Source organism: Erythrolamprus reginae, chromosome 12, assembly GCF_031021105.1.
Source record: "Erythrolamprus reginae isolate rEryReg1 chromosome 12, rEryReg1.hap1, whole genome shotgun sequence".
Classification (NCBI taxonomy): domain Eukaryota; kingdom Metazoa; phylum Chordata; class Lepidosauria; order Squamata; family Dipsadidae; genus Erythrolamprus; species Erythrolamprus reginae.
The window spans coordinates 1,938,349-2,176,133 of NC_091961.1; the positions used below are offsets into that span (position 1 = coordinate 1,938,349).

The 237,785-nt window shown below is 44.5% G+C and overlaps 8 protein-coding genes across 9 annotated transcripts; 3 read left to right on the forward strand and 5 right to left on the reverse strand.

Annotated features, from left to right (window-relative positions):
- Positions 1-21,978: 21,978 nt before the first annotated feature.
- STARD7 (StAR related lipid transfer domain containing 7) lies at positions 21,979-43,159 on the reverse strand. Its single transcript, XM_070765488.1, has 9 exons — positions 42,903-43,159; positions 37,252-37,707; positions 29,939-30,147; positions 28,491-28,540; positions 27,945-28,055; positions 27,054-27,136; positions 25,931-26,030; positions 25,209-25,293; positions 21,979-24,931 (listed from the first exon to the last, which is right to left on the reverse strand). Exons 2-9 carry the CDS (start codon positions 37,674-37,676, stop codon positions 24,729-24,731), a joined length of 1,266 nt encoding a protein of 421 aa, XP_070621589.1. The 5' UTR covers positions 37,677-37,707; positions 42,903-43,159; the 3' UTR covers positions 21,979-24,728.
- Positions 43,160-45,811: 2,652 nt separating this feature from the next.
- On the reverse strand, positions 45,812-59,089 carry TMEM127 (transmembrane protein 127). Its single transcript, XM_070765989.1, has 4 exons — positions 58,893-59,089; positions 54,004-54,415; positions 49,776-49,940; positions 45,812-48,818 (listed from the first exon to the last, which is right to left on the reverse strand). The coding sequence occupies exons 2-4, from the start codon at positions 54,245-54,247 to the stop codon at positions 48,511-48,513; spliced, it is 717 nt and encodes a 238-aa protein (XP_070622090.1). The 5' UTR covers positions 54,248-54,415; positions 58,893-59,089; the 3' UTR covers positions 45,812-48,510.
- A 385-nt stretch (positions 59,090-59,474) lies between these two features.
- CIAO1 (cytosolic iron-sulfur assembly component 1) lies at positions 59,475-68,155 on the forward strand. The gene is made up of 8 exons (XM_070765988.1): positions 59,475-59,663; positions 61,074-61,253; positions 61,783-61,931; positions 62,763-62,874; positions 64,640-64,728; positions 65,626-65,827; positions 66,904-66,991; positions 67,519-68,155. Exons 2-8 carry the CDS (start codon positions 61,115-61,117, stop codon positions 67,757-67,759), a joined length of 1,020 nt encoding a protein of 339 aa, XP_070622089.1. The 5' UTR covers positions 59,475-59,663; positions 61,074-61,114; the 3' UTR covers positions 67,760-68,155.
- Positions 68,156-69,667: 1,512 nt separating this feature from the next.
- On the reverse strand, positions 69,668-121,384 carry SNRNP200 (small nuclear ribonucleoprotein U5 subunit 200). The gene is made up of 45 exons (XM_070765990.1): positions 121,168-121,384; positions 120,006-120,169; positions 118,344-118,515; positions 117,150-117,342; positions 115,452-115,507; positions 114,863-114,961; positions 113,919-114,071; positions 113,700-113,799; positions 112,295-112,431; positions 110,445-110,528; positions 109,635-109,808; positions 108,583-108,720; positions 107,681-107,836; positions 106,951-107,121; positions 105,861-106,054; positions 105,638-105,761; positions 103,902-104,051; positions 102,680-102,790; positions 101,549-101,680; positions 101,202-101,390; positions 100,028-100,225; positions 98,570-98,722; positions 96,897-96,977; positions 96,589-96,672; positions 95,199-95,305; positions 91,709-91,827; positions 90,893-91,047; positions 90,478-90,667; positions 89,310-89,483; positions 87,404-87,564; positions 86,469-86,693; positions 84,224-84,415; positions 83,069-83,247; positions 81,274-81,425; positions 79,622-79,730; positions 77,995-78,103; positions 76,257-76,446; positions 75,949-76,113; positions 75,346-75,467; positions 74,431-74,574; positions 74,103-74,279; positions 72,560-72,720; positions 72,310-72,391; positions 71,400-71,492; positions 69,668-70,104 (listed from the first exon to the last, which is right to left on the reverse strand). The coding sequence occupies exons 1-45, from the start codon at positions 121,210-121,212 to the stop codon at positions 69,961-69,963; spliced, it is 6,408 nt and encodes a 2,135-aa protein (XP_070622091.1). The 5' UTR covers positions 121,213-121,384; the 3' UTR covers positions 69,668-69,960.
- A 4,585-nt stretch (positions 121,385-125,969) lies between these two features.
- Positions 125,970-133,515, reverse strand: LOC139175095 (pituitary homeobox 2-like). The gene is made up of 3 exons (XM_070765983.1): positions 133,428-133,515; positions 131,233-131,447; positions 125,970-126,470 (listed from the first exon to the last, which is right to left on the reverse strand). The coding sequence occupies exons 1-3, from the start codon at positions 133,513-133,515 to the stop codon at positions 125,970-125,972; spliced, it is 804 nt and encodes a 267-aa protein (XP_070622084.1).
- A 20,843-nt stretch (positions 133,516-154,358) lies between these two features.
- ITPRIPL1 (ITPRIP like 1) lies at positions 154,359-156,301 on the forward strand. Its single transcript, XM_070765305.1, has one exon. It carries the CDS (start codon positions 154,375-154,377, stop codon positions 155,938-155,940), a length of 1,566 nt encoding a protein of 521 aa, XP_070621406.1. The 5' UTR covers positions 154,359-154,374; the 3' UTR covers positions 155,941-156,301.
- Positions 156,302-158,564: 2,263 nt separating this feature from the next.
- NCAPH (non-SMC condensin I complex subunit H) lies at positions 158,565-187,508 on the forward strand. Of its 2 annotated transcripts, none has more exons than XM_070765486.1 (18): positions 158,565-158,869; positions 160,122-160,359; positions 161,174-161,267; positions 161,694-161,786; positions 164,431-164,569; positions 165,882-166,003; positions 167,544-167,733; positions 169,082-169,173; positions 172,123-172,319; positions 172,707-172,855; positions 174,828-174,934; positions 175,524-175,646; positions 177,391-177,504; positions 179,645-179,824; positions 181,054-181,170; positions 182,920-182,999; positions 184,083-184,158; positions 186,396-187,508. In XM_070765486.1, exons 2-18 carry the CDS (start codon positions 160,127-160,129, stop codon positions 186,453-186,455), a joined length of 2,166 nt encoding a protein of 721 aa, XP_070621587.1. In that variant the 5' UTR covers positions 158,565-158,869; positions 160,122-160,126; the 3' UTR covers positions 186,456-187,508. The 2 variants fall into 2 exon arrangements, with proteins under 2 accessions (XP_070621587.1, XP_070621585.1); XM_070765484.1 differs by having other exon boundaries at positions 158,741-158,930.
- Positions 187,509-195,420: 7,912 nt separating this feature from the next.
- Positions 195,421-201,617, reverse strand: NEURL3 (neuralized E3 ubiquitin protein ligase 3). The gene is made up of 3 exons (XM_070765319.1): positions 201,455-201,617; positions 197,710-198,207; positions 195,421-197,270 (listed from the first exon to the last, which is right to left on the reverse strand). Exons 1-3 carry the CDS (start codon positions 201,483-201,485, stop codon positions 196,999-197,001), a joined length of 801 nt encoding a protein of 266 aa, XP_070621420.1. The 5' UTR covers positions 201,486-201,617; the 3' UTR covers positions 195,421-196,998.
- Positions 201,618-237,785: the final 36,168 nt, after the last annotated feature.

Consider the following 237,785-nt stretch of genomic DNA (forward strand, 5'->3'; position numbering starts at 1 on the left):
AATCAAACGCCCATCCCATGTATTTATTTTCTCTTGTCAAGTACGTATTGGTAATATACATAGATATAACATTATTTTTTATACATAAGATGGGTACTGATAAGAGGGAACGATCACCGCCCTGAGTTGCCCCGAGCCGGTGGTGAGATTTGAACTCCTGGCAGTGGGCAGAGTTTTCCCACATTCTAACCATTGCAGCACTAGGAAGGAGAATGAGAAAGGGAAGAAGAGAAGAAGAAAGGAAGGAAGGAAGGAAGGAAAGAAGGAAAGAGGGAAGGAGGGAAGGAGGGAGGGAGGGAGGAAGGAAGGAAAGAGGGAAGGAGGGAAGGAGGGAGGAAGGAAGGAAGGAAAGAGGGAAAGAGGGAGGGAGGGAGGAAAGAAGGAAGGAAAGAAGGAAGGAAGGAAGGAAGGAAGAAAAAGAGGAAAGAGGGAAGGAGGGAGAGAGGAAGGAAGGAAGGAAAGAAGGAAAGAGGGAAGGAGGGAAGGAGGGAGGAAGGAAGGAAGGAAAGAGGGAAAGAGGGAAGGAGGGAAGGAGGGAGGGAGGGAAGAGGGAAAGAGGGAAAGAGGGAGGGAGGAAGGAAAGAAGGAAAGAGGGAAAGAGGGAAAGAGGGAAGGAGGGAAGGAGGGAGGGAGGGAGGAAAGAGGGAAAGAGGGAAAGAGGGAAAGAGGGAGGGAGGGAGGAAAGAAGGAAGGAAGGAAGGAAGGAAGGAGGGAGGGAGGGATGATATAACATTATTTTTTATACATAAGATGGGTACTGATAAGAGGGATCGATCACCGCCCTGAGTCGCCCCGAGCCGGTGGTGAGATTTGAACTCCTGGCAGTGGGCAGAGTTCCCCCGCATTCTAACCATTGCAGCACTAGGAAGAACAAGGAGAAAGGGAAGAAGAGAAGAAGGAAAGAAGGAAAGAAATGAGACAGAAAGAAGGAAGGAAAGAAGGAAAGAAGGAAAGAAGGAAAGAAGGAGGGAGGGAGGGAGGGATGATATAACATTATTTTTTATACATAAGATAGGTACTGATAAGAGGGAACGATCACTGCCCTGAGTCGCCCCGAGAAGGGAATCTCTGCAGCTCAGGGCTGATTGTTGGAGTCCTTGATGTCCTCTCTAAGATAGGTGGTTTCCTTACACCTCATTAGCTGAGGAAGTAACGGGAACTTTGTGTAGCTACTATATGAACTCCAGACTCACTTTCCCTGGAGAAGTCCCAACCAAAGAGACTCTCTCTAAACTCAGAGTTGAACTGTGAGGTCCTTGGTGTTTTCTGAGCTTGCAGACGTTTCATTACCCAACTAAGGAACATCATCAGTGCTAGTGAAGGAGGGTTTACTGCAGGTTTACATACAGTAGCCTCCTTGCCGATGTTGGTGAGGGTGTGGTTTTCTCCACGGGAGTTCCGTGATTAGGGTATTGTCTTCTCCTTGGTTGTTTGTCTGGGGTTAATCTTGCTTATCTGGGTGTTGCCTGCCAGTTGTTGTTATTGTTCTTTTATTTTTCTACTTTGTTCTTTAATCAATGACACCAGGCAAACAACCAAGCAGAAAACAATGCCCCAAATCAAGGAACTTAGATTATAGTTCTATTTTATTTATTCATTTATTTATAGTGATGACGAGGCACTACCAAGAAAAGTGGAGGGAAGTAACATAGGAACATAGAAGACTGACGGCAGAAAAAGACCTCCTGGTCCATCTAGTCTGTCCTTATATTTCCTGTATTTTACCTTAGGATGGATCTGTGTTTATCCCAGGCATGTTTAAATTGAGCTACTGTGGATTTATCAATCACGTCTGCTGGAAATTTGTTTCAAGCATCTACTACTCTTTCAGTCAAATAATATTTCCTCCTGTTGCTTCTGATCTTTCCCCCAACTAACCTCAGATTGTGCCCCCTTGTTCTTGGGTTCATTTCCTATGAAAAACACACATCCTGAACCTCATTTAACCCTTGAACCTATTTAAATGTTTCGATCATGTCCCCCCTTTTCCTTCTGTCCTCCAGACTATACAGATGGAGTTCATGAAGTCTTTCCTGATACGTTTTATGCTTCAGACCTTCCACCATTTTTGTAGCCCGTCTTTGGACCCGTTCGATTTTGTTAATATCTTTTTGTAGGTGAGGTCTCCAGAATTGGACACTGTATCCCAAATGTGGTCTCACAATGTTAACCACATTAAGTTCTTAATGGATGGATGGATGGGTAGGTAGGTAGGTAGGTAGATAGATAGATAGATAGATAGATAGATAGATAGATAGATAGATAGATAGATAGATAGATAGATAGATAGACAGACAGACAGACAGACAGACAGACAGACAGACAGACATACAGACAGACAGACAGATAGATTGATGAGATAGATAGATAGATTAGATAGGTAGGTAGGTAGGTAGGTAGATAGATAGACAGACAGACAGACAGACAGACAGACAGACAGATAGATAGATCAAATAAATCAAATGAAAGATAGATCTACAATTATCAGTCTCCGCAAAGCTTTCACCATGTCAGTGGGGCAACGTGAGTGAGATATCAGGGGCACAAAAACACAACTCTAGATGACTCACCGCAACGAATTAACTCCAATTCTTCAATGCCAAGTCGGAAAACAGGTTGCACCAGCGAGATTAACCTCTGAGCCCCTTCTTTGGTCTGTCGGATGTTTTGACCCCAGATGGTTGTTGCACAATGTCTGCACGACTTGATTTACTTGAGACGTCGCTTAAAAGATTCATAAAGAATGAAATTAAAAAATCTCTCCCATCATGATATGGCCGACAAAATACACATAACCTACATGTTTTGTTTGAATGGAAAGAAAACAGGTTGGCGTGTTTTGCTTGCGAAAATCCCCGGCCTTCACATGTCAGGTTTTTGTCACGTTGTGACGAGTGACCCGATTGTAAATCCTTCTGCATTAAATAAGATTTGCTTTGGAAAAAAGGACAAAAAAAACCCTCAGCCGTGGTTTGACCGTGAGGATGACAGTGACCCAGGAAATGGGGATCCCAAAATTCACGGCCTTCGACAAGCACGAATCCCAGGGGCCTTCAGCATGTCAAGGTGGCTTTAGCGATCAAAGAGAGGAGCCAGCGAGAACTGTGATGGAGAACCCATCACACACACGCCACACAGGTGACACTCAAATCCGTATCGGGAGGCACGTGAGGTATTTAGTTATTTAGTTATTTAGTTATTTAGTTATTTAGTTATTTAGTTATTTAGTTATTTAGTTATTTAGTTATTTAGTTATTTAGTTATTTAGTTATTTAGTTATTTAGTTATTTAGTTATTTAGTTATTTAGTTATTTAGTTATTTAGTTATTTAGTTATTTAGTTATTTAGTTATTTAGTTATTTAGTTATTTAGTTATTTAGTTATTTAGTTATTTAGTTATTATCGTATTTTTGGAGTATGAGATGCACCTTTTTTCTCCCTAAAAGAGTCTGATAATTTGGATATACTCTTAATGTAGGGTTTTTTTCAGCGCTAACTAGCTGCTAACAATCTTCTCAGCTCTTATCTTGCAGGCTATTTCATTATTTCTCTCTGCAAAGAATGTTTTCCAAGTTCTAAGTCTCTGCAGGGTTTTTTTCATTGCTCTACTTGCCCTGAATAAGTTACTTTCCAGCCCTAACCAGGTGCTGAAGTAAGCAAAAATAAAATCGCTGAAATCTCACACACTGCATGTGCAGTGCACCTGTAGCAGCGATAGGAGGAATCAGGAGGTAGAGGAGACACCCCCTTGGCTACAGGATGTTCTCCATCCCCGGGCGATGACCTCTTGGCCAAGATTGGCGTTCAGCTGAGGGTTTGGAGCCCTCGGGCAGCCAAGGGTGGGGGTGGCCATTGGATGCCAAGCACCTGTTCACCTGTGCAGGGAAAATGAGAGGGTTTGGCTTAATTGCAGCCTGACTTTTCGCTTCTAAGCCTGGTGGGAAAAAAAGGCAGAGGAGTCACGTTTTTCCCTGGATAAATCGAAAGGCAAGAATGAAAAAAGAAACAAATTGTTATAATTGTTATTATAACAAGCAGGAAGAGGGAGATTGTGATCCCCTTATATAGAGCGCTGGTGAGACCCCATTTGGAATAATACTGTGCTCAGTTCTGGAGACCTCACCTACAAAAAGATATGGACAAAATTGAATGGGTCCAAAGACGGGCTACAAGAATGGTGGAAGGTCTTAAGCATCAAACTTACCAGGAAAGACTTCATGGACTCCATCTGTAGAGTCTGGAGGACAGAAGGAAAAGGGGGGACATGATCGAAACATTTAAATATGTTCAAGGGTTAAATAAGGTCCAGGAGGGAAGTGTTTTTAATAGGAAAGTAAACACAAGAACAAGGGGGCACAATCTGAAGTTAGTTGGGGGAAAGATCAAAAGCAACATGAGAAAATATTATTTCACTGAAAGAGTAGTAGATCCTTGGAACAAACTTCCAGCAGACGTGGTTGGTAAATCCACAGTAACTGAATTTAAACATGCCTGGGATAAACATAAATCCATCCTAAGATAAAACAAAAGGAAATAGTAGAAGGGCAGACTAGATGGACCAGGAGGTCTTTTTCTGCCGTCAGTCTTCTATGTTTCTATGTTTCTATTGTCAAGGTTCCAGGTAGTTAAATCAGAGTCCAAATCAAAGTGTTCCTCCAAGTCCCAATTTATTGCGGGAACCACCTACCCTGGAAAACCTGAATCTGTGTTTCGAACCTAGTCGAAAGTTCACATCCCTTGTGAACGGCAGAAAAAACAATGGCTGCCCACTTGCCTCCCATTGAGGACCTGGATACTGCACGAGTCAAAAAGAGGGCGGGGAAAATATTGACTGACCCCCCTCGCATCCTGGACACAAACTGTTTCAACTCCTGCCCTCAAAACATCACTACAGAGCCCTGCACACCAAGACAACTAGACACAAGGACAGTTTTTTCCCGAACGCCAACACTCTGCTAAACAAATAATTCCCTCAACATTGTCAAACTATTCACTAAGTCTACACTACTACTATTACTACTAGTACTACTAGTTGGAGAATAGTTTGACTCCCTCTTCTTTGTGGCAACCCCTGAGATACTGGAAGGCTGCTATCATGTCTCCCCTGGTCCTTCTTTTCATTCAACTAGCCATGCCCAGTTCCTGCAACCGTTCTTCGTATGTTTTAGCCTCCAGTCCCCTAATCATCTTTGTGGCTCTTCTCTGCACTCTTTCTAGAGTCTCTATAAGAGAACCACATCATTTTTTTTAATAGTGTGGTGACCAAAACGGAATGCAGTAGTCTAAGACTTTATTGAGTGGTAGCACCACCTCTGTTGATGTTTATTTTATTTTATTTATTTTGTCGTACGTATTGGTAGTATACAAAGATATAACACTGTTTATATACATGATACTAGTAAGAGAGAAATGTTAGGACAGGGGACGGAAGGCACCCTGGTGCACTTATGCACGCCCCTTACTGATCTCTTAGGAATCGGGAGAGGTCAACAGTCTAAGGGTAAAGTTTTGGGGGTTAGGGGATGATACTACAGAGTCCGGTAGCGAGTTCCATGCATCAACTACTTGGTTACTAAAGTCGTATTTCCTGCATTAGGGTTTAGAGCGGTTTACTTTGAGTTTGTATGTATGTGTATGTATGTGTTGTTTGGTTTTAAATGATAGGGTTTTATATGTCTTTTTCTCTTTTAATATTAGATTTGTTCCACTGTAACATTGTTTTATTATTGTTGTGAGCCACCCTGAGTCTTCGGAGAGGGGCGGCATACAAATCTAACAAATCATTATTATTATTAATTATTATTATTATTGTATCTGTTGTGTGCTTGTGTGTTTTCGGGGTTGAAGCTGAAGAACTCATTGACAGGAAGGACATTGGAGCAGATGATTTTATGGGCTATGCCTCGGTCCTGTTTAAGGCGACGTAGTTGTAAGCTTTCTAAACCAAGGATTGTAAGTCTAGTTGCATAAGGTATTCGGTTGCGAGTGGAGGAGTGGAGGGCTCTTCTCGTAAAGTATCTCTGGACGTTTTCTAATGCATTTATGTCTGAAATGCGGTGTGGGCTCAAAACAGATGACCTGTATTCAAGGATTGGGTGTTGCTGGGGCTTCACGTCTCTCTTTCTCAGCCTCACCTCAGGACATATTTATTTTGCCTGCCCTACTAAAACCAAGGAGCAATTTTAAAAAGGGCAGCGGGTTTCGCTCCGGTCAATTCACAGTTTCCTCATTTTTGTGCCAAAAAAAAAAAAAGAAGTGGGCAAACCTGTTATGGGCCTGACCCACTTTCTCAGCGGCACGTGAGAAGGCCAGAGAGTGAGAGTGCTCAAGAGAAAATGCCAGGGATGGAGAGATTCTCTCGGAGCAAAAGGCCAAAAGTGATTCATGTGGGTGCCACCCCACCCCACTGCACTCAACAAATAAGGCTGCATTATTTCATTATTTCAAACTCTCTTGGGCTGATGGTGCCCTAGGGACATACCTGCCATTCTCATTCAATCCCATGACATTCCTCTTGGAGAAAGCCAAGGAAACGCCAATTGCTTTGACCCAGCTCCTGAAACACGACAAATTCAATTCAATTCAATTTATTAGATTTGTATGCCGCCCCTCTCCGAAGACCTTAGTGTTGCAGAAACGTGGGCGAATCTTGGAAGCCCCACGATGGCTCTCGCGGCCGCGTTCTGCACGATCTGGAGTTTCCGAACACTCTACAAAGGTAGCCCCATGTAGAGAGCGTTGCAGTAATCGAACCTCGAGGTGATGAGGGCATGAGCGACTGTAAGCAGTGACTCCCTGTCCAAATAGGGCCGCAACTGGTGCACCAGGCGGACCTGGGCAAGCGCCCTCCTCGCCACAGCCGAAAAATGATGTTCCAATGTCAGCTGTGGATCGAGGAGGACGCCCAAGTTGCAGACCCTCTCTAAGGGGGTCAGTACTTCCCCCCCCCCCAGGGTAATGGATGGACAGATGGAATTGTCCTTGGGAGGCAGGACCCACAGCCACTCCGTCTTGTCTGGTTGAGTTTGAGTTTGTTGACACCCATCCAGGCCCCAACAGCCTCCAGGCACCGGCACATCACTTCCACTGCTTCGTTGACTGGACATTGACCCCGTTGACCCTGGAGACAAAATATCTATAGCTTGGTCATTTTTGTAGCTATGTCGCCTTTGATTGGATTTTATCTGTAGTTTGGTCACGCACGTCAATTTTGTAACTATGTCGCCTTCGATCAGGTCTAAATGTAGTTTTTTTTAAAAAAATATTTTTTTTATTGATTTTTATAATAACAATGGGTTATTATAGGGTCTGGATGGGTGTCAACAGGCTTAAACTCCACCCTGACAAGACAGAGTGGCTGTGGGTTTTGCCTCCCAAGGACAATTCCATCTGTCTGTCCACTACCCTGAGGGGGGGGGAATTATTGACCCCCCTCGGAGAGGGTCTGCAACTTGGGTGTCCTCCTCGATCCACAGCTGACATTAGAGAACCATCTTTCAGCTGTGACGAGGGGGGCGTTTGCCCTGGTGCACTAGTTGTGGTCCTATCTGGACCGGGACTCACTGCTCACAGTCACTCATGCCCTCATCACCTCGAGGCTTGACTACTGTAACGCTCTCTACATGGGGCTACCTTTGAAAAGTGTTCAGATCGTGTAGAACGCAGCTGCGAGAGCAATCATGGGCTTTCTCAGATATGCCCATGTTACATCAACACTCCGCAGCCTGCATTGGCTGCCGATCAGTTTCCAGTCACAATTCAAAGTGTTGGTTATGACCTATAAAGCCCTTCATGGCATCGGACCCGAATATCTCCGGGACTGTCTTCTGCTGCACGAATCCCAGTGACCAGTTAGGTCCCACAGAGTGGGCCTTCTCCGGGTCCCGTCAACTAAACAATGCCGTCTGGCGGGACCCAGGGGAAGAGCCTTCTCTGTGGCGGCCCTGGCCCTCTGGAACCAGCTCCCCCTGGAGATTAGGACTGCCCCCAGCCTCCTTGCCTTTCGCAAACTCCTTAAAACCCACCTATGTCACCAGGCATGGGGGAAATGATTCCCCCGATGTCCCGCTTTATGTATGGTCTGTTGAGCTGTGTGATTGTTTTCTAATAAGGGTTTCTTAATGTGTTCTGTCTCTTAATATTGGATTTGTAGACTGTACTGTTGTTGGAAGCTTCTCCAGTGCCAAATACCCCCTATAAAACATCTTATACGAATTTTATTTATTTATTCGGACATATGCCACCCTACACCCAAAGGACTCTGGGCGGCTATATTTATACTATTTATTTATACCTAGTTGGAGTGTGGCTGTAGTATTATATTACCCATTCATTATCTCTTATTTTCCCCTTCCACTGGTTTACTATGATTATTGTCTCTGGGCGTTTCTGTACCAGGGATAAAGTCTTTGCTGCCTAACCACCCTCCAATCCTGGCCAGCGATGGGAAAGTTCGCAGAACACGTGCTGGGAGCAAGGGCTCCATTTCCCATCAAGAAGGAGTGGGAGCAGAGCTGAGTAAGAGCTGGCAGGGAGGGTGCTGCTACTCTCCGAAGGGAACCTGCCGAGCTGGGCGAGGTCCCAACATCTCCACCCACTCCAGCCTGGGAGAAGGGAAGGAGCTCGTGTCCATGGCAGGTGACTCCATGGCCCATTTTTATCTGTCTGTCTGTCTGTCTGTCTACCTCATCAATCTATCTCATCTATCTATCTATCTATCTATCTATCTCATCCATCCATCCACCATCTATCTATCTATCTATCTATCTATCTATCTATCTCATCATCCATCCACCATCTATCTATCTATCTATCTATCTATCTATCTATCTATCTATCTATCTATCTATCTATCTCATCCACCCATCCATCTATCCCATCCATCATCTATCTGTCTGTCTGTCTGTCTGTCTGTCTGTCTATCCCATCCACCCACCCACCCACCCACCGTCCGCCGTCCGTCCATCCGTCCGTCCGTCCGTCCGTCCGTCCATCCATCCATCCATCCATCCATCCATCCATCCATCCATCCATCCATCCATCCATCCATCTATCTATCTATCTATCTATCTATCTATCTATCTATCTATCTATCTGTCTATCTAGTTGAGTATGTATTGGTGGTATACAAAGATACAACAATGTGGGATCGGCGATCCATTAGAAAAAATGGAGATGCTTGTACATCTCTGTGTCTGAAGCACACAAATGCAGATGCACATGTGAGATTTTGTTTCTGCGCATGCACCTGAAGTGAAATCTCACATTATTTCAATGATTTTCGACGATTTTTCATTTTGTGCATGCCAGGAAGCAAAAATATCAGTGAAAACTGACATAACCGTGTGAGATTTTTGCTTTGGGCACAAGCGCAGAAGCCAAACCTCGCAGTGGGGGGCATGCACGCACATGCGGTGGGAGTGTGCACATCCACGCTGGTCCCAGGGAAGGAGGCATCCTGGTAGAGGCTGGTGACAGGGGCCCTTCACTGTGTGATATTAATAATAGATTTAAATTTAGATTTAATTGGATTTGTATGCCGCCCTTCTCCGAGGACTCGGGGCGGCTCACAGCATATATTTTAAAAAAACAGAAAACAGTAATAGACAATCCAATTAAAAATACATTAAAACAATCCTTAAAATTCTAATTTTAAAAAACTATCATTACAATTCATTCGACAATCATACTAAAAACATTCATTGGTCAGGCGGGAAGGTCTAAAAACCCCAGGCCTGGCGGCAAAGGTGTGTTTTTAAACTCTTTTGGAAGGCGAGGAGGGTGGGGGCAGTGTGAATCTCCGGGGGGAGTTGACTCCAGAGGGCCGGGGCCCCCACAGAGAAGGCTCTTCCCCTAGGTCCTACCAGCCAGCATTGTTTGGTCGATGGGACTCTAAGGAGACCAACTCTGTGTCTCGGATTTGTGCGGCAGAAGGCGGTCTCAGAGGTAGTTTGGTCCTATGCAAAGTAGGGCTTTATAGGGTGATTGGACTTATGAGAAAAAACTAGTAGTAATACTGTAGTATTATAGACTTAGTAAATTATTATTATTATTATTATTATTATTATTATTATTATTATTTAGATTTATATTTTTACAGTATTGAGGGAATAATTTATTTAGCAGAGTGATGGTGTTCGGGAAAAATGGTTCTTGCTTCTAGTTGTCCTGGTGTGCAGTGCTCTGTAGAGAAGTTTTGAGGGTAGGAGCTGAAACAGTTTGTGTTCAGGATGCGAGGGGTCAGTCAATATTTTGAGGAATATGTTTCACCCAGAAAAATAATCTTATTTCACCCTGTTCCAGAATCGGGTTACGTCCAACTGATGCCCTGAATCCAGCCCCACAATGGAGTTTCCCCTTGAATGGAAGTCAAACGCTCACGCTTGAAATGAAAATAAACAAGGCAACACCTTCAAAGCAAACTTGTAGACCTTAGTCATCCATCATAGGACCAAGAAGAATGTTTATTTTAAAAAAAACAACAATGCAGATTTAAGGTCAAACACAGCTGATAAGGACAACCCCCGAAGACCAATTGAGCTGAGTGTGGAAGGGAGAGAGTGATGGGTGTTGTAGTCCGAGGGGGGAAATGCCGTAGTACCCTGTTCCCAGAGTTGTCTGAATACAAGAGCCTGATGGGTACTAATTTTTGTAGATCAACCCTTCAATGCACCTTGTAGCATATAAATACAGCAATGTATTGATTATATTTTACTGCATTTTTAAATTAATACTAACTTGCATTAATAGAAATTGACACTATTTTCCCCCCGTAGGTGCTGAGACCAGCCAGCATGTTTTAAATATGTCAACACTGATTTTGTTGGAAGTGCCAATAAAATAAATATAAGTTTAATCTTATTGACCATTGACATTTTCAGCCCTGCGATAGGGGTCCCAGTAACACTGCTTTGCCTGGAGGCCATAAGGCGGCCCTGGCAGTTCCGTTAGAGTCCTGAGAATACACTTAGTTTACTTAAGGGCTGGATTTGTAAAAATAAAATAAAATTAAATTAAATTTTAAAAAAAGTGTCAAGTCTGCCATCTTCAGTTTACTTTGCCTTGAAAATCTGCACATTGACCAAACAATTTATTGCAAAAGGCCACAACTGCCTGGATTCACACATTATTATTATTATTATTATTATTATTATTATTATTATTATTATTCCTATTATTATTATTATTATTATTATTATTACACCTCTTCTTCCTCCTCCTCCTCTTCTTCCTCCTCCTCCTCTTCTTCTTCTTCCTCTTCCTTCTTCTCCTTCTCCTTCTTCCTCTCTTCTTCTTCCACCTCTTCTTCTTCTTCTTCTACCTCCTCTTCTTCCTCCTCCTCCTCTTCTTATTCTTCCTCTTCCTCCTTCTTCTCCTTCTCCTTCTTCCACCTCTTCTTCCTCCTCCTCCTCTTCCTCCTCCTCCTCTTCTTCTTCCTCTTCTTCTTTCTTCTTGTTCCTCTTCCTCTTCTTTTCCTTCTCCTCCTCCTTCTCTTCTTCCTCTGCTTCTTCCTCTCTTTTTCTTCCACCTCTTCTTCTTCCTCCCTTTATTCCAAACACCTTACAACATCTTCACTATTATTAAACAAGAGCAACTGCCTGTTGCCAGGACTTGATAGGTCAACAAAAATGTGAAAATACAGTCAAAACATTTGACTGAGACCAGCCAAAATTATGTGTGTGTGTGTCTGTGTGTGTGTGTGTGCGTGCAAACAAACCTGTTCTGCGCCCCCTCACACAGACACACACACACACACACCTGTGACTTTAAACCCTAGCAGGAAGCTAACTTCTTCAGTGACAGCTCTCCGTGTTTTCCCAGCCCGCCCATCCAAGGAGGTTTTGGGTGCAACCTGAATTGTGCAACACACACAGCCCATGCCTTCCTTGGAGGCCGCCCCATGCAAAATGGCTTTGCTACCTAGCAGGGCTGGGGTTGGCAGATGTGGCCCAGCTGGGCCCTCTGACCACGCAGCCATCTGTTTTTAAAATTTAGTAGGATTATTGACTGGTGTAGCACAATGGTTAGACCCTGGATTAGCATTAGGGAGAGCCAGTTGGAGCATCCCCTCAGTTGTGGAGGCTCCCTGGGAGACTTTGGGATGATCCCAATGGCCTCACGAGGTTGTTGTGGAGGAAGAAGGGAGGGAAGGAAAGAGGGCGGAAAGGAGGGGAGGAAGGAAGGGAGGGAGCAATGGATGGAGGAATGGAGAAAGGAAGGGAGGGAGGGAAGGAGAGAGGGAGAGAGGGATGGCAGGAAGGAAGGAAGGAGGGAGGGAGGAGGGGAGGGATGTAGGGATGGAGAAAGGAAGGAATGGAGGAAGGAGAGAAAGAGGATTGAAGGAAAGAAGAAAGGAAGAAGAGAGGGAGAGAAAAAAAGGAAGGAAGGAAAGAGTAAAGCAAGAAATCATAAACTTTTTATTTTATTGGCAGGGGTTCCCTTCAGCAAATCATCTTAGCTGCATTATTGGCTTCATTCTCTGAGAAGGGGATGGCGTCTCTACAGTCTCCAGGACCTGTTGTTTTTTTTTGGAAGTTTGGAAAACCTCCGAATTCCAGAACAACAGAGATGAAAGGGACCTTGGAGATCTTCTAGTCCACTCCCCTGCTTAGGCAGGGAAACCTACACTACTTCAGACAGATGGTTATCCAACATCTTCTTAAAAACCTCCAGTGTTGGGGCATTCACAACTTCTGGAGGCAACTTCTGTTCCACTGATTAATTGTTCTCACAGTCAGGAAATTTATCCTTAGTTCTGTTACTTCTCTCCTTGTTTAGTTTCCACCCATTGCTTCTTTTTCTACCCTCAGGTGCTTTGGAGAATAGCTTGACTCCCTCTTCTTTGTGGCAACCCCTAAGATACTGGAAGACTGCTATCCTGTCTCCCCTGGTCCTTCTTTTCATTCAACTAGCCATGCCCAGTTCCTGCATCCATTCTTCATATGATTTAGCCTCTAATCTTCTAATCCAGTGTTTCCCAACCTTGGCAACTTGAAGATATCTGGACTTCAACTCCCAGAATTCCCCAGCCAGCATTCGCTGGCTGGGGAATCCTGGGAGTTGAAGTCCAAATATCTTCAAGTTGCCAAGATTGGGAAACACTGGTCTAATCCTCTTTGTTGCTCTTCTCTACCCTCTTTCTATAAGAACACCAACCAATCGCCAACTTATCCAAGTTGAGTTTCTCGGTCCAAAAACAGTAGTTTCCAATTTGTTCAATCTAATTTTGGGATCCCGAGGAGGCAGCTATCTCTTTGATCTCGAGACACACACACACACAAAGGCTTGACCTCAACTTGATGCGGTGTGGGATTTATTATTATTATTATTATTTTTAATTACAATCTAATCAACCACCTAAAGAAAAGGTTGGGAACCTTCATCCAACAGCTTCCTGCTGCATGTTGGGGCATGTTTCATAACTACACACATGTGGAAAGAGGCCGCCCGTCTACACGTAACTGCTGTTTACCGATGGCTTGCAGGGGAACTGGTTAACCTTCTTGAAGGCTTCCTCAAAGTTTTGCCTCTGAAGCAAAGCTGGTTTGGCAAACCCCGCGAGAGGACAGGAGAACGGTTGAAGGCCCCAAACCAGTTTCCCTTCTCTGTTTTCTAGCTCACGAGGAAATAAATCACTGCCATTCTTCAGACATGTCCTCATAGAAGGTGGAAACCCCGACCCCAACGTGGAGGCGTGAAGGAACCTAGAACACGATCCACAAGTTCAAAGGAAATTCACCAGAGTTGGAGGAGAGGGAATTCGGATGTGGCTCAAGATAAAGCTCTGAGTGTTACTTGGACGGCGGAATTTGTCGCTTTTTGAAAGTTTCTAGAGAATAGTTTTCCCACTCAGGGATACTCATCCAAGGGCTATGTAGTCCTTTTCAGTATGTGTCCACACCTTCTGGTGCTCCTTCCCTCTTTGGGAAATTATTCCTATTTTAGAATAGAATCGAACAGAATGGAATAGAATGGAATGGGAATAGGAAATAGAGTAGAGTAGAATAGAACAGAATGGAATAGAATAGGAATAGGAAATAAAGTGGAGTAGAATAGAATAGGAATAGGAAATAGAGTAGAGTAGAATAGAATAGAATGGAATAGAATCAAACAGAATAGAATGGAATGGGAATAGGAAATAGAGTAGAATAGAATAGAACAGAATAGAATAGGAAATAGAGTAGAGTAGAGTAGAACAGAATAGAATAGAAGAATAGGAATAGGAAAATAAAATAGAGTAGAATAGAATAGAATGGAATGGAATAGAATAGAATAATGAATAGGAAATAGAACAGAATAGAATAGACTTGTCTTTGGATAATACACAATCTTCATTAAGATACTTTTGCTGAGAAGAAATAGTGTTTAACTTAAAGTTTTCTTTATTTATTTATTGTATTTATTATATTTGTGAAATATGTATAGGATAGCAGTAGTTTATATAAACATAACGTAAGTAAAAAGTAATGATGAAAGAGGACAATAGAACAGTAGGACAGGGACCGTAGGCAGGCTGGTGCATCTCTTAGAAACGGGGACAGGTCGACTGTAGACAGTCTAAGGTTAAAGTTTTTGGGATTTGGGGAAGAAACCAGAAAGTCAGGTAGTGAATTCCAGGCATTGATCACTCCGTAGCTGAAGTTGTATTTTCTGCAGTGAGTTTGGAGTGGTTGACATTGAGTTTGAACCCATTACGTGCTCGTGTATTGCTGCGGTTGAAGGACATTTTGGTATATGGTTTTATGAATGACATTTAGATCAGATCGGAGGTGTCATAGCTGTAAATTGTTTAATTTTTGCTTCGAAATGCAGAGAAGACCCTGACTTCCTCCCTGGCCTCCCTCCCTTGAACACACACTCGTCAAAAGGTTTGAACCAAAGGTGTTATTTTTAAGCCCCCCACAAGCGGTGAGGGACCCAACATTTGCTTCCTGTTTCCATTGTAACGCACAGTGTGTGAGGCGCCAATTCCGGTGTGAGTCAAACTCCCCTGCCTCGGTTGTCTCGTCGTGGGACCAAGTTCTGGGTGAAAAAATTAGCACATTGTCTCCATTTATCATGGCCACAAAAAACAGAAGTGAGAGATGTGGCAGGAAACCCCAACAGAACTCGCGCATGGCTGGTCCAGTGAAGAGAAGGACCAGGGGAGACATAAGAGCATCTTCCAATGTTTGAGGGGCTGTCACAGAGAAGAGGAGGGGGATCCAGCTGTTTCCCAAAGCACCCGAAGGCCAGACAAGGAACAATGGATGGAAGATGATCAAAGAGAGAAGCATCTTTAGGGCTTAATAATCTGCATCCCTCATTTTTTTTAAAAAAAACACATTTTTTTGTTCCTACCTGCAGGGAAGATGCTAAATTCTAGGAAAGAAAGATTGGCAGATTTACACCGCTGGGTTTTGCACCTCTACAGTTGAGATGGTGGCTTCTCTTCCCTGAGTTTGGAGGGCGAAAATTCTGCCAAATTAAACATAGAAACATAGAAGATTGACAGCAGAAAAAGACCTCCTGGTCCATCTAGTCTGCCCTTATACTATTTCCTGCGTTTTATCTTAGGATGGATATATGTTTATCCCAGGCATGTTTCAATTCAGTGACTGTGGATTTATCTACCACATCTGCTGGAAGTTTATTCCAATCATCTACTGCTCTTTCAGTCAAATAATATTTTCTCACGTTGCTTCTGATCTTTCCCCCAACTGACTTCCGATTGTGCCCCCTTGTTCTTGTGTTCACTTTCCTGTTAAAACACTTCCCTCCTGAACCTTATTTAACCCTTGAACATATTTAAATGTTTTGATCATGTCCCCCCCTTTCCCTTCTGTCCTCCAGACTAGACAGATGGAGTCCATGAAGTCTTTCCTGATGAGTTTGATGCTTAAGACCTCCCACCGTTTTTGTAGCCCGTCTTTGGACCCGTTCAATTTGATCCATCTCTTTTTTGTAGGTGAGGTCTCCAGAACCGGACACAGTATTATTCCAAATGGGGTCTCACCAGCACTCAATCTCCCTCCTTCCTGCTTGTTATACCTCTAGCTATGCAGCCAAGCATTCTACTCGCTTTCCCTACCGCCAAATTAAAGTGGATGGTGCCAATTATTTCCACTGCATCCAACTTAAGGAACAGCACTTTTTAAAATCTCTGCACGATCTCTCTGGCTTGTTGCTTCGCTCTCCTCAAAATAGGCTCTGCGGTGGAGAAGAGCATGTGTCATCACATCATTTAATCATCCCAGTTATTTTCATCTGCCTCCGCTGGAATCCACTAGTTGTTGCCATCTGAGAATCACGGATGATTCCAAAAACGTGGGACCAACGAGGCTTTTGCTGCCTCTTATGACTCAGGGATCCCAGCCTTTTCCCAGCAGGACTCCGCTAGTAATCCACAGCTCACATTAGAGAACCATCTTTCAGCTGTGGCGAGGGGGGGCGTTTGCCCAGGTTCGCCTGGTGCACCAGTTGCGGCCCTATTTGGACCGGGACTCATTGCTCACAGTCACTCGTGCCCTCATCACCTTGAGGCTTGACTACTGTAATCCTCTCTACATGGGGCTACCTTTGAAAAGTGTTCGGAAACTTCAGATCGTGCAGAATGCAGCTGCGAGAGCAATCATGGGCTTTCCTAAATACGCCCATGTCACTCCAACACTCCGCCGTCTGCATTGGTTGCCGATCAATTTCCGGTCACAATTCAAAGTGTTGGTTATGACCTATAAAGCCCTTCATGGCATTGGACCAGAATATCTCCGGGACCGCCTTCTGCCACACGAATCCCAGCGACCGATTAGGTCCCACAGTCGGCCTTCTCAGGTCCCGTCGACTAAACAATGTCGTTTGGCAGGACCCAGAAGAGCCTTCTCTGTGGCGGCCCCGACCCTCTGGAACCAGCTCCCCCCAGATATCAGAGTTGCCCCCACCCTCCTTGCCTTTCACAAGCTCCTTAAAACCCACCTCTGTCGTAAGGCATGGGGGAATTGAAATTTTTCCCTTCCCTCTAGGCTTATGGAATTTATACATGGTATGTTTGTATGTATGAGTGGTTCTTTAAATTGGGGTTTTTTACATTGTTTTTAATATTAGATTTGTTTACATTGTCTTTTTTACTGTTGTTAGCCGCCCCGAGTCTTCGGAGAGGGGCAGCATACAAATCTAATAAGAAAGAAAGAAAGAAAGAAAGAAAGAAAGAAAGAAAGAAAGAAAGAAAGAAAGAAAGAAAGAAAGAAAGGAGATCTTGACGTGAGCTGGTTCCATTTTCCTTTGTTCAAACAAAGTGCAACGCTGGAGTCTACTTCCATTCGCAAACAAAGGAGAATATGGGGGTGGGGGAGTGGGGTGTCCCAGATAAGGTTGCAGGATTCAATCTGGGTTGGTCATCAGGACCAGGGGTTAATTCTTGAGCCCATCCTCAGGGAACGTCTCCCCAGCAGGAAGTGTGCTCTAGGGTTTTCTCGGTGTGGTATTTAGGATAGGATAGAATTTGGAATGAATAGAACAAAAACAGAACAGAACAAAATTGGTTAGTTGGGAAAAAAGATCAGAAGCAACATGAGAAAATATTATTTGACTGAAAGAGTAGTAGATGCTTGGAACAAACTTCCAGCAGACGTGGTTGGTCAATCCACATACTGAATTTAAACATGCCTGGGATAAACTAAGATCCATCCTAAGATAAAATACAGGAAAGAATATAAGGGCAGACTAGATGGACCAAGAGGCCTTTTTTTGCTGTCAATCTTCCATGTTTCTATGTATCGTCTATCTTATCTATCTCTGTCAATCATCTATCTCTATAATCTACCTCTCTATCATCTATCATCTGTCAATCATCTATATCTATCGTCTACCTCTCTATCATTTAAGAATAAGGGGGCACAATCTGAGGTTAGTCGGGGGAAAGATCAGAAGCAACGTGAGAAAATATTATTTGACTGAAAGAGTAGTAGATCCTTGGAACAAACTTCCAGCAGACATGGTTAGTAAATCCACAGTAACTGAATTTAAACGTGCCTGGGATAAACAAAGATCCATCCTAAGATAAAATACAATAAATAGTATAAGGGCAGAATAGACGGACCAGGAGGTCTTTTTCTGCCGTCAATCTTCTATGTTTCTATGATAGGATATAATAGTATAGAATTTGGAATGAATAGAACAAAACAGAACAAAATAGGGAAAGTTATTGAGTTATCTGCAAAAAATAATAAAAAGACAGGGTGCAAATTTAAACAAAATCAATACGTTTGTATTTGTTCAAGCAGTTTCATTTAATGTAGCACAGCTCACAACTCGCCTTTGCTACTAGGGGTTCGTGGGCGGCCCTATAAAACGCTCTGTTTGCTCAAGGCTTACTACCACCCCTTTACCGTGAGTAACGAAACAAGCATCTCTAAGGGGTGGGGGGGATCAGAGTCACCTTTTAAAACTTGTTTCCGCTTTTTTTTAAAAAAAACCCAATGCTAGCTAATCTACGGAGATTCTCAAGTCATCCAGATCATGGTTAGTTAACACAGGACAAAACAGATTAACAGGGTTGGAAGGGACCTAGGTCATCTAGTCCAACCCGCCCCCCGTCCCAAGTAGAAGACCCTACACCATTTCTGACAGTCTCTTCTCGAAATCCTCCAGGGATGAAGGTCCCACAACTTCCGAAGGCAACTTCTGCCCCACGGGTTGATTGTTCAGAAATTTCTCATTTTTATGTTGAATCTCTCCTTGGTCAGTTTCCACCATTATTCGTTGTCTGGCCTTCAGGTGGTTTGGAAAACAGCCTCGACCCCTTCCTCTGCGTGGCAGCCCCTCAAATATTGGAAGACTACTATCCTGTCTCCCCTGGTCCTTCTCTCCGTCAGACCAGCCATGCCCAGACTTCAAAATGTGCATCTTATTTGATCTAAAGTTTTGCCTGATGAGTCCATAGGTCCCCGGTCCTTGCGGCCCACCCCCCTTTTAAAAACTATTCTCTTCTCTGATCCTCTTGCACAATTATTTCTGCCCAAGGGAGGGTTTTGCCTTCTCCTTCTGCTCAAGATCCCCAGGGACAATTGGTGGGCCACTGTGGGACAAAGAATGCTGGACTTGATTGGTCCTTGGTTGATGGAATTCCCTTCCAGAAGAGGTTGTGGCAGCTGTCAGCCTGGAGAGCTTCAAGGCAGGATTGGACAGATTCATGGATGCCAAGTGTATCGATGGTTATTGAAATGGACGTCCATGTGCCGTCTCTATGTTGGTTGAGGCAGGCAGGATTCCCTTGGGTACCACTTGTTGGGGGGTTAAGGGAAAGGGAGGGTTTGGCCTTCTCCTTCTGCTCAAGATCCCCAGGGACAATTGGGGGCCCACTGTGTGACACAGAATGCTGGACTCGATGGGCTTTGGCCCCATTCAGCATGGCTCTTCTTATATTATGTTCTCAATACTCGAAGACACCTGGTTCAAGATGACATCCACAAAGCATTTCCAGTCATGGTGCCAAGGTGCTCCTTAGCCCTTCCTTTGCTTACTGCGATACTCCACTGTCATTGGTATTGCTTATGTCCACCAGAACATAGCGCTCCTTTGAAGGTGCAAAACCAGAGTAGGAATTGAGGAATGTGGTCACCAGCGAGTGGGCCCTGCCCTTCCTTCCGCTTTTCAGGTAGCCACAAAACCTCTTTTATGCCATCAACATTCCTTGCAAAGGGAAGCTCCTTTGCCGTTTCCTCTCTATCTTGCTTTCTGAAGGCATTAATTGCTTTATGGTCTGGTTTCTTGGCGAGTCCACCTCTTCCTTTCTCCTATTCAAGCGCTTAACTCTTCAGCAGTCAAAAACCTTCTATGCAGCCCAATATTTTCTAATATGCAGTTTTCTCCTCCTTAAAATTGCACTTTTTGTTATAGTGTTCCCTCGATTTTCGCGGGTTCAAACTTCGCGAAGTCTATACCACGGTTTTTCAAAAATATTAATTAAAAAATACTTCATGGGTTTTTTCCCTATACCATGGTTTTTCCCGCCCGATGACGTCACATGTCATCGCCAAACTTTTGTTTGCCTTTAATAAATATTTTTTTTTAATAAACTTTAACAAATAAACAGGGTGAGTAATAATCTAAATGGTTGCTAAGGGAAATGGAAATGGCAATTTAGGGGTTTAAAGTGTTAAGGGAAGGCTTGGGATACTGTTCATAGTCGAAAATGGTGTATTTACTTCCGCATCTCTACTTCGCGGAAATTCAACTTTCGTGGGCAGACTCGGAACGACGCATCCCCCGCGAAAATCGAGGGAACCCTGTATTATGGATGTTCCCTTTCATCTCACAACAGCTGTCTGTCGGATGCTACAAGGGATGGGTTTTGGGGTTTTTCTGCCGATTTAAATTGGTGGTCCAGAAAATGAGATTTTACTAATCGCATACACACACTTAGAAACATTTTGCTTAAATACGCGAGCCAACGGAAATAGTTGACAAATAGTATTTCTTTCCTCTTCTTTTACTTTTTCTTTCTACTTTCTTTATCTTGCATAAATTCAGTCTAGGCTGAAGTAATAAGATAAATGGGTAATTAAATAAATATATTTAATTGATCTAGAATGTACATGGAAAAAAGAACGGTAAACTGCTGAAATGCAAGCCTAAAAAACTTCACCGAATGTTAGGCATGTTTGTTAATTTTGTTTATTTTAATTGTTTAAATAAAGTCTTTTTTTTTTTTTTAATGAGATTTTCAGAGAAAACCTGCCAGGAAACAATAAAATGGATCTTCAACAAAATCCATGGTGGAATGCTGCCACCTAGTGGCCAATATGAAAAGGACACCAAGAATAAGATCAGGGAAGCAAATTGAACCAATGGTAAAAGTCGTAATTTTGAGCGTTGCTCGTTCTTTCCCCACTGATGGCCTCCAGAGGAAGCCCTGGAAATTCTCCTGTGGTCTGAAGACGACAGGTCTCAACTGGTATTTAAGATATTTGGTTTAAAGAAAAGAAATTTGGTGTTTTATGTAAGACTTCTAGTGGACAGGAGTTGGAAGGGTCCTTGGGGGTCTTATCTAGACCAACCCCCTGGTTAAGCAGGAGACCCATGCCACTCCGGACAAATGGCTGTCCCATCTCTTTTTAAAAGCCTCCAGGTCATCTGAAGGCAAAGCCATTCCGAAGTCATGGAAAATTGTAAAGGATTATAGGGTGATCCTGAAGATTCTGTATTATCCAAAGACAAGTTTAGACTTATATACCACTTTCAAAGTGCTTTCCCAGCCCTCTCTAAGCGGTTTACAGTCAGCCTCTTGCCCCCAACAATCAGGGTCCTCATTTGACCCACCTCGGAAGGAAGGCCGAGCCAACCCTGAGACGGTGGTGAGATTTGAACTGCAGGCAGCCGGCAGTCAATAGAAATAGCCTGCAGTACCATTCTAACCACTGTGCACCACCAAGGCAACAAAATCACTGGGGGATGGGGAGGGGAGATGGCAAATGCGCAGGATTGGAAGGAGGTATCAATGTTGTCTCAGGAGGTCCTGGCCTAATTTGGACATACAACTAAGCTTGCTTTCAGAAGCTTCTCACTGGAAGGTTTCGAGAAGACTTGGACCGTCATTTGTCAGAAATGGTGTAGGGCAAGGGTCCCCAAACTTGGCAACTTTAAGACCTATGGACTTCAACTCCCAGAATAGCTGGCTGGAGAATTCTGGGAGTTGAAGTCCATAAGTCTTAAAGTTGCCAAGTTTGGGGACCCTTGGTGTAGGGTCTCCTGCTTGGGCAAAGGCAGGTGGGACTAGATGGCCTCCAAGGTCCCTTCCAACTGTTAAATCTGTGAATAATGCTGCTGTGAGTTTAGTCCGTTCCTACCCTCAGCCCCACACTGGCTAAAAATCACTTTCCATTCTGGATACAAAACGAGGGAGGCCAAATTCTGTCCAGTTGTTCAAAACACGAAGGGGTTTTTTTTTTAGCAATGAAAATTTTTCATTCGCTGCCCCCCTCCCACCCCCAGAAGGCAGCCTGGTTAGATGAGAGCACCAAGGAGTTACATTTATTGATGTCCGGTTCTGATAAAAACATCAGTCGAAATAAAAACACCAATCACTCAGCCGTTATATCAAGACGGTCCCTGGACGCCAACAAACCCCCATGCACGTTAACAGTATTTCCTGACCGCTACTCCCAAAGTCCTGCCATCCCCGCGTCCATATTTTTTTCCCCCAACCAATTTTTCGACTCCCAGGATCCCTCAGTCGGGTGTGCTGGTTAGGGAAGGGTGGGAATGGATGTCCCCAAACCTTTAAAAGTTGCCCAAAGTTGAAAAAAAAAACCCCACTGGCCTCTACTTCCCATTTCCTACCACTCATAGGTTTTTCTTTTTTTAAAGATCACATGCAGAAAATGCAGAAAAGCAGAAGAGAAGGCGAGGCTCTCGTTTCCCTCTCTTCTGCTACGGAAAAAAATTCTGAGGAATATATACACTGCTCAAAAATAATAATAAAGAGAGCACAACACAATAGAACTCCAAACAAATCAAACTTCTGTGAAATCAAACTGTCCCCTTAGGAAGCAACGCTGATTGACAATCCATTTCACAGGCTGTTGTGCACAACTTTGTACAGAACAAAGTCTTCAATGAGGACATGTCATTCATTCGGATCTAGGGTGTGTTGAGTGTTCCCTTTATCTTTTTTGAGCAGTGTATATATATATATATTTGTAATATTATTTGCAAATATTATTTGCAAAAAATATTTGCAATACAGTAGTACCTCTAGGTACGAGCTGCTCCACATGCGAGTATTCCCAGTTACGAGCCGAGACGCGAGCAAAATTTCTGTTCGACACCCAAGCTCAGATTCGGGATACGAGCCGAGCGTCCACTAGGTGGCGCAAGAGTTCCATGTTTCCAGTTATCTCGGTGCGAAAAGCCAAGTCTAAATGCATTCGTTCGAGATGCGAGCTGATCGACGTATGAGCTCGGGCCTGGCACGAATTAAACTCGTATGTCGAGGTACCACTGTATTATTTGCGATTGCACTGTTTGCAATTTGTGTCTAACCTCTCCTTAGGGGCTGGGGGCGACTGGAGGACAAAATCTCTTGCAGCCTCAGCACCATGAAGCTGCCACTTGTGGGAAGCCCTCGCACCAACCACCCTGCCTGGGCTTGGGAAACGGATATGAAGCATTCCGTGCTTTTCACAAGACTTGTGACCCCAGTGGCTAGAGAACAAGGAGCACAGGGTGGCCCACGTGGCCCTCCTGCCAATCATAAGGCACCCTTGGGAAGTTTGACTGACATTCAGTCCGCTGGAAGGGTCTCCAAACGTGGCAATTCCTAAGACTTGTGGTCTTTGACTCCCAGGGGCTGGGGAATTCTTGAAGTTGAAGTCCACCTGTCTTAAAAGTTGCCAAGTGATGGGAGGCCCCTGATATCAGCACGTCTGAGCTTCTGGAATAGCATCCACTTGAAGGAAGGGCTCACAGCCTGGAGGTTTTCCCAGCTCTGCTTCCCACCCCCAACTCTTCTCAGCCTATCTCTGGGGTGCCGGGGTTGAAAAAAGGGGCTCCAAACCCCCTTGGACAGCGGTAGGCAAAGCTGGCTCTTCCATGACGGGAGGACTTCAACTCCCAGATCTCCTGAGCTAGCATGATTGGCTCAGGAATTCTGGGAGTTGAAGTCTCTTCCTGCTTTTGGAAATAACCAGGCGTCATGGTTAACCGCTCTCCTGCCCCCAATGAAGCAGCTCTGTTATAGGCTGTTTCTCACCCCACCTTCCCCTCTGTCTGACACCAAAGAGGCAAAGGGGTTTGGGGGTTCTATGCATACATAGGAATCCTCCAAGGAGAAAAACTGCACCCTCCCTTCCTCTTCCTTCCACTGGCCACCCAGGAAGCGGCCGAGCTGCCCTGTCACCAAGCAGGACCCTCCAGCTCCAAGGGGCGTCTCGGACCAATTGATACGAAGACGAGCGCATGATGCTCTAAAAGGCTACGCCCCAATTCAGAGGTGGCGACAGCGCTTGTTGCCGTCACCAGATTTGACAAAATAATCGCGTCTCCCTCCAGGAAAATAAGCCCCGAGGTGGGGAGAGATTTAGAGCTGCAAGAGAGCGAGGCCTTTCCAGGAGATAGCCTGGACCTCAAGGCCTGGTGGGTCCCGCTGCCCACTTCCGGCGGCCAAAGTGGCGGCATTCACTTGTACCTCAGCTGGAAAAGAAGAAGAAGGCACTGTGGCAGCTGGGCAGCCCCCCTGGAAGCAGAGCAGAAAATTAAGAGAGAGAGAGAGACACGGAGTGGAAGGAGGAGCCCTGGAGCCTCCGCGAGATTGTAGGAGCCACCAATGGGGATTGTAAACAGTTGGGGCAGCTCATCTCACAAGAGGCAATGACCTGGGGGCTCTGCTCAGCCTTGCAGGGGGAGGAAGGAAGGAGAAACCCTCCCACCCCTGCAAACAGAGCGTTATTCTCCAGCAAGCCCACCCCACCCACCCCAGGGTTAAGGGCAAAGAAGGTCACGACGCACAAAACTGTTTTTCAAGATGGCCGAGCCTGGTTCCCCAGGGCTGACGGTGGGGCTTTGTTTCGAGCAGGAGGCGTGGCAGGGGAGGGGGAGGAGGAGGAGGAGAGACGCGGGCAGGGGGCGATCGAGGAGGTCCCAGAGGCATCCTTCTCCATGGCTGCTTTTTTCCTTCCTTTTTCACAGCCCTGGAGCAAGCGGTGGGGAGGTGCGGGGGCTGGCGACGTGGCCAACCGAGCCCCCTCTCTCCCTTTCTAAGCGTAGTCTATCTGGATGGGGCTGCAGCCTCCTTCGTTGCTATGCTCTTGGCTGGGCAGGCTGGGCTTCCCTTCCCCGCTGCTGTTCTCGCCCCCGCTCTCCCGGGACTTGGAAGCCGCGATATAGTCTTTCAAAACAATCTCCATGTTCTTGGCCTTCAGCGCCGCCGCGTGCAGCTTCTCCAGGAAGTCCGGCATGCCTGTGTTGGGGGGACACAGACAGGGGGGTGGAGAGGAAAGCGTGAGCAGAGGGTCAAGGGGAACCCAGCCACCTGCGCGTGGTCGGTCCACCTTCAAAAGCACTTAAGCATTCGGGATTATTGATTTATTCTTTATTATTAAGACTTCTAGGCTGCCCTTCTCCGGAGATTCAGGGAGGCTAATGACATAAAGATAAATACACAGAGGTGGGTCATTCTACCACTCGGGCAGCCTGTTCTCCACGCTGAAGAAGAACCACAACCCCCCAACACTCACCACTGGAAACCATCCAGCTGACACAGTACCGAGGAAACACAGTTTGTGGGTTGTCGCTGTATGTGAGCAGGTAGTCAAAGCCATTCTGAAACGAGAAACCAATACTGATTAACTACTGCTACTCGTAACAAGTAGGTCCACAACACCTAACTGCACGGTCGGTTAATATATCCAATTTAACCCTTTTGCTATGTAAAACAAAATCGGTGGGAGGACTCCCTTCCAGAAGCAGCTGAATGCTGGAGAGGTTGGGCTACAACAGTGTTTCCCAACTTTGGCCACTTGAAGGTACAGTATCTGGACTTCAACTCCCAGAATTCCCCAGCCAGCAAATGCAAGTTGTGGCCACAGTTATGCTCATTTTTGCTTGACTCTGCCAGGCAGCACAATCCGTTCTTTTTTTACAAGATTTTTCACTGACTTTTAAACATTTTAATAGTTTGGGGTTTTTTCCTGATTTATTCCATTTTTTTTCATGAATTCCCTGATATTTCCCGAACCACCGATTTCCCTGAAAATTCCATTTTCCCTGGTTTGCAGGACACCCTGCTTAAATATTTCTGCTCCTTGTAAAGAAAACCTCTTCTAAATTTCAGATTCCCTATTTAAATAATTATATTAATAATAGTAATAGTAATAATAGTAATAGTAATAATAGTAATAGTAATAGTAGTAATAATAATAATAGTAATAATAACAATACCAATAATAAAGGAATTCACCTCATCAAACGATCTGTGAGGATGGATGACCATTTGTGACTCATAGGTTCGGACACGGACAAATTCTGGGTCTTCTGGGACGCCTGGGTGTTCTACCGCTCTGGCCAAAATAAGAGAAAAGGGCCCACACGACTTCACTAAACCAATCAACCATCGCCAGTTCAATTCTGGGGCTGCCAACATTGTGCAATTATGGTAGAGTACAAGAGCGTGTCAATTTTTTTCATCTTTCGAATTTCCAAACATTAAGAGATGCTCAAGTGGTGACCTGCCTTGGGGACTGCAAAGGGATTTGGGTTTAATGTAATTTAGATGTGCTTGGTAAGTCCCGTATTTTTCAGAGTACAACACGCACATTTTTCCTCCCTAGAAGAAGCTGATAATTCGGGTGTGTCTTATACTCTGAATGTAGCTTTTTTCCAGCTGTTAACAATCTTCTCAGCTCTCATCTTGCAGGCTCTTTCATTGCTTCTCTCTGCAAAGAATGTTTTCCAAGCCCTAAGTCTTTGCAGGAGTTTTTGCATTGCCCTAACTTGCTCCAAATGTTTCTTTCCAGGTGCTAATAATGTTCTCAGCTCTTACTGGCTTGCGAGCACTTTCATTGTTACGCTCTCTGAATAAGGTTTTTTTTAAAAGCCCTTAACCAGGGGATAAAACGATGTGCTGAAGTTGACCAGACTAAAGACGCTACCCAGATGAATATCCAGTAGGCAGGTATTTTTCCTTATTTTCTTCCCCAAAACTAAGGTGTCTCTTATACTCCGGTGCATCTTATACTCCGAAAAACATGGTAACTACCTAACGCCCCGAGTCTACGGAGAGGGGCAGCATACAAATTTAATTAATAATAATAATAATAATAATAATAATAATAATAATAATAATAATAATATCGTAACTTTTTAGTATCTGGTTTGTTTCATTTGTAGAGAGTAAAGAAAATTACTTTGACAGAGAGATGTGAAAGACTGTTGGCCAAGCCAAAGGGGCTTGTAGTTTCTCCTTCACCCTTCCAGCATTTGCCCCAAGAACCTTTCCCAAATATTTGGAAATCCAAATCTTAGCAGGCCACTGGCCAGATGGATTTGCCATGGAGGTGCCTTCTGGGCAGTAGATCGCTCACCGTGATACCAGCACCATCAGATTGTTCTCTTGGTCCACATCATACCGTCGAACGTAAACGTAATCCCGTGAATACATCGGGTACTGGAAAGGGATGGGGTGGGGGAAGGAGAAGAGAGCAGAGTGGTTAGATGACTATGCTCCTATGCTATGCTCCTATGCGCCGCGAGCTGCACTAGCTTCCTATCAGTCTCCGGACACAATTCAAGGTGTTGGTTATTACCTATAAAGCCCTACAAGGCTCAGGGCCAGACTATTTACGTCCCCTGCTGCATACCTCCCAGAGACCAATAAGATCGCACAGAATCGGCCTCCTCTGGGTCCTGTCGACTATGCAATGCAGGTTGGCGGGGCCGTGGGGGAGGGTCTTCTCTGCGGCCACCCCGACTCTATGGAATCAACTCCCTCCCCCCCACCCGATGTCTGTACTGCTCCCACCCTATTGGCCTTCCAAAAGGCTACGAAGACCTGGGGGCTATGAATTGTACATCTTTCATGGCCAAGTCGTATTGAATGATAAGCATGTTTTGACTGGATTGCTGGATTGTGGGTTTTAACTGGGGTTATTGTTTTAATTTGTACACGACTTCTTTTTATTATTGATTGTACTTTTTTATATTGTTTGTAAGTTGCCCTGAGTCCTTCGGGATTGGGCAGCATAGAAGAGAAAGGAAGGAAGGAAGGAAGGAAGGAAGGAAGGAAGGAAGGAAGGAAGGAAGGAAGGGGAAGGGAGGGAAGAAAGAAAGAGAGAGAGAGAGGAAGGAAGGAAGGAAGGAAGGGGAAGGGAGGGAAGAAAGAAAGAGAGAGAGAGAGAAAGGAAGGAAGGAAGGAAGGAAGACAGACAGACAGACAGACTTGGCAAGCAGCCCTGGGCAAAGGAAGGAGGCCTTACCGGAAACTGAGTGACCCAGTGCACCACCTCTGAGCCCGTGTCCCGGTCCCTCTCAATCACTTCCAGTTTGATCACTAGCGAGTCCCATTTCTTCCGATATTCTGTATCCAGCTAGAAGAGAAGCAGCCACAAATCCTCAGGCAGATGCCCTAAGCCACTGATGGTGAACCTTCTTTGGTTCGCGTGCTAAAAGGGGGGGGGGGCATGTGCGTGCCCACACCCATAATTCCACGGTTAGTGAAAGGAAGTGAGCATTTAAGACGTGTAAAGCTGCAGAAACCATGTTTCAAGGTAGTTCAGCTTCCCACAGAATAGAGTCAAACGTTTCAGCTTGGGTTGTTTCCATTCCCAGCCAGTGTTGAATATGCATTATCCATTTCAACAACCAGCATGGGAGAAACCTACTAGCCGAATATCTTACACTGTTTTTCCTTGCTGTATTTGCCCTGTTTTGAATTATTTTGCCATGCTTCTGCCCCCCCCCCCCACACACAATAAGAACAGGACAGGTCAATGAGAAAGAGGGAGGGATGTGGGAGGACTCACCTGCACATTGAAAAACTGCCTTGGTGTCACGTCTGTGTATGTTCCAAAGACTACAATAGAAAGACAAATCTCGTTAAAGCAAAACACACAGGACTTGGTTAGATCAGTGTTTCCCAACCTTGGCAGCTTGAAGGTATTTGGACTTCGACTCCCAGAATTCACTGGCTGGGAATTCTGGGAGTTGGAAGTCCAGATATCTTCAAGTTGCCAAGGTTGGGAAACACTGGTTTAGGGAGCTGGGAGAATTCAATCTTGCAAAATTAAACTCTGGGGAAACAGGATTATTGCACAGAATTCTCCAGATTTCTCCACAGAAGGCCATGGAAGGATTGATAGTCCTTGTAGACAGCTGGCAATTTGCATCCTTTTAGAGCAGGGGTCTCCAACCTTTGCAACTTGAAGATATTTGTAATCTAACCCATTAGATTACATTTGCTGGCTGGGGAATTCTGGGAGTCAAAGTCCAAATACCTTCAAGTTGCCAAGGGTGGGAAACACTGGGTTAGATTACAAATCATAGAGGAGCAGCACGGTGTCTGTGGCCTTCAAAGCACCTGGACGTGCCTCACTTGGGACGTCCCAGTCTCCAGTTTTTAAAGATCGTTTTAATTTAAAACACATATAGGAAACGGTCAGATGAATCCAGGAAAGGAAGATCCCCCAACTCCATGTTAACAGAGAAGAGTATTTTGACTGAATAAGAACTGACAGCAACAAGTTGAAAGGAAGGTCTGAGGCAAAAGGCGTCTAAAATACATATAGAAAGTCATCCCAAATCTCTCTCCCCAAAGACCTGGGCTGGCCATCCAATCCTGATGCCCCCCAGATGTCATGTGGGCACATCTTCAGGTGGAGCCTTCGCATCTGGTCTGCAAAAACCATTGACCTTGAGCCGGCTAGAAACAAGTAAGAGCTATAAGAGCCTCGGTGGTGCAGTGGTTAGAGTGCAGCACTGCCTATTTATTTATTTATTCGATTTTTATGCCGCCCTTCTCCTTAGACTCAGGGCGGCTTACAACATATTAGCAATAGCACTGTTTTTTTTCACAGAGCCAGCCTATTGCCCCCACAATCCGGGTCCTCATTTTACCCACCTCGGAAGGATGGAAGGCTGAGTCAACCCTGAGCCGTGGTGAGATTTGAACCGCTGACCTACAGATCTACAGTCAGCTTCAGTGACCTGCAGTACTGCACTCTACCTGCTGCACCACCCCGGTTATCTCGCTGTCCAGAGTGAATTAAGCAACATCTGACTCCAGAGTGGAGGCCTGTGTCGGCGGTGGCAAAATAAGCACCATCTGTTCTCCTGGGACGGACGGTGTATGTTTTATCACAGAGCTGGACGGGATGAGCAAGTGGTCCAGCCCCACCTGGCCAGACCGGCGTGTGATCTGTGTGCTAAGACAAGAGTGAATATGACAGGCGGACGGGATGGGGGAGGCGCCTACCTCGATACTGGTACATATGACCTCCGCCAACCGGACGCCTCCATAGTTTGAAGTGCTTCTTGTTAACCACCATTTCCCAACTCGGATCTTCGGGGTCACACGAGACATTTTGGCAGGTGCTTGGCTCCAACTCCTGCTCTTCGTTTTCTTCCACGGTGGTCGGGAAGTACCTCGAGATTTCTTGCATGTGTTTCATATCTTGCACAGACCTTGGGAGAGCAACATTGAATCATGTCTGTTAGATAGATAAGCTAGACAGACAGACAGAGATGAGATGAGATAGATAGATAGATAGATAGATAGATAGATAGATAGATAGATAGATAGATAGATAGACAGACAGACAGACAGACAGATTAAATAGATAGATAGATAGATAGATAGATAGATAGATAGATAGATAGATAGATAGATAGATAGATAGATAGATAGATTACATAGATAGATTACATAGATAGATAGGTAGGTAGGTAGATGATAGAGATGATAGGTAGGTAGGTATAGCTAGCGGGCTGCACAAAGAGGAGGGGGTCAACCTAAGCACCTGAACCCAGGTCGAGAAGCAATGGATGGAAACTTATGAAGGAGAAGAAACTTAGAAATAAGGAGAATATTTCTGACAATTGGAAAAATCAGTCAATTAAATGGTTTGCCCACAGGAGTTGTTGGCTGCTCCATTACTGGAGTTGTTTAAAAAGAGACCGGACAATCACTTGTCTGAAATGGTACATGGTCTCTGGCTTGAGTGGGGGGTTGGACTAGAAGACCTCTCAGCTCCCTTCCAACTCTGTTATTCTATTATTGGATTTGTGACTCCAGACGTTTCCTGGTTAGCTGTGAGTTAAGCTACTGATAGACATACACTGGAAGGTCATGTTTGAAATATGTCGCATGCACACCTAACTAAAGAGGTTAAATAAGGGCCATAGGTAAATTAAGTGAAATCGCCTGCTGATCTTCCAAGAGCTGCTTTTATCAAGACAACCATGACATAAATCTGGAAGCCGCCAGGTCAATGGTACTCGTCCTAAACAGAGGCCTTTCATTCTCTGCAACTAAGCTTGCGCAAGGCCTATTCACAAGGGATTTTAATTTGCACTGCAGTCGAAGGGAAATAATTCATTCTGATATGGGCGTTTATCCTCCATCCATCAGATCAGTGGTTCTCAACCTTTCTAATTCCACGACCCCTTAACACAGCTTCTCGTGTTGTGGTGGCTCCCAGTCATAAGTCTACCGCCAATTCTTCCAACAGAGCTTGAAGCTGATTGGCAGGAAGGTCAGAGGGAGACCCCCCACTGTCAAGGCCTGATTGTTTGGATTGTAAAAATATGTTCCAAGGTGCAAGAATAGCTTTAGTTCCTAACACCAGGGGAAATTGGTCTTTAACGATTTATTATTTATTTATTAGATTTGTATGCCGCCCCTCTCCGTAGACTCGGGACGGCTATCAACAATAAGACAATATGTGTTCAGTTCTGGAGACATCACCTACAAAAAGATATTGACAAAATTGAACGGGTCCAAAGACGGGCTACAAGAATGGTGGAAGGTCTTAAGCATAAAAGGTATCAGGAAAGACTTCATGAACTCAATCTGTATAGTCTGGAGGACAGAAGGAAAAGGGGGGACATGATCGAAACATTTAAATATGTCAAAGGGTTAAATAAGGTCCAGGACGGAAGTGTTTTTAATAGGAAAGTGAACACAAGAACAAGGGGACACAATCTGAAGTTACTTGGGGGAAAGATCAGAAGCAACGTGAGAAAATATTATTTTACTGAAAGAGTAGTAGATCCCTGGAACAAACTTCCAGCAGACATGGTTGGTAAATCCACAGTAACTGAATTTAAACATGCCTGGGATAAACATATATCCATTGTAAGATAAAATACAGGAAATAGTATAAGGGCAGACTAGATGGACCATGAGGTCTTTTTCGTTTAAGTTAAATTAAAAAACCCTGATTTGAGAAACCAATCATACATGCAGACATACGATGGTCTTAGGCGGCCCCTGTGAAACAATAGTTCGATCCCCAAAGAGGTCCCAAACCCCAAATTGAGAACTACTGCGTTAGATGCATCCTTCTTTCCACTGGTGTTGATGGGAACTTGAGAAGGGTGATTTTCAGGAAGGAACAGATGCAGCCAGAAAGTCTTTCAAATTAGGGTTTTTTAATTTAACTTAAACTTAAATATTAGATTTGTTTATATTGTCTTATTATTGTTGTTAGCCGCCCCGAGTCTACGGAGAGGGGCGGCATACAAATCTAATAAATAAATAATAAATCGTTATAAAGACCAATTTCCCCTGGTGTTAGGGATTAAAGCTCCTATTCTTGCACCTTGGAACATATTTTTACAATCAAGGCCATCCTATGCCCACCCACCTGGGCGGAAGTGGAAGGAGGACTGGCCACGCTGGCACAACCAGAGTGGGCAACGTGACAGGTTTGTGGGTGGGGGGACAAGGGATGTGAACTTCCAGGATGGCTCTGGCAATAAACTGGAACTTTGAGGAGCACTTTAACTTGGACTCTGATTTAACTTGGATGCTACCTGGAATCTTGACAAACAATCTTGCTTAGCAGTAGAGGTTTTGGCCTCAATTGTAGCCATATATCAAGAACCACCTGTCCCTCACTCCCAACGTTTATAAAAAGCATCCCAGGCAGTCAGGGACTTAGCCAATGTCTCTCAGAGAAGATCACGCCAAGCCCGTTTTCATCCGAGTTCAAGGTTCACCTCCACAGAGGCCTTCACAAAATCCCACCCGAGGCCCTAGGGGATTACAGGCAGGGGCTTTGGGCAAGAGCAGCCCGGATTACGCAAAGCGTCCAACTTTTGTGCAAGACTCAGTCCTGAGCTCAGCAATAGGCAAACAGAGAAAAGGTTGTGTTGCGAGACCTCACCTACTATATTGGTTCAGAACAGATTTGTAATACATTGATCCATACTCCACCCTTAAGCTTTCTGAAGCACCTAAGTATATGAAGAGTTGCCTTTCCTGGAGTTAAAAAGTTTTATTGTTGAGTTTCATGGTTACTCCCTGAAAATAAGACCCTGTCCAAAAAAATAAGCCTTGGCATGATTTTTTTTGGGGTGCTTAGAATAGAAACCCTGTCCCCAAAATAAGCCCCAATTAAGATTTATTTTATTTATTTATTTATTTATTTATTTATTTATTTATTTATTTATTTATTAAATTTGTATGCCGCCCCTCTCCGCAGACTTGGGGCGGCTCACAACAGCAACAGAAAACAATATATAATACAAATTCAATAATTAGAAAGCTAAAAACCCATAATTTTTTTAAAAAAGCATGCACACAACATACCATACATAAACAGTATAGGCCTGGGGAAGATATCTCAGTTCCCCCATGCCTGACGGCAGAGGTGGGTTTATTATCAGTCAGGTGGATGAGTTTAGTACCGTATTTTCCCCAAAACAAAACATGACCTGGAAATAAGCCCTTGTGTGTATTTTGAAGCAAAAATTAATATAAGACCCAGTCTTATTTTCTAGGAAACAGGGTAATTCTCAGCAGCCACCTTGCATTTGTATTTGTTAGAAGATTTAATAAATCTATATTGTAAGAATTTCTGTGGTATCTTCCTCTTCACATCTTCTAGCCCTGGTGTCCCCAACATTTTTGGAACTGGGTCGTGTGAGTGGCTGGCAAGCATTTTCGTGCAAAACTCACTCACTCACACACACTCACACACTCACACACTCGCTCACCCACAACCATCCCCTCTCCTCCCTCCATTGGTCCACAAAGCCGGAAAGGTTGGTGCAGTGATGGGCTACCAAAATTTTTACTTCCATGCTGTGGCCGTGGCTTATTTTGTAGGTGTGGCTTGATTCTCATGTGACCGGGTAGGAGTGGCTTGCCAGCCGTGTGACCAGGTGGGAGTGGCTTGACAATCATGTGGCCAGGGGTGGCTCAAAGGTCATGTGACTGGGTGGGAGTGGCTCACCGACCAAGATCAGTTTTCAAATAGGTGCTTGGACTCTTTTTCAGTGGATTAAGTCCCATTACTGGAAGAGCCACAAAAAGGACAAATGACAGACAGCGCTATTGGTTGAGGAGCACAGTCACATTTTAAGGTTTAGTACTGAACCCTCAAGGTTCAGTATGATAACAGATTAGGCAAGTGGCTCAATTTTCTTTCACTGCTTTAAAAGTTCCGTTCTAGGTAGCGATTAAAATGATTACAGCGTTTATGGGTAAAAACATACTATTTAATTATTTCCTATTTTAAAAGGAATTAAGGATCATACTGGGGTACTAGAGAATGAAGGACAATAAGTAGAGTGTACAGAAGGCGGCTAAGTAAGACATTGATAACCAAAAGGAATAAATAGTGAATATCGATTGTTCTTTTCACCAGAAAATAATTTGATATTAGAAAGGATTGTATTTTTCCTCCTCACATGAGGATACTAATGAGATATTTTTTGTTATTTGTTTACTGTTGTTATTGTTGTAATTGTTCATTGAATATTTTTGTATCTTTTTTGTTTTGTTGTTATTGTTATTTGTTTGGTTTGGTCTGTATTTTTTCCTTTCTTTGTATATTGCAAATGTGTAAATGTATATATGTTTTGGGCTATGTTTTTTAAAACAATTCAATAAAAATTACTTTAAAAAAAAAAAGGAACTGAGGGCCGAGCAAGCCTCCCAAGAAGTTAATTTCAAAGCTGAGCAAACATCAAGTTCAATATTCAATTGGCAAAGGCTCCAAGCACCGGAGGATATTTCTCCCGGCAGCATTAAGGGGAAAATGAGGCCTTTCAGGATCTTTGGTCCCAAGCTCTTCGGGGTTGGAGAGGGGGCCAGAGGAACACTGGGAGCCATTGTTGGCAGCCAGCTATTTAACAACGACCTCACACATTCCCCAGGACTGGCCCCAGTTGGAGCAGAGTAGATTCCTGCAGCTTTCGCTCGCTGGGTGGCACACGCTGCTCCTCCTGAGCTTTTAAATCCTGCAGGTATGTGGTCTGCTAACGTTTGGGAGTCTGGCACTTCTGCACGGTGTTTAGCACTCCAGTTTTCATCAGTGGCCAGTGGAAAGCTAATCTGGAAATTATCACACAACACAACAGTGGCAGCAGCTGCCCCACAATTCACGGCAGAATCTACAGAATCCTTCAAAACAGGTATGCGGTGAACAAAATAGCTCCTGATGTCCTTCTAAATATTTGAATACGCACGGTAATGAATGCTTTAACTGGAGATTACAAGTCCTCCTTTCTTCCACTGTTAGATAAAACTCCCACAATGCCCATTGTTCTATTATTATATTAACTAGGAATTAGGGAAATTGCAGGATGCTAGTTTGGGAAAAGCCACCTGGGTATTTTTGTTTATTCCTGCCTCTCCTGCTTTTTAAAAATATTCTCAAGATTGCCTGTGAAAGCTTGTATTTTAAAAGCCAAGGAACGTGAAATAAAAGATATATATTTTTAATAGGAATAGTGTTTCTAATAGGAAAGTGAACACAAGAACAAAGGAACACAATCTGAAGTTAGTTGGGGGAAAGATCAAAGGCAACGTGAGAAAATAATATTTTACTGAAAGAGTAGTAGATGCTTGGAACAAACTTCCAACAGACGTGGTAGATAAATCCACAGTAACTGAATTTAAACCTGCCTGGGATAAACACATATCCATCCTAAGATAAAATACAGGAAATAGTATAAAGGCAGACTAGATGGACCATGAGGTCTTTTTCTGCCGTCAGTCTTCTATGTTTCTATATAAATCAGCAGTGTGGTGAAACATCAGTTATATAGGTAGTCCTTGTTTAATGGGTGGTTGCTTAGCAACCATTCACAGTTACAATGGACCCTCCGCAGTCCAAAAGTCAGCTTCTTCTCCTCCCACTGGGCAAGTCACAATGCCCAATTGTGAATTGTGAGTCTGTGTCTTGGCCAACAGAAGTGAGGGGGAGGGCAGGGGGCTTGGCTCTCACGCTTGAAATCTGGACCCTCCTCAATCCATCTTCCCCTCCCCTCAGTTCTTTGGCAAGGTGAGAAGCGATAATATTCACTGAAATAAGTAGTGGATTCGATCTTGTCAATATGCTGGCTGGGGAATTCTGGGAGTTGCAAGTCTTCAAGCTGCCAGGGTCGGAGAGCCCTGCTGTACAGCAAGGGTCAGCTAGGGCACCAGAGAGAAACCAGGGTCAAGGCACGAGAGCCAACAGAAAATCTCTCCCCTCCAAGTGATTATCCTGCCGGGGCCACTGAGGAATTGAAAGGAAATTGGGTCACGGTGGGTCATTACCCGCGCAGGAGCCACGTCCACCTGCAATCCCCACCCTCTCGAGCCTTAGAAGAGAGGGGAGAACAGGTTAATCCTTGCTATAAAGGAGAAGGGACAAACTGGATATTACATGACATGAGAGCTATTTTAGGGATGGTAGGAGAACAAAAATAGAAGTGAGAAATAAATGGAGATCAGTGAAATAAAGACTATACAGTAAGAGATATAAACAATGCGACCAGTTAGGTCCCACAGAGTGGGTCTTCTCCGGGTCCCGTCAACCAAACAATGTCGCTTGGCGGGGCCCAGGGGAAGAGCCTTCTCTGTGGCGGCCCCGGCCCTCTGGAACCAACTCCCCCCAGAGATTAGAATTGCCCCCACCCTCCTTGCCTTTCGTAAGCTGCTTAAAACCCACCTCTGCCACCAGGCGTGGGGGAATTGAGATACACTTTCCCCCTAGGCCTTTACAATTTTATGCACGGTATGCCTGTATGTATGATTGGGTTTTTATAATAATGGGTTTTTAACTGTTTTTAGTATTGGATTATTGTCATATACTGTTTTATTACTGTTGTTAGCCGCCCCGAGTCTGCGGAGAGGGGCGGCATACAAATCCAATAAATGAATGAATGAATGAATTATTATACATAATATATTTTCAGTAGACGATATGCTAAAAGAGGGGGAAATGAAGAGAGTTATAATGCTATTATTAATGTAAGATCCAAGCAGTGTTTCTCAACCTAGGCAACTTGAAGATATCTGGACTTCAACTCCCAGAATTCCCCAGCCAGCATTCGCTGGCTGGGGAATTCTGGGAGTTGAAGTCCAAATGTTTCCAAGTTGCCAAGGTTGGGAAACACTGGATTAGAGAATTATTATCAACATAATGAATACTGACAATTTTGACAGTAAATAGCACAGAGACGTTTGTCCCCAGGTGACACACTGTTTAATGGAAGGTGATGTGTTCAAGTTTAAAAAAATTAAAATAAAACTTAGAAGAAAAGAAAGAGAGAGGGGCGAAGAAGGCCTACCTCTTCAGCTCTTCTTCCTTGATCCTCTCCTCTTCCCACAGAAACACTCCGGTGAGGGCTGCCATCAGCTTGCAGGCGTTGGCATGATGGCCCTGGAAACGGCGCCACAAGGAAGAGAAGAGGCTCTTGCGCGCCCTCTCCGAGTAAATGTCACTGTACAGCTGGGCGATTTGCTGAGCGCGCCGGATTCTCTGGCTGGTCACATAGCTGCACTGATTGGCCAGCAGGGAGAGGAGGCTCTTCTGCCCCGGGTCTTGCTCGGAGCCTTTCCGAAGCCACGTTAGCAGCCACTGGAACTTGCCCTTCAGGAAGTCCTCATTCCACCAGGCGGTCCGTGGTCTCCCTTCATAGCTGACGAAGCGGGAGGAGTTCGTATAAAGGGAATAAAAGCTAGAGGGCGGCCTCCATTGAAGTGGGTGGAACATTCCTGCCACGCCTCACGGACCAGTCAATGCCCTGGGCAAAAAGAAAACAATAAAAGGAGGGGGGGGGGAGACCCACAATCACAACACAACATCAGTCACAATGTTTGATATCTCCACATTTAAAGATGTCCTCTCTTGACTAGAGAGGAGCACAATTGAAGGGAGCTTCATTTTGGGTGTCAAGGAGGAACTTAAGAGTAGCTACTTCAACAACACATGTCAGCAATGTAATAGACCAGGGGTAGGCAAAGTTGGCTCTTCTATGACTTGTGGACTTCAGCTCCCAGAATTCCTGAGCCAATCAGGTAGCTCTAGGAATTCTGGGAGTTGAAGTCCCACATGTCATAGAAGAGTCAACTTTGCCTACCCCTGTAATAGACCACATATAACTGGCAAAAACTCATTATAAAACACCTTTGTTTTGGCCAGCCTGTTTTTTTTTTAAAATAAAAATGCATCTATCATGCTGGTTTAATAAATATGCCTAACAGAAAGCAGTATTAAAGGATTATTCTGCTATGCCGTTGCTTTATTATTTGTTATTTTGTTTAATGTTGCTATTGCTTCAGTTTTATTTATTTATTCTAAAATGATTTATTTTATCTTTTTTCCATAGAACTAAATACATGAAAAGACTGACGGATGTATCAGTGAACTGGTTTATGTTAAGAAAGGTTAATAGGCCATATATTGCCTGAATTTGGTGCCCCCTACCCCAATCTTCTCCGGGTCCCGTCAACTAAACAATGTCGTTTGGCGGGGCCCAGGGGAAGAGCCTTCTCTGTGGCGGCCCCAGCCCTCTGGAACCAACTCCCCCCAAAGATTAGAATTGCCCCCACCCTCCAAAAGTCAAAGTATAAAATGGAATGGAATTAAAATCCTGTGTTTCTCAAGTGCAGAGATAAAATGCCTGGATTCATACATCCTACTATAAATGGTGGTTTACAAATATCTGAGCTTCTTATGACAGATCAGAAACAAACGTAGCATTAAAGGTGCAATGCATAGCATGAAACAACTGCATGAAATCCCTATAAAAATACACAGATGAAGAATGGGGGGGCTGCAACTAGAAAGCAAAGCTTTTATGGAATTTAAACTTACGTCTAGCCTTCAAACAGAAACGAGGGTATCGAAAGAGAGATTTTTTTTCCCCCAAACGCAGTGAAATCATTCACAAGGACAGAGGAGGGGAAGTCGACCAGATCACATTTTCTTCACAAGCAAAATCCCTGGACTCACCAGTCAACATTTCCAGCATGGAAATTTTCTCTCTCTTGGAGAAGCAAAAGTCAAAAGTAAGAAGTGTGCTTCCCAGCATCCTATTACAGGCCTCAAAAAGCAGATTCAGTAATTGGTATTAGCAACAGGATCAGCTTGCTTGGTAGCAGCCTAAAAATGATCCCCAAGGCAGGAATGCCTATAGCATAGCTCTGTACAGTACTTCAACGGAAAGGGGAAAGCTGCAAGGGTCTTCTTTTGCAGTAAGAGATTTCTGCAGCAGCTGCCAAGTAAAACTCTCGCCCAAAGACTCTCTCAACAGGATCAAGTAACAGAGAAATAGCCCGGAGGGTGAGCTGTGCTCCTGCTGTATGTAGAACATGTTCCCATCAACCTCCCAGCTCTACTACCCACAATCAATTTATAGTCAGGAGTGAGATTGTGAAAAGGAGGAGGAAGACCTCACAAGCCTGGTGCTGGATCAAGGGTTTGCTGAGGTGTAAGGCACAACGTGTAATTAAACTCCAATGTTTTGTTCCCTTGATAAAAAAAAAATAGCAACTCTTCAAATGTGAAAGTCTAATACTCTATTCAATTTAAAAGAACCAGAATCAGAAAAATATAATTAAAAAACAAGAGAAAGAAAAAATGGTTTAATGGTTGCACAATAAAGTAAATATTAAGTAATGGGACTCATCTTTTAACTTTACAAATGACAGAAGTAACCTAATGCTAGCTCATCAACTTTATTGTACCCTGATTCCTTGAGCTTTAAAGTAAATATTATAAAAGGACCAGGTACTGTAGTGAAGAGCCTTAAGACTATAAGTCAGGAAGATAGTATACAAATATAATGCAATGCTGGGAATGATTGAGAGGACAGAGAATGAGGGGGCTGGATGGAGTCACTGAGGAAGTACCGTAGGTGTCATCTTAATGGACTCCTGGGGATGGTAGAAGACAGGAAGGCCTGGAGGAACGTTGTCCATGGCATGGGTCGGACACGACTTCACCACTAACAACAAAAAGCTCAGATATCTGCTTTTTGTCAGTAACAAAATTACACCTCTTTTTCATATCTGCTGCCATAATACGCCAATACAATATCACTTCAATAATCTGGCCAAACCTACCCCACCCCCGTTGTTTCCAAATCAATTATTCCTTACTGCCACATTCAATTTTTCCTAGGGGGGGGGAGGGGTTCATAAATATAATGAATTAACTCTCCTAATCCTTCCACAGCCTACAGGTAGGAGATTACAGAATTAAAACAGTTCTGAATGAGTTTCTCAACCTTGGCAACTTTAAGATACAGGGACTTCAACTTGACTTGAAGTCCACACGTCTTAAATTTTGATGTAGTTGAGAAACACTGCCTCACCCTGTTACTTATCTTATGACTCCATAGAGAAGAAAATCCTAATAAAAATTTTGTACCAATTTTTTGCAATCTCTGTTTAAAAAAAAAACACCACCCAGACCTGTAGAGTAGAGTTGTGAAGGGCATGTTTAAAAGTCTCACAGGACAAATTTCAGGTTGGAACGATTTCTACTAAGCTCTTGGAAGATAAAGAGAGTTACAAAATGGTGCAGCTTCTATTACTCCATGACTTTCAACAGCACGGCTATTCACAATGTCCACAAATTAACTTGCACTATCCCTAGCAGTTTGTAGAAAAAACGTTTTCGCATGTGCCCAACTGCTTTCATCAGAAGATAGCAAATTATAGATTTGTGCCAAAATACATCCCTCTGAAAGCTGAAAAGTATTTGCTCACAGAAATATATAGATAACATTCAGCCAGATGACTTTAAGTTAATTTAATGCAGTGTGCAATCTAGAACAATTTCCCACTCTCCTGAAAACTCATCCGACTGATGGTTTAGCAAAAGATACTAAGATGCATTAAATATCTGCTATGCATCATTGGGGAATAATGCAGCATCCATTGCTTATCTGTTCCTGCATTGTGGTTTTCTCAGAATATCTAGAATCAGTTTGGTTTAGCGGTGAAAGTGCTGGATTAGAAATCGGAGACGGAGAGGTTTATGCCTTCCTTAGGCATAGAATTCATCTGGGTGACTTTATAGGGCCAATCCCACTCTTACCAGCCCACCTCACACTTCATTGTCTTTGTGGGAAGAATAGAAGGCAGGGATATTAAACATGTTTGCCATTGTGACTTTTTATATTAAAATGGCACAATTAAAAATATAATAATTCCCTCAACACTATCAGACTTTCTACTAAATCTGCACTTCTATTCTACTAGTTTTTCTCATCATTCCTATCACCCATTTCCTCCCATGTTGACTGTATGACTGTAACTTGTTGCTTATATCCTAAGATTTTTATTAATATTGCTTCTTCATGGCTTATTTGACCCCTATGACAATCATTGTTGTACCACATGATTCTTGACAAATGTATATTTTATTTTATGTACGCTGAGAGCATATGCACCAAGACAAATTCCTTGTGTGTCCAATCACACTTGGCCAATAAAAATTCTATTCTATTCTATTCTAATTAAAAAAAGATCGGCAAGTAGAAGAACTGTGGCAAAACAAAGCAAAATATGGGCACCTTGGGTGCAGGTCCAAAACATCTGGGGCACCACTGGAAGACCATCAGTCAATTGCAAAAGGCACCTTTACTTACAAATGCCTTATATGATGTGACAATATTATTTAATCACATCTGTCTACTCCAGGTCCTTGGGAAGGACTCAAGAGGGGGACAATAATTCCAAATCCAGTCTAAACCTCTTGCTGGGTTTTCATGCTGAACCCACCATAAACTTGGCTTAAACTAGGTTTAGATAACCTAGATTAGAATTTTGTCGCCTTCGATCTGACCTAAATGTAGTTCGTAAAATCATCTGCCACAATGTTCTACATGTCAATGAATATGAATACTTGAACGTCAACCACAACAACACATGCACACAATAGATTGTGAACCAATGTGAACCACTCCAAACTCGGCTGCAGAAAATACGACTTCAGCAACAGGGTGATCAATGCCTGGAATACACTACCTGACTCTGATTTCTTCCCCAAACCCCAAAAATTTTAACCTGAGACTGTCTACAGTCGATCTCACCCCATTTCTAAGAGGTCTGGTAAGGGGCGTTCATAAGCGCACCAGCCTGCTTACCGTCCCTGTCCTACTATTGTCCTCATTTATGTGCACTTATTTTCCTTATGCTTACATTTATACATTTATATGCTCTCTTGTGCATGTTCTGACTGACTAGATAGATAGGTAGAGAGATGATAGATGATATAGATGAAAGATAAATGATAAATAATAGATAGACAGATATAGATGATAGATAGATGGATGGATAGGAAGGAGATAGATAGATAGATAGATAGATAGATAGATAGATAGATAGATAGATAGATAGATAGATAGATATAAGATAGATATAAGATAGATACAAGATAGATACAAGATAGATAGATGATAGATAGATGGATGGGTGGATGAGATAGACAGGAAGGATATAAATAGATGGATGGACGGACAGACAGACATAGATGATAGATGGATGAGATAGATAGATAGATAATATAGATAAACGTAGCCTCTTATGCTAACCTTCCTATTCAGTCAGGATACGGTCCCTTGATTCCCTTTGCACGACACCCCCCCCCGTCTAAAGACACCAAAGAAAGACCCACTCACCCATACACACAGCCAATTTCTGGCCCTTTTCCTGGGGGCCCCGTTGTTCTCATCCTCTTTTGCACCTCACAGACCCGAAGCGAGGCTGCAGCCACGACACCCCTTGCAGGCCCTGAGGAAGCCCCCGCGGCCCTCCCTCAAAATCTCCCTCCTCCCACGCCCCCTCCCCGCCTTGGCGCCCTTTCCCAGGCATTCCTGCGTCAAAGGGCCCCCTCCCGCCCCCCGCCCCGGGGGGACCCCTCAGGCCCCCCGGACTACAATTCCCAGGGGCCTTTTAGAGGAGGGGCCCTTGAGGGGGGGAGTCTCACCTGACGAAGCCTCTCCTCGCGAACCCTCCAGCTGGTGGCGCGGCCCAAGCGGAGGGTTTGAGGGGGGCGAAGACGGGGAGGCCCGGTGCGGCGCCTTCTCCTGGCTTTCCCCTCCTCGCTTGAGGAGAAGCCCTCAGAAAGCGGGCTCCGCTGGCTAGGCCGCGCCCCGAGCCACGCGCCTATTGGCCGGCGCTTAGGCACTCCCGCCTTCCGATTGGAGGAACAAGACGCCCGTCTTCCTTTTTCTCCTCCCCTCCGCGACCTCGCGCCCGGCGTGCTTTGACTTTCCTTCGAATCGAGCCTTGGAAGCTCCGCCTTGTGACCCACTCAAGGGCGCCTTGGAGACGGGAGGACCCCGCCCCCTCTACAGGCAGGGTTGTCCCTGGATGGCGCCTGCGCAAAAGAGTCAGGCGCTTTCTAAAGACAGTCTTGCGTCGAGGGGCCTTACCGGGCAGCAAGGGACGATGGGAGATGCAGTCCAAGTGGAAATACAGCTTGGGTTCTCCCTGTTGCGGTCTTAGGAAAAAGCTGGCTGGGGAATTCTGGGAGTTGAAGTCCACCGGGCTTAAAAGTGGCCAGGATGGGAGACTTGGGTACTATCAGGGAACTCTGTAGTTCAATGCAGCATCTGTCAATCTCAGCCAATCGAAGCGCTGGGGACTTCAATTCCCAGAATGCCCCAACCAGCACTTCCTGATCTTGCTATAAAGCAGTGTTTCCAAACCTTGGTCACTTGAAGACATCTGGACTTCAACTCCCAGAATTCCCCAGCCAGCATTTGCTGGCTGGGGAATTCTGGGAAGTCTAAGTCCAAATATCTTCAAGTGGCCAAGGTTGGGAAACACTGCTATAAAGGTCATCCTCGACTTACAATAGCTCGCTTAGTGACCATTCAAAGATAACAGACCTGAAAAAGTGACTTGTGGCTTTTTTTCACAGTGACACCCACAATAGCATCTCCATGGTCAGATACTTGGCAACTGACTCACATTTATCATAGTTGCACTGTCCCGGGGTCGTGGTGGGACCCCCTTTTGCAACCTTCTGACGAGAAGGAAGTCAGATTCATTTAACAACCGGGTTGCCAACTGAACAACTTTTTTTTATCGCTTTGTATCTATTTATATTGCATTTTTATTATTGTTGAAAGCCACCCTGTCCTTCGGGATTGGGTGGCAAAGAAGTCGAATGAATGAATGAATGAATGAATGAATGAATGAATGAATGAATTTTATTTATTTATTTATTTATTTATTAGATTTGTATGCCACCCCTCTCCGAAGACTCGGGGCGGCATACAAATCTAATAAATGAATGAATGAATGAATGAATGAACAAACCAAACAAACAAACAGGAAAGTGAATGCAAGAACAAGGGGTCACAATCTGAGGTTACTTGGAGGAAAGATCAGAAGCAACGTGAGAAAATATTATCTGACTGAAAGGGTAGTAGATGCTTGGAACAAACTTCCAGAAGACGTGGTAGGTAAATGCACAGTCACTTAATTTAAACCTGCCTGGGATAAACATTGATCCATCCTAAGATAAAATACAGGAAATAGTATAAGGGCAGACTAGATGGGCCGCCCCGAGTTTTCGGAGAAGGGGGCAGCATAGAAATCTAATAAATAAAATAAACATCTTTTTTATAATATGGTGACCAAAACTACATGGCCAGGGATTACAGTCTCCAAGCCATACTACTCTTGATTTCTGTTCTACCACAGCTCTTACATTACTATTGTTAGTATTATTATACACTGCTCAAAAAAGTAAAGGGAACACTTAAACAACACAATGTAATTCCAAGTCAATCAAACTGTCCACTTAGGAAGCAACACTGATTGACAACCAATTTCACAGGCTGTTGTGCACATTCAACTTTGTACAGAACAAAGTCTTCAATGAGAATATTTCATTCATTCAGATCTAGGGTGTGTTGTTTAAATGTTCCCTTTATTTTTGGGGGGCAGTGTAGTTAATACCCTTGGTGGAAGAGTTTTCCTTTTTTAAACTAAACCATCTTCAGGCAGGGATGTAAAATTCTGCAGTTCGGGCGAGCGTTTTGCGAGAACGTTGAGGACCAGGATTTTTATTTCACCAAATCTTGAAACGCAGCAAATCTTGGAACAGGGCAATTAGAATAATAGAATATTATTATACTATAATAATATATAATATATAATTATATTATAATATAATATACAGTATATTAGAATACCCTATGAGACTAGACTTTCAATCCTGGGCCTAGAAAGCTTAGAACTAAGACGCCTTAAACAAGATCTAAGTATTGCCCACAAGATCATATGCTGCAACGTCCTGTCGGCGACTACTTCAGCTTCAACCACAACAACACAAGAGCACACAACAGATTTAAACTTAATATTAACCGCTCCAAACTTGACTGTAAAAAATATGACTTCAGTAACCGAGTTGTCGAAGCGTGGAACTCATTACCAGACTCTGTAGTGTCATCCCCAAGCCCCCAACACTTTACCCTTAGATTATCCACGGTTGACCTATCCAGATTCCTAAGAGGTCAGTAAGGGGCGAGTACAAGTGCACTCAAGTGCCTTCCGTCCCCTGTCCTATTCCTTTCCTATATCTCCTCTACCTTTCTTCTATTCCTATATCTCTTCTTCTATTCTTTCATTGATATGTTCTATTACTACATCTTCTCTTCTATTCTTTCATAGATATATTTTACTATGAGTATCTCCTCTATAACCTTCATCATGTATTTTACTATATGTATATAGATATATACCCACTAAAACCCTCATTGTGTATTGGACTAACCTAACTAACTAACTAACTAACTAAATAAATAAACAAACAGGGCAATTCATTCCCTTCGTTGTGCATTTGGCTTTTAAGGAAAAAAAGGAGACTCGAGGCAGACCGACAAGAGTAAATGCTCCACAATGTGGATATTATTTTAAAAAACAAAAAACAAAATAGAAACATGTCAATGCAAGAACAGTAGCCTTTGCAAAGCGGTCAGCCAACGGATCAGACAGACACGGGGCCCAATGGGGTTTTGCCCCCCCCCCCGACAAAGGCGCACCACAAATCCCGTGATCATTCGTTCTTTTACAAGCTGCGCTTCAAAAATTTGCCAAGGGGCAATTGACTGTCGCCGTTTTATTTTGGGTAGAAAAAATAATGCAGAATTTTAACGACGGGAGTTAATCAACAAAACAATGCTTCGTTAACGATGGCGCTGGGTCTGAAAAAAACCGTACGCAGATTGTGTGGGCTATTATATTTTTTTAATCGAGTCCCATCACGGGGAAAAAAGCCCCTCCAATTTATTCTGAAGGTGAACCAAGCTGCCTTTGGAAACATGGAGGCGGCCGCCTTTTATTGCTTCCCGGCCTTGAGCCAGAACATTTTGCTGACCTCTGAAGGATGGAAGGTGGAGTCAAACCTTGAGTCGGTCAGGATCGAACTGCAAAGCCAGCCTGCAATACTGCATTCCAGCCCCCGGCGCCCCCACGGCTCGTGCCCAACGTTTACTAGCCAAATTACAGGAAGCAATCCGAAGATCTCGCTGGCATCGCTACCAAGCTGGGGGGGGGGGGTTTGTGAGCGCGTAGAAAGCACAAAAGTGAGATGAGGATGCCCAACTGAACTGCCTTTTTAAAAACAACATTAAAAAAAAGATTTTAAAAAGATCAGATTTCTTCTACATTCCACAACTTTGTCCTTTAAAGGAGGAAGCCTTTAGATCAGGGGTCTTCAAACATGGCCGCTTTTAAGACTTGGGGACTTCAACTCCCAGAATTCTCCAGCCAGCATTTTTTCCTCCCGTGCAAATAAGAACACGGGGGTCTCTCTCACTCCACTCTCAACCCTGGTGGCATGTTCACATGTGCAGTCTACAGAAACTACCATGTGCTCTGCATGAAATGGCACGTACAAGAGAAAGACTAAATCCCTCCATAACTTTGGGAGGCCAAATCACTCCCTTCAAGCATCGAGATCGTGGCAAATAACTCTCCCGCCTCTCAGGGGGGGTTTGTTGCTGTGTTATCTTTCCACCTTGCTTGAACGGGAACAAACCCTCATCAAGTCAAGCCGGTTCTACTTGGTTTTACAGTCTCAACCTCCTTTTAAAACACACACACACACACACACTCGGAAAAGGCCGCTCACTCCCTCTCACAGTCAGTAAAAGCACGTTTTAGTGAATCCAAAAAAACGAGAACAAAAAAACCATTGCTGGCTTAATTGAAGCAGGTCGAGAAAAAAAAATGGGAAAAGGTTTAACTAGAGTTATCTCTGTAGGGGAAGTGGAACTGTAAAATGGTCTTTCGGTTACTACCTTGCAGCTAAAAAAGGACTTTTTAGTCTGTGAAAACACCGGCGCGTGTTGGAAGGATCGGAGCCGGAGGCTTTACGGAGAAAGTTTTTTGAGATTACAAAGGCGGAATCCAGTGGGGGTGAAAGACAGACCGAAAAGGTGAGAAATCAAGCTTGGAAATCATCAGTATTTGCATATAATCGGTTGCAGTGGTGGTGGTGGTGGTAGTGGGAGGAGGGGGGGGGGGAGAACGTGGTTCTGATATGTTGCCTCGCGGAGAGGCGGCTGAAGGGCCTGGCAATTGTGCAGCCAGATGGAAGGGCGCCCACCCGCGCGCCCGCCTCTCTCCCAGGGAGGAAACTCCGTGGTCGCGATGCCCTCCTCTCTACCCCGCCCCCCCCCCCAAAAAACACACACACACCGTCACGGAAAGAGGAAGCCGCAAGAAGAAAGGACAAAGTGCAAAAAACCCGCTTCCGCGGAGTGGCGGGAGTGGATGAAAACGAGGGTGGGAGGGAAGGTCGACCCCGCTTTTCGCCGGAAGCGCGAGGGTCGACCGGACGGCGTCGCCTCTCCACAAACCAGTGCATAGAGAAGGAGTCCCGCATCGTTCGGAGTGCTGAAGGCCAAGCCCGTTGGCCCCCTAGGGGGTGAACGCCGGAGTGTCCCGGTCCGCTCCCCGTCGCCACCCCCAAAAGGAGAGGGGCTTCTCTGGGTGGCGGGACGGGAGAGTTGAATTCTCTGCCGCCCGCCAGTGTGAAATGTCCTTACCGCAATATGGCCCAAAATGGTGGCACCCTTCCCTCTACCCGCCCACCCGCTCGCCCGCCCCTTCCCCATCCGGTCAAGCTGTCTACGTGCCTTCCTTTTCGCTTCCTTCTCCCGAAGCGGCTCTCCTTTTCCTCTCTTCCGACCTCCCCAAGAACCCCCCCAAGCTCCGCTGCTCTCGGCAGCTGGAAAACGTCGGTAAAACGTCCAGTGACCACCACCCCCCTCCCCAAATGCCTGAGGTTCAAAGCCCGCCCCAACCGTCTCCCCCATTGCTTCAGAATACGACTGTTTCAGAGGTCGTCGGATAAACAAGTCTGCATTGGCGGGGTTGGGGGGAGGCCGTCCTCTCTCCAGACAGGAAACGGTCGAAGGGAGCCGATCCGCGGAGAGGAAGGGAGGGAGGGGGCAATGCCTAGGAGAGGAGGTTCCGGGAAGAGAAGGGGAGGCGTTCCCAAACCGTCGCGTGCAGGCTGGCGTTCAGGATGGGCTGGAAAGAGCCACCCGCCCCCCAAGTCGTCCGGGGAAGTGTTAGGGCGTGTAAGCCGGCGGTGGCTGGAACTGGTTGATCCCTTCGTACTCGGCGGGGTAAGGTTCGTTCTCCTCCATCTCGGACAGGAGCTCAAGGGCCTGCTCCTCTTCCTCCGTGGGGTAGTGGCGCAGCAGGTTGGCCGCCGTGGCCAGGATGGAGGCCCCGCCGGCTCCGGCCACCAGGTAGAAACTGACGGCGAACGTGACGTAGACCTGGGAGCCGTGGTACTTCTTGTGCTGCTGTTGCTGGGCCAGAATCAGCTCCGACGCCCAGTAGCAAAAGCCGATCACGGTGGCGCACTGCAGCACTGCGGGCAGAAGGGTGGAAACAGTGGGGATGAGGACACGGGCCGTGACCATTTCTGAGGCTCTCTCTCTCACACACACACATACACACACACAAACAACCAGAGAAAGAGAGAGAGTGAGAAAGAAAGAGAGTGAGTGAGATAGAGACAGAGAATGAGTGAGAGACAGGGAATGAGTAAAAGAGAGAGAGAGAAAGAGACAGAGTGAGTGAGAGAGAGAGAATGAGAAAGACAGAGAATGAGTAAAAGGGAGAGAGTGTGTGAGAGAGTGCATCTTATACAATGGTCCCTCTACTTACGAACTTAATTCATTCTGTGGCCAGGTTCTTAAGTAGAAATGTTTGTAAGAAGAAGCAACAGGGAGGGTGGAGGCCCTCTTTCCTCCCAGGAGATTCCTAGAGAGGCCCCACGGAGGCTTCTCCCCGCCTTTTCTGACCCTGTTTCCTCCCAGGAGATTCCTAGAGAGGCCCCACGGAGGCTTCTCCCCACCCTTTCCGCCCCTGTTTCCTCCTAAGAGATTCCTAGAGAGGCCCCACGGAGGCTTCTCCCCACCTTTTCCGCCCCTGTTTCCTCCTAAGAGATTCCTAGAGAGGCCCCAAGGAGGCTTCTCCCCGCCCTTTCCGGCCCTGTCTCCTCCCAGGAGATTCCTAGAGAAGCCCCACAGAGGCTTCTCCCCACTTTTTCCAGTTACAGTTTCAGAAGCTTGGGTTTGTAAATGGAAAATAATTCTTGAGAAGAGGCAAAAAAATCTTGAACACCCGGTTCTTACCTAGAAAAGTCCATAAGTAGAGGCGTTCTTAGGTAGAGGTACCACTGTAGTCCGAAAAATAGGGTATTTGGTGGACTAGTAAGAGGAATGGGGGGTTGTGGAAGGCCCACGCGAGCCCCGCGAAAGCCCCCCCACCCACCCACAAAGGAACCCAAAGCATAACGTAAAAACCAAGGCTCCCCAGCTACCTGTGAGGATGTGAGCGAATGCGTAACGGCGCGTAATCTTCAGTGCAGCCTGCTTGGGCCCAAAGACGTCGAGGAGGAAAGCGGAGAGGCTGCAGACGATGCCCAGGAAGCAGAAGGCAGCGATCACCCGAAGGAGCAACACCGTCTGGGGGTTCATGCAGTAGTCTGGAAGGAGGGAGGCAGAAGGGAAAAGCCATTTGCTCAGTGTTCTGTGCATGCGCAGAGGGTAGAAGGACCCAAACGGCGGCATCTGGGCCGAGCCTCACGCACCCTCCGGGCTCTCCGATGAATGACAGGCACAAACATTTCACCTACTTTAAAAGTGCCTCTCACCAGCTTATCCTGAGGCCCATTAAAAAAAGGGGGAAAAACATCACCCCTTAAGCAAGATAAAGAGCCAGTTTGATCTCGTGGTTTAAGCACCGGGTTATAAAGTGGGCGAGGCAGCGAGTTCTAGTCTTGCCTTAGATAGCGAAGGTAGCTAACGTTTAAGTGGGATTTTTCCCCCCTCCAGAGTATAAAGTTGGATGTTTGGGTGGTTATTTTTCTTCCCCCCCCCCTTTTTTGTATAAACTCCCCCTCCCTTTTGTTCATTGTTCTTATTGTTGGATGTATTGGGGGTGGGGGTTTCCCCGAGATTTTTGTGTGTTTCTGTTATGTAGTTTATTCCCATTGAGAAAACATAATAAATATAATAACAACAACAACAACAACAGAGTTGGAAGGGACCTTGGAGGTCTTCTAGTCCAACCCCCTACTTAGGCAGGAAACCCTACACTACTTCAGACTGATGGTTATCTAACATCTGCTTAAAAATTTCCAGTGTTGGAGCATTCACAACTTCTGAAGGCAACTTCTGTTCCACCGATCAATCATTCTGACTGTCAGGAAATTCCTCCTTAGTTCTAAGTTGCTTCTCTCCTTGTTTAGTTTCCACCCATTGCTTCTTGTTCTACCCTCAGATGCTTTGGAGAATAGCTCAACCCCCAAATCTTCTTTGTGGCAACCCCTGAGATACTGGAAGGCTGCTATCATGTCTCCCCTGGTCCTTCTTTTCATTAAACTAGACATACCCAGTTCCTGCAACCGTGATATAATGAATGCATATTTTTTTAAAAAAAGAAATTCGTTTTAAATTAGATCCATAAGTGCTGGTGCAGTTGTCCATGTGGCAGGTGGATTAATACAAACGTTCATTGTTTATTTGTTTTGGTGGAAAGGCGGCTGATTTATTGGCTGGTTCCACTGTGTTCCAGCTGTGTCAAAGGCTGGGGCTATGAATTAGCGAGTTTTACTGTCCCATGAAGCAACTCAGTGGGTTTAGCGCTCATAAATGGAAAAAAAATAAAAAAATAAATTAAAAAGGCTCTTAAATTTGATTTATATTTTTTTAACTCTCAGAGTTTTTCTCTCTCCAATATCAACTTTGCAAGCACAAGAACTAAGGATGCTGGGGGTTTAAAACAAGAAATCTTTGTTTATTTATTGGATTTCTATGCTGCCTCTCTCCAAGGACTGGGGGCAGCATAGAAATCCAATAAATAAACAAACATTTTTTGTTTTAAACCCCCGGCATCCTTAGTTCTTGTTTTCACTTATTTCTTGATTATTGAAAGAGTAGTAGATCCTTGGAACAAACTTCCAGCAGACGTTGTTGGTAAATCCACAGTAACTGAATTTAAACATGCCTGGGATAAACATATATCATCCTAAGATAAAACACAGGAAATAGTATAAGGGCAGACTAGATGGACCATGGGGTCTTTTTCTGCCGTCAGACTTCTATGTTTCTATGTTTCTAAGGAAGGAATAGGGAAGGAAGGAAGGAAGGAAGGAAGGAAGGAAGGAAGGAAGGAAGGAAGGAAGGAAGGAAGGAAGGAAGGAAGGAAGAATCCACAGTCACTGAATGTAAACATGCCTGGGATAAACATATATCCATCCTAAGATAAAATAAAGGAAATAGTATAAGGGCAGACTAGATGGACCAGGAGGTCTTTTTCTGCCATCAATCTTCTATTTTTCTATGTTTCTAAGGAAGGAATAGGGAAGGAAGGAAGGAAGGAAGGAAGGAAAGGAAGGAAGGAAGGAAGGAAGGAAACAAGGAAGGAAACAAGGAAGGAAGGAAGGAAGGAAGGAAGGAAGGAAGGAAGGAAGGAAGGAAGGAAGGAAGGAAGAATCCACAGTCACTGAATGTAAACATGCCTGGGATAAACATATATCCATCCTAAGATAAAATACAGGAAATAGTATAAGGGCAGAGTAGAGGGACCAGGAGGTCTTTTTCTGCCATCAATCTTCTATTTTTCTATGTTTCTATTGTTCCCAATCTATTGCATGCAGATCCTGAAAATCCCAGTTTTAATGCCAGTTCACCATAGTTACAAGTATCAATTAGAACAACAACAAAATCCAAAATGTGCCCAGTTTTAGGATGTTTCGCATGGAGCAAGTGCCACTGTTTGTTTACTACCGGTAACATTGAGAGCATTTAGAATACTTGCCTAGATAATCCTTATTTATTTCTATCATGGTTATTTTCCTTCCTGTTTACATTTAAAGAGCTGCAGGATTAAACTAGAGTGTTCATGGGAACTATTGCTCTTTTTTTTTCCAGAAGGGAAAAAAAGTCACCTTTATGCAAACTTCTCAGATTCTGAGGAACAGAAAAGAGAAACCAAAAAAGCTCCAAATGATTTGTTCGTGTCATAGTAGAACAGGAAGAGCTGAAATATTTTGCAGAAGCGCTCAACAAAACCACAGCCAGTGGTAACAGCTGAAAATTAAGCATTGATGCCAGAGCTACATTGATCTGGATTAGCTATTTTTTAAAGGGTGGTGTCCACCAGTCCCACTCACAATTTATATTTTGCACCATAATTGAAAAGTAAGTTGACTTTGTGCTTTATCTGGTGGGTCTCCAGCCTTGGCAATTTTACAACTTGTGGTGCACACATCTGGGTGTGAGGAAGGAGGAGTGTGGAAGCCCCAGGTCCTTGAACTAGAACAACAGTTGTGCACTTTGCTCCCTGAGCAATAATAACACACCTGCCAGTTATAATTTGTTTGCATTCCAAATATCACCTTACAAAAAGAGGAGGCGATGTGTCCTCCAAGATGCGGTCAACACACGTTGGAACCGGATGCCTGATCTTCTCCAGGTGACCCACCTTGGCTACAACCCTACTTACTTGAATCTCAGGGCAAGCAGGCCTAACATTACTTGCGGGACCCCCTTCTGCCCCATGAATCCCAGCGACCGGTGAGGCCCCAGAGAGTTGGCTTTCCCCAGGTCCCGTCAATTAGACAATGTCGCTTGGACGGACCCAGGGGAAGAGCCTTCTCTGTGGGGGCCCCAACCCTCTGGAATCAGCTCCCCCCGGAGATTCGCAATGCCCCCTACCCTGCTCGCCTTCCATAATTCTTAAGACTCATTTTTGTTGCTAGGATTGGAGCCATTAGACTCAAGCCCCCTGGCTGACGAGGGTAGATATGACTGTTTGTGAATGGCAATGAGTGGTTTTTAAATGCTTTCATTCATTCTTCTTTTAAAAAAAAATAATATTGTAATTCTTTAAAAACATTAAACCTTCAAATCCACCCTGCGTTAAGCAACCTTGCAGAAGAGCACAGCGACCAGTTAGGTCCCACAGAGTGGGTCTTCTCCGGGTCCCGTCAACCAAACAATGTCGCTTGGCGGGACCCAGGGGAAGAGCCTTCTCTGTGGCAGCCCCGGCCCTCTGGAACAAACTCCCCCCCAGAGATTAGAATTGCCCCCACCCTCCTCGCCTTTCGTAAGCTCCTTAAAACCCACCTCTACCGCCAGGCATGGGGGAACTGAGATACTCTTTCCCCCTAGGCCTCTACAATTTTATGCATGGTATGTCTATATGTATGATTGGTTTTTATATAATGGGTTTTTAACTGTTTTTAGTATTGGATTATTGTCATATACTGTTTTATTACTGTTGTTAGCCGCCCCGAGTCTGCGGAGAGGGGCGGCATACAAATCCAATCAATCAATAAATAAATAAATCAGTCAGTCAGTCAGTAAATAAGTAAATAAATAAGTAAATAAGTAAGTGAATAAGTAAATGAATAAGTAAGTAAATAAGTAAGTAAGTAAATAAGTAAACAAACAAACAAACAAACAAACTCTGGCCAAATAAACAGCAGAGGATCAAACACACCAGGCCAATCTACAGTTACCTATTAAGACCTCTTTTCTCACCTTTAAGTAGATCCGGGTCAATGTATCCCAACACGTCAGCAACTCCCAGCTCCTGGCGAGAACAGGTGCCCCCGTGTATCCGTAGCCAGGCAGGCTCTGCCAAGGCAGTACACAGGGCCGTTATGGAGAGGGCCCCAGGCAAGGCCGACGCCAGGCTCCTTTCGGGTTGCTTGGGCAAGGCACTCCCATCTTGCCCTCTCCGCCTTCGGCCACCGGGCAACCCTGAACCACTCGGGGTATACATGGGTCTCCCTTAGGGGTATCTGGCCAAATGAATCCAACGCAGCCACCAACGAAGAGTGAAGCCCTTGAGATCTTCACTGCCGGTGCCGGAAACTCATTCAGGAGGCGGCAGGTGGACAAAAGGCCGGCAGGCAAGACATAACACCAAAGGAAGAATGGACTCTGGACTCTGTGGAGGAGGCGAAAAGAGACAATTGATGACGACAGGCAGAGACAAAAAAAGCGATTGTTCCTAACTGACCATGTTACGGAGGCACGAAAGCTCCCTTCCAGCTACCAGAGTTTAATTGTTGAGCTGGAAAACGTTACAAATGAGGAGGGAGGACAGCAATATTGGATCTCTCCTTTAAAGGCATGCGAAGAGGCTTGGAATTTAGGTTGGCAAAAACATAAAGGACTGCAATAATTCTCAGGCCAAAGAAAGGGATGAAGCTCAACAGTCCAAAGACGGGCTACAGAAATGGTGGAAGGTCTTAAGCGTAAAACCTATCAGGAAAGACTTCATGGACTCCATCTGGATAGTCTGGAGCAGTGTCTCCCAACCTTGGCAACTTGAATACATTTGGACTTCAACTCCCAGAATTCCCCAGCCAGCAAATGCTGGCTGGGGAATTCTGGGAGCTGAAGTCCATATACCTTCAAGTGGTCCAGGTTGGGAAACACTGGTCTAGAAAAAGTGCAGAGAGGAGCAACCAGAATGATGAGGGGACTGGCGGCTAAAACGTACGGTGAACGGTTGCAGGAACTGGGCACGGCTAGTCTAGGGAAGAGAAAAACCAGAGAGAGGGGAGATGAGAACAGTCTTCCCATATTTGAGGGGCTACCACAGAAAGGAATGGGTCAAGCTACCTTTCAAGGCACCCAAAGGGAACTGGTCAAAGAGAGATTCAACGATTCAATGACCTACATGGCATCGGACCAGAATACCTACGGGACCGCCTCCTGCCGCATGAGTCCCAGCAACCGGTTAGGTCCCACAGAGTCGGCCTTCTCCAGTTCCCATCAACTAGACAATGCCGGTTGGAAGGACCCAAGGGAAGAGCCTTTTCTGTGGGGGGCCCGGCCCTCTGGAATCAGCTCCCCCCGGAGATTCATACTGCCCCCACCCTCCTCGCCTTCCGCAAGAGTTCTCAAGGCTCACTGGCCATTAGAGTCTTGCCCCCTGGCCGATGAATGGACTGAGAGAAACTGGTGGAATGAGAATGACTGGTTTTTTTAGGGTTTTCAGTTTTAGATTATATATTTACAGTAATTAGCTGGAGCAGAAATGTTATTAGTCCTCGGAGAAGGGCGGCATAAAAGTCCAATAAATAAATAAACCTAAAACCATGACAAATTTCCTGAGAACAATCCACCCATGGAACAGAAGTTCCCTTCAGAAGCTGTGGGAGCTTCATCCCTGGAGGCTTTAGAGGAAGAGAATGGGCTGTCATTTCTCAGAAAGGGTGGAGTAGCGGGTGGAGTTTGGACTAGACGACCTACAACGTCCTTCCCAACCTTTTCGGCAAAGCAATCTGGGCCAATTAGAGTTTTTCTCAACATTATGCAGATTTCGGTTAATTGGGGGGAAAAGGGGGATGCTCACATATAACCCTGACTGGTAAAGAAGGTCCCATCAACTAAACAATGTCGTCTGGCGGGCCCCAGGGGAAGAGCCTTCCCTGTGGCGGCCCCGGCCTTCTGGGATCAACACCCCCCCCCCCCGGAGATTAGGACTGCCCCCACCCTCCTTGCCTTTTGTAAGTTACTAAAGACCCACTTATGTCGCCAGGCATGGAGGAACTGAGATACACCCCCCCCCCCCCCCAGGCTTATACAGTTTACAGTTTGTATGGTTCCAATGTTGGTTTTAGAATGTTTTTAATATTAGATTTGTTTCGGAGAGGGGCGGCATATAAATCCAATAAATTGAATTGAATTGAATTGAATTTTGTTGTGAGCCACTCCGAGTCTGCGGAGAACGGCGGCATATAAGTCTAATAAATGTATTTGTTTGATTTGTATGCTGCCCCTCTCCATAGACTCGGGGCGGCTCACAACAATAATAAAACAATGTATGACAAATCTAATATTTAAGTAAGTAAAAAACCCTTATTAAAAAAGCAAAACATACACACAAACATACCATGCATAAATTGTATAGGCCTGGGGAAAGGGGGATATCTCAATTCCCCCAAGTCTGACGACAGAGGTGGGTTTTAAGGAGCTTACGAAAGGCAAAGAGGGTGGGGGCAACTCTGATCTCTGGGGGGAGATGGTTCCAGAGGGTCGGGGCCGCCACAGAGAAGGCTCTTCCCCTGGGTCCCGCCAAACAGCATTGTTTAGTCGATGGGACCCGGAGATGATGATGATGATGATGATTATTATCTAATTCCTGAACCAAAACTACCTTTAACAAGTGCCTATTAAAGGCCAAAGAAAATGTAATGGATTTGCAACTGCAATTGAGCCATATACCCAAACAAGAATAACACATTTTTGTCCGACAATTTCTTTCTCTACATGCTGCTTCCGCCACTATTGTTTACCTTTTGGGCTCAAGCCAGGAACTCTGTTAGCTCTCTCTTACGTTCTTCCCAAGGAAAAAAAATGCTGCGGGCCCAGATGCCACCATCCACACTGCCAGGCTCTTTGTAACCTGGCTACTTAGTGTGAACAGTGGCTGGAGGATATCAGATTTTTAATGAAGAAACAATTCAGATCAGAAATGATTCATTCAAAGTTCAACACTTGATGACGCATTACAAAGAGCAAACCTCTCTCTGTATCCTCTTCCAGAATTGATTTCTACAAACAGCTTAATTAAAAGAATAAAAAGAAGTCATATACCATATTTTCAAAGTATAAGATGCAGCTTTTCCGGTTATTTAAAATTGTTTTGTTAATCTTAATATACTTCTCTCTACTTTGAATTTTGTTTCAGTCTTTAAAGGATCTGCTGTCTCAGTTTTGTGCAATCTACACTTTTTATTCCATTTAGCCAAGTATTCTTGCAGATTAAAAACCCATTAAATCCAATCAATTGAGGACTAGGCCCCCCCTTTTCCAAGTGACTACTACAACTAATTATATGTTTACACAAGTCATCTCAACTTATAATAAAGCTCTTACATCAGGGCTTCCTGACTGTGAGCAACACATTTGGAAGATTCCACTTTGAACCTGGCCAGATGAAAAGCTAACCACCATTCTCTAAAATAATTTGTGCCTGGAAAAATAGGAGGGCAGGAGGGCATACATTTATTGCCTCCAGCAAGATAAAGGATGGGCGGTTTATGACCCTGATAGCAAAGGTTGTCTTTTTAAAATTTGGTTGCTGGTATTTCCTTCCCTGCGTTGTAAGATTTTATTTCAACTGGTACCATGTATTATTATCTATTTCAGTGTTTCCCAACCTTGGCCACTTGAAGATATCTGGACTTCAACTCCCAGAATTCCCCAGCCAGCAAATGCTGGCTGGGGAATTCTGGGAGTTGAAGTCCAGATATCTTCAAGTGGCCAAGGCTGGGAAACACTGATCTATTTTACTTGTTTTACATAAGTCATATGTCAGCGTAAAAAAGGGTGGCCAAGGAAGCATCTCAAATTAGCCAACCAGAAACTTTTGTGATATGTGTTAGTGTATGAGTCTATAGATACACCCCCACACACACATATACAACACTACTCATACACTAACTTTTGTGATATATATGTGAGAGAATATAGACACACACATCATCATCATCATTATTATTATCATTGTTGTTGTTGTTATTATCCCACCCCTGAGGACTTGGGGCAGCTGTATACAGAGGTATACAGTATACACACACACACAATATATATAAACTAAACAAATCCTGTAACTTTTGTGCTGTGTGTGTGTGTGTGTGCATGTATGGATGTGTATATACACTATACACACACATACCACTACTCACACACTAACCTTTGCAACACATGTGTGTATGTGTGTGAGAATATACATGCACACATTACACACACATACACCACTACTCACGCAATAACCTTTGTGATACATATGTATGAGAGTATACACAAAGACTACACACAACATTCCCCCAACTAACCTCAGGTTGTTCTTGTGTTCGCTTTCCTATTAAAAACACTTCCTTCCTGAACCTTATTTAACCCTTGAACATATTTCAATGTTTCGATCATGTCCCCCCTTTCCCTTCTGTCCTCCAGACTAGACAGATGGAGTTCATGAAGTCTTTCCTGACATATTTAAAGGTTCTGGTATCTGACCTGAGCCAATAAAGGCCAGAAATAAAAATAACACTCGGAGCCTGAAGCTGACTCTCTCTTTCGTCCCCTCCCGCCAATTCCCTCACCCTCATCGCGGGGGAGTCCTCACCACCATCAGCGCCCCAAGGCCTTGCAGGGCCTTGTGTGTGGGGGCTCCTCCAAAGCGCCGGACCCCCAAATCCGGCCGGGCGAACCCCAGAACCCCACCGGGCAACCCTCCCCTCCACCATTCCAGGGAGTTCACGCGAAGGAGGCCCCGAGGGAGGCTTCAAACGACGCCCAGAGAGTGGAGTGGGGGAGGGGAGGGAGGAGCGGGACGTCCCGTCAATCACCGACTCGCTCCGAGGCCTCCCCCCCAACTGCCCCCACCACCACCGCGGGTCCTTCCTCCTTACCCGCTGTCGAGGCCTAAGCCGCAGCGGGCCTCCGCGCTGAGGGGGCCGCCGAGCCTGACAAAACCACCGCCGCCGCTCCCTCAGCTTCCCGGCCGCCGCCGCCGGGCTTCCGCTTCCACCTCCTCGAGGCGACGTCACGGCGTCGTAGAGCACCAAGCGTGATGTCATGGAGCCGCGTCGCTTCTTCGCGTGATGTCGCGGCGTTCGGGTCGCTCTCCCCGTGACGTCACGCCGCCGCGTCGTGCCCGCCTCAGAAAACACCACCGCCATTACTGTACTCACGCCGGGGTAGGCCAAGTTGCCTCTTTTATGATTTGCGGACTTCAACTCCCAGAATTCCTAAGCTAGCATGATTAGCTCAGGAATTCTGGGAGTTGAAGTCTACATGTCATAAGAAGAGCCAACTTTGCCTATGTTCCTGTACAATGTTACTGTGCACATAAACAAAGACATAGCGGGCCGAAATGAGTTCCGAAAGGAAAGGACTGAGGAAGCCGAGAAGGCCCGAGGAACATCCCCCGCCCCCTTCAACCCCAGTTAATGGGAACAGGTGCTGAAAGCAAACAAGGGGCGGGGGAGGCAGGAGGAGGAGGAGGGGAGAAAAACTACGGATCCCAGCAGGCCTAGCGCGAGACTTCCGGTGCTGCCCTTTCTGAGGGGCTTCCGCGCTGGTCCAGCCTGAAGAAACAAGGGAAGACGGGCGGCCCCTGCATCGGAGGAGCACACGGCCCATACTTCCCAGCCGGGGCCCGCATTGAGGCTGAATTTCTGGTGAGTGGCTGAGGCCGAAGCTCTAAAGTGCCGAGTTTGCAGAGATTCTCTTCTTTGAGGAGAAAGGCCAGGGGGTCCTCGACTTACGACCGCAGCGGAGCCAGAATCCCCGTTTGCTGAAGCGAGTACGGGGGTGAACCTCGAACGGTCGCTGGACAGAAACGTTGCAAACCGAGGACTGTCTTACTGCCCTAAACCCTTGGATGGGGATAATCCCAGAGAGTCCTCGACTTACGACCACAACCAAGGCCAAAATTTCTCCTTTGCCGAGGGTGACGTTGAGTTTTGCCACCTTTTACGACCTCTCTTGGCACCGTTGTTAAGTGAATCACTGCCCTTGTGAAGTTAGGGACCCAGTCGTTAAAGGGTTTCTTCCTTCTTTCCTTCCTTCCTTTTTTCTTCCTTCCTTCCTTTCTCTTCCTTCCCTCCCTCCCTCTTTCTTTCTTTCTTCCTTCCTTTCTTTCTTTTTTCCTTTCTTTCTTTTTTCTTCCTTCCTTCCGTTCTCTTCCCTCCCTCTTTCTTTCTTCCTTCCTTCCTTCTTTCTCTTTTCCTTCCTTTCTTTCTTCTTTCCTTCCTTCCTTGCTTCCTTCCTTTCTTCTTTCCTTCCTTCCTTTCTTCCTTCTTTCCTACCCAATCCCAAAGGACTCAGGGCACCTTACAACAGCCATGTAAATACAAAACAATAAAAAAGTTGAATTGAAACGTGCCTGGGATAAGCATAGATCCATCCTCAGATAAAACACAGGAAATAGTATAAGAGCAGACGAGATGGACCAGGAGGCCTTTTTCTGCTGTCAGTCTTCTAGGTTTCTATAGTCAAGTTCTGGGTCTATAATTGCGTCAAAGTCTTCTACCACACAGATATTTTCATATTCCATCTTGTGGGATTCTTGAATTACAGCATAGAAGCCCTTGTTAAAATCAGGATTTTTTTAAAAAAAAACACAACCTGTCAACCTGCCTGCTGCTGCATTCTTTGCTTGGTTGTCATAGAGACGGGGAGGGGTAGATAATAAAGGGGGGTTGGGAAGTGTGCAGGAGGAGAAAAGTTTTGTTAAGTTTCGATTTCCCAGATGTCGGCGAGACCGTTAGACTGGCAAATTCCTGAGATGCCCAGGAGGAGCATCTTGGACCACCTGATGCGTCTGGACAATGGAGATTGGGCGGATGTCCAACGGGGGTGTGTGTGTGGAAAAGGGGGTTTTAGTATGTGGGTTACGCGCCATTTTCTTCAGATTTTGCTTTGCTTCTGATGCTTCAAGTTCTGGTTTCGATAAATTCACTTTTAACCTTAAATGAAAGGAGTTTTATTTGTCTGAATTATGACTGGCAGCACCTGACACAACCATTCTGAGCCGTGATTTAAACGAAGCCCTCCTGCTGAATTAAAAAACTTATTTTTACCTGCAGGGCTTTAGCTTCGGTTCTATTGTGAGCAACTTGCTGTTCCAATGAAGGACTCCTTGACCCTCCTGTCGCGCGTCCAGGCGCATCCGGATTCCCGTTGCTGGTTCCTAGCCTGGAATCCTAAAGGGACATTGCTGGCTTCCTGCGGTGGCGACCGTAGCATCCGGATCTGGGGGAGAGAAGGTAGGCTCAGGTGGTCAGCTCGGTGTTTACATTTCCAGGAAGGGAGAAGTGCAGAGAAGTGATGGAGGGGTTCAGTTTTGAGCTTGCAAGACGGTAAGAGCTGGGAACATGGTTAGCACCTGCTTTGAATCATCTTTTCCTGTTTGAATCCAGATCTCAGGAGCCCCCTGACAAGGGACAAATGACAGGGAAGATGCCTGATTAATATGGTTATTCTTGGGGCGCCTAAGACCAGGCAAGAATGTTGCCAACTGCATTGCCTTTCGTAAGCTCCTCAAAGCCCACCTCTGCCGTCAGGCATGGGGGAATTAAGATAATCTTTCCCCCTAGGCTTCTACAATTTATGCATGGTATGTTTGTATGTATGATTGGTTTTTATAACAAGGGTTTTTAGCTGTTGTAGTATTGGATTTTTACATTCTGTTTTTTGTCACTGTTGTTAGCCGCCCCGAGTCCACGGAGAGGGGCGGCATACAAATCCAATAAATAAATAAATAAATAAATTGCGGGGTGTTTTCTCTCTCCTCAGGTGATGCCTGGGTGTCCAAGACCACTCTGGGTGATGGGCATCAAAGGACCATCCGTAAAGTGGCCTGGTCCCCCTGTGGGAACTACCTGGCCTCCGCCAGCTTTGATGCCACCACTTGCATTTGGAAGAAGAACCAGGAGGGTTTCGAGGTACGGCATCCCTTGGGGCTTCTCAGTCATCTCCACTGCCCTGCCATCGAACATTTCTCTTTACGCTCTCTGTTGGTATGTCTCGGTATAGCTAGGCTATGAGACCTTTGACATACCCTGAGCAGAGAATTTTAACAGTGTGGATATTATTATTATTATTATTATTATTATTATTATTATTATTATTTATTGGATTTGTATGCCGCCCTTCTCCGCAGACTCGGGGCGGCTAACAACAGTGGTAAAACAGCATGAACAATCCAATTAATAAAAACAACTAAAAAACCCTTATTATAAAAAAACCAAACATACACACAAACATACCATGCATAACTTGTAACAGCCTAGGGGGAAAGGATAACTTAACTCCCCCAAGCCTGGCGACAAAGGTGGGTCTTAAGTAATTTGCAAAAGACAAGGAGGGTGGGGGCTGTTCTAATCTCTGGGGGGAGTTGGTTCCAGAGGGCCGGGGCCGCCACAGAGAAGGCTCTTCCCCTGGGGCCTGCCAAACGACATTGTTTGGTCGACGGGACCCGGAGAAGGCCAACTCTGTGGGACCTTATTGGCCGCTGGGATATGTGGTATATAATAAGCACTAAGCAAATACTCCCCCCTCAAGGCAAAGCAAAAGCGAATGAGCGATAAAGCACCATTGAGGGAAGGAGTACTGGCGCCCTCTTATGGCGAACCAGCCCAAAATATTTAAAGTGATAGTACAAGAGACTACAATAGGTACTTTACAATGGCAAACCCTAACAACCATGTACCTTGTACTAACACTCTCCAGTTGCCCTTTCCGTAAAGAAACCTCCCCTCTCTTTTCTCCTTCAGTGTGCAGCGACTCTGGAGGGCCACGAGAACGAGGTGAAGTCGGTAGCCTGGGCCCCCTCCGGCAGCCTCCTGGCCACCTGCAGCCGAGACAAAAGCGTCTGGGTTTGGGAAGGTGAGCGAGAGCTTGGAGGGAGGCAGACAATCCTTTCGGGGTTGACGGGGGGAGAGGGGGGCTTTGGAATTTTCAGACCCTGTTAATGATGCTTTCACAAGGTGGTTGCCGCCATAAGCATGGCTAATCACAGCCCCAGTCCCACTGGCCCTGCTGTGGCTTCTGAGTTTTGCAACCTGGGTGTACGGAAGGGAAGGACGGCTTCCTAGGAATATCAAAAGGGATTCGTGTAATTCCAGCGGAGAGATTTGGATATGATTTTTTAAATTTTCCCCGCCATAAAATAAAACAATACGTAGTTATAAACACAACAATGATTAAAATCAATCATATATAAACTTTGCTTTTCTTATTACTCACTTAATGGAGGCTCTTGTCTCTCCTCATCTAAAATTTTCTATTAATTTTATACAACATTGTCAATTCTTAAAAATGTAAATAGAAATTCTTCCTCTCCATCTTACTGTAAAAAGTGACGTTACGTCAGTGCAAAGAATAATTCTCAGCTGACAAACTTGAGACCCTTTTTAAAATAATAAAATTAGGGAAGCAGCCAAAAAAGCAAGGAAAAGTGACCTACAGGTTCAAGGAACTAAGTGTCTTTAATGTGGAACATGGAACTTCTCAATATGTCGAGTCTGTCTGTTTTTATTGTAAATTCGTGAAGTGGCTAAGAAGGGGAGAATGTGTTTCCATCCTTTCACTTGGGTCACATTCTCTACCAAATTATTCTGATGGTTCATCATGCTGTCAGCCAGATGTTCAGACCAGATTTGGAATTTTGGTCTGCCTATCAAATCCTTCTCAAGGACTTGAGATAGGCAGGTGTGATGTTTGATAGTTAAAGGCATCGTCAGCGGGTATACAGTGTTCCCTCGATTTTCGCGGGGGTTACGTTCCAAGACGTCCCGCGAAAGTCGATTTTCCGCGAAGTAGCGGTGCGGAAGTAAAAACACCATTTTTGGCTATGGACAGCCAAAAACTACCCCCACGCACCCTTTTTCAAGGCAGCGCAAGGAGCCGGGCTTGAAATTAGGGCAGGGAGCGACGAAAGTGCGGAGGCCGGCAAAGATTGCTTTGAATGTCGGCTGCCCCAGCGCCTCCGGCCCCCTCGCCGCTACCGCCCGCCCGATCCACCCCTCTCACCGGCTTTCTTGGGACACGGGTCCTCCTGCAGCAGCGCTGGCGGCTACGGCTTCTCATCCTCCTCATTCGGCCGGTAGCCGCTCTGAGTGCTTTGAGAATGCCCGCCCCGCCCCTCTCACAGTCCCTTAGCTGAGAGCGCTTTCGTCCTAGCTATCAGCGAGGGGGCTGCAGGAGAGGTGGGGGCAGGCGTTCTCACAGAGAGGGAGAGAGAGAGGGAGAAAGAGAGAGAGAGAGCAAGAGGGGGGAGAGTGGAAGGTAGAGAGAGAGAGAAAAATGATAGAAAAAGGGAGAAAAAAGAGAAATGAGAAAATGATTGAAGCAGAGAATGACAGGAAAGAGAGAGAGAGAGAAGTGACTCTTGGTGATGACATATGACGTCATCGGGTGGGAAAAACCGTGGTATAGAAAAAAAACCACGGAGTATTTTTTAATTAATATTTTTTGAAAAACCGTGGTATAGCCGTTTCGCGAAGTTTGAACCCGCGAAAATTGAGGGATCACTGTATACTATTCTTGGGTAAAGCTGCCTTTTGCAATTGACTGGTGGGGATTTTTATTATTGTTGTTTTTATTATTCAATTTTTATCAAATCCCCCCCCCCTTTTTTCCCCCCTTACAGTGGATGAAGAGGACGAATACGAGTGCATGAGCGTCCTGAATTCACACACACAGGACGTGAAACATGTTGTCTGGCATCCTAACCAAGAGGTGAGTCCTGCTATTTCCCTTGGGGTGGAGATAGGGAGCTCTCCTTCCGTATTACGGCAAAAGGTGGACTTGGAGCGGCTCACAACAAAACACAGTACAAATCTAGTGATTAAAAGCAGTTTTAAACCCTTAATATAAAAACAGTCATACATCCCAAACAAACCATACATAAAACTGAATGGCCCAGGGGAATCAATTCCCCCATGCCTGACAGCAGAGGTGGGTTTTAAGCTTGTGAAAGGCAAGAAGGGTGGGGGCTATTCTAATCTCCGGGGGGAGTTGATTCCAGAGAGCCGGGGCCGCCACAGAGAAGGCTCTTCCCTTGGGTCCTGCCAGACAACATTGTTTGGTCGACGAGACCCTAAGCAGACCCACTCTGTGGGACCTAACCAGTCGCTGGGATTCGTGCAGCAGAAGGCGGTCTCGCAGATATTCTGGTCCGATGCCATGAAGGGCTTTATAGGTCATTACCAACACTTTGAATTGTGAGCGGAAACCGATCGGCAACCAATGTGAAACGAACGCAGAGGTTCTCTGGAGTTGGGCAAGTCCTTTGTAGATTCTATAAGAGCCTTGTTCCCTGAGCCATCTCCCTTGTAAACTCGCAGGATTCATTTTTTCTATGTACATCCAAACTAAATTTTGTTGTTTTTCTGTGTTCTATAACAATATATGCTATGTGGCTATATGCATAATTTTGTGTTTATTTTGTCATGTTTGTGGAGTGTATATCGGAAGTGGCGACCCTTTGAGAACTGTATGCAACAGTTTCATTTTAACGTGTGCCGGTTACTGGACGTTCAAAGTGAGAATAAAGTTATTCAAAGTCTGAAGTCTCCGATTCTTCTGCCGATGCTGATTTGGGTCTCGCTCTTGGGTTTTTTTTTCTCCTGCCAGCTACTGGCATCTGCCAGTTACGATGACACCATCAAACTGTATCGGGAGGAGGAAGACGACTGGGTGTGCTTCAACACCTTGGAAGGACACGAATCCACGGTGTGGGGTTTGGCTTTTGACCAGAGCGGAGAAAGACTGGCGTCCTGCAGTGACGACAAGACTGTGCGCATTTGGCGTCAGTTTAAGCCCGGCAACGAGCAAGGTGGGTGACGCAGCGCAGAGCCCTGTGTGGCCTCCCAGGATGTGGAAATGTTTTATTTGTTTTTATTTATTTATTTATTAAATGCCTTTGCCAGCCATCTTTGCCACAAAAGTGTCCCCGAGAGGCTTACAACGGTACAATAAAAATACAAAATTGTGATGAAAAGATGGGCGGGAAGGGGAGGGTTGAAAGCCCCTACAGAGAGAAGTAAGGGCAATGGAGAAGATTATAGGAAGCTCGCTTCCCATTAGTCAGTGTGCTGCTTATAAGTGCTGTGTGCTTAGGGCTCTAAGCCAGTGATGGCGAACCTCTTTTGTCCTCTGGTGCCAAAAGAGCATGCACACATGCTATTGTGCATGTGCGAGTGCCCACACCCATAATTCAGTGCCTGGGGTAGGCAAAAACAGCTCCCCCCCCCTCCCCCCGAAGGCCTCTGGAAGCCAGAAACGTCCTGTTTTCCAACTTCTGGTGGGCCCAATAGGCTCGTGTTTCACCCTCCCCAGGCTCCAAAGGCTTCCCTGGAACTGGGGGAGGGTGAAAATGCCCCCCATCCCCCCCCCCGCAGGATCAATTAATAATAATAACAACAACAGAGTTGGAAGGGACCTTGGAGGTCTTCTAGTCCAACTTCTGCTTAGGCAAGAGACCTTATACCACTCCAGACAAATGGAGGACATCTGCTTAAAAACTTCAGGTGTTGGAGCATTCACAACTTCTGGTGGCAAGCTGTTCCACCGATCAACTGTTCTGACTGTCAGGAAATTCCTCCTTAGTTCTAAGTGACTTCTCTCCTTGCTCCTTGTTCTTTTTGTTCTTAATGGATTAAGGTCATTAAGTTGAGCCAAATGCAAAATCCTGGTTACTATGGAACCTAGCGCCAGATCACTTAAGAGCTACCAAATTCCTCCTCCCACTCACTCATTTTTCCTGCCCCTGCAACTCTTCCTCAACTCCCAAACCCTTGATTGGACCCCCCTGATTTAAACCACCTTCTTTCCCCCCACAAGGCCTGAAGCTCCCGTGGCAGAGCCAAGAGGCAGCAGCAGCTTGTATGGTGCCCTCTTTGTCTGTTTCAGGTGTGGCCTGTAGTGGCACCGATCCCGTTTGGAAGTGTGTCTGCACCCTGTCTGGTTTCCACACACGGACCGTCTACGACGTGGCATGGTAAGTGGAGGTGCTGCCCACGGGGTCCCAGGACGAAGCGGAGATCTGTGCCACAGGTGGGCTCTTGTGGAGGTGTTTTTGCAAGTTGCACCATTGTGGATGAAGGAGTTGCACAACTCTCTACGTGCCTCTTTAACAGAGAAACATGAGTACGTGAAGGTTGTTTTCCACTGTAGAACATTAGTCTTTCTCATCTTCTGAGCAATCTTCTATAGCGAGGGTCAATCCATTGACTTTCCACTCTTATGTCTTCCTCACTCTCTGACTGGGACCACTCCTCCATTGTCACATCAGCTCCCTCTAGTGGTTCCTCAGGCTCCCTCAGGTCACTTTCTCCCTCACTCTCACTCTGTGTCAAGCCCCCTGACCCAGGGTCTCCAGAGGGGCCTGGCTCATCCTCCCCAGAATCTGACATGACCAGAGGTGGACAAGGACCACTCACAACACTTCCCTTTAGTATGTCCCACTATGTCCAGAACCCTCTAATCCTGATCCAGAATTGTTTTCCTTTTCCGAATTCTCGACAGGTGCCACCTGTCAGGCGCCTTGGCCACCGCCTGCGGAGACGACGGCATCCGGGTGTTTGAAGAAGAGCCTCTCTCGGACCCTCGTCAGCCCACCTTCTCCTTGACCGCCCACGTGGCCCAGGCCCATTCTCAGGATGTCAACTGCGTGGCCTGGAACCCCAAGGAGCCGGGCCTGCTGGCTTCGTGCAGCGACGATGGAGAAGTGGCCTTCTGGAAGTACCAGCGTCCAGAGACTTGCTGAACGCCTGGCGTGTTCATGAGGACTAGATCCCCCCCAGAAAAAGCCACCAAGCATCCTACAAACGGACTGAAGTGTAGGGTAGTTGCTCCCTTGACAAAGAACTGCACTTCCCCAGGCCAGAACTTGCTATGGAAAAGGAAAACACTGGATTTAGCTAGGAGGGGATCTGATTATTCTTTGGTATGGATCCAGCACGGAAGGTGGATTTCCAAGGCGGGCCCGAAGAGAACCTTGGAGATCTTACTTACCCTTTCTGCGCTGTAGTAAGTGAAAAAATGGGCTTGAAATGTTGGTTTTTTACTCCAGAAAACCAGGCAAGGGAAAGGAGCCGTTTATTTGGACAGCTGTAAAATGAATAAAATGGAACCTCTGCTCTGGTTCATCTTGACTATTAAACTACAGCTTCCCCAACTTGGATGGATGGGAGAAACAGTCCAATTGGGAGTTGGGCAGCCTATAAATTTTGCAAATAAATAAAATGTGTCTCTCTGGGGGAAATGAGAGAGACCAGGGCTGGGGAGAGGATGGGATTTCAAAGACCAGGACTGACATAGGCACTCGGAGAGTAGGCTGCTCAGAAAAATAAAGGGAGCCCTCAACACACCCTAGATCTGAATGAATGACATATTCTCATTGAATAGTTTTGTTCTGTACAAAGTTGAGTGTGCACAACAGCAGGTGGAATTGATGGTCCATCAGCGTTGCTTCCTAAGTGGACAGTTCGATTTCACAGAAGTTTGATTGACTTGGAGTTCTATTGTGTTGTGTTCCCTTTATTTTTTGGGAGCAGTGTATAAGCTTTTTGCCAAGTAATGTCTTCTGGAATCCCCCCCATTTATGATAGGCACCTACTGTATCCTTTGGAGTATAAGACACACTTTTTTCCACCCAAAAAAGTGGGTGAAAACCTGGGTGCGTCTTATACTACTCCAAATGTAGACCCCACCCAGCCTCTCAAACGGCTGAAAAAAGCCTCTGAAACAAAGCTTCAGAAGAGAAAAATCCTTTGAAATGGAGGTTTCGGAGGCAGAAGAAAAGGGAAGACGCAGACCTCACAACCCACGAACCTGTGGCTAAAATTCACCTCTAGGAACAGCTGATTGGGGGTATTCCGGGAGGGAGGAAGGAAGGATTGAAGGAAGGAAAGAAGGATTGAAGGAAGGGAGGGAGGGAGGAAGGAAGGATTGAAGAAGGGAAGGAAGGAAGGATTGAAGGAAGGGAGGAAGGAAGGATTGAAGGAAGGAAGGGAGGGAGGAAGGATTGAAGAAAGGAAGGAAGGAAGGATTGAAGGAAGGGAGGAAGGATGGAAGGGAGGAAGGATGGAAGGAAGGATTGAAGGAAGGATGGAAGGAAGGAAGGATTGAAGGAAGGAAAGGAAGGATTGAAGGAAGGAAGGATTGAAGGAAGGAAGGAAGGATTGAAGGAAGGAAGGATTGAAGGAAGGAAAGAAGGATTGAAGGAAGGGAGGGAGGAAGGAAGGATTGAAGAAGGGAAGGAAGGATTGAAGGAAGGGAGGAAGGAAGGATTGAAGGAAGGGAAGGAAGGATTGAAGGAAGGATTGAAGGAAGGGAGGAAGGATGGAAGGAAGGAAGGAAGGATGGAAGGAAGGAAGGATGGAAGGATTAAAGGAAGGAAGGACAAAAATAGCAATCGCACTTAATATTTATATACTGCTTCATAGTGCTTTGCAGCCCTCTCTACACGGTTTACAGAATCAGCCTCTTGCCCCCAACAATCTGGGCCCTCATTTGACCCACCTCGGAAGGACGGAAGGCTGAGTCCACCTTGAGTCGGTCAGGATCGAACTCCTGGCAGTGGGCAGAGTCTGCCTGCCATGCTGCCTTCTAACCACTGCGCCCTCAACAACTATCTTCACTTGGACTGCTCGCCCCCAAAACAGGACCCGAGTTAGTTCCTGGAAGTTTTATTTTGGAAAATTAAACAATCAGTTCAGTTCATTTACTCCGAACATTGTACATAAAAACTACTGCTTTTTTAATTATTTTAAAAGGAAAAAAGCTGAAGTTGTCATCAGAAACACAAAAGCTGGGGTCCTTTTTCTTCACCTGCTGGCTGAGGCTGAAGACGATGCAGGGGAGGCAAAGAGCGGGAACATCCACGGAGCCCCTTCCCAGCCATCTACGGTGCTCATCTGCTCCACAAAAGTCCACAAACGGCTGGACGATGTCCAGCCTGTCACTTCAGTCAGAGTCGCTGTCAGTCTCCGCCTCTTTGACGTCCACGCTGAATTTATATTCTTGGTCACAGCCCATGTAGGCATCGCTCATGAAGTAGAGGGTGTAATTGTGCGTCCCGGTGGTTGGAGCCACAAAATCCAGCTTCACCTGTGGGATGCAAGAATTGGGTTTTTAGAACAAGTCGGATCAACCAGGAACAGGTGGGCTGCAAAAAACAGTGATTAGGTTCACAGGGCAAAAACAAAGCAAAACAAAACCATCTCAAAGCAGTTGGCGTCTCTTTGGGAAAAACATGAAAATACAGATTGAATTATAGGAAGTTAAGGGCCAACAATAAAATCTATCTATCTCTCTATCTATCATCTATCCATCTATCTATCTATCTACCTATCTATCTATCTATCTATTCTATCTCTATCTATACTATCTCTCTCTCTCTCTCTCTCTATTCATCCATCCATCCACCCACCCACCCATCTATCTCCTGATAGACTTAGGGTGGCTTATAAATCAAAATAAATTTAGAAGATAGAAACATAGAAGACTGACGGCAGAAAAAGACCTCATGGTCCATCTCGTCTGCCCTTATGCTATTTCCTGTATTTTATCTTAGGATGGATATATCTTTATCCCAGGCAGGTTTCAACCACGACTGCTGGAAATTTGTTCCAAGCATCAACTCCTCTTTCATTCAAATAATAATATTTGAATTCAAATATTTTCTCACATTGCTTCTGATCTTGCCCCCCACTCCGAGTCCTCGGAGAGGGGCGGCATACGAATCTAATTAATAATAATAATAATAATAATAATAATAATAATAATAATAATAATAATAGTGCCCCCTTGTTCTTGGGTTCACTTTCCTATTAAAAACACTTCCCTCCTGAACCTTATTTAACCCTTTACTTGTTCTTGAGCCAAATTCTACTGTTCTAATCTAAGAGCTGTGGGTGAGCTGACACCTGAATGAGATGGGCTGGGAGGAAAGATACAAAGGAAGCTCTCCATAACTGTGGCCTCCAGCCCTCCAGCAGCTGAATCAAAGGAAGAGAGGGCAGCGTGGGGTCAAGGCAACCTGAGAACTCTGAGAGAGAGAAGAGGAAATGGAGCTGGCAGAGAGAGAGAGAGGCAGAGTCCGTCAGCCCCCAGGTCTGGAGGTGGCTGGTGAGGAAGAGGAGGGGCAGCTGGGTCCTGTGCCTGACACGTAGATGTGCAGAGGAGAGGAGAGCAGGGGAAATCTACGGGCCGGTCCTTGAGATGGAAGACTGCTAGACCAGTCCCACCCTAGCTCCGGGGATGAAAGGGAAGGGGTGGAGATGAATAGGTGTGGAAGGGCACAAATTAAAGGAATATTTGAGTTAACTTCAGAGGGTCCGTGGTCTTTGGGGAGCTGGGTCAGAAGAATAACCAAGACTGACGCAGGGGTGTGGCTGTCTTACCTTGGCCTTCTGCTGCAGCGTCAGCCGCTTGATGGAAATCAGGCTGTTGGACTTGGAGTCGCCGATCACCACCCACCAGCCTTCCTCACGTTTCTGCAGGAAAGAGGACGAAGTGAGGCACGCAACAACGGGGTCTTCTCCGCTCCAAAGGCCCCCCGGCCCCTTGTGGCCCAGCCTTCGCAAGCAGTGAGAAGCCACTTGCGAGTAAAACAAACCCCTTTTCCCTTAAAATGGAGTCTTTAATTACGTTGGAGGTTTATGGCAACTTGGGGGGAGGTGATTTTCACGAGGGATCAGATGCAGCCACAAAGCATTCTTTCCAGGGGTTCAAGGCCATCCTATGCCCACCCACCTGGGCGGAAGCGGAAGGCAGGGTGTCCAGGGGGAAAACATTTTGAAATTCCCTGATATTTCCCTCTAACTTGTGTTCTAGTTAAGGTACAGTCGTAGATGACATCATACCAAACGGCTAAGCCGTGGAGAAATATCAGTAGCTGAGAAAGTGAGTTCTGGCCACAGTGATGGTCATTTTTACTTGACTCTCCCAAGCAGTGTGACCCGGGGGGGTTTTTAACATGATTTTTACCTGACTTCTAAACATTTTAATACAGTTTTTCCCCTGGATTTATTCCATTTTTTTCACGAATTCCCTGACAATTCCCTGATATTTCCTGAACTGCCGATATACCTGATAATTCCGATTTCCAGATTTGCTGGACACCCTGGTAAGGAGGACTGGCCACGCTGGCGCAATCTGAGTGGTCAACGTGGCAAGGTGGTGGGTAGGGAACAAGGGATGTGAACTTTCAACTGGGTGAAAGTGCCAGGATGGTCTCGGCAATAAATTGGTACTTTGACTCAAGAGTCTGACTTAGTTCGGACGTTATCTGGAACCCTGACACCCACTTACCTGTGGGAACAGTGGGGCGATGACGGGCCCGGTGACTTCCTCCTCTCGCTCTAGCTGCACCAGCACAACCACAGGTCCTCCACTGGAGAAACAAAGAGAGAAGTAGATTCACGTGTTTTCTCAGTACTGCTTGTAGCCTCCCCAGCAACAAAGTCCATCCCACACGTCTTGCCTCCGTCAATGAGCGGCCAGAGCAGAAAGAGAGCCAAGTGCTGACCGCACGGCCGAAGTCTTTCTCTTGCAACCTTACCTGTGGATGCTCTCTTTCTCCACCACCTCGTAGGAGAGCTCGATGTTGGGGTACCGGTTGCAGAAGCGAGCCACGTCCGCAATCTGGGCGTCGGAGAGCTGAAGCAGGACGTTACGGTCCTCGTCTTCCATCTCCATAATGTCGAACACGCTCTCCACTCCCTGCGCGGAACAAGAGGGGGACGGATGAGCAGAGGGTGGCAGACCCCAAGGGGAAAAGCTTCTGGTTTGTCGTGTCATTGAAACACACACACACAGAGACACACGCTCCCCATTCAGTATCAGTTGTCACACAGATGAGGGTCAGTTGGAGGCCTTGTGGTCCCACGTACGAGGTGCCTCTTCAAGACCTTTGCTTTTTGGCAATGGACAGCCTGGAGCAGAGCACAACGGGGTGAAACACCCCACAGGCAGCCGTCGCTCTGGGTTGCTTCGTCTGATTGATTGATTGATTCATTCATTCATTCATTCATTCATTCGACTTTTATGCCGCCCTTCTCCTTAGACTCAGGGCGGCTTACCACATGTTAGCCATAGCACTTTTTTAACAGAGCCAGCCTATTGCCCCCACAATCCGGGTCCTCATTTAATAAATTCTCTGAATTTATGTGAATCAGTTCCAAGACCGCTCTTGAATAAAACAGGCCTCCTTCAAAGACGGAGCAACTTGTGTTAGGGAGATGCTTCTGTTTTGGGGGAAGATCTGCTTCCAAAACCTGCCCCGAAGATGCTCCAGGCCAGGGCTAGGCAAAGTTGGCTCTTCTATGACATGTGGACTTCAACTCCCAGAATTCCTGAGCTAGCATGATTGGCTCAGGGATTCTGGGAGTTGAAGTCCACAAGTCATAGAAGAGCCAATTTTGCCTACCCTTGCTCTAGGCACATGGGCCCTGGTGGCACAGTACTGCAGGCTACTTCTGCTGTCTGCCGGCTACCTGCAATTTCGCAGTTCGAATCTTGCCAGGCTCAAGGTGGACTCAGCCTTCCGTCCTTCCAAGATCAGTAAACCGAGGACCCAGATTCTTGGAGGCAAGGGGCTGACTCTGTTAACCACTGGGTTGTAAAGAAGTGGCATAAAGTCTAATTGCTATTGCTGTGGCACAGTGGTTAGAGTGCAGTATTGCAGGCTGACTGTGCCGACTGCCAGCAGTTCGATTCTGACTGAGTCCAGGTTGAATCAGTCATCCATCCTTCCGAGGTGGGTCAAATGAGGACCCAGGCTCTTGGGGACAAGGGTCTGACTCTGTAAAGCACCCAGAGAGGACTGTAAAACGCTTGCCTCCACTCAGGAGGTTGTGAGTTCGATCCTAGGTTAGAGGCAGATGTAGGATCTCCTGCTTGGGCTAGACTAGATGACCTGCAGGGTCCTTTCCAACTCTGTTAAATCTGTTAAAACTCTTGTAAATAAATGGCTTCGGGTTCAATTTTTTTCTCATGCAAATGGGGACTTTGTTCCAGCTATTTTCTGCCCTGCCCTGTCGGTGCCTTTTCCTGGGTTGCTCCACTGCTCTCGCCAACCTGAGCTGAAAACGGTGGGTTCTCACCTTGTCCGTGCAACGCCTGATGTTCTCGGAGGTGAAGTGGGGCAGCTGCTTCAGGTAGGAGTCCTTCGACCACATGGCCTGCGTGACCATCTGGGCCAGCTCCATGGCCGCCAGGGCCGGGCTCAGCCAGCCGTTGCTGGAGAGGACGTCCACGCAGGCTTGGATCAGACGGATGGCCTGAGGACGGGAGGAAGAAACAACTTGAGGGCCCCGGGCGAAGCCCCTGTTGCATCGTCCAGCAAGACCGTGCTCCCGAGGCCAGCCTGCGCCCCATGGACAGGTCGACCCCCACCCCAGCCCTCTTCTTCTGCCCCAACCCGCTCCATACCTTGCTCAGGATCTCCTCGGTGTCCGACTGGAGCTCCGCGCTTAACTGCATCCGCGACAGATGCGCTTGCAAAAGGAGGTTGGTTTTGATGTGGGGGTCGTTGAACTTAGGGTTGTTCAGCTTGTGGGGCACTTTCTGGGCCAGCTGGAAAAGGGAGAGAGGGAGGATGGGAGGGGCTCTCCTAAGCATCAAACACGACCGTACAACTGGCTCAAACTGCCACCTCCACCGAGGCCCCACCCTGGAAACAACCAAGAACCAGCCCGCAGGGCCTCTACCAACAAAAACGAGGCTCAGGGGGGCTGTTAGTGCCCCTCCCCAGTGCCATTTTCAGTGGCAGAGGGTTGCCGGAGACCGCCGCAGCCAAAAGGAGAGCTCCAGAGCCCATTTTTGCTGGCAGAGCACTTGGGCCACCACAGGTGCACCTCCTGACACGAGTGAGGTCGAGCTGGCTACACCCACTCTGGCCAGGACCACCCCAGGACAATGGGTATTACTGTATTTTTCAGAGTATGATGCACTTTTTTCCTCCCTAAAAGAGGCTGAAAATTCAGGTGAATCTTATACTCTGAACGTAGCTTTTTTTTCCCCAAGGCTTTTTTTCCCAGCCCTAATTAGGTCTAACGATCTTCCCAGCTCTTACCCTTGGGTTTTTTCATTGCTCTAACTTGCTCCAAATGTTTCTTTCCAGGTGCTAACAATGTTCCCAGCTCTTACTGGTTTGCAAGCTCTTTCATTGTTACTGAATGAGCTTTTTTTAAAGCCACAAACCAGGGGATAAAATAATGTGCTGAAGCTGACCAGACTAAGGACGCTGGCCAGATGAATACCTGGTAAGCAGATTCTTTTCCCTTTTATCCTCCCTAAAAACTAAGGGGCGTCTTATACTCCAAAAAAAATACGGTATTCCCTTACCTGCCGCAAGAGATTGTCCTCATGGTGCCTAATAGGAATATTTTCATACTCTGCAGCATTGGAGATAATTTCAATCAGGCCTCTGACTTTCGTCTTGGCATTCAGGGACATGCTGAAGAGTTCTAGAGGGGAGGATTTGAAAAAGAAAGAAGGAAGGAAGGAAGGAAGGAAGGAAGGAAGGAAGGAAGGAAGGAAGGAAGGAAGGAAGGAAGAAAAAAGAAAGGAAGGAAGGAAGGAAGGAAGGAAGGAAGGAAGGAAGGAAGGAAGGAAGGAAGGAAGGAAGGAAGGAAGGAGCTGCGTCAGATTCCGAGCTACGAGGCTGAAGTCGTGGCAGCAATGGACATCACTCTCTTTCCCCCCCTCTCTCTCTCCCTTTCTCTCCCTCCTTCTCTCTCTCCCTCTTTCCCTCCCTCTTCCGCTTTCTCTCTTTCCTTCCCTGTCTCCCTCCCTCCACTTTCCCTCCTCTCTTTTCCTCTCCCCCCTCTCTCCCTCCCTCCCTCTCCCTCTTTCTCTCTTTCCTTCCCTCTCTCTCCCTCCCTCCCTCTTTCCCTTTCTCTCTCTCTCTCTGTCTCTCTCCCTCTCTCTCACACCCAGACTCATTACCGATGGTGGTGTAGTTGATGTAGTAATAAGCTGCAATCATGCCGAGATTCAGAGGCGCCACGTCCATTTCGTCCTCAACACTGATACACTTGGACTGCTCCAGGTCACTCAGGGTTTGCTCCACAAGCTCGGAAAGGTGATCAGAGAGATGTCGGTGGGACACACCTGGGCAGAGGAACAGATCCAAAGTCAGATGCTGCACATAGGGGGTGGGGTGGGGGGGTAGGGAAACCGCCCTGGACTCCCAGGGCAAGACAGACAAAAGAGAGGAAATCCAGGGAGATTGGGGCGCCCGTCTCTCTTTTTACCTTGCAGGTTGTAATAGTTGGGGTTCTGGGTCATCCGGCGGTACAGGAAGGTCCAGGTGAGATAGTCCACGGCATCCTGCTTGTTCTCAATGGTCTTGGTGACGATCTCGGCGTTGAAGTGATCGTGCATGCAGTGGTCGAGGTGAGACTCCACCGGAAGGGGCTCGTAGAGGAACTTCTTGAAGAAATCCTGGAATGCAAGAGCCAAAATTGGATTTAGCAACAGCATTTAGACTTACAGGGCACGTTCCAAAAGTAATGCAATTTTTTTAAAAGTAATTTATTGAACGGATTTGCACAAACACTTAAAATTCTTCAAAGTACTGTCCTTGGGCCTCTCTATATTTTTTCCAGAGACTCTGCCATGACCGGTACGCGCCCTGGAAGGCGTCTTTGGGGACCTCTCGCAAGGTCTTCGTCACGGCTGATTGGATTTCGTCTATGGACGAAAAACAGGTTCCTTTCATGGCTGGGAACAAAAAGAAGTCTGCTGGGGCGACGTCAGGACTATAGGGAGGGTGGGGCAGCGTTGGCACCTGGTGTTTGGCCAGGAACCCACGGGCTTGTAGCGCATTGTGGCAAGGTGCGTTTTTCGTCCATAGAAGAGTTGTGACGAATACCTTGTGAGAGGTCCCCGAAGACGCCTTCCAGGGCGCGTACCGGTCACAGCAGAGTCACTGGAAAAAATGTGTAGAGGCCCAAGGACAGTACTTTGAAGAATTTTAAGTGTTTGTGCAAATCCGTTCAATAAATTACTTTAAAAAAAAAAATAACTGCATTACTTTTGGGACCCACGCTGCATATACTGTTTCATAGTGCTTTTACAGCCCTCTCTAAACGGTTTATAGAGTCAGCACTGAACAATTTTGGCTCCTCATTTAAACCACCTCGGAAGGATGGAGGGCTGGGTCAACCTGGAGCCAGTGGTGAGATCTGAACTGCTGAACTACAGCTAGCAATTATCTAAAGTAGCCTGCAGTGCTGCTCTCTAACCACCGTGCCACCATGGCTAAGTTCAAGAACATGGTTCTTTTGGAATTTCTTCAAAATGTATCAATCAGAGGTCCATCCAATTAAGGAACTAACTTCTTTGAACTCTGGAGACAAGGATCAAATACAAGTGTCTATATAGTTCCTGTTCATTGCTTGTGAGTTGCTGAGAAGTCTGTTCCTTCGGAGCTGACTCTGTCTCTGAAAATTCCAGCCACGAGTTTATTTATTTATTTATTTATTAAATTTGTATGCCGCCCCTCTCCGCAAACTCGGGGCGGCTAACAACAGTAAAAAAGACAATATAAACAAATCTAATATTAAAAGTAATTTAAAAGTTGCTGGCGAGTACAAGTGCACTAGAGTGCCTTCCGTCCCCTGTCCTATTGCTCTCCTATATCTCCTATTCCTTTCTTCTATTCCTATATCTCTTCTTCTATTCTTTCATTGATATGTTCTGTTAATTTATCTTCTTTTCTATTCTTTCTTAGATATATTTTACTATGAGTATCTCCTCTATAACCTTCATCATGTATTTTATTATGTGTATATAGATATATACCCATTAAAACCCTCATTGTGTATTGGACAAAATAAATAAATGAATGAATAAAACACGAGGACTTCAGAAAGCTGAGATTGGTGGCCAGTCAGCCTGAAAGCTCTTCACGGCAAGGAGGAGCCCAAGTTCTAGGAGCCCCAGCTCCTAAGCAGTGGAGGAATCCATCTACTTCCCATCTTGGCTCACCTTCTTAGACCCCTGGCACATAATAACACAGCGTCCCTCGTCATCCTGCAACGGGCGATTGGCGCGGCCCACCATCTGTAGGACATCGTAGATGGGATAGTCCACATACCTGCCACCAGGGAGAACAATTCACTGTTAGTGAGACCCTCTCGCTGGATTAAATGATGCTTTAATGGTCTTTGTCCACAGCAGAGGTTAGCCGAAAGTGGCTGTGATTTCAACTAATTAATGAAAGCCCCACTTAGCATTCTCCGACCCCTTGTGGGAACAGATCAGACATCTTTAATTGCATTTATCATGAATTCATGGTTTTGACCTGTGTTTACCATACTCTGGCATGAGTATTTTAAAGATCAAATCACATTCGCGTCTAGAGGCATCTCTAAACCTTGCAGCAATCGCTCTGGACATTAATAAAGAGGTAAACCACAAGGGCCCACATTTTAATCTTAATTAAGTCAACTGTCAGTCCTGAAGGGGGGAGACCAACTTCCAGGTCACTTTAGACTTGGATTTTAGCAGCAACTTTTACAGATTCACTGGAAAAAGAGAGCCAGTTTGATGTGGTGGGTAAGGCCTTCTTCTTCTCCTTGTGTCACATCCGTCAATGGACATTGGTGATCATATTGGTGATCCTATAGTTAAGGCCACAGGCTAAAAGGTTGGGAGGCTGTGAGTTCTAATTCCACTTCCTTCCTTCCTTCCTTCCTTCCTTCCTTCCTTCCTTCCTTCCTTCCTTCCTTCATTCATTCATTCATTCATTCATTCATTGGATTTCTATGCCGCCCCTCTCCGAAGACTCAGGGAGGCTTACAACATATAATAAAACCAATAAAATGCATTGGCAAATCCAACTAATTAACTTAAAAACTGAGTTAATTTAGCTACGAAAGCCAGCTGGGTGGATTTTGATCCAATCCTTCTCTCTCTCAGCCCAACCCACCTCACAGGGTGGTTGTTGTGGGAAAAATAGAAGGAAGAAGGTTTGCCGGATACGTTTGCTGCCTTGAGTTACTTATAAACATACCGTGTTTCTGCAAAAATAAGACATCCCCTGAAAATAAGCCCTTTCCCCAAATAGCAATAGCAAGAGCATTTAGACTTATCTACCGCTTCCTAGTGCTTTTCCAGCCCTCTCTAAGCGGTTTACACAATCAGCCTCTCGCCCCCAACAATCTGGGTCCTCATTTGACACCCCCCCTCGGAAAGATGGAAAGCTGAGTCAACTTGGAGCCAGTCGGGTGAACTGCTGAACTACAAAATATTTAAACACCTGTGCTGCTGGTCCCTGCCATTTCCTCTGGTTAGGATTAGGGGAAAAGAGCTGGAACTCAGGTAAGACAGGTAAGAGGAGCCCCGCCTTGCTCCACGCACCCCAAAAATAATAAGACCTCCCCAAAAATAATGCCAAGCGCTTATTTCAGGGTTCAGAAAATATAAGACAGAGTCTTATTTTCAGGGAAACACAATAGTAAAGGCAGGAGGTAAGTAAATAAAAAATTTAAAAGTAAAGAAAACCCAACCCAAAGTCAACCCAATCCAATCCAGGTTCTTAATTCCCTTCACCCCAAACTGGGAACCGCTTTACGGCGGTTCCAGACAACCCTTTCTAGCATTCTGCACTCACGCGTGGATCTTCCCGTTGTAGTACTGTGTGTCCATGATGATCACCAGGTGGGCAGCTAAGTTCATTCCCCAACAGAGGCTCCGTGAAGCCACCACCACCTGGATGGCCCCTGAGAACAAACCAGAAAGGAGGAAGAGTTCAGAACTGAAACCACGTTAGTACGATGTACATTAACAGTCTGGATTTGGCAATAGACACTGCTCAAAAAAAATAAACACTTAAACAACACAATGTAACTCCAAGTCAATCAAACCGTCCACTTAGGAAGCAACACTGATTGACCATCAATTGCACCTGCTGTTGTGCACATTCAACATTGTACAGAATGAACTATCCAGTGAGAATATTTCATTCGTTCAGATCTAGGGTGGGTTCTTTGAGGGTTCCCTTTATTTTTTTTGAGCAGTATATTTGAGTACAAAACATTTAACACACAAGTCAAACATCCTGTTGACTATCATTTTCTACAGCCTATTTGTAGCATCCTATAAATATCCTAAAGACGTATATATATTTTCCTTTTACGGTCAAATGAATATTTCATTCATGCAGATCTAGGATATATTCTTTGAGGGCTCCCTTTATTTTTTTTTGAGCAGTATATAAACAAGCTAACAGTGAATGCTTCTATCTATTGAAGCATTATGGCTTTAAGTGTTAGTGTTGGAGATTGCCACAAGAGGGAGCCAGATGCGTGATTCTCTCTCTGTGTGTATCTGTTATTTCTCTGTTTTGGCCTTGCGGATTCATTGTGACTGCTGCAGTAAAAACTGTGTGTTGGATGAGTTTATGTATTTGTAAGCTGTACAAGTAAGGCTTGTAGTATTGTTAATGTACTGAGAGATTGACTGATTTGACTGTGTATGACTGGACTGTTTAACTTGACTACGATATTTGCTAAAGCAAATACTATTTTATACGCTTTATTTTTTTTAAAAAAATAGTTTTATTATATAAACATTTAAAAAAAACAAGACAGTACATATTTTATAATTTTACAATATGATTATTTGTTTGTTTAGATATTGTACCTACATCTTATAAGACAATAACGAAACATAACACAACATAACCCCCCATCCCTTTGAACTGTTATACTGATAGTTCTTTTTTTGATTGTAATTATACGGCCTATAACATCAGCGGTTGCTATGCGCTTGTTCTAAAATTCCAGTAAAACTAAGGTCAGGTTATTATTATCATAGTCTTGTGTGTAAGGTTAGTTCTGTGAACATCAGTTTTTATTTACAGCTATTATCTCTTCTCTTATCCACCCAGGTATAAAATTTCTCCCAAACTTCATAATATTTTGATTCTTCCTCATTTTTGAGCTTTAATGCATCTGGTTTGTATGACTGAGCCATTACTCATCTCTCCTGACTATCTACTGGTATCTGCTAGGAATCCACGTTTCCTTTCCGCATCATTCTGCATCTTCCTTAACAAACCACCACCTAGGTCAGGGGTCTCTTCGACTTGTAGACTTCAACTCCCAGAGTTCCTCAGCCAGGAATTCAGGGAATTGAAGTCCGTGAGTCTTAAAAGCTGCCATGGTTGGAGACCCCTGACCTAGGCATACATTCATACATTCATTCAGTTGCTTGCGAAGAAACTGGGGATCCAATTCGCCTTGCTTTCCCTTGCCCCTTTACCTGAGCTGAACAGCTGCTCCACGACTCTCCGTTCCATGGAGGTCAGCCCCTCGTGCAGGTAGCCCACCCCGTTCACCACCGTCTCTTTCAAGGTGTTGTCATTCAGCTTGTCCAGGTAGGGAGCCACGTCCTTCTCCGTGCAGTGCAGAAACCTGTCCAGACGGGAAACCCAGGCAGGTCAGAACGGCTGAGCAAGCCGGACCTTAGCCAGCCTTCTCCTTCGCAAAGAAGGTGGCGACTTTTTGCAGAAGCCGGACTCCGTTCAGGCAAGAAAGAAAGCAGGAACAGGGGTCGAGTTCAAAAGCACTTTCAGGGTCTGTGTTGTGGCCTCTCGGCCACTGGTCCCTCCAGCAGCTGAATCACAGGAGGAGGAAGCGTGGGAGTTCAGGGTCAGCATCAGGGCAACCTGAGAGCTCCGAGGGGGGAAGAGAGCTGGCATAGAGATGGAGGTGGAGCCTCGACCATTGTTAGTCATAGAAACATAGACACATAGGAGATGGACGGCAGAAGAAGACCTCCTGGTCCATCTAGTCTGCCCTTACATACTATTTCCTGTATTTTATCTTAGGATGGATCTTTGTTTGTTTCAATTCAGTTCCTGTGGATTGACCAACCATGTCTGCTGGGAGTTTGTTCCAAGCATCTACTACTCGTTCAGTCAAATAATATTTTCTCACGTTGCTTCTGATCATTCCAATTGAACTCAGATTGTGCCCCCTTGTTCTTGGGTTCACTTTCTTATTAAAAACACTTCCCTCCTGAACCTTATTTAATATATTTAAATGTATCGATCGTGTCCCCCCATTTCCCTTCTGTCCTCCAGACTCTACAGATTGAGTTCATAAAGTCTTTACTGATCAGTTTGATGCTTAAGACCTTCCACCATTCTTGTAGACCGTCTTTGGACCCATTCAATTTTATCCATATCTTTTTGTAGGTGAGGTCTCCAGAACTGGACACACTATTCCAAATGGGATCTCAACAGCGCTTTATACAGCGGGATCACAATCTACCTCTTCCTGCTTGTTATACCTCTAGCTATGCAGCCAAGCATTCTACTTGCTTTCCCTTCCGCCTGACTGCACTGTTCACCCATTTGGAGACTGTCAGGAATCACTACCCCTAAATCCTTCTCTTCTGAAAATCAAATCAAATCAATCAATAAATTGAATAGATGTGGCAGACAACTATTCCCTGCCAGGCAGACTTGTTCGCCTCAGGTGAGAGAGAAACTTTTTGCTGGGGTTGCTGGGGCTCCTACTAATATTCTGGCATCGGACCAGGATATCTGCGAGACCGCCTTCTGCCACATGAATCCCAGCGACCGGTCAGGTCCCACAGAGTGGGCCTTCTCCGGGTCCCGTCGACTAAACAATGTCGTCTGGAGGTCCCCAGGGGAAGAGCCTTCTCTGTGGCGGCCCCGACCCTCTGGAACCAATCCCCCCTGAGATTAGAACTGCCCCCACCCTCCTTACTTTCCGCAAACTCCTCAAAACCCACCTCTGTCGTCAGGCATGGGGGAACTGAGACATCTTCCCCAGGCCTATACTGTTTATATATGGTATGTTATATGCATGTTTTTTAAATTATGGGTTTTTAGCTTTCTAATTATTGAATTTGTATTATATATTGTTTTCTGTTGCTGTTGTGAGCCGCCCCGAGTCTGCGGAGAGGGGCGGCATACAGATTTAATTAATAATAATAATAATAATAATAATAATAATAATAATAAAGGAATTGTTGCTTCAACTACAGAGGGTTTGTGGTGTTTGGGAGCCCGGTGAGAAGGATCTACCTGTGTCTCTGGACATCTGAAGCACAGGTGGTGAGAATGTCGATGGCCGTCAGCCGGGTCTGCTTGCGAGAGGGGACGAAGACGATGACCGGCTTCTTGGGAGAATGTTTGATGATGGCGTGATAGACCGGCTTAGCCATGGAGAGCAGGCGGGTCTGGGTGTGGCTGATGTTGAAGCCCTGGAGAAAGCGAGGGAAGGAAACAGAAGACAGAAGACGAATAAGCCTCAAATCTACCAGGGTCGCCCAGAAAGTAATGCACCCCATTTTTTCCCCTCAGTCTACAGCAATGGTTCAAGTGCGAAACTTTAGATAGACATTATTTGAATTGTCGGGAGTGCGTGTGTAAATGTTGTGTTTCTTCAGACAGATAGCGCCGCTGCAGCCGTGTTTCGAAATGGCGCCTGTAAGTGATGTACGTTACAAGCAGCGAGTCGTCATTGTTGTGTGTGTTTTCTTAAATTATGGGTTTTTAGTTTTAATTATTAGATTTGTATTGTACATTGTTTTTTTTTCTATTACTGTTGTGAGCCGCCCCGAGTCTACAGAGAGGGGCGGCATACAAATTTAATAAATAATAAATAATCATTGAATTTCTCACTGCAGAGAAAGAAGCTGTTGGGAACATTCACAAAGTTTTGTTTACAGTTTGTGGAGAATCTGCAGTCAACAGAAGTACGGTTAGTCGCTGGGCACAGAGGGGAGGCCATTAGAGGTGATTTGCACAGGGCAGAAATGGCTCTGCGACCAGAACAAGGAGGGGTACCAACAGGGCTTAGACGCCCTTGTGTCTCGCTGGAGGAAGGCCATAGAACGGGACAGAGATGACGTGGAAAAATAGGGAGTGTGGAAGAAACATCCTTCTTTCTTGTGTGTAAGTTTCATTGTGTTCAATAAATAATGGTTGAAGATGCATTACTTTCTGGGCAACCCTCGTACTTGCTGGGCAGAACTTTCTAAGAACTGCAATTAGAAGTCCAGTAACAGCATGGAAAAACGAAGCTGAGATTGTGATTCGCTCCAGGAAAGGGGGACTGTTTGGCCTAAGAACACGCAAAGCTCCCCTCGGTCAATCAAGGTGACGGTGGAGGTCAACCGAGCAATGGATGGATTCAGAGGAAGAGCTCCGCGTGGTTGGAAAGAGGAGGTGGCCTACCTGGATGTGCAGCTCCAGAGGGACCGGGCGCACGTTGGGGTGGAAATTGAAGGTGGCCGTAGCACTGCAACCGAGCCAATGGGCCACATCCTTGGCGTTGGACAAGGACGAGCTGAGGGCCACAATGCGGATGGGCCGCTCGATCTGCGAGGAGATGTAGCGCATTCGGGAACAGATCACCTCCAGGACCGGCTGTGAAAAGAAAGAAGAGAGAGAGAAGGGGAGTCAGGGACGTCCAGTCGCTCTCTAAGAGTTGCTCCTTTTGACTTTTGATTGAGCCAGGCTCTATTTTTCAATACCTCTATGTTTGGGTTTTTCTGAAGGGTAAAACCTGATTTTTCTCATCACTGAATTTCATTTTGCTAAATAGAAACATAGAAATGTAGAAGACTGATGGCAGAAAAAGACCTCCTGGTCCATCTAATTTGCCTTTATACTATTTCCTGTATTTTATCTTACAATGGATATATGTTTATCCCAGGCAGGTTTAAATTCAGTTAGTGTGGATTTACCAACCACGTCTGCTGGAAGTTTGTTCCAAGGATCTACTACCCTTTCAGTGAAATAATATTTCCTCACGTTGCTTCTGATCTTTCCCCCAACTAACTTCAGATTGTGTCCCCTTGTTCTTGTGTTCACTTTCCTATTAAAAACACTTCCCCCCTGAACCTTATTTATCCCTTGAACATACTTAAATGTTTCTATCATGTCCCCCCTTTCCCTTCTGTCCTCCAGACTCTACAGATTGAGTCCGTTAAGTCTTTCCTGATACGTTTGATGCTTAAGACCTTCCACCATTCTTGTAGCCCGTCTTTGGACCCCTTCAATTTTGTCAATATCTTTTTGTAGGTGAGGTCTCCAGAACTGAACACAGTACTCCAAATGTGGTCTCACCAGTGCTCTATATAGTGGGATCACAATCTCCCTCTTCCTGCTTGTTATACCTCTAGCTATGCAGCCAAGCATCCTACTTGCTTTTCCTACCGCCTGACTGCACTGTTCACCCATTTGGAGACTGTCAGAAATCACGACCCCTAAATCCTTCTCTTCTGAAGTTTTTGCTAACACAAATAGGGCCCAGGGTTCTATTCTGTTGAGATCCATCGGGATCTTCAGCCTATCTTCTGAGGTGTTGGCTGTTCCTGCCAGTTTAACGCCATCTGCAAATTTGAGGAGTTCCCCTTCTAGCCCCTCACCTGAATTCTTTATGAAGAGTTCTGGGGGGATCCCACCACTTCCTTCCCTCCGTGTAGATGTACATGCCAGCTACAATGCCGAGTGTGATTTGTGTCAGCCAGTCACAATTCTACAGCTCCTATATATTTTGTAATCCAGACACAACTTGTAAGGAGGCAAAAATTAATTGCTGGGACTAAAATATGTAGGATGCTGGAGCAGAGGCGTATCAGTCTATGGTGGCAAAATGATCTGGAGTTTTGACAGCTCTTTCTTATTGTAAGTGTGTGAGTGAGATGGGTGAGTCCTGGCATCGCAGGCCAGTGTTCTTGCCACCCGAGTCCGAGAGTGAGAGTGAAGGGGAGTTGGAGACTGGGGAACCACTAGAGACTGTAGCACCCCCAGTTATGGGATTGAGTCAGAGGACGATGGGGAATTAGAGGAAGAGGAGGACCCCCTGTTAGATGCAAGAGTCAGGAGAATGTGGTCTAGACATGAATATATGAAAAGAAGGGGTTCTTGGCGTTAATAGATCTGTGGGACACTTGGCCACACCTTGCCAGTGTATAAGGGGCATTTTCAAGGGAAGTGGGCACGGCTAGTTTATCGAGGCTGAAAGACTATTCTGCTTTCGCAGACTTCTTATTCATGCAATTTCCGGGTTTTACAAAGCTTGTAAATTTGATCAAACTGCCAGAATCATTTCAAGGACTGATTAATGACTTTCTGGCTCACAGCTTATCTCCGCTCATTAACCAGAGCATCAAATGCCTTAGAATTAACCAGTTTATTGCTTGGATTTGTTTTACCAATAGAATTTTGCCTAGGATCAAATTTTGGACAGCTCGTGTGGCTCTTTATTTCTGATCGTGACCCGACTGGACAGAACAATGAGTAGATTCAAAATCTAAAGGAATAATCAACGTTCACGAAGGCACCTGATGAACTGAGCTGCAACTCACCCTAGCTGGCTGATATTTAAGTCATTTTCCACTAGCAATGGAGCCAAAGGCGGCTGTGCCAGGCTCGCCCCCTTTCAAAACGAGCGATTTCTCGGCTGGAGACTCACCCCGTTCTCGCCGCCAATGAGGTGGACTTCGTCCACAATGAAGAGGTTGACGTTCTGCACGTTTTTACGCTGCTTCCATCGCCGGGACAGGATGTCCCATTTTTCCGGGGTGCTGATGATGATGTTGCCTTTCCCCAGCAACTTCAGGTCCGTGCTGGTCTCTCCCGTCAGCAAGACGACTTTGAGGAGCCGCTCTTGGAACTTCTCATACCAGTCCAGGAAGATCTGCTCAGAGAAGGAAGAAGAGGAAGAAGATGTGGACATCTTTCAACTAAGCTAAATGTCACCCGCTCCAAACTTGACTGCAAAAAATACGACTTCAGCAACAGAGTCACCAACGCCTGGAATGCACTACCGGACTCTGTGGTTTCTACTCCTAACCCCCAAACCTTTAACCTTAGACTATCTAGAGTTGACCTCTCCACCTTTCTAAGAGGTCTGTAAGGGGCGTGCGTAAGCACACCACTGTGCCTACCATCCCTGTCCTATTCTCTTCTCTATGGCGACCCCGGCCCTCTGGAACCAACTCCCCCCCGGAGATTAGAATTGCCCCCACCCTCCCTGTCTTTCGTAAACTACTCAAGACTCATTTATACCGCCAGGCATGGGGGAGTTGAGATTAGCTCTTCCCCCTAGGCCATTACAAGTTATCCATGGTATGTTTGTGTGTATGTTGGGTTTTATAATAAGGGTTTTTAGTTGTTTTATTAATTGGATTGTTACATGCTGTTTTTATCATGGTTGTTAGCCGCCCCGAGTCTATGGAGAGGGGCGGCATACAAATCCAATAAATAATAATAATAATAATAATAATAATAATAATAATAATAATAATAATTATTATTATTATTATTATTATTATTATTATTATTATTATATTCCCTTCCTTGGGAAGAGCAGAATAAAACCAAAAAAGACGACTCTTATCTCGGCACCTGCTCGGCGAGGGCCTCCATGGGAGTGATGTAGACGCAGCGGCCTTCCACGTTCTGTAGCAGCATCCTCAGGATGGCAAACTCGGCACAAATGGTCTTCCCACTGCCCGTCGGCGCACCCACAAAGACATTCTCATCGCTGTTGTAGACGGTGTTGAATACTAGATGTGTGAAAAAAGAGACAAGCTGATTTTCCAGCAGTCAAATTTGGAGAGGAGGTGGAGTCGGAGGCTACAACCAGGGATTGTTGCACCTCCAGAGGGGTCCATAGGTGACTCAGGAGACAATGAAGAGCCCCTTCTCGATGCAAGAGTGCGCAGGAATATTAGCAGGCAGGGATATTCGAGGAAGAAGAGGCCTCTGTGTGAATAGCTCTATAGAACAATTGGCCAAGCCTTGTGCCTATATAAGGAGGTGTCTCGTGATGAGCTAGCGTAATTGTCAACGTTCGACTAACAATGGCTTAGACTTTGTGATCGAGGACTCTTCATACTAAAATTTGGAAGCTACAATTTGGAAGCTACAATTTGCCTCTCTGTGATTCCTGCCAAAGCACTGTGAGTTTGGTAATGAAAGACTTCATCTAAGACAACATTTTAATGAGCTTTTAGCTTCCAGACTGAGACTTTGATAGCAGGCAGTAATTTGTCATGGACTGCAGCGTTTGCTCTTATCTATTGCTACAGTTAATTATTTCTGCTATTTCTGATTTGTTTTGGAAAATACAGTATATGCTGAAAAATTGGATAATAGGGTTGTGTGTGGACCCAATTCTTGGGGGGGTTCTAGCTTAGACAGAATAAGATACAGTGGTACCTCAAGATACGAACCCCTCGCCTTACGAACAACTCGTGATACGAACCCGGGGTTCAGAAAAATTTTGCCTCTTCTTACGAACTTTTTTCGAGTTACGAACCGGCGTTCGGAGACTGCTGGGAAGCCGCGCGGCTGTTTTAAAAGGTGACAGCCGGGCGGTGGGGCTTCCCAGAAGCCTCCCGAACGCCGGTTCGTAACTCGAACAAAGTTCGTAAGAAGAGGCAAAATTTTGCTGAACCCCGGGTTCGGGGTTCGGGAGGTTGCTGGGAAGCCCCCCAGCCCGGCTGTCACCTTTAAAAACAGCCGCGCGGCTTCCCAGCAGTCGCCAAAAGCCGTTTTTTTGCGGGGGGGTTTTGGTTGCACGGATTAATTGACTTTACATTGTTTCCTATGGGAAACAATGTTTCGTCTTACGAACCTTTCGTCATACGAACCTCCTCCTTGCACCAATTAAGTTCGTATCATGAGGTATTACTGTATGTCCAGAGACAAGAAAATATTGGGAAAAAACAATTGGTTGTGTCAAATAACAAATACAAAAATAGAATATATGCCAGAGGTTTTTTTTACTGGGTATTATGAGAGGTACCTATTCTAAAAATGTAAAATATTTAAGTTTGCATACTACAACAGCTGCAAGGATTGTATTTGCACAGAACTGGAAAAATCCGCAAATACCTGAAGACAATGAGATCATCAAGAAAATATATGACTGTGCAGAGATGGACAGATTGACAATGGAACTTAATAATCGAAAAGAACCGGATTATTATGAAACCTGGACCAAATGGTACCAATGGACAAAAAAAAGAAACTTAAAAGAAGCATTGAAATAAAATATAAATTTAAAAGCAATTAAAAGACAATATTGATGGGAATGTATATATGATGTAGATTCATCTGTAAATATAATCATGTATTTAAAAAAGAATGGAAAAATTTAATAAATATATATATTTAAAAAAAGAAGAAGAACAAGATATCCCTGTGTTGTATTTGCAAAGACGTGCAATGTCCCGGAAGCACTCTGTGCTCAAATAAATATGTTTTTGGGTGGGATGGTCCTCTGCTGACCCTCTGTGATGCCTACCTTGGGTCTGGATTGGATTGAAGAAGGGGAACTTGTCTTGGTAGAGGCCCTCAAAGGCACTGTTCCTCAACGCAGAGACTGGCAGAGGCTGCAGGTCCAGCAGTTCAGTGGGGGGAGGGTACTTCTCCGGCAGGATTAAGTGTCGGAAGGACACAGGCAGTTGAGTCTCGCAGGCTGGAAAGAGCAAGCAGACAAACACATCTGAGGAACAAGCGCAGCTGAAGATGCCTGGTACTGATTTGATTTGATTTAATTTAATTAATTTGACTTCTATGCTGCCCAGGGTCTCAGGGAGGCTTACAACATTAAATAGTAACATACAATAAACAAAGTCAAATATTAGTAATGGCAACAGTAAAACCCATAATAAACCCCAATGAAACTACCCAATCAAACCCACATACATACAGAGCCAGTTACAATTTGGCCGTGATAAGATGTTACATTTATGGCCCCCAGGCCTGCCAGCATATTATTATTATCATTATCATTAATTAGATTTGTATGCCGCCCCTCTCCGCAGACTCGGGGTGGCTCACAACAGTGATAAAAACAGTATACAATGACAAACCTAATATTAAAAGTCTATAATAATAAATCTAACATTAAAAGTCTAAAAAAACCAATTTTTTAAAAATCATACATACAACATACCATACATAAAACTGTATAGGCCCAGGGGAGATGTCTCAGTTCCCCCATGCCTGACGGCAGAGGTGGGTTTTAAGGAGTTTGCGAAAGGCAAGGAGGGTGGGGGCAATTCTAATCTCTGGGGGGAGCTGGTTCCAGAGGGTTGGGGCCGCCACAGAGAAGGCTCTTCCCCTGGGTCCCGCCAGCCAACATTGCTTAGTCGACGGGACCCGGAGAAGGCCAACTCTGTGGGACCTAACCGGCCGCTGGGATTCGTGCGGCAGAAGGCGGTCTCGCCAGTCTTCACGGCCTTTCAGAAGGACAGTAGGCTGGGAGCAAATACAGACACTGAGGGGCAACTAATTCCATAAGGTCGGGGCAGCCATAGAGAAGTCTCTCCCCCACGGGGCCGTCAACCTGCATCGTCTAGTTGACGGGACCTGGAGAAGGTCGACCCTGTGGGACCTGACCGGTCACTGGGACTCATACGGCAGAAGACGGTCCCACAAGTAATCCCACAAAAAAGTAAGGGACTTACAAAGCCAGCGATCGGAGACCACCCGAATGAAGTACTGCGGAGGAAGAGGCTCAAAAACCGGCACGAAGAACGTGATGAGGTGCTCGTCTTGCGCATACTTGGCCTTCAGGAGGAAATACTCGTGGTGGAGGATCACCTCGCTGTCCACGTCTTCCACCAAAATCCAGAAGGCTTCCGACGAAGCATGGACCTGCCCCAAAAGAGGAGAGAGGGATGGGGTCGTAATCGAGGAAACAAGGAGAGTCACCAAACCAAGATTTGTGTTCTGTTCCCAGTTACGAAAGTCTCGCAAACGCACGGTTGTAACTAAGTTATTTTCATTCATGAACTACTGCTAATGACTGGCTTAGCAGTGGGGAAACACACAAATCAAAGAAGAGAGGGTTCCTGCAGATTCCATGATTGCCCCGTTTACCTTTTCATCCCACTGGAAATCGGGAGTAATGGTTAGCTCCACTTTCAGGGTAGACCTGGTGATGGGCTGCAAGTGGACAGACAGCTCCAGCTTGGGGAACAGGTGGACGTACTTGTGGATCGTCTTCCCCATCTTGGGCATCCGAATGAGCTCTCCTGCAGAAGGACAGTACTGGTGAAGGGGAGGACAAATAGACCTTCTCAAGAACATGGGTGTCAGGCCCAAGCTGTTGTTTGTGGGAATTGGACTGCATGATTGTGTATTATATTAGGGGTTTAGTTGTATTTTAAATTATTTTAAATTATTAGATTTGTGTTACATGCTTATGTTTGCATTCATTCATTCATTCATTTATTTATTGGATTTGTATGCCACCCCTCTCCGAAGACTCGGGGCGGCTAACAGCAATCATAAAACAGCGTACAATAATAATCCAATACTAAAAACGATTAAAAACCCATTAATATAAAAAACCAAACATACAGACAGACATACCATGCATAAAATTGTAAAGGCCTAGGGGGAAAGGGTATCTCAGTTCCCCCATGCCTCTTCGGAAAGGGACGGCATACAAATATAATAAATAATAATAAATAATAATAAAAATTGGGGAGGGGCGGATGCATGAGAGGGGAAAGCTACTAGCCACAACACATTCCGTTCAGGATCAAAAAAAGAAGTGTGCTCAACTAGGTTGCGATACGAAACCGAGCAATGCACACGTTGCAAAGAGATACAGCACCTTTGCCGGCCTGCAGAGGGCGCCCTCCCGGATTCACCTTCTCTAAGCGACACCGCAGTCCCCGTATCACTTGCCTATTTCGTTGTGGTTGAGGTCGTAGAGCCGCTCAAATGGGAAGTTTTTCTTCTCTATTTTCTTCACCACCTCTTCGGGCAGTTTCCTGAACTGTCGGAGGGGGCACATGGACTGCCACCTGTAGGGACAAGAAGGCTGCCACTCAGGACCCAGAAACAGTAGTTGATTGCCATCTCTAGAAACAGCACCTAAAACTGGCAACCAGAGCAGGGAAATGGTCTAACGTCAGTATTGCGCCTCTCTAAGAGCCAAGCCCCAATTGTGGCTAGGAAAGGAGAAATACTAGACCAGTGTTTCCCAACCTTGGCCACTTGAAGATATTTGGACTTCATAGTGTTTTTAATAGGAAAGTGAACACAAGAACAAGGGGACACAATCTGAGGTTAGTTGGGGGAAAGATCAAAAGCAACGTGAGAAAATATTATTTTACTGAAAGAGTAGTAGATCCTTGGAACAAACTTCCAGCAGACGTGGTTGGTAAATCCACAGTAACTGAATTTAAACATGCCTGGGATAAACATAGATCCATTGTAAGATAAAATAGTATAAGGGTAGACTAGATGGACCAGGAGGTCTTTTTCTGCCGTCAGTCTTCTATGTTTCTTTGTTTCAACTCCCAGAATTCCCCAGCCAGCATCCGCTGGCTGAGGAATTCTGGGAGTTGAAGTCCAAATATCTTCAAGTTGCCAAGATTGGGAAACACTGTACTAGACGGTTGCACTTTAGTTCCTTTCATCAGAGGAATCATTGAGTCTGTCATCTGCTTCTCTATCACTCTAAAGGCTGCCTATAGGAGGTATAAAGAGTCTGGAAGTATAGCTGATAGGGAGGTATATAAAATGAGACAGAAGGAGGCGAAACAGATAATATATGCTGCTAAAGCCTCAAAAGAGGAAGAAATTGCCAAATCTGTAAAGAAGGGGGATAAAACCTTCTTCAGATATATTAATGATAAGAAGAAGAAAAACTGCGGCATCACGAAGCTTAGTACCGGGAATAATACATGCATTAATGGGAATAAGGAGATCGCTGACCATTTCAATAGCTACTTCTGTTCAGTTTTCTCAAAAGACACCTTACAAAATAATACTATAGAGGGATATAGCATTGCTTCCAGCTGTACGGATTCAGCTCCAGTGATCTTAGAAGCCGATGTCTTAGAAGAACTTGAACGATTAAAGATAAATAAGGCAATGGGTCCAGATGGCATCCACCCCAGAGTTCTTAAAGAACTCAGATCTGTCATTGCTGCCCCCCTGACTGATTTGTTTAACCAATCCTTGTTAACAGGAGAAGTTCCTGAGGATTGGAGAATGGCCAGTGTTGTGCCTATTCACAAGAAGGGCAGTAGAGAAGAAGCTGGTAACTACAGGCCAGTTAGCTTGACATCAGTTGTAGTTAAAATGATGGAGACTCTACTCAAAAAGAGGATAAATCAGCACCTAAAAAACAATAACTTATTAGACCCAAATCAGCATGGCTTTACTGAAGGCAAATCATGTCAGACTAATCTCATTGATTTCTTTGACTATGTCACAAAGGTGTTGGATGAAGGTGGTGCCGTGGATATTGCCTACCTGGACTTCAGCAAAGCCTTTGATACGGTTCCACATAAAGAGCTGATAGATAAATTAGTGAAGATTGGACTTAATCCCTGGATAGTTCAATGGATTTGCAGCTGGCTGAAGCATAGACATCAGAGAGTTATTGTTAATGGCGAGTATTCTGAGCAGAGTCAGGTTACAAGCGGTGTGCCACAAGGATCTGTTCTGGGTCCTATTCTTTTTAATATATTTGTGAGTGACATAGGGGAAGGTTTGGTAGGGAAGGTTTGCCTATTTGCCGATGACTCTAAAGTGTGCAATAGGGTTGATATTCCTGGAGGCGTCTGTAATATGGTAAATGATTTAGCTTTACTAGATAAATGGTCTAAGCAATGGAAACTGCAGTTTAATGTTTCCAAATGTAAAATAATGCACTTGGGGAAAAGGAATCCTCAATCTGAGTATTGTATTGGCAGTTCAGTGTTGGCAAATACTGAAAAAGAAAAGTATTTAGGGGTAGTGATTTCTGACAGTCTCAAAATGGGTGAACAGTGCAGTCAGGCGGTAGGGAAAGCAAGTAGGATGCTTGGCTGCATAGCTAGAGGTATAACAAGCAGGAAGAGGGAGATTATGATCCCACTATATAGAATGCTGGTGAGACCACATTTGGAATACTGTGTTCAGTTCTGGAGACCTCACCTACAAAAAGATATTGACAAAATTGAACGGGTCCAAAGACGGGCTACAAGAATGGTGGAAGGTCTTAAGCATAAAACGTATCAGGAAAGACTTAATGAACTCAATCTGTATAGTCTGGAGGACAGAAGGAAAAGGGGGGACATGATCGAAACATTTAAATATATTAAAGGGTTAAATAAGGTCCAGGAGAGAAGTGTTTTTAATAGGAAAGTGAACACAAGAACAAGGGGACACAATCTGAAGTTAGTTGGGGGAAAGATCAAAAGCAACATGAGAAAATATTATTTTACTGAAAGAGTAGTAGATCCTTGGAACAAACTTCCAGCAGACGTGGTAGATAAATCCACAGTAACTGAATTTAAACATGCCTGGGATAAACATATATCCATCCTAAGATAAAATACAGAAAATAGTATAAGGGCAGACTAGATGGACCATGAGGTCTTTTTCTGCCGTCAGACTTCTATGTTTCTATGTTTCTATCACTGTCTGGTTCGGTTCTGCAACCCAACAAGACCGACACGGACTTCGGAGGAGAATCAGAACTGCAGAAAAAACAATGGCTGCCCACCTGCCTTCCGTTGAGGACCTTAGACTGCACTAGTCAAAAAGAGGGTGGTGAAAATATTTCCTGACCCCTCGCATCCTGGACACAAACTGTTTCAACTCCTACTCTCAAAATGTCGCCGCAGAGCACTGCACACCAAGACAACTAGACAGAAGAACGTTTTTCCCCCGAATGCCGTCCCTCTGCTAAACAAACAATTCCCTTAACATGGCCCTAAGTCTTTGCAGATTCTTTTCATTGATCTATTTGATCAAATGTTTCTTTCCAAGTGCTAATGATGCTCCCAGCTCTTACTAGCTTGCAAGCTCTTTCATGGTTACTCTCTCTGAATAAGTTTTTTTTTTAACCAGGGGATAAAATAATGTGCGGAAACTGACCAGACTAAGGATGCTAGCCAGATGAATGCCCAGTAAGCAGATTCTTTTCCCTGTTTTCCTCCCCAAAAACTAAGGTGCGTCTTATACTCCGAAAAATACAGTATGTTCGATTTTTTGAAGTTTAACATATATCTCACATCTTTAAGCTCCGTTTCAAGCAACCTAATTATAGTAATATTTACATGGAACTAAGCTTATTTCTGGATATACATGCATAGAAATCAAACTGTATGATAGGCAGATGGCTATCGCTGGTTAGTAGAGACAGAAAATGTGAAAAAATTAAGAGAAGCCGACTTACATTCGCTTGTCAATCATCTTGCAAAGGTTGAGGGTCTTGTCGGTGAGCTGTGCCCAACCATGGTTCAGGACAATCTCAAAGATGGCACGCATGAGCCGTCCGGCAGACTGAGAATACAAAACAGGGGGTCAATTTCAACACACACGACTGGTACTTAGAGCAGTGTTTGCCAACCTTGGCCACTTGAAGATATCTGGACTTCAACTCCCAGAATTCCCCAGCCAGCATTTGCTGGCTGGGGAATTCTGGGAGTTGAAGTCCAGATATCTTTAAGTGGCCAAGGTTGGCAAACACTGACCTAGAGAAAGAATCAACTCCTGATTATGACCTATAAAGCCCTTCATGGCACCGGACCAGACTATCTCAGGGACCGCCTTCTGCTGCACGAATCCCAGCAACCAGTTAGGTCCCACAGAGTGGGCCTTCTCCGGGTCCCGTCAACTAAACAATGTTGCCTGGCGGGACCCAGGGTAAGAGCCTTCTCTGTGGCGGCCCCGGCCCTCTGGAACCAACTCCCCCCAGAGATTAGAATTGCCCCCACCCTCCTTGCCTTTCGTAAGCTTCTTAAAACCCACCTCTGCCGTCAGACATGGGGGAATTGAGATACTCTTTCCCCCTAGGCCTTTACAATTTTATGCATGGTATGTTTGTATGTATGTTTGGTTTTTACTTTAATGGGTTTTTAATTGTTTTTACTATTAGATTATTGTGTATACTGTTCTATTATTGTTGTTAGCCGCCCCAAGTCTCCGGAGAGGGGCGGCATACAAATCCAATAAATCAAATCAAATCCTATCCGAGAGCTTTTAATTTCTTGACAATCCAGAGAACCATCACTCTCTAAATCCTAAACTGTCGGGATTTGAAGCTCCCATTCCATCCTATAGATCAGAGGCCTTCAAACGTGGCACCTTTAAGACTTGTGGACTTCAACTCCCAGAATTCCCCAGCCACCTATGCTACAGATGGGATCAGACATCGCTGGTATTGCTCTTCCTGTCAGGCCGAAGCCAGAATGCTTGGGAGTTTTTGGCCTCCCACAATATGCGATGTTCTTTTGGAATGTTTCTTGCTTGGGAGAGGAGTGGCATACAAATCTAATAAATATTTAAAAATATTTAATTTTTAATATTTAAAAATCAATCAATCAATCAAATAAACAAACAAACAAATAAACTAACCAACCAACCAACTTTGGACACTCAAGAGATGAATCAGACAAGCTGGACTCTATTAAAATGGTTTTTAATAGAGTCCAACTTTATGGTTTTTAATATTTAATGATAATGAAATAGAAAATAATGGGATTTAATAATGAAATAGGGAAAAACAACAACAACAACAAATCTTCAGGTTCCACAAGGCTCCGATAAGCCCGGGATGGTCTCACCTGAGTGACGTAGACCATGTCCGCCATGAGGGCAAAGCCTTCTAGTTTCAGCTGAGAGATGAAAGCTTGGAGGAGCACGTTGATCTAGGAGAGAAAGGCCACTTAGCACCCTCCAAAGAACACATCCTTCTGCCCAGCATTGGATTCCTACTGGGACAGGCCATGGGCTGTCACTCCAGTAGGGAAAACGGAGCTGCGCGTGAGCACCCAAAAGAGATTTTGCTTCATGCACAGGAAGGAAAATCTCATGAAGAAACACATGTGCAAGTGAGATTTCGGTGATTTGTTTTTTGCTTCTGCGCATTTACCTTGGCGCTTGGCTCCTCAATGCTCTCTTTCACTGGAATCGGGACCCTCTCGAGCAGCTTCTGAAGTTCCAGCTTCTCTTCCTGCAAAGATCAGGAGAGAAAAGATTGAAAAGGGAATCCCCTCCGCAGTGCTAGAGTGAACAAGCAAAAAGCCTTCTCTGTGGGGGCCCCGGCCCTCTGGAATCAGCTCCTTCCAGAGATTCACACTGCCCCCCACCCTCTTCACCTTCCATAACAGTCTTAAGACTCATCTATGTCGCCAGGCTTGGGGCAATTAGACCTCAGGCCCCCTGGCCGATGAATGTTATGTATGGCCGAGGTCTGAAAGTGTACGATTGATTTTTCAAAATATTAGGGATTTTACCTTATTTACCTAGTTAATAAATTGGATTTGCCATTGTATTTTATTGTTTTTTTATTATATGTTGTAAGCTGCCCCAAGTCTTCGGAGAGGGGTGGGATAGAAATCAATCAATCAATTAATCTAATTAATCTAATTAATCTAATTAATTAATTAATCTACCCATATTAAGTCAATCAATCCCCAAAGTTTAAAAGGCAGCAACAGACAGCTACATTTGAAAGCAAGAATTGTGGCTAGATTCTAAAAAAAATAAAAATGAAAGGGGACTGTGAGGTTCTGAGAAAAGAGGGGGCACAGCTAGAACGCCAGATATTTAGAAATCAGAACATTTAGTTTTACGAATTTAAGCTAAGCAACAATAGCGTTGCCTCTAGTGTTGCCTCCAGCGACCAGTTAGGTCCCACAGAGTGGGTCTTCTCCGGGTCCCGTCAACTAAGCAATGTCGCCTGGCGGGACCCAGGGGAAGAGCCTTCTCTGTGGCGGCCCCAGCCCTCTGGAACCAACTCCCCCCAGAGATTAGAACTGCCCCCACCCTCCTTGCCTTTTGTAAACAACTTAAAACCCACCTCTGCCGCCAGGCATGGGGGAACTGAGATACTCTTTCCCCCTAGGCCTTTACAATTCTATGCATGGTATGTATGTATGTATGTTTGGTTTTTATATTAATGGGTTTTTAATCATTTCTAATACCAAATTACTATTGTACACTGTTTTATTGTTGCTGTTAGCCACCCCGAGTCTCCGGAGAGGGGCGGCATACAAATCCAATAAATAAATAAATAAAATTTAAAACCCCCATGATTTTAATCCCTGAAAGATTAAAAAAAAAAACAAGTGGAGAAACTAAGAGACTAGTATTAATAATAATAATAATATTTTATTAGATTTGTATGCCGCCCCTCTCCGAAGACTCGGGGCGGCTCACAACAATAATAAAAAAATATATATATATTATAGCGAAACAAATCTAATATTAAAAAAAAAACCTAAAAACCCTATCATATTTAAAAACCAAACAACACATACCAAACATAAAATATAATAAGCCTGGGGGAAAGGTGTCTCAACTCCCCCATGCCTGGTGGTATAGGTGGGTCTTGAGTAGTTTACGAAAGACAAGGAGGGTGGGGGCAGTTCTAATCTCTGGGGGGTGGGAGTTGATCCCCTGATAAAAGGCAAGGATTTGGGGAAAGCTTTGGAGCGATGCAAAAAACACTGCAGGAGTTGTAAATGTTGAGTGTCCCGGCGTTAGCCAAATGATGGAAGACACCCGATGGGCCAGAAGGAATGCCCTCTGCGACTTCCCTACCTCTCTGACGGTGATGTTCTTGAACTCGGAGGACAACGAGAAGACACGGAAGAGCTCAATCTCACTCAAGGTGGGCTTGAGCAGCTGGTTGTAGGTTTGGATGGTCTCGTTGGTGATGTAATAGTGGCTGGCGATGCGGCCCAGCTCAGTCACCTGCGGAGGGAGAAGAATGATTGGCGAAAGGTAATGGGCAGAAGGAAGAATCAATCGTAGGTAGAGCTACTATGTGTTGCACTGTGGTTGTTCTAAAGCCACTGGAGATAGTGGTCATCAAAGAGGGTTATGGCTCTGCAACCCAACAGGACCGACACAGACTTCAGAGGAGAATCAGAACTGCAGAAAAAACAGTGGCTGCCAACCTGCCTTCCATTGAGGACTGGTAGACTGCACGAGTCAAAAAGAGGGCGGTGAAAATATTGACTGACCCCTCGCATCCTGGACATAAACTGTTTCAACTCCTACCCTCAAAACGTCGCTACAGAGCACTGCATACACAAGAACAGTTTATTCCCAAATGCCATCACTCTGCTAAACAAATAATTCACTCACCTCTGTCAAACTATATAGTAAGACTCTATTAATATTATTCTTCTCATCTTTGCTATTGCCTATTACCTTTTCTACTGATGACTATAACATTGTTGCTTGGATCTTTACAATTTATATTGTTTATATAGTTTTAGTTTCCTAACATGATTCATGTTGATTTATGTTGTAATACAGTGGTACCTCTACCTAAGAATGTCTCTACTTAAGAACTTTTCTAGATAAGAACCGGGTGTTCAAGATTTTTTTGCCTCTTCTCAAGAACCATTTTCCACTTACAAACCCCAGCCTCAGAAACTGTAACCGGAAAAGGCAGGGAGAAGCCTCCATGGGGCCTCTCTAGGAATCTCCTGGGAGGAAACAGGGCCAGAAAAGGTATTGAGAAGCCTCCGTGGGGCCTCTCTAGGAATCTCCTGGGAGGAAACAGGGCCTCCACCCTCCCTGTGGTTTCCCCACTCGCACACATTATTTGCTTTTACATTGATTCCTATGGGAAAAATTGCTTCTTCTTACAAACTTTTCTACTTAAGAACCTGGTCACGGAACGAATTAAGTTCATAAGTAGAGGGACCACTGTACTGCTTTCTAACCACTATGCCACCATGACTCTACAGCCTTCTAGTGCTTCACAACATTCTCTGGATGATTTACAACATCAGCCTCTTGTCCCCAACAATCTGGGTCCTCATATTACTGACCTCGGAAGGCTGGAAGGCTGAGTCAACCTCGAGACAGTCAGGATCGAACTCCTGGCAGCGGACAGAGTTCGCCTGCAATACTGCATTCTAACCACTGCGCCACCACAGCTCTTCACCAGTCGCCAACGCAAGTGATTATTTATGGCCAGGCCATTAAGAGATGCCAAAGGAATTTGCTTTGGCAAAGTAACCGGAATACCTCTGTACCACTCACCTGGAAATTCCCCGTCTTCTTATCGTATTTGACCAAGTTGTTTTTGTCCAGCATCAGGGCTGCGGTGTGCACCAGGTCCAGCCGGCGGTGGTCCAGCAGTGGGTCTCCTTTCATGTCGTCGTGGGAGATGCCGTAGAGATTTGGAGACCTCAGCATCCGGATGTAGAGGTAAGTGTAGCCAAGCCAGTTCACGGCATCCTGCAACAGCCCAAAGATGAAGGACAGGCACTGTTAGCCTCTGAAATGCTACGAGGTCAAGGGAAGGGCGGCTGGTGGCCGGGAACATCACGTCCATGCCCAGGCCCCCAGGTCCCCACCGCTGCCCCCGAAAAGAAGCCGCTGCCGCCGCCGCCAGTGTCCTCAAAGAGAAGCCGCCACTGGGACCAGCAAACTCAGTGCCTGCCTCATCATAGCCGAAGCGATGCTTTGCTGCTCCCCTGGCGAGGGGATGAAGGCAGAGAGGCAAGAGGTAATTATTATTATTATTATTATTATTATTATTATTATTATTATTATTATTTAGATTTGTATGCCGCCCCTCTCCGAAGACTCGGGCCGGCTCACTACAATAATAAAAACAATTATAATGAGAGGAGGGGGGAGTGAGGGGCAATGGGTGGGGGGCAGAAAAAAAATCCTCAATTTTCAATCTTCCCCGTAAGAAATAAAGGCTGGGAACCAATTAAATCCATTCCCATTATTTCCTATGGGGAAAATTGTTTTGGATAATGGCCATTTCGGTTAACAACCAACCTTCCGGAATGGATTGTGGTTGTTAACTGAGGTACCACTGTATTCTCATTGTTCTGTGCAAAGTTGAATGTGCACCACAGCAGGCGAAATTGATGGTCAATCAGTGTTGCTTCCTAAGTGGACAGTTTGATTCCACAGAAGTTTGATTGACTTGGAGTTATATTGTGTTTTTTTTAAGTGTTCCCTTTATTTTTTTTTGAGCAGTGTATATTAAAACCATAGCTTGCAGTTTGTCCCATACACACGAGTGCACGATCTCGTTTTCTTGACCTCGTGTCTATAATGTGTGAAGGCATGAACCGGATAGGAGAGTCTACGGAAAGGGGCGGCATACAGATCTAAATAATAATAATAATAATAATAATAATAATAATAATAATAATAATAATAATAATAATAATAGGGGCACCCGGTCACTCACCTTTGCATTCTGGACATTGCCCAGCACGATCTCTGCATTGAGCATGTCCGGCAGCCTGGCCACCATCTGGCTCTCGATGGGCAGCTGCTGGTTGAGAAGGGAGAGGTAGTACTGCAGCTCCCCGTGGGACGTGATCAGGATCCCCTCGCCCTTCGTGTCGTACTGAGGTCTCCCAGCACGGCCCAACATCTAAACGGAAACACACCACAGGTCTTCAGATACAAGCACAGGACCCGGCACAGGGCTTCAAGCAAGCGGGACAAATTTCTTGTGATGAGAAAGAATGACGGTTTGAATAATTTAAAGGCACTGCATTGTGGAGCTCCCAAGGGGGGAGCAGGACTGACCTGCAAGATGTCCAGGGCACCCAGCTCAGTCCAGCGTCCTTTCTCGGGGCTGTAAATCTGTGTCCCTTTAATGATGACCGTGTGAGCAGGGAGGTTAACACCCCAAGCCAAAGTCGCAGTGGACACCAGGACCTGTAAAGAGAAAAGGGGTGAAAAAGATGAGCTCTAAGACCACAATTGTCACTTCTACAAACTACAAAGGCTACTTCTGCAAACGGCAGCAGCTCCATCCAAGCCGCCAGGCTTGGGACTCTTAGATCTTCCCCCTGATCAATGAATGTTTGTTTCTTTGTTTCTTTGTTCGTTCCTTCGTTCCTTTCTTCCGTCCCTCCCTCCATTCATTCATTTATTCATTCATTCATTTATTTGGTTTGTATGCCGCCCCTCTCCGTAGACTCGGGGCAGCTAACAATGATAAAAACAACATGTAACAATCCAATACTAACACAACTAAAAATCCCTTATTATAAAACCAAACATACACGCAAACATACCATGCATAAATTGTAAGGCCTAGGGGGAAGGGAATATCTCCCATGCCTGGCGGCAGAGGTGGGTTTTAAGGAGCTTACGAAAGGCGAGGAGGGTGGGGGGCAATTCTAATCTCTGGGGGGTATGAGTGTTGAATGATTGGTTTGATAGGGTTTTTTTTACCTTCTTTTAATAGAACTCAATGGTTGTTTTTAATGTAGTGTTCATTGGATTTATATTATTGTTCTGTTTTTTGTATATGCTGTGAGCCGCCCCGAGTCTTTGGAGAGGGGTGGCATACAAATACAATTAAATAAAAATAAATAAATAAATAAAACCCTGCTGGTAGTCTACATAACAATGGTCGTATTGTTCCACCATTGCGTCCATACGTTCTACTGTGCCATTGGTACTCGGATGAAAATCCGAGCTGAGTCCCTGTGTGGATCCAACGGCACGTAGGAATTCTCTCCAGAACTTGGCGGTGAATTGCACCCCTCAATCAAAAATGATCCTTTTTGGGACTCTGTGTAAGCTGTAAATGTGGTTGAGGAACAAATAATCACCAAAAACCCAATTATACAATATGTAGGTATATATAAGTATTTTAGAAGATGCAACAACAGGGAATTGGCTACTCCAGGAAGAGGAATGCCATACCTGAATGTGTTTATCTGCAAACAAATCTTCCACCAATGTTCGATCCACTCTGGTCATGCCGGCGTGGTGAATGGCAAATCCATAGGGCAGCAAGTCTTTAAGTTCCAAATTCTGTATATGGGGAGAAAACAGCCATCTTTGTTAGAAGACGAAGGAGAAAATTCTTCCCCTTCACTGCCAATGGTAGCAACGTTTGGAAAAAGCCAAAAAAAATTGGCTTTTTCAGAGTGGCTGTAATTTTGAAGGGGGGGGGGGGCAGAGAGGCAAAGTGACAGAAACAAAGACAAAGAGAGACACAGAGACAGACAGACAGACAGAAAGACACAGAGAGAGAGACAAAGAGAGAAACACAGAGAGAGACAGAGACCCAGAGAGAAAGAGAGAGAGAGAGACAGAAAGAGAGAGAGACAGAAACAAAGACAAAGAGAAACACAGAGAGAGAGACACAGAGAGAGAAAGAGAGAGAGAGAGAAACACAGAGAGAGAGAGACAAAGAGAGAAAGAGAGAGAGAGAAAAGGACAGATACAGAAACAAAGATAAAGAGAAACACAGAGAGAGAGAGACAGAGACAAACAAACATAGACACAGAGATAAAGTGAGACAGACAGACAGACAGAGAGGCAGGCAGAGATGTTCCTTGAGGATGGGCTCCAACACAAGTCTGAAAGCTTGGAGGAATAAACCTCTGCATCATGTTGACTGACTGAGATCGGATCCTACACATTATTGTCCAGACTGCCATCCTACTACGCAATGCACTGCCTGCTGCCTGCCTGTCATGCTTGAAAGGAAGGGAGAGTTGTGGGGTGGGATAAAGGTGTGTGTGTGTAGAATGAGAGGTATCATTCCAAAGTCACACTGGAATGCAGACCCAACCAACCACTCATGGAGGCAGGGACAACCGGACACTCACAGATAACCTGGAGGACGGAGGGAGGGAGGGAGGGAGGGAGGGACAAAGGAAAACTGGACCATATGTTTTGGGTGCGAAAACCTCCCATCCAGCTTTGCTTCCACTGCAACCACTTTAGTCAAATGTGCCTTTGGCAAACCTATGTCCTCAAAAGTTCTTCCTTTCTAACTGACCAAGCTGGGAGGGCTGACATTTATCCCGGGAGACACCTGAGATTTGCCTTCACTCGGATTTATTCTTTTACTCGGGTGCTTCGTCCAAAGCCTCATTTTTGAAAATCGGCATGAGAAGATTTGGAAAACACGCACCTTGCACTGCTCGGCCTCGGTCCTCAGGACCTCCGTGGAAGCAGAGCCCTCTCGCAGGAAGAGGCCCAGCGTGTCCTTCTCCAAGCACATATCTCGGATGGCTCGCGCCGTCTTCCCCGTCTCCTTTCGGGAGTGGACGAACACAAGCACCTGGTTTCAAAACATCAGGAAACAAAACTGTTAAATCGGAGTCATCTGCAGTGGTGCTGAGTTTCCGGGGAGAGAGAGAGAGACAGAGAGAGAGAGGGAGGGAGGGAGGGAGAGAGAGAGGGAGGGAGGGAGAGAGAGAGAGGGAGAGAGAGAGACAGAGAGGGAGGGAGAGAGGGGGAGGGAGGGAGGGAGAGAGGGGGAGGGAGGGAGGGAGAGAGGGGGAGGGAGGGAGGGATGGGGAAAGAGAGAGAGAGACAGCGAGAGGGAGGGAGGGAGGGGGGGGGAGAGAGAGATGAAGACGAACGAGGCACCAAGAATGGCGGCCGAATAAGGGAAGAAACCTGCAGCAAAGAACCAGGGGTGTTTCTCACAACGAATCTCTCGAGTTTTTCAATCCCTTTGTCATCCTTTTAACCTTTTATTACATTGCAGAATAAAATACAAAAAATATGAAAACAAATAATAGGACATTAATAGGAGAAGGGGAAAGAAAAGCAAGGAGGAGAGAGAGAAGGAATAAAACTTCTGGCTCTTCCTGTTGCAGTAGAATAAAGCATTAACATGGAACCAGAATTGGGTTGCTAGCTGGTATGGGCCACACTGCCTACCGGTAGTGAAAATGGAGCTGTGCGCGTACCTCTGTGTTTTTTGGCGTGCACGCGCAACCCAGCGATATTTTGCTTCTGCGCATGCGCAGGAAGCAAAGTCGTGCAAGGGGACACAGGAGAGAGATTTCGGAAATTCTGTGCATGCATGGAAGCAAAAAAAAAATTTGCCAAAATCTCACGTCCGCACACAACATCTCGCGAGATTTCGCTTCCTGCGCATGCACAGAAGCAAAATCTTGTTGGGGTGCGTGCGCAAACTGCCCGCGCATTGTTCCGGTAGCCGTGGCAAGTAGGAACCCCTGCTTGCATGGAGGCACAACTTTTTACTTTTCTAAAACAGAGCCCTAAACATGCCCCCAAACGTTGTAATGAAAAGGAAGAAGGTCGTTGTATCAATGGAGTGGAAGGTTTGCAATTCATCGTGATTTCAAGGCTTTTCTTAGACCCTCTGGATTATCCGACCTTTTCGGCTGTCCAACTATCAGCCTGGCCCGTTTCTGTCGGATAATCGAGACTCTACTGTACACCAGCCATTTTTATACCAACAAATTGATCTGACCATTAAAACCCCAGGCCAAAGTTTCATTTCCCCCCAGCTCGAGCACAAAGTCCAGAAGCGGTTTCCAAGGCAGCCACAAAAGTACTTCTACTCTTTTTATAGTTGGGGGAAAGATCAAAAGCAACGTGAGAAAATATTATTTGACTGAAAGAGTAGTAGATCCTTGGAACAAACTTCCAGCAGACGTGGTTGGTAAAGCCACAGTAACTGAATTTAAAGATGCCTGGGATAAACATATATCCATCGTAAGATAAAATACAGGAAATAGTATAAAGGCAGACTAGGTGGGTCAGGAGGTCTTTTTCTGCCATCAGACTTCTATATTTCTATGTTTTCTTTGATCAAAATGGCCAATTTGCCGTTTGTGATCAGCGAGATTAAATCTCTGGGGAAATGAAAGGCAGCCCGACCCATCGTACCTGGTTCTTCCCCGCATGCTCCATGATCTTCTCATACACGATTTCATTCATGATCTGAAAGCGCTTGATGGCCTTCTTCTCTGTAATTCCCACGTAGGTCTGCTCCAGAGGAACCGGGCGAAAGCTACGAGGAGGAGGAGGAGGAGACAGGCAGGATTGAGACCGTGCGTGACACGCGCTCCTCAGGAACCGTTCGGCACAAGTGCCACCTCCCATCAAATACCTGTTGTCAAAGTAGAACAGCCCTTTGGTGGGCTCCACCCTCAGGAAGGTGGCCACGTCCTCGTAGTTCGGAAGGGTGGCGCTCAGCCCGACCAGCCGTACGTCCTCCTGGGTCATCTCGATGTTGCGGATGGTTCTGGCCACCAAGGCTTCCAGAACTGGGCCCCGGTCGTCGTGGAGGAGGTGAATCTCATCCTAGCAATAGGGAGAAAGGGTGACGTCCATACATAGCAGACCAAGGCCAATGGCCAAGAACCATAGCGATGGTACCCTGGATAGAAGGCGGTATTGAAGGCTAACTCTGCCCACAGCCGGGAGCTTGACCCTGACTGGCTTGAGGTTGACTCAGCTTTCCATCCTTCTGAGTAAAACGAGGACGCAGGTTGTTGGGGACAAGCAGTTATATAAGTGCTTTTTCTATCTTCCTTCATTCCATCCTCCCACCCTCTCAGTGGTTAAAATGCAGAATTGCAGGCAAACTCTGCCCATAGGCAGGAGTTCGATCCTCCTTCCAAGGTTGGTCAAAGGAGCATCCAGATTGCTGGTGCTAATATGCTGACCCTGTAAACTGCTTAGAGAGGGCTGTAAAGCTCTATGAAGCAGTATAAAAGTCTAAGTGCTATTGCCTCCTTCCTTCCTTCCTTCCATTCCTGTAGTTAAGAATGCAGTAATTCAGGCTACTCTGAATTGTTGGGGCAATGGCTGATCCTGTAAATTGCTTAGAGGGCTGTGAAGCACTGTGAAGTGGTATATAAATCTAAGTGCTATTGCTATTTTTCCTTCTTCCCTCCCTGCCCCTTTCCTGCTTCCTCCCACCCTCCCTTCCTTTCCTCCTTCTCTCCCAGTGGTTAAAATTTAGTATTACAGGCTAACTCTGCCTATAGCCATAAGTTCTATTCTTCCATCTTTCCGAGGTGGGTGAAATGAGCACTCAGATTATTCGGGGCAATAAGCTGACTCTGTAAACCGCTTAGAGAGGGCTGGAAAGCACTGTGAAGCAGTATATGACTCTAATGCTGTTCCAATGGGCCACACCGCCACAGGTGAAATCCTGTCTGGTCCCCACAAGAAGCCCGAGAGGGTCAACTCACCAAGATAATGAGTCGCACCAGCTGGGTGTAGGTGCGCTCCCCTCCTTTGCGAGTGATGATGTCCCATTTCTCTGGGGTGCAGACGATGATCTGAGTGGCGTTGATTTCCTCTTTGCACAGCTGGTGGTCGCCCGTCAGCTCCGCCACAGTGATGCCGTAAGTGGCCAAGCGCTACAAGGAGGGAAGGGACAGGCACTGAATAACAAACGACCTGCAATTTAAATCAGGGTGTCCAGGGGGAAAGAATTCTGAAATTCCCTGATATTTCCCTGTAAGTGGCGATCTAGTTAAGGCATCGTCGTAGGTGACGTCATACCAAATGGTTGAGCCATGGAGAAATCTCCGTAGCTGAGGAAGCAAGTTGTTGCCAGAGTTATGCTCATTTTTACTTGACTCTGACAGGCAGTGAGATCCGGGTTTTTTAACATGATCTTTCCCTGACTTTTAAACATTATAATACAGTTTGTTGCCCCCCCCCCCATTTATTCCATTTTTTTCACCAATTCCCTGATAATTCCGATATTTTCCAAACCGCTAATTTCCCTGTTAATTCCCTGATTTCCTTGTTTCCCAGGTTTGCTGGACAGCCTGTTGTGCAGATGTTGTGCAAGGGCCAGTGAGGGCGAAAAGGGCATTGGGTAGCTGCAAAGACTTAGCACACAACTGGTTGGCCCAGCTGTGCTCCAGTTGTGCTCGCTCGTGTGCGTGCCTCCTACGAACTCGGTCTCACCTTTCCAAAGCTGCCCACCATCTCCTGCACGAGGGACCTCATGGGGGCCACGTAGATAATCTTGAAGTCATCGATGTTGATGGTCCCGTCAAGGTTGATGTGCTTTCCGATCTCGCGCAACATGCACATCAAAGCCACGTTGGTCTTCCCGGCACCCTGGATTACAAGAGAGGGTCAGAGAGCAGCAAGTCCTCATCCCTGCTGTGACCACCCCCCCAACCCCTGCCCCATAGAGCTCTCAGTCAGCCTTCCAAGACAAGAGACTCAGGATTCTTTATTGATTGATTGATTGGCCTTTGGGCCATATCAAAGGGCAACGTTTCAGAAGCAAATTATTACTAAAATTTCATGAAAGCAATTTAAAGTGGGATTGGATAAAATACGGTTTAAAATGAAATTAGGATATACTGCTCAAAAAAATAAAGGGAACACTCTAATAACACATCCTAGATCTGAAGGAATGAAATATTCTCATTGGATACTTTTGTCCTGTACAAAGTTGAATGTGCACAACAGCCTGTGAAGTTGACTGTCAATCAGTGTTGCTTCCTAAGTGGACAGTTTGATTTCACAGAAGTTTGATTGACTTGGAGTTATATTGTGTGGTTCAAGGGTTCCCTTTATTTTTTTTGAGCAGTGTATAATTTAAAACAAAATTGGAATAAAATACGGTCTGAAATGAAATCGGAATAGAATACAATAATTTAAGATCTAGATAAAATATGATGAAATTATATTTTGGTGTCACGAGAAGGCCTTTGCCTTCCTGAGGTGTCCTGGGCTACAACTCTCACCAGAACGACTCTGGGGAGAGAGGGAGGGAGGGAGGGGGGCGTGCTTTTAACCCAATGCATCAGAGAGTGGGGGAAACTCCGAGAGGAGACTAGAGAGAGGACACTTGCCGTGGGTGCACACAGGAGCAGATTCATGTCCGTCTCGAGCGCTGCACGGTAGAGTTTGCTCTGAATCCTGTTCAGGGTTTTGAACCCTTCGAATCCAGCCTGGGCATATTTGGGCAGCTTCTCCACAGGAACCAGTTGCTGAGGAAGAGGATGAAAGAAGAAGAGACGTGACCAAGTTCACAGCACAGATGTTATCGTTCCGAGCAAGGGCGCCCAAGCACAACTCCGAGGCAGGTAGAATTCTTCAAAGAAAATATTGACTGACCCCTCGCATCCTGGACACAAACTGTTTCAACTCCAACCCTCAAAACGTCGCCACAGAGCACTGCACACCAAGACAACTAGACACAAGAACAGTTTTTTCCCGAACGCCATCACTCTACTAAACAAATAATTCCCTCAACACTGTCAGGCTTTTTACTAAATCTGCACTTCTATTCTACTAGTTTTTCTCATCATTCCTTTCACCCATTTTCTCCCATGTTGACTGTATGACTGTAACTTGTTGCTTATATCCTAAGATTTTTATTAATATTGCTTCTCCATTGCTTATTTGACCCCTATGACAATCATTAAGTGTCGTACCACATGATTCTTGACAAATGTGTATTTTATTTTATGTACGCTGAGAGCATATGCACCAAGACAAATTCCTTGTGTGTCTAATCACACTTGGCCAATAAAAATTCTATTCTATTCTATTCTAAGAACAGGTTTATTGGATACCTACAAGGTCCCTTCCAACTCTGTCAACTACGAGGCACCAAAAGATGGACCTGTTGTGGCCGATCCATGTCACAACAGTCGGATTCTGTTTTGGGATTCTAATTAACAGCTGGCACCAAACAAGACTTTGTTGCTGCATTTTAATATCCAAACCTCCCTGCTCCTAAAATATTAAAAATACATGCTTAAATCCTGTAAAATCCTCGTATGTGTGGGGAGGGGGCTCTTTTTTGGGGAGCTCTTCGCTGGGACAGAAGAGGGTCCAGCCAGGTTCGCTTCAGAGTTGACAACCGAGGCCCCAGCAGGGAAAGGAGAAGGCGGCTCACCTCTTCCGACCCGAAGGGCTTGGGCTTCAGGGCAGGGACGTGGACTTCCTCGTAGCCTTTGCGCTGTTTGCGGAACGAACCATCGGGCAGCTGGCATCGCTTGTTGGCCATGAAGTGGCTTCCTTGGGCAAACACCAGGTCTTCCAGGTCCAAGACTTGCCGAGGGGCCAGGGCCTGGGATTAAAGAAGACCACCGAGGCAAAATGTCACCGGGAGAGAGAAACATAGAAGATTGACGGCAGAAAAAAGACCTCCTGGTCCATCTAGTCTGCCCTTATTCTATTTCCTGTATTTTATCTTAGGGTGGATCTATGTTTATACCAGGCACGTTTCAATTCAGTTAACTGTGGATTTACCAACCACGTCTGCTGGAAGTTTGTTCCAAGCATCTACTACTTTCAGTCAAATAATATTTTCTCATGTTGCTTCTGATCTTTCCCCCAACTAACCTCAGATTGTGACCCCTTGTTCTTGGGTTCACTTTCCTATTAAAAACACTTCCCTCCTGAACCTTATTTAATATATTTAAATGTTTCTATCGTGTCCCCCCTTTCCCTTCTGTCCTCTAAACTATACAGATTGAGTTCATTAAGCCCGTCTTTGGACCCCTTCAATTTTGTCAATATCTTTTTGTAGGTGAGGTCTCCAGAACTGAACACAGTACTCTAAATGTGGTCTCACCAGCGCTCTATACAGTGGGATGGATCACAATTTCCCTCTTCCTGCTTGAAAGGACTTTTGACAGGGAGAGAGAATTGAGGCATCAAACCAGCTTGAAGCCCCCTCAAACCACTCCATCCACCCAATTACCTCTCCTCCTTGGTCCAGATCCATGGTTTCTAGGTCGGTGTCCATGCGGGACTGACGGACACGTTCCCTGCGACAACGTTCTTCCTGAAAGAGGAAGGCAAAGCCGACAAGTTGATTTAAATCTTAATTCCAATGACAAACAGCAGGCAGATTTTTTTTTTAAAAGAAAACCCTAAACAGCCTCCTCATCCGAAGGTGAGTTTTTTTAGTGTGTGATTGGGGTTATTGGAAGTTTTTGCTTTTTCAATAGTAGGGATGGGAAAGCCTGGAATAAAAGAACAAAAAAACTGGGGGAGAAAACAGGGGTTTCCCCCCAGTTTTTCTGTGTTTTTTTAAAAATATTATATACTGTATACATTTTTAAAAAATACAAAGAAAAGAAAGAACAGAAAGAGAAAGAGAAAAAATAGACATACATATAGACAACATCACATTTACAAGAAACATGAGACTCAGAAAAAATAAACTCAAATATCTTAAAATCTGAGTTTTGAATTCCAAATGGTGATAATATACATTACAAAAAGTTATTTACGCGTTATCTTAAGGAAAAATTTTCTATATTTTTTTCCAAACAGCATTGGAAAAAACTGTTTTCCAGCCAATTCATTTGGGTTTTTTGTTCCAGGTCTTCCCATAATCAATAACCAACATTTGTAAGTTTCAGTCCCTTAAGCCTGTAGCCTTAAATACTTTCCCCAAGGAATAAGCCCCAATGAACTCTCAGGGGTCATTTTACAATTATGTACACAGTCATCTGCCACTCAATGAACAAGAATGTAGAAACCTAAATGAGGAAAAAAGTAGTATGGTTGCAATACTAAAGGGATAGTATTTTAATGCAGGTGGCACAGTGGTTAAAGTGTCGTATTTCCGGCAAACTCAGCAGTTCGATACTGACTGGGGGCTCAAGGTTGACTCCCATTCTTCTGAGGTTGGTAAAATGAGGACCCACATTGTTGGGGAACAATACGGAAATAATGTTTAGATTTATATTTAATTGGTTTGTATGCTGCCCCTCTATAAAACACTAAGGGGTAGCATATAAGCCTAAATGCTATTGTTATTGTCACTTGGTTTTAATAGAGCTTAAACTGTGCATCTTTTTCTTACTGTAGCAATGCTACACATACATAGAAACATAGAAACATAGAAGACTGACGGCAGAAAAAGACCTCATGGTCCATCTAGTCTGCCCTTATACTGTTTCCTGTATTTCATCTTACAATGGATCTATGTTTATCCCAGGCATGTTTAAATTCAGTTACTGTGGATTTACCAACCACGTCTGCTGGAAGTTTGTTCCAAGGATCTACTACTCTTTCAGTAAAATAATATTTTCTCACATTGCTTTTGATCCTTCCCCCCAACTAACTTCAGATTGTGTCCCCTTGTTCTTGTGTTCACTTTCCTATGAAAAACACTTCCCTCCTGAACCTTATTTAACCCTTTGACATATTTAAATGTTTCAATCATGTCCCCCCTTTTCCTTCTGTCCTCCAGACTATACAGATTGAGTTCATGAAGTCTTTCCTGATACGTTTTATGCTTAAGACCTTCCACCATTCTTGTAGCCCAGAAAATGTATGGCACAAAGTTAATACTGGCTGGTGCAATCACAGCAATAGCACTTATATACTGCTTCGTAGTGCTTTTACAGCCCTCTCTAAGCCATTTACATTTTACCCACCTTGGAAGGATGGAGGGCTGAGTCAACTTTGAGCCTGGTGAGATCGGAACTGCTGGCGTCAGCAGACGTAGCCTGCAGTACTGCACTCTAACCACTGCACCACTCTGTCTCTATCCTTTTAATAAGGTTCCTCTCTTTATCGTTATCATCAGATTCTTACCCGGATCAAATCTTCCTTCTCAGTCTCATCCAGCTGATACAGGAATTTTGACAACTCGGGGTCTGACTCCATCTTTCCCATAATCCTCTCCTTCTCGGCTTCACTCTGAGCACTCGCCAGGAGGCTGCAGTAGAGGACTAGCAAGAACGCAAAAGATTAGTTGCACATCACACACACACACCTATGGCTAGTTCTATAGGGGGGGGGAAGGACTAGGGGTGACATGACAGCAGTAGTTATTTCAGTATTTGAGGGGCTGCCACAAAGAAAAGCTGGGGGTCAGCCGATGTCCCAAAGCACCTGAAGGCAGAAGCAACAGATGGTAACTAATGAAGGAAAGAAGCAACCTGGGATTAAGGAGAAATTCCCAACAGTGAGTACAATTAAAAAGTGGGATGGCTAGCCTGTAGAAATTGTGGGTGCTTAATCAGTGGTTTTTAAAGAGAGACTGGACAGCGACTTGTCTCCAGTTGTAATAGGGCAATGATGGCGAACCTTTTATACAACAAGTACCCAAAATGTGAGCACACGCATGCCCAAACGGAAAGGTGTGCGCACATGAACATTGATACCATTGTTCCCAAGTTTCATAATAAACTGAATCTTTTTGGCCCCTTAATTCTATTGTAAATCTGTCCATTTCGGCACATTCGTCTATTTTATTAATTATTGTACTTTCTGCAGGGATTTCTGGTTTTTTCCAAAATTGTGCATTTTTTTTCTTTTGTGTGCTTGTTTCATTTACAGGGAGACAGAAGTGAACAAAAGAAACGCCGCAGAGATCTGGCTTGGGATAACAGCACGGGTGCCAGCCGAGAGGGCTCTGCGTGCTACCCCTGGCACCTGTACCATCGGTCTCCTGCTTGAGCAGGAGGCTGGACTAGAAGACCTCCAGAGGGCCCTTCCAGCTCTATTCGGATTATTTTCAAAGCCCATAAGAACAAAATAAATTCTTGAAATCCAAGCTGCTGTATATCCGGTTTTTCCGGCAGGCCTGGAGCTGTTAGGTTATTGTCCTGATTCAGCCAAGAATGATTGAGAGATATGTATGGTTTATTATCAAGAGTTATTCATGTACTTTAAATTGTTTTTTGTTATAAGCCACCCAGACTCCAAATGGAGTTGGGCAGCATATAAATTCTACAAACATCCATCCATCCATTCACCCACCTGCCCACCCACCCTCCCTCCTTCCTTCCTGCCATATCTATCATCCTACCATTTCTTTCCTTCTTTCCTTCCTACCATATCTATCATCCTACCATTTCTTTCTTTCCTTCCTTCCCTCCCTTCATCCCTTCCACCCATCCATCCATCCATCCATCCATCCATCTCAAAGGACTTTTTGTGATCAGAAGCCAATTCTTGGGGGGTAACAATCTTCATTCCAGCAACGTGTACTCACTCATCATTCTGTGCTGTCTCAACACTTTGATGAAGTCAAACGTGTTAAATCCCAGGAGCAGAACCAGTTGATTCTCACATTCTCGGTCATCGCTGGCCGTCTGGGGAAAGAAAGCCAGCCCTAAATATTAAGCCAAAACTCACCCATCTCCTCCCCCCCCCCCCCACAAAAAAGAAACCCAAAACAAAACCAGGGTCAGGGTCAAACAAGCGAGCCCACCTTCAAGATTTCCAGCACTTCGTCTGCCTTCTTTTGGGACACGATGGCGTCGTCATAGAAACGGCTCAGCTGGCGTTGGAGCCAAAAGGCATCGATGTCTCTGGGGTGCAGGTCTTTCTTCTTGGAGCACATCAGCTCGCCAGAGGCCACCAGCTGGGAAGAAAGAGCAGGACTCGCACCCCGAGCTTTGCTAAGAGCACCCCAAAGCCCAAAGGCCACACTAGGAATGCGCTGCCCCTTTCATTCTTCCTGAAATGAGCAAGCACTAACCACACAAGCTTTGGCAAGAGGATAAGAGAGTGGAAAGAATCTGCCAGTCTGTTTCAATAAATGAAACATAGGAACATAGAAGATTGACGGCAGAAAAAGACCTTGTGGTCCATCTCGTCTGCCTTTATACTATTTCCTGTATTTTATCTGAGGATGGATCTGTGTTTATCCCAGGCATGTTTACATTCGATGACTGTGGATTGACCAACCACGTCTCCTGGAAGTTTGTTCCAAGCATCTACTACTCTTTCAGTCAAATAATATTTTATCACGTTGCTTCTGATCTTTCCCCCAACTAACCTCAGTCAGAGATGGGACTGCGACCTCATTCAACATGACTTGGGACCAAGCAATTTGGGGTTTGATTTGGGTCCTTCAGAGTCAGGTTTTCCCCCAGCTGTGCCAACATGACATGCCTAATAAACTTTTACTTTGAGGAAACTCCAGAGTTTTGATTGCCTTGCAAAACCGACATCTATCCTCCAATTTAATCAAACTAATTATTTTTCCCAGGATTTTTTAATATATTGGGGGTTTTTTAGCTTACATAGTTTTTAATTAATTAGATTTGTCTCTGTATTCACTGTTTTATATTGTATGCTGTGAGCCGCCGCGACCCTTAGGAGAGGGGCGGCCTACAAATCTAACAAATAACAACAACAACAACAACTCACGTTAGCCGAGAGGGTGCAGCGGACCACGGCTTCATCGCCTTCCAGGTCTTCGTCGGACGCTTCATCCCGAACTTCGCCGTAGACATCCTCATCGCCTTCCTGTTGGTTCACAGTGGTTCTTTGACTTAATAGCCCTTCCAAGAACAAGTGACCTTCCTCCCAGGGACCCCTCAAGCATTGGAGAGGGCACAAATGACCAGGGGGCATTGCTCAGAGAGCAGAAAAGAGCACAATCACAACAGGCCATCAGGAGCTTACAGAAGCCTGAATCAATGGCGAAATCTATTTTACCTTCCCTACTGGTTCGGTCATGTGTGTTTTTTCACCGTCTCCACATACACAGAAGGCTTTGCGCATGCGTGGAGGAGTAAGAACAAGAAGATGGCAACGTCTGGGCAGGAGCCTTTATGCATGGATGCGCATGCGCAAACGGGCCATGGACGTGTGGGGTGGCAATGGTAGCGTCTGGGCAGTGCTCATGGTGACACACAAGCCAGTCATGTGGCCCAGTGGCCCCAGACCTTTTGTGGGGCTACGACCCACAAGTTGGGAAGCCCTGTTTTACAACACAGGAACCTGCAACGCTCACCTCTTCGTCGGATTCAAACTGCACGTTCACTCCGTAAGTCTCATCGATGTTGTCATCTGCAAAGGAGAGCAGAGGGTTTTGGTGAGGAGAAGCAGGTAGAGGTAGGCCTCCATTTGGAACCATGACCCCTCGCGTCCTGGACATAAAATGTTTCCACTCCCCCCCTCAAAACAACGCTACAGAGCCCTGCACACCAAGACAACTAGACACAGGAAATATTCTCCCCCAACACCATCACTCTGCTAAACAAATAATTCCCTCAAAACTGACAAACTTTTTACTAAGTCTTTTTACTGATGAGCCGGGGTGGCGCAGCAGGTAGAGTGCTGTACTGCAGGCCGCTGAAGCTGACTATAGATCTGAAGGTCAGCGGTTCAAATCTCATCACCGGCTCAAGGTTGACTCAGCCTTCCATCCTTCCGAGGTGGGTCAAATGAGGATCCGGATTGTGGGGGCCATAGGCTGGCTCTGTTAAAAAGTGCTATTGCTAACATGTTGTAAGCCGCCCTGAGTCTAAGGAGAAGGGCGGCATAAAAATTGAATGAATGAATGGATGGATGGATGAATGAATGAATGAATAAATAAATAAATAAGTCTGGACTTCTATTTCTACTAGTTTTTTCTCATCATTCCTATCACCCTTTTCCTCCCACTTAGGACTGTAGGACTGTAACTTGTTGCTTATGGTTGACAAATTATATCTTCTATATAACAAATAAATATATATATATATATACTGTATGTAGTGAAAGAAAATATTAATTGATAATCAAATAACTATGTGCATAAATAGAACACCACTGAAACTGAATATGTTTTATATGCTTTTCTTTTTTCTTTTCCTTTCTCTTTCTTCTTTATATGTTCTGTTTGTTTAAATTGTTTTTTCTTTTCTTTCTGCTTTTATATGTAATAATAATAATTAATAATAATAATTTATTGGATTTGTGTGCCGCCCATCTCCGTAGACTCGGGGCGGCTAACAACAATGATAGAAACAACATGCGACAAACCAATGATATAACAACTAAAAACCCTTATTTATAAAACCAGACATACCATGCATAACTTATAATGGCTTAGGGGGAAGGAAGAAACTTAATAAAGATTATTTTTTAAAAATGAAAAATTCAATTTAGTGTATGCCGATAAGTGTAGATTCAAAGTGACAATACAGTTATGAGCTGGGGTGGCGCAGTGATTGGAGTGCAGCCCCGCAGGCTCCTTCAGCTAAGTGCTAGCTGTAGTTCAGCAGTTCAAATCTCACCACCGGCTCCAGGTTGACTCAGCCTTCCTTCCTTCTGAGATGGGTCAAATGAGGACCCAGGTTGTTGGGGGCAAGAAGCTGATTCTGTGAACCGCTTACAGAGGGCTGTAAAAGCACTAGGAAGCGGTGTGCAAGTCTAAATGCTATTGCTATGCTATTCTAAGTTTACATCTAAAATCTTCTGAGATTTAACCATCTTGGAAGCTTTGGGGCATTGCGACAAGAAAGACCACCACCCCCCCCAAATCCATCCCTGATCCTCGGCAGCCAACAATAAGGAAAACCAAATTTGTCCATGCAACCTCTTACCACCACATCCTCTTTGATCAAATCAAGAAAGGCACAGAAATCAGACTGTGCTATAAACTGCCCCCCGCCCAGTCCTAATTCAGAGAGCAAATGATAAAAGGAGCAGAGGCCAGGGGTTATACCCATATTCTGGATCTCCTTGTCTCCGCCATAATCGGTGATCTTCTTGCCCAGATTAACCAGGACGTGGTAACGGGTGTCATCCGTCTGCCCCAGCAAGAGGTCGATCTCTTTCCGCCGCTCCTTGTCTCGCAGCTTCTCGTTTTTCAGGACAGCCAGCACTTCGTCGGCAGCTCCGCAGAGGATGTCCCGAGGCTGCCACAAAAATAAAAATAGGATATCATTCCTTCTGTGGTTAATGTCATGAAAACTTGAGAAAATTTACTCTAGATAATAGGACTTTTTTTGGTGGACCATATTCAATTTGAGATTATAGATAAAAGGATGAATTCAGTTAATGAAACTGATTTGCGACAACTGCTGGGACGATGGGACAAGGTAAGACGATATATGTTTAATAGAATCCGAGACCAAGCTATGAGGAATAAATTGGAATCACTTTATAATATGTAAATACAGAGTAAAGACATTGCTCGTGGTGGTGGGATGTGAATATTTGTCTGGTGGTGGGCACCGATCACTGAGCACTTGTTCTATGTTGTGTGTGAGTTTTATATTCTATTTCTTAAAATTAATTTTAAAAATTAATTAAAAAATAGATAACAGGACTTTATTTGTGGGACAAATGAAGGAAGAGGGCACATGCACTGAAAAAGATCACCTTATGGGATCCAGGAGGGCTCTTGTAGTGGCCTTCGCTCACTCCCTTCCCCCTTTCCCCAAAATAACAGTTATCCTCCACACCGCAGGCCTTAGAAACGCCATTAAGAGCTGGCTGCTTTCTTGAGCCTTTGATTACATATAGTCTATTTTAGTTCTGTTTGCTAGCCTTGGTTTTTAATGATGTATGTTTTCATTTGATAATTGTTTTATTATTTTTGCATGCCATGTTGTTTGCATTTTGTTGTTGCGTTAGCGGAGAAGTCACGTCCGACCCATCGCAACCATTAGTGGGCTGCTGCATGGACGGTCAGTCGATCATCTTAAAGTGGTAATGTCCTATTTTATTTAAAATTTATTGACCCTTCAATTCCAGTGGACTCTACAGAACTGATTAAAAAATGCACAAGCTGATCTGGTTGTGTTTCTATACAAGCGTTCTCAACTGTGATCTACCGTATTTTGGCACAAAAATGCAAAATGGGGGAATTGTGGAAGGTCACATAGGACAAACGCAGCAGGTGTTTTCCACTCACCTGATCCCCCAGAGCTGCCTGAATGAAGCTCAGTAAAACTTCATAGGTTTCCCGAGTCTCCTTCGTTTTGGGTTTGTAGATAATTCCTACCATCTCATCAATGCCCTCAGAGAGCAGCGTGTAGCCTTTCATCTTGTTTATGTCGTGCCTGTCTTCGTCACGTTTGCGCCTCCTAGGAAACCAGGAGTAAGATTAGCTAGCCATCAGAAAAGAGACAAGAACATCTATCTAATGTACAGTCGAGAAAGTTCTTTCTGACAACTGCATTTTCTCTCTGCTCCAATCAAAATTATTCTCATGTGAACAATAGTCCAGCATCCTCCTTTAAAACTGTCCAGTAACTAGAAACCCATCTCTTTAAACATCCATCCATCCTCTCACACCACAATCGTCTCCTTTGGTAGCAATATTCTTACGCCAAGTTATTGAGAAGTTGAAAATCTGCCCTCATTTTTGTATTAATTAGATCAGTGATGGCGAACCTATGGCACACATGCCAAAAACGCATGCAGAGCCATCTCTCTGGGCACACCAGCTGTCGCCCATTGCTCTTCTGGGTTCTAGCGCATGTATGCACGCTGGCCAGCTAGTCTTTGCATGCGCGAGAGCACCAGAAACAGGAAGAGCAGCTCCACAGCATGCATGGGTGCGCTGGGAAGTTGAGCTTCTAGTTTCTGGCGCATGCATCTGTGCCAAAACTGGAAGACCAAATGGCTGGCATGCATGCATTCATGCGCCAGAAACCAGAAGCTCAACTTCCTGGCCTGCATATATGCGCGCCAGGGAGCCGCTTTTGTGGTTTCCGGCGCTCTTCTGCATGCACAAGCATTTCCGTTTTGTCATTCGGTGCTCAAAAGGTTTGCCAACATTGAATTAGTTTATCCTGATAAAAGTATCATCCAGCTATGTTTTATGACAAAAATGTTAGTTTCCTCCGCCATTAACCAATGGAGAGGGGCGGCATACAAATCTAATAAATAATAATAAATCTGTGATTTTAAAAAAACCCACAAATATTATTTAACATCTAATTTGTGCCCGTGCATTTCAAACTCGTGAAGCTCTACCCCTCTGAGATAACCAAACATCCTGAAATTCAACTCTTAGCATCTTAAAGCAGAATAAAAACCTTCTTCTCCTAAGTACAGAGTAACATTCTCATTAGCTCGCCTTTATCTACTTGCAATATTCTCCGCCCCAGGCCTCAACTTTGATCAATTGATACTGCCTAATAGAATTGTTTCCCTAGCATCTTCAGTGTCAACCTCTAACTGAATGAGTGAGGTTTTATTGTGAGAGTTTTCCAGACTCGGAAACGTTTAATATTCTGATCAACTGAACACCTTACGCGGGCACATCAGTGTGCAACAGAAACCTCAGTATCGTAAGTGGAAGATGCAATGAGCATGTAAGATACATCCCACTCTGGAATTCAGTCAACTAAGGATATCACTTAATCCTCCAAGGAAAGAAGGAAGACAAATGAGGTCCAGGCAGAAGAACATCATAGCTTCGAAATTTAAGGGACCGGTTTCGACAAAACTCAGCAGCATTTCATTATGCGGCTGTTGATAAAAATAGGATCGCCAATGTCCAATGACAAATATGGCACAAGGAGAAGTAGTATATTAATAGGCAAGAAACACATAATTCTTTGCTTACTTTGCTCTCCTTTCTTCCTGCATCTGGGGTTTGGTCCTCTGGGCCTTATCACCCATGCGGGTGCCCTCCAACTTCCCAACCAATGATAAGACCTCCCCTGTAGGCTCATCACGTCTGGTCCGGTCAATCAGAGACCGGTCAGCTTGAAGTACAAGATTAGAGTTCTGAAAGAATTGATGCAACGACAGACAAGAGAAAAGGGAGAGAAAGAAAAAGAGATCAGCATGGCTGTACAAAAATTTATTTCAAGTATTTTTCTTAACATTTGCAGTCAGGCATTCTATTCTCTATTCCATTATTCTATATTGTATATTCTACTCTATTCTATTTCCTATTCTATTCCTCATTCCATTATTCTATTCTATATTCTATTTTCTATTCCATTATTCTGTATTGCATATTCTATTCTATTTCCTATTCTATTCTTCATTGCATTATTCTATTCTATATTTTATTCCCTATTCCATTATTTTATACTGTATATTCTACTCTATTCAATTCTCTATTCTATTTCCTATTCGATTCTTCATTCCATTATTCTATTCTCTATTCCATTATTGTATATTGTACATTCTACATGGGGTTTTTTATATAATTTTTATTATTAGATTTGTTCCATTGTTATACTGTTGTGAGCCGCCCCGAGTCTTCGGAGAGAGGCAGCATACAAATCTAATAAATAATAATAATAATAATAATTATTATTATTATATTTTATTCTCTATTTTCTCTTCTATTCTCTATTCCATTATTCTGTATTGTAAATTCTATTCTATTTCCTATTCTAGTCTTCATTCCAATATTCTATTTTATATTCTATTCTCTATTCCATTATTCTACATTGTACATTCTATTCTATTTCCTGTACTACCCTGTACTATTCTTCATTCCATTATTCTATTCTATTCTCTCTAATCAACGAGAAGAACCGTTAGGAGCCTGTAAAGCCTGGAAGAGGCTCCCCCTCTCCCCGATTTCCAGGCTGCCTGTAGAAACCCCCCCACGAAGGTCGCCCTGACGATCCCCAGAGGAGAAGAGAACCGGCCAGGCTTCCCCTCCGGCCTTCCTTTCCCTTCCCAGGCCTGGACTCGGCCGTCTCCCTCGACTGCCCCTCAGCAGGGCCCAAGAGGGAGACAGGCGGCCATCCCGGCCCCGCACTCACCGCCTTGTACTCGTACTGCAGGCTCCGGGCGGTCACGTCCGCCATGACGGCGGCGGCGGCTGCTCGCTCGGGGGATCCCGGCCGCTGCTTCCTCCTCCGCCCCGGCTCGGCTGGGTCTTCTCCGGGTCTTTTTCTTCCCAAGCAACGCTTCCCTCACTAACAGCCGGAAGAGAGGGAGGAAAACACGTTTCGGGGCTTCCGCTTCCGGTTCAACTCCGGAAGTTTTTCCTTTCTTTCCGAGCGGGCGGAGGGAGGGAGAAGAGCGTGACGTATGGATCCTCTAGTACGGGTAGGCTCTTCTATGAGTTGTGGACTTCAACTCCCAGAATTCCTGAGCCCATCAAGCTAGCTCAGGAATTCTGGGAGTTGAAGTCCACAAATCATAGAAGAGCCTCCGCCTAGAGGGAACGTCCTTTTGCAGGCGTGCTAGAACTGTGGGTTCTTGGTCGATTTCGGCTCTGTGGCTTCGCTTGATGCGGGGAGAGCGGGGATTAAACGAGTAACGGAGGAAGAAGGAGCCCTTGGAGGTCTTCAAGTCCGACCCCCTCAGGCAAGAGACCCTCTATAACCATGCCGGACAAATTATCTTCCAATCTTTAAAAAAAAAATCTCCCATGATGGAGTGCCCGCCACCGTGCTCTCTGGAGCAGGGGCTCTCCAACCTTGGCCCCTTTAAGAATTGCAGACTTCCAGTGCTCCTCAGGCTGAAAAGCTGAAGTTCACAAGCAAAACTGGCTGTGGAATTCTGGGAGTTGAAGTTCACAAGTCTTAAAGGGGCCAAGGTTGGAGAGACCCTGCTCTGGAGGCAAGTCATTCCACATAGAATGGAATAGAATAGAGCTTGGAGGGACCTTGGAGATCAAAACTAGTTACTAAGGCTGCATTGCTATTGATCTCATCGCTCCCATCACTCATTTCCTCCCAAAAATGACTGCATGACTGTAACTTTGTTGCTTGTATGCTTACAATCTATATTGATTGTATAAATACAAATTGTATACTGTAAATATAAACTGAAACATTAGGAAGGGACGGAAGGCACTGATGCACTCATGTATATAGATATTGTAATAGCTTTGTATACCACCAATACGTACTCAGCAAAATAAATAAATAAATTAAATAAATAATATGATTGGATTGCTTATTTGTACCCAGACTATCATTAAGTGTTGTACTTAGTCAAAGCAAGATATTTTGAGTGTCTATATTAATATGTTTGGTCTATATGGATGTATTTATTTTATGTATGGTGGACAAAAATAAAACATAAAAATTTGCACATTCATTAAGTGTTCTACTTTATGATTCTTGACAAACTTTTCTTTTATGTACAGGGACAACATGCACCAAGACAAATTCTTTGTATAATCACACTTGGCCACTAAAATTCTGTTCTGTTCCATTCCATTCTATTCCTGTATTGTACTGTATTTCTATTTCTATATTCTATTCCTATTATTTATATTTATATTGCTTATATTCCTATTTCTATTCTATTCTACCAGTATTCGATTCTTCCATTCTCCGTTCCATTCTATTATTTTCCTTTTCCTATATTCTGTTTCTACTTCTATATTCTATTCTTTTCTGTATTCTGTTCTGTTCTGTTCTTATTGGTGGGGTGGGAAATCCAAAAAAGCCCGGTGCAATAGAAAATGAAGAACTGACTCTTCTGAGCAAACCCATTCATGATCTGAAAAGTGTGTACATTGTGTCACAGGGGACTGTGGCCTGACTCTGCAAGCCACAGGTGACCTGGTCTTTCTATGTACTTGCTCGGATGCTGTGCTTGATTCTCCCAGTTGGGCAAACGAGCACGGAGAAGATCACAATCTTGATGAAGTAGAGTTCTTTGAGGACATGTCACACTGACCTCTTCCCAGTGGACCGAGGAGGGCAAGGTCTGTTTATAAGTGTACATCATGGTCCCATCACTTCCTTTGTACTAGGACTAAAATACTCCTTGCATTCGGTCAAGAGATTCTGTTCTAGGCGACTGATGACTTGTTTACACCAGAGATATTTTTAGATGTCACCAAAAGGACTCAGTTCACCAGGAGCCGGTAGGAACCGGAAGAGCCAAGACCCTTGGTTTCGCTATAATATATGCCCCTCTTACAGGAAATGCCATTGACCTATAAAACCTACAATCAAGACCGTACCGCAAATAGTCAGAATCATATACTGTACAGTGGAACCTCTACTTAGAAACTTAATTTGTTCTGTGACCAGGGCGTTAAGTAGAAAAGTTTGTAAGGATAAGCAATTTTTTCCCATAGGAATCAATGTAAAAGCAAATAATGTGTGCGATGGATGGATGGATTCCTAGAGAGGCCCCACGGAGGCTTCTCCTCGCCTTTTCCGGCCCTGTTTCCTCCCAGGAGATTCCTAGAGAGGCCCCACGGAGGCTTGTCCCTGCCTTTTCCGGTTACTGTTTCTGAGGCTGAGGTTTATAAGTGGAAAATGGTTCTTGAGAAGAGGCAAAAAAAATCTTGAACACCTGGTTCTTATCTCTAAAAGTTCGTAAGTAGAGGCTTTCTTAGGTAGAGGTACCACTGTACTCGGAAAAGTCAAATTTGGAATTTTTGCAAGGGGATTAAATGGGTTCTCCTTTGTCTTCCTTTTTCTCCCCAGAGACACACAATTAGAATTGCTGCTTGGTCTCCCTTCCTCAAAGGGGCTGACTGCTGGTGAGGAGATTCCAATCAAACACAAAACATCTCCAGCTCCCCCTGTAGATTCACTGTGGAAAATTCCAACTGTCTGCACATTTTACTGTACATTTTATTTTATTAGACAAAAATCTCTGTCTGTGACCCGCTTTCTAAATGTTTCTGCTTACAGTAAAAATATTATACAGTTAAAACATTGGATAGATGGATAGATAGATGGATGGATGGATGGATAAATGATAGAATGATAGAGATAGGAAGGTAGGTAGGTAGGTAGGTAGATAGATAGATAGATAGATAGATAGATAGATAGATAGATAGATAGATAGATAGATAGATGATGCATGGCGGATCGATGGATAGATAGAAAGTCATGAATTGTGTAAGTCATTTATCTCCAGATGTCCAAGAACCTCAACACCTAGCATGTCTTTGTTGACTTGGGTGAAGACCAACTTTGGATGGTCAACGAACTGCTGTAAGTCAAGGGCTACATTTATCACCCAAGAATCTGCTACTAGGATCCAAGAGATACTAAAATGTCTAGATTCTAAAAATCTGAAACAGTTCTTGGATGTTCCAGTTTTTTTGTTTTTTGTTTATTATTATTATTATATTGATGGTCTTTGAGTGTAATAAAGGTCTATTTATTTATTATTTATAGATAGATCGATAGATGATTGAGATAGATAGATGATAGAACGACAGAGACAGAGAGAGAGAGAAAGGATAGATATAGATAGATAGGTAGGTAGGTATGTAGGTAGATAGATAGATAGATAGATAGATAGATGATAGGTAGGTAGGTAGGTAGATAGATAGATAGATAGATAGATAGATAGATAGATGATAGATAGATAGATAGATAGATAGATAGATAGATGATAGATAGATAGATAGATAGATAGATAGATAGATAGATAGATAGATAGATAGATAGATAGATAGAGACAGACAGACAGACAGACAGACAGACAGATGCATAATGGATGGATGGATAGATAAACGACAGTATGAAAAACCACAATTCCTAAAACTTAGCAGTAAACATTTTAGGAACATAACTAACGATGGGTTTGGAGGAGGGCTTGTTTCAACGTCCTTCTGCGATGGTGAATTCCGCTGTCGGGCCACACGCTGAGTGAAGATGTATCTCCTTTTATTAGTTCTAAATTTATCGAGGGCACTTCCAGATGGATAAGGCAAAAAGGACAGGATTAAAGGTCTCCAGATAGTCTTCCAAGGACGGTTCTCAATGTGGGAGGGGCGGCAGGACTGGTAGCGGGGAGAAGCCAGTTGGACGTGAGGAGGGGGGAGGCGGGGGCTGAGCTGAAGACATCCAGAGGGCACCTGGAGGAGAAGGGGGGATTACGGGGATTAAAAACAACAGGGCTTCCATCTGACACCTTCGTCTGCGGAGAAGGAGAACGTTCTGAAAACCGTCCGCCAAATGGAAGACGAAGAAGAAAACAGGTTGCAAAAGTGTGGTTGGTTTTTAAACTATGCGCAGGAAGCATCATCTCATGGGGAGATGTGCGTGTGAGAGAGATTTGGGCGATGTTTCGCTGCTGCGCATGCGGCAGAAAAAGACCTCCTGGTCCATCTCGTCTGCCCTTATACTATTTCCTGTATTTTACCTTAGGATGGATCTATATTTATCCCAGGCATGTTTAAATTCAGTCCCTGTGGATTTACCAACCACGTCTGCTGGAAGTTTGTTCCAAGCATCTACGACTCTTTCAGTCAAATAATATTTTCTCACGTTGCTTTTGATCTTTCCCCCAACTAACTTCAGATTGTGTCTCCTTGTTCTTGGGTTCACTCTCCTATTAAAAGCACTTCTCTCCTGAACCTTATTTAACCTATTTCAATGTTTTGATCATGTTTCTCCACCACCCCCTTCCCCTTCTGTCCTCCAGACTAGACAGATTGAGTCCATGAAGTTTTTCCTGATAAGATTCCGGGCTAAGAAAAAAAATTCTCAAAGCTGACATGGTCTTCAGAAAGGAGACAAATAAAAACGTTCGCCAACCCTGCCCGAGACTTGAAGAGGCGGCTTTTTAAAATTACATTTTAGGGTGGCCTGTGGGATGCGATTGTGACCCCCTCTTGGCCTGCAACCCAGCGTCACACTGGCCTGTCCAGATGATACTGGCTGGAGCCGGGGCTGAGGTTTTGGGGAGCGCCGTAACCGAGAGCAGATTGGGGCTGTTTTGCTCTGAGTCTCAGTCCCGCCAGGCTTGAGGTACAGGGGTCCCTGTACATATAGGGCGAAGGGGCTCCTGGCCCATACATTGAACCCGAGGGCCCCGGTGGACTCGCCAGGCTGTTGAAGTTTTCTAGAGATGGGACTCCGGGCAGAGAAGGTCCCGCGGTGGCTGGGAACACGTTCTGGGGCGCGAAAGAATTGAGGTTGATGGAGTTGAAGAGCTGGAATCCTTTGCTGTGGATCGGGCTGCTGTGTAGCCCCTTGGGAGTCCAGGTGTTATAGGCGTAGGTGGGGTAAAGGTCATCGTAAGGGGTTCCGGCCAACCCGTTAAGCTGGGACCCAAAGGCTCCTTTGCACAGCTCTGTCTGCTGGTGACGTTCCTTTTTCCGCCATTTGGCTCTTCGGTTCTTGAACCAAACCTTGAAAGAAAAGAGACGGGTAACAGTCTGCATTGGTTGCCGATCAGTTTCCGGTCACAATTCAAAGTGTTGGTTATGACCTATAAAGCCCTTCATGGCATCGGACCAGAATATCTCCGGCACCCCCTTCTGCCGCACGAATCCCAGAGACCGATTAGGTCCCACATAGTTGGCCTTGTCCGGGTCCCGTCAACTAAACAATGTCGGTTGGCGGGCCCCAGGGGAAGAGCCTTCTCTGTGGCAGCCCCGACTCTCTGGAACCAGCTCCCCCCAGAGATTAGAACTGCCCCTACCCTCCTTGCCTTTCGTAAACTCCTCAAAACCCACCTTTGTCGTCAGGCATGGGGGAACTGAGACATCTCCCCCGAGCCTATATAATATATGTATGGTATGTTTGTATGTGTGTCTGCTTAATAATGGTTTATTAAGCAGACATCTGTAAATTATTAGATTTGTCATGAACTGTTTTTATTGTGTTGTGAGCCGCCCCGGGGCGGCATACAAATCTAATTAATAATAATAATAATAATAATAATAATAATAATAATAATAATAATAATAACAAAGAAGGTTCTGAATATTATATTAATTTTTATGCATGGTTGGATAAGAAATTGAATTGGGAAAGAGATTTGAGTAAAGACTAAAAAGAAAGGGGAGATTAGAAGTAGTACAGTGTTCCCTCGCTTTTCGCGGGGGATGCGTTCCGAGACCGCCCGCGAAGGTCGAATTTCCGCGAAGTAGAGATGCGGAAGTAAATACACTATTTTTGGCTATGGACAGTATCACAAACCTTCCCTTAACACTTTAAACCCCTAAATTGCAATTTCCCATTCCCTTAGCAACCCTTTAGATTATTACTCACCATGTATATTTAATAAAGTTTATTAAGAAAAATATTTATTAAAGGCGGATGAAAGTTTGGCGATGACATATGACGTCATCGGGCGGGAAAAACCGTGGTATAGGAAAAAAACCCATGAACTATTTTGTAATTAATATTTTTGAAAAACTGTGGTATAGACTTTTCGCGAAGTTTGAACCTGCGAAAATCGAGGGAACACTGTATTATTATTGTTGTTAACCCAGGTGACAAGAATAGTAGGGAGGCAGCACTGATAAAAATTACCGTATTTTTCAAAGCATAAGATGCACCGGAATGTAAGACTCACCTTAGTTTTTGGGGAGGAAAATGGGGGAAAGAATCTGTTTACCAGGTATTTATCTGGCCACCGTCCTTAGCCAGCACAGTATTTTATCCCTTGGTTAGGGCTTTACAAAAAAACTTTATTCAGAGAGAATAACAATGAAAGAGCTGGCAAGCCAGTAGCCCCCGAATTCTTCTAGCTGGGAATAATGAGGAAACAGTACAGTATCCCCAAAACATACAATATTTAACAATACGCATTATACAAATCCCAGCGACCGATTAGGTCCCACAGAGTGGGCCTTCTCCGGGTCCCGTCAACTAAACAATGTCGGTTGGCGGGCCCCAGGGGAAGAGCCTTCTCTGTGGCGGCCCCGGCTCTCTGGAACCAGCTCCCCCCGGAGATTAGAACTGCCCCTACCCTCCTCGCCTTTCGTAAACTCCTTAAAACCCACCTTTGTCGTCAGGCATGGGGGAACTGAGATATCTCCCCCGGGCATATACAATTTATGTATGGTATGTTTGTATGTATATCTGCTTAATAATGGGGTTTTTTAAATATCTTAAATTATAAATTATTAGATTTGTCATGAACTGTTTTTATTGTGTTGTGAGCCGCCCCGAGTCTACGGAAAGGGGCGGCATACAAATCTAATAAACATAAACATAACAGCAACGAGAATAGCATACGCTCAATACTGGAAGAATAATTAAACCCCACCGGAAAATGTACTAGTGGATAAAATTTATAGGTGTGTCAAGATGGATAGACTGACCATTAATCTCAAAGAAGAAAATAGATGGTACAATTGGACTAAGAAGAAAAAAAGGAAAGGATTGCGAAACAATGCAAAACAAATGATGAAAATATGGAACTTTGTAAATATATGAAATATTGTATATTATCAAGTGGAAATAATCTAGGGAAACTGGTGTAGATCTGTGTTAAAATATTGTGATGTTCAAAAATGAAAGAATAAAAAAATTAATATATATATATATATATTAAAGGGGCCATGGGAATATATCCTATAAAGCCCTTCATGGCATCGGACCAGAATATCTCCAGGACCACCTTCTGCCACATGAATCCCAGCAACCAGTTAGGTCCCACAGAGTTGGCCTTCTCCGGGTCCCGTCGACTAAATAATGCTGTTTGGCGGGACCCAGGGGAAAAGCCTTCTCTGTGGTGGCCCCGGCCCTCTGGAACCAACTCCCCCCAGAGATTAGAATTGCCCCCACCCTCCTTGCCTTTCGTAAACAACTTAAAACCCACCTCTGCTGCCAGGCATGGGGGAATTGAGATCCTCTTTCCCCCTAGGCCTTTACAATTCTATGCATGGTATGTATGTATGTATGTTTGGTTTTTATATTAATGGGCTTTTAATCGTTTTTAGTATTAGATTACTATTGTGCACTGTTTTATTATTGCTGTTAGCCGCTCCGAGTCTCCGGAGAGGGGCGGCATACAAATCCAATAAATAAGTAAGTAAGTAAGTAAGTAAGTAAGTAAGTAAGTAAGTAAGTAAGTAAGTAAGTAAGTAAGTAAGTAAATAAATAGGACTAAGAAGAAAAAAAGGAAAGGATTGCGAAACAATGTAAAACAAATGATGAAAATATGGAACTTTTTAAATATATGAAATATTGTATATTATCAAGTGGAAATAATCTAGGGAAACAGGTGTAGATCTGTGTTAAAATATTGTGATGTTCAAAAATGAAACACAATTAAAAAATTAATATATATATTTTTAAAAGGGGCCACGGGAATATATCAGAAGCGTTCTAGGAGCGCAGGAGATAGAAAAGGTTGGGAACCCCCTGACCTGCTGCTCACATTCGAGAGACAGACATGGTCTGAGGATGGGCTCCAACAAGGATCTTGGAAGAATAAACCTTTGACCCCTGGGACCGACAGCCTGGATCCCACAACACTCTCCGGGGAGACGTATATTTACTGACGTTTGCAAAATACCTCTATGAATGCTTTCAGTTTGTCCCATTCTCCACGCTTCCATGGAGGAATGTGTGAAGAATTGTAGGACATGTGTGTGTGTGGGTGAGCGAGTGAGTGTGTGCGTGTGTTTGTGTGTGCATTTAACAGAAAAGAAAACCAGAGTGTTCCAAGCAACAGCCTGCAAACCTCCAGTCGGATTTGCCAGCCTGCAAACCTCCAGTCGGATGTATTGGCCCATCATTTTGCGGTGATTTATATACAAGCTTTCGCTCCCATCTTCCCCCCTCGTCCTGTCTCCCAGATGCACTGTCACTCAATCTCCCCCACCCCCAATTTCCAACCAGAATGTAGTTCAGCAGATAATGGATGGAAACTGAGCAAGGGGAGATTCAGCCTAGAAATAAGGGAGGAATATGCATGACTTCTGGTGGCAAGTTGTTCCACTGGTTAATTGTTCTCACTATATAGAAAGAATGAACTGGAAGGGACCTTGGAGGTCTTCTAGTCCAACCCCCTGCTGGGGCAGCAAACCCTACACTACTTCAGACAAATGGTTGCCCAACATCTTCTTAAAAACTTCCAATGTTGGGGCATTCACAACTTCTGGTGGCAGACTGTTCCACTGATTAATTGTTCTAACCGTCAGGAAATTCCTCCTTAGTTCTAAGTTGCTTCTCTCCTTGTTTAGTTTCCACCCATTGGAGAATAGATTGACTCCCTCTTCATGGTGGCAACCCCTGAGATATTTACTATTTTATTATTTTATTTTATTATTTTATTTTATTTATTTTATTTTATTTTATTTTATTATTTTATTTGATTTTATTTGATTTGATTGATGATTGATTCGACTCCTGAGACTCAGGGCGGTATACAACATAAATTTCATATTTAACATAGAAACCAGAATTAATCTAAAAACAACCCGATCTAATAAAAACTTGAAAACCGTATACTCACCCAGCCCATCTCACACATCAATCTATCATACCTCGTGGTCCATCTAGTCTGCCCTTATACTACTGTATTTCCTGTATTTTATCTTAGGATGGATCTATGTTTATCCCAGGCAGGTTTAAATTCAGTTCCTGTGGATTGACCAACCACGTCTGCTGGAAGTTTGTTCCAAGGATCTACTACTCTTTCAGTCAAATAATATTTTCTCATGTTGCTTTTGATCTTTCCCCCAACTAACTTCAGATTGTGCCCCCTTGTTCTTGTGTTCACTTTCCTATTAAAAACACTTCCCTCCTGAACGTTATTTAACCCTTTAACATATTTCAATGTTTCGATCATGTCCCCCCTTTTCCTTCTGTCCTCCAGACTATACAGATGGAGTTCATGAAGTCTTTCCTGGTCAGTTTTATGCTTAAGACCTTCCACCATTCTTGTCGCCCGTCTTTGGACCTGTTCAATTTTATTCCTATCTTTTTGTAGGTGAGGTCTCGAGAACTGAAGATAACCCTCACAAGTGTGGTCTTACAAGGCATTATAAAGTGATATTAACACTTCAAAAGAAAGGTAAGACAAGAAACTCTGATCTTGCCACAAATTGGCTTTCCATGATTCATCCTTGGTGTGGCTGAGCTAATTTGGGGGACTGTTTCCCTTGTCCCCCCGCCCCTCAACCCATCGCCTCTTTCTCCAGGGACCCTCACCCTTATCCTTGGCTCCGTCAGATTGGTCCAGCCTGCTATCTCTTCCCTTGTGCTCATGTCCGGGTAGCGATTCCGCTGAAAAGTCGACTCCAGCTCCTGCAGCTGTTGGCTGGTGAAATGCGTCCTGTGTCGCCGAGGCTTCTTTTGACCCAGGCTTGCGTCCTCTTCGCCGCTGGAATCGGAAGATTTGCCCCGAGAGGTCTCGCCATTTTCGCCTGAAGAGATGAGAGGAAAGAAGAATGTTAAACATAGAAACATAGAAGTCTGACGGCAGAAAAAGACCTCATGGTCCATCCAGTCTGCCCTTATACTATTTCCTGTATTATATCTTAGGATGGATATATGTTTATCCCAGGCATGTATAAATTCAGTTAATGTAGATTTACCCATGCCTGCTGGAAGTTTGTTCCAAGCATCTACTACTCTTTCAGTAATATTTTCTCACGTTGCTTCTGATCTTTCCCCCAACTGACCTCAGATTGTGTCCCCTTGTTCTTGGGTTCACTTTCCTATGAAAAACACTTCCCTCCTGGACCTTATTTAACCCTTTAACGTATTTAAATGTTTCCATCATGTCTCCCCTTTTCCTTCTGTCTTCCAGACTATACAGATTGAGTTCATGAAGTCTTTCCTGATAAGTTTTGTGCTGAAGACCTTCCACCATTTTTGTAGCCCATCTTTGGACCCATTCAATTTGATCCATATCTTTTAGTAGTTGAGGTCTCCAGAATATTGCCATAGCAAACAGAACTCCGAGGAAAGCCATTTCCTTGAAGAACAAGTTTATTGGATATATCGTATTGGCACAAGATGGTGAAAACCGACTCTGAAGGTTCCCACGGTTTTCAGCTAATTAAAAGTAAGTTTTCCCCCCTTTCCCAAACCATCAGTCACACAGTCCAATCAAGTTGTTGTCCGTCTGCATTTTAAAACAGTGATAATTTTGTGGTGGCAGAAAGATGGAGGAATGATGGAATCGAGGAATGGGCCAGGATACCTAGGCTTAGAATGCTTAAAACTACATTGCCTTCAACATGACTTATGCATAGCCCATAAAATCATCTGCTGCAACGTCCTTCCTGTCAAGAACTACTTCAGCTTCAACCACAACAATACACGAGCACACAACAGATACAAACTCAAAGTAAAATGCTCCAAACTCGACTGTAGAAAATACAACTTCAACAACTGAGTAGTTGATGTCTGGAACTTACTACCTGACTCTGTTGCATCATCACCTAGCCCCCGAAACTTTACTCTTAGACTTTCCACTGTTGACCTCACACGATTCCTAAGAGGTCATTAAGGGGCGCGCATAAGTGCACCAGTATGCCTACCATCCTTGTCCTAATGTTTCTCTCTCATTAGTACCAATATCATGTATATAAACAGTGTTATATCTATGTATACTACCAATACGTACTTGAAAATATAGATAGATACAGTAGATAGATAGATAGATAGATAGATAGATAGATAGATAGATAGATAGATAAGATAGATAAGATAGATAAGATAGATAGAGAGATAGATAGATAAATAGATAAGATAGATAGATAGATAAGATAGATAGATAAGATAGATAGATAGATGCATAGATAGATAAGATAGATAGATAAGATAGATAGATAGATAGATAGATAGATAAGATAGATAGATAAATAAGATAAATAGATAGATAGATAAGATAGATAGATAGATAAGATAGATAAATAGATAGATAGATAGATAGATAAGATAGATAGATAGATAGATAGATAGATAGATAAGATAGATAGATAAGATAGATAGATAGATAGATAGATAGATTAGATAGATAGATAAGATAGATAGATAGATAGATAGATAGATAGATAGATAGATGAGATAGATAGATAGATAGATAGATGAGATAGATAGATAGATAGATAGATAGATAGATAGATAGATTGATAAATAGAATAGACAGACAGACAGACAAATAAATGCTGGGACAGAGTCAGCGTTGGCCATGCACCATGGAAGACAGGACTATTTCCCAAGAGGTCTTGGACTCTTGAGTCAGATTGGACTTACCATGAATACAGGATGGAGTTTATCCACCCGAATGCAGGTTGCACAGCCTCAAAAGTAGCCCACTCCCATGTCAGTGGTTTGCAAGACCCTCCCAAACCCACCTGGATTTTTTTTTTTTTTTGCAAAACTCCACGCCTTACCACTGTTCTCCATGCCGGGTGTCCCCGAGAACGTTTGCGTCTGTCTCCCTTTGGCGTCCCCATCCGAGGCTTCCAACAACGTGGACATAATTCCCCGATGAAACCAAGCCTTCGTTCCAGTTCGGAAGTAGACGGAAGTTGCTTTCGTGTTGCCCCACACACGTCGTGAACAATCTTCCCCAAAGGTGGAAAGTCCTTTGGGGTGGGGTGGACTGATGGGGAAAGGCTCAGGAGGAGGCGGTGGGGGGGAAAATATGGAGAAGAGTTCTTGAAGAATTCGCTTTTGTCGAAAGGAGAATGGAAGGAAGGCTAGAAAACCCTTTCTCGGGAGATGTTTCCCCACCTCTAAAGTCCCCAGCAGGGAGGTCCCGTCCACACAACCATTGTCCACAAGGAAGTCCACTTTCCTCCACCAGATCTACACCGAGACCTGGCTGCAGCAAAGACGTTGGCAACGTCTTACGGGGCTCTTTCGCTCTGGAAAGATGACTTCTTTGCCTCGTCCCCTTCTCCCATCGCCTTTCCCTCGCATGTTTATTTCCCTTTCGCAGGGCCCATGGGTTTTTTGGTTGGGCAGGAAGGAGGGGTGTGGATGTGTGTGTGTGTCAAATATCAGGGACAGCTGAGTGCAGGCTAACCAGGTGCCAATCAGCCATGGTCTCCCCAAGCAGGATGGGGGAAATTGGACTGAAGTGGGGATGGATGGAAGGATGGCAGCTGAGAGGCCGCTGTTTGCTCCAGCCTGCTCCAGAGACCAGGCTAAAAACGCATATTTCAGACAACAGTTGCTTCGGTGGGGCAGGCGGGTGGGCGGGGGGCTAGTTTACGTTTCCTGAGAGTCAAGAGACCTTCTTGCAAGGTCAGAACTGACCCTCTCTCTGATCCAGAACTGGGAGGCGAGTGGATCCCAATTAGAACTCTTTAATTCTTTCTTTCTTTCCTTTCTTTCTTTCTTTCTTTCTTTCTTTCTTTCTTTCTTTCTTTCTTTCTTTCTGTGTCTATCTATGTCTTTCTCTCTCATGTCTGTTTCTTTCTTTCTTTCTTTCTTTCTTTCTTTCTGTGTCTATCTCTGTCTTTCTCTCTCCTGTCTGTTTCTTTCTTTCTTTCTTTTTTTCTGTGTCTATCTCTGTCTTTCCCTCTCCTGTCTGTCTGTTTCTTTCTTTCTTTCTTTCTTTCTTTGATTTTTATGCCGTCCTTCTCCTTAGGCAGCTTACAACATGTTAGCAACAGCAATTTCTAACAGAGCCAGCATATCGCCCCTACAATCCAGGTCCTTATTTGACCCACCTCGGAAGGATGGAAGGCTGAATCAACCTTGAGCCGGCGATGAGATTTGAACCGCTGACCTACAGATCTACAGTCAGCTTTAGTGGCCTGCAGTACTGCACTCTACCTGCTGCGCCACCCCGGCTCTTTTGGATTCTCACAGGGTAGTGCTGGAGGAAGCACCCAGTACAGGCAACCCTCCATTTACCACTGTGTGTGTCATTTGAAGACATGCGTCGCTTCTCGAAAAGTCTCCGAGAAAGTCCAGGTGCCCCCTTGGGATGGTGCCATGACCGGGATGAAAGACCCACCCACCCACAGATGTTTGACTCCATTAGGTAGCCATGGGATGGACAGGGAGTTTTCTTCGGTCGCTTTTAGAGCCAGGGTGGCGCAGTGGTTAGAGTGCAGCACTGCAAGCTCCTTCTGCTGACTGCTAGCTGTAGTTCAGCGGTTCAAATCTCACCACCGGCTCAAGGTTGACTCAGCCTTCCATCCTTCCAAGGTGGGTCAAATGAGGACCCAGATTGTTGGGGGGGCAGGAGGCTGATTCTATAAACATAGAAACATAGAAGTCTGACGGCAGAAAAAGACCTCATGGTCCATCTAGTCTGCCCTTATACTATTTCCTGTATTTTATCTTAGGATGGATCTATGTTTATCCCAGGCATGTTTACATTCAGTTACTGTGGATTTATCTACCACGTCTGCTGGAAGTTTGTTCCAAGGATCTACTACTCTTTCAGTTGAATAATATTTTCTCATGTTGCTTCTGATCTTTCCCCCAACTAACTTCAGATTGTGTCCCCTTGTTCTTGTGTTCACTTTTCTATTAAAAACACTTCCCTCCTGAACCCTATTTAACCCTTGAACATATTTAAATGTTTCGACCATGTCCCCCCTTTTCCTTCTGTCCTCCAGACTAGACAGATGGAGTTCATGAAGTCTTTCCTGATACGTTTTATGCTTAAGACCTTCCACCATTCTTGTAGCCCGTCTTTGGACCCCTTCAATTCTGTCAATATCTTTTTGTAGGTGAGCTCTCCAGAACTGAACACAGTATTATTCCAAATGGGGTCTCACCAGCATTCTATATAGTGGGATCATAATCTCCCTCTTCCTGCTTGTTATACCTCTAGCTATGCAGCCAAGCATCCTACTTGCTTTCCCTACCGCCTGACTGCACTGTTCACCCATTTTGAGACTGTCAGAAATCATGACACCTAAATCCTTCTCTTCTGAAGTTTTTGCTAACACAGAACTGCCAATACAGTAGCTGTAGTTCACCAGTTCAAATCTCACCACTGGCTCAAGGTTGACTCAGCCTTCCATCCTTCCCAGGTGGGTCAAATGAGGACCCAGATTGTTGGGGGGGCCAGAGGCTGACTCTATAAACCTTCCTTCCTTCCTTCCTTCCTTCCTTTCTTCCTTCCTTCCTTCTTCTCTTATTCCTTTTCTCTTTCTCCTTCCTGGAGCCACAATGATTAGAATGCAGGAAAACTCTGCCCACTGCTAGTTCAAATCTCTCCAGACTCATGGTTGACTCAGTCTTCCATCCTTCTGAGGACCCAGAATGTTGGGGACAAATTGGCCGACTCTCTAAACCATTTAGAAAGGGCTGTAAAAGAATTGTGAAGCTGTATATAAATCTAAATGCTACTGCTATTGTCCAGGCTGAGCCTTCCAGACTCCTGGATGACGGATAGCCAGAGAGACAGGTGGGAGACGCCAGCCCTCTCGTTGGCTAATTAGGCCTTGAAAGACGGGGTGGGCTGGCTGCTTCGGAGCCATCTCAAGGAGAAGGTCAGGTTTCCATGTTTCCTTTCGGGGGAAGGATGGGAGAAGCCAAGGCACGCTTCAAGTCTGCTTTCCCGTCTCCTGGGCTCTCAAGACAGGCAGCCGGACACTTGGGAATCCTAATCTTCAACCGGGACAGCTGCAAGAACTTTCAAGTCGTAGCCGGGATGCCTTGTGCTCGCCATCGGTTTTCTCCCAGACCTGAAATTCAGCCTTCCCCCAATCTGCCTCCCGCTTGCCCAGTTCAGACATGATGGGTGTTGCATTCCCATGCACCTGGAAGGCCCCGGAGTAGGAAGGTGGCTACGCATGAGATCAGGTGAACATCTTCCATCCATGTCGTTGTCTGGATGTCCCAGGATGTGTTCTGACCGAAGCTTCACCAAATCTGAGCTATCAGCTGGATATACTGCAAGACCTCCACGTTTCCTCTGTGTAACTTTGACCACTCAGAGATAATTCTGCACACTCCTAAACACCCCTCGTGCCAACCCTGAGCTGCAAATATTCTCCTTTATTAATGTAAACTTATTTCAGTTCGTAGCGAGGTTGCCAAGCCAGTCACACGACCCAATCAACCCAGTTAAGAAGGAGATGAAGGTGAAACATGGACATATAAAGTCTTTGGAAAGTTTGGACTCCTTTGACAGTCGGTTCCAATACATTTGCACACGATGAGTGCATTTTTTAAAAGTTTCCCCCCTTCTTCTTCTTCTTCTTCTTTTTCTTCTTCTTCTTCTTCTTCTTCCTCCTCCTCCTCTTCTTCTTCTTCTTCCTCTTCCTCCTCCTCCTCTTCTTCTTCTTCCTCTTCCTCCTCCTCCTCTTCTTCTTCTTCCTCCTCCTCCTCCTCTTCTTCTTCTTCCTCCTCCTCCTCTTCTTCTTCCTCCTCCTCCTCTTCTTCTTCCTCCTCCTCCTCCTCTTCTTCTTCCTCCTCCTCCTCTTCTTCTTCTTCTTCTTCTTCTTCTTCCTCCTCCTCCTCTTCTTCTTCTTCCTCCTCTTCTTTCTCTTCCTCCTTCTCCTCTTCTTCCTCCTCCTCCTCCTCTTCTTCTTCTTCTTCCTCTTCTTCTTCCTCCTCCTCCTCCTCTTCCTCCTCCTCCTCCTTCCTCCTCCTCCTCCTCTTCTTCTTCCTCCTCCTCCTCTTCTTCTTCCTCCTCCTCCTCTTCTTCTTCTTCCTCCTCCTCCTCTTCTTCCTCCTCCTCTTCTTCTTCTTCCTCCTCCTCCTCTTCTTCTTCCTCCTCCTCCTCTTCTTCTTCTTCCTTCTCCTCCTCCTCTTCTCCTTCCTCCTCCTCCTCTTCTTCCTCCTCCTCCTCTTCTTCCTCCTCCTCCTCCTCCTCCTCTTCTTCTTCTTTCTTTGCTATCTTATCTTGCACATACACAGATACACAATTCTAGTTCTTTAGTGTTTGCATCTTCTTAAGAGCAGGAGAGTCCATTTTTCACGTTTCCCTCTGCTTATTTGGCCCAGTGCCATTTCCATGCCTTGTTTTTCCTCTATTGCTCCATTTTTTACCCTCCGTGAAAGCTTCACCCTCCCCATCTTGCTCTGGACCCCCACCCACCCATCAACAGCTGTCCTGAGGCTGCATTCTCCTTGGACAAGCTGGAATCTGGAGACAAATGGAAACAGCTGAGAAGCCATCCCCGCTGGGAAGCATTTTACTCTTTGGCCAAAATGGCTCCAGCTCAGAAATTTAATGGGGGGGGGGTACAGCCCCCCCCCACTTCATCTCCCCCACCATCACATCCCTTACAAAGAAATGTTTTAGAGGGATTTCCAGCGAAACCTACCGTCGAATGTTGTAAACGTTTTCCCATCAATCTCAGACGGTTCCTTCGCAGCTTCAGAAACAACAGGGGGCACGCACGACCCATTGAAAGCTATTTGGTGGGTTGCCCCGGAATTCTCACCTGTTTCCTTCCTGTGCAACAGAAAAGGAAAAGGATGAAGTCATTAGCAAGGATTTTAAAAAGAAAGACAGGAAGACCATCGACCCTTCATTTGAGCTCCTGCGTATTCCCTGGATTGACACACTAGTTCTGCAGCCCATTGTCGGAAGTCAAAACTCAACCCCTCCTAGAAAATGAAATGTTTTAGGACGTATTAAAAAGGCAGAAAATTTTCCCTACAACAGGAGTAGAAACTCAGAGAGGCAGAAACTCAGCCCGCTCACCACCTTTGTCAGTGGGCCATTAAGGACTGAGCCAACCTGCCTTCCATTGAGGACCCGTAGACTGCACGGGTCAAAAAGAGGGCTATGAAAATATTGACGGACCCTCGCATCCTGGACATAAACTGTTTCAACTCCTACCCTCAAAACGGCGCTATAGAGCACTGCACACCATAACGAGACACAACGACAGGGTTTTTTCTCCGAATGCCATCACTCTGCTAAACAAATTCTCTCCACACTGTCAAACTATTAACTAAGGCTGCACTACTATTAGTCTTCTCGTTGTTTCTATCGCCCATCTCCTTCTACTTCTGACTGCATGACTGTAACTTTGTGGCTTGTATTCTTTTTATCAATATTATTTCCTGATTGCTTATTTGAGCCCTGTGACAATAATTAAGTGTTGTACTTTATGATTCTTGACAAATGTCTCTTTTTCTTTTATGTACGCTGAGAGCATCTGCACCAAAGACAAATTCCTTGTGTGTCCAATCACACTTGGCCAAGAAAGAGTACTATTCTATTCTATTCTATTGGCGGGACCCAGGGGAAGAGCCTTCTCTGTGGCGGCCCCGACCCTCTGGAACCAGCTCCCCCCAGAGATTAGAACTGCCCCCACCCTCCTTGCCTTTCATAAAGTTCTTAAGACCCATCCCTGCCATCAGGCATGGGGGAACTGAGACATCTCCCCCGGGCCTATACAGTTTGGTATATTTGTGTGTGTGCTTGCTTTTAATAATGGGTTTTTTAGTGTTTTTAAATGATTAGATTTGTTCTTACATTGTCTTTGTTATTGTTGTGAGCCGCCCCAAGATTACGGAGAGGGGTGGCATACAGATCTAATAAATAAATAATAAATAAATAAATAAATAAATAAATTCTATTCTATTCTATTCTATTCCACCCTATTCCATCCCGAACCATTCTACTTTATATTCTACACTCTACTCTATTTTCTATTCTATCCTATCCTATTCATTCCAAATGCAATTCAAAGCATTGGTTATGACAAGGAGGTTCAAAATGAGCTTTGATTGTGACCTACGTTTTAGAGTTCATGCGCGGAAACAAAAAACCCACTGAAAATTGGCAAAATCTAACACGTGCAAGTATTCTCGCACAAGATTTTGATTCCTGCGCACGCACAGATGCCAAATTCATGCGGGCCGGCCCGTGCATGCGTCGGGGATAGAGAAATGCGTGCGCGCCCTCCATGCTGCAACCCAATACTGTTTCCAACTCTATTATTCTGTGTTTATTCTCTATTGTCGAAACATTTAAATAGGTTAAAGAGTTAAATAAGGTTCAGGAGAGAAGTGTTTTTAATAGGAAAGTGAACACAAGAACAAGGGGACACAATCTGAGGTTAGTTAGAGGAAAGATCAGAAGCAACGGGAGAAAATATTATTTGACTGAAAGAGTCGTAGATGCTTGGAACAAACTTGGAACAAACTTCCAGCAGACGTGGTTGGTAAATCCGCAGGAACTGAATTTAAACCTGCCTGGGATAAACACAGATCCATCCTAAGATAAAATACAGGAAATAGCATAAGGCCAGACTAGATGGACCAGGAGGTCTTTTTCTGCTGTCAATCTTCCATGTTTCTAGGTGTGTTCTATGGGAAGCCCAGCTAGGTGCAGACCCAGGGTTTTCTTCCAACCCCCCCCCCCCGCCCCCATCCCCTAATTTCCGCCACATCATGTCTTCGTTTGAAGCCCTCGAGTGCTTGCATACCTTGTTGATTTGCCGTCCTGGTTGCTCTTAACATGGGCTTAGTCCAGCTGTGGATTCGGCCCAAGGAGATGACAAGGTGTTAGCGACGGGCTTTAGGAGCAGATGGGACCCATTCGCCCTCGTGCGATAATCTCAGCCCCGGAGAGCAGGAAATCGCGTTGGGGCTTTGGTTGATGTCCTCATCGCTCTCGGTAAGAAGAAAGGGGTTTACCCATGTTGACAGTCGGGGCTTCGAACCTATGGAGGGGGGCAGAGACACGGGGCGGAGGGGGCCAAACTTTCATCTCTGATCTCTTGTCAAGCGAAGTAGGATTTACGACGCTTAAACAGGGCTAAATGGAGCAGGGGGCTGCCAGGGGAGACTTGGTTGCCTGGCAAAATGGACCCTCCGTGAATAGAAGCAACAATGCTAAAGGGAAGTCCCTCTTAGCCCCCCACCCCTCCTAGAAGAATGAAATGTTTTAGGGAATATTTTAAAAAGGCAGAATATTGTATTTTCCCAGGAGAAACGAGTTCTTTGTATAAGGCAAAGAGCAGCTCACCGCCCTCAGCAGATCTTGGGTGCCCGTTGAGAAGGACTATCTGCAAAAGAAGACCTCTGCTCCAGGTAAAATGGGATGGAGGCATGACGCTCGGGACATAAAAGGATTCGCCCTCTACACAAGGGTGGCAGGAGGCGGGACCCCGTAGAACAGTGTTTTTCAACCAGTGTGCCGCGAGACATGGTCAGGTGTGCCGCGAAGAAGGAAGCTCAGGTTCCGGTCTTGCAACTTTTTGCTGAGAGAGAGAGAGTGAGAGTGAGAGAGAGAGAGAGAGAGAAAGCAAGAGAGAGAGAAAGAGAGTGAGAGAGAGAGAGAGAAAAGAAGAGGAAGGGAGAGAGAAATGAGCAAAAAGGGGAGGAAAAAAGGGAAATGAGAAAATGATTGAGACAGAGAATGAGAGAAAGAGAGAGAAACAAAAGAGAGAGAGAAGTGACTCTTGATTTAAAGCATATGATAAAAAGCACCCAAAGAATAAGAGAGAAAAAACCCCAGCCCTCACCTGTTTTTGGAAATGGTTCAAGAGTGTGTATACACAAACAAGGGAGGGGAGGAGACGGATGGAAACTTAGGGTGTCATTTTGTGTCATTTTGGTTGGTGTTGTGCCCCAGGATTTTAAAATGTAAAAAATGTGCCGCGGCTCAAAAAAGGTTGAAAATCACTGCCATAGAACACTGTTCCACCAGCGGAAATAGTTACACATGCAGCTCCATCACTGCCAACCGTGCATGTGAGCCGCCCCGAGTCTTCGGACAGGGGCGGCATACAAATCTAATAAATGAATGAATGAATGAACGAACGAACGAATGAGAGATTCCGCTTCTGCGCATGTGCAGCAGCTGAACTCGCCGTCTCAGCCAGCAACAACGGCGTCTCCCGCTAGGTGGGCCCAGAGAGCGCAGTGCTCCTCCAGCTGGTGTGGGGCGCCCCTGCGCCACTGCTGATGGGGCCACCTGGCGGCCGTAGGGCTGGGTCCTGTGAGATGCGGCGGCAGCCAGTCCTGCCCAGGAGCCGTCAGCAGCAAGAAATTCTCCAGGAATGAGAGCAGCTTGTCAGGGAGACTCCGCCAAGCGGGCGACGGGGGCGCAGTGTTGCTGCTCTCCTTCCTGGAGGATTTCTCCCCCCTGGTGGCTCCCGGCCAGGACTGCTTCAGGTCACGACTCTGTGCATGCGCAGGTAACGGAAGGGTAGTTGTGCATGCGCACCCCCCAGAGTGTTCCAGTAGGGCCGCGAATGGCTGCCCTTTACTGCCTCTTCCCATCTAGCAACAGAACTCACCACATGGCACAACCAAGCCCCATCACCAGCAAGGTTCAACCCAATTCGATTCAGACAAACTGGACCCTCACGTGGGAGTCTGTATACAATAGGATACTTGCCCTTGCCACAGAAACAGGAAGCTCAAGGGCAAGGCCCAAGAGAGGGTGTAAATAACTCTTCACTCCTTATGGTCTTCAAATCCACGTGGTCCTGTTCAGCATTAAACCATCCTTCCAAGCAGCCTCCATGTTTCCAATATCTTTCTCGCCACTTGGAACAGAACCCAGATGGACATTTCTTCCAACACTTGCTTGCCTGAGATTCTGGCTAAATCTCTGCTGAAAGCAGAATGCCGGTGGTACAATCCAATATGGGGTATAAATAACTGCAAGGGTGCAGCATAACTACTAAGCTTTCTTCTTCAAGGTTGTGTCCTGGTTTGAAAGGATCGATCCGGGGCTACTACTCCAGGTTTGTGGATAAGGAAAGGGTGGCTTGTGGAAATAAGGTCTCCTTGGATAGAGAAATACGTGGAAATAGATGGAGGTAGGTTGGATAGAAAGAGCTACTACACCAGGACTATGGGGAATGGTCTCCTTCTTTCCATAGGCTGGTTTTCTAAGTGGATGAGGTTCCTTTTGCTCTTTGTCTTGAGGAACCGCCATTCCTTCACTCTGACATGACATAGCTCAGCAAGAGCATGGGACTTCACAGATTAGCAGAGATGGAAGGGACCTTATAGATCATCTAATCCAACCCTCTGCCCAAGCAGACCTTACACCATTTCCGACAAATGGCAGTCCAGTCTCGTTTTGAAAGCCTCCAGGGATGAAGCTCCCACAACCTCTGAAGGCATCTTCTCTTCCATGGGTTGATTGCTCTCACTGTCAGGTTGAATCTCTCCTTGATCAGTTTCTGTTGTGTTTGGGCCTGGGCCAGCCATTGCTCCCACAGATGGGAGAGATGCGGCACACACTGAATGCGAAAGCCTGGCTGACAACCAGGAAGATGTGGCAGACAGCCAGGAAGACGTGGCAGACAGCCAGGAGGACGAGGCCACTGGGACGCAGGATTCAGCAGACAGCCCAGGGGATTTGGCATGCAGTCACTCAGACAGTCTTTCCTCCCTGGGTTCTTCTGCAGATCAATATATTGATCTGCGTAGCAGAAGAGCTATGCAGAGAAGGGATCGACTGAAGGAGTATTACAAGTCATTATAGGAGCACCTGGGCTGGGTGTGGTTCTTATACTGAGGGCTGGGTGTGGTTTCCTTAATGAGGGCTAAAGGTATAAAAGGGAACAAAGGCCAAGGCAAACTGTGGCTATTTATCTGTGTTATTTTGTGGTTCCTGCTCTGAAGTTTCTGTTCCGTGCCGTTGGAGTTTTCAACCCAGCATTTTCAGACAAGTGGGAGGTGAAAACTCTGGGACTTGATGTTTGCTTCAAAGATTCAAAAGGACTCCTGAAACGTCTTTGCTCATTCCAGGTTGTCTTTGTTTGTTTTCTCCTGTGTTTTTGTATGCGGCTGAAGTAAGCCTTGCACTATCATTGTTTTTGGACACTAAGAACTGTTTTGAGTAACCCTTTTTTGTTTATTTAATACAAGTTTGCTGATTAGCAGAGCACGTGTGTGTTTGATTTCTTTTCCTTGGATTATTACGCATTGCCTGAGCCAGTCAGGCAGAACAGTTTCCACCAGTTATTTCTTGTCTTGCCTTCTGGTGCTTCGAACATGGGTTGACCTCCTCTTCTTTGTGGCAGGTTTCAAATATTGGAACACTGTTCTCTTGGCCCCTCCAGTCCTTCTTTTCACTAGAGTAGACATACCCAGTTCCTGCAAACGTTCTTCGTATGTTTTAGCCTCCAGTCCCCAAATCATCTCCGCTGCTCTTCTCTACACTCTTTCCAAAGTCTCAACATTTTTTAAATAATGTGGTGACCAACACCGGATGCAGAATTCCAGATGTTGTCCTACTAAGATTTTATATAGTGATAATAGTACTTCACGTGATCTGAATTTTATCCTTCTGTTTATTCATTGGACAGATGGAGAGATGATCATGGTAGATGAGAGAGAGAGAAGATCGATGATAGGTTGGCTTTTTTGGCTGTTGTCACACACTGCTGGCTCCTATTTAAATGATTGTCCACCGGGACTCCAAAATCCCTCTCACAGTTACTGTTAAGAGCTGTGGTGACACAGTGGTTAGAGTGCAGTACTGCAGGCTACTTCTGCTGACTGCCAGCTGCCTGCAATTTGCCACTTTGAATCTCACCAGGCTCAAGGTTGACTCAACCTTCCAGCCTTCCCAGGTGGGTCAAATGAGGACCTCAATTGTTGGGGGGGGGGGATGCTGACTCTGTAAACCACTTAGAAAGGGCTGGAAAGCACTGGGAAGCGATATATAAGTGTAAGTGGTATTGCTATTGCTACAGAGCCAGATTTTACCTAATCTGTACCTGTGCTTTTTATCTTGCCGAAAGTGTAAACACTTACTCTTCTGTATGTTAAATTTTGTATTGTTGGATAGAGTTCCACGTTCAATTCTGTCAAGATTCCTAAGAGGTCAGTAAGGGGCGAGTACAAGTGCCCTAAAGTGCCTTCCATCCCCTGTCCTATTGCTCTCCTGTATCTCCTATACCTTTCTTCTATTCCTATATCTCTTCTTCTATTCGTTCATTGATATGTTCTATTACTATACCTTCTTTTCTATTATTTCTTAGATATATTTTACTATGAGTATCTCCTCTATAACCTTCATCATGTATTTTACTATGTGTATATAGATATATACCCACTAAAACCCTCATTGTGTATTGGACAAAATAAATAACTAAATAACTAAATAACTAAATAAACAAACAAACAAACAAATAAATAAGTGAATCCTGCAAAAAGTTTTACTACCACAATGTGGATATGGCTTATTTTGTGGGTGTGGCTTGCCGGCCATGTGACCAGCTGGGAGTGGCTTGATGATCATGTGACTGGGGGATGGCTTAAAGGTCATGTGACTGGCTTAACGATGGCCAACTTGACGTCACTCACGTCAAGGGTTTGGGTTAGGGTGCCTGGCCTCTCCACGCCTCAAAGAGATAAAATTTTCCTATCTACTTACTATTACTGAACATCCAAAATATACTATTTAATTCTATGTATGTATGCCATATGTGTACATACATATTATACACAGGCACACAAAAATAGACATTATCTACTATATAAACTGTACGCGTATGTACACACGCACAAAGCTCTTCTAAACTTAAGTACATAAGTGCCCTGGTGTGCCTTTCGTCCCCTGTCCAATTGTCTTTCCTTTCTCTCACTTATCATATATATTTTCTTTCTTTCATATATCCTCTCCTCTAAGTTCACTTTTACCCTTATATGTATTACTACATGTCTATTTTTCTTCCTATATATTTGTGTATTGGACAAATGAATAAATAAAAATAAATAAACCTCATTGACTGCGATAGGAGCCCAGAAGGAAAGAAAAGGGTTGGGGGGATTCAAAACTTTGCTACCAGACCAAAATTTTTCTACCGGTTCTGTGTATCTGACCCTGCCTGTAGGAGCCCATCACTCCTCGAGATCCACCAGCATCTTGAGACTGTCACCTGGGGTGTTGGCTATTCCTGCCCTCTCACTGTCATCAGAGAACACGGGTTCTTCCTTGGGGAAGGGTGAGAGAAGGAGGAAGATGTTTGCCTCCTCTCGCACCTTCCGTGTCCTCAGCCTTCTCCTCCTTTGGTTGTGGAACTCAAACACGAGAACCATTTTAATGGAGGACTATTTGAAGCTGGGCTGGGCTCCCGGCCACTTTGACCTTTTGGACAAGCTAAATTTGTTCTTCTGCAAACAAATCACATTATTTATAGCTGCGATGACAGGCCGGTTCAGGGCAGCGGGGGCCTGCGGTCCAGTGGAAGTGAGCGCCCCACCCAGCCCCTGAAAAACGAGGGGCACCGATTGGGCCCAAAGGTAATGAACTATGATTGACAGTAATCCCAGCTAAAGAGGCCGGGATTAGTCGGCTGTCATTAAAAGAGACCCCTCGTAACTCAAACCAGCTGCCGTTTTGATTGATGGCGGGATTTGGGATGGATGAATCCCCGGCCCCCGCTTGGCACAGCAGGGCACAGAGCATCAGCAGGGCATAAATAAACCCGCAAAGGTTATTTGGCGGTTCTCAGCATCAGGGCCTTGAGCGCTCCTGCTCCTGCTCCCACCTTCCTGGTACACTTGGGTACCAGGTCCCTTATCCCCCCCTCCCATTATAAGGAAGTCAGATGGAACAAATAGACACCTGACTCCAGACTCTTCTCGAGAGAGCCAGCAATGGGCCACCATTCCCAGTGCTACCAGAACAGGCTGTCATTTGGCTTCTGCGCATGCAAAAAACACAAAACACGCAAGGATACTCGAGATTTTGCCGACTTTCAGCGAAAATAAGGTAAATGACCTCTGCCACTCATGGCCCGCCTGCCCAGCTCCACCGTGAGTGGCACACCTGCCCAGCTCTGCCGCAAGCGGCCCGTCTGGCCCTTACCCTTTGGAGCCTCGCTCCAGTGCTTGTGCGGCCTCCTGCAGCTTCTCCCTCAGCTGCTGTAGCCAAAACAAAATACTTTCTCCTGGGAACCAAGGGCAATCCCACAGCTGGCCCGAGAGAGAGAGGGAGTGAATTTACCTGGCAACTGGGCAGCACCTTGATTGGACCAGGTGAACGATTGTTTGGGAAAAGGGGGGAAATGTTTTAATGAGGGTGATAATTGCGGGAACTTTCAGAGTCAGTTTTCCCCAGGTTGTGCCAATATGATGTTTCCAATAAAACTGTTCTTTGAGGAGTCTACCAGCCTTAAGAGTTTTGTTTGCTATGGACATTTTACTTGGAACCCTGATAGGTGGGTTAGGAAATCCTGGAACCGAAGGTGGAGGAAAAAGGATGCGTATAGGCGGTCCAATCCCCTTTCAGCTCATAATTTTGTGTGGAGGGCACCACAATGAGGCTAGGGCTGGGCTGGGCTTCCCAATGAAGAGGCATAATCTCTCCAATGTTGGCACAAAGCCCCTCATCCCCGAAGTATTTCCAAGAAGTCTGGCTTCAGCACATCAGAAGTCAGCAGGAACAGTAGGGCCATCAAGTTGGCCCTAAAGATTTGGGGCCATGAGATTTCAGGATAACAGGAGGAGAGAGTTGGAAGGAGCCTTGGACATTTTCTAATCCAGCCTCCTGATCAAGTAGGAGACCCTAAACCTGTGATGGCAAACCTATGGCACGTGTGCCCCAGGTGGCATGTGGAGCCATATTGGAGAGCCCTATGTCAGCTGCAGCATGCATGTGGGTGCTGGCCAGCTGATTTTCGGCCTTTGGCCATTTCACCCTCCAGACGCTTCGGAACGCTGTGCAAAAAACGGCCCAACGGGCAAACCACAAATTTGAAAAATACACTTCCAGTTTGCCTGTTGCGTGTTTTTTGCACTCCGGGGCTTCAGGAAGCTTCCCTGAACCCTCCAGAGTGCAAAAAAAATAGCACAACAGGCAAACAGGAAGTCCGTTTTTCTGAACTTCCGGTTTGCCCGTTTTTTCACTGTCCCAGGCTTCAGTGAGGCCTGTGCGCATGCACAGGGACGGGGGAGGGATAGTGCGCACGCACAGGGGCAGTGCAGGTGGGTGCACATGCTGGAGGAGAGGGAAGGAGTGTGAGAACGTGCACACATGCCAGCACACACGCACCCTCTTTTGGTGTGCAAACCAAAAAAGGTTTGCCCTCACTGCCCTATGGAGCATCCACATCTTCTGGTGGCAAGCTGTTCCACTGGCTGATTGTTCTTGCTGTTAAGAAATCTCTCCTTAGTTCTAGGTTGCTTCTGTCCTTAGAAGGGCCTTCAGAAGATCCAGCAATGATGTGATACTTCTATGGCAGGCCAATGGACCAACGGTGTCCCTGCAAATGGGACAGATCCCTCTCCGTTCTCCACCTCCTCTTCCCTCGAGCTGCGGCACCAAGAAGGCCTCACTTAAGATGGCCGGCACGGATTGTGTTGTCCGTCCCCTGCTGCATAATCCTCTCATGACATCCCCATAATTGCCGTTTTATTCCACTGCAATGTGACACCTCATAAGAAGACTTAGGGAAGGACTCTGGGGTCGGAGAAAGACTCTGGGTGGAGAATTCGGGGGCACGGCCATGTGTCAGGTTAAATTTGGAGCCCTTCTGCAGACTTTAGTGGAGTTGCTATGGATTTACACCGCAGTCCGAGCAGGTGTCAACAGCCGGCCTGACTCCCAAGCCGTTAGGAAACACTGTTGGCATTTGACTCTAACTGCCCATGCCCAAATGCGTTTTGTGTTGATTGCCAGGCTATCACTATGTTTTTCTTTTCTTTCTTTCTTTCCTTCCTTCCTTTCATTCTTTCTTTCTCTTTCATTCTTTCATTCTCTTCCTTTCTTTTTCTTTCTTCCTTTCCTTCCTTCCTTTCATTCTTTCTTTCTCTTTCATTCTTTCATTCTCTTCCTTTCTTTTTCTTTCTTTCTTTCTTCTTTCTCTTCCTTCATGCCTCTCTCCATTTCTCTTCCTTCCCTCCTCTCTCCCCCTTCCCTTTTCTTCCTCCCCCTTTCCCCTCTCACAAATATAATGCATTCTACAAATGCACCCATCAAATATCTATTCTAGTAATGGGAAGGGGCAAAAGTTTAGGTCCTTTTGACTGAAATTTCGCAACAGGCGAAGCCAGGGCTTCTGCATCTGTGTTTCAAAAAGTTTAGAAAACCACTAGGTGGCAGCAGAGTGACAGAGAAGGCTCACTCTTTGGTTCCGTCCTGTGGTCAAACATAGTTTTGCAGCTTATTGCTGATAGGCCTCCTGCCTTCTAATGATGAAGGTGTGGCTGCCAAGTTCTCCCTGATACAATGCCTTCCATTTCCATAAAAAATTCCTTCCCCTCTCTAGGCTATCAGAAAATCTCTTTGTTTCCCCATGCACTTTTTTCAGAGAATTTTAAGCGGGTTGCTGCCGTTTTATGTTATGATTTGTGACTATGATTTTACTATACTATGGTAGGAGCAGTGGGGAAAAATATCTCTTGGTTTTTTCATCATGTAAGGCTTTTTCCCGATGGGAATTTCTCTCTGGAAAATGGAGGAAGGGGCATTTTATCTTTCCCCAAATGGTTGCAAGAGGTTGAAACCACAGGTGAACTTGGCGATAGCCTCTACGTTTTCCTTTTCTTGCTGGGACTTGGTGGAACCTTCTGGAGGGAACATCCTGTCCAAACGCAGGATAAGAATGCCGGTGTCCTATGGTGGACGTGTAGTAAAGTTAAGCTTTATTGGAAAATGATAGAAAGAATAATAAAAGAAATAGTAAAACAGGAGATAGAAATAACCCCGGAATTCTATTTACTGGCTATAACCAATCAGAAATATAAGAAAGAAACTTTGCATTTAGTTATTCATATTTTGACAGCGGCCAGGATAATATATGCACAAAACTGGAAAGGGGAAAATATCCCCAAAGAAGAGGAAGTTATTAAAAAAATATTAGAATGCACTGAAATGGATATGATGACAAGACGGTTAAAAGATCAAGAAGAAACAGAATTTTATGAGATATGGAACAAAGTGTATATATGGATAAACAAGAAGAAATATTAAAAGTAAAAATAAACAAATAAATAAATAAGAGAATTGTATTAGTAGAGATATGATTTAAGTATTATGTTAGAATTAATAGGGATAAGATTTAAGAGTTATGCTAGAATTAGTTTATGTATGAAGATTTATCATAAAAAATTAAACAAATTTCTTCTTTTCATTTAAAGTAATAAGATGACTTTAAGCATTTTTTGAATGTATTCTTTTTTGTATTGAAATTTTACTTCTAGAATAAGCGGGGAAGATACAACCCCATCTCTATGTTAAATGTATGCTTGTCAGTTTTGTCTATTTTAAGAAATTAATAAAATTTATTGGGGGAAAAAAAAAAGAATGCCGGTGTCCTGAATTTGCAAACGGGAGCCTGGATTTGATCTCCTTTCATAGGCCAGCCCGTGACTTCACAGTCAGTCAAGTAACAATGGGAAGGAGGTTACTACTGCAGCAACTAGTAGCCAATGGGGGTCCCCGAAGGCTGGAGCAAACCTGGGATTGTGACTTAGGAAGTGATGTTCTGTGGTGCCAGGAAGGAGCTGCAGGCAAGGTATGGAGCATCCCTGGTTTAAGATGCGCTGCCCCTTAAAAACCTGCGTGCTGCCAGAGGTAGGCTGGGGCTGGGGGAAGGAAGAGGCTGTAGCACGGCCACTAGCGAGGGTCATATCTATATCGCAGCTGCCAATACTAGAGCCACTTTCTGGGGGTTTGTTTTTTTTAACTACCCAAGACACAGAATTTATTTGTTTGTTCATAAACCACTCATCCGACCTTGACAACCAGTATTATTGATTGATTGGTTTATAAAAATTGATAGGTTGCTCATCTCGCCCCAGAGATGGGCAGCTTATTAAATCCCATGCCTCATTCTTCTCAGCGGTGGCAATCATATATATATAGTAGGAGAAATATTATGGATCCATTGCACTCGGTTTTCTAATTTGGTTTGACGCAAAGGACTCTGTAAAAGCTTCCTGGAAAACATCTGGATTTCTGCTTCTTGTATAAGCCTGGGTGGCGCAGCAGGTAGAGGGCGGTATTGCAGGCCACTGAAGCTGACTGTAGATCTGTAAGTCAGCGGTTCAAATCTTATCACCGGCTCAAGGTTGACTCAGCCTTCCATCCTTCCGAGGTGGGTAAAATGAGGACCCGGATTATGGGGGCAATAGGCTGGCTCTGTTAAAAAGTGCTATTGATAACATGTTGTAAGCTGCCCTGAGTCTAAGGAGAAGAGCGGCATAAAAATTGAATAAATAAATAAAATAAGTAAACAATGAGTGTCAATGCCCAGCAACTGAGAGACATAAGTGCCTCAAAAATAACAGATAATAAAAATGAAGGCAGCTGAAAGATGTAGAGAACAGTCATGGACTCTTTCTTTCTTTCTTTCTTTCTTTCTTTCTTTCTTTCCTTCTCTCTCTCTCTCTCTTCTTCTCCTTCCTTCTTCTCCTCTTCCTCCTCCTCCTCTTCCTCTTTTCTTCTTCCTTTTCTTTTTCCCTTCCTCTCCTGCTCCTCTTCTTCTTCCTAGTCTATTCCTGCAGCTGCGGGGTCCATTTCGGATAATTGAATGCCACTTTGCGTGGTCAACTGCATCTCCATGGCTCAGGCCCGTGGCTTGCATGGCTTTGTTGATGGTGTCTCGACATCTCTGGATGCCCACGAGGTCGCTGGCCATTGACTTCCAGTTGGTAGGCAGTCTTGGCCATGGTGGAAGGTGCTGCTCCCTGGACGTGTCCGTACCAGCGGAGTCGGCCTTCTCTCATCATCTATAATTGGTACCATACCAAAATGCTGTCAAATGCTATCAGTTGCGATGTGGTCTAGAAGGGAGATGCCCGATATCCAACAGAGCATTTGCCTCTCCATGGCATGCAGAGAGCTTTCGGTCCCTGTTGCTGCTGCCCAGCGTTCTGTGCCATACAGTGCGACAGGGTGGAAGGTTGTCTTGTAAATCTTAGATTTGAGACGGGTTGGCATTCGTCTGTGACATATCACAGCGGCGAGTTCTCGCCAAGGCATCCAGGCGGCCTTCACCCTTGCTCGTACCTCACCATTGATGTCGCCATTACTTTGGAGATGAGATCCAGACACTTTCTTTAGGTTTCCTCCATTGATTCGAAGCTTTCCAGGGGTGGTCACAGTCTCTCAGAGACAGAGTCTGAAATGGTTGGCATGGATGCTACGTGAGTGAAAGCCTGAACTAGGCACCCCTGCCAGGGAGGCACAATTTGCCTCATTAGCAGCATGATTGTGAAGAAATCAGGGGTTCAGGCGGGTCAAATAAATGCATACAGGTGGTACACCACCTACGACCACAATTGATCCCACCATTTATGTTGCTATGTGAGGCCATCGCTAAGTGAACTTTGCCCCATCTTAGGACCGGTAGCAGGTTCCCACTGGTATGGTCGACACCATTGGGTCGGTAGCAAAAATTGATCTTCATGCGCAGCTTGTGCGTTTGAGTGAGATTTTGCTTCTGCACATGTGCGGGAAGCCAAATCGCACGAGGGGATGCGCATGCGTGTGAACTTCAGTGATGCGCATGCGTGTGAACTTCTGCGCATGCATGGAAGCAAAATCTCGCTCAGACACATCCACATGTCAGCGATGCAGAGCTCCATGTGCAGCGCACTGGTAGCGGTGGGAGCCGTAACCCCTGCCTGCTTAGGACCTTTTGAGGCCACAGTTGTTAAGTGAATCTGGCTTCCGTCATTCATGTTGCTCGGTCAGAAGGTCAGAAATACTGGGATCATGTGACCCCCGGGACATCTGCAAGTGTCATAAACAGTTGCCAATCAAGTCCGAATTTTGATCACGTGACCATGGGGATGCCCAAATGGCCGTGTGAAAAATGGTCATGTCACTTCTTTCAGTGCCACTGTAACCTTGAACGATCACTGAATAATTGTTGTTATACCAAGGAACTACGTGTAGATTCTGCAGGGATCTAATCTTCCATCCCATTACGAGATGAGTTAAAAGCAAAATTGCAGAATGGAAGCAGGGGTGAGATAGGTCATTGTTTTTCGAACATATCTGACTCTTTGTGACCCCCACGGATCATGGCAGGACCCCCAACCCACCCTGTCCCCTATTGCCTCCTGAAGTCTGGCCAAAGCCATGCCCACTGCATCCATGACACTATCTAACTGTCTCGTCCTCTGCCTTCCCCTTCTCCTTTCGCCTTCCGTCTTTCCCAACATCGGGGTCTTTTCCAAGGAGGCCTCTCTTCTCATTGGGTGGCCAAAGTATTTGAATTTCAGCTTCAGGATCTCTCCTTCCAAAGGACAGTCAGGGTTGGTTGGTTGGTTTGTTTATTTATTTATTTATTAAATTTCTATGCCGCCCTTCTCCGCACTCAGGGCGGCTCACAACAAAATAGGTACAAAAATACAATGTATAAGAAATCTAAATTAAAATCAATTCTAAAACCCAATACTTAAAATAATCATCCACGTTCATTCCATATACATTGGCCAGAGCTGGACATAACACTCAACGGCGCCAAGCCTGCCAACAGAGATGAGTTTTTAAAGCCTTGCAGAAGGCCAGGAGGGTGGGGGCGGTACGAATCCCTGGAGGGAGTTATTCCAGAGGGCTGGGGGCTCCTGAGAAGGCCCTTCCCCTAGGCCCCACCAGGCAGCATTGCCTAGCTGACGGGACCTAGAGAAGGCCAACACTGTGGGGCCTAAGAGGCCACTGGGATACTGGAAGCAGAAGGCGGTCCTGTAAGTAATTTGGTCCTAAGCTGTGTAGCCAACACTTTGAATTGCGTCCGAAGACCAATCGGCAGCCAATGCAGCTTGCGGAGTGTTGACGAGACATGGGCATATCTTGGAAGGCCCATGAGAGCTCGCACGGCTGCATTTTGTATTACCTGCAGTGTCCGAACGTTCTTCAAAGGTAGCCCCATGTTGAGAGCATGGGGATTTCCTTCAGGATTGACCGGTTTGGTGTACTAGTAGTCCAAGGGAATCTCGTGAGCCTTCTCCAAGTTCAGACTTTGAGTCAACTCATTACTTAGAGCTCTGATTTAACGATGTGGTGAAATCATATTCTGGCAATGTCAATCATGGGCTTCTTGCCTATCCTTAATTCAGAGTCTCTCCCCTGCTAAACAGTCCAGGAATGTTGGAAAGGACTCTGGGAATGTTTTGGGGTTCCCAAGTGGGATGCTGACGGACCTTTTTTCCAGGATAATTTGAGATTAGGAAAGGCTGCAACCCATAACGAGCTTGCTTGTTGCAACCTGTCTTCTTTTCAGCTCCCTTTTAAAAAAAGTGTTATAGGTTTTCAGTTCTCCTTTCTGAAGGACAGCAATTTTGGGACTGTGCATATCGTTCTGTGGGACGGAACAGGAATTTCTACAAAGATAAAGCTGCAATTTTATTTTCCTCATGAATCCAATGAATTGATATGCATGAACAATCATAGGTTTTTAAGGATAGTTTCCTCTTTCCTGGCTAGCCTTTGAACACCTCTGTCGTTTGTGATTCTTTCCAGAGACCACCGTATTAAATATGGCCATAGCCCTCCTGCTTTTCCTGGCTGCCGTATCATTAATCCATCAACCTCAGTTGGTCAACGAAAACACGGATTTGACCACTCTGAATCGTCTCCAGGAGCATGAGAAGCGGCTAACCACAGAGATGGGGCTCCTCCAGGTGGAAATGGACCAGAAGAACTGGGATTGGGACCTCAAACAGAACCAGGAGCAGTGGGCTGCACAGGGCCTCGACACGGAAGACGGCACCTGGGACGGGTGGCCTTATGTAGGGCTGGTCATCCTCATCCTGTTTGGTTGCTGCAGGCGCGCCATCGTGAAGGAACCCAGCGACGATGCCAGCACAGACGGCTCCACCACCACTACCAGCAGCAGCAGCAGCAGCGAAGAAGACTTGGAAGAAACCGATCCGGAACCAGAAGATTACGTATCCAAGCAGAAATGTTTGGAGGCTTTTTATGAGCAGCACATCGAGCCAGGAACTAGCGACGTGCCCAGCTTGTGCGATTTTGTGGAGACGTTAGTGAACGACCTGCTGGAAGAGAGTCGGGCTCAGAAGATACTTCTGCTGGAGAACTGCATCGGGGTGGGCAGCGCCTTCGAAGGATGGTCCACGGAGGCTTCGAAAACATTCTGCATCATTGTGCCTATATTGCCGCCCAAGGGCTACTCCTTCCACATCGAAACCAGGGACTCCGAGAGTGCTCTAGGCAAGCACGGCCACATCTCGGTAGAGGCGGAGTGCCAGTGCAAGAGGGAGAGGCTGCTGGGGGACGTGGTGTGCTCCCTCCATCATCCGGAACGACAACTGAGCCAAGAAGAGCAAAGCAAATCCATTATGCACGTCCTTTGCACCAGTTCCCATTTGGACGGGGAGAAAACCAGCCGGTGGTTCCAAGCTCTGGTCAGCAAGGCCTGGGACGCTCTCAAACAGAAGTACAAGTTAAGCCTCGCGATCCAGAATTCCAACAGAAGTTGCCGTCTGAAAGTAGAACTTCCAACCAAGAAGGAGATCTTTATCGACCTCTTACTCGGAGTGCAGCAAGGAGACTCTCTGATCTTCCTGACCATCGGAGAGGACCCGATGGACCATCTAAACGGCGTGGATTGGCGTCGAAGTTTTGCCGTTCAGGAGCTGCTCTTCTTCAAATGGGTGAGCCAGCGCGCTCCCCAGGAAAGCTGCCACCTGAAATGTCTTCAGATCTTGATCTTTTTAAAAGAGTCCGAAATCCCAGACAAGAAGAACCCGGTGCTCACAAACTACCATTACAAGACTTGCTTGATGCACCTCTTGCTTCTTGGGCCTCTGTCCTCCTGGGAGCCGGAGCGAATCGCGCAACGGCTTCAAGTGCTCCTCTTGTACGTGAATACCGCCTTGGAAAGCAAATATCTCGAGCACTTCCTCATCGGGAACATTGCTTTGCCTGTTCAAATCCCTCTGCCCAAGAGCCTCCGAAGTGCTGCCCCTTTCAACCTTTTCGAGTTCTTGGCCCAAAGTCCGGCCCTCCACGCTAAGGCAATAAATGAGTTTGTGCAGGTGGTAGAGCAGGTGAGGATTCTCTGGTTAGCACCTGAAGAATAGCAACCCTTAACTCCTGTTTTGAAAAGCCGATTTCCTTGGGCTCATCCCTGAATCACGTATCCTTAGCGGAGCCAAGAAAGGTGGTGAGCAGGTGTCTCCAGCACGCGAAACAAAGCTGGATGAGATGTTATCCCATCGTGGATGGTCCTGGAATGGAATTTGGATAGGGTTCGAAATGATCCGGGCGACGGCCAATAGTGCTTCAAAGAGCCCCTTCAAGTAGGATCAGCTTCCTATTCTTCAATATTTTTCTACATTTCAATCCCAGACAAATTTGCTCTATTAGACATGAAATAAAGGTTCCCACAATCTCTGTTCTTAAGCTTCTTATAGCATCCTTTCTGGGCTTATATAACACTGGTCAACACACACATAAAAAATCATCTCCAAGGTAATGTCTGTCTTATGGAGTTTGATGTGCTGATTCCAAAAATATGCTTAGTTTTGCTCTATCACATAAAGTTTCTGATACAGAAGCATTTTTGTTATTATGTTATTTCTACATTTTCAATGTATATGGTAATTAATGTCGCCAGTATATTTCCTATAATACTATTATAATACCGTATAATAATGATGCTGCTCCGCGGAAACAATACCTCCTACAGAAAAACTATATACATTTTTGAAACCAGAAGAAAAAAATGATTCAGAAAAGTACAAGGTCAACTGCGATGATTACCAAAACTATTTCTTGTAGACCTGTGTAATCAGAGTTTTCAACTTTTCCCATTTTTTTTAATATTAATAATATTAATAAGGATAGTATATTGTTTGCATGTGATCATAATCTCATTATTTACTTGTACCTTGTAGTAATCTTTTATCTTCCAATTTCTACTACTGTTATCTAGCCCAATAGAACCCATCCCATGTTGAGAAATATTATGATTCTTCCTTAGCCTTTTAGTGTCAATCTATCCATTCTGCACAATCTAATATCTTTTTAATTATCTGTAGGAGTATCTTCATTCTTCCAATATTGTGCAAATACAATTTTTGTCGCTGTCAACACATGTAATATTACATATGTATTCTCTTTGTCGTAGTTTTCTGGTGTTATACCAAACAAGAATATTTCTGGTTTTAAATGAATTGCTTTATCATTTTGTCAAAAAAAAAAATTGCCTTTGGGCAGTCTTTTGTACAAAATCATGCAGTTTTTCCTAAAAAAAAAATTCATTTTTTTAAAAAAAAAACCCATCAGAGTATACAAAGTACAGGATGCACCTGGCAAATAAAGCATTATACACACTCAAATACAGGTAGTTCTCGACTTACGACCCAAAGTTGAGCCCGAAATGTCCGCTGTTAAGTGAATTTCACCTCATTTTACAACTTTCTTTTGGCCACGTCACTGAATAAGTGATATGTTAGTTGCCGTGTTGTTACACAAGCCTGGCTCCCCATTGACTTTGCTTGTCAGGAGGTCACAAAGGGGGAAATCACATGACCCAGGGACACTGTCACAAGTGTGAGTCAGCTGCCAATACAGTGGTACCTCTACTTAGAACGCCTCTACTTAAGAAGTTTTCTAGATAAGAACCAGGTACTTCGGAACTATTTTCTACTTAAGAACCCGAGCCTGGAAAAAATTCCCAGGAAATTTGAGAGCGGCACAAAGGCCCAGCCAGTTTCCTGCCATTCCCCCTTTAATCCCGGCCATCTCGGGCTTTTCCTGGGCTGCCAGAGGAGCCTTTCGGTGGCGCTTAAGGAGGCTTTGGCAGCCCAGAGCAAACAAAGCATTTTCCTTTCTCTGGGCGCTTGGAGAGGGAATAAACCTCTGCCAGCGCCCAGAGAAAAGAAACGCTCCCTTCACTCTGGGCAGCCAAGGAGTCACCACATCGAAGGAAAGACGCTGGTTATAAAGAGGGCGAGCGAGAAGAGAGGGGAGCCCTTCAGCATGGGAAGGAACAGGAAGCAGGTAGCAGCAGCAGCAGCCAGTGTATTGGAGGTGTGTGCTCCGCCTCACTGCCTCAGAGTCCCTCTTTCTTTTTTAAAGCCTTAAAGTTTTGGAATTTTTTCTTTCCCGTCACCTCACCTTCTTCCTTTGGCAGCGACTATAGAAACATAGAAGACTGACGGCAGAAAAAGACCTCATGGTCCATCTACTCTGCCCTTATACTATTTCCTGTATTTCATCTTACAATGGATCTATGTTTATCCCAGGCATGTTTCAATTCAGTGACTGTGGATTTACCAACCACGTCTGCTGGAAGTTTGTTCCAAGCATCTACTACTCTTTCAGTAAAATAATATTTTCTCACGTTGCTTTTGATCTTTCCCCCAACTAACTTCAGATTGTGTCCCCTTGTTCTTGTGTTCACTTTCTCCTCCTCCTCCCACCCAAATTCCAGGCTTTTATTTCTTTCCTAATGGGTTTGCACGCATTATTTGCTTTTACATTGATTCCTATGGGAAAAATTGCTTCTACTTAAGAACGTTTCTACTTAAGAACCTGGTCACGGAATTAATTAAGTTCTAAAGTAAAGGTATCACTGTATTGGAAGGATAGGCTGGACTAGATGACCTAAAAGGTCCCTTCCAAGTCTCGTTATTGTCAATGAGCCCGTTGCCATGCAGCTGAATTTTGTTCACTATGAAATGGTGTCACTTTTTTTCAGGGCTGTTGTAACTTTGAACCGGCATTAAACGAACTTCAGTCCTCAAACACTCCCTCAGAGGATTCTCTTGACTTTTCCTAGCTCTACGCACCCAGTATCGTTCCCGCCCACCCCATGACGCGCCCCTCGCCAAATCCGCTCCTTGCGTGACGATGCCACGCATCCTCGGCGCCTGCGCAGTGCGGCCGCGGGAACTGTTCAAATTCGGGGCGGCTCCAGAGCGAGAATTCATGGCCGACGAAGCCGGGGAGAGAATCGTCGCCTGAAGGCTACGAGCGGCCGCCTGCTCCGTCCCCCGAACTCCGGTGAGCGAAGCGCATTTGCGAGCCAAAAGGGTAACGAAGCAATTAAGAATTCCTGCCTGAGGTAAATTTCGGCAGCTTGCAAGACGGGAAACTCGCGCACGCAAACAACAACAAAAAAAAATACGGGGGGGAGGGAAATGTTGCCTCGGGAACTGCGCTGTGATTGGTTCTACGTGAGGAGGGGTCGGGAGTTTGAACGGTTTCCTGATTCGGCGGTTCAATCGGCTCGGCTGAGCGCGCAGACTAAACCCCGCCGTCTGATTGGCTCAAAAGAGCCAGTTTGGCTGATTGACTCGGCTGCGGGATTGAGGAAGCCGCGGCGGGTTTGAAGCGGAGGAAGTGCGCACGCGCGGGAGGGATGACAGTCTTAAAATTCTGGATGGGGGAACTACGACTCCCAGAATGCTTAGCCAGGCGATGGTCACTTTTGCAAATTGCAATTCCCAGGTGTTTTGTTGAGCATCTCTGCAGAAGGCTGGGTCGAAAGGTCCTGTAATAGCAATAGCACTTAGACTTATATACCACTTTACAGCGCTTTGCAGTCCGCTAAGCCAGTGTTTCCCAACCTTGGCAACTGGAAAATATTTGGACTTCAACTCCCAGAATCCCCCAGCTAGTGAATGCTGGCTGGGGAATTCTGGGAGTTGAAGTCCAAATATCTTCAAGTTGCCAAGGTTGGGAAACACTGCTCTAAGCTGTTGACAAAGTCAGCTTCTTGCCCCCATCCCCCAACAATCTGGGTCCCCATTTTACTGACCTCGAAAGGATGGAAGGCTGAGTCAACCTTGACCAGGTCAAGCTCAAACTCCTGGCTGTGTGCAGAGTTAACCTTCAATACTGCCTCCTAACCACTGAGAGAGAGAGAGGGAAAGAAGGAAGGAAAATAGCAATAGCCCTTAGACTTATATGCTGCTTTATAGTGCTCTGCAGCCCTCTCTGAGCGTTTTACAGAACCAGCCTCTTGACCCCAACAATCTGGGTCCTCATTTTACCCATCGCGGATGGATGGAAGGCTGAGTCAAGCTTGAGCTGATGAGGATTGAACTGCTGGCTGTGGGCAGAGTTAGCCTGCAATACTGCATTCTAACCACTGTGGCACAGGAAGGAGAAAGGGAATGGGAAGGAGGGAGGGAGGGAAGGAAGGTCAAAAATAGCAACACAACTTAAAATTTGCATGCCACTTCACAGTCCTTTGCAGCCCTTTCACCGAGCAAGAGCCTCTGTCTGATTGTGTTTGTTTCTTTTTCCCTAGTGGCCATGAGCTTTTCAACACCACAGTCTGCTGACTCCAGAGGCAGCAATTCTTCCGACGGTGTGTTTGTGTCCCCTGGCACCAGACGACAGCCGCTCAGTGCCACTGGCACCCCAGTGCTGCAGAGCTGCCCGCAGAACGACGATGAACGGGAGAGGAAACAGCGGAGACGCTCCAGGGCGTTCGATCTGCAGTTTAGCACTGAGTCACCTCTGGGCATACAGTCTCCCGCTAGCAAGTAAGAGCCGTTTCTACATACGTAAACACACCCTCCAAAAAAAGAATGGCTGTGTCATTGCGTTGGAATATGCAGTGGGGGGCTGGGATGCACCTTAAAGGTTTTAAGGAGGTGGGGCTTTTAAGCATGATTAGTTTACAAAAATGTTCAATGGGTGGATGGATGGATGGATGGATGGATAGATGATAGAGATAGATAGACAGACAGAGACAGACAGATAGATAGATGATAGGTAGATGATAGAGATAGATAGATAGACAGACAGATAGATGATAGATAGATGATAGAGATAGATAGACAGAGACAGACAGATAGATAGATAGATGATAGAGATAGATAGATAGATAGATAGATGATAGAGATAGATAGACAGACAGATAGATGATAGATAGATGATAGAGATAGATAGATAGACAGATAGATAGATAGACAGATAGATGATATAGATAGATAGACAGACAGACAGACAGATAGATGATTGAGATAGATAGACAGACCGACAGATGATAGAGATAGATAGATAGACAGACAGATAGATGATAGATAGAAGATAGAGATAGATAGACAGATAGATAGATGATAGAGATAGACAGACAGATGATATATAGATGATAGAGATAGATAGACAGATGATAGAGACAGACAGATAGATAGATAGATAGATGATAGAGATAGATAGACAGATAGATAGATAGACAGACAGATAGATGATAGATAGATGATAGAGATAGATAGATAGATAGATAGATAGATAGATAGATATAGACAGACAGACAGCCTTATCAATGCCCTTATATCTGTACTTGTCTTGTAGGCAAGCAGAGACATCGCTGCCATCAATCCCACAATTGTCCAATGCTCAGATTGCAGATCATTACTCCACATGCATCAAGCTCTCTACAGAAAACGTGAGTTCAGCATGGTCCATTTTCGGCCGGCAGAGGCACCACGGGCCAGTCCTTTGAGAGTTCCGGCCCTGCCCCAGATGTAAGCCTCCCGTGGGCCAGATTCGGCCCACCGGCCTTGAGTTTGATACCCCTGCCCTAGCAGGATCTTCAGAGACCCAGGCCAACAGTCTCGAATAGCCAACTGAGAGTTTGTGGCAGATACTTGTTAGTATTGTTGTGATTCACTTCTAGTTGTTAACCATTAGTGGCAATTAATATTAAATGGTGCTACTCAATTTTAGGCAGGGAATCCAAAATCTTAAGATCGTTGGCTTGCTATTTCAGAGATGAATTTTTTTGAGCTTAGTGACCCGCACAGTTGTAGCCATTGTTTAAACATACTGTTCGCCGCCTTTGTTGCTGTTTTAAGTGTGTCTTTCTTTCCAGAAAATCACCACAAAGAACGTATTCGGCTTGCACCTCATTGACTACATGACGGAAATACTCAAGCAGAAAGATTCCGACCTCACCAACTTCAAGGTCAGGCTTCTCCCCAATTCGATTTCCTTAGATGCGTATAGAATGTGGACAGCGCATGTCCGCTTATCTTTTCGTATTGCGGGATGTGCGCAACTGGTTTGAAAGAGTGTGATGGCTGCGCAGTGAGCACGAAGCTGCCTTTTCCTTTTGGTGGCATTTATTTATTTTATTTTATTTATTTATTAGATTTGTATGCCGCCCCTCTCCGAAGACTCGGGGCAGCTAACAACAATATAAAAAGATAATGTAAACAAATCTAATATTAAAAATAATCTAAAAAACCCCAATTTAAAGAACCAATCATACATACAAACATACCATGTATAAATTCTATCAGCCTAGAGGGAAGGGAAATTTCAATTCCCCCATGCCCGACGACAGAGGTGGGTTTTAAGGAGCTTGTGAAAGGCAAGGAGGGTGGGGGCAACTCTGATATCTGGGGGGAGATGGTTCCAGAGGGTCGGGGCCAACACAGAGAAGGCTCTTCTGGGTCCCGCCAAACGACATTGCTTAGTCGATGGGACCCGGAGAAGGCCAACTCTGTGGGACCTAACCGGTCGCTGGGATTCGTGCGGCAGAAGGCGGTCTCGGAGATATCCTGGTCCAGTGCCATGAAGAGCTTTATAGGTCATAACCAACACTTTGAATTGGGACCAGAAACTGATCGGCAACCAATGCAGACTGCGGAGTGTTGGAGTAACATGGGCATATTTGGGAAAGCCCATAATTGCTCTCGCAGCTGCATTCTGCACGATCTGAAGTTTCTGAACACTTTTCAAAGGTAGCCCCATGTAGAGAGTGTTACAGTAGTCGAACCTCGAGGTGATGAGGGCATGAGTGACTGTGAGCAGTGAGTCCCGGTCCAAATAGGGCCGCAACTGGCGCACCAGGCGAACCTGGGCAAATGCCCTCCTCGCCACAGCTGAAAGATGTTGCCCTAATGTGAGCTGTGGATCGAGGAGGACGCCCAAGTTGCGGACCCTCTCCGAGGGGGTCAATAATTCCCCCCCCCCCGGGTAATGGATGGACAGATAGAATTGTCCTTGGGAGGCAAGACCCACAGCCACTCCGTCTTGTCTGGATTGAGTTTGAGTTTGTTGACACCCATCCAGGCCCCAACAGCCTTCAGGCACCGGCACATCACTTCCACTGCTTCGTTGACTGGACATGGGGTGGAGATGTATAACTGGGTATCATCGGCTGGCCATTCTAGAGATTTATGGATCAAATCTATCTGAAAGACTGCTAGGGATAAGGAAATAAAGACCAGTCATCTCCACCACCCACAAACAGGTGGGTTTGTCCACCTTCTATTTGCTCCAGGGGCTTACTCCATGTCCAAAGAAAGACTTGCAAAAGTACCGTATTTTTCGGAGTATTTGACGCCCTGAAGTATACGACGCAACTTAGTATTGGGGGAGGAAAACCGGGAAAAGAATCTGCTTATCAGGTATTCATCTGGCTAGCGTCTTTAGTCTGGTCAGCTTCAGCACGTTATTTTATCCCCTGGTTAGGGCTTTAAAAAAAACCTTATTTGGAGAGAGTAACAATGAAAGAGCTTGCAAACCAGTAAGAGCTGGGAACATCATTAGTACCTGGAAAGAAACAGTCTCAGCAGGTAGAGCAATGGGGAAAAAACTCTGCAAAGACTTAGGTCTTGGAAAATATTCTTCACAGAGAGTAACAATGAAAGAGCTTGCAAGCCAGTAAGAGCTGGGAACACCATTAGTACCTGGAAAGAGTGCTAATGATGCTCCGAGTCTTTGGAGAAGGGCGGCATACAAATCTAATAAATAAAGAAACATTTGAAGCAAGTAGAGCAATGAAAAAAAGACCTGCAAAGACTTAGGGCTTGGAAAACATTCTTTGCAGAGAGAAACAATGAAAGGGCCTGCAAGGTAAGAGCTGGTAAGACCATTAGCACCTAGTTAGGGCTGAAAGAAAAAAAAGCTACATTCAGAGTATAAGACGCAGCCTAATTATCAGCCTCTTTTAGGAAGGAAAAAGGTAGACAGTGTCCCCTCGATTTTCGCGGGGGATGTGTTCCGAGACCGCCCGCGAAGGTCGAATTTCCGCGAAGTAGAGATGCGGAAGTAAATACACTATTTTTGGCTACGAACAGTATCCCAAGCCTCCCCTTAACACTTTAAACCCCTAAATTACAATTTCCCATTCCCTTAGCAACCATTTAGATTATTACTCACCCTGTTTATTTATTAAAGTTTATTTAAAAAAATATTTATTAAAGGTGGATGAAAGTTTGGCGATGACATATGACGTTATCGTGCGGGAAAAAACGTGGTATAGGGAAAAAACCCGCAAAGTATTTTTTCATTAATATTTTTGAAAAACCGTGGTATAGACTTTTCACGAAGTTCGGACCTGCAAAAATCGAGGGACCACTGTAGTCTGAAAGATACGGTAATTATTGCCGAGGTATGAAAACAATGGTTGATATTCCTGGCCCTATTTCTAAATTAAGATGATCTTCCACATTGGTTTTGAAAGCCCCAGTTTCAGGTGAACAGGTAGAGGAGAAAAGGAAAGGAAAAGAATAAAAGGTTGCCTGGCTGTTACTCAAAGACATTTAAGGGATAAACTCCAGGTTGGGCTCTGCGTCATTCCTTCACTTTTGCACTTACAGGTAGCAGCCGGTACCCTGGATGCCAGTGCAAAGATCTACGCCGTGAGGGTGGACGCTGTCCACGCAGACGTCTATCGCATCCTTGGAGGGCTGGGCAGAGATGCTGCACCCGCAGAGGCTGAGAGTAACCAGGATACAGGTGGGCCTTTGGTCGCTATTAACTGCATTGGCTACTGATCGGTCTCTGAACGCAATTTAAGTGGGTTAGGACCCGTAAAGCCCTACACGGCTTAGGACCAGGTTATTTATGGGACCATCTCCTTGCTTCATGTATCCCAGCGGCCAATCAGGTCCCACAGAGTCGATCTTTTTGAATTATTATTATTATTATTATTATTATTATTATTATTATTATTATTATTATTATTATTAATTAGATTTGTATGCCGCCCCTCTCCGTAGACTCGGGGCGGCTCACAACAGTGACAAAAACAATACATAATGACAAATCTAATAATAATTATTGCTTTAAAGAGGCTTCATGCCTTTTTCTCTTTTCTTTTAGCTATAATAAATCAGGTCCTAAGAACGGCACAACAATGTACACACCCATTTCAAATGAGAGGAATTTGTGTCGCCCATTTTTGATTAGGGTTTGGGCTGTTGGCAACTCTTGGGTTGAAAGTTACTGACTTCAGATATAGTGGAGAGGATTTTTATTTATTTATTTATTCATTTATTTATTTATTTATTTATTGGATTTGTATGCCGCCCCTCTCCGCAGACTTTGGGGCGGCTAATAACAGTAATAAAAAAACAGCATGTAACAATCCAATATTAAACAACTAAGAAACCCCTTATTATAAAACCAAACATACACACAACCATACCATGCGTAAATTGTAGAGGCCTAGGGGGAAAGAATGTCTCAGTTCCCCCATGCCTGACGGCAGAGGTGGGTTTTGAGGAGTTTACGAAAGGCAAGGAGGGTGGGGGCAATTCTAATCTCTGGGGGGAGTTGCTTCCAAAGGGCTGGGGCCGCCACAGAGAAGGCTCTTCCCCTGGGTCCTGCCAAACGACATTATCGCTGGGATTCGTGCAGCAGAAGGCGGTCCCTGAGATAATCTGGTCCGGTGTCTAAGTGTCTGTAGCAGAAAAGCAAAAATCATAGAAAGGTTTCACCTTTGTCTTGCAAATAATCACACCTGAGATCCAGAAAGAACTCAGCATACACATATTGGAAGATCCTTTCATCAATTGTTAACAGGCATGATCTATAATTTTCAGGACAGTGTTGTATTATGGCGCCCAAACCAGAATTTGAATGTAATGAGATTTGCTTGAAAGCATTTTTTTCCCTAACGAGTGAATTAAAAACAACAACAACAACCACCCAATAGGTGGGTGTGTTGGATTTTCTCCACAAAATCCTACTGGACAATATTTTCAGCAATCTTTTGTTAAAATGCTGCCGAAAATTCTGCTTAGGACCCTGGACTTTCCATTTCCAGGAGGCGAAAAGGAAGACCTGGACCCTTCGAAGAAGCGTTCGAGTAAGCGGAGGCACCTGTACAAAACCATCGAGAAAAATTTGAATAACATCAACATCTCCGAGACGGAGCGCAAATGTGAGGTGAGTGTTAAAAGGAGTGTGCAGAGTGAACTCTGAGTTGTCAAAAATGCCCATGCGCAGAGGGAATGTGCAGTTTATTTATTTATTTTATTTATTCATTCATTTGTCCAATATACAAATACATAGGAAGAAAATAGACATGAAGTAATATATATATAAGGGTAAAAGTGAATATAGAGGAGAAGATATACGAAAGGAAGAAAATATATATGATATATGAGATAAAGGAAAGACAATTGGACAGGGGACGGAAGGCACACTAGTGCACTTATGCACGCCCCTAGCAGATATCCAGCAGACAGCCCAGAGCGATGAGTAATGGTTCCGTCATACAAGCCAGATACATTATAATGTGTAAAAGTTTAATGCAAGAGCAGTTGTAAACCCTGGGCTGGGTTGGGGCAACAGAATGGAGAAGAGAGTTAAAAGGACAATCTGGATTGATTGATATTGAACTACTTCTTCTTCTTCTTCTTCTTCTTCTTCTTCTTCTTATTATTATTATTATTATTATTATTATTATTATTATTATTATACGACACAGCAAACGAGGTCACTATGCTGGATTTCGTATTTCATCCCCAGTCGGGCGCTTCCCAAGCACCTAGGACTGCGTGATGTAGTGGCGAATTATGTCTGCCGATCCCAGTAAAGCTGCCTTTTGCAATTGACAGATGGAGATTTTGTCAATTCCGATGGTTTTCAAATGTCCACTGAGATCCTTTGGCCCTGCGCCCAGCGTGCCAAGAACCACTGGGACCACTATCACGGGCTTATGCCAGAGTCGTTGCAGCTCGATTTTTAGATCTTCGTATTTCATTAATTTCTCTAGCTGCTTTGCCTCAATTCTTCTGTCTCCTGCGATTGCGATGTCGATGATCCATACTTTTTCTCCACGATCACAATGTCTGGTGTGTTATGCTTCAGAATTCGGTCAGTCTGAAGTCGAAAGTCTCACAATAGTTTTGCTTGCTCATTTTCGACCACTTTTTCGGGCTTATGATCCCACCAGTTCTTTGCCACTGGGAAATGGTAGTTCCGGCACAAGTTCTAGTGGATCATCTGTGCCACAGCATCATGTCTATCATGTAGTTAGTCTGTGCGATATTATTATTATTATTATTATTATTATTATTATTATTATTATTATTATTTTATTAGATTGGTATGCCGCCCTTCTCCGGAGACTCGGAGCAGCTTACAACAACAAAACAATACAAATCCAATAGTTAAAAACAGTTAGGTACACTCACAGCATCTGCACCAAGACAAATTCCTTGTGTGTCCAATCACACTTGGCCAATAAAGAATTCTCTTCTATTTCTATTCTGTTCTATTCTATTCTATTATTTCACATCCATCTCATCAAAATGTCTCTGGGTGGCATTAAAACATTTAAATCCTAAAAGATAAAAATGTTTCTAAAACTATAAAATGGAAATCGTAATCAAAATAGAATTATAGTGTGGAGAGGGAGGGAGCAGGATGCCTCTTCATTCAGCCACAACCTCCAGTTTTTTTTTCCTGGTTTCATCTTCAGAGTGACCCCATGTTCCAAAAAACGGCCTCGTCCTTTGATGAGTGCAGCACAGCTGGAGTGTTCCTCACCACACTCCACACGCACAGCTACTTCAGCGAAGTCCTGTTCGATTCCTCCGTCGTTCCTCTGCCGTCTTCTTCTGCGACTCCTGAGATACAAAGTTCTCACGTGAAAGTGACGGATTTAAAACGTAGGTGTGACAAATGGGTCGGCAACTATTACAATTACAATCGTGTTTACTTTGAGTGTGTTAATAGGGAACAAGGGCAAAAATCACCTTCAGTCTTCCACCATTCCTGCTCTAACCCCGGACCTAAACGTAGTTCCTGGACCTAAATGTAGTATTTATTTTATTTATTTATTTATTCGATTTTTATGCCGCCCTTCTCCTTAGACTCAGGGCTGCTTACAACATGTTAGCAATAGCACATTTTTAACAGAGTCAGCCTATTGCCCCCACAATCCGGGTCCTCATTTTACCCACCCCGGAAGGATGGAAGGCTGAGTCAATCTTGAGCCGGTGATGAGATTTGAACTGCTGACCTTCAGATCTACACGTCAGCTTCAGTGGCCTGCAATGCAGCACTCTACCTGCTGCGCCACCCCGGCTCATTGTATTCCACATTTGGAATAATACTGTACCCAGTTCTGGAGACCTCACCTACAAAAAGATATTGATAAAATAGAACGGGTCCAAAGAGGGGCTACAAGAATGGTGGACGGTCTTAAGCATAAAACGTATCAGGAAAGACTTCATGAACTCCATCTGTAGAGTCTGGAGGACAGAAGCGAAAGGGGGGACATGATCGAAACATTTAAATAGGTTAAAGGGTTAAATAGGGTTCAGGAGGGAAGTGTTTTTAATAGGAAAGTGGATACAAGAACAAGGGGACACAATCTTAGGTTAGTTGGGGGAAAGATCAGAAGCAACGTGAGAAAATATTATTTTACTGAAAGAGTAGTAGATCCTTGGAACAAACTTCCAGCAGACGTGGTTGATAAATTTGACATTGGTAAATCCACAGTAACTGAATCTAAACATGCCTGGAATAAACATAGATCCATCCTAAGATAAAATACAGGAAATAGTGTAAGGGCAGACTAGATGGACCAGGAGGTCTTTTTCTGCCCTCAATCTTCTAGGTTTCTATGTTTCACAAAAATTAACTTATTCACCCCGTCTTTTTCCTCCCCTTTTACAAGTGATACTGATATATAACACTTAATTAAAGTGGGTACATTGAATAAAACATAATTTTGAGTTTCAAATAGCACTGATTTTGCTGTTGTCTTGGGTGACATCTGTGAAAAAAAATTCAGGTTCTCACGCATGAAAATGTGCCGTTCAGCCACTACACCTTTCCACCCACACCGAAACAAAAATTATAGGGAACATTGGTCACATGGTCACTTTTGGCAAAGTTCTCACAAGCCAAGTCAGTGGGGGAAGGTTGGAAAACTTGCTGACATAAGAGATTTTAACGGGTTTGAACCTCGGAATTCTCGCTGAGCTGCCCTCTTTTTGCCACCCTATCCAGCCCTACTTCTACGATGCGTTGAAAAGTCTGCCATTTGCCCTTCATTGTCCGGCTTCCTGTTTACTCAGTGGAATAGTGAAACCCACAGCGAGGTATGCACACTTGGTTTCTGCTTTGGGTCCAAAGAAGTCACAGTGATCTTATACGTTTTTTTCATTTATATTTATTTATTTATTTATTTATTATACAGTGACACCTCGTCTTACAAACGCCTCGTCATACAAACTTTTCGAGATACAAACCCGGGGTTTAAGATTTTTTTGCCTCTTCTTACAAACTATTTTCACCTTACAAACCCACCGCCGCCGCTGGGATGACCCGCCTCCAGACTTCCGTTGCCAGCGAAGCACCCGTTTTTTCCGCTGCTGGGATTCCCCTGAGGCTCCCCTCCACGGGAAACCCCACCTCCGGACTTCCGTTGACAGCGAAGCACTTGTTTTTGCGATGCTGGGATTCCCCTGCTGGGATTCCCCTGCAGCATGGCAAAAACACAGAAGTCCACAGGTGGGGTTTCCCATGGAGGGGAACCTCAAGGGAATCCCAGCAGCGCAAAAACGGGCACTTCGGCTGGCAAAAGGGGTGAATTTTGGGCTTGCACGCATTAATCGCTTTTCCATTGATTCCTATGGGAAACATTGTTTCGTCTTACAAACCTTTCACCTTAAGAACCTCGTCCCGGAACCAATTAAGTTTGTAAGACAAGGTATCACTGTATTTGTATGCCGCCCCTCTCCGTAGACTCGGGGCGGCTCACAGCAATAATAAACAATATATCCAGGAGGTGGGCTACTAAATCTTCTTTCTAGAGCTTTTCTTGAGTTCTATTATGAAATGTTTAACTTTAAGAGGGCTAAAACCTTGGCAGCAAAGTTATTTGAATAACATAAATTCCTTGGGCTTTTCTCAGCTTTATCCTTACTTATCTAGATGTTGAGACTTTGGAAAAAGTTCAGAGAAGAGCAACTAAGATGGATCAATGGCCTAGAGACCAAAACATGAAGAGGGGCTGCAGGATTTGGTTCTGGCCAAGAGGAAAGAAGAATTAGGGGTGACATGATAGCAAAACTTGGACCGGGGGTCACTGCTCACAGTCACTCATGCCCTCATCACCTCGAGGCTCGACTACTGTAGCGCTCTCTACATGGGGCTACCTTTGAAAAATGTTCGGAAACTTCAGATCGTGCAGAATGCAGCTGCGAGAGCAATCATGGGCTTTCCCAAATATGCCCATGTTACACCAACACCGCAGTCTGCATTGGTTGCCGATCAGTTGCCGGTCACAATTCAAAGTGTTGGTTATGACCTTTAAAGCCCTTCATGGCATTGGACCAGAATATCTCAGGGACCGCCTTCTGCCGCACGAATCCCAGCAACCAGTTAGGTCCCACAGAGTGAATCTTCTCCGGGTCCCGTCAACTAAAGAATGTCGCTTGGCGGGACCCAGGGGAAGAGCCTTCTCTGTGGCGGCCCCGGCCCTCTGGAACCAACTCCCCCCAAAGATTAGAATTGCCCCCACCCTCCTTGCCTTTCGTAAGCTTCTTAAAACCCACCTCTGCCGTCAGGCATGGGGGAAATGAGATATTCTTTCCCCCTAGGCCTTTACAATTCTATGCATGGTATGTATATATGTATGTTTTGTTGTTGTTTTAATATTAATGGGCTTTTAATTATTTCTAACATCAGACTACTATTGTACACTGCTTTATTGTTGCTGTTAGCCGTCCCGAGTCTCCGGAGAGGGGCGGCATACAAATCCAATTAATTAATTAAATAAATAAATAAATAAATAAATATTACAGTATTTGAGGGGCTGCCACAAAGAAGAGGGGACCGATTTATTTTCCAAAGCACCAGAGGATAGAACAAGAAAGAATGAATGGAAATTAATCAAAGAGAGAAGCAGCCTGGAATTAAGGAGAAACCTCCTAACATTGAGGACAGTTAATCAGTAGAACAGCTTGCCACCAGAAATCGTGGGCACTCTGTCACTGGAGGTTTTTAAGAAGAGACTAGAGACAGTCACTTATCTGAAAGAATATAGGTTCTTCTGCTCGAGTAGGGGGCTGGGCTAGAAGACCTCCAGGATCCCTTCCAGCTCATTCATTCTATTCTTGTTCAGTTCCAGAGACCTCACCTACAAAAAGATATGGATAAAATTGAATGGGTCCAAAGTCGGGCTGCAAGAATGGTGGAAGGTCTTAAGCATCAAACGTATCAGGAAAGACTTCATGAACTCAATCTGTAGAGCCTGGAGGACAGAAGGGAAAGGGGGGACATGATCAAAAAAATATGTGAAAGGGTTCAATAAGGTTCAGGAGGGAAGTGTTTTCAATAGGAAAGTGAACACAAGATCAAAAGCAACGTGAGAAAATATTACTGAAAGAGTAATAGATCCTTGGAACAAACTTCCAGCAGACGTGGTTGGTAAATCCACAGTCGCTGAATTGAAACATGCCTGGGATAAACATAGATCCATCCTAAGATAAAATACAGAAAATAGTATAAGGGCAGACTAGATGGACCAGGAGGTCTTTTTCTGCCCACAGTCTTCTATGTTTCTATGTTTCTTTTTCTATAACTACCCCGCTCAAAAAAATAAAGGGAACACTTAAACAACACAATATAACTCCCAAGTAAATCAAACTTCTGTGAAATCAAACTGTCCACTTAGGAAGCAATATTGATTGACAGTCAATTTCACCTGCTGTTGTGCACATTCAATTTTGTACCGAACAAAATATTCAATGAGAATATTTCATTCCTTCAGATCGAGGATGTGTTTCCTTTATTATTTGAGGAGTATATTTAGGGCCTAGTGTTGTACAATTATCTTTTGATTGTTATCCTCCTAACCTGGTGTCCCCCAAATTTGGCAACCTTAAGACCTGTGGAATTCAAACCCCAGCATTCTCTGGCTGGAGAATTATGGGGGTTGGAGTCCACAAGTCTTTAAAGTTGCCAAGTTTGAAGACCTCTGTTCCTAACTCTCCTTTTGGAGGGGGGGGAAATAAAATCCCCTTAAAATGTTGCTTTGTATCCAGTCAGTCTCTGCTCTACTGGATAAATTCAAGAAGAGTGACCAGGCGTTTGATATCGACGCAGAAACAGATAACGAATATCTTGAGGATAGAATGGACGATGACTTTGATGCCGACTTTCCAGACAAGACGGTGGAAAGAGATATTGGCGAATTCTCCGAAAAGGTGGAGAGATGCCAATCAGCACCAAACCTTTCCAGGTATATGTCCTCCTTGGAATATTTGGGCGATAGGGGTGGTGCTCTGGAAAAGTTTTTCATGAGAATGCATTTGTTACCTTCCCTGAAAAATGAGGTGCCACGTACGTTAAAACACGCATGTTATTCCGATGGTCTTTGACTTATGACCGTAACAGCCCAAAATTTCTGTTGCTAAGCGAGGCATTTGTTGGGGATCAAGGGAAAGGGAGGGTCTTGCCTTCTCTTTCTGCTCAAGATCCCCAGGACAATTGGGGGGCCACTGTGTGACACAGAATGCTGGACTCGATGGGCTTTGGCCTGAATTCAGCAGGGATCTTCTTATGTTCTTGACCCTTGAAGAAGCAGCGGACGGTCTTTTAAAACGAACATTCAATCTCTTTCTTGTAGAGGAAACCAGGTTTTAGAGCAAGAAGGAGACATTGACTCCATGTGTCTACAGCTGTCTATGAACCCCAGCGAGTATTCTTACTTCAGCCCCCGAATTATGTCCATGTGGGCCGGCCCAGAACACTGGCGGTTTAAACCCCGGCATAAAGGTACGGAGGGCAGAGGCTGGGGGAGAGATGGCGAAGAGTTCAGTCGCCAAAGTTTTAATTGTGGTATTTCATAAATTTATGAAGGATCTGTGACTGTTTCCCTTCCTGTAGTTTGAGTCTGCCTGACTTCTTTTACTGTTTTCTTCTTGGTGGATGGTGGAAGGTCTTAAGCATAAAACTGATCAGGAAAGACTTCATGAACTCCATCTGTAGAGTCTGGAAGACAGAAGGAAAAGGGGGGACATGATCGAAACATTTAAATATATTAAAGGGTTAAATAAGGTCCAGGAGGGAAGTGTTTTTAATAGGAAAGTGAACACAAGAACAAGGGGACACAATCTGAAGTTAGTTGGGGGAAAGATCAAAAGCAACGTGAGAAAATATTATTTTACTGAAAGAGTAGTAGATCCTTGGAACAAACTTCCAGCAGACGTGGTAGATAAATCCACAGGAACTGAATGTAAACATGCCTGGGATAAACATATATCCATCCTAAGATAAAATACAGAAAATAGTATAAGGGCAGACTAGATGGACCATGATGTCTTTTTCTGCCGTCAGACTTCTATGTTTCTATGTTTCTCCTCCTTGTCCCCCTTCAGGGTTGTGTATGAGTGTACAAGGTTTTACACATGCACGTTCCCCTCTGCCTGAAGTTCACAAAAGTACACTGCTCAAAAAAATAAAGGGAACCCCCAAAGAACCCACCCTAGATCTGAATGAATGAAATATCCTCATTGAATCCTTTGTTCTGTGCAAAGTTGAATGTGAAATTGATGGTCCATCATTGTTGCTTCCTAAGTGGACGGTTTGATTTCACAGAAGTTTGATTTCCTTGGAGTTCTATTGTGTTGTTTCAGTGTTTCCTCTATTTTTTTGAGCAGTATATATTCTGTAAAGAGACAGTACAATAAATGTTGATCTCTTACTCGGTAAGAGAAATGGCATCACGGTATACAGTGTTCCCTCGATTTTCGTTCCGAGATCGCCCGCGAAAGTCGAATTTCCGCGAAGTAGAGATGCGGAAGTAAATACACTATTTTTGGCTATGAACAGTATCACAAGCCTTCCCTTAGCACTTTAAACCCCTAAATTACAATTTCCCATTCCCTTAGCAACCATTCAGATTATTACTCACCATGTTTATTTATTAAAGTTTATTTTAAAAATATTTATTAAAGGCAGACGAAAGTTTGGCGATGACATATGATGTCATCGGGCGGGGGAAACCGTGGTATAAGGGGGAAAACCCACGAAGTATTTTTTTAATTAATATTTTTGAAAAACCGTGGTATAGACTTTTCGCGAAGTTCGGACCCGCGAAAATCGAGGGAACACTGTATCTTGTTTTTGGTAAATAGCATATAGATCAGTGGTTCTCAACCTTTCTAATAGAGTTCCTCATGTTGTGGTGACCCTCAACCATAAGTCTAGTGCCAATTCTCCCAGCGGAGCTTGAAGCTGATTGGCAGGAAGGTCAGAGGGACCCCCAACCCACCCACTGTTAAGCCCTGATTGGTCGGATTGTAAAAATATGTTCCAAGGCGCCAGAATGGAAGCTTTAGTTCCTAACACCAGGGGAAACTTGTCTTTTCCATGGTCTTATGTGACCCCTATAAAACAGTTGTTCGACCCCCTCAAAGGGGTCCCGACCCCCAGATTGAGAACCACTGATTTAGAAAAACATGTAGGCGATCGCATTTCCAATGTTTGTTGTAATAGATCCACCAAAACCGCTTATTTTCTCACATCGCAATCAGGATCAGAGTAGAGCCACCCTTGATGCTTAATTATTTTGAAAGTGCCATTTTGTGCCGCCTGTTTAAAGACACTTAAAAGTTCACTTTTGAAGAACAACACTGTTCACACCTACGTGCTTGAAAACTTAAAAAAAAAAAAACCCTAGAAGATTTAATAATCTATGGCAGAGCAAACCCCTTCCTTTCCATCGTGTCTTCTGTCGTCCGAACAGGTCAGGCTGACTCCAAGAAAGTCGGTAAAAGGAAAACGATTAAGAAAGCCTTTGAGATCAATTTTGACGAGGAGATCGACTTTGAAGCTCATTTCCGCCAAACCCCGGTAGGTGTTTTTCTCTCCTCTACCCCCCACCAATGTTCCCTCTAATTTTTTTGGGGGGGGGGGCGGAAAAGTATAGTGTCTGAGCGGCAGACCCTTCGGGACTGGGCAGCACAGAAATAATAAATAAACAAACAAACAAATAAAAAACCCACCCTGTTTTGCCTCAGAGAATTTCAAAATAAAATCCTGTACTGTGTGTCTATAACAGTGAGCTCATAACAGGGCAACTCTATCAATATCAAAATGCCACTTAAATAGTTGAGCTAGTTTCAAACTAGATTTTGATGTTCTTTCTCTCTTCCTTCCTCCCATTCTTTTTCCCGGTGTTTTTTCTGTGGGAAACGGGTCCAAATGAGTGTTTAAATTTGCTGACCCTTGCCTTAGACCAGTGTTTCCCAACCTTGGCAACTTGAAGATATTTGGACTTCAACTTCCAGAATTCTAGGAGTTGAAGTCCAGATATCTTCAAGTTGCCAAGGTTGGGAAACACTGCCTTAGACTAGCAATCTATCAAAGTGTGATTTGAGATAAAACCTGTCCAGCCTTCCTAGTAGAGGATGTTTCTGACCTGTCTGGTTTTCTAAAACAGGCAGCCACGGTCCTGTCTAAGGCCACCCTCCAAAACCATATCAAGAAAAGCAAAACCTACCCGACAGACCTCCATTATGGACCAGACAGGTATACTCAGCTCTTCCTCATACCACATATCAGGGTAAGTTTCGCTTGCTCCATTGCAAGGGTCCTCCATTAATTAATACCAAAAAAATGATTGTGTCGGTGTGGTTGATTCAGATAGTTCCAAAGCCAGATTGGAAAAGGTCGGACGGTCTTAACCCTTTAGAAAGGAAATATTTCTCAACTTTGGCAGCTTGAAGGCGTGTGGACTTCAACTCCCAGAATTCCCCAGAAGTCAGCATGGAGAGTTCTGGGAGTTGAGATCCACACACTTTCAAATGTAAGATATAAAAACTGTTTTATATTGGGTTTTTATTCTTAACTCTTTTTTAATTACTCATAATTAACTACAGTGGTGCCTCTATCTAAGAACGCCTCTACTTACAAACTTTTCTAGATAAGAACCGGGTGTTCAAGATTTTTTTGCCTCTTCTCAAGAAGCATTTTCCACTTACAAACCCAAGCCTCTGAAACTGTAACTAGAAAAGGCAGGGAGAAGCCTCCGTGGGGCCTCTCTAGGAATCTCCCAGGAGGAAACGGGGTCGAAAAAGGTTGGGAGAAGCCTCCGTGGGGCCTCTCTAGTAATCTCCCGGGAGGAAACGGGGCCGGAAAAGGCGGGGAGAAGCCTCCTTGGGGCCTTTGTAGTAATCTCCCGGGAGGAAACAGGGCCGGAAAAGGCGGGGAGAAGCCTCCTTGGGGCCTTTGTAGTAATCTCCCGGGAGGAAACGGGGCCGGAAAAGGCGGGGAGAAGCCTCCGTGGGGCCTCTCTAGTAATCTCCCGGGAGGAAACGGGGCCGGAAAAGGCAGGGAGAAGCCTCCGTGGGGCCTCTCTAGTAATCTCCCGGGAGGAAACGGGGCCGGAAAAGGCGGGGAGAAGCCTCCTTGGGGCCTCTGTAGTAATCTCCCAGGAGGAAACAGGGCCGGAAAAGGCGGGGAGAAGCCTCCTTGGGGCCTTTGTAGTAATCTCCCGGGAGGAAACAGGGCCGGAAAAGGCGGGGAGAAGCCTCCGTGGGGCCTCTGTAGTAATCTCCTGGGAGGAAACGGGGCCGGAAAAGGCGGGGAGAAGCCTCCATGGGGCCTCTGTAGTAATCTCCCGGGAGGAAACGGGGCCGGAAAAGGCGGGGAGAAGCCTCCATGGGGCCTCTGTAGTAATCTCCCGGGAGGAAACGGGGCCGGAAAAGGCGGGGAGAAGCCTCCTTGGGGCCTCTGTAGTAATCTCCCGGGAGGAAACAGGCCCGGAAAAGGCGGGGAGAAGCCTCTGTGGGGCCTCTCTAGTAATCTGGGAGGAAACAGGGCCGGAAAAGGCGGGGAGAAGCCTCTGTGGGGCCTCTCTAGTAATCTGGGAGGAAACAGGGCCGGAAAAGGCAGGGAGGAAACGGCCTCCACCCTCCCTGTGGTTTCCCCAACCGCACACATTATTTGCTTTTACATTGATTCCTATGGGAAAAATTGCTTCTTCTTACAAACTTTTCTACTTAAGAACTTGGTCACGGAACAAATTAAGTTTTTTAAGTAGAGGTGCCACTCTATCTTATTGTTATGTCATATCTCATTTCTACAAGCCGCCCCGAGTCCGTGAGAAGAAAGACGGCCTATAAATCTAATAAATAAATAAATAAATAAAATAAAATCTTGGCAGCGATGCTGACCGCCTGTTGCTCTGGCCAGAAGATTGGCCGAGCAGTTTTCTACCTGAGCCAGCAGAGGCCTTAGTGCTTATATATATTCCTTCCGTCTTTCCACAGCTGTCGTGATTCTTTCAAGTTGTTTCGTTTCCGCAGGTCACACAGATGCGACGTCCGGACCACTCCCCCAGTCACGACCAGGACGATGAAGTCGGAGAATACGATTACAACAATCCCAACGATACCTCCAATTTCTGTCCCGCGGTGCAGGTGAGTCTCTGACCATCAGATGCAGGCTCTGTGTTCGACCCCAATCCTTTCCTTATCTGCAAGATTTGGGTCAGATAGCCAATGAAACAGTGGGAAATTGTAATGCTGATACTGTGTTTCCCCACCGAACTAAGACCAAGTCTTATATTAATTTTTGCTCCAAAATTAAATAATATTTTATTTATCTATCTATCTATCTATCTATCTATCTATCTATCTATCTATCTATCTATCTATCTATCTATTTATTAGATTTGTATGCCGCCCTTCTCCGTAGACTCGGGGCGGCTCACAACACAATAAAACAGTTCATGACAAATCTAATAATTTACAATTTAAAATATTTAAAAACCCCCATTTTTAAGCAGACATACATACAAACATACCATACATAAATTGTATAGGCCCGGGGGAGATATGTCAGTTCCCCCATGCCTGACGACAAAGGTGGGTTTTGAGGAGTTTACGAAAGGCAAGGAGGGTGGGGGCAGTTCTTATCTCTGCGGGGAGCTGGTTCCAGAGAGTCGGGGCCGCCACAGAGAAGGCTCTTCCCCTGGGGCCCGCCAACCAGCATTGTTTAGTTGACGGGACCCGGAGAAGGCCCACTCTGTGGGAACTAATCGGTCGCTGGGATTCGTGCGGCAGGAGGCAGTCCCGGAGATATTCTGGTCCAATGCCATGAAGGGCTTTAAAGGTCATAACCAACACTTTGAATTGTGACCGGAAATTGATCGGCAGCCAATGCAGACTGCGGAGTGTTGGTGTAACATGGGCATACCTAGGGAAGCCCATGACTGCTCTCGCAGCTGCATTCTGCATGATCTGAAGTGTCCAAACACTTTTCAAAGGTAGCCCCATGTAGAGAGCGTTGCAGTAGTCGAACCTCGAGGTGATGAGGGCATGAGTGACTGTGAGCAGTGACTCCTGGTCCAAGTAGGGCCGCAACTGGTGCACGAGGCGAACCTCGGCAAACGCTCCCCTCGCCACAGCTGAATAATGGTTCTCTAATGTAAGCTGTGGATCGAGGAGGACGGCCAAGTTGCGGACCCTCTCTGAGGGGGTCAATAATTCCCCCCCCAGGGTAATGGACGGACGGATGGAATTGTTCTTGGGAGGCAAAACTCACAGCCACTCCGTCTTGTGTGGGTTGAGTTTGAGTCTGTTGACACCCATCCAGGCCCCAACAGCCTCCAGGCACCGGCACATCACTTCCACTGCTTCATTGACTGGACATGGGGTGGAGATGTACAGCTGGGTATCATCTGCGTACTGATGATACCTCACCCCATGCCCTTGGATGATCTCCCCCAGTGGTTTCATGTAGATATTAAATAGCAGGGGGGAGAGGACCGACCCCTGAGGCACCCCACAAGGGAACAACCTAGGGCATCCTGAAAAATCCCAATTCTGGTGCTAATGGTTGATACAGGTTGCTGCCAGCGTCCTAGGGGTCAGCCAAGTATCTTCTTAAAATATATGATGTTCCGAATAAGCACTTTTTTTTTTTTTTTTTGCAGTTCTGCTGGTGTTATTGCAGGAAGCTGCAATTTCTTGATGTTTTTTGTGAAATTCTTGGAAATGGTACCAAGTGCCCTGATGACAATGGGTTTCAGGGTTACATGTTTCATCCATAGCCGTGTAGTTTCAATGGCCAGGTTGTGATATTATTATTAGTACAGTAGTCCCTCACCTATCGCTGGTGTTACGTTCGAGACCTGGCCGCGATAGGTGAAATCCGCGATGGGGAATTTATCGACTGATAGTACTTATTTAAGTATTTATACAGTATTGTAATTGTTTGGTAAGTTTTCATTGTTTTAAGTGTTTATAAACCCTTCCCACACAGTATTTATTTTAGATACAGTATTTAAATATAGTATTTACAATTTTAGATATATATATATTTTTTTAAACCTGCCGATTGAGTTCGGTGGGCTGTTTAAATCTGCCGATCGACTTCCTCAGAAACCCGCGATGAAGTGAAGCCGCAGTAGGTGAAGCGCGGTATAGCGAGGGACTACTGTATTAGTATTAGTATTATTAGTATTCGGTCTCTCTGACTGAGAAAGACACACTCTGGAACTCTTAAGACTTGACCACCCTCCTGTTCTTTCTTCCCCCCTCTCGTCTTTCTCTTCAGGATGATGACAGCGATGATGACAACGAGCCTGTGAATTTTATAGGTCAGGGCGGGATGTTTGAAATGACAGCCTATCCGACAGGCGGTGATGAGCAGGATGCAGGTCTTGATGATGGAAAGGACCAAGGATTGAACATCAACACCTACGGTGAAGCCAACATGGTAGCTGAGCCTCAAAAGGCAAGTATGAATTTGGGATCCACAGTCCCCAAAACGGGATCTCCTCCAATGCCCAGTTAGTATCCGAAAGTGGGGAAAGATGAGATACAATACGACTTGACGATGGGGTTGAGGATCTTCCGGCGACTCCTGCATTCTGCTGGTAAGCTGCAAAGGGGTTAGAACGCAGTATTATAGGCAAACTGCTCACTGCCAGGAATTTGATCCTGGTGGGGCTGGCTGGGGGATTCTGGGAGTTGAAGTCCAAATATCTTCAAGTGGCCAAGGTTGGGAAACATTGCTCTAGACCAGTGTTTCCCAACCTTGGCAACCCGAAGACATCCGGACCTCAACTCTCAACTCTTAGAAACTTAATTCTGTTGTCGGGCTCTCTGGCAGAATCCCCCCGAAAATTCACAGGTACAAATTGCAGACACACACACGTTTGAAATTTCAAAACAATGTTCTTTATAATGAAAATTCCCTTAAACCAAGCCCTCTTTTGGTATAGCCAAGAGCACTCGTCTCCAAACAAACTGGTGATTTGTACAAGTCCCTTATCAGTCCTGTGATACTTAGCTTGCAGCTGGGAAGCAATTCACAGTCCTTCTTTCACAAAGTGAAACACACTTGGCTCTGGTTTAGTTTCAAAGCGGGGGAAAATCAGCACACAAAAGGTCAAAGTCAGTAAAGCAGTCACGAAATACAACGATCAGATAATCCCCCACAATGGCCAAACCCACAGGCTGCTCTTTATAGCAGCCTCACTAAAGACCACAGCCCCACCCAACCACAGTGGCCTCATTTTCTTTGATAATAATCTCTCAGTTGTTGTTGCCTATGCATCGCTCTCCGCATGCGTGGCTGTATCATTAACTCTTGTTCCGAATCCAAGGAGGAGCTAGATAATTGATCTCCTTCTGAGCTGTCTGCCACACTCTCCCCCTCCCTGTCACTCATGTCTTCTTGGTCAGAGGAGCCTTCATCAGCAGATTCCACCGGGGGCAAAACAGGCCTGCAGCATGTGGATGTCTCCCCCACATCCACAGTCCTTGGGGCAGGAGCTGGGCCAGAGCCAACCACAACAAATTCTAGATGCGTTTTCTCATTCTGTGTGCTTATTCCTCTGGAAAGCAGATTCTTTTATTTTAAGTAACGCCCTCCAGTTACGGACTAGCGGCACTTTGAAAGGCAGGGCTGCAGGTTGGTCTTGGGATTATGATGACGACTCTTCTAATTTTGGATTCCAGGTGAACAAAATAGAGATTCAATATGCAAAAACGGCCAAAAAGATGGACATGCAGAGGCTCAAGCAGACCATGTGGCATATCTTGACGGAAGTCCCAAAGACCCTGACCGGAGAAGAGGTACGCATATAGGAATCTGGCTTCGTTGTTGTTCTTGTTTTCTCCTTTGGTATCTTGCTTGAATTCTGCTGCTTAAAGCAGTAACCGCAGACTTTTAATCACCGCTTTGCAAAAAAAGAACAAATGCAAAATTTTCTTTTCTTGGAATTTAGATTGCTTTTGTTGGAAATTCAAGGCAGCAAAACTTCTTTCTAGCACTGGTTATTTTGAACTATACAGGCAAAATCAAAGTAATATACAATATTAAATCTAATCGTTTGTGTGACGATGAATAATATTGCTAGGAATGTCTCATGCTTTTACCCAATTAAGATATTGCCTTTTAACCTAAAGTTTATAAAGCCTGCTATTTAGTTCAAATCAGTGCAAACCACTTCTTGCTTAAAAAATAAATTCAAATTAAAAAAAATACACTATGTATCTACAGAAAATCCAGGAAAGAATACAATTGAAAGGGTACGTAACTATAAACATTGTTGGGACAAAAAAATAGAAACATTTAATTCATATTCTGAATGTAAATCAAAAACAAAATTTATATAGCTCGAGATGTGTGTTATGAAATATATTGTAAATATCAGTAATATGATGACAAAATTTTACTTTCATTGTAAGATTATTCATACCTTGTACTTGCATCCTGAGAACAATGTTGTTCCTCCACGCTGCAGTAGACAGTATTAAAAGATTGGCAATTATCACACCTGGAATATAGCAATTATACTACAAAAAAGAAGGTTGAGGCTTTGGGAAAAGTTCAGAGAAGAGCAACTAAGGTGATCAAAGACCTGGAACCATATGAAGGACAGCTGCAGGATTTGGGTTTCGTTAGTCCAAAAGGGCCCACAGAGTCGGCCTTCTCCAGGTCCCATCTGCCAAACAATGTCAGTTGGTCGGACTTCGGGGAAGAGCCTTCTCTGTGGCGGCTCCGACCCTGTAGAATCAACTGCCTCCAGAGATTCAAATTATCTGCTTCCTATCCTGCTCCCTATCGGTCTTCCAATCAATTAAGATTGATTGATAGTATGCATGGGTTTTTTAATGATATATGTGATTTTATTGATGGGGTTTTTTTTACTGGTTTTTCCTTCTCAAGAACCATTTTCTACTTAAGAAGCCAAGCACGGAAAAATTTCCCAGGGAATTTGAGAGCAGCACGAAGGCCCAGCCAGTTTCTTGCCATTTCCCCTTTAATCCCAGCTATCTCGGGCTTTTCTGGGCTGCCAGAGGAGCCTTTCGGTGGCGCTTAAGGAGGCTTTGGCAGCCCAGAGCGAACGGAGCATTTTCCTTTCTCTGGGCGCTTTGAGAGGGAATAAACCTCTGCCAGCACCCAGAGAAAAGAAACGCTCCCTTCGCTCTGGGCAGCGACTGTCCTCCTCCTCTTCTTCCTCCTCCTCCTCCTCCCACCCAAATTCCGAGCTTTTATTTCTTTCCTAAAAGGTTTGCACGCATTATTTGCTTTTACATTGATTCCCATGTGAAAAATTAATAATTTAATAATAATAATTTATTAGATTTGTATGCCGCCCCTCTCCGAAGACTACTTCCTCCACGTGCTTCTACTTACAAACTTTTTTACTTAAGAACCTGGTTACAGAACGAATTAAGCTCTTGAGTAGAGGGACCACTATACTGGAATTCTGCTATTGTGTCTCCCCTGGTCCTTCTTGTCATTAAACCAGCCATTGGCATGATCAGAAGACAGAAGTCCTACCTAGCAAGCTTATTATTTCAATGTTCTTTCTGCAGAGTGAAGGCACAGAGAGAAAGACTCCGTCCGTCTCGACACCCAAAAACCTGAGTAGCATCATGAAGGAGCTACACCAGAGGTATTTCCCAGGGGGGACGGGGGAACTCAACCATGGGGCGACTCGCTGCAGGACAATTTCACAATTCTACTCTAATTATTTTTAAAAAGATAAGAAATTGTCTCAATTGTTTGCCTCTTCCCGTCCTTCCCTTTTGCATTCCTTTCTTCAACGAGCCTGTTCCGCGGTTTCTTCCACGTTCGCACCACTCTTGGTCCTGCAGACAGGTGGCCCTGGCGAGTTGTCCCAGGAGACCCCTTCCCCAGGGTACCAAAACTCTTGCTCAAATGTCAAATCCCTCGGGAGGCTCAGGACCACTCGCGTGGCCGCATTTGGTAGAGAGCATTACAGTAGCAGCATGTGAGAGTATGTGCAGCCCATTTTATTTATTTATTTGATTGATTGATTGATTGATTTGTATGCCGCCCCTCTCCGGAGACTCGGGGCGGCTAACAGCAACAATAAAGCAGTGTACAATAGTAGTCTGATGTTAGAAATAATTAAAATCCCATTAATATAAAAAAGCAAACATACATACATAAATACCATGCATAGAATTGTAAAGGCCTAGGGGGAAGAGGGTCTCAATTCCCCCAGGCCTGACGGCAGAGGTGGGTTTTAAGCAGCTTACGAAAGGCAAGGAGGGTGGGGGCAATCTTTGGGGAGAGCTGGTTCCAGAGGGCTGGGGCCGCCATTTTGGGGTGCAGGGAGTCACAACACCACAAATAAACATTTACACGGCGTGACAATTTCTCTGCATCCACTCCCAAGTGGGGGAGTAATTTTTATTTGATGAAGAAGCTTTTCAGAAGAAGGACCGTGAAGGAAGGGCCCTTGGTCAACTCCCTTCCTCCAGGTGTGCCCCCTCCCTCACGGCAGCTGATGACAAGAAGGCAAAGCAGGGACAGTCCTTGACACACAACCACAATCCCCCGCCCAAGTCCCTGCTGCTGTAGTGAGACAGTGGACGTGAGTGTTAAGGCTTAATGTGCCGCAGGTGTTCAGTGAGCAATGTGGTTGTTAAGTGAGTCTGGCTTCCCTCCCGTGTCGGTTTGGCCGTCTGAAGGCTGCCAAAAGGGAGTCACCACTTGTTGTGTCTTGTAGGCTGCCTCCTGTGATGGCGAAGAACCTGTCGGCCCCGTTGGCCTTTTCCTGCATGTTGCACCTGGCTAATGAAAAGGTGAGTGCGGTGCGGCATTGAGACGCAGGTGGGGTTCGGATTACGGATACAATCGGGCCCAGCGTTCCTTCCTTCCCTTCCCCTCCCTCCTTCCCTCCCTCCTTCCTTCCTTCCCTCCCTCCCTCCCTCCTTCCTTCCTTCTTTCCTCCCTTTCTTCCTTTCTTCCTTCTCTCCTTCTCTCCCTCCCTCCTTCCTTCTTTCCTTCCCTCCCTCCTAACTTCTTTCCTTCCCTCCCTCCCTTCCTCCCTCCTTCCCTCCTTCTTTCCTTCCCTCCCTCCTTCCTTCCTTCTTTCCTCCCTTCCTTCCTTCTCTCCTTCCCTCCCTCTCTCCTTACTTCTTTCCTTCCCTCCCTCCCTTCCTTCCCTCCCTCCTTCCATCTAGTCTGCCCTTATGCTATTTCCTGCATTTTATCTTAGGATGGATCTATGTTTAACTCATGTTTAAATTCAGCCACTGTGGATTGACCAACCACATCAGCTGGAAGTTTGTTCCAAGCATCTATGACTCTTTCAGTCAAATCATATTTTTTCATGTTGCTTCTGATCTTTTCCCCCAACTAACCTCAAATTGTGCCGCCTTGTTCTTGGGTTCACTTTCCTATTGAAAACACTTCCCTCCTGAACCTTATTTAACCCTTTCACGTATTTAAATAATGATTTTCGAAGGACCCAACATTTCTGTGGCTCGGTGAAACGTTCGTGACAATTTGACATGAATCTCTGCAGTTGTCAAGATAGACGGTCGCTAAGCGAATCCGGGTTCCCCGTTGATTTGGCTTGTCCCACAGTGGTCAAAAGGGCTATCACAGGAACACTGCAACCATCATAATTATAAACCAGTTGCCAAACGTCTGGATTTATTTATTTTTTTATCCTGCACATGTTTTATTGAAAGGCGTATAAGCGATGGGCCGTAAATAATACCCCTTGTTCCCAAATTGTCCCCATATTCCCATGCTCTCATCCACGCACAATACACATGTTTGTCGCTGCCCTTCAGTCTTTGTTGCAGATGTTTCCTGTGTGTGCAGAAGTTGAGTCCCTAGGGCTGTTTGTAGCACATAAATACCCTGCAAATAATTTTGCAAATTACCATAGAAAGGATAAATCTTGATGTGACCGAAGGGGTTGGGGGGGGGGAGATGTATCAAAGACACTGGAGGCTACTATGCTACGAGGGTTATTGAGAAAGTAAAGTTACAAGGCACGTAACTCTGACGGGGGATGTTCGTGGGGAAAGACGCCGCCCCGAGTCCGCGAAGAGGGGCGGCATACAAATCTAAATAATAAATAAAGACTCGGGGCAGCTGGTCCTAGTGGTCACTTTTGAGCCCAAGGATAGTCCTCCACTCAGGAGAATTGGGGCATCTTAAAGCCTCAAACATCAGAATTTTGACGAGGAGGATGCTACAAATGGACATAAGTGTGGAAAATGGTTATAAGTGCCCCCCCCTTTTCTGCCCAACATCGTTTATTTATTTATTTATTTATTTATTTATTTATTTATTTATTTATTTATTTATTTATTTATTTATTTATTTATTTATTTATTTTGTCCAATACACAATGAGGGTTTTAGTGGGTATATATCTATATACACATAGTAAAATACATGATGAAGGTTATAGAGGAGATACTCATAGTAAAATATATCTAAGAAAGAATAGGAGAGAAATTATAGTAATAGAACATATCAATGAAAGAATAGAAGAAGAGATATAGGAATAGAAGAAAGGCATTTATTTATTTAGTTAATACATGATGAAGGTTATAGAGGAGATACTCATAGTAAAATATATCTAAGAAAGAATAGAAGAGAAGATATAGGAATAGAAGAAAGGGATAAGAGATATAGGAGAGCAATAGGACAGGGGACGGAAGGCACTCTAGTGCACTTGTACTCGCCCCTTACTGGCCTCTTAGGAATCTGGAGAGGTCAACCGTAGATAATCTAAGGGTAAAGTGTTGGGGGTTTGGGGGTGACACTATGGAGTCCGGTAATGAGTTCCACGCTTCGACAACTCGGTCTTAACATTGAACAATCACTAAAGGAATTGTTGTAAGTCGAGAACTGCCTGTAGTAGGGATCTTTTCGACCTCAATGGAGGAAACCTTTTCTTTCGGGCCTTCGACAACAACGCTGCGGGGGGGGGGGGGGGGAACCTTGGATGTGAGTGGGGTCAGCTTTAAAGTTTCTGACATTTGATTCTTTCCCTCCCTCCTCCCACGTGTCCCCAGAACCTGGATCTACAAAGGTTGGAAGATTTATCCGACGTTTTAGTGCTACAAGAAGATTAACCCCGTGCTGCCCGATGCTCTCGGCCTCTAAAGAGGGAATTGATCTGCTTTTCTGAGACTTTCAAATGAAAGGCAGGAACCTCTGTCTCATTCCAGCAAGTTGGAGAAAAAACAACAACAAGATATGCATTATGATTTCGGCCAGGGGTCCCCAAACCTGTAAGAATTGTGGACTTCCGACTCCCAGAATTCTCCATCCAACTATTCTACGCTGGCTGGAGAATTCTAGGAGTTGAAGTCCACGAGTCTCAAAAGTGGCCGAGTTTGAAGATTTCGGCAGTCAAATCTGCTTGTCTTTCAAAATGAGCCTGAATGTTTTTTTAACTCCTCCCTCACTCTCATAACCTTCCTTCCTTCCTTTCCCCCCCCTTTCTCCTTCCTTCTTTCCTTCCTTCCCTCCTTCCTTTTCTTCTTTTTCCTTCCTTCTCCTTTCTTCTTCATTCCTTTCTTTTTTCTTCCTTCCTTACTTTCCTTCCTTCCTTCCCTTTTCTCACTTTTTCCTTCCTTCCTTTCCCCTTTCCCCTTCCTTCCCTCCTTCCTTTTCTTTTTCCTTCCTTCTCCTTTCTTCTTCATTCCTTTTTTTCTTCCTTCCTTACTTTCCCCCCTTCCTTCCTTCCTTCCCTTTTCTCACTTTTTCCTTCCTTCCTTTCCCCCCTTTCCCCTTCCTTCCTTCCCTCCTTCCTTTTCTTTTTCCTTCCTTCTCCTTTCTTCTTCATTCCTTTCTTTTTTTCTTCCTCCCTTCCCTTTCCCCCTTTCTCCTTCCTTACTTTTCCCCCAACCCCCCACAGTGGGTGACCCCTGAGTGCAGAGGGAGCCTTTTTAACACTCGTGTGTGTTCGTGTGTTGCACAATCGTGGCCCTTGTATCCGTGTTGTTTTTTTTAAAAAAAACCCGGTTTTCAGTTTTCCTCGACGCTGGAAACATTCCCCATCTTTCTGCAAGTCTCCTCTCGTGTCGTCTTTTAATCGCTGTTTTTCAAGTCATGTCCTATCTATTTGTAGGCCTCTTTTTAATCTTTCTATTCGTGGAATAAAGCCAAGCCTTTTGCTCTTCCTGCGGCTTTGGGGTTTGCTTCGAAACTTCCGAAGGGGCGGCGTCTGCCACGCGAATATATACGTCTCGTCTGCATTTTGCGCCCGCGGTTCGTGTGGGTGGCAGACACAACAGGGAAGAGTTTGGTTGCATGCCAGGAAAAGAGCCCCAAGTTTAAATTCGCAGCCTCCCCGTCTGCAAAAAAAACCCCTTCCCTCAATGACTTCACAGGTGGAATGACTTCACTCAAAACCGGCGTTTGCTTCTGGTTTCTCAAGGATTCTGGGGAAGTCCCGTTGCACAAGCGCCTTGTCTCATCGCATTCCTGAGCACCGTCTCTTGTTCCCCCACTGCTGGGTTGGTGGAAGGAGACACTTGTCTCCTCTGGTTCTGTTGCCCAGGCTGTCGGGGGGATGGACCCTGAGCTTTGCCTTCTGCTTTGCAGTTGACGGACTGGGAGAGTTTGGACATCAAACGCCCTTTCATTGAGGGCGGCATCGGGGTTGGGTTTGGGGGGGGCACTTCCCTTAACCTCTCCCTCGCTCTAATAACCTTCCTTCCTTTTCCCCCCCTTTCTCCTTCTGTCCTTCCTTCCCTCCTTCCTTTTCTTCTTTTTCCTTCTCCTTTCTTCATTCCTTTCTTTTTTTCTTCCTTCCCTTTCCCCCTTTCTCCTCCCTTCCTTTTTCTATAAGTATAAGGGCAGACTAGATGGACCATGAGGTCTTTTTCTGCCATCAGACTTCCATGTTTCTATGTTTCCTTACTTTCCCCCCTTCCTTCCTTTCTTCCTTCCTTCCTTCCTTTTTCTCACTTTCTCCTTCTTTTTTCTCACTTTTTTCTTCCTTTCCCCCCTTTCCCCTTCTGTCCTTCATTCCCTCCTTCCTTTTCTTCCTTTTCCTTCCTTCTCCTTTCTTCATTCCTTTCTTTTTTCCTTCCTTTTTCTCCCTTTCTCCTTCCTTCCTTTCCTCCCTTTCTCCTTCCTTCCTTCCTTTCCCATCCTTTCTTCCTTTTCCATCCTTTCTCCTTCCTTTTCCTCCCTTTCTCCATCATTCCTTTTTCTCCCCTTCATTAGTTTAGTTTAATCAGATTTGTATGCCGCCCCTCTCCGCAGACTCGGGGTGGCTCACAACAATAACAATACAATGTAAAACAAATCTAATATTCCTTTCCCCCACTCCTTCCTTCCATTTTCTCTCTTTCTGCTTCCCTCTGTCCTTCATCCTTCCTTCCATTTCTTCCTTTTCCTTCCTTCTCCTTTCTTCATTCCTTTTTTCCTTCCTTCATTTCCCCCCTTTCTCCTTCCTTTTTTCCTTTTCCACCCTTTCCCATTCCTTTTTCTCCCCTTCATTCCTTTCCCCTACTCTTTCCTTCCTTCCATTTTCTCTCTTTCTGCTTTCCTCTGTCCTTCATCCTTCCTTCCCTTTCTTCCTTTTCCTTCTTCCTTCCTTCTCTTCCCTCTTCACTCTCCTTTCTTCCTCCTTCCTCTCTTCCCTTCTTTTTCCTTGTTCTCTTCTCATCTTCCCTTCTTTTTCTTTGTCTATCCTCCTTTCCTGTCCCTATGCTCAAAAAGGGAAAACATTTCTCCTTTTTTGGTTTTTTGTTTCTTTCGCTAGTCCTCTGCCAGCAAAAAAACTGAACTGGTGGGGGGGCGGCACAGTAGAGTTACAAGTCTTAAAGTGGCCAACCCTGGAGAGCCCCTGCTCGAGGGGACATAGAGTTGCCCAGCCCTGTTTTCAATCCACCCCTCCCACATTTCTTCCTTCCCAGCCCTTTTTCAGAGGTGGCGACAGCCCTGCTCTCGATCTGAACTTTCATTATTATATTTATGTGTAATGATTTCCAGAGAGCAAACATTCCTCCTCCATCCACAAGTCACGGGCTGTTTTGTGTATTTCATTTCTCCGCCTGCGCCAAAAGAATAAATTAATGTGTGATTTGTAACATCAGCCTTGATGTTTGTTTGCAAACTGTGGGCGAACGGGAGAGGAAAGAATCGCAGCCCTGTGATTGATGGAAAATGGGGAAATTTTTCCATTCCTTTTGGCACCCGCGCCGAAAGAGTTGCGCAACCTTGATAGCCTTCCATGCGATTGTCTTTCGGTTCCCCAAAAGAAATTTTCCACTAAACCTCCCTGATCTCATTTTGTTCAAGTGACTAAGTCACCGTTTTCTTCTTGTTTCTCTGGCAGCTTCTTCTTCGAAAGTTTTCTAAGTGTGGATGATTCACGTGTGGTTAAAAGAGCTGGAGGCAGGGCTGGGCTTCCGGATCTCATTATTAGAGCATCTGTTAAGTTGTGGGTTGCCCAGGAAAGGGTTTTTTCTTTTTTTAAAATAGTCTTTATTGAATTATTTACATTAAGAAAAATACACAAATATCATAAAGACAAGAACAAAAACAGAACACAACTTATATAGATATACAGATACCATCATTCGTAATTACTGTTAGAAACATAGAAGATTGACGGCAGAAAAAGACCTCCTGGTCCATCTAGTCTGCCCTTATACTATTTCCTGTGTTTTATCTTAGGATGGATCTATGTTTATCCCAGGCATGTTTTAATTCAGTTACTGTGGATTACCAACCACGTCTGCTGGAAGTTTGTTCCAAGCATCTACTACTCTTTCAGTCAAATAATATTTTCTCCCGTTGCTTCTGATCTTTCCCCCAACTAACTTCAGATTGTGTCCCCTTGTTCTTGTGTTCACTTTCCTATGAAAAACACTTCCCTCCTGGACCTTATTTAACCCTTTAACATATTTAAATGTTTCAATCATGTCCCCCCTTTTCCTTCTGTCCTCCAGACTATACAAATTGAGTTCATGAAGTCTTTCCTGATACGTTTTATGCTTAAGACCTTCCACCGTTTTTGTAGCCCGTCTTTGGACCCGTTCAATTTTGTCAATATCTTTTTGTAGGTGAGGTCTCCAGAACTGAACACAGTATTCCAAATGTGGTCTCACCAGCATTCTATATAGCGGGATCATAATCTCCCTCTTCCTGCTTGTTATACCTCTAGCTATGCAGCCAAGCATCCTACTTGCTTTTCCTACTGCCCGACCACACTGCTCACCCATTTTGAGACTGTCAGAAATCACTACCCCTAAATCCTAGAAAGTTTTCTAAGTCTGCGCATGATTCACGTTTGCTTAAAAGAGCTGGAGGCAGGGCTGGGCTTCCGGATCTAATTATTAGAGCATCTGTTAAGTTGTGGGTTGCCCAGGAAAGGGTTTTTTCTTTTTTTAAAATAGTCTTTATTGAATTATTTACATTAAGAAAAATACACAAATATAAAGACAAAAACAAAAACAGAACACAACTTATACAGACATATAGAAACCATCATTCGTAATTACTGTTATATATCAAGTCTTAAACACTCAACTAATCTACCTGTTGACATTATTGCTACAGCTTTTTTTTTAAAATGATCACCCTACTAGTTTTACATTGCTATGTTATATCATTGTTTACCTAAATCTTAATCTTCATTCATTTCAATCCTATTCCCCAAGTCATAAATTGTCCAAAATTAATTTCTATACAACGATTTTATTTTGTATATCTAGTAAACAAAACGAATAACAAGATTGCTTGTACAGTGTTCCCTCGATTTTCGCGGGTTCGAACTTCGCGAATAGCCTATACCACGGTTTTTTAAAAAATTTAATTGAAAAATACTTCGCGAGTTTTTTTCTATACCATGGTTTTTCCTGCCCAATGACATCATATGTCATTACCAAACTAATAATTTTTGCAAATAAATAACAAAAAAAATAATTATTGTTAATAAATAATTATGTCTATAAATATCAGGATCACTGTGTCTTATTCAATGGTGAGTACCAGTCATAATGGTGAGTAAATGGTTGTTAAGGGAATGGGAAATGGTAATTTAGGGGTTTAAAGTCTTAAGGGAAGGTTTGTGATACTGTTTGTAGCCAAAAATGGTGTTTTTACTTCCGCATCTCTACTTCGCGGAAATTCGACTTTCGTGGGCGGTCTTGGAATGCATCCCCCGCGGAAATCGAGGGAACACTGTATTCTTTTTTCTTGTATATGATCAAATTTTGAGAGATTCGACTTTTCAATGAAGTCTGATAAAGCTTTTCACTTCCTTCCATTGTTTTGCGGGGAAAACCCACCAGGAGTCACCAACTCCTGGATCTTCAACTGCTGTGGCTCTTGAAATAAACTGAGGCTCCGGTAACAGTAAATGCTTTTATTTCTCCAAGATACAGGAATACAAGGTTGCTATGCGAATTCTACTCCAGGCACGAATGAATAAGAGTGTTGGTTTTCAGCTTTAATAATAATAATAATAATAATAATAATAATAATAATAATAGACACATATGTGTGTGGATGTATACATAGAGTATAGATGCTCTATACTCTATGTATAGCAATTATGTATAGCAATTTTGGGATCCTTTTTACTTGTGGTTAGTGGGAAGGCGGAAGAACATATCTGGATCTCAGGATGATTAGGGCAGTAAAAAGGAAATAGGTTTCTCCTCCTCCACCTTTTAATCTGGATCACCAGGGAAAAAAATGGACAAAAATGGGCTTTTTCAAGCAGATCCTTTCAACAGTGCAATATTAGCTGTCAAAGTGTGACCATCACATCCTGTATAACTATTTCCTCTAACTGGATTACCCTTGCTAGAATTGGATGCTAAAAGAAACTGGTTCTTTGGTTTGATTTTTTCTTTCTTTCCACGTTTCCTGTTACACATCTTCAAACCTCACCTGTTTATACCCATAAATATCACTTTTAAGGAAAACAGGATCCTTTGAGGGTAGAATCTCTTTTTTTAATATATATTTTTATTGATTTTTTTACAATATAAAGACTCACACAACATAAAACATAAAACAAGTGTTTTGTGTATTTATTTGTTTGTTTTGTTTGATTGTTTGTTTATTCATTCATTCATTCATTCATTCATTTATTGGATTTGTATGCCGCCCCTCTCCGGAGACTTGGAGTGGCTAACAGCAACAATAAAACAGTGTACAATAGTAATCTAATACTAAAACCGATTAAAAACCACTTAATATAAAAACCAAACATACATACATACATACATACCATGCATAGAATTGTAAAGGCCTAGGGGGAAAGAGGATCTCAATTCCCCCATGCCTGATGGCAGAGGTGGGTTTTAAGCAGCTTACGAAAGGCAAGGAGGGTGGGGGCAATTCTAATCTCTGGGGGGAGTTGGTTCCAGAGGGCTGGGGCCGCCACAGAGAAGGCTCTTCCCCTGGATCCCACCAAGCGACATTGTTTAGTTGATGGGACCCGGAGAAGGCCCACTCTGTGGGACCTAACTGGTCGCTGGGATTCATGCGGCAGAAGGCGGTCTCGTAGATACCCTGGTCCGGTGCCATGAAGGGCTTTATAGGTCATAACCAACACTTTGAATTGTGACCGGAAACTGATCGGCAACCAATGCAGACTGTGGAGTGTTGGTGTGACATGGGCATATTGTGCCCACCACCAGACAAACATTCACACCCTACCACCAAATCGGGGGTGTTTCTTGTATAAACCATTTTAACCCAAGAGCAAATTTTACATATTATAAAGTGATTCCAATTCATTTCTTGTAGCTTGGTCTCGGATTCTATTCGCCATATATCGTCTTACCTTGTCCCATCGTCCCATCAGTTGTCGCAAGTCAGTTTCATTAACCAAATTCATCCTTTTGTCCATAATCTCAAATTGAATGTGGTCCACCATGTACCGGTACCAATTTTGCATTGTCCATTTTGTCACATCCTTCCAACCCAAGACTATGACCGCCTGAGCGCTTTCTATCGCTGCTTGTTTTATTGCTCTAAATTCTCCCATCGCATTACTTTTGACTAATATTGCCATTTCCTTAGTAATTATCCATCGGATATTTAACATCCTATTAATATCCTCTTGCACTTTTTGCCAAAAATTGTGCACTACCAGGCATTCCCAAAACATATGAATAATTGAGGATGGAATCTCAACGGTTTATTACAAATTCTTTTATTGAAATTACAAATTTTTACAGAGAAACAAGTATAAAAAATACACACTATTAATAAAAACCAACAATACAGATTGATTTCTTGCCATTTAGAAAATCTGCTCTTAAAATACTTTAAATTTCCAATTTTTAACAGTTTCATACATTGTATTAACAGTTTCTATCCTTAATTCTTTACAGCATGATGTTGCTGGGTTTTTTTTTTTAATTGGTTCTGGCCTGGATCTTTACCAATTCAATAGCATCTGACATTCATTGTCCTTCTAAGGCAGGATGGGTTATCAGTTCCCACCATGTACCCACCCCAACCTCTTCCAAAATCTGCATCGTTTGGAAGATGAAACAGTTTTCAGTTTGATAAATGATTTTTTTTTATTTTTTTAAAATCCCCAAAATGGGAGAATGGGAGTTTCTCATTTGTCCTTCTGAGCAAGCTTTGATTTTTCACATAGACCCAGGAGGACCCAATTGGTTCTTAACAGGCTATGACCCAGCCATGACGGGTGGCTGGATGATTAATCATTGCGCCTGAAGGAAAACAAGAAATCTTGCGCTAGTTTTGCAACCTTCCATCATCTAAAAGGTGTTCACTCAACACAGCCCCTCTGATGAAGAAACCTCTGCCAAATGTTGCTAATCTAAGATTGCAAAATAGTCTCTCTCTCTCTCGCTTCCTTCCTTCCCTCTTTCTTTCTTTCTTTCTTTCTCTCTCTCTCTTTCTCTCACTCAACATAGCCTCTCTGATGAAGAAAAAGTGCTCATCTAAGATTGCAAAAAAGTCTTCCTTCCTTCCCTTCCCTCCTTCCCTTCCTCCTTCCCTTCCTTCTCTCTCTCTTTCTTTGTCTCTTTCTTTCTGTTTCCCTTTTTCTCTTTCTCTTCCTTTGTTTCCCCTTTTCTTTCTTTCTCTCTCTTTCTCTTTCTTTCCCTTTTTCTTCCTTTCTCTTTCTTTCTCTCTCTTTCTCTTTCTCTTTCTTTCTTTCTCTTTTTCTTTCTTTCTCTCCCTTTCTTTTTTTCTTTCTTTCTCTTTCTCTTTCTTTTTCTTTCTCTTTCTTTCTTTCCCTTTTTCTTTCTTTCTTTCTCTTTCTTTCTTTCTTTCTGTTTCTTTCTCTCTCTCTCTCTCTCTCTCTTTCTTTCACCATGTTTCACTCAACGTACGTGCCCTGCCAACTTTCAGAGGGTCCGATTTTGAAACGACAAATCACAGGAAATTATCCCTTTGTTTTGGGTCTGGAAGACCTCACTCTCCAGATGTTTCCTGCGAGAGGCAGTTCCCATCCCACCGAGCAGGAGAAAAAATAAAGATGTAATTGTGTTGTTGTTTGCTTTGAAAGAGAATTCCTCTCTTGGTGTCTCTTCCCTCCCTCCGCTGACTCCTTCCTAGAAATATAATTCTTTATTGGCCTTGATTGGACACACAAGGAATTTGTCTTTGGTCTCAGTGTACATAAAGGAAAAATTAAAACTTTGGAATCCGACAAGGAACTTGTCTTTGGTCTCAGTGTAGATAAAGGAAAAATTAAAACTTTGGAATCCGACTATTCCTTCTTGCAGTGAGGTTTATTTACAAGCCTAGTCCTGTCCCCCTCTTCCCAAAGCCTGCAACTACTTGGCTGAATATCAATTCTGTTCTCCGAAAGATCAAATCCCCTCCGGCAACATCAGTGTCACCAGGAAGGCAGATTTAAGCAGATTCCCAAAGATTTGGGTTAACCCGTGAATCATCTTTTTGCCCAGTTCCCTGGCAAACCACAGCTAACCACATTTTTTGACGGCTTCCGTTGGCTTATACATTTTCAAACAATCTGATTTTTTTTTTTTGCTCCGAGAACCCTGCTGGGAAAATCCTGGAAATAAATTTCAAAGCTGTCAACTTTGTGCCAGCTTGCTGAACGTGAGAACTGTGATATTTATTTCTTGATTTATTGGGCTTTTATGCCGCCCCTCTCTGAGGACGCGGGGCAGCTTACACCATATAATGAACAATATACAATATCTTAGGTCCAATTAATTAAATTTAAAAGTCTAAAAAACCCCAAAACCATAAAAACAGTCATATATACAGTATATATACTCTTAAATAGTACGTTTCAGAGATTTCTGGCGACGTTTCGACGAGGTCCCACTCGTCCTCTTCAGGCTGGTGCTTTTGTCACAGTGAGACCTGAGCTGCCTTCCCTCTATAAATATTGCTGGGTGGCTGTGGAGTGCTGGCTCACCAGTACACGGGAAGAAACCCGAATATGCCAAGGCCTTCATATTTGTCCCCGTAAAAATCTACGGAAACATATATATCCTTTTCTTAGAAACATAGAAACATAGAAGTCTGACGGCAGAAAAAGACCTCCTGGTCCATCTCGTCTGCCGTTATACTATTTTCTGTATTTTATCTTAAGATGGATATATGTTTATCCCAGGCATGTTTAAATTCAGTTACTGTGGATTTATCTACCACGTCTGCTGGAAGTTTGTTCCAAGCATCTACTACTCTTTCAGTCAAATAATATTTTCTCATGTTGCTTTTGATCTTTCCCCCAAGTAACTTCAGATTGTGTCCCCTTGTTCCTTGTGTTCACTTTCCTATTAAAAACACTTCCCTCCTGGACCTTATTTAACCCTTTAATATATTTAAATATTTCGATCTTTCGCAAACTGCTTAAGACCCACCTATATCGCCAGGCATGGGGGAATTGAGACATCTCCCCCAGGCTTTTTATAGTTTTATGTATGGAATGCATGTGTTGCATGGTTTTTAAATGATGGGGTTTTTAGATGCTTTTTAATATTAGATTTGTTTACATTGTCACACTGTTTTATTATTTATTTATTTATTTATTCAATTTTTTATGCCGCCCTTCTCCTTAGACTCAGGGCGGCTTACCACATGTTAGCAATAGCACTTTTTTAAAACAGAGCCAGCCTCTTGCCCCCACAATCCGGGTCCTCATTTGACCCACCTCGGAAGGATGGAAGGCTGAGTCAACCTTGAGCCGGTGATGAGACTTGAACCGCTGACCTTCAGATCTACAGTCAGCTTCAGTGGCCTGCAGTACAGCACTCTACCTGCTGCGCCACCCCAGCTCATTATTGTTGTGAGCCGCCCCGAGTCTTCGGAGAGGGGCGGCATACAAATCTAATAAATTATTATTATACACACACATATATATACAAATTTAAATACAGTCAAATATATATATACAGTCAGATATATACAGTATATGTATATTTTAAGAACGAAGAGGTCTGGCATTATCCCAATTTCTGGCTTTTGTGTGTCCAGCGGTTCCAGCAATTCAGTTCATCCATCCAACTAGCAATCCCCGGGCATCCGCCTCTGTCCCTTTTAAGCCAACGTTGCTTTTTAATTTATCCATTTTTTAATTATTACTATTATTTTGGTCTCCCCGGTGGCTTTCTTTAGCCTCTCCAATCCCGGCCCTTTGGGGTGGTCATATTTCAGGAGCGTCGCGCCGCCGCGCACTTTTTGTCACCGCAGGTAAGGGACGCACTCCGATTTTCCCAACCGGCTTAGCAGGCCCCGGTTCTCTGCCAGAACGGAGATCCCGAGGATTTTCTTCACCTTCTCCCAACAGAGAGGGCAACGTCCACTGGTGGTGAAGATCTTCAGGGAGCATCTGAAGCAGAGGCCGGTGTGGTGGCAAGGGAACATCATGGTACTGGCTTGGGAGGCGAAACAGACCATGCAATCTTCCACGGGGTTTTCTTCGGTTCTTTCCTGGGACTCCAAGCTAGCGGGATCTGGAGAGGCATAATAAATATTTCGCGGGATTAAAAGGGAGGGAGAAATAGGGAGGGAGAGAGACAGAGATGGAGAGAGAGAACTGGGCTGTTTCGTCACTAAGCGAGACAGTTCTTGAGGGAGAGAGAGAGATGGAGAGAGAAAACAGGACTGTTTCGTCAGTAAGTGAGACAGTTCTTGAGGGAGGGAGAGAGACAGATGGAGAGAGAAAACCGGACTCTTTCGTCACTAAGTGAGACAGTTCTTGAGGGAGGGAGAGAGACAGATGGAGAGAGAAAACCGGACTCTTTCGTCACTAAGTGAGACAGTTCTTGAGGGAGGGAGAGAGACAGAGATGGGGAGAGAGAGAGAATAGGGCTGTTGGTCACTCCAACGGCCTTCGTCTGCCCTAAAAAAAAAAGCCACCCAGAACAAATTGTCCGGTCTGCTGTTGCTTACCGAGGAGTTGGACCTCTTTGGTTCTTCCGTAGACGTCCACCACGACCCAAAGGGGAGATTTAACCGAAACCCCACTGAAGAGGAAGGCCTCTTGGTCCTCGCGGTTGGTGTTGCAGAAAACGCAGCCCCAGCTGTCCACCCAGAAGCTGAGGATGGTGTCCTCTCCGATATATTCGTCGGGTAAAACACACGCCCGGGTCTTCCCTTGGCTGACCAGGTTTGGGCACACAAAGGGAGGCAGGTGGCCGGAGTGAAGGCAAGGGTCTCTCCAGGTGAAGCCCACTCGTAGACCCCCCTGCCACTTCTGGTCTTCCTGTAAGATTTTCAACGTCACTTTCTCATAAAGTTCGACCGGACGGTTGGAGAAGACGATGCCATCGTGAAATGTGTCTCTTCTTCTCACTCTGCAGCAAGATTCATCCATGACAACCTGGGATCCTTTGATGGAAGGATGGAAGCATAGTGGGCGGTGGGACGCTTCGAGGCCACCCTCTGATTCTGCAAAGACATGGAGCATTATTAAGACAATTTAATATATCCACATCTCTCCAGCACTCTGCAGTCTGCACTGGCTGCCAATTGGTTTCCAGACACAATTCTTTTTTTTTTTTAATAAACTTTATTAATTTTTCAATAAAAAAGACATACAAACTTACAAACATTTAAACACATATTAGGGGTTACAATTATCCCTCTTTTCTTGAAGTCAATTTTTAATTCAGAAAAAAGGATAAAATCTTAAATCTTTAAATCAAACTAATATTCTAATTGAAAAGAAGAACTTTGTTTACATATTCTAATAGACATAAAGTTAAATTGATAAAATAGAGAAGCCAACAACACTAAAAACAACAAAAAATATCAATAACATTTAATTATATTCATACCATTTTTGTTACCTTATTTTCAACTTTATTCTTATCTATCCATGTACAGTATAAACTTTACCCCAAATAATATAAAAATCAGATTCTTCTTGATCATTCAGCCTTCTCGTCATCATATACATCTCTGCACAATCCAGAATTTTTTTAACTGCATCCTCTTTTTTGGGGATATCTTCCCCTTTCCAATTTTGTGCATAAACTATCCTAGCGGCTGTTAAAATATGTACAACCAGAAAAAATTCAAAGTGTTGGTTATGATCTATAAAGCCCTACATGGCATCAGGCCAGAATACCTCCAGGACCTGCCCCGTGAGTCCCAGCGACCGGTTAGGTCCCACAGAGTCGGCCTTCTCCAGGTCCCATCAACTAGACAATGTCGTTTGGCAGGACCTAGGGGAGGAGCCTTCTCTGTGGGGGGCCCGGCCCTCTGGAATCAGCTCCCCCCTGGAGATTCGTACTGTCCCCACCCCCCTCGCCTTTCGTAAGAGTGAACCTAGAACAAGGACAGAAGCACCAGCCTGAAGATGACGAGTGGGACCTCGTCGAAACGTCTCCAGAAATTTCCAAATATATATATATATATATATACACATATATATACATGATGAAGGTTATAGAGGAGATACTCATAGTAAAATATATCTAAGAAATAATAGAAAAGAAGGTATAGTAATAGAACATATCAATGAAAGAATAGAAGGAGAGATATAGGAATAGAAGAAAGGGATAGGAGATATAGGAGGGCAATAGGACAGGGGACGGAAGGCACTCTAGTGCACTTGTACTCGCCCCTTACTGACCTCTTAGGAATCTGGATAGGTCAACCGTGGATAATCTAAGGGTAAAGTGTTGTGGGTTTGGGGATGACACTATGGAGTCCAGTAATGAGTTCCACGCTTCGACAACTCGGTTACTGAAGTCATATTTTTTACAGTCAAGTTTTCAGCGATTAATATTAAGTTTAAATCTGTTGGTGTGCTCTTGTGTTGTTGTGGTTGAAGCTGAAGTAGTCGCCGACAGGCAGGGCGTTGCAGCATATGATCTTGTGGGCAATACTTAGATCTTGTTTAAGGCGTCTTAGTTCTAAGCTGCCGAGGTCGGAGACCCCTGACTTAGAGCGCCTAGTATCTTCTCAAACTTCACCTTGAGCTGCCTTACAAGAGCAAAACAGGTTCGGTGGGTTGGAGACCGGAAGCTGTCAAATGTTTTCGAACTGTACAAGAGCCTTGTTTTCAGATCTCCTGCCAGCTTTATATGGGTTTATTGCCTCTGATAAGGGAAACTGCAGCAGATAAAGGATTAATGTTGATACATATCGGAGGAAAAAACAAAGCAAGATAAGCCTTCTGTGGGAATGATTTTTTTTTTTTAATTCCAAACACAAAATGTGCCTTTTTTGGTGGGTTTGCAAAATTGAATGTTCCTTTTTGACAAACTTTCTGGGCCAGGAAAGAAAGAAAAATGCAAGTACAGTACTGTACAGTTTAGAGGCAATCGGTCACTGGGTTACTTTCACTTTCACTCTGTCACAGGCCATTAAACTAACAAGGGCAAGGAAAGTCCAATTTCCCAATAAACAGGCATGTTAAAGAGCCAAGGTTCGGAGGTTGCACCTTTGAACCGTTTATTGGGGCCAAAATCCAGGCCAGAGATAAGCTTATTCAGAACTCCAGAAGGAGAGTTGGAAGGGATCTTCAAGGTCTTCTAGTCCAACCCCCTGCTTGAGCGAGAGAATACCAGGGATGGTGAACCTTTTTTTTTCCTCGGGTACCAAAAGGTCACAGGTGTGTGTGATAACAAACAGTGCGTGCTTACCCAAAATGCAATAGCAATAGCATTTAGACTTATTTACTTCTTCCTAGTGCTTTTACAGCTTTCTCTAAGCGGTTTGCAGAATCAGACTCTTGCCCCCAACAATCTGGGTCCTCATTTGACCCACCTCGGAAGGATGGAAGGCTGAGTCAACCTCGAGCCAGTGGTGAGATTTGAACTGCTGAACTACAGCTAGCAGTTAGCTGAAGTTCATGCATCTTCTTCACCCCAAATCGAGACTTTGGGAAAAGTGCAAAGAAGAGCAACTAACATGATCAAAGGCTTCTTCATCTTCTTCTTCTTCTTCTTCTTATTATTATTATTATTATTATTATTATTATTATTATTATTATCTACTATTACTATTACTATTATTATTATTATTATTATTATTATTATTATTATTATTATTATTATTATTATTATTATACAATACAATGCAGCAAACAAGATCACTATGCTGGATTTCGTATTTCATCACCAGTCGGGTGAATTATGTTTGCCGATCCCAGTAAAGCCGCCTTTTGCAATTGACAATAAATCAAATAAATCAAATGTTTTCCAAGTCCTAAGTCTTTGCCGGTTTCCCCCCCCCCCCCCCCATTGCTCTACTTGCTCAGAATTTTTCCTTCCAGACCTAACCAGGTTCTAACAATGTTCCCAGCTCTTGCTGGCTCTTTCATTGTTACTCTCTCCAAAGAAAGTTTTTTTAAAGCCCTTAACCAGGGGATACAAAATATGAGCTGAAACTGACCAGACTAAGGCTGCTGGCCAGGTGACCACCTGGTAAGCAGATTCTTTCCCCTGTTTTCCTCCCCAAAAACTAAAGTGCATCTCATACTCTGAAAAATACAGTGTGTACAACACACACATGATGTATTGTAGGTATGTGTAGTTGTATGTTGAATGTGGAGAGTGATCATAATTATTTTGACAAAATAAAAGAAATAATTTCACTGCACTGCCTCCTTTCCAAGCTGTGCCGAAACAAACCTTTCGAAGCCAACTCTGCATGTCCAGAGAGCTACCTCGAATGTGGTCCTTACCGTCATCCGAGGGACTTATGCAGGCTCCCATGGTTGGCTGGGACTGGGCTAGGTGGTGCTGTGCTGTGGATTCTGGTTTCTGGCCCTCTGCTTCTCCCTTCCTTTCAACCAGACGGAAGAAGCAACGGGGTCCAGGTTGTCTCCGAGAGCCACCAAGGACTCTTGTTTCAAACCGAAAGGAAGGGAGCTGTTTTATACAGCCCTCTCTCATGAGTTAAACATTAATCATCCTTTGAGATTTCTGGGGATGTTTATGTGTGTGTGTGTATGTGTCACAAGACGCAGCTTTTGTTGTTGCGGTAGGGGATTTCCAGCTCCTCTTTCTCTTTCTCTCTCTGGGTCTGAAATCTGAGCCCCGGTTGCAACTCTCCGGCCCCCGTGGTTTTAACACCTGGCCTCTCGCCCCAAAACGAAGGGACTTTGCTCAGCTCAACAAGGCATCCGAGCCACCCGGGGAATTGGAGGCACAAAATTGCTGCTTTGTATGGATGGGGTCCAACGCTGCTATTCAGTTGCAGTGGGAAATGTTTGTGATGGAGACCTTGGGAAGTTGTGGGTGCTGCATCACTGGAGGGTTTTAAGAAGAGATTGGAGAGTCCCTGGGCTGGAATTGTATCTCTGCCCTTCCCTCCCTCCACCTTCCCTTCCCTCTCCTTCCCTTTCCTCTTCTTCCTTTCCTTTAATTTCCTTCTCTCTTCTTCCTTTCATTTCTCCTTTCCTTTCCTCTTCTTCCTTTCCTTTCCTCCTCCTTTTCTCCTTTCCTCTTCTTCCTTTCCTTTATTTCCTTTCCTCTTCTTCCTTTCCTTTCCTCCTCCTTTCCTCTTCTTCCTTTCATTTTTCCTTTCCTTTCTCCTTTCCTCTTCTTCCTTTCCTTTATTTCCTTCTCTCTTCTTCCTTTCCTTTCCTCCTCCTTTCCTCTTCTTCCTTTTCTTTCCTCCTCCTTTTCTCCTTTCCTCTTCTTCCTTTCCTTTATTTCCTTCTCTCTTCTTCCTTTCCTTTCCTCCTCCTTTCCTCTTCTTCCTTTTCTTTCCTCCTCCTTTTCTCCTTTCCTCTTCTTCCTTTCCTTTATTTCCTTTCCTCTTCTTCCTTTCCTTTCCTCCTCCTTTCCTCTTCTTCCTTTCATTTTTCCTTTCCTTTCTCCTTTCCTTTCCTCCTCCTTTCCTCTTCTTCCTTTCCTTTCCTCTTCTTCCTTTCCTTTCTCCTTTCCTCTTCTTCCTTTCCTTTCCTCTTCTTCCTTTCCTTTATTTCCTTTCCTCTTCTTCCTTTCCTTTCCTCCTCCTTTCCTCTTCTTCCTTTCATTTTTCCTTTCCTTTCTCCTTTCCTTTCCTTTCCTCTTCTTCCTTTCCTTTCCTCCTCCTTTCCTCTTCTTCCTTTCCTTTCCTCTTCTTCCTTTCCTTTCCTCCTCCTTTTCTCCTTTCCTCTTCTTCCTTTCCTTTATTTCCTTCTCTCTTCTTCCTTTCCTTTCCTCCTCCTTTCCTCTTCTTCCTTTTCTTTCCTCCTCCTTTTCTCCTTTCCTCTTCTTCCTTTCCTTGATTTCCTTTCCTCTTCTTCCTTTCCTTTCCTCCTCCTTTCCTCTTCTTCCTTTCATTTTTCCTTTCCTTTCTCCTTTCCTTTCCTTTCCTCTTCTTCCTTTCCTTTCCTCCTCCTTTCCTCTTCTTCCTTTCCTTTCCTCTTCTTCCTTTCCTCCTCCTTTCCTCTTCTTCCTTTCCTTTCCTCTTCTTCCTTTCCTTTATTTCCTTTCCTCTTCTTCCTTTCCTTTCCTCCTCCTTTCCTCTTCTTCCTTTCATTTTTCCTTTCCTTTCTCCTTTCCTTTCCTTTCCTCTTCTTCCTTTCCTTTCCTCCTCCTTTCCTCTTCTTCCTTTCCTTTCCTCTTCTTCCTTTCCTTTCCTCCTCCTTTTCTCCTTTCCTCTTCTTCCTTTCCTTTATTTCCTTCTCTCTTCTTCCTTTCCTTTCCTCCTCCTTTCCTCTTCTTCCTTTTCTTTCCTCCTCCTTTTCTCCTTTCCTCTTCTTCCTTTCCTTTATTTCCTTTCCTGTTCTTCCTTTCCTTTCCTCCTCCTTTCCTCTTCTTCCTTTCATTTTTCCTTTCCTTTCTCCTTTCCTTTCCTTTCCTCTTCTTCCTTTCCTTTCCTCCTCCTTTCCTCTTCTTCCTTTCCTTTCCTCTTCTTCCTTTCCTTTCCCTTCCTTTCCTTTCGTTATGTTTCCTTTCCTCTTCTTCCTTTCCTTTCCTCCACCTTTCCTCTTCTTCCTTTCATTTTTCCTTTCCTTTCTCCTTTCCTTTCCTTTCCTCTTCTTCCTTTCCTTTCCTCCTCCTTTCCTCTTCTTCCTTTCCTTTCTCCTTTCCTTTCCTCTTCTTCCTTTCCTTTCCCTTCCTTTCCTTTCGTTATGTTTCCTTTCCTCTTCTTCCTTTCCTTTCCTCCTCCTTTCCCCCTTTCCTCTTCTTCCTTTCCTTTATTTCCTTTCCTCTTCTTCCTTTGTTTTCTTTCCTTCTCCTTTCCTCCTTTCCTCTTGTTCCTTTCCTTTCTCCTTTCCTTTCCTCTTCTTCCTTTCATTTTGTTATGTTTCCTTTCCTCTTCTTCCTTTCCTTTCCCTTCCTCCTCCTTTCTTTTGCTTTCCTTTCCTCTTCTTCCTTTCCTTTCCTTTCCTTTCTCCCTCCCTTCCCTTCCATTCTGTTCTGTATTTCAGTGTTCCCAAGCCTGGGAACTTGGGACTTCGACTCCCAGAATTCCCAACCGCTCTGTTGGCTGAGGAATTCTGGAGAGTTGGAATCCAAACATCTTAAAGCTGCCGAGATTGGAACCTAGAATCCTGGGGTTGGCAAGGACATTGGAGTCTACCATACCTATCACTGCTACTGTTTCTCTCTTACTAATATCATGTATATAAACATTGTCATACCTTTGTATACTACCCACACATACTTGACAAAATAAATACATAGAATAAATAAAAACAAATACATTCCTCTAGCAACCATCCCAAATGCTTGCTACCCTGTATCTTCCATTCCCTAGGTAGACAGGCATTTTTCTAACAAGGCAGTTAACAACATCTGGCTCAAAACATTACAGGACCACTAGATGGCAGAATCAACAACATTGCTGCCATCTAGTGGGATGAGCCGGGGTGGCGCAGCAGGTAGAGTGCTGTACTGCAGGCCACTGAAGCTGACTTGTAGATCTGAAGGTCAGCGGTTCAAATCTCATCACCGGCTCAAGGTTGACTCAGCCTTCCATCCTTCCGAGGTGGGTAAAATGAGGACCCGGATTGTGGGGGCAATAGGCTGGCTCTGTTAAAAAAGTGCTATTGCTAACATGTTGTAAGCCACCCTGAGTCTAAGGAGAAGGGTGGCGTAAAAATTGAATAAATAAATAAATAAATAAATATCCAGGGCTTGCAGCTCAGTTACTATCTTGCTACAGTAGGTTTTTAATATTTATATGGCCTTAAAGGTCTTGCTAGAAATATAGTTTATATAGTCCAAATATCTTCAAGTTTCCAAGGTTGGGAAACACTGACTTATAGGGATTAAATTTCCCCAGCTGATTTATTCTCTTTTGTTCCTTCGAGTCAATATTGACTCCCTGGGCCAGTCCCTACGATTGTTGCGAAAGATTTCCGAAGTGATTTGCCATTCTCCATTGCATCTGGAAGGAGAGTCCAACATGGGTATTACTCCAATCCTATTGGTAGAGACTGAGTTAGAAATTTACATATAATTGAGCACCGCCCCCTCTGCTCTCCCCATGAGCCAGTTTTTAAAAACTCAGTCAATGAGTAGAGACACACTGAGTTGTAGCTTAAGGTTTTAATAATGTACAAATAGAAAATAAATTGTGAATAAGTTGTTGTTGTTTTTTCTTTACCGTTTTAATCCCTGTGCTTTGTTTTTCAGGACATAAAGCTGCAAGAGGATTCAGACGGTCTGGGGTCTCTGCCCTCAGCGGGCACCACCCCCAACGAACCTCCTCAGGGGTATGGCTTTCCCCCAGAGGGAGCACCCCGCAGAGGAGCATCCAGCCTGGGGGTCCCTGGCCTCCGAGGCCATACCGGGGCTGTCAGCCGAAGGTGGGGGGGTCCGCCCCCCCCCACTGGAAGGCTTGAAGCCGGCTCAAAATTGCCGACTCAGAGAGAAGGAGCCGAGCGCCTCACAGCTGATGGCAGCGAGCCGCCAAAAAGACAGCCGCCGCCGCGGCAGCCCCCGAAACCGCCGATGCAGCGGAGCCGGACGGAGAGCCAGGATGGCAAGGAGCCGGCCGCCCCAGGTCCGGACTGAGCGACCCCAGGCCGGGGGAGACCCAGGCAATAGCCCACGAAGCCGCGGAGGCTGGGCGCAGCCATGTTGGGGCTAAATTGGGCGGCAAGCGTCGATTTGGCGCGAGATCGGCTGGCGGCTGGCCAATTAGGCGCGAAAGGGCTGGGACGCCCTAATGCGCACGCGCAAATCCCGGGCGACCGTGGGCGCCATTTTTTCTGCCGAATTGTGCTGACGAGGTGGGCCTGAGAAGCTACCGGAGGTCAGAAAGCACAGAAAGCGTGATTTAAACTGCCTGACAGCCGTGAGTAATATGGAGGACACTCAAGGGAAGGAGGTCCCGAGCTCTCCCGCAACATCTAAGGAGAAGGATAAGGGGAAGCCTAAGGAAAAGGCAAAATCCCATTCATCTGCCTCCTCCTCCTCCATTAAGGAAGCTGAAAAGCGCATTAAAGCGCTGGAAAAGAAGCTTGAGGCGGCATTGCAGGCATCCCCAGCGGGGCTCCCTTTGGGACAGAGGCATTCGTCAGAACCCCTATCACCAGCCACCTTCGGGCCTACAGGGGTGACATCAGCAGGTGACTGGTCCCCAGACCGACAAGGCCTGCCCTTGCCCCAGAGCATGCCTTCCCCCAGCACATCATGGGCTAGACCAGGCTCAGCAGGCCATGCTGGAGGGAGTTACCAGGGGCCAGCAGCCACATTCACCCCCACTGCAGCGGGCTTGCGATCCCAGCCGGGGGCGTGGCAGAATCTGCCTCCAGATCTACAAGACCTCATAGTAAATGCTTACTCACAAAATGTGGCACCGGAGGCCCAACCATACGGGAGGCCCCCCCAACAAACGATGGGTTCATGGTCGGCACCGCCCCCCTCGGGTTTGGGGTCCTTGTTGGAGGAACAGGAGCAGTTTGAGGACAGCGATCCGGAATTTGGCTTTTCAGAAGATGAAAATGTTCCTGAGCAGCCACCTTCGATTGGCCTGTTTAAACCGGCGTTGTTTAGAACCTTGCTATCCAAAGCCAAGCAGGTAATGAACTTGCCGGGCGCTGCTAAAGCAGCGGAGACCGCTGAGTCAGAACAAGCCTCGGCCTCGCTCCTGGATGAACCCCAACCCGAGTCCGACCATTTTCCCGCTTCAGGCATATTCGTAAAGGGCATAAAGAGACCGTGGCAGCAGCCAGCAGCGGCACAGGGCCCTTCCAACATCGAGAGAAAATTCTACACCTTTGATGACGAGGTGGAAAAACTGCTGGAATTCCCGCCAATTGACCAGCCGGTCGTGACGCTTGTCTCCAGCGCCTTGGTCCCCTCGGAGACGGGGGAAAGCCTCAAACCAGAGGAGAGGAAAGCGGAGACACTGCTGCGCAAGGCGCACCTGATGTCCGGCTGGGGATTCAGGGCAGCAGCAGCCGCGTCATTTATCAACAGAGCTTCTCTAATGTGGATCAAAGAGATGCAAGCTCGACTAGGACCCGAAGACGGGCGTCTCCGCCAGGACTTAAGTAAATTATTGGCGGCAACCGAGTTTTCGGCAGATGCCACCCTCCACGCGGCTAAATTTTCCACAAGGAGCATGGCAACCACGTTGTCATCACGCCGGCTTTTGTGGCTGAGGAACTGGCAGGCCGACCTTAAGTCTAAGTGGCGCCTCGCCTCCGGCCCCTTCCAGGGCTCCACCCTTTTTGGAGATCTGCTGGAAAAGGTCCTAGTGGAGGACAAGGATAAGAGGAAGGTCCTCCCTAGAGCCAGCAGACGGCCGGACAGAAGGTTCACACCGTATTCACGGCGCCAGTCCTTTCGATGGGACTCCAACACGGCCTCTAACCAGGGCCAACGCTCCTATTCCCAAGGCCAGTACAATCAGCAGGCCTATAGGAGCGACCGCGGCGCCTTCCAGGACAGGCAGAGAGGATATCATCAGTCCAGGAGACCCTTTCGTGGAAATAATTCGAGGGGGTTCAAACGTACGAAGTGACTCAGCCACACTTCAACCCCTAGGAGGAAAACTGCAGGACTTTGGCAGAGCCTGGCAGGCAACCTCCTCCGACCAATGGGCTCTGGCTACAGTCACACAAGGACTCAGGCTGGAGTTTGTGCAGCCACCGCCAAGCCGTTTCTTACACTGCCCACTCATAAAGGACATTCAAAAGAAACTACAACTGCGCAAGGAGATCACTCACTTACTAGACATTCGAGCGATAGAAGCGGTCCCGCAGCCGGAGGAGGGCAAGGGGTTCTACTCCATGATTTTCATCGTGCCCAAATCATCAGGAGGCTGCAGGTTGATTCTCAACCTGAAGCAACTGAACCTATTTATAAAATACCGAAGGTTCAGGATGCACTCGCTGCAGACCATTCTAGCGTCCATCAGAAAGCGGGACACGCTAACATCCATAGACCTCAAGGAGGCCTACTTGCATGTCCCAATACATCCGGATCACCGCAGATTCCTGCGATTTTGCACCGAGGGACGGCACTTTCAATACAGAGCCATGCCGTTCGGCCTGTCATCGGCCCCTCGAACGTTTACCAAGCTCTTGGACGTGTTGACCGCCAGCCTACGGGCTCGATCCATCAGACTTATGGCCTACCTGGACGATATACTCATTTTGTCCAGGTCCAGAATAACGGCAGAGAGAGATCTTATCGAGACATTGCGTACGCTAGAACTCCACGGATTCACAATCAATGTGGAGAAAAGCCAATTGACACCTACTACCAAGCTCCTACACTTGGGAGCGATTATAGATACTCAGGAAGGCACTGTGTCACTATCACAGGAGAGACAGGACAATATCAAACAATTGATAGCCAGTATCCAACGGGGCCCAGTACAGCTTTCCTTGCTGTCCAAGCTGCTAGGAACCCTAGTATCTGCAATTGGCATTGTTCCATGGGCCAGATTCCATATCAGGACATTGCAATGGTTCCTTTTACCGGTTCAGAGAACCAAGGAGAGTCATTCTCACAAACGGGTTCATTTGCCCCGGAAGGTCAAGGACTCCCTGAAATGGTGGACATCGACAGCAATCAGCAGGGGATCTCCATTCCAGACAGGGGACCAGATAATCCTAACAACCGATGCCAGTCTTACCGGATGGGGTGCCCACGTCGGAGCTCACATGGCTCAGGGACTGTGGACGACAGAGGACCTTACATCGGGCAACATAAACTTCCTGGAATTAAGAGCGGTATTCTTGGCTCTACAGACATTTACACCTCTGGTTCAACATCAGCACGTGTTAGTGCTTACGGACAACGTGGCGACCAGGGCCCACCTGAATCATCAGGGGGGCACAAGGTCACAGCGTCTCATGGAAGAGACGGAGGCTCTCTTCATGTGGGCCGAACAACATCTACGGTCCCTAACAGCAGAGCACATTGCGGGCGTCAGCAATACGCAAGCGGACTGGCTGAGTCGGTCCACCTTGGACCAGTCAGAGTGGAGGTTGGACCCAAACCTTTTTCAACAAATAGTACAACGGTTTGGCCTTCCGTTGGTGGATCTCTTCGCCAGCTCACGGAACACCCAGCTTCCAAGGTTCTACTCTCGATTTCCACAGCCAGGAGCGGAGGAGATCAACGCTCTCCGGACATACTGGCCGCCGGGACTGCTGTACGCGTTCCCGCCAACAAATCTGATACCACGAGTGGTGGACAAACTCCTGCGAGAGAGGGCGGAGGTGTTGCTAGTAGCCCCTCATTGGCCTCGGCGGCCATGGTTCTCCGACCTGGTGGCACTGTCGGTGTCCCCACCATGGAGGATCCCGGACTGCCTGATATCACTCAGCCAAGGGGAACTTCAACATCCCGACCCCCAGTGGCTTCAACTGACCGTTTGGCATTTGAACGGGTCAGGCTACAAGGATTGAAACTACCAGAGAAGGTCATTGAGACAATGCAGGCTGCAAGACGTCCATCTACTTCACGGATCTATCAATCGACATGGGCGGCCTTTTGCAGTTTCTGCGACAAAAGGAACCTCAATATTGAGCAGGCTTCGGTCATTACAGTCCTGGAGTTTTTGCAGACGGGTCTTGATCGAGGACTAGCGCCCAACACCCTAAAACGACATGTGGCAGCACTCGCAACCATAATACGAGTGGAAGGGGTAAGATCATTGACTTACCATCCTTGGGTGAAGGATTTTCTGCGGGGAGCTTCGAATCAACACTCCCCACCGATCCGGCGGTTTCCCTCTTGGGACCTCCAGTTGGTCCTCAAGGCCTTGACGAAACCGCCGTTTGAGCCCCTAAGATCTATTCCACTGAGACTACTGTCACTTAAAACAGCCTTTCTAGTAGCAATTACGTCGGCTCGGAGAGTGTCAGAGTTGGCGGCCTTGTCGGTTCGCCCTGACCTTTGTATATTTTACCCAGACCGAGTGGTGTTGAGATTAGATCCGTCCTTTATACCGAAGGTCAACTCGGAATTTCATAAGAAACAGGAATTAATTCTCCCAGACTTCTGTACACACGGCAGCCACCCGTCTGAATTGAGGTGGCATAAGATCGATGTTCGCCGTGCGGTCAAGATTTATATCAGACGCACAGAAGGTTGTCGGAAGTCGGAAAAGTTGTTTGTTTCCTTTGCATCAGATAAAGAGGGACTTGGAGTTTCATCGGCGTCCATTAGTCGTTGGATCAGGGAATGTATTGCGGAGGCATACAGAGCCCGTAACCAACCGGTACCACCAGGAGTGACGGCTCACTCAACAAGGAGTGCGGCGACCTCAGCGGCCTGGGCTACTCAGGCGTCCATAGATGACATCTGCAGAGCGGCAACATGGTCGACGCCATCAACTTTCATTCGGCATTACAAAGTGGACTCCTTCGCCTCAGCAGAGGCGGCTTTTGGGAGACGTGTTTTACAACGTGTTTGTTTATCTCCAACGTCCCTGACAAGACCTTCTCCCTCCCATGGGCCGTAAATCTCTGGTATATCCCATGTTGGACTCTCCTTCCAGATGCAATAGGAGAAGAACCGTTGTACCTACCTGAACGGTCTTCTCAGTGCACTGGAAGGAGATGTCCAACCTAACATGGGATTACTCCAGATCCGTAAGGTGGGTAGAGACTGAGTTAGAGTAATTTACATAGTAATTTAGCACCTGGCCCCCTTACTATGGTTTCTTCGTTTTTAAAACTGGCTCATGGGGAGAGCAGAGGGGGCGGTGCTCAATTATATGTAAATTTCTAACTCAGTCTCTACCAATAGGATTGGAGTAATACCCATGTTGGACTCTCCTTCCAGTGCACTGAGAAGACCGTTCAGGTAGGTACAACGGTTCTTCTCTGCTTCCTAGGGCTAAGACAGATGGAGAAGCCTAAGTCCCCAGGTTATGGGAGAGATCTCTGGCTAGGCGCATTATGCTCTCGTCAACTTTCTTTACAGGGCGGATTCACCAAAATCTGAGCCGTCCGGATCCCCATTCCTGCCACTACCAATGCTCTTCATGCGCAGCTCCAGTTCTTTGGCATGCGTACACTATGTGCATGCATCCCAGGGTGCTTTTGCTTCTGCGCATGTGCAGGAAGGAAAAATGCCCTGAAATCTTGCGAAGGAACATAGGTGCGAGATTTGGTCGATTTTTCCCTGCTTTCACGCATGCACAGAACCAAAACATGGCCTAAATCTCACACATGCGCATGTGTCCCCTTGTAAGATTCTGCTTCTGTGCATGCGTGGAAGGGAAAACATGCTGAGATGCGCATGCGGTAGAAGCCATCCGCCCCTGCCTCAGAGGGTTTGTTGCGTTTGGGGAGCTGGGCCAGAACAGCTTCATGCGGGCATTTGAGAAGGAACACGGGCTGTTTCTCATTGAAAAAGCGAAAGTATGCGCAGCCTTGCGAGAAATTAGTCACCAGGGTTGTTGGCTTTTATTTAAGCTGATAATCTTGTTTGCAAAAGGTGCGCAGGGCCTGCAGGGCAAGCTGGAAGTTTATGTGAAACATGAGCCTAACCTTCAGCCTTAAAGGCCAGGGGCGTGCAGGCAGTTCTTGACCTATAGCCATCAGATTAGATTAGAATAGAATGGAGAGAGAACAGAATAGAATAGAATAATAATTGAGAATGGGATGGGATGGAATATAGAGTAGAGTAGAATGGGATAGAATAGAATAGAATAGAATGACGACTAGACTAGAATAATGGGTAGAATAGAATAGGAGAAAATTAGAATAGATCAGAACAGAATAGAATAATGACTAGACTACAATAATAGGTAGAGTTGAGTAGAGCAGAATAGAATAGAATGAATAGAACAGAATAGAATAATAATTGCGAATGGGATGTAATAGAATAGAGTAGAATAGAATAGAATTCTTCATTGGCCAAGTGTGATTGGACACACAAGGAATTTGTCTTTGGTGCAGATGCTCTCAGTGTACATAAAAGAAAAGAGACATTTGTCAAAAATCATGAGCTACAACACTTAATGATTGTCATAGGGGTCAAATAAGCAATGAGGAAACAATCAATATTAATAAAAAACTTAGGATACAAGCAACAAGTTACAGTCATACAGTCATAAGTGGGAGGAGATGGGTGATAGGAATGATGAGAAAAAACTAGGAGTAATACCAGTGCAGACTTAGTAAATAGTTTGACAGTGTTGAGGGAATTATTTGGGGAAAAACTGTCCTTGTGTCTAGTTGTCTTGGTGTGCAGGGCTCTGTAGCGACGTTTTGAGGATAAGAGTTGAAATAGTTTATGTCCAGAATGCGAGGGGTCCGTAAATATTTTCACCGCCCTCTTTTTGACTGGTGCAGTCTACAGGTCCTCAACGTAAGGCAGGTTGGCAGCCATTGTTTTTTCTGCAGTTCTGATTCTCCTCCAAAGTCCGTGTCGGTCTTGTTGGGTTGCAGAACCGAACCAGACAATTATAGAGGTGCAGATGACAGATTCAATGATTCCTCTGTAGAACTGGATCAGCAGCTCCTTGGGCCCAGTTGAATTTCGTAAGTTGTATTTTTACTGCATGAATAACAGAATAGATTCTCCTAAGAGGAAAGCGATGGTCAATCCAGAGAACCCGGAAAGGATGGTTCTAACCCCTTTGAAGGAGGACCAGGTGGGGAGAACTACAGGTGGACAAGGCTGCCAAACCTTCCAAGCAAACTTCAATTTTTCTGAGAAGTTGCACTCAGGTTTGTTTGTTTGTTTATTTATTAGATTTGTATGCCGCCCCTTTCCGTAGACTCGGGGCGGCTCACAACACAATAAATAATAATAAACAAATCTAATAATTTACAATATAAAATATTTTAAAAAAACATTATTAAACAAAGGTTACCTTCCGAGAACATCTTTGACCGCAAAAATGCCACCCTGCAAATATGATGAGCTCTCTTATCTTTAGAAAGTGAAATTGAAGTGGAGTTTACAGTCTTTGCTGTAGATAAAGTCCAACTGGAGGTGCCCTTCAAAGCCATGGTTGCAGAGGTTGATGGAGTTGGCGGAAGGGACAAAAATTAACCTTTTTTTTAATTAAAGGAGAAGGACTTTTTGTTTCCATGTTGAAACAGCTTCTGAGCTTTGTGCTTGGAAGTGGGAAAGAATAAAACTCTGACTTTTATTTTATTTTATCTTATCTTATTTATGTCAAGTACGTATTGGTAGTATACAAAGATATAAGAGTCTTCGGAGAAGGGCGGCATACAAATCTAATTAATAATAATAATAATAATAATAATAATAATAATAATAATAGCAACAACAACAACAATGTTTATATACATGATACTAGTAAGAGAGAAACATTAGGACAGGGGACGGAAGGCACACTGGTGCACTTATGCACGCCCCTTGCTGACCCTTTAGGAATCGGGAGAGGTCAACAGTGGAGAGTCTAAGGGTCAAGTTTTGAGGGTTTGGTGATGATACTACAGAGTCTGGTAGTGAGTTCCATGCCTCAACTACTCGGTTACTAAAGTTGTATTTCCTGCAGTTGAGTTAGAGCAGTTTATTTTAAGTTTCTATCTGTTGTGTGCTCGTGTGTTGTTGTGGTTGAAGCTGAAGTAGTCGTTGACAGGAAGGACGTTGCAGCAGGTGAATTTATGGGCTATGCTTAGGTCGTGTTGAAGGCGACGTAGTTCTAAGCTTTCCAAACCTAGGATTGTAAGTCTAGTTGCGCAGGGGATTCTGTTACGAGCGGAGGGCTTTTCTCATAAAGAATCTAATTTCCTCTCTGATGATACTATGTTGTCCAGGAACTTTAGGAAAAATGCTCTGGGTTAAGTTGACAGTCTTGTGCAAGTGTGCAGTTTTATCTCTGTTGCACAAGAGGGTCAACCTGGAACATCTCTGGACACTTTCTGATGCATTTATGTCCAAAACGTGATGTGGGTTCCAGACAGATGAGCTGCATTCAAGGACTGGTCTGGCAAAAATGTTGCAAGCTCTGGTTAGTGGTGTGAGATTACCGGAGCAGAAGCTACGTAGGATTAGGTTAACAACTCTTGAAGCCTTAACTGATTAGATTGATAGATCTTCATAGAAATGGCTGGTTCACATTTCTATCCAAAAACAAACAGCTATAATTTGATGTTAACGCCTTATTATACTGCAGCAGAGAGAGTCGGAAGTCAATCTTTCTTTTATTTATTTTTTCTTTTTATCCTTCCTCCCACTCACTACTTTCCAATTCACTTTTGTATTTTATAATATTTTATAACCGGTAAAGGGCTACAAATTCTTTTACTACTACACTGTAGGCGACGTGGCTTATTTTGCGAGTGTGGCTTGCTGGCCATGTGACCAGGTGGGAGTGGCTTGATGATCATGTGACCAGGGATGGCTTAAAGGTCATGTGACTGGTTTAAAGGTGGCCAACTTGACGTCACTCAAGTCCAGGGTTAGGGTGCCTGGGCTCTCCTTGCCTCTACTTACTCTTACTGAACATCCAAAATATACTATTTAATTCTAGGTATATATGCAATATGTGTCCATATATATTACACACAGGCACGCAAAAATATACATTATCTACTATATAAACTGTATGTGTATGTACACACACACACACACACACATCTCTTCTAAAATTATACACATTCAACCTCATTTGCTGAAATAGAAAAAACATACAAAGAAAAAAAATCAATTTTTTTTCTACCGGTTCTGTGCACCTGACCAAAATATTTCTACCGGTTCTGCATACCTGACCGTAGCCGTAAAAGCCCATCAATGAAACTCAATAAAAATGTTAAGCTAAAAAAAAAAAAGAAACGCCCCTTAAAACAGGGATTTTCAAACGTTGTGGTGTTGTAACCCATCAGCCCTGCCAAATAAATACAGTACGTTTGTTTGACTTCCTCATAAGCAAAATTACTTTGTTTGGCAAGGGGGAACTTCCCGTATTTACATCTCATTCTGTATCTCAGCAGAGAAAAAAAACCCACCGCAATTTTTATTTTCAAAGCAACGGCTCCCATTTTAATTTCACATTCTTTTTGAATCGAGAGACGGGTTTTGTAGATTTATAGCAGCTACTCTAGAAAAACCCAAATCTTCTGCTGAATAGGAAAGATTTCTCGGCAGCGATCCTGTGAGCGTTGCGCAACCATCAGCTCCTCTAATTTTGTGTCGTTGTTAGTGAACCCGTAGCCGGGCACAGTGTTGGGCTCCTATAGGTACGGTCAGGTAGACAGAATAGATAGATAGATAGATAGATAGATAGATAGATAGATAGATAGATAGATAGATAGATAGATGATAGATAGATAGATAGATAGATGATAGATAGACAGACAGACAGACAGACAGATGAGATAGATAGATAGATAGATAGATGATAGATAGATAGATAGATAGATGATAGATAGATAGATAGATGATAGATAGATAGATAGATAGATAGATAGATGATAGATAGATAGATAGATGATAGATAGACAGACAGACAGACAGATAGATGATAGAAAGATAGATAGATAGATAGACAGACAGATAGATGAGATAGATAGATAGATAGATGATAGATAGATAGATAGATAGATAGATAGATGATAGATAGATAGATAGATAGTATAGATAGATAGATAGAGAGAGAGAGAGAGAGAGAGATAACAGTATAAAATAGTTTAAACCCCCCAAATAAACTATCATTCAGCAAACATTCAACCTTAATTGTTATTATTATTCAGACCTTTAGGAAGTACAGAGTCTCGCAAGACACCTGAATGTTTGCATAACTCTGAAAGTCAACATACTTTAAATTCTTCGGTTCACTCTTTCATTTTTCTTTGATAGAAGGATTTTTTTTATTTTTTTGCAGTTGTGAGTTATATAATCCCAATTTTACTCAGGGAACGAAATCCCCAGCCCTGGCCCAACCCTTTAGAAGAAACCAGATTGATTTTGGAGAAGCAATTGAAACGTATTTTGTGTGAAAGAGTGCAATGGGGACTCCCCTACTGGAGACTCGCGGGCGAGAAAAAGCAGGGAAACAGATGGACTCCGGGCTCCCTCTTTCGGCGGGTCACCGCAACAGCTTTCATCATTTTCTTTATACAGTGGTCCCTCTACTTACGAACTTAATTCGTTCCATGACCAGGTTCTTAAGTAGAAAAGTTTGTAAGAAGAAGCAATTTTCCCCATAGGAATCAATGTAAAAGCAAATAATGTGTGCGATTGGGGAAACCACAGGGAGGGTGGAGGCCCTGTTTCCTCCCAGGAGATTCCCAGAAAGGCCCCACAGAGGCTTCTCCCCACCGTTTCCAGTTCTGTTTCCTCCCAGGAGATTCCTAGAGAGGCCCCACGGAGGCTTCTCCCCACCTTTTCCAGTTCTGTTTCCTCCCAGGAGATTCCTAGAGAGGCCCCACGGAGGTTTCTCCCCGCCTTTTCCGGCCATGTTTCCTCCCAGAAGATCCTATCTATCTCTCTATCCATTATTATTATTATTATTATTATTATTATTATTATTATTATTATTAATTAAATTTGTATGCCGCCCCTCTTTGGAGACTCGGAGAGACTCTATATCTATCTATCTATCTATCTATCTATCTATCTATCTATCTATCTATCTATCTATCTCCCTACTTACCTACCTACCTACCTACCTACCTACCTATTTGATTGATTGATTGATTTATATGCCACCCCAATGTGAGGACTATTGCTATTTTCCTTCCTATCTTCCTTCCTTCCTTCCTTATTTCCTTCCTTCCTTACGAGATGGGTAAAATAAGGACCCAGATTTTGGGGGGCAAGAGGCTGATTCTGCAAACCACTTAGAGAGGACTGTAAAAGCACTGTGAAGTGGTATATAAGTCTAAGTGCTATTGCTACCTTCCTTCCTTCCTTCCTTCCTTCCTTCCTTCCTTCCTTCCACCATCCTTCTGAGGTGGGTCAAATGAGGACCCAGATTGTTGGGGGCAATAGGCTGACTCTATAAACCGCTTAGAGAGGGCTGTAAATCACTGTGAAGTGGTATATAAGTCTAAATGCTCTTTCTATTCTGCCTTCTGTTGTATTTTCCGTTTGTCTCCAGCAGGGGGTGGCAAAGCCCACCCTAAGAGATTTGGCTGCCTGGCTGCTCTCCAGATTTCCACGATTCCATGTGTGGGAAAACATGTTCAGCAGAGGAAGGAACAGGCGTAGTAACACAGTCAACGGGTCTCAAAACCCAGCGCTATTGTTCCTCAATCTCGGCCTTATTTTAGCCTGGAGAGGTTCCTCTTTATAGAAACATCAGGTTGGAAAATAGATATGGGGAAAAAAAGTAAGAGAATGCATATTATTAGTTAGTGTGAGTTTCCGGCCGGTGGTTATGGTCACTCCAGCCTTCTTCTCAATACTTTCAGATTCAGAGAAGAAGAAAAAAACACTTTTGGTCACCACTTCCTTAGAGAGAAACAGCCACTCTCAGAGTAGAAGAGATACATTTATACTCAATCTGAGTCTTGCATTGGCAGTTCTGTGTTAGCAAAAACTTCAGAAGAGAAGGATTTACGGCTCGTGATTTCTGATATTCTGGGAGGTGTCAGTAATATGGCAAATGATCTAGCTTTACTAGATAAATGGTCAAAGCAATGGAAACTGCAGTTTAATGTTTCCAAATGTAAAATAACGCACTTGGGGAAAAGGAATCCTCCATCGGAGTATTGTATTGGCAGTTCTGTGTTAGCAAAAGTTTCAGAAGAGAAGGATTTAGGGGTCGTGATTTCTGACAGCCTCCAAATGGGTGAACAGTGCAGTCAGGTGGTAGGGAAAGCAAGTAGGATGCTTGGCTGCATAGCTAGAGGTATAACAAGCAGGAAGAGGGAGATTGTGATCCCGCTATATAGAGTGCTGGTGAGACCGCATTTGGAATACTGTGTTCAGTTCTGGAGACCTCACCTACAAAAAGATATTGACAAAATTGAACGGGTCCAAAGACGGGCGACAAGAATGGTGGAAGGTCTTAAGCATAAAACGTATCAGGAAAGACTTAATGAACTCAATCTGTAGAGTCTGGAGGACAGAAGGAAAAGGGGGGACATGATCGAAACATTTAAATATATTAAAGGGTTAAACAAGGTCCAGGAGGGAAGTGTTTTTAATAGGAAAGTGAACACAAGAACAAGGGGACACAATCTGAAGTTAGTTGGGGGAAAGATCAAAAGCAACATGAGAAAATATTATTTTACTGAAAGAATAGTAGATCCTTGGAACAAACTTCCAGCAGACGTGGTAGATAAATCCACAGTAACTGAATTTAAACATGCCTGGGATAAACATAGACCCATCCTAAGATAAAATACAGAAAATAGTATAAGGGCAGACTAGATGGACCATGAGGTCTTTTTCTGCCGTCAGTCTTCTATGTTTCTATGTTCTACATTTTATAAAAAAGAAAACAAATGGAGATTTTATCCCGAAATTCAAATGGCACATTCCATGCAAATGGAGAGGGATTGTTGCAATAGACTTATCTACTAGTTGGGCGAAAGATCAAAAGCAACATGAGAAAATATTATTTTTCTGGAAGAGTAGTAGATGCTTTGAACAAACTTCCAGCAGACATGGTTGGTCAATCCACAGGAAGGGAATTTAAACCTGCCTGGGTTAAACATAGATCCATCATAAGATAAAATGCAGAAAATAGTATAAAGGCAGACTAGATGGACCAGGAGGTCGTTTTCTGCTGTCAATCTTCTACGTTTCTGACTGCCTAGAACTCTTGCAGCATTCGAAGGGTCATTTTCCAACATTGAGAAAGTTTGTAAATTGCATTCCGTTAATATGAAGTTTTTTCTGCTGGTAATATTCTCTCGTGTTATGACTCGGGGCGGCTGTATTTAGTCATCATGAAACAGAAAGCTCGTGTTAAGCTGGTTTCTTCTTCTTCTTCGTTTTGCTTCTTGGCACGTGGTCAAAATCTGATTATTTTAATCCTGTTTTCCCTCCCAGCAGAAACCGTCCATCTGTCCCAAGAAGCACATTTTTGTCTCATGTGTAATTTCCCCACTGCTGGAGTGATGGCCATTTCCCAAGCTTTGAAACATCGACAGAGAGATAAATGTCTGTTAGAATGCTAAACCAGACCAAATAATGTCCCTAACTTAATTTTGGAACCACTGATCTGCTATCCTGCAGGCAAATACGAAAGAACAAGGGGGGTTAGTTGGGGGAAAGATCAGAAGCCACGTGAGAAAATATTATTTGACTGAAAGAGTAGTAGATGCTTGGAAGAAACTTCCGGCAGATGTGGTTGGTAAATCCACAGGAACTGAATTTAAACATGCCTGGGATAAAGAAAGATCCATCCTAAGATAAAATACAGGAAATAGCATAATGGAATAGAATAGAATAGAATTATTTATTGGCCAAGTGTGATTGGATACACAAGGAATTTGTCTTGGTGCAGATGCTCTCAGTGTACTTAAAAGAAAATGGAGAGGGCAGACTAGATGGGCCATGAGGTCTTTTTCTGCCGTCAATCTTCTATGTTTCTATATTTCTAAGTTACACTTCTCTGAGGCAGGGCCATCTTTCTAATCTAGGTTAAAGAGCGAGTTCTGACAATCAATAACAACAACAGAGGGACCTCGGAGGTCTTCTAATCCAACCCCCTGCTTACACAGGAAACCCTACACTACTTCAGAGAGATGATTATTCAACATCTTCTTAAAAGCTTCCAGTGTTGGAGCAGTCACAACTTCTGGAGGCAAGTTGTTCCACTGATTAATTGTTCTGACTGTCAGGAAATTTCTCCTTAGTTCTAAAGTTGCTTCTCTCCTTGCTTAGTTTCCACCCATTGCTTCTTGTTCTACTCTTTGGAGAATAGCTTGACTCCCTCTTCTTTGTGCAGCCCCTGGAGATAGTGGAAGGCTGCTATCATGTCTCCCCTGGTCCTTCTTTTCATTAAACTAGCCATGCCCAGTTCCTGCAACCGTTCTTCAAATGTTTTAGCCTCCAGTCTCCTAATCATCTTTGTGGCTCTTCTCTGCACTTTTTCTAGAGTCTCAAGATCCTTTTTGCATCGTGGCCACCAAAACTGAACGCAGGATTCCAAGTGTGGCCTCATCAAGGCCTTGTAAAGTAGTATTAACCCTTCACGCAATCTTCATTCTCTCCCTCTGTTGATGCAGCCTAGAACTGTGTTGGCTTTTTGGGCAGCTGCTGCACACGGCTGGCTCCTATTTAAATGGTTGTCCCCTAGGACTCCAAGATCCCTCTCACAGTTACTACTGTTGAGCAATGTACCACATAGACTGTTACCCGTGCATTTTGTTTTTCTTGCCTAAATGTATAACCTGACTTTTTTCACCATTGAAGTTGTCGACGACTACTTCAGCTTCAACCACAACAATACAAGAGCACACAACAGATTTAAACTTAATATTAACCGCTCCAAACTTGACTGTAAAAAATATGACTTCAGTAACCGAGTTGTCGAAGCGTGGAACTCATTACCAGACTCCATAGTGTCATCCCCAAACCCCCAACACTTTACCCTTAGATTATCTACGGTTGACCTGTCCAGATTCCTAAGAGGTCAGCAAGAGGCGAGTACAAGTGCCCTAGAGTGCCTTCCGTCCCCTGTCCTATTGCTCTCCTATATCTCCTATACCTTTCCTCTATTCCTATATCTCTTCTTCTATTCTTTCATTGATATGTTCTATTACTATACCTTCTTTTCTATTCTTTCTTAGATATATTTTACTATGAGTATCTCCTCTATAACCTTCATCATGTATTTTACTATGTGTATATAGATATATACCCACTAAAACCCTCATTGTGTATTGGACAAAATAAATAAATAAATAAATAAAATTTGTTAGATACCCTGTTTCCCTGAAAATAAGACAGCGTCTTATATTAATTTCTGCCCCCAAAGTTGGGCTACGTCTTATTTTCAGGGGGTGTCTTATTTTTTTTCAATGAATTGTATCCTGTATCCTGCTGCAGCAAAAACACATCCAAACGTGCAGCCGCATGTTGGATGCGTGTTGGATGTGTTTTAAATCTGATTGCTGCAGCGTTTTGGGATTCAATTTATGGACAGCAGGGTGATATACGTTCTGTTCGGGAAGGCTGCGAAAGGAAACGTCTTACGTCTTACTTTCAGGGGATGCCTTATATTAGGCAATTCTACGAAACCTCTTCTATGTCTTACTTTCGGGGGTGACTTATTTTCAGGGAAACAGGGTAGTGCCCATTGTTCAAGTTTGTCAAGATCCTCCTGTGTGTTGTGCCTATCTATAGATTTCCAAAGAATCCTACTACCGAGAGGGCTGAGCAATCTTCCTCTCCGAAAGCAAAGGGCTAGGAGCAAGCGACTGTGTCTGATGCCATGACTCAGAAGGACCCGTTACTCACATCCCAGGAACTTGGCCTCAAACTTTAGAATAGAATAGAATAGAATTTTTATTGGCCAAGTGTGATTGGACACACAAGGAATTTGTCTTTGGTGCAGATGCTCTCAGCATACATAAAATAAAATATACATTTGTCAAGAATCATGTGGCACGACACTTAATGATTATCACAGGGGTCAAATAAGCAATGAAGAAGCAATATTAATAAAAATCTTAGGATACAAGCAACAAGTTACAGTCATTCAGTCCTAAGGATGATAGGAATGATGAGAAAAACTAGTAGAATAGAAGTGCAGATTTAGTAAAAAGCCTGACAGTGTTGAGGGGATTATTTGTTTAGTGGAGTGATGGCGTTCGGGAAAAAACTGTTCTTGTGTCTAGTTGTCTTGGTGTGCAGTGCTCTGTAGCGACATTTTGAGGGCAGGAGTTGAAACAGTTTGTGTCCAGGATGCGAGGGGTCAGTCAATATTTTCCCCGTCCTCTTTTTGACTCGTGCAGTCTACAGGTCCTCAATGGAAGGCAGGTTGGCAGCCATTGTTTTGTTCTGCAGTTCTGATGATACTCAGAAGTCTGTGTCGGTCCTGTTGGGTTGCAGCACCAAACCAGACAGTTATAGAGGTGCAGACTCAATGATTCCTCTGTAGAACTGTATCAGCAGCTCCTTGGGCAGTTTGAGCTTCCTGAGCTGGCGCAGAAAGAACATTCTTTGTTGTGCTTTTTTGATGATGTTTTTGATGTTAGGTGACCATTTTAGGTCTTGAGATATGATAGATAACTTCTTCTGCATGAACAGGAGCAAGGAACATGGCAAGAGTCCTCAGTTTGCAGTGATGGCGAACCTGCTTCGGTTCATGTGCCGAAAGGAGGTGTGTGGGCGTGCAAATGTTCATACCCTTCCCTTCTACCCCCATGCATGCACACTCCCTATGCTGCCCTGCGCATGCACCCAATCCCACCATCCCCACACTTGTGCATAGGCCTCACTGAAAAGCCTGGGATGTTAAAAACCCGGCAAACCGGAAGTTCAGGGAAACGTACTTCCTGTTTGCCCGTTGTGCTGTTTTTCGCACTCCGGAGGGTTCAAGGGAGCTTCCTGAAGGCAAAAAACCCGGCACACTGGGCAAACAGGAAGTGTGTTTCCCCGAACGTCCGGTTCGTACATTGGTTGGTTTTTATCCCACTCCAAGTCTTCTGGGGAGATTCCCTGAAGCATCTGGAGGGCGCAATGGACTTTCCCAAGGCCAAAAATCAGTGGGCCAGGGCGCACATGTGCACGGGAGCTGACATAGGCAGTGATGGGCTCCTTCCAGAGGCAGGCTGTTCCACAACTTGCGATGTTGCTATGGGTACAGATGGTCCCTCAGGTAACCAGGCAGCCTGCCAGGTAAAACATTAGAGGCAGTGACTCGCTGTTCGTTGTGTTCTTTTGTTCCTTATATCCATTACATTATCTTTTTCCTTTTGCCACTCACGTTATGTGGACCTGCTATGAGTCAGGCCCATTGCTTCTGGCCCCACTGAATTCTGGGTCAGCTGGTGACACAAGGATGACTCTTGCCATGTTTCTCAGCCGCGCAACCTAATGATCTGATGGTTTGGTGATTCACCTTTTCATTGTGTCTGTGAAATTGATGGTCCATCAGTGTTGCTTCCTAAGTGGGCAGTTTGATTTCACAGAAGTTTGATGGACTTGGAGTTCTATTGTGTTGTTTAAGCGTTCCCTTTATTTTTAGCACTGTGTGTGTCTGTGGGGGGGGGGCAGAGTGGGGTAGCGAAAATGGAGCTCCACCCCACAGCACCCAATTTGCAGTGAAAGATGTTGAAGGAAAATTCAGGGTGTCCTGCATAAGCCACACCCAGTGTGGTAGTAAAAAAATTTGTAGCCCTTCAATGTGTATATGTGTATACATACATACATACATACATACATACATACATACATACATACATACGTTTTCGTAGATTTTCATGGGTATATGTATGTAGATTGTTGTGAGTTCGGGTTTTGCCCCGTGTAATATTTTGCATGTCTATGCGACGTTTCAGTGAAATCACATTCACCATCATCAGGCTGAAGTTATAAGCTTCGTGCTGCTGTAAATATATAAATATAAAACTATATTTACAGCAGCACGAAGCTTACAACTTCAGCCTGATGATGGTGAATGTGATTTCACCGAAACGTCGCATAGACATGCAAAATATTACACGGGGCAAAACCTGAACTCAGAACAATCTACATATATATTATTTATTTGTTTGTTTTGTCCTAAGAGGTCAGTAAGGGGCGTCCATAAGCGCACTAGAGTGCCTTCCGTCCCCTGTCCTATAGTCTCTCCTATATCTCCTATATCTTCTCTCCTATATCTCTATAAGCTTCATTGTATATTATTGTGTATTGTACAAAATAAAAAAATAAAAATAAATACTGTACACAATAATACACAATGAAGGATAGAGGATATATACGAGTAGAATGTATCAAAGAGCATATTGAAGAGAAATATAGGAGTAAAATATAACTAGCAGAAAATATAAGAGATAAAAGATATAGAAGAGATATAAGAGTCTTCGGAGAGGGGCGGCATACAAATCTAATAAATTATTATTATTATTATTATTATTATTATTATTATTATTATTATTATTATTATAATGGATAGAAGAGATAGAAGAGAAGATATAGGAGATATAGGAGAGACTATAGGACAGGGGATGGTAAGCACTCTGGTGCACTTATGTACGCCTCATAGATAGATAGATAGATAGATAGATAGATAGATAGATAGATAGATAGATAGATAGATAGATAGATAGATACAGTAGATGATAGAGATAGATAGATAGATAGATAGATAAGATAGATAGATAGATAGATACAGTAGATGATAGAGATAGATAGATAGATAGATAGATAGAGATAGAGATATACAGTATATAGATAGATATCTATCTTATCTGCAAAGAAAAGAAAAACAAAAACAAATATTTCATCACTCCAACAACTAAAACAGTTGAGAAGTAACAATAGCATTTATACGTTTAAAACAACATACACAAACTATCCTAAATCGGTGTTACACTGTTATCTAGTGCTACACTCTGTCTTATTTCCTTTGTCATCTTGATTCCAACCCTCACCGGCTGCTCTTGCCGGAATCAGTGCAAATGACAGAGACCCAGACTAATACTGATATATCTCGGTTTAGCCGGATTACAAATTTTAGCAGAATCAACGTTGCTTCAGCTGCTGCCTCCCCTACCAGGTCAAAGGGGTCAGGATGTGAGTCATTTGTGTGGTGTGTGTGTGCCTTTTATTTTAGTTTTTGGACTTGTTCATTTTCAGAAGTGCATAGGCTTTCCGGAGTTATTTTAATTGTGGTTTTTTTTAAAAAGTGTCTGACCAGATGAGTGTGTGGTACTTTCCAATATTAAAATTTTAAAAAATCTAATTTTGCAAGGAGAGAAGCCACCAGCTTGTAATGGTGCCAAGACTTGAGCTTGTAGAGATTGTTTCAGATTGTAAAACAATATAATGAATATATACTGTATATATATATATATATATCGAAAAGCCATTTATACTTCAGCATTTTCTTCTTCTCAATAAAGTTTTATTCATTTTCCACAATTACATTTAATTGTGGGTTAGTAAACATCGTGCTGTCTGGGTTATTATTATTATTATTTATTATTATTATTTATTAGATTTGTATGCCGCCCCTCTCCAAATACTCGGGGCGGCTAACAACAATAAAGAAAACAATGTTATTTCATTTACTTAACAATACAAATTAGATTCCTAATCTTTACCCCCTTTTCCCCAGCCATCGATAAAACAAATTCCATATTTTGATAATACAGTGGTGCCTCTACTTAAGAACTTAATTCGTTCTGTGACCAGGTTCTTAAGCAGAAAAGTTTGTAAGTAGAAGCAATTTTTCCCATAGGAATCAATGTAAAAGCAAATAATGCGTCGAAACCCATTAGGAAAGAAATAAAAGCTTGGAATTTGGGTGGGAGGAGGAGGAGGAGGAAGAGGAGGAGGCCAGTTGCTGCCAAACCCGGCGCGAGGCTGCCTCCCATACACTGCACCAGAGAGAGAAACCCAGGCGGGCAAAAGGGGGGAACCTCCCACTCCTTTGACTGTAAGGTGGCTGCTGCTGCTGCTCCCTGCTTCCCCTTCCTTCCCATGCTGAAGGGCTGCCCTCTTCTCTCGCTCACTCGCTTTGCAGCTGGCACCTTTCCTTCACTGTGGTGACTCCTTGGTTTGGCTGAAGCCGAATTGATCCGGCCGGGGCAAAGCGCCCCCTTTTGCCTTTCCACACCCAGGCACTCCGGGAGGCAACCTCGTGCCGGGTGTATGGGAGGCAGCACGAGGGAGTCACCACAGCAAAGTGGCTTATTCCCTCTCCAAGTGCCCAGAGAAAGGAAACGCTTTGTTTGCTCTGGGCTGCCAAAGCCTCCTTAAGCGCCACCGAAAGGCTCCTCTGGCATCCCAGATGGCCAGGATTAAAGGGGGAAAGGCAGGAAACTGGCCGGGCCTTCGTGCTGCTCTCATACTTTGTGGGAAATTTTTCTGGGCTTAAGAACTAAAATGGTTCTTAAGAAGAGGGGGGGAAAATCTTGGAACACCGTGTTCTTAGGTAGAGGTGCCACCGTATTCTGTAATGGAAGGAAAGCAAGTGTGTCAGCCAAAATTCACCGACTGGTGAGTTCATTCGTCCTGGCAGGAACGCGAACTCTAGGAACCTCACACTGTACAAATTACAAAATCCACCTTGTTTGTGCAATGATGACACAACACATGTCCCAGTGACATTTTGCTTCTACCCATGCACAGAAAGCAAAATCTTGCAAGAGGATGCGCGCATTGAAGGGTTACCAAAATTTTCACTACCCCATTGCAGGCATGGCTTATTTTGTGGGTGTGGTTTGCTGGTCATGTGACCAGGTAGGAGTGGCTTGATGGTCATATGACTTGACCAAGGATTTCCCAAGAACCTCAAAACGATCCCCATATCAACCCGTTATTTTTTGTGGGAAAAGTAATGATGTAGACAAGAGGATAAAGAAATACTGTAATAAGTTGAATGTTGATTAATGTTTAGGAAGTAAGTGAAGAAAAATATATTAATATCATAAATATGTAAGTTGGGGAATGACCACATCTTTGATTGCTCGAATTAAAATAAAAATAAAATAAGACGAAAATAAATGTGAGAGTTGTTTTGAAAATAAAACGATAATGGATTGTCATTGTTTAAAAAAAACAAAAAATATTGTTCAGGATATTGTATGGATGTTTGAAATTCAAAAAGCAAACGCTCGTGACGTGAGATGTTGAAAAACCAAAACCAAATAAAATTTATTGGGGAAAAAGAAGGAGGATAGAATAACAGAATTTGAGGGACCTTGGAGGTCTTCTAGTCCAACCCTTTGTTGAACAGGCGACCAATATAATAGGACATGAACTGCAAATTATTATTATTTTTCATCAGAAGCATGTCCTATCGAATTGTTTTTAAGAACTATTTCAGATTCTTAAGAACATTTCAGGTTCCCTTTTGACACAGTTGAGAAAAAATCCCCTTCATGACTCAAAAAAACCCAGTTACAAACGCAAAATAAGAATTTTTTTTTTTCAAAAAAAAAAATCCGTTACATGAAAGGCAGCATTCAATAGGCAAGCAGTGAGTGAACGACACACAAAGAGCGAGATTGGGCGATGGATATGACAAAGCAGGGTGGAAATTATATCACGCCAACCTGCCATTTTGTATAAGCTCCCTTGTCCGTCAATTTCTGTGCAGAATTTAGTAGGGTTGAAGATATTAACCATTTGGGAGTCACGAATATTGAGTAAAGCAATATCTCGGATTGAAAGGAAAGAACTGACCAGAATCATTTTGGGATTTTTTTTTTTGTGAATCTCTTACCTCTCAAGCAACAAATTACAGTCATAAGTGAGAGGAGATGGATGATAGGAATGATGAGAAAAAACTAGTAGTAATAAAAGTGCAGACTTAGTAAAGTTTGACAGTGTTGAGTGAATTATTCGTTTAGCAGAGTGAGGGCGTTCAGGAAAAACTGTTCTTGTGTCTAGTTGTCTTGATGTGCAATGCTCTGTAGCGACGTTTTGAGGGTAGGAGTTGAAACAGTTTATGTCCAGGAGGTGAGGGGTCAGTAAATATTTTCCCCACCCTCTTTTTGACTCATGCAGTCTACCGGTCCTCAATGGAAGGCAGATTGGCAGCCACTGTTTTTTCTGCAGTTCTGATTCTCCTCTGAAGTCTGTGTCGGTCTTGTTGGGTTGCAGAACCGAACCATGAATCGATGGAATAGCTTATCTTCTCGAGTTGTGCGTGTTTCATCACTGGCGGTTTTCAAAAATAGACCGGACAACCGTTGGACCAGCTTGGCATAAAGTCTTCTGCCTTGAGCAGGAGGTTAGACTAGTCCAGGGGTCTCCAATGTTGGCAACTTTAAGACTTGTGGACTTCAACTCCCAGAATTCAATGAGAGTTGAAGTCCACAAGTCTTAAAGTTGCCAACGTTGGAGACCCCTGGACTAGGGGACCTCCAAAGTCTCTTCCAGCCCCATGATATTCCTGGAGGGGTCTGTAATATGGTAAATGACTTAGCTTTACTAGATAAATGGTCAAAGCAATGGAAACTGCAGTTTAATGTTTCCAAATGTAAAATAATGCACTTGGGGAAAAGGAATCCTCAATCTGAGTATTTTATTGGCAGTTCTGTGTTAGCAAAAACTTCAGAAGAAAAGGATTTAGGGGTAGTGATTTCTGACGGTTTCAAAATGGGTGAACAGTGTGGTTGGGCAGCAGGGAAAGCAAGTAGGATGCTTGGCTGCATAGCTAGAGGTATAACAAGCAGGAAGAGGGAGATTGTGATCCCCTTATATAGAGCGCTGGTGAGACCACAATTGGAATACTGTGTTCAGTTCTGGAGACCTCACCTACAAAAAGATATTGACAAAATTGAATGGGTCCAAAGACGGGCTACAAGAATGGTGGAAGGTCTCAAGCATAAAACGTATCAGGAAAGACTTCATGAACTCAATCTGTAGAGTCTGGAGGACAGAAGGAAAAGGGGGACATGATCGAAACATTTAAATATATTAAAGGGTTAAATAAGGTCCAGGAGGGAAGTGTTTTTAATAGGAAAGTGAACACAAGAACAAGGGGACACAATCTGAAGTTAGTTGGGGGAAAGATCAAAAGCAACATGAGAAAATATTATTTTACTGAAAGAGTAGTAGATCCTTGGAACAAACCTCCAGCAGACGTGGTAGATAAATCCACAGGAACTGAATGTAAACATGCCTGGGATAAACATATATCCATTGTAAGATAAAATACAGGAAATAGTATAAGGGCAGACTAGATGGACCATGAGGTCTTTTTCTGCCGTCAGTCTTCTATGTTTCTATGATTCCAGAACACTAAATCAGAACACCGGCTGAAATTCTTGGGCTGGAAATTTTCCATTCTCTCCAGGAACTCTGGCAACAAGCAAAGTCTCTTTTCTAGCCAGCAGCGTAAGAGGGCAACCTCAACATTTATGCCTTTATGGTCTGGTTGAGCTGCTACAAACCAGGATGCTCGCCTATGCAAAACCTCCGTCCACTTGTTATTTCTCTCTTTCTAGAAATCTCAGTAGGGTTACGAAGGCTATTAAAAGAGGGGCCACGCGTTTTTTAAACCTTAGGGGGGGGGAATCGAAGGCTTTGGCGTGTGGCATCAGAATTTCTAAGACATATTTATCCCCCGTCCTGAACTGGGCTGAAAAGACAAATTCATTGAGTTTGAATTCCTGGTTTCAAAATGCTGGAAAATTGCAGCACGGATTTTTTTGTGAAATAAAAACCCGGCTAATCTCGATCTTTAATCAGTAGGTTGAATTTGCAAAAATCAAAACTGTTCCTTTTTTTCCCTCTCCGATGCCATAATCAGGTGGATTAAGTGAGGCTTCGAACTGCTGCTTAAAGAACAGAAGCTGGAACTTTCTGGAAAAGAGAGAGAGAGTGAGAGAGGGGGGGAGAGAGAAAGAAAGAAAGAAAGAAGAGTGGGGCTGGGTGGGAGAGAGGGGGGAAAGGAGAGAGAGAAAGAAAGAAGGAAAGAGAGAAAGAAGAAGGGGATGGGAGAGAGAGAGAAAGAAGAGGGGGATGGGAGAGGGGGAAAAGAAAGAGAGAGAAAGAAGAAAGAGGGAAAGAAAGAAAGAAGAAAGAGAGAAAGAAAGAAAGAAAGAAAGATTGGCAACTACATCCTTTCCTTCCTTCTAAATCACTTCCCTTTCTATTGGCCGATGTCTCCTCCCCACTCTGCTTTCAGCTCTTCCAAGCACTCCAAGAAAACAGCCGGTAACACTGTATAAAGTTCTCTTTTCATCCCTTAAATTATCTGCCTGATTTTTCTACCCAGTTCGATTTCCCGTGAACAGACAGAAAGCAAAGTCAAAATTTTAAGCTCAGCCCATTGGTCCCATCTCCCCCTTTCCTGTCTTCTGATCTCCGGGCATCCTTTACTGAAATTGAAGGGACCAATATGAGTCACCCTGGTTTTCACCAGGAACTTAACTTATCTACTGTATCTTAACTGCTTCTCTCCCCCACCCCCCATATTTGCCGCCTTGCCCACAAACGTGCTTTCTTCACATACCAGAAGTTTTGAGTCAAATTTGGAGGCTGAGTCAAAGCGAAAGAGAAATTTTCTTTGCAAATATTCACAACTGATCACAGCCCTGGTTTGAAATTTGAGAAGGGAAGGCCAAATATTGACAGGAGGCGTGTCGGGGCTGGCGAGATGCATTGACAGGGGGACACAATCAAGATCAAGGGGGGTACTAATACCACTCTATAAAGCCTTAGTAAGACCCCCCACCTAGAATATTGCATCGAGTGTTGGTCACCACGCTATAGAAAAAGATGTTGAGATTCTAGACAAAGTGCAGAGAAGAGCAAGCGAAATGATTAGGGGACTGGAGGCTAAAATCTACGATAAATGGTTGCAGGAACTGGGCATGGCAATAATAATAATAATAATGATAATAATAACAACAAGAATAATAACAAAAATAATAGTAGTAGTAATAGTAGTAGTAATAATAATAATTATTATTATAGTAGTAATAATAATAATAATAATAATAATAATAATAATAATAATACAAAGATCTGAAAAATACGAAGATCTGAAAATCAAGCTGGAACGACTCTGGCATAAGCCAGTGAAAGTGGCCCCAGTGGTTCTTGGCACGCTGGGCGCAGTGTCAAAGGATCTCAGCGGACATTTGAAAACCTTCGGAATTGACAAAATCTCCACTTGTCAATTGCAAAAGGCCACTTTACTGGGATGGGCAAACATAATTCGCCACTACATCACGCAGTCCTAGGTGCTTGGAAGCGCCCGACTGGGGATGAAATACAAAATCCAGCATAGTGATCTTTTTTGCTGTGTTGTATTGTATAATAATAATAATAGTAATAGTAGATGATGATGATAATAATAATAATAATAATAATAATAATAATAATAATAATAATAATAATAATAATAATGCAATCCTAGGTGCTTGGAAGGCACCCAACTGGTGATGAAATACAAAATTCAGCATAGTGATATCGTTTGAGGTGTAATAATAATAATAATGATGATGATGATAATGATGATGACAGAGTTGAAGAGACCTTGGAGGTCTTCTAGTCCAACTCCCTTCTTAGGCAGAAAACCCTACACCACCTCAGACAAATGCTTATCCAACATCTTCTTTAAAACTTCTAGTGTTGGAGTATTCACAACTTCCGGAGGCAACTTCTGTTCCACTGGTTTATTATTCTTAATTTATTTTTCCTTAGTTCTAAGTTACTTCTCTCCTTATTTAGCTTCCTAGTCTAATGAAGAGAAGGACCAGGGGAGACATGGCAGCATCTTCCAATATTTGAGGGGCTGCCACAGAGAGGAGAAGGATCAAGCTATTCTCCAAAGGCCAGACAAGGAACAATGGATGGAAACTGACCATGGAGAGATTCAACCTGGAAATAAGGAGGAATTTCCTGACAGTGAGAACCATCAAATACTAGAATAGAAGCTGCTTTCAGAAGTTATGGAAACTCCCATCACTGCAGGCGTTCAAGAACAGATTGGGCTGACATCTGTCAAAAATGGTGTAAGTTCTCCTGCTTGGGTGGAGGGGGCTGGACTAGATGACCTACAGGGTCCCTTCCAACTCTGTCAATCTTTAATGTTTCCAAATGTCAAATAACGCACTTGGGGAAAAGGAATCCTCAATCTGAGTATTGCATTGGCAGTTCTGTGTTAGCAAAAACTTCAGAAGAGAAGGATTTAGGGGTAGTGATTTCTGACAGTCTCAAAATGGGTGAGCAGTGTGGTCGGGCGGTAGGAAAAGCAAGTAGGATGCTTGGCTGCATAGCTAGAGTTATAACAAGCAGGAAGAGGGAGATTATGATCCCGCTATATAGAGTGCTGGTGAGACCACATTTCGAATAATACTGTGCTCAGTTCTGGAGGCCTCACCTACAAAAAGATATTGACAAAATTGAATGGGTCCAAAGACGGGCTACAAGAATGGTGGAAGGTCTTAAGCATAAAACGTATCAGGAAAGACTTAATGAACTCAATCTGTATAGTCTGGAGGACAGAAGGAAAAGGGGGGACATGATTGAAACATTTAAATATATTAAAGGGTTAAATAAGGTCCAGGAGGGAAGTGTTTTTAATAGGAAAGTGAACACAAGAACAAGGGGACACAGTCTGAAGTTAATTGGGGGAATGATCAAAGGCAACGTGAGAAAATATTATTTCACTGAAAGAGTAGTAGATCCTTGGAACAAACTTCCAGCAGACGTGGTTGGTAAATCCACAGTAACTGAATTTAAACATGCCTGGGATAAACATAGATCCATTGTAAGATAAAATACAGGAAATAGTATAAGGGCAGACTAGATGGACCAGGAGGTCTTTTTCTGCCGTCAGTCTTCTATGTTTCTAATCCTTTAGCCTGAAGGGGTTTTTTTCCTTTTTTTGGTTGGGCTGGTTGTCCATCAGACATAAAAAATAGATAAAGGAGGATTTTTCTCTCTCTTCCCCTTGCCAAATATCGATCGAAAGATGAGTGTAAACACACTGTCAACTCGATTCTCGCATGACTAATCCGACAAGCTAATAATTTCCCGCAATGAATGGAGAGAATCAAAGCAGGGCATACGGAGCGCCAAAGCCTTAGAAAGCTTCATCAGCTCATTTCAATAAATCCCACAGTGGCAAAAATTTAAAAAAGGCACAAAAACAGTCTCGAAAAGGATCTGGCAGGCACTGAAGCCAACAGATTTATATACAGCTGTCCGTTAGTGGGATGGTTTTGGGGGGTTTTTTGGGACAGCTTCTCCTGCTGCGTTTGAAGCAACAGTTTGATGGGGAGCGGCTGTGATTTAAGGCAAAATCTGGGGCTAAACCCCCTCCTCATTTCTGAGAGTTTGTACTTTAAGGCCGTTGTGCAATTTGGTCTCTGTGATTTGTAAACAACAGCCAAGCGTGTTGCATCAGCACAACCAATTATAGTCAAATGGGATTGAGCACACAGTTGTGTAGCTTCAGTCACATTAAGAGGGTTTTTTTTTTAGAATGGCCGCTATGAATGTGCTTGTGCAATTGTTGCAACTTCTATTTCTTCTTCTTCTTCTTCCTCTTCCTCTCCTCCTTCCTCTCCTCCTCCTGTACATACATTTCTTCTTGTTGTTCTTCTTCCTCTTCCTCTTCCTCTTCTTCTTTTTCTCCTCCTTCTCCTTCCTCTCCTCCTCCTGTACATACATTTCTTCTTCCTCTTCTTCTTCTTTTCTTCTCCTCCTCCTCCTCCTCCATCTTCTCCTCCTCCTGTACATACATTATTTTTCTTCTTCTTCTTCTTCTTTCTTCTTCTTCCTCTCCTCCTCCTCCTCCTGTACATATATAATTCTACTTCTTCTTCAGCGCAAATAAAATCACCCAAATCTCATACACCCGCACATCCCTTCCTGATATTTTGTTTCCTGTGGATGCACAGAAGTAAAATCTTGTTGGGATGTGCACGCCCGCTTACCGGTCACCCAGAGCTGCGCATGCATTGCACCAGTAGCGGCTGTAAGTAGGAACTCCCATCTGATTATTCCCCTTTCCTGCCTCAGATCTTTTGAGCTCCGGCGATCCTGGGGCTTCTGCCTTGGAAGGCAGAGAATTAACCTCTAGGCCACCAGATCTGATCCCTTCAGCTTTGTACCAGGGAGGGGCTACATGATTTTTCTGTTGGATCACCCTGGTGTATTGAAGGAACGTCACAGCTCCTTTTTGCCTCTAGGCCCAACCCAGGGCCATTTCAAGGCAGTTAATTTGTTCATAGCCAACAAACTATGTTCTGTATGTATCACTGGATTTTTAAAAATGTTAAATATATATATTTCTGGAATTTTTCCCCTCCAGCTTTGAGACTGATCCAGACCATTTTTGAACGCAATCTTTCTTTGGCCAGTTTTTTCCACGACACCAAATTTGGTCCCATTCTGTCTAGTTTTGGGAGAATTATCTGCTGATGGGCGGATGGAGCTCCCAGAGGGCGATTCATCCCAAACAAACATTTCTCTTGGGTTGCAGGATGTCCATAAAGTCAAGAGACAGCAGCTGAGACGCATTAGATATATATATATACATATCTACGAAAAGGGCAGGGTTTTGTCACGTAAGCCTAGCTGCATTCTTGACTTTTTAAATTTTAGTTTGAAATCTTCCCCCCCCCCTCCCACAAAGAAAGAATTAAGAGAAGAAAATTAACAAGTGAAAAAAAATAGGTGATGCAGAAATAATATACAAAGAATTAAAATAAAAACAGTTAGACAAGAAGAACTAAGGCCATTGTTAATGGATGGTTATTAACCATAACGACAAAATGTATATGGTTACTTTTCATAATAAACAAAACAAATTTTAAAGATTGTCTTGAGGGACTGAGCTGAATGCTGCACTATTTTGGGAGGGAAAGGAAGGAAGGAAGGAAGGAAGGAAGATGGGAAGAAAGGAAGTTTCAGCATGGCTCAGTAGTGATTTATTGTCGCGTCTGTTTCTCAATTACCAGAGCCCACTTAGAAAAGGCATGGTTAAGATTTTTGACCCAAGATCCTGGATTTTGGATAGATTTAAGACACCAAACAGGAATTAAAAGAGGGAAGATGTTATTTGACCACTTCAAACACCATAAAAACAAAAACAAACCAATGGGTGGACGTCCCTATTCTATTCTATTCATTATTCTATTCTATCCTATATTTTCTATTCTATTCCGTTCTATTCTATTCATTATTCTATTCTATCCTATATTTTCTGTTCTATTCTATTCCTTATTCTACTCTATCCTATATTTTCTTTTCTATTCTATTCCGTTCTATTCTATTCCTTATTCTATTCTATCCTATATTTTCTATTCTATTCTATTCTGTTCTATTCTTCATTATTCTATTCTATCCTATATTTTCTAATTCCATTCGGTTGTTCTTCATTATTGTGTTCTTTCCATTCGATTCATTATTCTATTTTTTTCATTCTATTCTATATTTTCTATCCTATTCTGTATTATTCTATTCTATGCTATCCTATCCCATTTTACAATGTTCTATTCTATCCCATTCTATATTTTCTATCCTATCCTGTTTTATATTATTCTATCCTATCCTATTCTACATTTTCTATTCTATTCTGTTCTATTCTAATATATTCCATTCCTTCTGAATTCTATTCTATTCCACTCTACCCTACCCACTCTAAATTCTATTCTTTTCTTAATAAACATGATTTGGGGGGGGCGGCGGCGAGAAGGAAACTGTTGTTTTAAAAATGACACCAGGGGGCAACTCTGGGGTCTCCTCCCGTCTGTCTCTGTTTCTAAATTTCAACACCCACCCCCCCGACCCCCACAGCTCCTCTAGCCATGTTTGTGTGGCCAGCCAGGGTTGCTTGGACGCCACTCAATGCTTCTGCCCCCTCCTCCTCCCTCCGTCCGTCCATCGGAGGCCGAGCCTGATGCCTGCGCAGCCTTTGGCCCAGCCTGGGAGCTGCGCTGGGGTGATGTAAGCTGATATTTTAATTCTCTTACAAGGAATGGTGTTTAGAGGAATGACTTAAGTGGATTACTCATCCCCTGTAATATCTTGGCAACCGTCCCGCGTCTATTCCTAGACATGACGCGGGTGGCTTCCTCTCTTCACCCCTCCCCTCTCTTTGTATTTGTGGGGTTTTTTGTTTTTTTTTAATATTTCTTTTTTTAAAAGCACCCTCCCACATCGCCCGGAGGGACGGTGGGAGATGTAGTCGTGTAGCCCAGCCACGGAGGAGGATTGACCATTGGGGTGAGGGGTTTAGAAGGAGGGGGTCAAAGGGAGAGTAACCCTGAAGGACAGCTAGGACAGGAGCCATAAAATAAAGTGAAGTGAAGGTAATAAAATATAATACAATCAAAACCAGATATAAACACATTCAAAGAAAGAGAAGAACAGGAAAAGGGAATACACAACAGAAGAAAAACAAAAAGAATTTTAGAATTACAAAAATAAAATAACAATGAGATATTTGCTCTCTCCTTCCTTCCTTATTTTGTTTTATTTTTATAAAATACATATAAAGGTAATAAAATATAAAATAAAATAAATATAAAATAAAATAAAGTAAAATAAGTAAAGTAAATAAAGTATATACCACTCAGAATTGAAATTTTTATACCGCTCAGCACTTACGACTTATATACCACTTAGGACTTACTTGTATACTGCTTAACACTTACGCCTATTCCTCTCATCACTTAGACTTATATTCCACTTAGCACTTACTTATATACTGCTTAACATTCAGAGTTATATTCCGTTCATCACTTAGACATATACTGCTTAGCACTAAAACTTATATACCACTTGCACCTTATTTATATGCTGCTTAACACAGATTTATATATCACTCAGCACCTAGACTTATATTCCACTTAGCACTTACTTGTATGCTGCATAACACTTGGACTTATATACCACTCAGCACCTAGACTTATAAACTACTTAACAGTAGTTTATATTCTGCTTAATGTTTAGAGTTATATACCGCTCATCATTAAAACTTATATACCACTTAGCACTTGCTTATATGCTGCTTAACACTTGTATACCACTCAGCAATTAGACTTATATACCTCTTAGCATTTAGACTTATATACCGATCATCACTTAGGCTTATAAACTACTCATCACTTAAGACTTATGTACCTCTTGGCACTTACTTATATGCTGCTTAGCATTTAGACTTATATACCGCTCATCACTTAGACTTATATACCTCTTGGCACTTACTTATATGCTGCTTAGCATTTAGACTTATATACCGCTCATCACTTAGACTTATATACCTCTTGGCACTTACTTATATGCTGCTTAGCATTTAGACTTATATACCGCTCATCACTTAAGACTTATATACCTCTTGGCACTTACTTATATGCTGCTTAGCATTTAGACTTATATACCGCTCATCACTTAGACTTATATACCTCTTGGCACTTACTTATATGCTGCTTAGCATTTAGACTTATATACCGCTCATCACTTAAGACTTATATACCTCTTGGCACTTACTTATATGCTGCTTAGCATTTAGACTTATATACCGCTCATCACTTAAGACTTATATACCTCTTGGCACTTACTTATATGCTGCTTAGCATTTAGACTTATATACCGCTCATCACTTAGACTTATATACCTCTTGGCACTTACTTATATACTGCTTAGCATTTCGACTTGTACGCCACTCAGCACCTAGACTTATATGCTGCTCATCACTTAGACTTATATACCTCTTGGCACTTACTTATATACTGCTTAACACTTGGATTTGTATACCACTCAGCACCTACTTATAAACTACTTAACAGTAGTTTATATACTGCTTAATGTTTAGCGTTACATACCACTCATCATTAAAACTTATATACCACTTAGCACTTACTTATATGCTGCTTAACATTTAGACTTATAGACCGCTCATCCCTTAGACTTATATCCCTCTGAGCACTTATTTGTATACTGCTTAACACTCGACCTATACATTGCTTAGCGCTTAGACTTATGGACCGCTTCCGAGTGCTTTGTAGCCCTCTCGAAGAGATTTACAGAGTCAGCACAATCCGGGTCCTCCTTTCATTTTGCTTTAAGGTTCCCCCAACCCCA

Coding starts and splice junctions, on each gene's coding strand:
- STARD7 (XM_070765488.1), bottom strand. CDS start 37,676: ATGTTCCACCCACTTCAATGGAGGCCGCCCTCTAGCTTTTATTCCCTT. Junction 30,148..37,251: donor AAGGAAGAAGAGCTGAAGAG/GTAGGCCTTCTT, acceptor TGCTCTCCCAAG/GTCTGTGCAAGATATGAAAC. Junction 28,056..28,490: donor GGCAGTTTTTCAATGTGCAG/GTGAGTCCTCCC, acceptor CTTCTCTTCTAG/CTGGATACAGAATATCGGAA.
- ITPRIPL1 (XM_070765305.1), top strand. CDS start 154,375: ATGGCCATAGCCCTCCTGCTTTTCCTGGCTGCCGTATCATTAATCCAT.
- SNRNP200 (XM_070765990.1), bottom strand. CDS start 121,212: ATGGCGGACGTGACCGCCCGGAGCCTGCAGTACGAGTACAAGGCG. Junction 114,072..114,862: donor GCTGCACCCTCTCGGCTAAC/GTGAGTTGTTGT, acceptor CTTTCTTCCCAG/CTGGTGGCCTCTGGCGAGCT. Junction 91,828..95,198: donor AAGATGATTGACAAGCGAAT/GTAAGTCGGCTT, acceptor TTGTCCCTACAG/GTGGCAGTCCATGTGCCCCC.
- NEURL3 (XM_070765319.1), bottom strand. CDS start 201,485: ATGGGAGCCTGCATAAGTCCCTCGGATGACG. Junction 198,208..201,454: donor CATAAGTCCCTCGGATGACG/GTAAGGACCACA, acceptor ATGTCTTTGCAG/AATCAGAGGGTGGCCTCGAA. Junction 197,271..197,709: donor CAAAGAGGTCCAACTCCTCG/GTAAGCAACAGC, acceptor ATGCCTCTCCAG/ATCCCGCTAGCTTGGAGTCC.
- CIAO1 (XM_070765988.1), top strand. CDS start 61,115: ATGAAGGACTCCTTGACCCTCCTGTCGCGCGTCCAGGCGCATCCGGAT. Junction 61,932..62,762: donor AGAACCAGGAGGGTTTCGAG/GTACGGCATCCC, acceptor TTTCTCCTTCAG/TGTGCAGCGACTCTGGAGGG. Junction 65,828..66,903: donor TAAGCCCGGCAACGAGCAAG/GTGGGTGACGCA, acceptor TGTCTGTTTCAG/GTGTGGCCTGTAGTGGCACC.
- TMEM127 (XM_070765989.1), bottom strand. CDS start 54,247: ATGTATACCCCGAGTGGTTCAGGGTTGCCCGGTGGCCGAAGGCGGAGA. Junction 49,941..54,003: donor TGACCCGGATCTACTTAAAG/GTGAGAAAAGAG, acceptor CCCTCCTTCCAG/ACTACTGCATGAACCCCCAG. Junction 48,819..49,775: donor ATTCGCTCACATCCTCACAG/GTAGCTGGGGAG, acceptor TTCTGCCCGCAG/TGCTGCAGTGCGCCACCGTG.
- LOC139175095 (XM_070765983.1), bottom strand. CDS start 133,515: ATGTCCACGTTGTTGGAAGCCTCGGATGGGGACGCCAAAGGGAGACAG. Junction 131,448..133,427: donor ACCCGGCATGGAGAACAGTG/GTAAGGCGTGGA, acceptor TCATCTCTTCAG/GCGAAAATGGCGAGACCTCT. Junction 126,471..131,232: donor TGACGGAGCCAAGGATAAGG/GTGAGGGTCCCT, acceptor TTTTCTTTCAAG/GTTTGGTTCAAGAACCGAAG.
- NCAPH (XM_070765486.1), top strand. CDS start 160,127: ATGAGCTTTTCAACACCACAGTCTGCTGACTCCAGAGGCAGCAATTCT. Junction 164,570..165,881: donor TGAGAGTAACCAGGATACAG/GTGGGCCTTTGG, acceptor TTCCATTTCCAG/GAGGCGAAAAGGAAGACCTG. Junction 172,320..172,706: donor TCAGCACCAAACCTTTCCAG/GTATATGTCCTC, acceptor TCTTTCTTGTAG/AGGAAACCAGGTTTTAGAGC.